At 35.0% G+C, this 288358-nt stretch overlaps 3 protein-coding genes across 7 annotated transcripts in view; 1 reads left to right on the top strand and 2 right to left on the bottom strand.

Annotated features, from left to right (window-relative positions):
- The first annotated feature begins 10865 nt into the window (after positions 1–10865).
- Positions 10866–92991, top strand: PCOLCE2 (procollagen C-endopeptidase enhancer 2). Its single transcript, XM_003766115.4, has 9 exons — positions 10866–11201; positions 12770–12878; positions 61651–61906; positions 63323–63447; positions 77395–77531; positions 83163–83317; positions 88972–89055; positions 90808–90975; positions 92428–92991. The coding sequence occupies exons 1-9, from the start codon at positions 11116–11118 to the stop codon at positions 92556–92558; spliced, it is 1251 nt and encodes a 416-aa protein (XP_003766163.1). The 5' UTR covers positions 10866–11115; the 3' UTR covers positions 92559–92991.
- A 5579-nt stretch (positions 92992–98570) lies between these two features.
- Positions 98571–163974, bottom strand: TRPC1 (transient receptor potential cation channel subfamily C member 1). 2 transcript variants are annotated; one of them, XM_031957814.1, is made up of 13 exons: positions 162428–163974; positions 149009–149163; positions 143535–143636; positions 140198–140400; positions 132219–132350; positions 131292–131487; positions 127251–127587; positions 121635–121774; positions 119155–119298; positions 105253–105431; positions 101110–101311; positions 100577–100771; positions 98571–100055 (listed from the first exon to the last, which is right to left on the bottom strand). In XM_031957814.1, the coding sequence occupies exons 1-13, from the start codon at positions 162909–162911 to the stop codon at positions 99828–99830; spliced, it is 2697 nt and encodes an 898-aa protein (XP_031813674.1). In that variant the 5' UTR covers positions 162912–163974; the 3' UTR covers positions 98571–99827. The 2 variants fall into 2 exon arrangements, with proteins under 2 accessions (XP_031813674.1, XP_031813675.1); XM_031957815.1 differs by lacking the exon at positions 143535–143636 and having other exon boundaries at positions 162428–163973.
- Positions 163975–175406: 11432 nt separating this feature from the next.
- The window catches only part of PLS1 (plastin 1), a 123881-nt gene continuing 10929 nt past the window's right edge, over positions 175407–288358 (bottom strand). For 2 of the 4 annotated variants that reach the window (XM_031957816.1, XM_031957818.1), the window contains exons 2-17: positions 222901–223009; positions 216542–216705; positions 214733–214862; positions 213113–213245; positions 208431–208512; positions 204404–204569; positions 204170–204312; positions 202100–202195; positions 197978–198173; positions 197427–197447; positions 192580–192658; positions 186167–186281; positions 183612–183745; positions 183041–183164; positions 177563–177687; positions 175407–177312 (exon numbers count right to left, since the gene is read on the bottom strand). In XM_031957816.1, coding sequence (XP_031813676.1) covers positions 177177–177312; positions 177563–177687; positions 183041–183164; positions 183612–183745; positions 186167–186281; positions 192580–192658; positions 197427–197447; positions 197978–198173; positions 202100–202195; positions 204170–204312; positions 204404–204569; positions 208431–208512; positions 213113–213245; positions 214733–214862; positions 216542–216705; positions 222901–222970 — 1914 coding nt within the window. In that variant the 5' untranslated portion in view covers positions 222971–223009 and the 3' untranslated portion in view covers positions 175407–177176. Of the gene's footprint in view, positions 177313–177562; positions 177688–183040; positions 183165–183611; positions 183746–186166; positions 186282–192579; positions 192659–197426; positions 197448–197977; positions 198174–202099; positions 202196–204169; positions 204313–204403; positions 204570–208430; positions 208513–213112; positions 213246–214732; positions 214863–216541; positions 216706–222900; positions 223010–238098; positions 238350–288358 lie in introns of those variants that run through there. The other 2 variants (XM_031957817.1, XM_031957819.1) reach the window with 2 other exon arrangements.

Here is a 288358-nt window from a genome sequence, read left to right on the forward strand (position 1 = left end):
TGAACCTAACCTATTCACTGATTGACTACTCTTTTTCTTAGCCAGTACCAAATGGTTTTGGTGACCAGTGTTTTATAATATAGTTTTAGAACTAGTTCATTTACGTTTTTTTTTCATTAATTCCCTTGAAATTCTTGACTTTCTGTTCTTCCAAATGAATTTTGTTATTATTTTTTCTAGGTCTGCAAAATAATTTTTTGGGAGTTTGATTGTTATAGCACTAAATAATTTAGGCAGTATTGTCATTTTTATTATATTCACTCAACCTATTCAAGAGCATTTGATATTTTCCCAACTGTTTAGATTTAACTTTATTTGTGTGTATTTTGTGGTTATGTTCATATAGTTCCTGACTTTCCCTTGGCAGAGAGATTCCCAAGTATTTTATACTATTGACATTTTAAATGGACTTTCTCTTTGTATCTCTTGCTGTTAGACTTTCTTGGTGATGTGTGGGTGTTTTTCTTCTTTAATAATAAGAGTTCTCTCTGGGGGAGAGGGTTTCTTGGGGAGGTTTTCTGGAGGCAGTCTTAGTTTCAGTTAATCACTCCAAATACATCCAGGTGCTAAAAGTTCAAATCTTTTATTGTCTCCAGTATAGCCCAGTTAGTTTTCTTAGAGACCTACCTTTCTACTTGGTTTCAAGAGCTCTTGCAGATTTGTCCCTTGCCTCTGCTGCCTTCTGCCTCCAGCCAGCACCAAGGTGGAAGATGCAATGAATCTCTCTTGCCTCGGAGAGAGGGCTTGTGGGCTTCCTCCCAGAGTGCTCCTCTCTGACTCCTGGGAATGTTCCCAAGTAACTCTCTTAAAGCTCTAAGAGCTTCCTCTATATATATGATCTCCCAAAGGTTAACTCCTTCTCTCAGAGGAGATTATGGGTTATCTCTCAGAGTGCTCTCTGGCCCTATGAACTTCAAGGGAGGTGTGAATTCAAATATCTCATACTAAATCCTGAAATCTCCCAAATGTGTGAACTCCAATGAGTACTTAAATACTTCTTGCTTATAAGAGCTCTCTAAAGGTGTGAACATAAGCATTATTGTCTGTCAGTTGTACTTAGTACTTTGTTTCAAGTTCTGACCCATAACATCTCCTCATATGATCAGATTAATCACACTGAACCATGCTAAATTAGATAATTATTGTCTCTATCAACTCTAATGACTTAACACTTTGTAAAGATTCCAACAGTGATGCATAAAAATACTGATGATTTATGCAAATTGGAATAATAGTTTTAAAGGAAGATTTTGACATTTCTGAGATAATGAGCCATATGAGAAGAGAATGCAGCATTTAAAAAACCTCCCCAAATTAGCTCATTTGTAGAAGAATTTCACTGATTCCAGGCCTTTATGAAATGTAAATCCCTTCCTCCAAATTAGCTCTTATGACTTGTTTAAAACATAATCTTGTAGTTTTGTAAGTATAGGATATTGCAAACTCAGTATTTAATCTGTAAAGTGACTGAGTTTACCTATAAAATCTGTGTACCCAGGTTTGTTTCCTTGAGGAAAGGACGAGATTATCATTCTATTTAACTAGTTGTTTAAATTGAAATTGAAGGAAACACTAGATAATGAATATCTCTCTCTTTTTTTTTTTAACTTTCATGACTTGAAAAAGGGCACAAGATTGTAATATATAAAAGAATTATTTCTCTGTCACTCTGACATGATTTTTATCTATGAGACCTTTAAAAAATACTAATATAGATTCAGGTTTATTTATTTATTTTTTAGTCTGACATCTGAACCTATGCTTAAGCATAATAAAGCCTAGGGGTTTTTTTTAATCCCTGTAATTTTTGTGTTGTGGTAGATATATATTTGGCAATAGTAATCTATCACATGAACTCAAAAAGGAGGTATTTTTGCCATAACCAGAGACATTCTAAGTCACAACTTGAGAGTAAGGAAAAGTAAAATAAAAAGGTTCTAGAATTCATCTAAAAGCAGCCTTTCACATAACTACTTATCTACTTTCAAAGAATGGATCTTCTAGTCCATTGCTATAACCACTCAGAATGGTAGCCTCCTCTGATATTGTTTGCCCTTTGTTTTCAAAGAAGATCAATGACATCGTGGGTGATGTGTTGGCTTGTGCCACGTATTGGATTTAAATGAGGCAGAGTTGCACATAATTGTCAGCTTCATTCTCTCATTCAGAATCATTGAAGTGCAATGGCAAGAGAGAAGTCTGAGGTAGACATTCTCCTAGCTTATCAATAGTTTCATTGTAGAATTGAATTGAATAAATTGTGTTGAAATTATTTGAAATAAGGAAAAGTCTAGTTTTGTATTTCTCTGCTCTCCTGCTTCAGGATTAAATTTACTTCCTCATAAGAACTTTTTTTGGGTGCAGTGTAAATATTTGATGATTTTGATGTCAGATTACAAATTAAAATTGAATATCTACTGACAACTGTTCACACAGTATATGATCACAATATTCAGGCTTATATAAAACCCATCTGACTGCCATATATATATATATATATATATATATATATATATATAGAGAGAGAGAGAGAGAGAGAGAGAGAGAGATGTATATATACACACATACATATGAATCTGTATATACATGGTGTTTGTCCTTCATTCTTGAAGAGGACCATGATATCAGGGGAGGTGATGTTATGACATGCAAGTGATTTCAGTGATTTAAGTGAAGGAGGGCTGAGCAAATCACCTGCCTTACTTTCTCCACTAAAGCCATCTAGGGTCAGTGGCAAAATATAGTTCAAGACCGGAGATGGCCCTGGATGCAGTGGGAACTCTTGGACTTTTTAAGCTGAAGTCTTTCCCATGTCTCAGTTTGACTGAATGAATGTCTAACCTGTGATTAAGGCTAGATAAGAATTGAGGCAGAGAATGGCCTCTTTTTACCTCGTCAAAAAAAAAAAAATATCAATCTATGAGGAGAAAATCCTCAGGGTTTCTGGCCAAAACAAAGAGGTAGGGGAATGGAAGGAGAAAGAGAGAGATTTTATCCAGCACATATCTGCATTGAAATCAAACATTTACTTCATACTATACAATATAAGCCAAGAAGGCAAGAAAAAATTATGAAACAGATGAATAGCTCTTCAGGATACTGCCAAGTAGATAGAGTACTAATTAACAATGCAGGAAAAATAGCTGTATTTTCTTAGTTGTAAAACTAGTGCTTACCAGGGAGAGGGCATTCTGACCAACAGAGCTTGGCAAATTATCAACAATTAAGAAATTTAGTGCTAAGACCATGAGAAGAGTTCCTGCCTTCAAAAACTGAGATCTGAGATTAAAATCATAGAACAAGCAATATAAGAGAGTCATGCAAAAGTAAGATTTACATTATTTTAATTTTTTTAAAATTGAGAATCAAAACTTGCTATACATATTATTTTCAAAATTAATGCTTTTTATTTATTCAAAATTTTCTAATAATTTGTACTAGGTTGCATATAGATCTTATACTTACCTCAAGGATAAATGAATTTTAAAACATATTAAGACAATACCTACTTAGGAAAAGTAAAGCAAAGAGATTTTAAAACATTTATATATATTTTTTAAATGCAAAATTTGCATCTTTTTTTTTATTTCTGAAGGTAAACTATTAGGAAAATACTTCAAAATTATTTTTTGAGCAATATGTTTCCAGAAAGAATTATGCCTTAGCTTTTTTTTCTTATAAGAACACATACAAATGTATATATGTACACATATAGGAATGCTGAGAATTTTCATTTCAGGGTTGTTTTTTTAAGAGTTGAGTGGAATCTTCCCTTTGCCTTCTGCTTATAAGAGATCTAGGCAGTTTTGTTTTATGATTTCTTGGAATATAATGTGTAGGCTCTTTTATGGTGGTGGATTTCAAGTATTCAAATGATTCTTAATTTTTTTCTCCTTAATCTGTTTTCAATTCAGCATTCTTTTTGTTTTACTTTGAGATACTTTAAATTTTATTTCATGTCCTTTTCTTTTTTTATCCCATTTTATCTTCAATTCCAAATCCTCTCTTTCCTATTCCCACTCCTTATCTATTGAGAAGTCAAAAAAAATCAAGCCTATTTACAAATAAAGAGCAATGTAAAACAAATTTCCTCATTAATTATGTTTCAAATAAAAAAAACTAAAGAAAAAGAGAAAAAATGCTTCAATCTATCTGAAGGAAGATATCATGTTTGACCTTAAATCCTTTGGAATTGTGGTGGATCATTATGTTGATCAGTTACTAAATCTTTCACAGCTTATCATTCTTACAATATTGCTATTATTGTGTACAATGTTCTGGTTCTTTTCTCTTCACTTTGCATCAGTTCATATAAGTCTTCCCAGTTTTTCTGAAACCACCCCATTGTCTTTTCTTGTGCCATAATCCTAACACATGTATATATCATAATTTGTTACGCCATTCCCCAATTGACAGAAATTCCCTCAATTTCTAATTCTTTGCCACACACACACACACACACGCGCGCGCGCACGCGCGCACACGCGCGCTATAAGCATTTTTATACATTAAATTCTATTTTCTTTTTCTTTAATCTCCTTGAGATGCAGACCTAGTAGTGGTATTTCTGGATTCATGGATATTCACAGTTATATAGTCCTTTGAGCATAGTTCCACATTGCTCTCTAAAATGATTGGATCAGTTTACAGCTCCACCAACAGTGCATCAGTGTCCCTGTTTTTCCACATCCCTTCAATATTTGTAATTTTTCTTTTCTCTCATGTTAACCCATCTAATGAGTGTGAGGATGATACCTTAGAGTTGTTTTAATTTGCATTTCTTGATATGACTATTGATAGTTTTTGATTTCTTCTTCTGAAAACTGCCTGTTCATATTCTTTGACCACTTATCAATAAAGGAATGACTTTTTAAAAATCAGTTTGACTCTGTTCCCTATTTGTTTATAAGAAAAACCTGCTGAACTTCCCTTCCAGTTTCTTGCTTTTCTTCTAATTTTAGCTGCATTGGTTTTAAATTTCATATCTTTTATTTCTCATGATTGTAATGTTCTCTCTAAAATGTAATGTTCTCTGTTGAGGTTTTCTTGGGGTCTCTGGAGGCAGGCTTCATTTCAGTTCAGTAATGCAGCCAGGTGTTAAAGTCCAAATCTTTATTATCCTTTCAAAGTCCCATCTCTTTCTTTCACTTGGGGCTTGGCTAGTTTGCTGGAGGCCTTCTGAATTCTTAGTTTCAGCAGAGAAGTAAAGGAGGAGAGCCTGCCACCACGTCGGTGTGAGATGGGTTGAATCTGTCTGAGTCTAGGGGTTTGCACTCCAGCCTTCAGCCTCTAGCCTTCTGTCTGCTTGTCTCTGAATCTCTGAATCTTCCTGGCTGAGGCTTCTAGCTTATATCCTCCACACTGAATATATACCAATCATCATATCACTAGGAAATCATTATTTGTAGGATTATAGGATTAAATCAACGCTAAACTAGATTTAACCATTGTCTCCTCAGTTCCACTTAGTACCTTGTTTTAAGTTCTGGCCCATAACATCTCCTTGAAGGATTAAATCAATCATACTGAACCATGCTAAATTAGATAACTATTGTCTCTCTCAATTCCACTGACTTAGTACCTTATAAGAATCCTTTGTTTCAAGTTCAGAGTTCTGGCCCATAACACATGATTATCTAGATCTTTTGTTTGCTCAAAAACTTCCCTTATTTAAATATTTAAAAGGAGAAATTTCCCATGCTCCCCTAATTTGCTAATTTTCTCACCCTTTATGTCTGAATCACATATCCACTTTTACCTTATCTTAGAATATGATATGAATGTTAGTCTATATCTAATGTTTGTCAAACTGCTTTCTAGTTTTCTTAGCAATTTTTTTTTTTGTCAAATAGTGTGTTCTTGTGCCCAAAGCTTGGATATTTGTGCTTAGCAATACTAGATCACTATGGTCACTTGGTACCATATATTATTGTTTGTTTATTCTATCACTTTATTTCTTAGCCAGTATCAGACTATTTTGATCATTACTACTTTATAATATAGTTTGAAACCTGGTTTTCTAGGCTGCCTTTCATCGTATTTTTTTTTTTTCATTGATTCCCTTCATATTTTTGATCTTTTATTTTTCCAGATAAACTTTAAATATTTTTTCTATCTCTATAAAATAATTCTTTGTTGGTTTGATTGTCATGACACTGAATAAATAAATTAATTTTGGTGGAATTGTCACTTTTTACTATATCCAGTTGGCCTATCCATGAGCAATTAATATTTTTCCAGTTGCTTAGATCTGTCTTTATTTTTGTGAAAAGTGTAATTATGTTCACATAGTTCCTAAGTTTGTCTGAGGAGAAACACTTCCAAGTATTCTATATTGCCTGAAGGAATTTTAAATAGAATTTCTTTTTCTAGCTCTTACTGCAGGATTTTGTTGGAAATGTATGGAAATATTGATGATTTCTATGGATTTATCTTGTATCCTTAATTTTGTTCAAGTCATTAATTGTTTCAATTAATTTTTAATTGATTCTCTAGGATTCTATAACTGTACCATCATATTATCTTCAAAGAGTGATAATTTTGTTTCTTATCGCCTATTTTTATTCCTTCAATTTGTTTTTCTTGTTTTATTGACATAGCTAACCTTTCTAATACAATATTGCATAATAGTAATGATAATGAACATTTTTGCTTCATCCTGGAAAGCTTCTAGTTTATCTTCACTACAGATAATGTTTACTCATAATTGTACATAGATACTGCTTATCACTTTAAAAAAGATTCCACTGATTGCTATGTTTTCTAGTATTTTACACAGGAATGGGTATTGTATTTTTTTCTGTATCTATTGAGATAATATATGCCTTTTGTTGTTTTTGTTATTGATAAGGTTAATTTAATTATTATAGTTATCCTAATACTAAACCAGTCCTACATTCTTGGTATAAATTTCACCTGGTCATAGTATATGGCCTTTTTGATATATTGTTTTAATCTACTTGCTGGTATTTTATTTAAAATTTTTGCTTTCAATTAAATTGTTTTGCTCTTTCATTGTATTGCTTTTTCTGACTTTCATCTGAGCACTTGTCTTGTGTGAATTCTCTACAAAAAATAGGCTTTTAAGCAAATATGTTTTGACATTTGAACAATGTGGCCAACCCATCAGAGTTGCACTCTTTGCAGTGGATGCTTGGAAATTCAGCTCAAGAAAGGATCTCAGTGTTCTTTCTTAATTTGCCAAGAATATCTTGCCAAGTGATCTTCAGAATCTTCCTAGACAATTCAAATGGAAGGGATTCAGTTTCCTGGAATGATGCTGGTATACTGTCCAGGTTTCATAGGCATACAACAATTAGGGCAAAAGAACAGCTATATAGATCTTCAGTTTGATTGGTTGTCTAATATCTCTTCTCTCCCACACTTTCCTTTGGAGTCTCCTAAATGCTGAGCTAGTTCTGGCAATGGTGCATCAGCTTTATGTGCACATCTCTGGAAAATATACTGCCAAGGCAAATAAACTGTCCCATAGCACTCACAATGTCTCCATTTGCTATAAGTGATGGTTCCACATATGGATGATATGATGCTGACTGGTAAAGAACCTGTGTTTTCTTGATATTAACTGTTAAGCCAAAATTAGCACAAATAGTAGAGAATCAACTTATAATTTGTTGGATCTCAGCCTCAGAGGCTGCATTGACTGCAAAATCTGCAAACAAAAAGTCACATCCCAACTCTCCCTCCACTTTATTCCTGTTTTGTAGCCTTTACAAGCTAATAATTCATTTTCAATGAATATCCAATCTTGAAGTGTCTCAGGCCAGATTTGAACTCAGGAAGATGAGTACCACTGGGATTTTTGTAAGCATCAGAGAAAGATATAGGAAAACATTGAAGATTAGGGAATGGTGGAGACAATCTGCAAGAGAAGTTAAGAAGAGACAAGTAGAGAAAAATTTGGCCTTGTCTTGTAGAAGATCCACCTCACTATCAGATTGGAGTAAAGGAAGAGATAGTAGATGGTTTCAGAGAGGGATGAAGTGAGAAAGAGAGGGGGAAAGGAACCTCTTGGTAAATGGAATTGATTTTTGCACTGAAACATGAGATGAAATCCTCAATAAAAAAGGAAAGGGGAAGAAATGGGGTGGGACATTAGAGAACAAAAGAAAAGTTTTGGAGCATGCTGAGTTGAGTGGGAAATTTAATTAGGGAGGAATAAAAGGATTTCCCTTTTAGTAAAGGGAGTGAAGTGAAGACTCAATTGAGATTAGTTAGCATAAGTATGTAATAGACCTATTTATCAGAATTTCATTCTGTACTCAATTCTGTTCAGTATTTCTTGAGTAGGAGAAAAGTAGGCAGCTGGTAGGATGAATACAGGTTCCAGGTTAACCAGGTGAGATCTTTAAAGGGCAGGGGTGCTAGGGATTTAAGAGTACAGTTAAATGGGTTCCCTCAGAATTTCCACAGGGATTCTTCTCCATATTTAATTTATTTCATTTTGAAATATATTTTGTATATTATTTGGTTTCTTCATATTCCAGTTTGAATTGAATCATTTTAAAGATAGATTTTTCAAAATACTTAGGGTTTATAATTTTGGTTAGAGTTGAGTTTCCAAGTAAAATATGTGTACTAATAGCTAATAATATGGGTATTAGTGAACTGCTCTTAAAAACATGTAGTACATTTAAGGGTTTTCTTATGTACCTTAATAGTAACAAAATAAGCAGTGTTGAAAATATTAAATGACTAGGTACATTTGAGAAAACATTATGACTGAGAATATAAACTTGTAAGTTAGTATATGTGGAAAATATTTACTGTTATGTGTTAATTATTCTAACTACATTTTTTTCAATACTTGAAAACAAAATTTATCTTGAATCCAAACTTGTCCTGAAACATTCATTCTGACTGATACAAATTAGCATTTTTACTGGAAAACTAAATGGAATTATGTTTTCAGTTTATGACTTTGAGCTCTAAGTTTTACTGTTGTTATCTAAAATTATATAATCTCTCTTGAAATGTGTACAAGACAAACAACCAAAAATTTTCCTCATTAAAAAAAAAAAAAAATTCGACTTGGTTAAGGGTGTAAGTTTCAGAATACAATATGTTTTGCCAAAGTTTGTAATGCATTTTTTAAAATGTCATGCAGGGTGTGGTGCTTTCAGAGGACTGAATAATTAGTTTTGCTTTTATTATTTACTTGTTTCTTCCTTTTTTATTTTTTTTTAAAGGTAATACAAACTAAGTCACATTGGGAAAATCTGGGACTTATTATAAGCCCGATAAGGCGTGTCCATGCCATTATAAATCAGAATTTTAGTCTTAGAGCCAGTTATCTGTTTCCTTCCCTGCCAGGAGTTTCATTTATGGCCTTAAGACTTAAGACTGAAGTATTGGAGATCAATTTTTGATCAAGGATAACTTATAAGACTTAAGAAATAACGTTGTAATATGAATAATATAAAGAATGCTATTTCTCCAGATACTGAAAAAAAAAAAAAAAGACAATTGTTTATTGCACCAAGTCAGAATATCATTCATCACAAACACTGGTACGTAGCTTTTTCAATAATCCATTTGAATATGAATCCATTAAAAAAAAAAGTTGTAAAAACTAGTCTCTGGCAGATCTTCACAGAAGCACTGGGGCAAAGCCAGGAATCTCTGTATACCTTTTTAATCATTTTTTCATTCAGTGAAAGACCCTTTTAACTGAAGGGGGCTCAGTTTTCTAGTAAAACTGTGTCACACATAACACACACCCCTCAGGCAAAGGAATATTATTTTGGAAAAGGTATGTGATCTTCAGGACCATTCTAAACAAGGGTTTGTTAGAGCCAGTTATAATGGCTTTGGGAGAGCCGCTTGTTAAATTTTCTGTGTGACCATTCAAATCTCAGAAATCTGCAGTCTTCATAAATCAAAGCTTAATTGACTATTTTGTTGATTGCCTAGATTTAAGAAAGTGTTTATAATGCAGATTAAGCTTCCCTCTCTCTTTCCTCCCCCACAAGTCTGGTTGTCAAACATTTACCAGCACCCTTTAGTATTATGCTGTAAATACTGCTTGATCTCGGCTAGAGCGGAGAAAAAATGTTCAGGGAATGAAGTCATAACCAGACTAGAAACCTGGTGACTATAAACTAATCATTGATAATGACAATAATAATAACTGGTATATACAAAGCGATTTAAGTTTTGAAAAAGTGCTTTGCATCCATTATCTCGTTTGAGCCTACAGCAACCAAGGTTTGAATATCCCGACTTTGTTTTATTTGCTCGAAGGGCCTGCTTCTCCAGAGAGCAATCCACTGAGAAACCAGAGGCCTGAAAATGCAATTACAAATCCCCACCCAGAAATCATCTGTCGCCTCCTTAGTCACCTCACACTCTTTTTTTGGAAAAATGAAACTATTGAAATGAAACGTTGAGTTAAAGCAACAAATTGGGCAGGATTCAAGTAAAACTGGAGCTTGGGTTTTTTTTTCTTTTAGTAGATCTTTTAGGAGATATTGATGGAAAATTGAGCCCTCAGTGGGCAAAGCCAGAAGGTCCACATACCTTCCTTCAATAAAATGGCATAAAAACCTACCTCCCCACCTTTTTCCCCAACTAAAAACTCCACCTTATTAAATTCCCACATATAAACACGCTGTTATGTAGCGTGCTGCCAAATCCATCCTCTGGTCTCATTCAGTGGGATTTTCTTTAGCACGCCCTATTCGGAAGTTTGAAATTCAGGAGTTTGAGAAGAGTTTTGAGTCACGGAGATGGGGAAAGGAGGAGGGGAGGAAGAGGAGAAGGAGGAGGAGGAAGAGAGGAGGAGGATCTGGTTGGGAAAGCAGCCTCCTCCTCCTCCTCCTGCTGCTGCTGCTGCCCAGAGAACAAATGGTATATTCATCAGTGGCTTCTTGCTGCCAGAGAAACTCCTCGAGGGAAATTCAGTGTAGAGTCAGACTGCACTTCAAGCCTCCCTTTAAAAGCCCTCCCCGCCCGCCCGAAAGCCCGTCTGTTCTATGTACACTTAGTGGCCTCCCGGGTATGAGTGAGAGTAAGCGTGTGCGTGCGCGCGTGTGAGTGTGTGTGTGTGTGTGTGTGTGTGTGTGTGTGTGTGTCCGCCGTGCGTCTCCATCAGCCATGAGAGACGCCTCCTGCATCCGCTCCTGCCTCTGGCTGCTGCTGGCCGCGGTGGCTCAGGTCTCCGGGCAGCCACCACAGGAGAGGTAAAGAGCCCGGGGCAGAGGAGCGCGTGGGGGAGGATGGGGCTCCGGGGAGCCGCGGTGGCTGCCGCTGCGCGCACGGCCGCTGGCCCCCTGCCTGGGACCCTGGTGCGGCCGCCTTTCTCACTCTCCTGAAACTCCCAGCTCGCGGAGGGAGCCCCTCTTAGTCGGCTGCCCTGGAGCCCCGTGCGCGGGGCCACTCCAGTACCGGACAGCTCATCTCTCAGCCCGCGGCATCCCTCCCCACCTCCCTCTGGTCCCCATCGCTTGCTCCAGAGCCTCGCGCAGCTGTGCGCAGGGTTCCCTGGGCTTCCTTTCCCTGCCAGCGTCCCCGAGCCCCGGCACTCTGGCAAATTCCCTTGGGCCTCAGTTCCGGAGTTTCAGACGACCATAAGACGGCGCTTCTCTGCTTTCTGCCCCTCTCCTCTCCCCATCCCCCTCCAGCTTCCTTGAGTGCAAGCTCTCCCTCTCCCAGTAGTCACTCTCACTCCTCACCCAGGCTAATACCATCCTGGTTACCCTTAGATAACGTCCTTTCTCCGCCCCATTTCTGCTGTTAGAAGCAGCTGGTGATGTTATCTTGACTAGGGTCATTAAACTAAATCCCTTCACCACTCCCGCCGAGCTCCCTCTTTCCCTTTTCTGGGAAAAAATATGAAATTCCCAGCTCCATGAGTCCACTCTGTCTCTGTCTCTCTCTGTCTCTCTGTCTCTCTCTCTGTCTCTCTGTATCTCTCTCTCTGTCTCTTTCTGTCTCTCTGTCTCTCTGTCTCTGTCTCTCTCTCTCTCTCTCTCTCTCTCTCTCTAATTTCCTTCTCTTCTCTTTGGGCAAACCTTTGCCCAGTGACTAGTTTAAACCCAGAAAAACAACATAAACTGGACTAAAGTAATCCTGAGCATCATGCTGGGAGGTGAATTCATTTATTCCATGATCTCAAATCATATTTGCTCCACTTAGCTAGGGTTGAGCATCAAAGTTTTGTCAAATTTTACCTCAATTTTACCTCCATCACCACCACTATCCTTCTTTCCTCTATGGAAACCCTGCTAGTAGAAAAACCTCTAAAAAAAAAAAAAAAAAAAGAAGAAAAGAAAAAAGGAGAGAAGGGGAAAATGCATCTGCCGGGGTCTAAGCAACTATCTTTAATCAATTGCTTGTTTTCCTCAAATTCCTTTACTCAATAGAACTACTCGATTTACTAACTCAATTTACTCAAATTCAGCCTCCTTTCCTTCAGTATAAATCGTGGAAGATAGAATTGTTCAAATATGTCCGTGGAAATTAATTGTCCATTCTGATTGATTTTTACCATTGGGGAGGTGTGCTTTTCAATTACTTTTTCTATCTTTGCTTTACCATGATCAGGAACTGACTTGATTGAACTGAATGCCCAGGAATCAGTCTCTGAAAATACATATGTGCATTCTATACATTTCCTTGTGTTTATTACTTTGCATGAACATTATCAAGACTGGGATTAGTTATTGAACATAGACAATGTTGGTAGATTGTATTTCCAAGTGAAACTGTAATACTATTTTTATTGTTGTTGTTGTTTTAATCTTCCCAGACCTGTTTTCACATGCGGTGGCACTCTATCTGGAGAATCTGGACTTATTGGCAGTGAAGGTTTCCCTGGAGTCTACCCTCCAAATAGCAAATGTACTTGGAAAATCACAGTAAGCACTTTCAATACACTATTTTGGTGATGCTGGGTTGCTGAAAACAAGGAAGAACTGCTTTGTTTATCTTTCCAATGTCAGGATGTGTGCTAGGGAACAGATATCTGGAGGAGTGAAATGCTGAATTGACCTCAATCCTTTGGAAGATAATTAATAGAAATATTAGTATTCTCTCATCTTAGGGACTAAAGTGCATCATAAAGAGCATATGATAGTGCTTTGAGAATTATAGGATAAACTTTTAAAGTAGAAATATTGCTCAAAGACCATTGCACATGCCTCAGCTTTCTAATACATCATTAGGAAATGAGAACATCAGATTATTTGAAAACTGTAACAGCTTTACTCTTTTTTCCTCCTGTATCATAATCTTTCAAATTCATCGTGTTGACTTTGCTCCAAATAAATATTAGTGGGAAATAGTAATAACTGACATTTATTTATATAATACATTTAATATAAAGAATCTCATTTAACCCACTTGTTGTTGATGATGATGAAGGCTTGTGTTCGAATCAAATTTACTATCTGTGTGACTGTGTGCAAGTCATTTTATCTCCTGATCTCCATTTCCTCATTTATAAAATAAAGGATAGTTGATCTCTGAGGACTGTTCCAGTTCTAAATGTAGAACCCATGATCACAGGGAAGTCACATCATATCTCTGGGCCTCATTTTATTCATCTGTAACATGGAGAGATTGAACTGGATGACCTTCGAAGTCCTTTACAGTACTAAATTCAATAAAGGATCCCATGAGTTAAGTACTATTATTATTCCCATATTAAAGATAAAAAGTAAACTGACAGAGGTTAAGGAATTTATTGTGAGTGTCTGAGGCATAATTTGAACCCCCCCTCCAAATCAATCAACAAGCATTTGTTTTTTTCAATAATATGCTATCAAAGAATATGCATGTCAACAAAAATATATTCATGCTAAGCTATGGGAATTCAAAGAAAATGAAAAACAAAATGCCCTCTTCTCTCAACTCAGGTCTTCCTGATGCTAAATTGTACATTTTGTCTACTGTATTATGCTTCCCTTGTATCAGGTTCAAAGGATACTTCCATACCTTGGCATCTAAAAGAATAATTTAAAATGTAGAATCTGACTACTGAAATCTCCAGAAAAGGCAAGCTATCAAAAAAAGGAAAGAGAAACAATCCCATTTTTAAAAAAAATAGTCATTGGTTGCCTGTGCCAGGAAAGCATATTGAGTTTAATGTTGAGTCATGGTTAGATTCTGGAAAAACAAAGACTGAGGCAATGTAAAAATACCTCATCTTTAACATCAGACCAAACACTGGAATTTTTAGTCATTTCCCCATTTCCTTTGATAGCCACTGTCTGTTTTTTTTTTTTTTTTTTTTTTTTTTTGGATTTTTTTGTTCTTGCAGAATTTCATTCTAGCAATTACGTAACACAGCTTACTGAGTGTTTTCTTTATACATATAATGTTATCTACTAAAATGGGCTAAATTGACACTGAACTCAGGACTGTTCATAAGATGGAAAAGCAGATTCTAGAACTGTGCTTCTATATTCTATTTATTCTATAGAGGTCTGCAAAGAGACTTATTTGCTGAGAAGACTCTCTAGGGCAAGTTTCCTTCTATAAATAAACATGTGTCTCATTCATTGTGGAAGTATTACTAGATCTAGATAATTGTCCTTCTGTGATCAGTTTTCTAGTCTGACAAGCAATAAGAGCGTCTACAAGATAGAAATATAGATTGTGAAGAAATGGCAATAGTTTCCTGATCAATGTCCCAGAAAATGACTTGGAAATAAGCATGAATCAGAAATGTGATTTTGAAAAAACTTAGATAATGAAATTTTTGCAGTTGCCTCGAATTGTTGTTAAATGTATTAAATGTTAAGAAGTAATTGGCAAGAAGTAGATGAGAAAAATTAAATGTGCTATGAAGCTTTAGCATGGCTAATTAAAAACTCTCTTTTGGAATAATTCTAGGAAAAATTTTTTTGCAAAAAATTTAGCAAAAGTTTGCAAAATGTGTTACAAACATTTGATCCCCATAACAACTCAAAATAAGTATTACCATCTTCATTTCTCAGATGGGAAATCTGAGGCTTAAAGATATTTAAGTAGTTTGCCAACAATCATAGAGCTAGCAAATGTCAGAAGCAGGATTCTAATCCAGACCTTTTCTGACTCCAAGAAGAGCTCTATCCATTGTATCACTGATGTTCTCTAGAGAAAGTAGAGTTCGATGTTCCATCAACATCTGAACATGAGAGATTCTGCTGGAAAAGACACTGCTTTGGAGACCTGGCTTTGAGGTGTGGGAGTGGCCAGGATAGACACTCAGTTTTGTGAAGATGGTTTTATCGTTTCACAGCCAATGGGTGTGGTGACATGGTGCCTTCCCCTCAAGAGTTTAGCTTTTGAATCTTTGTTTAGCTCAAATGTTTTATAAATATTTCCATTTGCTATTAAGAGTCATTGCAATTATGCTTATGATTCTATACAAATTAATTGGATCATAAGATAAATGGAAAAAAAAAGAAAAGGAAGGAAAAAAGGATAGATGGGAAGGAAGAAAGAGAAGGGAAGGAAGGATGGATGGAAAAAAGGAAGGAAGAAAGAAAACAGGAAGAAAGGAGGGAAGAAGGAAAGAAGGAAGGAAAAAGAAAGGAAGGAAGGAAATTTCAGTGTTTATCATGTGCTGAGAACTAAGGATAAGGATATGGAGTTGGCAATCTCTTTCTAGGGGAGCATTCTAGTGTTCTGAGAGCAGATAATTTGTCCAAGGTAATCGTGTGAGCTTTTAGAGAGAGCCAAGATGTGAACCTGGATTTCTTGACTCTGAATCCAACATTCTATACACTCCATTTCCCTGTCATTCTAAAAGAATACAGTTGTGGTTTTCACAGTTCAGATAAGGTCAAACCCACTTAGGCTGACTTTAGTTAAGTACATTGGGGCGATTGCCAAATAGGAATCATCTTTCAAAAATACAGTAGTTTTAGAATACATGAGCCATGTAGTACAAATAACTACACAAATTGCTTTTTAGAAGACAAAAAAAGCTCCGAAGCAAGTGTTTGATTTTAGCCAATGAAGTTTGTGTTCTTCCAAGAGGACATCACTTTGATTTCTTGCTATAAGAACAGCTGCTCTGTTCTGAGAATGGCAAGGAGAGTTCAGAACATGTTCTTGGTTACTGTTACAGCTTTGGCAGGACTGAGTCACAGGGGTCCTCACTGACACTGACTCACTTGGCTACCACAATGGACTCAGCTGGGAAGCTTTAATTTTCTGGATAGCTCTAATTTATTTGTAACCTTCAGTTCAATTCAACGGGCATTTATTAAGCCCCTAATACATGCAAAGCACTGTCCTTGGTGCTGTGAAAACCAAACCAAACCAAATCAGTAACAACAAACAGTCCTTCCCTTAAGGAACTCACGTTCCACTGGAGGATTACAATATGTACACAGATAAGGAAACACAAAATAATTGGACATGAGACAGAGTACTAGAGACCAGGTGGATTAGAAAAGATTTCTCCTGAGCTGAAGCTTGAAGGAAGGTGAGGCACCTGAGAGGGGGACGTGAGGAGAGAGTGCTTATCAGCCCTTGTGAGAAAGCCTAGGCAAAGATGGGAAATGAACTGCTGAGTTTAGAAGCAGCCAGTTGACTTGTTTGGCTGAGACACAGAGGTCAGAGGCGATGAAATCTGGGAAGGAAGAATATTGCTTTAAATGTCAAGAACACAAGTTTTTGTTTTATCCTGGAAGTAATAGTCACTGGAGAATTTGTAGCAGAAGAGTAACATGGTCAGACATGTACCTTAGGAAGAATACTTTGAAAAATATTTTGTTGGGAAGATGTTTTAATTGGAGAGGGAGAAGACTGGGCTCAGGGAGACTAATTAAGAAACTATTACAATGGTCCAGATGAAAGATAATGAGGACTAGAATGAAGGAGGTGGCCATGGAAGTGAGATAAGGGGACAGAAATAATACCTGCTGGAGAAGTAGATTCAGAAAGACCTGACAGTTGATTAGCTATAGGAGGGAATGTATGGAATGTGCGACTCCATGGTTGCAAACATGAGTACATAAAGGGGAGATAGGTTCCATAAGTTCGGTGGCGGAGGATAAAGTCAAATGGCTGTCTAGTTCTCTTGGCTCCTCACTGTGGGATCCACATGTACTGTAGAACAGCAGGAGGGGAATCTTTCTCCCCATAATTCCTACAGACTCTGGAAGAATAGGTGTAATAATAAATTCAGGTATAGCTTCCAGCCTACTGGAACATAAGTTAATTTTGTTTTTCAAGCATTTATAAATGCAGCTAGGAAATGGTAGCAATAACTTGGAGAGAACCTAGAAGATACTGGCTTTTGTTCCCAACAGTAATCATTCCTCCAAAAACAGCCAAGTGCCCCTGTTTGCTGCCATACAAGTGATGTCACTGTAGAAGAACTTAGCAGAAGACTACATTCTGCAAGTTGGAGCCCCCTCATTCAATTATGGTGATAATAACAACTCATTTACATTGTGCTCTAAGGTTTGCAAAGTGTTTTCCTTAAATAACACAAAATTTCTGTAGCCATGTGAGAACAACAAACAGAGCTTAATGTTCTGTAATTATGATGACAAAAGCCAAGCACAAAGAATAGAAGAGAAAATGTACTTCCCTCCCCTCTTTGCAGAGATGGAGAACTATGGGCATCAAATACTGTATATATTGTTACTTTTAGGTGATATTTTGGTTAGTTTTGCTGAACTGCTACCCTCCCCTCTCATGTTCTTCTTTTTCTTTTTTTATTCTTTGTTCCATGGTATGGTTTTCTGAGGATGGGGAAATAGGTTGGAAATGATGATGGTACAAAATCAAAATATCAATGCAAGTTTTTAAATGGGAAGAAAAAGCACAAAGAATATTTTCTTCACAACACTTATGTCAAGTGTCAAGTGGTTTCCTCACTTATTTTTATAGCTCAGTAAACAAAGGTTAGGGGCAGCTAGGTAGCTTAGTAGACAAGATCCCCAAGTATGGAGTCAGGAAGATTCATTTTCATGTGTTCAAATCCACTTCAGATAGTTGGTAGCTGTGTGACCCTGGACAAGTCACCTAATCTTGTTTTGCCTCAGTTTCCTTATCTATAAAATGGGTTGGAGAAGGAAATGGCAAACAACTGCAGCATTTTTGTGAAAACCACAAATGGAATCAAAAAGAAGCTGACATAACTGAAGAACAACAATGGTTCCAGACTCAATATGGCAGAGTAGAGAGGACCAACTAGTCTTGGAATCAGGAAGAGCCCAGGTCAAGTCCTTGTCCGACTGTGTGACTATGAACAAATCAATTTGCCTCTCAGATCCCTAGACAATTGCTTAAAGAATTTCCACAAGGGGAGCTCCCCACACTGAGGCAATCAAGCTTCCAGACCAAAATAAGCAAACAAAAAAGACTTGAGCTTCTGAGAAGTGGAGTGATCATATTGCATTTACAAAATAGTTTGCTGTTATTGTTTTATAAACGCTAGAATTTTTATGATCTTCTGAAGAAACTCTTTAGGTTTTCTTGGGATGCTAATAACCACGATTAGTTAATTTGGGGATCTGTTTTGTGATGCTTATAGAGAAATGAGTTACACAAGGTCGGAATTGGATCCTTCCATTCCTAGACTTGGATGGCTCTGGCTAGCCTTAGATATTACAGATTTATGATGCTAAATCTTTTCCAGAAATGGATTGTTAGAGACTAAAGAGTGATCTTGAGGTTCAGGAAATATTCCATTGATTGTACCACCATTAATTTGTTACAAGATCTTGGCAAATCCTTTCAATTTTCTATGCATTGATTTTCCCTAAATTATTCACTTCCTGAGTGTGTTGCTAAAATGGATAGCACAATATTTGCTTTCTTTACATAAGAGAATAATATTGTTTTTTCTTAAGCAGAACTAAGTAACATGAGTAAAATAAGATCTAGCTGCTCCAAGCTTGTCCAATCAACACTATTCAGAATAGACTTGCATAATGGTCATGTCAACTGAATTGTGCTCATGGCAACTATGAAAATTAGATTGATTTAGAGACTTGGAGGCTTCCTATTAAATGGCAATAGGCAAATAAGAATTTTAATAAAATAGCTTTTACAACCTGCAACTAAATCAAGGTGGAGTTCCTTGAGCAGCTGTTGTTTTTACTATCATTAGTGTGATATTGACAATGATGGCCAAGACTAGCAAAATAATGTAGGATCATAGATTTAGAGCTAGAAGGGACCTTAGAGATTTACTCATTCATTCTACAACCATTTATTAAGTGCATATATTAGATGCAAGACATCCTGCAAGTTGTTGGAGACACAAAGACAAAATTTTTTAAAATTCCCCAAGGACCTTATATTCTACAGAAGGTGTATGCCATTTATACATATGATATAGTATAAAATAATTAGAAGAACAGGTGCATTAATGATTTAGGACAGGAGTCCTTTAAGTTGGTATCTGTGGATTTTTGTTCAATATTTTAATATTAACAAATAAATTAATACAATATATATTAATAATTTGTTTAAACTTTTGCTAAGTACATATCAATATGATAGTTTTCCTTTGTAAACTTATGAATTTTTTTGTATGCATTTAAAAATATTCTGAGAAGGGGTTCATAGATTTCTCCAGATTGTCAAAGGGGTCGATGACAAACAGGAAAAGGTTTAAGAACCCCTGGCTTAGAGGACTTAAGACTTCCCATAGAAAGTGGCACTTGAGTTGAGCCTTGAAGGAAGCAAAGTTCAGGGAAGCCATCCCAGACAACCAATGAAGAGGCATGGTGGCCAGGAACTAGCTATTCCAACTCCTTGATGTTACAGATGAGGTAAATGAGGCCCAGAATTAGGAAGTGACTCATCCTAAATAACACTGGAATTGAGTGGTAGAACCAAGATGTAAATCAAGATCCTCTGAATCCAAAGCCAGTCTTCATTCTCCTTTTCCACCTTTGGTAGATGTAGCTTGACTCACAAGTCAGGTTTATAAATTAAGTGCATATGATTATTCTAGAGACAATAAGAGCATTATTGAATTAAGCATTATTGAAAGTGCTCAGCAGTGTTAATATGAGTCTTCATTTAGTGTTTTTAGTTTCAGTGGGGTTTGAGAAAGATTTACAGGTGAAATTTAACATTTTCTTAGTCTAAAACATGGCAAACTTTTTTTTAGAGCTGTTCATCTACCTTTGGTATCCCTTTGTCACCCAACTTTTACCTATGGCTCCTAGAAGCTGTGTGACTCTGGGCAAATCACTTAAGCCCATTTGCCTGGCTTTTCTTATATATAAAATGGGCTGGAGAAGGAAATGGCAAACCACTGCTGTCTCCTTGACAAGAAAACCCCAAATAGGTCACATTCAAACTTGACTAAAATGACTGAACAACAACTACAAAATATGGGAGGGCCAGAGAATAGGAATAGCAAATTTCCGTTGGTTTTGTAGAGACAGGATGCTGGACTGGGAGTATAAGAGTCACAGGCTTTAACCTTGCTTCTGATATGCACTGTGTGACCTTGGGCAAAAAATTCCTCTCTCTGAGTACCTCTTATCTATGGAATGAGGATTATCATTACTCTAATGCCTCCCTCACAGGGTTGTGAAGAGCAGCCTCATTATATATGAGGGCTGAGCAATAAATGGCAGGTTTTAGGATTATTACAACATCATACCATCAATTTCGTTGGAACTTCATTTTTTATTTTTAATTTATTGAATAAAATAAACATTCCCATAATATAGAACAATAAAAAAGATGATTACACATGAAACTGCAAATCTGTTATCTTAAACTTGCTATTTCTTTCAAATACACAACACAATTATATTGTTGTCTATCTAAAGATGCTTAATTAAACAACTGCAAATTCAAGGCGAATCTAGCTCCCTTGATTTTCGGTAGTTTGGTGCTCTTGTGTGTTAAAGTCATTATCTTGATTCCATTACATTGGAACCTTTGGCTTGTAGCACTGTGGAAAAGCAGCTCCGGGCTCATATGGATCAGGTTCAGTCTCGAGGGCTCCTCTGCACTCATATTCATCAGCTCCTGTCTGCCCAAGGTGTTCCCAGGAACAGTAGGATGCGACATATCTCATTAAGTATCCTTAGCTCCCATATAATCCTACAGAGTAACACAATAGTAAATGAGCAGGTAGGGTGCATGGGATCAGGAAGATTTTGAATTAAAATTCTGCCTTAGACACTTAGCAGCCATGTAATTCTAGTCAGCTTCTTAATTTCCTCATCTGTAAAATGGAATATTGAAATAACATCTATTTCACAGGATTGTAGTATCAAGTGAGATGACATCTGTAAAGTGCTTTGCTAATCCTATAAGACTATATATAAGCATTATGATGTTAGGACAACATAAACTAGGCTTTTTTTTTTTTTTTTTTAAAGGATTTGCCCACAAATAGTTAAAACAATCCCTCTCTGGTAGGTTTTTGCCCTTTCCTTCGGAACCTACATAATCTTCCAGACTGTATGCCGCCCTATCCCTTTGAAAGGGGAAAGAACTTGAATTACTATGGAGTCAAGAGACCTTACAATCCGTAAGCCTCACGTTAACAGTAAAGGGAAACATTTGGGCTCTTGTTCCAAATTGTGGCTCCTTGCTGGGCAGATCCTACTTCTTTCTCCTCACATCTCTGTCTATTGGAGGTTACTTTTCTATTGGGTACTAAATAATTCCCTGAAAGGAACAGAACTAAGTCTCAAATATATAGTCCCTGTCCTCTCTATCTTTGACCCTCCCCAGAAAGAACTCTTGCAGGCTAAGAAATGTGAATTTTGTCAGCCATGAGGGATCAATTCAAAGTCCCTCCTTGATGCTAAAACTGATAAATTGAATGAATGCCAAGTTTATGGGGCAATAAGGATCCAAGAAAGGAAAATTTACATGTCACTGAATATGTATATCCCTCGTTAAAGAAACACAACCTTGTGGATATGAGTTTATCATGATCCTTTGACAGTCACTTGCATGTTAGAGAAGGAAAGTTGTAACTAGGGTAGGGTGATCAGAGATCAGAGAGCTGAAATTTTAAGGATGTTGACAGCATTTGTTTTCCTTCAGCAGCATAGTAGCAGCAGATCTTAGCTTCTAGTTAGCAAGAAAAATTAGTACTTCCTCCATTCTCTCATTGGCTCACCCTGCTATGGGACAATATCCCAACAGAGGGTGACTTGCTACCCCCTGGTCTGGACACTGTTCCTGGTGTTTGTCTCAAGCACAAAACTCTCATTTATCATCTGTCCAATGCTGTCTTGTTCAATTTAAGTGGCCTTGACATCCAGTCCAGAGGAATACTTACTGGACTGAAAGTGTGCTAATGTTCCTTTCATGTAGCCATTCCTTTCGTTCAGTCATTTGTGAGGTGATTCTCAAATAAGATTTAGTCTTTGCACAGTATCTGAAAGTAGGTACTTAATAAATGCCTGTTGCCTCATCTTGAAATAAGATCAGCTCTGTATGCAAGCAGAAGAAGAAGACACTTAGTGAATTCAGCCAGAAACTTGGCTCTTAAGTCATTTGATTATACCCAAGGGCATGGTAATTGGGTCCAAGCTCACAGTAATTATTCCTCCTTGCTTTCTATGACCACAGCAGAGGAGATAGAGGGAGGAATGTTGGCCTTCGCCACAGATTTCCTGGCCACAATTGCACTGGAGAATTTAGAACTATGAAATGATTGGAATTTCAGTCTTGACTGAGGTTTGGTATTTTTTTTTTATGTACTTATATTTTCATTATATGAACTATTTTAGAAGTTTAAATAGTGCCCAACACTGCTTGTCCCAACCTCATTAATTAATAGCTGATTCACAAACAAAACCGAACATTATTTTTGGAGAATTTCTCTTTGACTCTGGCAATCGTTTATCAGAGAGGGAACAAGATTATGACTCCAGCTTTTCCTTGAAAAACAACAACAACATGATTCAGAGGTTTGATGGTGATGAGATTGAACTATAGACAGACTTTCATTGACATTCATTGGAGCAAATAAAAAATGAGTTGAAGGCTGAAAGATAACCTCAAAAGAAATGGGAGGTTAAAACCAAGGATCATGTTTACATGGACTTATGCCTGCTGGCTTTTAAGGAGAGCCTAATGCTTTTTTTTTTTTTTAAATCTATAAAGAATGGAAGGAAACAAGCATTTATTATGTACTCACTTTATGACTGCCATGTACTAATATTGTCTCATTTGATCCTCACAACAACTCTTAGAGGTAGAAGCTATTATTATCCCCATTTTACAGGTGAGGAAACTGAGGTAGACTAAGTGACTTACCCAGAGTCACATAACTCATAAGGGTCTGAAGCCAAATTTGAACTCATGGTTTTCTGACTACATACCCATTGCTCTATCAGCTACACTAGTTGGTTGCCTCCAAATTTAAAAAAAGACAAAAATAAAGCCATTTTAACTGACTCCTTTATTTGGACTATTTTATATTTAATGCTCTGCTTAGGCAGATATCCAGAAAGTGATTCAGTGGGCAGCCAAATGGATAAAAAACTGGTCATAAAATCATCAATGGATTTCTTGAAGTGAGAGTCTTTTTCTGTCCTTAATGGAAGTGATTTCTTATCAAGAAAAGCAGAGCACATAGGGACAAAGAATGCCAGACTCCAGGTTTGAATCTCCTTTTTGAGGCTCATAGGCTGTGATATCATGAACGAGACATTAATTTATCCAGTCTACAGATATTTGGGGGGATTATTTACTACCTGTAGTATTGAACTCTCAGGTTTGGGGTGAATTTCACAGAGAATGACACAGCTCTCAAGAGGCAGAATAATTCAGTAAAAAGGGCAAAAGTTTTGGAGTCAGGGAATATAGGTTCAAATCTCACCTCTACCACTTCCTACCTGATTCCAGGCAAGTCACTTACCTTTGATCTTCTACCACATTCTCCTGATTAATTTATTCTGCTTAGTCCATTCTTAAGTTACCCATCTCTAAAACCAGCAAAAAAGGACTCCTCTCACTATAGGACTATTGCAGATACTTTCTTAACTCAAGTCTCTCCCTACTCGATCCACCTTCTGCTGAAGTAGCTATTGAAGTGATGACCATGTCACCCCTCAATAAACCCCAATGGATCCCTATTCCCTGCAGATTAAATATAAAGTCCTGCTTGGTATTTCAAGTTCTCCATAACCTGCCCTCTTTTAACCTTTCTGTTTTCTCACACTTGACTCTTCTCTTCAATCCTTCTCCAGCTATAATATCTTACCTTGTTGTTTGTACACAGCTCTATCTCTCCTGTCTTTGGAGACATTTGGACCATCTCTCATGTCTTGCAAAGCTCACCCTCCTCACCTCTGTCATAGTTTGCCTGGCTTTCTTCAAGACTCAACTGAAATCCCTCTGATTACAGAAGGTAATTTCTTTCTTTCTGATTCTCCCAGCTCTAAATGCCTTCCCTTTCAGACTACTTCTCATCTTCTCTCTGTCTCTATCTTTGTTTCTTTCTATCCTTCTTTGCCTCTTTGTCTCTTCCTCTCTGCCTTTGTCTCTGTCTGTCTCTGTATGTCTCTATCTCTGGGTCTGTTTTTCTCTTTCTGCCTCTGTCTGTCTCTCTGTTTTCTTTCTGTCTCTTTCTCTTGTGTGCACCTAGATACTTATATGTTGTATCCTCCATTATAATGGAAGCTCCTTGAGGGCAGGAACAGTGTTTTTACCTTTGTTTGTATCCCCAGTGCTTAGCATATTGCCTGCTACATAAGCACTTTGTTAATGCTTATTGACAGAATAACAGAAGTTCCTGTCCAACTCAGAAAATATCTATTATTGTGGTCAGTATTTCTGCAGTGATATAGTATGAAGATAACATCTATTAAACACCATATTAGAGGCAATAGAAATGAGAAGGTATAAAATTCAGTCAATTGGTACTTAAATGCTTAGGGTATTTAGAGTATTATTCTGGGCATTGTGCAAAGTTTATATGAGACACATTGCCTGCCTGCATGAAACTTACAGTCTAAAAATGGAAAGAGATTAAACCTAGATAGCAATGATACCCAATATTAATTCAGACAAGTGAATGAATGAATTAAAGAGCTGATTATGCACCACTTACTATGCTAAGCACTCAGGAAGCATATATAAAAACAAAACAATCCTGGATCTCAAGGAATTTACATTCTAAAGGAGGAAACAACATGAAAATAACTAGAGTTATTCCTAACACTCTAAAGGGGAAACAGATAATTTCTGGGGGAAAGGTAGGGGAGAAAAGACATTTTGACCTAGCAAATTAGAGGGATGATGAGTAGGGCCCACCAGGATTCTATTGAGCCATTTTCCAAAGTAAAGCAGTCTAGGTTTGATCATGGTTCCAGAACTGGAGAGTAGGGAGGTGAAGGAGGTTAAGAGGAAGAGCCCAGAATCATGGTGGTTTGTTGAGAAGTGGGGTGGTGGGTATAGCTGGAGCTGCTCTGTAATAGTCTGGCATATTGGATAGTTGGCTAGGACAGCAGAGCTCCAGGGCAGAAGTTTAGGGGAGGAAAAAGTTAAACCATTTAAAGTCTGGTCTCTTCATCAGGTTGCAAGCTGAGTAGAGAGTCGTAGGGAATTTGAGAGATGTGAAACTCCATGCTATAAGAGGCAGATTGTGTTAGATTCCAGGCTTCATGGAAGAGGTGGTTATTTAAGTTGGTCTTTACAGGTGAGGGTAGGAATTCAGCAGGTCAAAACAAGGAGAGTGAAGAACCTTCTGGGCTATAGGGAAGAGCCTCAACAAAGCCATGGAGAGCAAGAGTATGTTTCAGGCATAGAAAATTGTCCAATTTGACTAGAATACAGAGTTACATATAGGAAAGTAATTTGAAATAAAGCTAGAAAGGCAAGGTGTCACCAAATTGTGGAAAGGCTTGAATGTTAAACAAAAGAAGCTTGGAAGTTTCTTTGACAAGTTTTAGGAAGCCCCAGAAGATCTTGGAACCAATGAGTGATATGATCAAATATCTATGTATAAAGATGTGGCAGTAGTGTTGAGGATGAACTGAGTAGAAGAAGTAAATCTGGAATACTTGCTAGGAAGCCAAAGTTCAGGTAGGTGGGTGACAAAGTTCTTTACCAAGATGGTAGTTTTTGGAATAAAGAGCAAGAGAAGAACGGGAGGTTTGTTGTGAAGGTAGATCATCAGGATTCAGTTACCAGGTAGAAGTAACAAGTGTCCTGGATTTCTGGATTTGAGAGAAAAAACATACAATTCCAGACTCTTTTCAGATCCTGAAGGGAGAAAAAGATTGTGGGAAAGAATTGACATGTAATGGAAATGGGACCTCAATCATGTCACTATCCTCCAGTTTGCCATACTGGAGACTTCAGGGAAAGTTTCTTTGGGTAAGATCCAAAATACTCTCTTTTGCTTGAGCTGCATTACTTTGTATCCAATGAAGGTTCTCCTTCAGTCTGTACTCTCTGGTATATGTTCTCCTATCTCAATGTTCAGTAGTTTTGATTTTGCTATCTACATGAACAAATAAGTTTATTTGCTATTTATTATACATGTTCATTGTAGAATTGGCATTTGATGGGAAGAGAGTCAAACCTTAGATATATAGCTTCTTCATCAGGGGATAGTGATTAGGAGTTCAGCTTGAACCTACAAATTTATTTCTTCTACACTAATAATGTTTAGAGGGATTAATAGATCAATCAATAAATATTAAGCACTTACTGAGTGCTAAAGATCCAATAGAAGCAAAAGGTAGTCCCTACCTTCAAAGAGCTTGTAGTCTAATAGTTATAATATTTTTTATCCTTACCTCTTAGGAGAGCAGGCAGTGTGAATAATTTATAGTTCCAACCTCTTTCTTCCTGGAAGGAATCAAAGTCTCCTTTGAAGAATGATGGGTGGGAAAGATGCTAATGATATTTATTCATGCCTCCTTTAGAGTCACATATAAAAAACTGGGCACACAAAACATATATGGTCAACATTGCACCTTTCCCCCACCCCCACTTTTTTGAAGTTGGGTTCCAAGATAAAGAGCTAAGTCATGGGAGAAAAAGTCCGTAGATAACCTGGAGAGGAATGAAGAGCTGCCTGGTCCAGGAGTGCTCCTTAAAATGTGGCTTGAGGGAAATTTATATTATGCTATTATATTAATAGGACAGTTCGGTGGCCCATTGGCTATAGTGCCAGGCCTGGAGTCAGTAAGACTCATTTTCCCAAGTTCAAATCTGGTTTGGGGCATTTACCAGCCATCAGAACTTGGAAAAGTTACTCAGTTTACTTCAGTTTCCTCATCTGTAAAATGAGCTGGAGAAGGAAATGACAAACTATTTCACTATCTTTTCCAAGAAAACCCCATGTGGGGTCACAAAGAGTCGAACAGGACTGAAAAATGACTGAACAATAACCACACAATTAAAGGAACATTCTAATTAATCCCTCTTCATATAGCAACTTCCATTGTTAATGATTGGTGCACCCATGACCAAATTTAAATAGCATAAAGGATTTGTGGATTAGCATAGTTCTCTGACATGGGATATAAATGTAAATGCTTTATGAATATTCATTTGTGAAGATCGGTATTTTAAAATCAGCTAGGAGTCAGGAATTCAGGTTAGGGGAAAATCGTCAGTCTTTATTCTCAGTGAAGAAGGATCGGAGGTGGAAGAGAATCGGCGATAGCAATGTGTGCAGCTGAGTCAAGAAGCTAGCTCGACCAGCAGCCACACGACCAGCAGCCCGGAGTCTCGAACCCAGGCACAATCTCTCCCAGCTTCTCTTCCTGTCTCTCTCTGCCTCCACCCCCCAAAATCGTCATTTCCTATACAACACATCAGGACTTGCAGGGAGAGTGGGCAGGGGCCATTCTTTATCCAATCATGTATATTAATAGAGTATAGCCCAATTACTATTTAGCCTCAGGTACTTGGGACCTCAGTGCATCAACTCAAACCTCAGCCCATTACATTCATTCCACACAAAAGAATAGAGACTGGATCTTTGATTTCTTGTGTGTAGGAAACTTCTAGACCAGGAAACTCCCTTTACCAATGCAGGCTAGCACCTTTTCTGTGACATAGAGGTTTAGACAGTTGCCTAGAGCAAAGTTTCTTAAACTGTGGGTCTCAATTCCATATGGTATAATATAACTGAATGTGGGGATCATGAAATTATCATTTATTAGTAGTAAATATTTGACTTGTGTACTTATTTTATATACCTATATACACGAGGTCTCATAAAAATTTCTTGGACAAAAAGGGGTAGTAAATTGAAAAAAATTAAGAAGCTGTGTCTAGAGCACTAAGCTCAGCTACTCACCCTGGATCGTGCAAGTAATATGTGTCAAAAGTGAAGTCTTCTTTCATTCAGTGTTAGATCTCTTATCTGCTAAACTCTTCTTCCTCTTCTTTTAGAGCAATCAATTTTAGAAAATAAAAACACAGCTATTTCCTTTGTTAATTGATTCAAAGTCAGATGTAAGGATTCTGGAAAAGGCCTCTCTCACCCTCAAGTATGTGGTGAGATCCAATATTAATAATCCTTTCATTTCATATTATCATGTTGGGAAATTAGAATCATGCTATTGTAGTAAATGACTGAATAAATGATATATTCTTTACACAGTGGGTAATTTCCTGCATCCAATAAGAATGTACTTCAGAATTGTGCTATGCTACAAACAAACATTTTTAAAATATCTACTATATGTAAGGAGCTATGCTGGTTCTGGAATACAAAGACAAGAACAGAATTGTTCTAGCCTTTAAGAGTTTACATTTTGCTGGGGGATACAATGTGATATTCACTAGTAAATATATACAAAGATTATATAGAGTAATATTAAATAATTTCAGAAGATACAAATTGCTAATAACCGAAAGGCTTCATGATGTTTGAGTTGTGCTTAAAAGAATGTTGGGGATTCTGTCTCAGAGTTGAGAAAGGAAATGATGATGATGAAGGTTTGTTGAAATAGTAATTTGGGGGGTGTGTTTTGAAAATCTTTTTTCTTTCACACAACAATGACTAAGGGAATTCTATGTGCAGAACACAAAGCAAATGATGATTATAATAAGCATTTGAAACATGATATTTCTACATAATTATCTACCAGACTCAATCATGTGTTTGGAATAAGATTGTTACTGATTCATTCACTGTTTTCATCAGTTGTTGCACTGGGTGGTTGTCAACTTGGCATTGCATTCCTAGGGCATTGCTTTCTTTCTCAAAACTATACACACTAGTTTGTTACATTTTGTTGACCAAAAACATTTTCTTCATAAACTTGAACAAGTTGGACATGAATTGCTATGGTGAAAACATTTGAATCACAGCTGAGAGTGTTTGGAGCTCCAGGTTGCGAAGAATAACTCTAACCAATGAGCAAGAATCTGAATAATAGCTATGATATACAATTATACAATTAAAGCTGGTTTACTTGAATGGCATTGCTATAAGCTGAACAAAATACTAAATTTTAGGGTTTCCTTGGATCCATTCTCTATGATGTGGGTACCCTGTCCTCTAAGGCAGGTTGAAAATGCCTCCTCATCCCATGGGATTCTTATGCATGTATTCCTATGATTTTTCCTTAGAGGACTGACTCAATACTCTAGAGATACTTCAGCATTTTATGGATACCTATGCAATACTTTAGATGACCAACTGTTTTCCTTCTCACTTGCAACGTGACTCACACACACAGCAAAACATATAGTAAAAACATAGCAAAATGCTTTATTCCTTACATGATTATGTTAGCAAGATGTAATACATAGAGTTCTGGCCTTGGGCTCAAAGTTTTGAGTTCAAATTCTACCTAAGTCACTAGTGTCATGTCTTCTCTGTGACTAGGAAGAGTAACTAAACCTTCTTGAAATTCAAGCAGTTTTCTAAAAGTTCTTTACAAAATATAGATGGATTGTAATCTGACCTCCCAAAATCCTAGATATTTTATGTATTGGAATCATGTAACAGATGCTTAATTTGCCAGTAATTAATCATACACACTTACTTTTCAATGATCTCTCCCTAAATTTTAACATTTCCCTCAACTGTTCTAGACAAGAAAGGATAACCAAGCACTGGAGAGAATCAGAATCTCAGGGTTGAAAGGGGCATCTATTTCACTCTCTAGAACATAAGTAAGAGCTTTGATTCTATTCCCAACTTTCTCTAAAATCCAAAGGGATGTTTAATGTTCCTCTGCATAAAATAAGTTTCTTGATGTTTGCCATGGCATTGCAGGTCAAATAAATAAATATACATATACACACATGCATTTATGTATACATGTATGTATATAATACATACATTTGTTGATCTTAGACCATATTACAAATCAGTTTACTACAATCAACTTAATGCAATATTGTCTTTCATCTAGTATCATTGTGAACCACACAACAGACTGAGATCTGTTGGCTTATCTGATCTAGGATAGGAGGACATAAGAAATGTTATTTTCAGAGAAGTTATTTTGTATGTATGTGTATATATGTTTACATATCTGCACATAGCTATAAACATATACATACATAAGCATTTATGTATACGAACATGTGTGCACATATATGTGTGTATACATGCATGTGTGTGTGTGTAGTTCAGTTCTGGGCTAAATCTTACAATTCACATTGCACTGACAAATTAGGTCCCCAGAAGTTAACTCACTATTGCTCCCTTCAGATTTCCAAGGGTAACTCTGAAAATTGTAATTTCTATAAGTATTACTCAACGCCTTTCTGATATAGTCCCCAATATCTGTCAACTGATTAATATAAATAAGAATTTGGAAAAAGGATAGCTGGGATAGTAGTTACAAAATCCTGGTGAGAGTGAGATCAAAGTTAGGTTGACATATGTATGGGAAATATGTGGTGCTGAACAGTAGCTCTAAGCCCTGAGAGTACACAAATTGTGTGTGTGTATACAAAAATATATACATATATACATAATTCCAAGGTAGACTGCATAATAAGGTTCAAACTAAAAAGCTTCTGATAGAACAACATAAACATTTTAAGAAAATAAATAGCACATCTACTCAGAAATGGGGAAATAGAATTTATATAACCAAAAGGAGAATGAGAACAGCATGAAACATTATTCCCCCATCTTTCCCCATAACACATGAAAGACCTAGAGACCAACAATTGATCACAAAGTTTTTCCTTCATAAAAAACCTTTCTAATGCTTCTTAATAATTCAGAAAAGTTTTCATTTTCACATTGTTACAAAGATGAAGTTTAAAAAATAAAATGTTGAACTTTATAGAACATTACATATATATGTATATGTGTATACACATATATGTCAACTCACATGTGTATTGACACAATAATTTCTTCTTATGCCTTTTTAGCTAAACTTATGTAATATTACATTGTGTCATATCATATCATGTATTATGTCATATGGAGTTGGCCCCCTCTCACCCTGAGCCAGCATGACACTGAGAACTTGTGCTAAGTCTCACTGGAGACTGTCAGTGGACCCAAGATTTATGAACATTTTCATAATGCACAGCTGATGCAATGTCTATGTGGACTCTGGAACATCTGAAAACATTCTGTAACTAGAATGGTTACCTAACTAACTGTTTCCTAACTAAATAGGAGCCTTTTTTCATTAGCTATGGCTGGAGAGCCAGAACTAAGGATGCTTCCAAAATGTACCTTGCCGTTCTCTTTGAGTAGACTTCTTCCTACTTTCTGGTGAAAGAGATTGAAGGTGTAGATGAGAGACTGAGGGCTTTTAGGAATCATGAGAATGAACCACCGAAGGTATGTGGAACCTGAGTTTTTCAATTTGCCTTTGAGGTCCAAGGAACTAGGAGTGACCTTCTTGCCCCAATTCAGCAGTAATTGAGAAAAGTGTTCCTTCAACATCAATGGCACATTTGGGTGTGAAGTTGGTGCCATCATTGCTATATTAGAACTGTGTGAAGTCAAATTGAGAGAGAGAGAGACAGAGAGAGAGACAGAGACAGAGGGAGGGAAAGAAAAGAGAAAGAGAGACTCAGCATTGTAGGATCCAGTTTCTTAAACAATATGTTGCAATACTGGATGGGGTCATGTAACTGAATGTGAGGGTTGTGAAATTATGACTTATTATTAGTAAATGTTTGACTTCTATATCTATGCTTATATATCCAAGGTCATGTAAAATTTTTTCAGGCAAAAAGGGGTCATGAGTGTAAACAGTTGAAGAAACCTGATGTAGGGGAAAGTATTTCCCAAGATTCTCTGACAAATCAATAGGAAATATTTATACTTCTGTCCTTGCATATCTTTGAAGTAAATATCCCTTTGTAATTGGAATGCAGCTAAAAATGAGGAATATATCCATAATTGGACCTGGACTGATGGCAGTAGAGAAAAACACCTATAAACCCTTATGGATACCCCTAGAAGTCTGAGGGGGAGATACAGTCATTACAGGCCTAGTAAGTTTCAAAGGTAGAATAAGAACTCAAGTCCAGTGCTCTATCCATCATGGAAAGCTGCATTTTTCAGGTTCAAACTTAGAAGTTCCTGGAAAAACAACAAAAATTTTAAGAAAATAAAGGGAACATCTACTTAGAAGTGGACTTAAAGTAACCAAAAAGAACTCAAAAATGTCATTAATCCTTATTCCCCCCATCTTAACCCAAAGCATTTAGAAGCTCATTAGAAAACTAATTATTAATCAAAATGTTTTTTTTTTGTTAAAAAAAAAGCCTTTATGATGGTTATTCTTCACTCAAACAAATTTTCCTTTTTATTGTTGTTACAAAGCTGAGACATTTTTCATTTTTGAAAAATGAAATATAGAAATTTGTTGAATTAACAACACCACAATGAACAATACCCAATGAAATTTTGAAGTGATTTCAGAACTTGGAGCCCAAACCCCCGCTTCCTCATCCAACACTCTCACACAGGATTGTTCTTTAGGAAGGTATGGTAGCTTTAAACTGGAGCTCCTACCTCTAATAGGTCCCTATCCCAAGCACTCAAATACAGAGAGGCAGTGATGCTTGAGAGATGAGAACACCATATCTAGAGTCAAATGACCTGGATTCAGATCATGTGTCTGCTATTTAGTGAGTGACCTTGGACAAAATATTTTCTTCCTTTAGTTCTCGGTTTCCTCATCTGCAAAAATATGGGATTGAGATCAATGGAAGATACATCATAATATAAATCTGGAGTCAGGTGATCCTAGCAGTGGGTTTCCTACTTATATAACCTTCATCTGTTCATCAATGTGGGCTTTCAGTTTCTTTAACCATAAAATGAACAGATCAGACTAGATGTGTCCCGAAGTCTCAGCCTGTAAACTCTAAGACCCTATAAATCCCATGACCAACTGCATGGAATAGAATGGTATTTTCTTCAGCACAGAAATAAAGTGTTAAGGAAGCAAGAACTTCTTAGCAGGAGAGGCCTGACCCAAGAGGCAAATATTGATGGATACATAGACATAATAAAGCTTTCAGGTTCTCTGCACAGTTGTCTAATGAGTTATCAGGGGACCCTAATGTAGTTTTAAAAAAATTAAACTGACAAGGAAAATTAAATAGGTTTTATTCCTTTATTCTCTGCTTTTCCAACGTTTCCTGTGCTCTAACCTACCTCTAATGTAGTAATTTCTTCAGGGCTTTTAGAAAGTTATTCTCAACCTCTTTTCCAATACGGTCATTACGAGGGAAAAACATTGGTGGTATTCAATACAAGAGAGACCACTCTCTCACTTCCCATATACCCCAACCATATGCTTTGACCATAGTTGACCTGTTTTTGGAAAGTTCAAACACCCACTGTTATTAGGGTTTTCTTCCTTTGAAAAATGGCCTTTGAGAATGCCTTTCCTAAATTCAAACAAGTTGTCCTTTTATCATAGTTTAAAAGAAAGTATTTCTAAATGAAATATGGAACTATTTTGAGTTAATATCATAGTGGGTAAAGCCCAAGAAAGCTGGAAGTAATTTAAAGCCTGGATAAAAAAGATTGAGAAGCCCATTCCCTTCTTGCTTCTTCCTGTACTCCCATTGAGTTATTCTTTGGAAGGGAAAGGAGGCTTCCTATTAAAATATGCACTATAAGATTAGATACATATTTTAGCAGACCATTTATTATTTTTCTCTGCACAAAGTTGTACAAAAGAGCACTGACATTTTTAAAGTATCCAACTTTGATTTCTGGATGCTCGCTTTTGGAAATGTTGGAATGGATTCAATCCTCAGCAACATGGTCAATGAGCATTTATTAAGAATTTACTCTTTGCTAAGTATCAAGAACACCAATAAAGACAGAGACATCAAGGATAACAACTCTGAGATCTCAATCTGTGAGAATAGAGAAGTCCAATGCAGACATTTAATGTCTACAATTTAATAATTTTTTTGAAATCCACTATGTCCAATTGTCATCCAGGTATCACAAAAAGAGTACCAAACTGGAAATCAAGAGACCTCGTTTCATTCCCAGTTCTGACTAGCTTTCTACTTGTGTTCCCATGAGCATGACACTTATGTTTCTGAGTCTCAGTTTTCTCATCTTTAAAATGGGGCTAACCAGGAGAACATTATACACAGTAACAACAAGATTATGTAATAAACTACTGTGATGGACTTGACTCTTTTCAGCAACATGGTGGTTCAGGACAGTGGACTTGTGGTGGAGGGTACCATCCACATCCAGAGAGAGAGCTGAGAGGATTGGATATTGATCAGGGCAAAGTATTTTCACCTTTTTGTTGTTGTTATTGGTTGCTTGTTTTTTTTTTTTTTCTCTTTCTCATTTTTTCCCCCTTTGGGCCAGATTTTTTCTTGTTCAGCATGGTGAATATGGAAATATTTTTAGAAGCTGCACATGTTAAGCTTATATTGGATTGTTTGCTGTTTGGAGATGGGGGTGGAAGGGAGAGAAGGAGAATAATTTGAAATTCAAGGTGAATACTGAAGACTATCTTGGCATGTATTTAGAAAAATAAAATACTATTTAAAAAAAGAAGGTGGGAGTAGTGTGCATTGAACTGCTTTCAGACCCTGTGATTCTCTCTCTGAATATGGATGCCATTTTCCATCATAGGTCTTTTGGAATTGTTTGAGATCATTGTATTGTTGGAAAGAGCTAATTCTATTGTAGTTGATAGTCACACAATATTGCTATTACTAATACAGCTATTTAAAATATATACTGTATATACATACACATATGTATATATATGAAACATTTTATGTTTTATATAAATTACATGGAAAAACATATTTAAAAAAAAGTTTTGAATTCCAAATTCAATCCCTCCTTTTCTCTTTCCCTCAGTTTTCCCTGAGATGGTAAGCAATGTTGTTGGTGTTCTGACATCTCCCTTGAGTTTTCACCTTGTTTCAAGTTGAGTTGACACTAGGATTCCAACACAATGTGAAACAAGTTATACATAAAACACAGCTATTATTATAAAAATTTTTTTGAAGATTCCCTATTTAAATAGAGATTGTCAAGAACTACTATTGTTTTCCATTAAAGTAGATTTGAATACTAAAAAATAAAATAAAATGAGCATCACAGTACTTGATATCACAGAGCTGTTATAAGGACCAAGCATAGGTTGGGAATGGTGATTTCATTGTTATGCAAATTATCAATGAAGAAATGATTATGGATTATAGATTGAAAGCTGGAAGTGACCATAGAAACTATCCAATAAAATCCCTTCATTTTTCAGATGGGGAAACTGAGGCTCAGAGAATTTAAATGATTTGCCTTGAGTGCCATAGGGAGTGTATCTGATATGGGATCTGAACCCAGACTGCCCTGGTCCCATAATTCACATTCTTTCTACTCCCCCCATAGTATGCAGAAGACCAAGTCTTCAACTTCATTTTAGAAAGTTATCTAAGATACTGAAATGTGAAGTGACTTGTTAGGGCTACATAGTTCAAATCTGGCCTCAGTTGTGTGGTCCTGGGCAAGTCATGTAACCCTATTTGCCTCAGTTTCCTCATCTGTAAAATGAATTGGAGAAGGAAAGGCAAACCATTTCAGTGTCTTTGTCAAGAAAATCCCAAATGAGGTCCTGAAGAATTAGACATGACTGAAAACAATTGAACACAACTGAATAAACAAGGAAATAATTCTGTTTATTGACTATACCAACTTCAGAGCTGAACTGAATAGGACAATTTTTAAAAATATTCTCAATATAATTCTTGAAATCAAGTAGGAATAACTCAAGAGACCAGCTCTCCAGATGCTCTGCTGTGAACCTAAACCTCTATAGAAATGCGAGTTATTATTATTATTATGAGACATTGTGGGAAATGCTAGAGAGAGACAAAGATGGACAGGAAAGGGAGAGGGGAGATTTTGAATCACCTCATGACTAACTTTAAATTTCTTGGGTCTGTTTTCATAGACATAGGGGGCCTGCTTTCTTTTCCTTTCCTGGTCTGAGTGAAGCCTTTATCCTTTTAAGTGTTCCAAAACCCAGAGCCTCATGCCTTTGCACAGGAGGTCTGGCCCAGGTCATTTCCCTAAATGGAAAAGCAAGCCATAGTCATCTTGCATTGGGCAAGGCTTCTGGTAAGGAAGTAAAACAGGATGACTCCTTGATGCAATAAATAGAAGCAAAATAAGAAAACAATTATAGGTTCCTAGATTCAGAAAATACCTTTAATATTAACTGACTTAATCCCTTTTTTTTACAAACAGACCTAGAAAGTTGAAATGACTTATTTGAACTCATTGAGCTGGTAAATGACAGGAGAGCTAGTATCCACGTTTTCTGATTCCTAATCCAGTGCTCTCTCTGCTTTTCCAGTGGTCTCATTTTAATGTTCATACAAGACCCAAAAGTAGCCCTTTGCTTTCCTTGTTCCTCCTGCTCCATATAGTTAAAAACTCTTGATTGTTATTTCCATTTTCTGTTGCAAGGCTAGGATATAATGGGGAGATTAAGTCTCTACTCATTCTTTCTTTGCTTTAGCTTTCCTTATAATACTCTTACATATCTGGGTCACTCATATTCATTCTTTCTTAGTTATGAGTCCTTTCATATTTGGCAAGTACACCTTTTCAAATTCTGAATAATGTTTTATTTTTCCCATTAAGAAAATAACTTTTACTATTTAGACCTTTTTGCACATATATTTGTAAAATCTGAACTTAATAGAGCTCTCCCTTTGAAGTCATACTCCCTTTACTATTTCTTTATAGGAATCTTCTTTTTCTTTCTCCTTGTCATTATTTCTATTTGCATTGTTTAGATCTCCAGTTTTAGAACATCCCTACTCCCACTCAAAAGATTATATTCATATTTTCTCTTATATTTTTGAAGTCTGATATTTTTTTCCTAAAAGCTAATATACCTCTATGATCTTGGATGATATTTTCTTCATTTTCTATTACAAATTCCAATATGATATGGGTACCATTCCCCCAAATTCCCATTATTTGACAATTTTTCCCTGTAACTTATAACTGTGTTGGAAATAGCAATTACTCTAATCACTTCTACTTTCTGAGAGATGAAATTTCCATCATCACTGGGATATGCTATCATTGTGACAGTTTTATCTGTAATGGGAAAACATCATCTATATCTTCTATCTGGAAAGGTATACTGCCTTAAGCAGCAGCACTCCTAAGAGCCATAAGCTAGATTAAAATATAACTGGGAAATATTTAATAAAATAAACAAAAATACAGTAGAACATAGATAATGTTAATATGTGCTTTTCTAAGTTAATATGTGGCCCTCAGGATATTATTTAATAGACCCATTTCTATTAGAATTTGACATCACTCGTTTAGAATATACAATGAGTTCTGCTCTCTCCTTTTAGTTTCACTCAAATGCTCTCTTGGAAATTCAAGTCAAAAGAGTGTTTCTCTTCCTGTTACTACCATTTGGGATTTCCTTCTTTGTTTAATGTTTAATGTCCCTGAAGACTGCTCTATAGATTTGCCCTTCTACATATCTATTTCTCATATGTCTCCCCCACTGACTCAAAACCAATGGAGAAGGTGAAGAAAGAAAATTAGCTCCTGATTCCCATTGCATTGTGGTTAAATGTATTTCCAATATTCCAAGCTGGAATTCATGGTCCCAAAGACACATTGTTCTATATGGTGGTTATATTTTTAAAATGCTACTACTAATAGTATTTATATTGTACTTTAGCTCTCAAAGTATGTAATGACATAACAACTTTGGGATGTACATGTTATCATTTCCCCCATTTTACATATGAAGAAACTGAAACATATAGGTTAACTGATTTGCCCAGTTTAGTAGCTATTTAGTGGTTAGCTAGTTAACAATTAATAACTACTTAGAATCAGAGTCGGGATTTTGCACTTCAGTCATATTGATTCCAAGTCCAGTACCACTTTCACCTCACCACATAGCTCCAATATGGTGCCGAACATGGCTACTACATTAATAAAATATAGGATTTTGTGATAAATAGATCAAATTGATAGTACATTGGTCGGTGTCATAATAATTCATCGTACAATTCCCTGTTCATTTTTAATTGATTTGCAGAATGATGTTATATGATTCTTTGGTACCGTTTCTTTTTAACACCTTTTCAAGTGGTTAGATTTAAAGGGAAGATAATGTCTTATCTTTTTAGTTTTGCTAGATACCACTAATCAGGCTCATTTTTCTTTTCTGCATTAATTCTAAAGTTGTTTGTTGAGGACAATTAAGTTGGAACAGATTTTAATCTTATAAGTACACAGCTCATCATAAGTCAGAGTTAAGCCATTAGGCACAGACAGCTATTGGGAAAACAGTTCCTTTTGGGAGGGTTTTTTTGTTGTTGTTATTTGTTATGGGAAGCTCTCTTTACATTTCAACTGATCTGAAAAGAACACAGGCAAGGCAGAACAGAAATGTTCAGTCATGTCCAGCTCTTTGTGACTCCATTGTGAGTTTTCTTGGCAAAGTTACAAAAATGGTTTGCCATTTCCTATTCCAGGTCATTTTATAAATAGAAACTGAGAGGGTTAAGTGACTTGCCCAGTATCACACAGCTAGCAAACATCTGAGGCAAGATTTGAATTCATGAAGATGAGTCTTCTTGACTCCAGATCCTGTATTCTATCCACTACATTGCCCTCAGCCAGTTTGGTTCTACCATCTAAATGGACACGTTAAAAAATCCATGTAATAAAAGCTCACGGTTTCACATACAAAAAAACCAGCTGACCTCCACATAATAACTTTTGCAATAACCCATAACTTATTTTATCTGGATCTCATTTTCCTCATCCACAAAGGAAGGAGCCAGGCTGGATAGTCTAGAAGTACCTCCTAATTCTTGTAGTAAATAGGAAATATCAGGAGCTTTGTTTATATATTAAGAAAGATGATGTTTGAAGTGTCTTTGTCCTCATTTCACCCTTATTAAGGATTGCATTGTAGTGGGGTTTGTCCCCAGGTAAACAGTTCCCAGATCTGGAGATCAGGAGTTGTCTTTGAATGAATTCAGAGACATATGAAACCTCCTTCTTCACGCCTACTCAGAAGCAGAATTTCTCTTCTGCTTTTAGCTGAACATGAGTTTTCTAAGAGCCACTTGACACAGAGTCATTGACATAGAATTCCCCTTCGAGTTAGAAAGGTAATCAAACTTACTGTTGGGATTGTGACAGGTTGGGATTGGTTTGTTGTAGTTTGTAGATTCAGCATTATTGGGCACCCCTCTGTCCTACAGTAGGCGCTACATAAATGTATATTCCCATCCTCTCCCCTCTTTCCCATGGTAGATCAATTTTCAAGTTCTGTAGCCCACTCTTTGCCATCTCTTATAACTAAGGCAAGCTGCAGCACAGTGTAAACAGTAGTGCATTGAACTAATGAATAGTTTTGAAGATCTGGGTTCAAATCCTGCCTTTGACACTTAATAGCTATATGTTCCTGATCAAGTCACTAAACCTCACTGTTTCCTCATTTGTTACATGAGGGAGCTGGATTCAGTGGCTTCTAAGATCCCTTCTAAGCTTCACATCTGGGATCCTCTGACCAAAATCAATTGACCTTTATTTTTGAGTCCATGATGGGAGACTCTTTAAATATTCATGTAAGTGGCACAAAACAGAAAGTTAAATGAGCCATAGAGATGGGGGAAGGGAAAGCAGGCTTGGTAATGAAAGGACAAAATTTAATCTCCCTATTTCCCCATTTTCCTAATACCTTTTTCTCTTCCTTCACCCTGGTAATCCAGATTAGTGTTGGAGAGTTTGTTCAGCTTTTCTAAATTCTCTGGGCTCTATCCAATATTTTGGGGACTGTTTTACAGCTGTTTGAACATAATGATTACATGGTGCTAGTGATTGTAGGCATTTGATGAAATTATAGTGTGTTTTAAAATTCACTCTGTATAGTTCATCTCTAGCCTTGTAGTAGATTTATTCTCTTAAATTTTTTCTCCCTGGGGGAAGTGACATGAGGGCTTTTTTTTTTTTTCCCTTTGGAGATTTAGTTATTGTTTCATTTTTAACTTTTACAAGCAAAATTTCAGATACAACAGATTTAAAGGTGAAAAAAATAACAATCTTCATTCATTTTTATTTTCTTTTTGGAGCGATTAGGGTTAAGTGTTGCCCAGTGTTACACAGCTAGTAAGTGTCTAAGACTGGATTTGAACTCAGGTTTTCCCAACTCTTGACATGGCACTCTATCCACTATGTCACCTAGTGTAATGCCGGAGAAACTGAGCAAGATAGAGATTAGAGAGTATTTAATAATTTATTTGAAAGGGAGAGATTTATTGGGACCAAATGGATCCATGGTTTGATCCCAGGGCTGAATGAGACTATTGTCTCCAAGAGTCCAGCGAACAATGAGAGTGCTCAATGACATATATACACGTGGCTCAGACTCAAGGGGTAGACTGAGGCAGGGGCAGAGTCAGGGTGCTGAGAGCTGGACGGGACTCTGACAGGGTGGGGTGAGCCACCAAGGATTATCAAGGCGAGGCACCCCAGACATGGGAGAGGCGTCTTGATAAGACAGTATCTGACATTCCAATAGCTTGGGATGGGTAGAGGCATTCTGATATTCTAAAATATAAGATCTTTTATCCTTATCAAGTATTCTGATAAAGAGGGAGGATTGGTTTTGCAGGACTGAGCTTTTAGCTGAAGCAGAGAAACTGAGTCAGGATTGGGTCAGGATAATTAGGGAAACTGAGAACTGTGGCATAACACTAGCTGCTCCCCAATCATTTTTTTTTAAATTTTCAATAGTATTTTATTTTCCAAGTACATGTAAAAATAGTTTTCAACATTTGTTTTTGTAAGACTTTGTGCTCCAATTTTTTTCTTCCCTCCTCCCTTATGGCTCCCTTCCCCAAGAACAGCAAGCAATCTGATGTGTTTAAGTGTGCAATTTTTTTATATCTATTTCCATATTTGTCATATTGTACAAGAAAAATCAGACCAAAAGAGAAAAAACATGAGAAAGAAAAAACAAACAAACAAAAAGTAAAGATATTATGCTTTGATCTACATTCAATCTCTGTAATTCTTTGTCTGGATACAGATGGCATTTTCCAAGCATTTTTTCTTAATGAAAAAGTTTTGGCTACGACTTGTCTTTTTTGACTGCATGCCCGGAGGAAAGTGTTAACAGGCCTTTCACAAATTGTCTTATGCCCTCTCACACCAGAGGGTATCAGTTGTGGGGAAGAATGAATTTGTGATGTGTTTTGTCCACTTAAGTTCTAGATTTTTTCAGGTTAAGTCAATTAACATTTAATAAATGCTTACTATGAATCAGACACTATATTAAGTGCTACAAAAGTATGACTCTTCCTCTTAATGTCCCCCATCAAAGCCTGAACTGCTTCCTATTTTTTGCTGACCCCTGAAGCACAAGGATTCACTTCAGATTTCATAATTGTCAAAGGACATGTGTCAGACATGAAAAAGGTTGTATTCTTCTGGTGAGGGTACTGGGGTTGAGCTAAAGGGAAAACTCTAAGATCTCAATAAACTTTTGACAAAAGATTGTTTGATATTACCAAGATTATAGCAATTTTTGTAGCAGAGGGTTCACTTTTAATCTTTAGTTAGCTTAATTAAACTTACTAACATGAAAAATTATATTAACACTTCTGAGCCCCCCGTTTAGTCACCATTTGCAGGAGGGCTGCCTCCTGTGAGAACTCCAAAATATATATTAAATTTATACTGTATGTGAGCATTATGCTAGTCACAGGGCATATAAATTTAAGGATTAAATCAATCATTTAATTATCCTACCCTACTTAAAATAACACGTAATATTCAGACCCTGATACACTTATCAGGTGAGAACATAACTATCAATTAAAAACATTAAACTAATGTGCACTCAGTCACAATCTGTGCATTTTATGTAAAGTAGCAAGCTAGATGGGGAGCCAGATATTCAAGTGTCTGGAAGCTTAGAGCAGAGTTTTAGTCAAACCCTTAGAGGGAATCATTTGGGGAAGGGGGAGTAGAGCCCCTGTATTCCTTAGAATAATTTCTGACCAGAGGATGACCACTGTGAACTCCTCATAGGTATCCAAGCAGCATCCCAGGGACAGACATGACTGGGAACAGTCTAAATTAGGAGCTGAGGACTATCTAGGTGAGAGGAAGAAAGGTAAATTCAAGGTTTTTCAAGGAGCCGAGCTTAAAGTTCAATTGTTTTACTTGTGTCCAATTCATTGTGACCCCATTTGGGATTTCCTTAGCAGAAATACTAGAATGGTTTGTTATTTCCTTCTCCAGCTCATTTTGCAGATGAGTAAACTGAGCCAAACAGGGTAAAGTGACTTACCCAGAGTTACACAGCTAGTAAGTGTCTAAGGCTTGATTTGGCCAGGTGCACTCTATCCACTGAGTTACCTTGCTTGCCCATGGGTAAGGCTACCCCAGACCTATGGGAAACATTTTGAAGACCCCAACAAAAGGGCTTCTAAGAATTGTGAGTTACCCCTTTGCCACACATACCCTCTAAACTGGAGTCTACTTTCCTTGGATTTTATATGTTATTGTTATTTGACTTTCGCTCTGGAAAAGGACCATGATATCAGGAAGGCGATGGTGTGACTTATAAGTGAATTGGGTTCTATACCAGGTCACCAGTTTCACTACTAGGTCCAGTGGCCAGATATAGAGCAGGATGATTGGAGATGGCTCTGAATGCAGTGGGAATATTGGTGGGAGAGTCTATCCCTGGAATGAAGAAATGTTTTGTAGCAACTACACTAGCACAGGGAATAAAATTCCCTTCAAAAATTTAATTCAAAAAATTAATTAAATCTGGCCAATTGATGTGAACTAATAATCATGGAATGAAATATACCAGTGGAGGTTTGTGAGCTGTAGTATTAGAAAGACTCACACATTCAACTTTTTAGGGTCCCCTAGAACCCCAAGAGAAGATAAAGCAGTTTAGCTCTGTAGGACCTGACTTACAAGTGAGAGGGGAAGCAGAAATAGGGCAGGGAGGTAATACAATGAGTCAGGAAAAAGCACCTTTGCAAATAAAAACCTGGCCTCAGACACCTAGTACCTGCATGACTCTGAGCAAGTTACTTCTCTTATCTGTAAAATGAGCTAGAGAAGGAAATAGCAAACTTCTCAAGTATCTTGGCCAAGAAAACCCCAAATGGTTTTCTTGGAGATATGGCTGAATTAATTCAACAAGAGGAAAATGCACAAATGCATGTATGTATACACACATAGGTTTTCAATCAATTAATTAATTTTTAATACATATTGTTTTATGAATCATGTTGGTAGAGAAAGATCACACATAACTTTTTGGGCACATATTCTCTCTCCTTCCTAAATACATGTAAGCACTATGTAGAAACAGTTTCATCTTTTTGTATTTGTATTTCATCTTCTGGTATAGAGTCTAGCACATAGTAAGTACCTTATAAATATATTGCTTAATAAAGTAATTGATTAACTCACATTTTACCTTCTAGTATAGTCTATATATTACTTAATAAAGTGATTGATTAATTCATTAATTCATATTTCATCTACTAGTATACAGTCTAGCACATAGTAAGCACCTAATGAATATACTGCTCAATAAAGTGATTGATTAATTCATTTACAAACCTTAGCAAATCTCTCTATAAGTATGTGTAAAGTTTCTCTTTCCTGATCAACACTTGACTATGGCTGACCTGAACATGTCGTTCCTGTATATACCACCAGGCCCAGTGAAACACACACAATTTGTCCTCTCAGAGTCCAGAGGACATTTTGTTCGATCCTTTGCTTTTCTGATTTACCCGTGACTTCTTTTTAAGATTTTTGATTCCTCTTGCCACTAGCAGACCATTTAAGATCAGTGTCACAAGCCTAGAGCACAATGATTCACTGTCTGGTTTTAGGTCTGGTTCCTACTGAACAAATTGGCCTTTGAGACTTACTGTGGTTTCCCCTCAGTTGGGTTATTTCAGTAGCCTGTTGGTTGGTCCTGTTTCTCTAACTTTTAATTCCACTTGAATTATAAGCCCAGCCATTAAAAATTATTTTCTTTTAAGGACTGAAAAGAAAATTCTGAGGTGAGATGAGATGCATTCATTTTATTCAATAACTTGAAAGAACAACAATTCAATTTTTCAAACATTTGCTAAAGAACTTAATAAGCATAAAGCACTGTGTTGGAGGGGAATAAGACTGAAAAGGAAGATGGGAACCAGGTTGTGGAGGGCTTTAAATGCCCTCTCCTTTCTGGACTTCATCTTCCTCATCTGTAAAATGCGAGAGTTGTACTAGATGACTTCTGAGGTCCCTGAGGATCTCTATGATCCTATGCCTGTTTCAGCCACAAAGAAGCCAGGGCCTAATTAGGTAAGGGGAGAGAGACAGAGACAGAGACAGAGACAAAGAGAGCCAGAGACAGACAGAGAGATAGAGAGAAACAAGAGGGAGGGAGAGAGATCTATATATTCACATACATGCATATATACACATATATGTATATATTTTTTTATTTTAAAACAATTTTTGATATATACACACATATATACATACATATCTGTATGCATATATGCATATATATATATAAGTATGAATAAATTATAAATTAATTTTATGTATTTAGGTAGAAGTTGGGCTCTATCAAACTTTATTTAAATAGATATACTATATAGAGATATATACATATACATACATACATACATGTTTGACTATATCTATGTCTACTGTGTAAAGTTTGGCAGGGAACCCAGCCTTGATCTAATATATAAATAAATATATATATATATATGATGTTTATATATTATATGTATAAGTATATATAGTAAAATATTGATTATATTATTTACTCTATTTAGTATATATATACTATATTTACTCTGTGTAGCAAATAAATATCGTATTTAATCTGTGTAATAAATATATGCTATATTTGCTATTTATTGAAGTATTTAATTATACTTGACACATATATACATGTAAATATACATATGTGTGTATGTGTGCATGATATATAAATTTTGGCAGAGAGCCTAACCTTTACCTAAATGTTTGGGATTTTTCTAAGTGGAAGTTTGGAGCAATTGTGACAACTCATTATTTCATTTAAAACACATTCCCTAAAGCTGGAGAAAAAGGAACATATGGACCTAAAGGGATATTACTGTATATTTCCCCATAGGCTTTAATGCTAATGATTGCAACGTGGTGCTAACCTTCTGCCCTAGCAATTCCCTTCCTCTCTAGAATGAAGAGACTAGACTTTTGGAAGACAGGAAACAGTTTAATTATTTGCCTTTATATAATCTATCATCTCAAAGCAGACTTTTAATAAATGTGTAGTGACTGATTGATTTCATTATCTATTCTCTATGTAGAACATCCTCTCTGAGCAGTATCTATTCAGAATGATTTGTTATTCAAGAAAGCACATATTTCCAATATTTTTTAAGACATCTTTGAGGGGGAAAAGTCTTGCTAGACTGACCCTATTCAACCAAGTGCTTTCTTTTACTCTGAATCTGATTTATTCATTCACTTGCTCAGCAAACAATACTCAAGTGCCTAATGTATGCAAGGACTTGAAGGCGCTGTACAAGTGCTATGTGATATGTTTGCTATATAGTTCCGTAGCAGAGAGAACCCATACCTCTATTCAAGTGATGTGGGAGGGAGAAGTCAAGTCACACATATGTTGTCTATAGTGGACTCTTCCACCCTCACTCTAGAATTATCTTCTAGTCATTTGTGCAACATTTACCCAAGTTAAAGTGTCAATTCTTTAACAACCTACCAGTCCCCTAGAGAACACAATATTCAGTAAGGCGGCTTCTAAGTGCTTTTTTCATTGTTGAATTTATTCCTGTGTGTGTAGTCCAAGAAGGCTTCACTCAGAGTCTCACATTTCCTCAGTATCTCTTGATTAAAATTATGGGTCTCTCCCCTTTGGCCAAGTTCCATTGGCTGTGTTCCATGTTTGGAATGCAATGGAATCAACCTTAATCCTTCCCACCACATTCTCACATATGGCAGCTTCTCTCGTGACCATAGAATTGTCTTCTTGGAATAAGGGTATTTGAAGACCAGAGTTCTGCTTAATATAGTATTCTTCTTCAGAATTTTTAAAAATTCTCTCTTCCCTTCTTAGATTTTTTTTTTTTTAAAAAGCTTAATCTAATGTCAAATTGATCATTATTTATAGTGATGGTGACTAAAGTTAGAGGCTTTGCTGAGGATTTTCTCAAAAAGGGAAGTATTTTAAGGTTTGGGGGAAGGATGCTTTCCCTATTCAGTATTCCTTTGTGAATAGGGAGCCAATTTTGCAAATGAAAAATTATTTCTCAGAGAGGTGGTGACTTTTCCATGGTCACATTGCTGTTAAATGGTGGATATGGGCTTTTGAATGGAGGTCTTATGACATCAGGATGGGGCCAGTCTTTCCACCTCACTGGACCAGCTCTCTATTTACTACTCCATACTGTCTCTGTACTGCATTATGTTTCTCTCAAATGATTGCATGAATATCAGCTCTGGGCTTTGAAACATGGGAATACTAACCTTTTTTGTATCATAGACCTTTTTGACAATCCAGAAGTAACAACAACAATAGGTAGCATGTACAACGTATGTAGCAATGTAAGGATACAAAGAGCTTTACAAATATCCTCACAACAGCCTTGGGAGATAAATGCTATTATTATTCTTGTTTTGCAAATGAGGAAACTAAGGCAAACAGGGTTAAGTGACTTTCCTGGAGTCACTCAGATAAGCGAATATCTGCGACAATATTTGAATTCAGGTCTTTCTGACTCCTCAGGCCCTTAGTAGTTTAGTAGTTAAATGACCAAGAGAAAGAAATGGCAAACCACTCTAGTATCTTTGCTAAGAAAACTCCCAAAAGGGTCATGGTGAATTAGACACAATTGAAAAATGACTGAACAACAACAACTTCCTGACTCCAAGGTCAGCACTCTATCCATTATGTCACCTAATTGCCTATGGATTCCTTCTCAGGCTAATGTTTTTAAATGCATAGGATTACTAAGGAGAAAAAAGTTGCATTAAAACCAAATTATCAACATATTTTTAAAAAATTTTTTTAATTTTAAATTTTTAAAAAAAATTTTTTAAAAAGCAAACTAAGTTCACAGATCTCAGGTTAAGAAGCCCTGATACTGACTCTATGGCCCAGAAAAACCAAGTCTCTTGTCCAAAATTGCACAGGAATTAAGTGATGAGGCAGAATTTGACAACTTCAGAGCCAGCATTCTTTCTATCACATGCTACACTTCCCTAGGAAATCTATGAGGTGAAAAAAAAATGAAGCCCACAAACCTAGATGTTTAAGTTAGGTCCTGAAGCTTTGCTATAGGAAAATACATTCAAATGGTTTGTTTGTGTTTTAATTGCATCCTGTGATTCCACTGGCACAGGGAACATGCAGTTCCCTTAGCAGACTTCCTCCCTGTTGACATCAAGGCATGTCACCTGTACAATCTTAAGATGTTGAGAAATTCAGATTTCCCAGGGTCACACAGCCAGTATGTCAGAAGCAGGGTTTGAATGTGAGTCTTCCTGACTCTGAGCCCAGTCCTTCATCCACTAGATCACGAATGACTGTAATATTTTCTCCATCTTGACTCGCCCTATTATTCTAGCTCCATTTGACCTCATCTTGATGTCATCCCAGAAAGTTGGGATTGTTTCTTACATCAGGTAAAGAGACTGAATTTAATCCATCCTAATTATATGCTTTCCATTGTCCTGATGAGTCACTAAAGCAAATAAATAGATTTTTAAAAATCAGAAGCCCATGATATTCTTGCACATTTGGGTCAACTGTAATGAAGAAAATCTAGAAGGAGCATATGGGTGATAGAGAATCCCATCAGACTTGCCTTGTCTTTGTAACAAACTCCAGGAGCTTCTCCAGAATACTGCTCCATGTGAGGACCAAGAAGGGCATTAATAGCCCCTAAGTCACATGGAGTATATATTATAACCCCAACCTAATATAAGATACTGTGTATACATTAATAATGTATATTATATTATTATTGTGTAGGATATTTTAGTATATTAATGAATGTTTGTTGCATGCATGAAGGAAGGAATAGCAAACTAGCAAATGATGAGTCCTCTGTCTTTTTCAATGCCCAAACATATATGAAGCTAAATTCTCCAGCATTACTCCTCATAGAATTACTTACTGGTGCTGGTGCCCTGTAGACAGGTGTATTTGGAGTCAAAAGGCTTTGACCCAAATCTCCTGCTCTTCCAATTAGCTGCGTGATGTTGGCAAAGTCACAACTTCTCTCAGTTTGCTCAACAGTAATGGGATTGGTTGGATTAGACTCAAAATATCAAAATACTCAAGCAATGTGCAAAACTCTAGAGTCTAGTGACCCACATCAAAAAGTAATTAGGCAATGTTTAACAAAATAAGTAAAAATATAATACAACATAGAAAATTTTAATTGTTGTTTTCTAAGTTAATATGGCAGCCCGCAGTGGTAGAGTAGATTGAGATTTGAAAGCCATCACATTTCAACCATCTCATTTTACAGATAAGGAAGCACATGTCCACATGTCCGCAGCAGGGTTTGGTTCCAGGTCTTCCTTACACCAAGTCCATCATTTTACTTGCTACACCATACTGCCTCCTCCAAAGTCCCTTCTAGCTTCTCATTCTAGGATTATCTCCCCAGGATTTAAGATATGTAGGTTCTAGTGGAGATCATGTGGAACCTAATGTGCAATTTTTTCACTCTAACTCAGGGACAACTTTGGCAGGAGAGGAACAGACTCATCAGAGAAAGAGGATTATATATACACTTTGATACTAACTGACACTTTGTGAAACATCCTATAAATTCTTCATCTATGAAGTTTCTTATATGGATAAAATTACAAAAATAATAATAATTATTATTTTAACCCTCTAATGATCCACGATTTCCTTTTGGAGAGACTGGGTCTGCATGGTAATAGTAGTCAGACAACCTGAAAAGCGATTATTAGAATATTTTGTGTTTTCTCAAGCAGTAAATTAAGAAAGAAACCTATTAACCAAAAAACAGGGTGGGGTGAGGGGAAGAAGAGGGAGGGGAATGGGAATGACCTTTTAATCAAGCAACAAATGGAGAAGTTAGAGATTTTAAATGAATAGAAGTAAAGGAACTTTAGAATTAACCAGTTTAATAAGTCCATTTTATACACAACTGTCCAAGGTCACGCAGCTACTTAGTGTTAGAGCTTGTTCTAAAACCCAATAAAGGCAATTTTCCTATTGTGCTAGACTTAGGATGGAGTTCATCCCCAGTTTTCTTCAAAGAGAAGGTAATATAGAAATTAAATTTAAAATAGGATCAAACATTTTAAATCTTATCATATATCTCCTTTGATTCATCTTATCATAGGAAAGTAGACCCTAACTCTGTATTTCAGGAATTGCTCCTTCTATCAAAGACTCATATTTTATCATGTTATCACAAGAAGAGGAATTATTTTGTGGCACTTTATTTCATGAAGGATGATGCAAAAACAAAACAAAACAAAAATGGTTCGTGTCATCCTTGTATCATAGGAAAAGCACAAGCTTAGGAAAAAATAGAGCTGGTCCTAGTCTGAGTTCTGTTGTTTACGGTAGCCCACAGAGGGCATCTTTTCTTCAATTTTTCAGTAGGCCAGATTGTCTTTTGGAGGCAGTTGACTTTAAATGATTTGCTCAGCTAGTTAAGTGTCTGAGGCCAGATTTGAACTCAGGTTCTCCAGGGCTGGTTCTCTGTACCATTTAGCTGCCCTAGATACCATGTTTTTTTTTTTTTTTTTTTTTTTTTTTTTTTTTTTTTTTTTTTTTTTTTTTTTTTTTTTTTTTTTTTTTTTTTTTTTTTGCATTTAATTTATTTATTTATTTTTATTTAATAGCCTTTTATTTACAGGATATATACATGGGTAACTTTACAGCATTAACAATTGCCAAACCTCTTGTTCCAATTTTTCACCTCTTACCCCCCCCCCCACCTCCTCCCCTAGATGGCAGGATGACCAGTAGATGTTAAATATATTAAAATATAACTTAGATACACAATAAGTATACATGACCAAAACATTATTTTGCTGTACAAAAAGAATCAGGCTCTGAATTATTGCACAATTAGCTTGTGAAGGAAATCAAAAATGCATGTGTGCATAAATATAGGGATTGGGAATTTAATGTAATGGCTTTTAGTCATCTCCCAGAGTTACTTCTCTGGGCATAGCTATAGATACCATGTTTTTAAAAGGAATATTCATTTTTGTAGAATATTTGGATAATAATTTGAAAAGTTCTTACTTCAGCTTTGATTTTCTTTCCTCTTTAGGGATATGGCACAGTATTTGTGTATAAATGCAATTCTCTGGATTGTATCTAGGTTACATGAAAAGACAGCTGTTGAGCTGTCTAATTCTCTAATTCTTATGTAAATTATAATGCTAGCATTTTCAAAAAGCAATAATACTTTCTTAAAGGTTTATTTGTGGAAGAGGAAAATCTCAGCCCATTAAAATGACATTCAGTTTCAGACACATTTTTGTACAGCCATAACAAGGGTAAAACAATTGGGACTTTGTCCAGGGCACAGCATGATGGGGGTACATAGTGGCTCTCTGGGGTACATGACTGCCCGCTTCTTTGTACGGCATTAGATGCTATCTCCTTACAATGAGGTTAAGGAGGTTTCTGTGGAGAAAGTATCAGAAAAAGGAGTCAAGTGAATCATGACTTTAAACAGGACTTGAGGAAGGGCTAATCAAGAGAGGAGACACCCAGAGAGTGTAAGGCTGTCCAAGCCACAGTGCTTGGTTGGACAGAGAGACCATGTTGAGATTGAAAAGACATTAGTCATATTGCTGACTGGATGACTGAATCCTGGTCAATCTTGCATCCACTTTGGCTGGAACTGCTTCCACTTACCTACCCCCTATCAAGTATAGAACAGTATTTATTTCCTCTACCATGGAAGGAAATACTTAAAGCACAAAAGACTCATAAGTGCCCATTGACAAATATTTAAAACATGGAACAGCAAGCAACCAAAGACTCCTGCTGTTCTTTCCCAGAAGGTAGACTTTCTCAAAGATATTTCATGTTCACTTTCTATCTATACTGTCTAAGCAAGTCCAGGTCTCCTGGCAAGCCAGCACTTAGCTTTGATTTTAGGAACCCTCCTGGAAGTGGTGCTGTTGTCTCTGAGACGCTTTACAGAAATCATCTTCTAAGCAATAGTAGAGGTGGAAATGGCCATTTCTCAGAATCCATGTTCAGCTATCTGGACTCAGGAAAAGAAACACAAAACAGAAGCATCCAGGGACTTGAGGTCCAGTCTCAGGTTTACTATTCAATAATCTGCATTTAGGAAATGCTAAACCAAGAGGTAGCCAAAGTCAATCTCAAGGTTATCTAGGCAAACGCAAGTTCTCCTTTCCATATGTGTGTGGTCATAACTGGTGGGACAAGGCTTAGGGGAGAACAATCCCATTTAATGTTCTTTGCTGAAAGTTTAAGGGTTGACTGTGTCCCAAGAAAGAACAGCCTCCCAAATAGACAAGAAATTGCGTCTTCTCAGGACTCTTACTGGCTCAGTTGCCAATATTTTAGACATAACCTCATGTGAATACACAGAGAATCCACAAGCAGTTTCTGGTCCCACATGTTCTTCAATAAGAGGTGGGAACATGCATCCCTTCTCCATGGAACCAAAGCATGCATTTGCAGCTCTGTGAAAAGTACTCAAGTCCAAACCTCCACTCAGGTCTTCCTGACTCTATGTCCAGTGCTCTATCATTTAGGTTCAAAAAATCAATTTTACATGTATATAATGAAGGTAGCATATATAGGGGTGACACAGAGGAGAGAGTTCTGGGTCTGGAGGAGTCAGGAACTCATATCCATGAGCTCCAATCCATCCTCAGACATTTACTAACTGTGTGACTCTGGGCAAGGAACTTCACCTTGCTTGCCTAAGTTTCTTCATCTGTAAAATACTACTCCACAAAGTAGTTTCAAATGAGATAATGTATGTATCCAACATTTAAAGTGCTAGTGTCTAGATGGCCCTTCCCTCTGCCATTCCATTCATTTGAGAAAATGATATATTTACTCATCAAGCTGCAAGTATAATCAAAAGGGCCTTAAGGTTTGCTATTCCCACAGGAAAACACTCCTCAAAGGAAAATAAGCTGGAGAAATCACATTTGCATTATACCCACATGAATCCCTGAACCTAAAAATTCAGAGTGTGGGCTTAGAAAGTAGTCGTTGACTTCTCCTGGCACGGATCCCAGTATCGAGTGATTTGGCACATTTACATGTGACAACTTAGCGCCAATCACCACAGGGTGAGTTAAGGACGAGGTTTTAGCTTCAGGCTTTGGCACAAATACAGATTTGGTTGTTAATATGAAAAAAACACAAACAGAGAATTGTTTCTCTACCAAAACATAATAAATCCTCCAGTAAATAACAGAGCAAAAACATTCAGGGTTGCATAATTTCCAAATAATATCTTCTTAACTGTGTTTCTACAACAAGTATTAGCATTACAGTGTTAAAGTATAAAATCAACTCTTTTCAGAACATATTTCTTTTCTCTTAAGTAAATAATGGCTTAGCCACAAAGAATCCCTTTTGTCTGTTTTTAAACTAGGTACAACTCATTAGAAATTAAGAGATGTCGTTATCTAATACCAATTGAATGGTTTGTGGAAAGGAGCTAGTGAGTTCAGTCTAATTCCCTGCAGAGGATCCATGTCCTGGTGATAAGTGCATTAGAGTATAACATCTCCTCTGGGGGCATTTTCCCCAGTCTTGTTCCCATTGGCGAGCTATGTCTCCAGGGAGCTGCTGCTACTACTCTTTCAGGGTTCTAGAGGTAACCCTGTTCTAGTGCTGTTGGTCACAAGCCCATACCAGCGTGTTTCCCCTTGATTAGTAGACTACAGCTCTTTATAGTTTTTTTTGAAGCAAAGGTATTTATGAATGTATTATAGGAAAAAAAAATTGGTACAAAACACTCTCCCTGGAATAATAATAAAACAAAGCAAAAATATTTCCCTTTGGTACAGTAAGAACAGTTTTTTTTAAATTCCCTCTAAAAGTCTGAAGCAAACTCTCACACAAATATACACATGGGGAGAATGGCCACAAATTTATAATATAATGTTAATGAGGCACATGTGAGCAATACATGTGTGCCAACAGTAACTCCCAGTTCTTGATACTTATGGTTTGGGAGTCCTCTTTTGAATCTCTTATTGAGATTCCTATCTGCTGCAAAGGGTCATCCTTCTTGAAATTTCTTCCTTCCTCAAGCATCTGTCTTTGTGCATCTGAGTTTGTCCATGTTTGTCTTCATTGAGTCTTCAGTGAATCTCTCTTCTTGAGATAGTCACTCACTGCCAACAATTACTATTACCTCTGGTGGGTGCTGCTTCTTTTATCATTTCAGCTTCAACTGCCCACAGACTTGTGGATCTCATGAACTCCCCAGGTCAGCTGGACACTCCCATCTTAGAACACTCATTGGCCTAAACTCAGGAAAAGATAAACAGAAAGAGACAGAAATAGCCATGTGCTCACTGCCCAGTGGGAGACAGAGCAGGTATTCTTCTACCAGGAGGCAGCCCAAAATAGCCCTCATTCCTCAAAGCCCTCTTGGAAATAGAACAATTTAGGGGTAGGCTGCCCCTTTTGTATCTCCACCCAGTTCTGGTGCAGCAAACCCTGAGTTATCAGTTATCCTATCCCCTCAGCCACTTAGGTGATATTTCACCATTGGACAATATAACAACCTTCATTCAAACATGGCTAGACTCATGCTATATAGAGTTCCATTGTGTTGGATGGGTGCCAGGTATGGAATATTTGTTCATGCTTTGATTAATCCAGAAGGGAAGGCAGATCTAAACATGACCTCCCTTTAAAACAGTTTTTACTGATAACATTAGCTGACTCATAATGTTTCTAATTTATACTTTAACCCATGATTTCAAAGATGTGTTTTTCTCCTTCTCTGGTGCAGGTGACAATCCAACCACCCCTTCTTGTTCTCTGAAATAACATCTATGTATTCCTATAAATTCCCAAAAGGATCTGTCCGATACCCTGGAAGCCTTCTTCTACTTCTACTTCTACTTCTACTTCTACTTCTACTTCTACTTCTACTTCTACTTCTACTTCTACTTCTACTTCTACTTCTGCTTCTACTACTGCTTCTACTTCTACATCTACTTCTACTTCTAATTCTGAATGCCAATATGATCCCCAAGCTTTCTATTAATTGCCCATCATTGCTTTTTTTTTTCAAAATACATTTTTATTGATAACATTTGTTTTCATATTGTCCATATTTTCCACTATATTCTTCCCTCCCTCCTCACTCCCAGAATCATTCCTTATGATGGTAAAATTCATTTATTTATTTATTTATTTTTTATTTAATAGCCTTTTATTTACAGGATATATGCATGGGTAACTTTGCAGCATTAACAATTGCCAAACCTCTTGTTCCAATTTTTCACCTCTTACCCCCCCCACCCCCTCCCCTAGATGGCAGGATGACCAGTAGTTGTTAAATATATTAAAATATAAATTAGATACACAATAAGTATACATGACCAAAACGTTATTTTGCTGTACAAAAAGAATCAGACTCTGAAATATTGTACAATTAGCTTGTGAAGGAAATAAAAAATGCAGGTGTGCATAAATATAGGGATTGGGAATTCAATGTAATGTTTTTTTAGTCATATGATGGTAAAATTTAAAGGGAATTTTTCAAAAGTTCAGCAAAACTAACCAACATATCCAAAAAAGATTTATACATAGTGTTGCAATGTCCTCTCAATACAGTCCCCCACTTCTGCAAAGAAGCAAGGAGAGTTATTTTTATATATTTCTCCTCTGAATTTTTCACTCTTGCTTTATAATTGGCCAAACTACTTTTGCTCTCATATTTTTTATTAGGTCTTTTAAAGCACTTCCTTAAGGCACAAATCATTATGGGTAATGTGGTACAGTCAACTTATATCTATTCTCTGTTGGTCCATTGCTCTTGGGGTAATTTATAATTTTTATTCTTGGTTTTCTATATTTCATAGTTATACAGTAGAGGCACTGAAAGAAAATATGAGGTTTTGCCTCAGTGAGCAGCATGGAATCCTTGAAGAATATATAATTCCCCAAATTTGGTCTAATTTAAACTCTTCCTATTCAACTCTGAAAAAAAGCCATTGTCCATTTGCAGCGCCTAAGAGTGTATGTGTGTATGTCTGTGTGTCTGTGTGTATCGTAGCTAGGTGATACATGGATAGAGTACCAGGTCAGAAACCCAGCCTCCTGGACAAGTCACTTAATCCTATTTGCCTCAGTTTCTTCAACTATAAAATAAGCTGGAGAAGGAAATGGCCAACCACTCCAGTATCTTTGCCAAGAATATTTCAAATGGAATCATATATATGTGTGTATATACATACATAAGGATCTCAAGAATCTTATATTTCTTCTTATAAATTAGATCTACACAGACAGAGAGAGAGAGAGAGAGAGAGAGAGAGAGAGAGAGAGAGAGAAAGGAGAGAGAGACAGAGAGAGACAGAGAGAGAGACAGAGAAGAGGAGAGAGAAAGAGAAAAATCCCTGCTTTCAAGGATCTTATATTCTTTCTAATAAATTAGACCACACACACACACACACACACACACACACCCCACACTTTAGTCCTTAGATTTTCTAATATAATTATGTTTGAGGTACAGAGACCCCCAATTCAAACGCCTGATTATACTGATGAGGTGTCAAAATTCAGAGAGATTAATTAACTTGACCAAAGTCATAGAGTAAAGTGGCAGAAATGGATTTTGAACCCAGGTCTTCTGCTCTCAATTCTTTGCTCTTTTAACCTTGCCATGATTTGCCTCTTTGTGGGCTTATCAAAATCATATAATACATGTACCATGTATATGCACACATCAACATACACATGTACTTCAATGCACTTAAATTTTTCTAGTATGATGTCTGAGGCTATTTATTCTAAATTACTTTGGATTTCCCCCCATTTCATTACTTTCATTTAGGAATAGGGACTAGGTCTATACTTTTATTTGTTTTGGGAACTTGAAAGTGAGAAAACTTCCTCCATCTATGCAGAGGGCACCATCTCTGTCAAGAGGGAAAAAGAGTCATTTTAGGGAAGTCAGATAGCAACCAGAGCAGGATTGAGAGAAAATGTGCACACTCTTACAATTCTACTATGCTATCGGGAAGTGAATTGGTACAATTTTTTCAAAAAGCAAAATGATATTATGCTATAAAAACTACAAAATTGGTTAGACCTTTTGACCCAATGATCCCACAAGTAGAAAGATACCCTTAGGATATCATTAACAGGAAAAGATATCTTATTTCTATAAAAAAATGTACCCAGCAGAATTATCCATAATCACCAAAAAGTAGAAATATAACCTATTGCTAAAAGAAAAGATAAATGTGAAACATACATGGAAAAAGATGAATGCATGAAGTGATTCATAGTGAAAAAAGCCAACCCAAGCAATAAAATTCACAGTGACTAAAACTAAGTAAATAACAACAAAAACAAAAATCCAGAAAATTAGTTCAAAAGAAGACATAGCAAGAATATGACTTTGTTGAAGTTAATTTAAACCTTAAAACCCCAAACTGTAAATAACAGAAATTAGTTTTATGCATAATCTTTTTTTTCTATATGTGGATTGAATAGTTATATTTGTTAATGATGTTTAATTGTATATTTTTAAAAATTAAAGCAAATACATATATAGGAGAACTAGTGAGTGCAATCATTTACTGGTTTGGAGAATATCCAGGTAGCTGCACAGTTAACAGCCTGACACCATAAGGCTCTTGTAGGACAGCTGACTGCTTAGGTGGCATGAAAATAGAGTTCAGTGGAGGCAGTGACGATGGGTCTGGAGTAAATAAAAATAAGTGAGAAATTCCAACACATACTGTGGGTTTGGAGTGAAGTAGCAGATCATTTCAGAACCCAGGAAAGAAATTTCCCAGGGCAACAAGCCTCTGGGAGAATGATTCAGCAGGGAAGAATAAAGTCTAAGACTCCTCCTTGATAAGAGGAGAATCTTGTGTATTTGGAAGACCTGAGATTTATACTGTTTCATCTGTTGTCCTTGCAACAGCAATGATTGCTGGTTGTGAGTGAGAATACAAAGAAAATCAAAAACACTAGATAACTTGGGGAAAAGTCAGCTTCAAGACTCTACAAAGAACCTAGAAAAAAAGGAGAAGGAGGAAGAGGAAGGAAAGAAAGGAAGAAGAAAGGAAGGAAGGAAAGAAGGAAGAAAGAGAGGAAGAAAGGTAGGTAGGAAATAAGGGGCAAGAAAGGATAGAAGGGGAAGGAACAAAAGAGAAGGAAGGAAGAGAGGAGAGAGGAAAGAAGGAGAAGAAAGGTAGAAAGGAAAGGGGGAAGGAAGGAAGGAAGGCAATGGGAGGGAAGAAGGAAGGAAGGAAAGAAGGGAGAGGGAAGGAAGAAGAAAGGAAGGAAGAAAGGGAGGAGGAAAAAAAGAAGAGGGAAGGAAAGAGGACGGAAAGAAGAGGGAGGGAAGGAAAGAAGGAAGGAAGGGAGAAGAAAGGAAAAAAGAAAAAAAGGGAGTATGAGAAGGAGGAATGAAGGAAGGAAAGAAGGAGAAAGGAAAGATAGAAGGAAGGAAGGAAGAGAGGAAGGGAAGAAAAAGAGGGACCTAGGAGGGACTTCACGAGTATCTCCCAAAGGAGAGAAAAAGACTTAAACAACCAGAAGCTGTGAACTATTCCTTTGCCATGTGTGCTCACTAAACCTATGTCCCCCTTGAAATTTGTATGTACTGATGAAATGTGTCACAGACTTTTGAATGTATGTTTTGAATCAATTATTTTATATACTATATGGTATATACTATTTATACTTACATACTATATACTATATCACCATATTAAATTACTTTTCTAAAAAGCTAATGGAGTCTGGCTGACTTAATTGACATAAGCAAAAAATCACAGGGGAAAGCACACCAGTGGGGGTTCATAAGCTATGACATTAGAAAACCACCATTACCCACAGCTTCTCAAGGTTTATTTGAGAATCCTGAGGGGACATAATAATTATACTCTGAGGATCAACCTGTCAGTTAAAGCAAGTATTGAGACAGTAGCTTTAAAGCTTATGTTACATCTGAATCATTGAGTTTACGTCCAGCTTTCTGTTCTGGAGGCAGATCGCCTGGGGGATTACAAATTTATGCAGGGCATCTTCCATGATGCTAGCTCCCTCTCCTACCTTCTCTCCCCATCAGAAGAAAACCCTTTTGAGGGTTGGATGTGTATCTATGTCAATTCCATGTTCACTTGATGTTATTACATGGAAGATAATAGAACAAAGTTGTGTCTATGTTTGCATCTGTCATAAATAATCTTAAAATATACATGAAAGACCCCTTGTTTAAGAAGAACATTTAGGACTGCATTTTGTTCTATTGAGCCTCTATGTGTGTGTGTTTTGATATAGAGGGTGACCCAAAAGTCTTACTGCAGTTTAAAGCTTCAAAAGCTCATTTATTTAAACTAAAGCTTAAATATATTTATTACATATTTTACACTTGCAAATATTATATATTTTAAATATTTAAATACAAGTGCTTAAATATCTTTACTTATGTTTAGGTATATTTTATATTTTAAAGCTATATAAAAGATATGCAGCCTGACTCAAAAATCTTAGGGCAATTTTAAGCATTAATAGATTATTTATTTAAGCTAAAAATAAAAGCTTAAATAATCTGGTCTTAAGCTTTTATAGCATATTTATTTAAGCTATAAATGAAGACTTAAATAAATATACTGTTAAAGCTTAAAACTTCTCTAAGACTTTTGGGACACACTGTTTTTGTTTTACTGATGCCTTTTTTAGCTTTACATCATACTCTGAAATCCTTGTTTGTTTTCTGATAAAACCAAAACAATAAAGCAGGATCTTAAATTCAGTGTATAGTAGAAAATACTCTGTGAATGTTTGCTTCTTCCATTCTCATATTTTTAAAGAGGTATAAATGCATTCATAGACCAGTCTCAAAGATTTTAGAGAGTTTAATCAACCAACCAATTTATTATGCTCCTACTATGTTTCAAGCACTGCTAGGGGATGAGAATACAAAGAAAATCCTTGCCCTTACATTATATCAGGGGAGTAATGATATCACACCTAAGTTTATACAGAATAAATGAAAAATGAATACAAGATAATTTGGACAGGAGGGCACTGAGCTATCAGGAAATATTTTCTATAATAGTGTTGCTTGAGTCGCTATCTTGAAGGAAGAGAGGGATTCTGTGAAATAAAGGCAGAAACAACACAAAAGCTGGGAGCTCAACTTAAGTGTAATGATTAAGTAATAAAGAATTCTTATATTCCAGGGCAATTATAAACTACATCAGTTGTGAAGGATTTCCTTTGCAGATGAAGGGATTCTAATGCTTTTTTCTCAGTCTCTATTTTCATTTATGCTCAAATATATCTTGCAAAGAACCTTCCCAACAAAGAAGATAGTGAAGTAAATTCGCTCGCCTTAATTGGATGTATAGACAATATAGAGAATACAATTTTGTGACCTATCTACAGGTTGAAGACTGAGCTTGATTTCTTCCTTGAGTGCTTCATGTCCTGAATAAAAGACGTTTATAATGTGAGAAAGTTTTTTACTTTACTCAATGGGGACCCCGTCTGGTGGATAGTTAGTAAAAATGAATCGACTTAAAACTGATCAAGGCTCCTTTGTATTAAATGATGTGAAAGTGGAATTTACAAGGTGACTTGAACTCAGGTTGAAAAAGAATTCTGTTGATCAAAGATTATATTGAATATTGTAATCCATTTTTCACATGAAGGAAGAACAGAATCTTTTGAATGACAAATCTAGGGAGAAAGGACATGCAGAAAAGCATGGAAGGAATGTGATTTGTGTTTCATTATTACAAGATTATGGGAGTTTTACTCTTTGAAATGAAACTTTGTATCTCTGACAAGAGTCGCTTCAACTATGATTGGGTTACTTCGAGCACCAGGGACAGTTCATCTGAATAATTCAGTTCCCAAATGGATTTGCTTTGATCCGAAAACTCACGTTGGTCAAATTCACTGGATAAGTGCCAGATGTCTCCTTTGTTTTGTGATCCGTAGGCATAACCTGAGGCAACATGGTGTTATGTAAGTAGTCCTGGCCTTAAAGTACAAAAGCCTGAATTGGAATCCCCTCCTTCGTGGCCTTGAGGTTTTAGAAGTCACCACTATCACCCTCTGTTTTCTCAATTATAAAATGGAAAGAATACTTGCTCCAGGTATTTAAAAAGTTCTTTGGGAAGCTTCTATGACATACTGTCGGTGAAAACACTGTGTAACCTCTGAGTGCTCTGGAAATGCAAGCTACAATTGCATGTTGGAGTTTTTCTTTTATTTCATTTAGGATGAAGTGAAGACAAAGTACTTTAATAGCCAGTTTGTTAAGCACTTGACCCAGCCTCTCACAAAATATCTTAGCAGGTGTGCTTGAGAGCTAAAACCTAATCAAAAATTTGCTTTACAAACTATGAATCACCAATTAGTAAGTGTTTTCACCCTCTTTGTTTAGAAGGACCCTTGAGGAAGAATTTTCTTCTTTAGAGAATATGGAAATGTTCTTTGGTTAAGCACTTAGATTTCCTTAGCAATGAGAAAGCTGTTATTAATTTTGCTTCTTTTTTCTTCATAAAGTCTATATTCTAGCAATCTTGCTAATTTTTAATCCATACACATATTCATCTTGTACTTTCTTATCTTTGCACAGGCTACTTCCCATTCCCATGCCTGAAAGGATCCTCTTCTCACTCTCATCTCCTTTAGAACCCTCCTTCCAAAGCCTTTTCTGATCCCTCCCAGTACAAACACCTTACTTTTTATTTACTTATCTAAACATCAGTTATTTTCTCCTAAAGAAATTCCTGCTAATCTTAGGGATTCTTCTTGTTTTATCTTTGATTCTCTTTTCTGGCAAAAAGACATCCTAGCATAGTTTCTGGCAAAAAGACATCTACCCATTTCTTTCAGGTTAGAGTTGGAAGAAGCTGTTCCCTAATTCAACGCTCACCTTTTAGAAGAAATACAATGATGGTTCTCATTCTCTCCAGAACTCATGCTCTTAATAATTTTTTTCTCTCCACAGGTACCTGAAGGAAAAGTTGTTGTTCTTTACTTCCGGTTCCTGGACTTAGAAAGCGATAACCTGTGTCGCTATGATTTTGTGGATGTGTACAATGGCCATACCAATGGGCAACGCATTGGTCGCTTCTGTGGAACTTTCAGGCCAGGAGCTCTTGTGTCCAACAGCAACAAGATGCTGGTACAGATGATTTCAGATGCCAACACAGCTGGGAATGGCTTCATTGCTATGTTTTCTGCAGCAGAACCAAATGAAAGAGGTACTTTCCATCACTGAAACACAGAAGTAACTTCCTGGTCCTTTGGGCAGTCCCAGTGTATGGCATCAACACTGCCACTCTGATGTAGTCCTGAATCTTTGCTTTGAGCCTTGTGCTAGTGTAGCAGGTGTTCCTTACCATGAAGAGATTCCAAAAGTCATGGAAATAATCGATTTGAGTCCAGTTCTTAGAGAGTATCATTGCACAAATGATTTGGATGTTATCTTTTAGAAGAAAATGGATTAGAGAGTGGGAACAAAGTGTGAAGAATTGGTAGTTTGTGATACTTATTTTTTTTTTAGATAACAGAATGGTTTGTAAAACATTCAAGTCTGTGGAACAAAGCAGAATTTAGGAAGTTTAACATTTATACTTACAAATGATAGTATATGCTGAACATCTTTTATTATTATTATTATTATTGCTGCTACTGCTGCTGCTACTACTACTAATTTTTTTTTACACTTAAAAATTTTGGTTTTAAATTCTCTCTTTTCCTTCAGCTCCTTTCCCACCCATGTACAATTATTATCTCAATTTATCCTTAAAACAACCCTAGAAGTTAAAAGATATTATCTCCATTTTGCATATGACAAAACAGAGACAGAGGTTGAATGACACTTTAAGTGTTTGAAGCCAGATGTAAATCTAGGTCTCCCTGACTCCAAGCAGAGAGCTTTATCCACAGTGTCACCTCCCTGAATAGGAAAAATGATGATTTTTTTTCTTTTCTTTTTTAAAAAATTAATTTTCCTCTCAATGAACAACACAGATTTACTTTCTCTCCTTCCATCTTCCCCCCTCTTGAAAAAGAAAATAAGAAAAAGGAAGCTATTTTGAACATCTGACCACATAGTACCATTCATTTCATCAGAAAATCAAATTACTTAAAAATAGCCCCTTCTAAAAATAAGCTCATCAAATTCTCTGAATTCTTCAGTGTATACTATCATCTGTTAGTGAATGGCACATAAACTTGCTAATTCCTGCTTTGGTCCTGTTTTGCCTTATTAACTAATATTGCTTTTTTATGTTTAGCTTCCAGATGTTTCGTAGCTCTCCTCTGGCTCTTTGTGAGATATCAACAAAAGGATGTGACAGTTTTGATGGACTTAAGTAGTAAAGTCAGTCAAATAGAGTGTCAATTCAATTTTTTTTAATGGCAGTCTTCTCTTGATGAAATTGAGTGATCACGCTAATTGGAACCATTACATAGCCTGGTGTATATTAGCACTGCCAGAAGCACATACAGAATGATAAATATTTAGTGAATATGACACATCAGTCTTTGCCTACATTTTATGATCTCACTGTTTGCCTATTCCTAGTTATTTAAATTACTATCTACTTTGCTTCATCTGTATAGCCTATTCTAAGAAATTCATTCAGTTCTAATCTATGTTTTTATAATTATAGGGGATCAGTATTGTGGCGGCCGATTACAAAGACCTACAGGTTCCTTTAAAACACCCAACTGGCCAGATCGGGATTACCCTGCAGGAGTCACTTGTTTATGGCATATTATAGCCCCTAAGAATCAGGTGAGATTCATTTTTCACCTTCTCAAAAAAGCTACATAAAATGAATGATCTTTGTAATATTTAAATTATCATAGAATTATGGAATTTAAAAATTGGAAGGACTTCAACAACCATGTAGTTCTGACAACTTTATCAGAATAGTGGTTATCAGGCTCTGTTTGAAGACCCCAAAGGATAGGGAATCTACCATCTCTCAGGGCAACTAATTCCACTTCTGAACAGTTATAATTGTTAGGAAACTTTTTTCTAATACTGATTCTTAATTTACTTCTTTGAAACTTCCACACATTGTACCCAACTCTCACTTCCTAGGCTAAACAGAAAAAGTGTGACCTCTTCTCTACTTAACAGCCTTTCTGAATCTTTGGAAGGGCTTTAGGCAGCTAGATGGCACAGTACATCTAACACTGGAACTACAGTCAGGAAGACCTGAGTTCCAATGCAACTTCAGGCGCTTTTTATTTGATTAATTTTTTTTTCTAACAGAAAATAAGAGTAGTCTGGAATGACCTGTTTTTTGATGAAGCCATGATGCTCTATTGTAATTACCATTTCCCTTTCTAGAGATTCATTAACTATCTTTTTAATGATTTGGTCTAGAATTTTGGAATTAAAATCAAGTTTACTTATGGCCTATTGTTTCTAGAATCTATCAATTTTTTTTTTTTGAAAATTAAGACATTTGCCCTTTTTTAGTCTTGTGGTACTCCTGTTTTTCATGAGCTTTCAATATCTTTGATAGTGGCTTGGTATGTGCAGTTGTTTCAGAACTCAAGAGTAGTTCATCTGAGCCAGGTAACTTGAATTTATCAAGGACATCTGGCTGCTTTTTTACTATCTCCTTCCTCATATTGAATTTCCATTTCTTCTTAGTCATTTTTGATCTGTCATTTTATTCTGAAGCTCTAAGGCCATTTTCCACTGCATTGGAAAGTTGTATGTAGGGGTGTGTGTGTGTGTGTATACACACACACACACACACAACATATATATGCATATATACATATACTCAATCCAAATACTTAAATGGCTCTGTGATGCTATTGATTCAGATGTTCTCTCCAACAAGGCAGACCACTGCCCCATCCATGCCTGCCCATTCTGTATGACTGTAGTCCATTCCCCATGAGTTTGCCATAAGGAATCACCTCACACTCTAAGGAACTTCCTCATCTTCTTTTGACATCCAGAAAATGCATGTACAATCATAATTCCATTACTTTTCTTAAAAACTCTTTTGAACATTGAAAAAGCAACTTTATGGAAGAGGAAATTAAATTTATGTAACATAGAGTTATTTTATGTGTCTCACAAGAAGGAAAGAAGTTATAACTCTAGTCTCTTCTCCCCTACCCTTCTCCAAGGGTTAATTACTGCCAGAAGAGAAATCAGAATTTTATGGCTGCTTTGTGACTGGCTGCTTTGCTCTCCTCAGAGGGAGTGCAGGGTTGCTCCCTTAAATCTTGTTAGTATAAAAGAAATAACTTTAAGATTTAAAGTAAGGCCCTAATACCTATTCACTAATAGGGAAGGAGGAGGACAAGCTTTATATCTAAGACTTGATGACCCTTACCACCAAATACCAGTTCCACAATGAAGGCACATAGCAAAGAAACTCATTTGCTGAATTTGATAGCAAAAGAGAAATCAGAGAAAGTCTACTTAATAGACTATGTGTTGTTGTATACTTGCTTCAGTCATATATATGTGTGTGTGTGTGTGTGTGTGTGTGTGTGTTTTGTCATTTCCTTCTCCAGCTAATTTTACAGATGAAGAAACTGAGGCAAACAGGATTAAATTACTTGCCCAGAGTCACACAGCCAATAAGTGTCTGAGGCCAGATTTCAACTTGGTCTTTCTGACTCCATACCCCACACTCCATTTACTGTACTACCTAGGTTGCCATATAGGAACATAGACCAGACTATATAGATTGAATGATCCCTCCCTTTGGGAGCAAAGTAACTCAACTCAACCAAGAGAGAGAGTCTCAGATCTTGCCCAAAGGGAAATTCGCTGAAGTCTTTAGTGCGGCAAACTGAGAATATGAACATGATTGAAGTTCTACATTTTGGCTTCCTCCCAGAGTCCTTCTCTCCTTTCTTTTGATCTGAAGAGAGATTGCATCTCAGATCTTCTCTGTCAAAGTTATAAGCCAGAAGATCCCTGGATCCCTTTCCATTTTTGTTTTTACTCCATCTCACCCTCTCATTCAAGTGTGGAGTATTGATCTCAACCAATGAGGAGAGAATCCCCTACCAATTGCCTTTGGGACTTGGATTAACACAAAACAAAAGAGGAGAGGGGCTGATTTAAATGACTTCTATATGCCTCCTTCTCTTACCATAACACTTGGCTTCCCTATCAGGATGATTTATAGATAAACTAGAGTCTCCCCAGCTATCAATTGTATTTATCATGTTTTTTCATTGTCCTTTGGGAGATAATCAGTTGTTTGTATATGTGTGTGTATGTGTATGCATACTTTTATTTTAATCAGAGAAGTTAGAGGTTGCATTCCTTAAGCCTTCTTGGATTGTAACAGAATCAGTGATTCTGTTATTATTATTATTGTTTGTTATTGTTGTTGTTGAAGCAATTGGGGTTAAGTGACTTGCCCAGAGTCACACAGCTAGGAAGGGTTAAGTGTCTGAGACCAGATTTGAACTCAGTTCTGTTATTATTTTAAATATGAGCATACATGAAATTAAAAGGGCATTATCACAGATACATCTTTCTCCTTGTCTTATTCAACCTGACCTTGTCCAGGAACGGGCTAGAAGTAATAGTCCAAAATGAGAGGGAACCAGAACTCTTTCATGGCCTCAGAAAAAAAGCCTCTTTGGGCCAGAATCAGAGTCAAGAAATCTCACCTTTGCTACTTACTATCTGTATGTCAGACTGATCACTTCCTCTCTTAATCTTAATAAGGAAGTTGGAATTGATCTTAAGAGCTCTTTATGTTCTTGGCTCCATTAATATAACTGTCAAAGTCAGAACTTGATCAAAAAGCCCGTCATAATTTGCCACATACTTCATTAACATAGAGTTGGCTTTTGTCTAAAGCTGATAGCCAGAGAGACTCCAACTCATCTCCAAATCTTCCTGAGTTCGGGAAGCAGCAAGTTGTGTTAGAGAGGCAGAAAAACCAATTCAATCAGGCTCTTTTGTTCTGTGAAATTCTTCCAGTTGCAAATTTAATTTCTTATTACATTTTTCAATATTCAAATCCCAAATCCTGAGGTATTTTTAGTTGTCTAGAAGGCAGAACAAATACCATATTCAGTATGTCAAAGACTGCCATTTACAATCATCAATCTACGGTAAATTTGAGATGAGCATTTTCTCTTATTTCTAATAATAGTCATCATAACCATTAGTCTCCACTAATGCCTTGTTCCATTGCCTCATAATATCCTGGACATGACCTTGGGACTTCAAAATACAAACTCAGGCAAATCTTGAAAAAAGACATCTATCAAAAATGTTTCAAGTCTGAACCACTGTGGCCTTGGTCCAATGTCCAAGGATTATCCTAGCTAAGTTTAGAAAGACTTATCATATAGGAGTTGGCCACCCAAGTAATGACATTTTTGCTACAGTAATTCATGAAGACAGCCTATTAAGAAATAGAGAAGTTGTAATATGTGCCGAAAAAGAGAGTTCTTATTCCAAAAATAGAATTTGCACCCCAGCAATATCATAAGACTTCCAAGTATTGAAATATAACCAATAGTGATAAATAATGAAGAGTAGCTAATGAAGCATTAACATCACAAAAGAGCAAACCAACCTTTTTTTTTTCCTTCAAAAAGGAAGAAATATAAGCTGAATCAGTCTGTGAGACACCTTGGAGTTCTTTAAAAGTGTGTTGTACAAGACCTATGCAAAAGAGATTGATCCCTAGCTTCCAAGAGTAAAGGAGGTGTATATTTCTCACATTGCTTAGTTCATTGATTATTTAAATTTGTGTGCTTTCTGGAAACTTAACTAAATTTCCATATTTAACATGGAAAAAAAGAGTCAAAACATCCTAGCTCCTAAATGTAGAGGCAGACCAATCCTATCTTCAAGGATCTGAACTGCACATATTAATTATATAGGGACCACTGCTGTATTGTTTAGCGAAGTCTTTAAAGACATACCTTGGGATTAATATTGGGAAATGTTTCCCAATATTAATCTCAGCACTTTCATTAATGAACAATTCAAGTCAGTAGAACAATTGTGCTAATCATTGGTCTGCAGGATATAAGTCTGGGAGACCTCTGAGACTTTCAAAGGGCCCAGAGGTCAAAACTATTTTCACAATAATAACAAAATATCTTAATTTCTATATGGTAAATATCAATAGATAATTCAGATAAATAAGAGCTCTTTGAGAGGATCCTCAGTTCTTTTTAAGGGTCTAAGTGGGTCTCATGATCAAAAAGTTTAAGAACCAATGTTGTTGATTATGTGAAACAAAAATTTTGTTCATGATACTGAAATTCATTTTTATTTTAATACTAAAATTTGCCCATTTAATAATGAATACTACTAGATTTTAGCTTTCCTATTTATTTTTATTTTAGTGTATTAATGAATAGTACAAGTTTTTATGAATTAAAATTACATTTCAGAAAATATAATTTTAGTTGTTATCTAAAGTAGCCTTTGAAATTTAATAAAAGGTCACATTTGCACTTTGTTATAAACTTAAATTTCTTAGAATACCCAGTTTCTGAGCTATTAGATTAGATTTACATATATTTCAGAATCCTTTTATTATTCTCTCTATGGTTAAATTGTATTTCCTTTTTTTATTTATATCCAGTTTGTACACTTTTATTTTGTTAATGTAATTTTTGGCTAGGATAATCTTGAATTTTTTATCATCAAAGAAGTCTTTGAAACTACAAGGAACTCTGTTTAGAAGAGAAATATATTTTGCAAAAACTGAGTCTTGAATAATTTAGGAGCACTTTCTCATCCTACAGAATCTATGGGGTGTTTCCTGTGTTTAAAGTAAGAGTTTCATTGAAAGAAAGCCCCCTTTCCTTCTCTCTTCTTTTATCCTTTCTATAGTATTTCTCCCATCCCTTCTAAATGGGAATATGTGGTGAATTTTAAGGTCTAAAGATAGAAGTTTAATTTTTAATGACCCATTATCTTTAATAGCAAATATTATTTTATTCATAACTATTGAGAAGTCATTGTATACAAATAAACCCCAAACATTAATAATATACCATAAGGCAATCTCATAAATTAGTCATCTGCTCTCTTCACATCCTCCTACCTCCTCCCTCAGTCACACTCAGGGGTGGCCATCAAAGGAACCCGACTGCCTGCCAGGCCAAACAACCACAGAGAAGAGTGTAACTTCAGTTTAGGTCTAGGTAATTACAGGGCAGCAAGGTTATACAATACATGGTGCACAGAGCACAACAACTGCCTTAGACATTTACTAGCTGGGTGACCCTGGGCAAGTCACTTAACCCTGGCACATTATGTCTAGTACAGCATTTCTTTTAAAAATAGTCTATTATTTCATTTCTTCAAGTAACAAATTTTACTTATTTATTTGTTTGTTTGTTTATTTGTTTATTTTATTTATTAATCTGACTCTCCTATTGTCTCTCCAAGGGAGCAAATTAAACAAAACAAGTACCTTTTCCTTTAAAAAAAAAATCTACAATACATAGCTGCATTGTTGGGGATAATAAATTCCCACATCTGCTATATCTAACCATGTATTTCTTATTAAGTTTATCATTTTTTTTATCAGAAGGTAAGTTTACTATTTCATCTTTATTCTCTTGGACTCTCTTGGTTTATCATCACATTAATAAGTTATAATATCTTTCAAAGTGATTTTTCTCACTAATGTTCTTATCACTATCTAGATTGTTCTCCTTCTGCTCTCTTCATTCTGCATCAGTTCATAGATATCTTCCCAGTACCCTCTGAAGCTGCCCAATTCATCTCTTTCTTGGCACAATAATATCCCCACAATAATATTCGAACCACAACTAGTGTAGCGTTTTTGAGTCCTGGGCTACTGAACTCATACTTTCTGTTTGGAAGAAGAGTGCTCAAGGAAAGATCCTCAGTTAATTCAGGCATTGGACACCTTGGCATTTACTTTGTGTAAGATGCTAGGCTGAGCATTTTAAGGCAAAGCTTCTAAAACTGCAACCCTACATAGGATCACATAGCTGAATATGAGGGTCACGAAAAATTTGGCAACACTAAAATGTGTCAAGTGTTCTGCCAAGACTTAATTTGTTATTTAAAAATAAACAAGCACATCCATCTCATTAATATGCAAATTCACTTTCATCTTTAATAAATGGTAAAATTATATAGGTACCAAAGAATTGTTGTAAAATAAATTTCTTTAAGATTTATTATCAGTAACTGTTTAATTTGTATATCTTTTTTATATACCTATATACACCAGGTCATGTAGAAATTTCTTGGGCAAGAAGGGATGACAAGTGGAAAAAATTTAAGAAGCCCTACTTTAAGGGATAAAATATGGATGAGATTTAATCTTTGATTTCTGAAGTCTTGTTGTTGATATTTCCTATTCCCCACCATGATCCCAACACACACACTCATACCATACTGAATTTTTTCAGGTTCAACTTTTTCTTACTACCTACGCATTTTCTCTGTGTTCTTTCCACTTCATTTATTTCTGGTTTCTTACTTACTTCCTAGCATTCAAGTGAGCTTGAATTCCCCATCCATCACATTCATTCTTTGCCCTTGAAATTGACCCATAAGCCAATCTCCCCTTTTCATATCCTGATTTTGAATAACTTGTATACAGATATCCTTTTAGCTCATAGGAGTTACATATAAGCTTAAATAAGCTAAGAAGACACTAACTAAATCCAGAACTGATGTTTCCTGAACTATATCCTGGTAAAATCATTGCCTTCTACATCACAAATATTTAGTAATCATACATTACACTTGGATCAAATGAGATCATATTTGTAAAATGCTTATTTAGCACAGTGCCTGAAATATAGTAAGTGCTATAGAAATACTCACCTCCTTTTTCTTCTTTCCCCAAAAGATTTCTTGAGTGGCATCTATCATTTGGCTATCTCTACATTAACTTAGTCCTTCTCTACCTTTTAATGAAAAGCACTCTCCCATTTTTCTTTCACCATAGTTTTATTTCACATGTATTTGTCCAATCTGTTTTCCAAATAAGAAGGTTGTTTTTACTAGAACTGTTAATGTATGGGCTTCACTGATAGCAGAGCTATGGAAGATTAGTTCAAACAAACACAGGTAGGGACAGCCTCTGTCTGTAAGAATAGCCCATCAGCTTCAGAGCTCTGAGCATATAAATTTGGCTAAAAACTATGATAATAATATTCCTGGTTTCTGTAATGTTAATCTCTCCTGGTCTAACTCTGATGCCAATTGCCTAGTAAAGATTCTCTGAACCCTTCTTACTAAGAACCTATATTTGTTTCCCTTGATTTCTGCTGGAATTCCCTTCAGTACAATGCAACCTTACTCTGTGAGACCCATCAGCATTCTCCAAATTATTCTGTCTTGGAAAAATCAGTGGTTCCCCATCCATCGACAAAATCTTAAATGCTTCCACAGGTTATAGTTCTCACAATCCTGCTAACTGGAGATAGTTCAATGGAAACTATAGCATCCTTTAATACCTCCTTTCCTCTCCTCACTCCTTGCCACACTGATATTACAGCATTACTGAAGAGAGTTTATGCTCCCACTGTAATAACTCCTAATTGAAACTACCAGCCTCCAGGCTTAGATAGCCACTAGCAAATGAGAAAAGTCATTGCTGGACTTGTTAGAACTCCCATCTCCCCAAACCTCCAAACTTCAGCCACTTGGTTTAGCACACTAGAGATATTTTCCTCACTGACTAAAAAAGAGTATTTTGGGTCCCTGACTCAGATCACTCATCAAACTGTCTTAGACTCCACTTCTACAAAATCTCTAGTGATCGAGATCAGCTGGCCTGCTAACATCTGTTGGCATAGTGGATTGAGTGCCCGGCTTGGAGTTCGGAGATCCAAAGATAGAAACAGCCTTTTTCCAGGTCACAAGCTCATAACTGTCAGAGCTAGGATACCAGTTTAATTCTCTCTGACTCAGTCCAACATTCTTTTCCACCAGACCACAACTAACTACTTCAATCCATTCCAAACAGTGAGTCATGACTTAGCTTGGAACAAGGCCATTCTAATGGAATAATTTGTCAGTATAGATTTGATTAAGTATGAATTTGTCAACAGCTTATAGATTTGATTTAGTATGAACTCATAAGAGGGGAAGCGGATGACATATCCCTGCCCACTCTAATTAGGTAGTTATACCACTATGGAGAATAAGAATTGTCCTGGTAGCTTTGTTCTACCCTTGTCCCCAATCGAATCTCACTCAGATCCCATAGATAACCTATAGGAATCAATTCTGTAAGATGGCATCTGGTTCCACCAAATCCCTTTGGACTGGTTCAGGAAGCTGGTGTACTTGTACTGTGGGGAAATATGACCAGACTATCTACCCTTCTTGGAGATAGGAACCAAAAAACAAAAGGAGTGAGAGTGACAGGAACAAACAAGTCACATTATGATGAAATCATCTTCCTTGGACTCCTTCTTACTAGATAAAGCTGGTTTGGACTCTATTCTTGCTAGTGAATCTCAGGGTTTGTTTTTGTTTTGTTTTGTTTTTTATCAAATCCATTGGATGCTATTGTTGGATCAAGTGGACCTCAATGAGATTTTGAACTTTTCATTGGTCTAACTTTGACTTGGGAGGAGGAATCAACCTTATATCTCTCCTATAACTATTGTAACTATTGAGTTGTGCCACTTTTTCTTAGGCACAGTTGCTCAATACTATATGACTTAGGAACCAGCACATACTAGATATTTTATTTCAAGGTATGCTTGCTTGGTTGTATAGATTAGGGCTTCTTAAATTTTATCCACTGATAACTCATTTTTGCCCAAGAAATTTTTATGTGACCCCAGGTAAAGCACTCTCCCATTTTTCCTTTGCCATAGTTGTATTTCACATATAGTATTTGCCCAATCCATTCTCCAAATAAGAAGGTCACTTTTACTAGTTCTGTTAATGTATGGGCTTCACTGACAGCAGAGCTATGGAAGATTAATTCAAACAAACACAGGTAGGGTAGATCTACAAATCAAACATTTATTGATAAAAATTATAATTTCACAAACCCCATATTCAGTTACGGGACCCCCATATGGGGTGGTAAATCACAATTTAAGAAGCTGGGTAAATAGATAACCACTGGGAAACTCTCTCCCAGTATCTTATTACTTTGTTCTTGTTCCCAGTGCTAGGGTACAGTAATTGGTTGCACTCCATTTTCTGGGCTATAGGTTTACAATCCAAGCAGATGCTGATGTCCATTCTCTACCATCAGATGAACCAGAAATTTCCAAATATCTTCAGTTCTTGGGAAGCTAGAATTTAATCCTCTCATTTAAAATATTGATATTGGGACACAGCTCCAATTTGGTAAACTAAGAAGGCTATGTGAAACATGAAAATGAGCATGGGAGTTCATCAAGAACTTCAAAGTTCCTCATCTTGTGCATGTCTTCTGTGTCCTGAATAAAAACAACAATAGCTGATAGTGATAGAACATTTCAAAGTTTACAAAGCTCCCATGTGTGATCCTCACAATAGCCCATAAATAAATACTACATATATTGTTATTGTTGTTGTTCCCATCTTACAGATAAGAAAACTGAAGCTTAAGCCCAGTTAAATAAAATTTTAATAAATACTAGGGAAGGGAACAAGCATTTCTTAAGCACTTGCTCTGTTTCAGACACTATGTTAAGCACTTGACAGCTGTCTCATTTGATCCGCACAATATCCTATGAGCTCTGTCCCATTGTGATCTCCATTTTACAGTTATGGAAACTGAGGCAGATTGTTTAAATGATTTGCCTTGGGTCACATAGCTACTATCCCTGTGATTGAGTAAATAATCTTTGTTATTCCTCTAAGTGACATCCTATCTCTCAATTCCAGGCATTTTCCCTGGCTACCCCCCCTCCCCCCATTCTTGCATTCTCTCCTATTCACTTTTTCTTCTATTTTTCAAATCTCCGCTTAAGTTCCATCTTCTACAAGAAACCTTCACCATTCTCCTTAATCTTAGTGCCTGCAGATCCAGAGCTCTATCTGCTTTGCCACCCTGCTGCCTCTGAGGCTGTTGGCCAAAGGCTTTGAACTCATATCTCTCCTTACTCCAAATCCTGTGCTCTTGCTGCTGGTCCTTGATGATTTGTGGCTGGAGCATCCCTAAGAGCCCCAGCTCTGAGTCCTGGCAAGGTCCCATTGTAGTGGGGGTGGTATCTGGATGACACTGCTAGACAGCACAGCTGTGGAGAAAGACACAGGTGGCCAGGAGTTGTACCTACAGGTAAGAACAGCCCTCAGGGTTCACAGCTTAGAGAATACACAGCCTGCCCCTGGCTCTGAGAACTCCAGACCCCTCCCCATATAACTGATCTCTCTGTGTCCTGTTTCTGGACCTCCATTGTCAGAAAACCTGTACTAGTTCCTTCTTTTCTCTTGGAGGAATTTTCTTGCTATGATTCAGTCCCTTAGTGCCAGTTGTTGACACCATCCAAACCACCTACTTCCCAGTCTCACAAGACTGCAGTCCCACAGCAGGTAATACATAATCGTGGTGTTCTTGACCATGTCACAATCCACTTCAAAAAACTGAATGATTCTTTAGCCTTGATCTCTGTAAGTGGACTCAATACAGTTTTTAAGACAAAAACAATTCTTCTTCTGGACTAAAGTGGACATAAAATTCTTTCAATACAAGGAATTGAACCACAAGTGTGTCCTCAGAAGTAATATGACATAGGGGATAGATAAAATGCTGGGGCTGGAGTCTAGAAGACCTGCCAGATGTGAACAAATTATTTTCTTCTCTGATCATCCTCTGTTTCCTCACCTGTAAAATGGGAATCACTGTGGTACTTATCTCACCTTAAATGATGAGAGCTAGTTGCAATCAGGAAGACTTGAATTCAAATCCTTCCTTAGACACTTTCTGTGTGGACCTGGGCAAATCATTTAAATTCTATCTACCTCAAATTCTTTATAAATAAAAGGAGGATAATAACAGCATCTACTTTCAAAGGTTATTGTGACTATCAAATGAAATAATATTTCTTTAATAGCATTTTTTTCCAATTACATGTAAAGGTAGTTTTTAACATTCATTTTGAGTTTAATTTTTTTTCTTCCTCCCTCTCTTACATTTCCCCTCTTCAAGACAGCAAGCAATCTGATATAGGTACAATTATTTTAAACATTTTCCAGTATTGGTCATGTTTGGAAAGAAAAATCAGGACAAAAGGGAAAAACTACAAGAAAGAAAAAAAAAAGTGAAAATAGGCTATTTCGATCCATATTCAGTCTTCTAGTTCCTTCTTTGCATGCAAATTTCCATCTCAATATATTGGCATTGACTTGCATCATGGTATTGCTGAGAAGAGCTAAATCAATCGTAGTTGATTATCACACAGTCTTATTGTTATTATGTATAATGTTCTCCTGGTTCTGCTCACCTTACACATCAGTTAATATAAATTTTCCCAGGCTTTTCTGAAATCAGCCTGTTCATTTCTTATAGAACAATAAAAGTCCGTTACATTCATCAGCCATTGCCCAGTTGATGGGCATCCCCTCAATTTCCCATTTCTTGCCACCACAAAAAGAGCTGCTATGACATTTTTGCACATATGGGTCCTTTTTTCTCTTTAATGAGACAATATTTCTAAACTATTTTGCAAACCTTAAAGTGCTTTATAAATGTTATTACTATCGTTCTCATCATGCTGATTGACTTGTGAGTCACGATCCCCAATCACTAAGTGTTCTTCCTCAGTGAAGCAAACCCTCCCAGTGAATCTTCTCCTGAAAATAACCTTTCAGTTCCCTCCTTTCCTCATGCAAACTGCATAGGCTCTCATCCTCAAAGAAACTCCTCCCTGGTGCTCCATCACACACGATGGAGTGAGAAGAGTTTGAGGAGGGATATGGTACAAGAGGTCCCAACTCATGAATGGATTAGATTAGTGATTTCCAAGGAAAATTCAGTTTACTTTTTACAGACTTCTTGAATACTTAGATATAAGGGTCTGTGTGCCTCATTGCTTCTGCTTTAACTTGAATACAATGCTTTGTTTCCCTTGTGCTAGAAACTGAGAAATATATTCTCTTTGCATCTTCCACCTTGGCTTTGAGTATTTACAACATCCCCCCCCATACTCCCCTCATATTTCAGAAATGCTAACATTCTGATTTTTGTTTTGCCACAGATTCATTTTGATGGCCATTGTGGGGAAATACTATAAGGAGAGTAGACTGGCTATCTCCTTCTGGTAGCCTCCCATTGATGCACTAGATTTTTGATTTCTCCCCTGGGATTTGGAGATTGTGATATTGGGTACCCTTGGGTTATGATGGAATAGACTTATTATCCCTGCAGAAGTCAGAACATGGATCATTGAGTGTTAGAAGAGGGCTCAGCTGTGAGTTGAGGCAAACTTTGTAACAATTAGAGTAATCCAAAGAATGGAACAGATTTCCTTGTTAATAGGGCTCTCTCTTGTCATTGGAACAGATCAAAGGGTGGGTGAAGACCTTTCAAGAGGTTCCAGCAATTCAAAAAACATATGATGATGATGATGATGATGATGATGACAACAGCATCAAAGGCATTGTGTATAGATGCTGGGAATATCAATACAGTCTCTGTTTTCAAAGAAATTAGAATCTAATAGGTGTTCTTGTATCAGGTAGCAACATTGGATTTAGCCTGTAAGATCCTTTCCAGTTCTGCAATCATATAATTGTCTATTTTAGTTCTTCAAGGAGTAAATATGTTAAGAGCTACTATGAGCCAAACACTGTGCTAATCACTGGGGGACACAGAGAAAAGCAAAAGACAGTCCCTCTCCTTGAGAAACTCACAATCTAATATGGAAGAGAACGTACAATTATGTACAAACAAGATATATCTCTAAAAAATTGAAAATAACCCCAGAGGGAAGATATTAAGATTAAGGAGAGTAGCTTCATGTACAAGTTGGAATTTTAGGTGAGACTTGAAGGAAGCCAGGTAAGCTGAGAGAAAATAGAGAGGAGAGATCAACAGGCATGGCTGATAGCCAGGAAAAATGGCAGTGGGTGAAAGGAATAACAAGGAGACGGGTGTACCTGGAAAACTGGGAGTTTGGATGGAAGAAGTAGAAAGGGCAGAAAGATTCACAACATAAAAGGGGCCAGGGTCTAAATATAAATTATTATTCTGGGCCCCCAATCAAAAAATTTCAAAAGGGTCTCTGTGATTTATTAATTGCAAAATAAACATATAGCGAACATCAAGGAAAGGACACCAATGGTATCCTCCCTGCCCTTCACATTCACAACACAAGGGAATGACCATGGACCATATTTTTATGTGTATGATATTTCTTCGGGGAAAATGAAGGTGAGCTAGAATTTCATTTGTTCATTAGAATTACATTATCCAGTGCTTTTTACCACACTGTGAACTAAATAAGATACCTGAGCCTAATGGCACACTGAGAAGGCAATGAATACCTGTAGTCTGTGCTAACTGCAGTTGGAGTGACCTTTTGGAATGATTAAAAATTTAAGAGAATGAAGACAATAAAGTTGTTAACCAAATCAAAGAGTTCATGAAATCTCAACAAGCATGACTGAGAGGGAAAACAGCCAAATAGGAAGAAAAGGAATTTCAAAAACATTTTTTTTCAAAGGAGTCTCTTGCTGAGGTCCCCCAGATGGGGATATTCAGGTTTATGGGAAGCACACCAGCACCATTCCTATCTGTTAACTTTCTCTAATGCTGTTCTTTATCTGCAGGTAATAGAGGTCAAGTTTGAGAAGTTTGATGTGGAACAAGACAACTATTGCAGATATGACTATGTGGCCATATTCAATGGGGGAGAAATCAATGATGCTAAAAGAATTGGAAAATATTGTGGGGACAGACCACCTGCGTAAGTCTTTTTTATTTTTTCAGCTTCTAAGTGACTTGAAACTCATTTATTCTCAGGTTTTCTAAATGTATCTTAATTTGCATACATTTCTTTTTTAAAGCATTTGCTAACCTGTAATAGATGCCTCAGGAAGATCTGAGTTCAAATCTGGCTCCAGACATTTACTAATTGGGTGACCCTAGGCCTTTGCGTGCCTCAGTTTCCTCAACTGTAGAATAGGGCTAATAACAGAACCTGCCCTCCCAGGGTTTCTTTGCTTTCTCCTCCTCCTCCTCCTCCTCCTCCTCTTCTGTTTCTTCCTCTTCTTCCTCCTTCTCCTCCTCTTCCTCCTCCTCCTCTTCTTCCTCCTCCTCTTCTTCCTCCTTTTTTCTTCTTCTCCTCCTCATCTTTTTTGTTCTTGTTCTTTCTCTTGTTCTTGTTCTTGTTCTTCCTTCTTTTTTGTCTCCTCCTCCTCCTCTTTCATATTCTTGTTTTTCCTCTTGTTCTTGTTCTTTTTCTTCTTGTTCTTCTTGTTCTTGTTCTTTTTCTTCTTGCTCTTCTTGTTCTTGTTCTTTTTATTCTTGTTCTTCTTGTTCTTGTTCTTTCTTCTTCCTCTTTGTCTTCTTTCTCTTCCTCTTCTTCCCTTTCAGCTTTTACACAATGGATAGAATGATGGTCCTGAAGTGGGGAGAACATGAGTCCAGATCTGGCCAGAGATACTAGGTATACAAGATATAGAGCACTAGGTTTGGAAAGAGAAAAATTCATCTTCCTTAGTACAAATCCGGCTTCAGACACTTGCTATCTGTGTGACCCTGGGCAAGTCACTTAACCCTGTTTGCCTTAGTTTTCTCATCTGTAAAATGAGCTGGAGAAGGAAATTCCAAACCATTTCAGCATCTATAAAGAAAATCCCAAATGACATCACAGAGAATTGGACACAAGTGAAAAACTACTTAACAACAGCAACAACAATGACCCTCCAGTTATGTGAGACTATATAATCTCTGTTTATCTCATTTTTCTCATCTACAAAATGAGGAAAATAAAAGCATCTATCCATCTCCCAGAATCATTGTGAAGAACAAATGAAATCACTGAAAAATGTTTAGCACAGTGTCTGGCACATAGCAAGTATCATATTAATGTTGATTGTTATTATTATCATCATTATGTAAGAGATTTGCAAAGGACTTTCCTTACAACCACACTGTAGGGTTGGCAGTAGCAAGATTATCATTCCTGTTTTGTCACTGAGAGAACTGAGGGGCAGAGACATGAAATGACTTGCCCAGAGTGACACAGCCAGTGTCGTGGTCTGGGCTTAAACCCAGTTCTTATAAATGTTTTCTTTTCTAACTATTCCATGAATCTCTTGAATTCCCGACCTGTAGAACCTAATGGATGAGCTGCCACAGCATTTCTGCAGGGGGACTTTTACCCAGAAGGGACCCACTCTGCTTTTTGGGCTTTCTACAGAGCTCAATATTTTTCCTTCATTCTCCCTCCATTCAGATTGGAGTCATGGAGTCCAAACTCAAGGGCAGCATTTTCTCCCCCACTGAATATTTCTGCTCTGTACAAGGCCTCCACACTGGCAGAGGCCAGAATGAGGAGAGTTCCCTGGAGTGCTTTCCTCACTGGTGAATGTGGCCCGAGCCAAGGTCACTTGCTACCTGCCTCTCGCATGGAGTATTCTACAATACAGGCAAAGGAAGAAATGACTTCCTGGCCCTTGACTCTGGTTTGACAGGGGAAAAAGTCCACGCCAAAGTCCTACCTTCTTTCTTCCCAGATGCTTGACAAGAATCCGCAGGTAGAAGGCTTGTTCCCCATGAAATAAATGCCAATCCCTAAGTCCCCGCTAATTCTAAGATTCATCAAATAGTAAGAAAATAAGTCTTCCTTGCAGTGATAATTACAATATTCCAGGAGAAGTTTTAGCTTCAGCATATTGCCTCTAAAATTATAGTACTAAGGTTGGAGTCTGACCTAAAAAGAGGGCACTGAAGAATCACAGTAATTATGGCATCATACCCAGGATGCTGGCTGAGAAAGGGCTCAAGCATAGCACATCTTCTCAGCTGCTCTCCTCTCATTTTAAACAAAGGAGCTCTATTTAGACTTAGGGCAGGAATGTTGTTAAGTGTGTGAGAATCAAATAATTAAATGTAGGTAAAGGCACACGTAATCATAAAGCTTTGTGGAGGGATCATTATTACTTCCCCATATCTAATAACAAAAGCAGGAAACTGTTACTCTAGCTCCCACAAAGCTTTTATAGTTGAATTTTTCAAAGAATCGGCATCACGATTTGCTATTGTTTGGTCATTTCAGTTTTGTCTGACTCTTCATGACCCCATTTAGGATTTCCTTGGCAAAGATATTGGACTGGTTTGCCTTTTTCTCCAGCTCATTTTACAGATGAGTAAACTGAGGCAGAGTTAAGTGACTTACCCAGGGTCACACAACTAGTAAAAGTCTCAGGCTAGATTTGAACTCCCAAAAATGAGGGTTCCTGACTCCAGCTTCAGTGATCTACTCACATCACCACCTTGTAGATCATCATCGTCATACTAGCTAGCAATTATATAGCACTTAAAAGTTGCTGAAGCTTTTTCTATATATTATCTCATTCGATCCTCCCCACAACTTTGGGAGGCAGTGCTATTATCAGTCCCATTTTACGGATGAATAAACTGAAGTTGAGAGAAGCTAAGCAATTTACTGATGAGCCTTGGCTAGTAAGCGTCTGAGGGCGAATTGGATTCAGGTCTTCCGGACTCCAAGTGTATGAGGTGAGCCCTTTTTTAGGGCTGCTCATCCACCTTCAGCGTCTACCCTATCTGACCGACTCACCCGTGGCTCCAGGAAGCAGAGCGTGTGCAGCAGCCACACCGTGGTAAAACCCTCTCAGGAGATGAGAAGAAGCGGACAGAGGATAACTGAGGGGTCTCAAACCCATCGATGAGTGAGGGGGACGTTTACCCCAAGCACGTGAAGACTTCTTCCTACAGAACGGGCTGGGGACAATTTGGTCCAATAGCCAGGAAGTGGCTGAAGCTGGCACTGTCCAGTGCTTAGAGCTTGATTAGCCCCCAGGGCTCCGAATAGCCCCAGCGCACCCACTGCCCCTACCCAGCACCAATCATCCTGATTTTTGACCTGCTCTGCACTCTGATGACTCAGGAAGAGAGAATGAGGCTGACAACTTCGTGCCTCACTTAAATGTAATCCACGAGCAAATCAAGACAACACCCAATGATGTGATATCCTTGGTCCTCCTTGAAAAAGGACAAACAACAGAATACTCATTCCACCGAGCCATCTAGCTGCCACTTTTTATACTTTATTTCTCCACAATGATTTTTTTAATTAAAGCTTTTCTTTTCAAAACATATGCCTGTATCATTTTTCAACATTAATCCTTGCAAAACCTTGTGTTCCAATTCTTCCTCCTAGATGGCAAGTAGTCCAATATATGTTAAACATATGTTAAATCCAATATATGCATATATATTTATACAATTATCTTGCTACACAAGAAAAATCAAATCAATTGGAACACAAGGTTTTGTAAGGGTCAGTGTTGAAAAATTATCCATTCTTATGTTTTGAAAATAAAAGGCTTTAATGATAAAAAAAAAAGAAAAAAGAAAAATCAAATCAAAAAGGAAAAAAATGAGAAAGAAAATAAAAAGCAAAATGCAAGCAAGCAACAGAAAGAGTGAAAATACTATGTTGTGATCCATACTCAGTTCCCACAGTTCTCTCTCTGGGTGTAGATGGCTGTCTTCATCACAAGATCATTGGAACTGGCCTGAATCACCTCATTGTTGAAAAGAGCCACATCCACACGATGATTTCTGTGAACAAGACTTTACATATACACATGTACATATACATATACAATACACCAGGCCCCTGTGTTGGCCAAGGAGATCCCAAACAGGATCATGAAGAGGCAGACATGACTGGAATCACTCAACAGCAACAAAAAGTACATGTGTTCATGCATATGTTAAATATATATATTTATAAATATTTGCTTATTTTTTAAATGTTCAACCCCTTTACTCAGAAGGAACACGTTAGTTCAGAGGAGGCAGCACCTTGGCAAATTGATTCGAGTCCGGGAGGACATCAAAGCAACCAGAAGTTTAAACATTCCCTCTAAAATCTTGTTTGTACATGACTCATTTATTCTGCAAGTCTTTTCAACTTCAATCTAGTCATCTCCTGCCAAGTATTCCAAATTCTAAATTAGTAAAACCCAAATTAATAAGGTTTTTCAATATTTATGCTTATATATTTATCCAACTTATCTGAATATTTCAAACAACAAGCTGTTTAATTTACATGATGGCAAACAGATGTTTTGAAGTGTATTTTTTCACTAAATTAACAAGGGAATATATTCAGTTCAATGAACGTTTATTCATGCTGGGCTTTATTAAGCACTCAAGGAGCTTACAATCTAGTAGAGGAAGACAACACACAAAAGGATGCTGAAAAGCACGGGAGGTATGAGGAGCTTATCCTGCATGGAAGCAAATTCCAAGGAGTTTAAACCAAAAAAAGCTGCTTGCAGAGAATAGAGTTCTCTCCATTGTGCTTTCTGTAGGCTGCTGTTTTGAATATTTTGTGGAGACATTAGTCAACTCAGAGGAACAACAACGATGATGATGATTATAATGATAATAACTACATTTATATGTTACATTTTATGTTGCAAAAAATTATAATTGTATTTATTCCCTCATATAAGTGTCTGGTCAGCTCAATTAAGTGACTCATTTGACTGTTTTTCACTGAATAGACCATATTTAGACTTTCTTTTGGGATCAGAGAGCTACCACCTGAATAAACCATTGTTCTGATGGGATGTGGATTTACTGTTTATATTTACAGAGAGAAAGCTCTTATACCTACTTATTTAAATATCTCTCATTTATTGTTATTATTGTGTGGTCATTTCAGTCCCGTCTGACTCTTTCTGACCCCACTTGGGGTTTTCTTGGCAAAAATACTGGTCTGCCATTTCCTTCTCTAGCTCATTTTTCAGATGAGAAAATTTAACTAAACTGAGTTAGGTGACCCTTCCAGGATCACACAATTAGTAAGTGTCTGAAGCCAGGTGTTTCTGGCTCCCCATGCAACCTATCTCTTAACAATCAACCACGACAGCTTTATAATATAATATATTATATAAATTTGTAAGGCTATAAATTATTGAACTGTTTATTGGGAGTAGGAGAAAAAGTTTCCTCATTGGGACTGAAGCCAGTCCGAGGCCCCAGGTTAGGATTAAACTACTCTTTGACTAGATGTATGTGCTAATAATTAGAAGTTTGTCATCTCAAACAATGATATGACATAGGATATTTGTTTTTAAAATTTTTTGCAGTATATATTGCATTGCTTGCTGTTTAGGAGGGTGGGGGAGGAGGGAGGGAAAAATTTGGAACACAAGGTTTTGCAAGGGTGAATGCTGAAAACTATCTTGCACACATTTTGAAAATAAAAAGCTTTTCAAAAAATTTCATGCAACTCTTTAACCTTTAATAGGGATTTTGTATTATTCTGCTTCCTGCACAGACACAACCTATACCCGAGTTTTTCATAACAGAATGCTTCTTTTTAATCTTCTAGGCCCATTGTGTCTGAGCAAAATGAACTTCTCGTTCAGTTCTTATCGGACTTGAGTTTAACTGCTGATGGTTTTATTGGCCATTACAAATTCAGACCAAAAAAGTTACCTACAACCACAGTGCCTCCTGTTACAACAACATCTCCTGTGCCCACAAGTAAGTTTTCTGCAGGATATTATGAGATTTAATAGGACAAGAGAAATATAATATAAATAAATATAATAGGACAAGAATGTTTAAGCTTAAGAAAAAGTGTTCTTATTCAAAGGAAATAATTTCTGACACTTGAAATGTTTAAAACCAGAGGAACAGAGTACTTATCAGGTGGTAAATTTATTAAGCACCTATTATGTGCCAGGTATATGGCAGCCAGGTGGCTGCTAAGTGGCTCACTGGACAAAGTACTAAGTCCAGTTCCACAGAGTACTATGTCTGGAATCAAGTTTGACCCCAGCCACTTACTGGCTGGGTAAACCTGAACAAGTCACTTAATTTCTCTTTGCCATAATCTATTGGAAAAGGAAATGGCAAACCACTTCCAGCATCTTTGCCAAGAAAACCCCATGGACATATTGGTGTGCTGTGGTCCACAGAGTCATGAAGAGTTGGACACAATTGAACAACAAGAACAATATTCCAGGCCCTATACTAAGCACGAGGAATACAAAAAGAAGCAAAAGATCATCCCCTGTCCTCAAGGAGCTTACAGTCGAGTGGGGGGGGGGAGGGGGACAACAGATAAATATGTACAATCGATCTATAAACAGATCAAGAAGAGGGAAGGCACTGGATTTATAGGAGTTGGGAAAGGCTTCCTACAAAAAATGGGACTTTTGTTGGGACTTGCAGGAAGCCAGAGAGGATGAGAGTTGGAACAAAGGAGGAAGAATGTCCCAAACATGGGAAAAAGCCAGTAAAAATGGTCAGAGCTGAGAAATGGAGTGTCTTGTTCCTGCAATAGCTAGGAGACCAATGTTACTAAGTCAGAGTTTGTATTGGGGAGCAAAGTTTAAAAAGACTGGGAAGGTAGGAGGAGGACAGGTTATGAAGGACTTCAATGCCAAACAGAGCTTTTTGTATTTGCTCCTGGAGGCGACAGGGAGCCACTGGAGCTTAGGGAGAGAAGGAAGGGAAGGGCCTGACATGGTCTGACCTGCATTTTGGTAGTTAAATGGAAGATGGATTGGAGTGGGGAGAGACTGGAGGCAGGCAGATCACCAGTAGTGCCGGTATAACGTGATGGGAACCTAAGGCAGATTGATGGTAGTCAGAGAAGACAAGAGGGAGTATCTGAAAGATATTGAAAATGAGAAATCTACAGGCCTTAATAAATTTACTGATGAGGATGGACAATCATATAGGAGAATAAATCGAATCCATTTCCTTAAGGTAAGATGTTAAAGATAAAGGGAAGACTTTAGATTGAGATTGTTTATATATTTTATTTAAAAACGTTACCTGAGAAAAATCACAACCTTCATTTGCTTCTACTCAAATCATCCTTCACTACTTCATCAAAGTGTGAAAGTAAGCCTGAGAGTTAGTTGGCAGTGCAGCAAGCATCTGCTAGGTTCCATGTCTATCTGGGGAGGCTTTGGGTCTGTCACGCAAGAACACACAGAGCTTCATCACTAGCAAGGAGATATTTTCAGCCTCAGTTGCTTGTTATGGATAGTGTTCCATTGTGAAACAGCTTTGTCTAAATTTTTCTGACCCTATTTGAGGTTTTCTTGGCAAAGTCACTAGTGTGATTTGCCATTTCCTTCTCTAGCTCATTTTACAGATGCAGAAACCAAGGCAAACAGGGTTAAGTGACTTGCCCAATAACTGTCTGTGGCTGGATTTGAACTCAGGTTTCCCTGACTCTGGCCCTGGTTTTCTGTTCACTGTGTCACCAAACTGCCCTCAGCTACTTAAAGACCATTAACTAAGGTAAATCATCAGGGGAGTTGATTCTGATTAGACTGTAATGTGTATGGACGTCAAAGGATAGCAAATTCATGAAAATAACAGCATCTTTATTTAAATATGTCATATTGGAAAAGACTTGTGAATAAGGTATTTTCAGTACAAAGATGTTCCCATACATAAAACAATATTAGCAAATAAAGATGGAAGCAATGTGATAATATGTCCTTCCTATTAGATAGTGTCATTTTTCAGAAACCCAAACCAGCTTGCTAAAGTAGTAACATTGTGTATGGGGGAAGGTGATACTATTTACCTTAAGTAGGTAAGCCTTGAATTTTTTTCCAAAATCAGGTTCAACCAAATCAGCAGATAGTTATTGATTCCTTGTTACATGTGTTCAGCACTTAGCTAAAAACTATGGGAGAATGTAATGAAGTACATGATGTGGTTTTGGTCTTCAAAGAAATAGGACATAAAAAACACATACAATCTGAAATTGCAAGAGCATTTAAATAATAGTTAATAAATAATAAAGAGCTGTTAAAAACCAAATGAATATGAGAGAAGATCCCCATGGGAGCCCAGAAGAGGAAGGGCTGACGTCAAACTGAATTTTAGTTGAGTTGAAGATGTAAGCATTTGTTCTGTAACATAAATTCAAGCGTTGCTGGAGTTCTCAAGATGTCAAGTTAGTGACTCTCTAAGGGTTTATCCAGGAGATATAATTTTGAGGTGCTACCATGACAGCAAGATGGTGAAGTAGCAGTTAGTCTGTAGTCAGGGAGAGAGGTTCACATCCATTCTCAGACATGTCCTAGGGGTATGACCTTAAAGTGGCAAGTCACTTAATGTCTGCCTGCCTTAGTTTCCTCAACTGTAAATTGAGGCTAATAATAGCACTTGCCTTAAAGATTGTTGTTAGGACCAAATGTGTCTGGTACATAGGAGATGCGAAATAAATGCTTTCACAAGTCATTAGACTTGTTTCTTTAAGCTAAAGAAATTGCCAGGATTTCAGAGTTTAATTAAATACCTCCACCTCTTTATAAAGACTATTTAAATTCTTATTTACTATCTCTTTTAATACTAAAAGATCCTAGCCCAGTCTGACAAGAATATGAGTTCCTGCTCTACTGAATAAAATGCTAGACCTGCTTATAAAACCTTGTTCACTAATCCTTAAATAACTATGCTTTAGTTAAGGTGGATTAAATATTTCCGTTTAAAAGAGTACATGTAATACACTGCGGGGACACGTGCTTTGCTTTCAGATGGTGACATATTCACAAGGATCCCTAAGCCTTTCCAAAGCTGCCTTTGTCTACTCAACATATACTGAAACAGTGGGATCCTTCTGCAGCAGGAGCCAGTCTGCAAGTGGGGTGCAGGAGTGATTTTTGGCCACAGACACTAGACTTGCCTTTTCTCTTAGGGAAAGTATCATTAGTTATATAATTTCTAGGAAACACAGACAGGTCCTTGATGGATAAAGTCTTTTCTAATAGCAATTCATATAGAATATGAATTGCAGGGTATAAATTGGTGTGCCATTCTAGAAAGCAATTTGGAATTATATCCCCACAATGATTAAAATACGTGTATATTTTGACGCAGAAATACCACAACTAAGCCTATTCCCCAAAGACATCAAAGAAAGATGTACAAAAAAGACTTAAAGCTGCTCTTTTTGAGTTGGCAAAGAACTGAAAACTAAGATTGTTCTCATCAATTTGGGAATGACTGAATAAATTATGTCGCTTGAATGTGATATAATATTATTAAGCCTTAAAAATGACAAAAAGGATAATTTTAAAAAATTAGAGAAGACTTATATGAACTGATGAGGGATGAAGTGAACAGAACAAAGGGAAGATTGGTTTCTATAATAAGAATATTAGATACTATACAACAACATTGTAAAAAAACAAACTAATAATTTTGAAAGATATAAGAACTTTGAACAACACAATGATCAACCAAGGTGATTCCAAAGGATTTAAGAAGGTTTTTTTTTTTAATGTCACCCTCTTCTGAACAGAAAGACATTGGACTAAAAATAATATACAAAACTGGACTATATGACTATATGAAAAATGAGATACAAAGTTCTGGACAGGGCCAATGTTAAGAGTTTTGTTTTTCTTGATTGCATATCCATTATAAAAGTTTTGCTTTTCCTCACCCCTCCAACTCTCAACTGGAAAAGGGGTAGGTAGGAGGGAAAAATGTTTGATGATGGAAAAGTTTTAATTAAAAATGAAAACCAAACAAAAATAAAGACATTCATGCAGTTTAAATGGACTTTTTTTCCCACTGTGGAGAGATTAGAAAATGAGTTCATGCTGACAGAATTAAAATTTGTAATTTCTAAAAGCTTTCATGTCCCCATAGTAGTTTTTGTAAGCTTTCAAAATTTTTGCCATGGCAAGTGCCCATGAGTGCTTAAAAGCAATGCCAGCAGAGTTCTGGCAGGTCCTGTGGTTGGAGATGATGATCTCAAAGATTACTTGTAGTTTTCAATCCTATCAGACTAAGTGAAAAAGACTTTAAATTGGGCCTGTATGTCTTTTGTGTAAGGTGGGGAGAGATTCATCACCGGAAAGATGGTCAGCAGAAATTTATTTTTTAAATTATATCACCTCATCAAGACCACTATTTTCATGGGAAAGTATATCCAATCAATAAAATAACAGATTTTTCAAAATAGAACTTGTGTATCCAAATTTGAGAGGCAAGTTCAAGTTCAGAGGGAACTACTTTCAAAAATGTAACCTACAGTCATAAAAGATACAGATCTACATACTAAGAAAATTATTAGTGACAGCAATAACATTAACAATAATAATGGTAGTTATATTTATATAATAATTATGACAGCATTTATTTCTCCTACTATGTTCAAATTACCTCAGACACTTACTAGCTGTGAGACCCTAAACAAGTCATTTAATCTTAGTTTAGTTATTTTCCTCAGTTGTAATATGATGGTAATAAAAGCACCCATCTCATTGAGTTGTTGTTCAGGACCAAATGAAATATTTCTAAAGCACTCAACATAGTGCTTGATATATTGTAGACACTACACAAATACTTATTCCTTTCCTCTTTCTTTCCCATGTGCCAAGCACTGTGGTAATCAAATTATACACACATTATTTCATTTGATCCTCATAGCAGCTCTGTAAGGTGAATGCTATTATTATATCCATTTTACAGCTGAGAAAATTGAGAAGCTATTTGGCTCAAGCAAATCAAGCTTCTTCTCTGGCAGAAGACTTCGAGTCTCATTTTCTTCATCTGTAAAGTGGGAATGAAAATAATATCTGTTGGTCTACTTTATAGAATTGTAAAAATCAAATGAGATGAAGTATTTGTTTTTAAGGGGCTTTGAAAACTATAAAATTTATGCAAATGTGAAACATTTCTGTTATTTAAAAATCTTCAAGTATCCTTAATATTGATGCCTTTAATAAACCTGCCTATTGTTATAATTCACAAATTGTAACTCTAAGATCAGATTTTTATCTACTTGGCTTTCTTAAAGCAGGGTACATCTTTACAATATATCCTTTTTAGAAAGTTATTTTAGGAAAGCATTGGTTGACATAATTAAGAAAACAGAGTATTGTTTGGATCATCTTTGATTCAAAAAATTGCAAGTAGCCTATTGAGTTGCCCTAGGGAAATTAGAATAACTGTTCATAACAATGAAAAATGATGAAAAGAAGTAATCTCTTTTATGTATTACTCTTGAATTTCATTGTTGAGGCTTAGACCTAGCTATGTATGCAGATTGGTACCCAGGGGAATAGCTGAGAAAGTCAAATCTGCAATCACTAATTATGCTTCCATGCATGCCTTTTTGTGAATTATATGGCTTTTATTTTTTTTGAATAAAGGTTCAAGACCTACTGTAGCTCTATGTCTACAAAAATGTAGAAGAAGTGGGACTCTGGAGAGCAATTATTGTTCAAGTAACTTTGGTAAGAAAAAAAAAACACAGCTTTTTCTTTATAAAAGGAGGCCTGGGGAAGTGCATGATTATTCTCAAAAGAATTACTGAGAATTTAAATGTAAATGGTCAGTAACATAATTCACATAAGGAGGTATTTGCATTCCACTTGATCAGTAACTAATGTCTCCTTAAAAACAGACTATTTCTCTTTGGTCTACATTTCAACTTCCCTTAAACTGGGTCAAAATCATAAACACTAGACAATTTTTTGGTTGAGATGGTATGTAAGAACGGGTGAACTACTAAGAAATCCAGCACCTAGGTCAAAGAAAGGTTTCTAGACTGACATTTCATAGCAGGAAGTCAAGTTGAAAATAAATTAGAGTACAGGGAAGACTGAATGGTGGGAGTGGGACACAGTTTATGAACCACTGGTGAGATGTACTTTTTGAGACTTTACCTGACTAGGCTTCTGGGTATCAAGCACATCACAAAGGTGCTATTTTCTGACCTATGTTAAAACTTCTGGGGGGACAGCCCTGCTCTTGGAGATATATCCAGGGCTCCGTGAGCCTCTGGAATAACAAGTAGCACCAGATAAATGATTTACCATATAAAATCACTGGCACAGTGGCTTTTTAAAGGATGTCAGCTCCATAGTTTTTAGATATTTCAGTACTAGCATTATTCAAATGTGCATTTCTAGTTTACATACTGATCACCAGACAAAGACCAATAAAATCCTAGTTATAAAAGAAAGAATAATTGACAATGTTATTTCACTTCTGTCAAATCATTTTGTACTGAATTTGTCAACATCAGGAGTGAATGAATGAATAGTCCAACAAAGTGGAGCTTTCGCTAGCTTGTTGCACCTTAATCACAAATTACCTTCTTGTCCAGCCAGGTCCATCTGGAACCTCAAGAAATACAAATTTCATTCTATTCGACTGAGGCCTATTGAATTTGGTGGCCCTTGAGAATAAACTGTTAACTTTTGTCCACTGAACAAGGGATGGAAAACTTCCCCCTCTCCCATTAAATAGGGTCACTAATTCATTGCAGGAAATGGAGTTAGCAGTTCCTTTGAGTTTTCCTTATTTTTTGAGAGAGAAATATAGAATTTTCCATTCATCAGCTTCTAAAATAAGGGGGGAGTTGTTTAATTTTTTTAAAATACATTTTATTTTTCAATATGGTGGAAAGAATTTATGAGATACTAAAGAATGAGAGAAAATCATACAGATAGATGGGAGAATGAGAAAGTGATGAAAATAGGTGGAAAGATAAACAGAAGTAATGAGATAAAAATCATGAAGAAAAAAGCAATGGGAGACACAAAGAGAGAGATAGGCACACCGTCAAAAAGCCTTAAAAAAACATTGCAACACCTCCCTCCTGTGGGCATTTAGAGTACTGCTATTAAGCAGTGATGTATTTTCACAACTATAGGCATAAGTAGGGATGTAAAACTAGCTAAAATTAAGCCTGGAGCTCCCCATATGTGTAATAGATAATTTTGAACTTTTGTTTTAATCTAGTGTGGATTTATTTTTCATGCACAATCATATAGTCATTCTCTAACAAATATAATATCATAAGGAACTTTTTAATTTTTCCAGAATTCTGGTAAAATTAAGCATTAGGGTTTGACCGGGTTCTTTTCTTTAGCTTTCCAATATTTACTTCTGAAATAATGAGAAAAATATTTCCTTGTTTTCAGTCCTGCTCACTTTGTGCCTCCAATTTTCACATTTTAAAAAATTGCTTTCTTTCCTAGTACTTGCTGGTACCGTTATCACAACAATGACAAAGGGTGGAAGCTTGCACGCGACAGTATCGATCATCAATGTATACAAGGAGGGAAATCTGGCAATTCAGCAAGCTGGCAAGAACATGAGTACCAAGATCACTGTTGTTTGTAAGCAGTGTCCTCTCATTAGAAGAGGTGGGTACATCCCTAAGCCATATAGGGGGCACAGTGGGCAGAGGGCTGAACTGGAGCCAGGAAGACCTGGGTTCAAAACCAATTTAGTTCTCAGCTGTGTGATCCTGGACGAGTCACTTCACTTTTGCTCATCTCTGTAAATTCATCTGTAAAATGGAGATAATAACAGAGGATCAAATGAGATAATAGTTGTAAAAAAAAAAAGTTCTTAGCATCATGCCTGGCACATAGTAAATGCTATATAAATGTTAACTATTATCAATAATTACTAATTATTAATATTTATAAAGTGCTTTGCCAACCTCAAAGTTCTCTATAGGCATTAGCTATTATCAGGTATAACACTACCTGCTCCTGACAATTTTAAATATATTTTAGCAGAATAATAGAACTAGATTGAATTCCCACAGTACAGCAAATTTAAAATGCCCAGAGGAGTTTCTGGTAATATCTGGCAAGCCTCCGATTTATACACATACTTGATATATGGTCAATCTCTCAATCACCAATCAACAGCATTCATTAGCACAATTTAGGTGCTTATGATATAGTAGATACTTAAATATTTATTAACCAACCACAACTAAGTGCTAGGTGCTAAGGGTAAAAAAAATGACACAATTTCTATTTGCAAGCAAAATACATTCTAAAGGAGGAGACAACAAGGACTTACCTAATTATATCCAGTATAAAACTAAAGTTAATAATACAAAAACATTCAAAATAATTTGGGGAAGGAGGGCACTAAATGTTGAGAGTTAGAGGAGAACGGATCAGGAGAGGCTTTATGCATAAAATGTCTGTGTTGCAGTTTATAGTCCGCTGGGGAAGCCGATTGGATTAGATCTCAGAGTGTGAAAGGGGGGAAATGTCCAAAAATTGGGGCCAAATTGGAGAGGTTTTAAAAGCCAAACTGAAGAATTTATCTTATTTTATCTTAGAGGCACTTGATTGAGTAGGGGAGTCACATGGTCGGATTTATACCAAAAAAATCAGCAGTGTGGAAGATAAATAGGAGTAGGGAAGCCTTGGGAATCAGGAAGGTTGTTTAGGATACTGTTGCAATAATTAGGCAAGAGGTGATCAAAGAAAAAACCATGTCTTCTTGCCCTGGAATCCATATGAAGTAAAAAAAAAAAAAAAAAGGATAAGGAAGGCTCCCAGCACACTGCCTAAAGAGGAAATGAAAGAATAAGCACAGTTTTTTGGTTTTACATTGTTATTATTATACATGTTGTTCTTCTGGTTCTGCTCATTTCATTCTATGTCAAATAAGGAGGTTAGACAAGATAGCTATTAATCTAAATCTATGTAGAGGTACCTATTCAGAGAGCTCTCTAACTATAATTATTGATTGAATGGTGAATACAGTAACTACCAAAAAAATCAAATATTGCATTAAGGTATTCAGAAAAAAATTACATCTCATAATTTCACTTTTGTACCTTGCAGGTTTAAATTACATCATCATGGGTCAGGTAGATGAAGATGGACGGGGGAAGATCACACCAAACAGCTTTATCATGAATTTCAAGATGAAGAATCAAAAGATCCTGAATGCCTTGAAAAATAAACGCTGTTAAAGAAGAATGATATCAAATAAAGCTGCATTCCAGTATATCTTCTGAAAGATCTATTTTCATTCAATAGAAGGAAATCTTTACAATTAAATACTGAGCATTCCCAAAAGATCAGCTTGATAGCTCGAAACCTCACTTAATAGCGATGGAAATTCTATGCACAGTCATTGAGGCACAGATCTGATTACCAACCTTGAGACAAGCTGCAGTAATTCCGTGAACTGAAATGTATGAAGTTCTGAAAACTTGGAAGCTATTAATTTATACATCTTGGTAAAAGGAGCTCTTTGAGAAATGAATTTTGTGAGGATGTGAAAGGGAAGATTTATATAAGTGCAATATTTATAGTGATATGATTTTTAACTTTTAGCTTTTGCTCCGAGTTTTTATATTGTTTTCCTGCATTTTTATCTATGCTTAATAAAATATTTTAAAATAAAATGTAGCAGTCATTATGTTTATTCTATAGTAAGCTGGGCATGCTAGGCATAAACACAACATGCTTTTTGTAATCCACATGGAGCGTCAAGTTTTTGTGGGATTCATGTACTTAAAAATTCCATAAAGGATTAACATTTTATTTATTTTTCCAACTAGACTTATGATTTCATTGAGGATAAGATCTCAATGTGGAATAACTCTCTACCAATGCAAATAAGCTGATTAATCCATTTGTAATAACTGAAGATCAGACTCCCTCTCTACCTGCTCGATCCATCCAATCCTGGAGTGCTCAAAAGGCTGTTTACTCCATTTGTAGATGTGTATTATATTCGGATAGACTTCTTTCAAGTTCAGCATTTAATATACTCAGACCCTTCAGGATTTTCAGGATGGGATCCAGACATAGTAATTCATGGTCTTCAGATAATTTTCTCTTTTCTGATCACTTCTGTTCCATTCCTGACTTTTTTCTCATCTCTGCTATTCGTGCCAGCCTTGTCCTTTTACTTTTTTTTTTTTTTTTTTTTTGCAGACCTATTGGTGATTTCCAGCTGTGGACCTGCTTTCAATTCTGTTTCTGAATTGAAAATGAAAAGTCTCAGGTAAAAATAGTCTCTTAAATAGGCAGGGATCGGATATATATTCTGCTAAGGCATATCTATATATTTAAAACAAAGGTTCAAGGAGAAATCTATCCTAACATGATGCACATCCACAAATGGGAGTAAATAAGCTTTTAAGCACGCCAGCACTGGACAGGTAGAGCAAGTAGAGGGGAAGTCCCATCTGCAGTTATTACAAATAGATTAATCAGCTTCAATAATCATCTACCTGATCCTCAATTGTGTCTCACAATTTCATTTTTCCAAGAAGTATTATTTCCAATGAATTCTGACCCATCTATCCAAAAGTGCTGTTCTTGAATCAAAAACACAATCCAAATCAGCCTCAGCTCAAGTGAGGATTATTCACATTCACTAAAGAAGGATGAAATACACCTATTGCTATATGAAGGACTGTTAGAATACAGTAGCTAGTTGTTTGCTCCTATTTTGACTCAATTAGATAATGCTTCTAAAGACAGAAAAAGGAAAACATTTAAACTACAGCATAAGAAGTTTTAGGCTAAAGACTTTTCTAATAAGATTTTTAAATATCATAACGATTTTTAAGAGTGAAGATAGGGGGGAGCAGATTCTCCTTCTTGGTAAGCCTTGGTAAACCTGGGAAGATTTTCATGTATTTTTTCCTGGTGGAGGATGGACTAAGTGACTTTCCTAAAGCTAAAATATATACTCTAAAGAATGCATATGGCAGGGGTGGGGAAAACAAGCCTACCTGTCAAATATGTGATTAACTGAGACGGTTCTTTTTTTAAACCCACATTTACCTCCTACACAAGCCTGCTGTTATGCTACTTGTACTACTGTTATTTGATTTACATCAGAAATAATGAATCCTGTGAAGATAGTTATTTTTAAAACATGTAACTACCACAGTTTAAAATTTGCCCTCAAATTCTCTTTGTGTCATTCATTTGGAGTATCTCTTCCACATCAGAATCCTGTAAACATCCACAGAAGCTAGCAAGATCATAAAGTTGCCAAACTAATGATGGCACTGTCATGACCAAAATGATTTATTTTTCTTTCTAAACATTCAGGTCCCAACTCTATAACAATTCCTGTCTCACAGACTACTTCTGATCAGTCATGTTTCTTTTAAAACAAGAAAAGTGAAGTAGACCCTCCTTCTTTAACCTGTCTTTAAACATAGTGCTTTATTTGGAATGGAAAGACAAAGCTTGAATGGTGGGAAAAAGCTAATGAGACCAAAAAAAATCCCTCAAACCTTAAAGTTCAAACAAGACTGAGATACTGATACAAATGTGTTAATATTTGCTCTATAAGCAAAACTGGAAAGAACCTAAAGGTCCTATGATCCAATGACTGGTTAGTAAGTGTCTTATAATAGGTTACAGAAAACTTTTGCTTCTGAGAATTTCCTGGTAAATGGTGAAAGACAAACAGAGCTGGGTCAAGCTTAAAATGATCAAGTACAATTGTAAGCTGACAATTGATACTGTCCCTGTTTTGTAATGTATTGACCCATCAAAAATGCCACTTGGGGTAGAACTGGAACGTGTTTAAGCTTCTCTTGGACATTTCAGATACTGTGGCTATAACTAATATAATTATGCAATAAATGCTCAATGCTAATGAATCAATAAGTACTTAAGCGCCCACTATATATCAGGCTAGGCAGTGAAGACACAAAAATAAAAAGGAAGCCATCCCTCCCCTCAAGAATCATTCAAGCTATTGGGGAAATGATATGAATATAACTATTCTACACAAAATTTATTCAAAATAAATACAAGGTAAAAGTTAGGGATGAAGTACTAGTGGAGGGATGGGAGTAGAGGAAAAAATGAGCAGTACTTGAGCAGAATGTTGAAGGAAACAAGAGGTGGGCATGAAGGAGTATATTCCAGGCCTGGGGAATAATGGGTACAAAGACATGAAAACAGGGTGATGGCGTGCCATATGTGAGAAACAACAAGATTACATTGGCTGGACCACAGAATGCAGGAAGAGCATAATTAGTTTGGGGAATAGTTAGAAGGATCAAGGCCTTTTGTGGCCAAAGGGAGCTACTGGAGCCTATACAATCAGAGGTTCATTTGAAGAAATCATTTTGGCAACTATATAGAGAAGAGATGAGGGAGGAGGACCAATTAGGAGGTTTTTCAATAGTCCAGGCAAGAGGTGATGAGAGCTCGTACCAGGGTGGTTGTCCTTTATTAAATATGAGAGAAAGGAATATAGAAATGGAAGATCTGACAACTTATTTTATATGTAGGGTGAGAAGTCTAACATAAAGCCAAGATTACAAAATTAGGAGACTAGAAGGATGCTGCTGCTCTTGACAGAAATGGGGAACTTATAAAGAAGGAGAGATTGGTGGGGAAGGTTTATTTTAGAAGTATTGAGTTTGAGATGCCAATGGGACAACTGTTTGGAACATCCCATAGGCAGTTATAGATATGTGACAAGCGCTCAGGAGAATTCTATAACATAGCAGTGTATTTATATAAAATATTACAGTGAAGTGGTCAATATCTCAAGGCGAGTCTATGATGAGATTGTAATTTATACTGAATAGCAAGCCATGCTGTGTATTGAAATAACAGTCAGAATTCTTCCTGTCCCTTTTTTAGAAATGTGTCTAAGAGGGCAGAATTAAAAGTATTACATCCAGCATAGCACAATCAATAACAACTGGTTTCAAGAAAACACAATCTTGTTGAAAATGCAGCTGGGCCATTGACTAAATAATGTATTAGCAGAATCTCAGAACTGGAAGGGTCCTTATAGTCCAACATCTACAACACACATAAAGTGGTTTCTCAGCAATGGTTTTGAAGACCATTGCTTCTCCAGTAAGAGGCAACTGATAGTTTCCAAAAGTAGTGTCTTCTAGTATAACTGAGAGAAGTTTTGGTTCACATGAAGCTGATCAGGCCTAATCCCACTTCTCTCAAAAACCCTTTGACTATCTGACACAGTTAAATTTTGGACACAGTTAAATTTTGAATTCATCATTTTCCTGGTTTTCCTGTTTTGAATGATTTCCAGTTTATCAATGGCCTTTTAAAAATGTATGATGGGATTTGTTACAAATTATTAACAAAGTTGTACTGAAATCACCTATTTCTAAGCAATTTAATATGGTCTGTACACAATAATCACTAAATGAAAAAATGTTTGAATGACGGTGATTAGAAGAAACTACAATGGTAGTTCCTGATAAAGCTGTTACTGATATCTGTGTATGCTTGTTATTACAAAGTTAATTAAGCAAAAAAAAATTACAATTATATTTTTCCCTATTTTCCTATTTTTGCCTCTTTTTTACCTTTTTGCCTCCTATTTTTACCTATTTTGCTTCTTCAGATAATCAAACCAATAATTTCAAACAGAATGAGTTTATAAATTTGATTCAATTTAACAAGTATTTAAGTATCTGTTCTGTGCAAGGCAATGCCTTAGAAATGGGGACTACAAAGAAAGAAGTCAGACCATCTCTGCCCCAAGGAACTTATGTTCTTCTGAAGGTATATGTACAAAGAGAAGGACAACACAAGATAATTGGAGGGAAGAAAGAACACCAACAACTGAAAGAATAATACAAAACTTTGTTGAGGAAATAGTACCTGAATGGACTCCAGCAGATAAAAATTCTAAGAGGTAAAGATGAGGTTGGTATGCATTCCAAGTATGAAGATTAGCAGGCAGGTAAGGGAGAGAGATGGAATGTCAATTTAAAGGAATAACTGACTTCGTTACCCAAACTGGCTAGAAAAGAGCTTATTAAATAGAATGAACATTTATTTCAGTTTGTATCATTGTTCAAGATAATAATGATGCTGATGGAGATTCAGCTATAAGTACATAAGTACATCAATTAAACAGTAAGATTTAAGGCATCTTTAAAAAATGTTTTTGGCTTAAAATTTTAATATATAATTCATGCTGAATGATCAGATGATCAGCCATGGATTCACAGTTGTCTTTAGGATAGGATATTAATTCCTTTTATCAGACACTAATATAAAGCCTTACACAATTTTTGGAAACTTTCTCTCTAGCAAACTACCATGTGAGAAATGATTGATGATTCATTCTAAATAACAGAAGAATCAAAAGGGAGAATAAGGAGACCTATCTTATTTTTTGAGAGAGTAAGTAAAACATATGTGACAATTTAGAGTCTAGAACATCTTAATGTTGAAATTACCCAAAGTGTTTTGAGAAGGCAGCATAGCATTGTAGAAAGATGCGGGACCTCGAAACAGAAAACCTGAATTCAAGCATGTCTCCACCCCTAATTGGCTAAGTGATTTTGGATAAACCTCTTGGCCTTTCTAAAGCAGTTTCATGCTCTTTTTTCTTTGTATACCCTGCACTTAGCTCAGTGCTTTCTATAATTAATAAATGTTGAATCTGTAAAATTGTGATAATACCCCTCTCTCTTCAAAAGATGGTGTCAAGAATGAACTTTGTCAATTGTAAAGCACTACATAAATGTCAGGATTTCTTTTTCAGTACTAACCCACATATACAGTCATATTTGTAGAAGAATAGGTCTACCATATTATCAGACTAAAAAATTGCTGAGGAATGCAAGATGATGGGTCTAGAACTGTTTGTAACAATAGAAAAGAGCCAGGTAAAGTTGACAAACACACGTTGGGTATGTGTGTTGGGGAAGGGGGAGTGGTTCTTAGTCTGAAACCCAAGAAAATACCAACTTGTGAAACCAGAATACTAACTTCAGGAATGGATTCCAGACAAATAGCCAATAACCTCTAGCTACTTGACCTCAATTTTAAATTTGAATCAAATCTGGCCTGTTTACTGACATCATATAGTATAATAAAACAGTACCTTACATATATTTTTCATTACATTATTTAATTTCTTCAAAGTATTATCATTTTCACTTAGTTTTATTTCTTTTCTGCTTTCCAAGTACATTTGAATACAACTGGTAAACATCATGCCAATGTATAATCCAAAGTCAAATTTTATTATTTTTTTCTTACAATGCTATCATTCAAAATATACTCCCTTAAGTAATTCATGCACACACTAGGTGCTCAATAAGTATCTTTTTTTTTTACTATATATTATTTTTGCAATAAATGAAAATCCTGATATTAAATCCCAAATGGGATGTGCATAATTTTATAGTAGACAAAATATATAATTTTACAATAAATATTTTATAAGAATTCACCCCAAAGAGGGAGCACTTACAGTTTAGTAATTCCATTAAAAAAGAAAAAAAGAAAAAACATATTATACCTAAAACCTCTATTTTGTGATCCCTGGATCAATAATGCTTATAGACCTAAGGCTACCTGCACCCTATGTCCATAAGACTAACTAACATTCAAGTGAGAAGATTATGTTTAACTTCCACTTAACGGAAATCCCACCCTTCAATTCTATGGCAGGAGTACAACAGATTAAAAAAAATTAATTATATTCTCTACAAAACACAAAATAACCAAATATATTATACTCTTCAGCAAAAAAAGAAAAGAACATTTTCCATTATAAACAGGAAGAATAATTTTCAAATACGCACAAAGTCATACTTGTTGAAGCTATGTTAAACTGCATAAAATATTTTGATATTTAACACAATAAATCAAAGATAGTTCAAATATAAAATATGCCTCTGCAATAAATATTGTTGGAAAAGCAGATTCTCTTTGTTCACAGAAACAAAAATTATATTGTAACTAAAAAGAAAACCACTCGAAACCCTTAATTTTTGGTTTTAGTTTTAAAAGTTCTAGGAGCTTTCCCCAGATTAAAGAAAATGATTACAATAGCCCAAATAAGCTGAATTCCTAAAAAATGAATACTAAACTCAGCTATATCATGCTAATTTTTTACATTCTTAAAATCAATACTTCCACATTTCATATGTATCTCACAGAGTAAGATCAATCCACATTTACTTTTAAGTATTTGATATAGCTTGTGAACAACGGATATGTCACAATTATCTCCCCTCCCCCCAAAAAACAAGAATGAGAAAGTAAAGCAAAAAGTTAGAAAATTCTGTCTGCTAAATTACTCCTACTAAAATCCATGTTCAGTAAATTTTTAAAACTATATACATATTTCATATAATATACATAATTAACCTGTAAGTCTGTAAAGAATGGCTTTGACATTATTTCTACATTCCAACCCATACCTTAATAAATTTAGTTGCAAATTATATAAATATTCATGGCATAGAAATAAGTTAATTTCTTGGGTAAAACATAGCATATTTAGAAGTCCGAAAGCCAAGTAAGTCCCTTATTTCATTTCGGAATTTTGATAGATCTTGGCGTAATTCATTGAGATTTTCTACAGTTGCTTGATCTGTGCTTTGCATCTTCTGTCTCATGGAAGTTAAATAACGGTGGACTAAGCAACACATCACTTTTTGGTAGTTTTCATCTCTTTTTTGTTTCAGGTTTCTCCATTCCTTTAAAATAAAAAATAATATATCTCTACTAGTGATAGTTATTTATATTAATGCAAACAAAATATACTTCTAAATTTTGCTGACAATCTTCAAAAATACAAACATATAGTCCCATAAGTTTAAATACTTTTATCCATTCTTGATCCATTATGCTCCTGTAACTACGTGTAGTCATTTCACAGTCTTTCAAATTTGTTTATTTCAAACTAATTTGTGGAAATATGAAACTATGGTAATTAATGTGAAATCACTGCAACATTTCCTAAATTATTTATTCAAAGAAAATAAATCCTTTCCTTTAGTATATAATTTGCTTGCACTATTTAAAATTTCTTTTTGCTTTAAATGGAAAAAAATTATGTACTCAGAAAATATAAAAAATTTACCCCCAATTTGAAATTTAAAAATAGGCTTTAAAATATTGAAATTGTAAATTATTTTGCCTTCATGGCATTTTATTAGCAGAGTCTAAATTTAAATGAGACTTTTTAGGCTGAATCTAAATTTGCGCAATTTCTTACCTTTAAACTGTTTTGCCGCTTGACTTTGCCCTTTGATGTATGAGAGCAAATCCACTTACTGAGACTACTTAGTAGATAGCAAATGGTCTTGGGAGAAGGAATAATATTGAAAGGCGGAGGTAGTGTACATTTGTCATCAAAGTAGCTAAGCCACAACTTAGCACGGGCAAATTTCCATTCTTTGTCTTCATGGTTCTATAATATAAGGCACATGAAAAATACTGTTGAAAAATATATGTTAAAAACTCTATATGTAGCTTTAAACAATAAAATTCTTCTAACACATTAAAGAACATAATTTTACCTCATTACTATATACTATGGTATAGAAATTCATAGCAGACATTATTTATATTGTAAAAAAAATCTATAAATGATAAAATGCTATAGCATTCTAAAATTAATGACCACAACAATCAAGGTTAAAATGACATTGTCATATTTTTTAACTTTTTTGTTTCCTGACATATTTTCTACATTTAATATTAACTGAGAAATACAAAAATACTTTTTTAGAGTTATGGAACACTTACTGCTATCAGCTGAAAGCTTTTATGAAGCATGGCAACTAATAATTTGGTAAGAACGATAACAACCACGACATTGTATGTGCCAACAATAACAGCTCCAACAAAAGACTGTAATTCTTCACCGTAGCTAAATCTTGTGACAAAGATTGCTACATGTGCTAAAGAAAAAATATACCAAAACAAAGCAAAGCAAGTGCCAATAAACCTGAAAAGACAATAAAATTTCTTGTTAAACAAAACAGTAAAATAAGTAAATCACTTCTATCAAGAACATTTAAAGAAAATGTTAGTATTCTAAGAATAAATACTCAATAAATGAAGTATACACAAATCTTATTCTGGTTTACTCAAACAATTAGAGATGTATGCTTTGCTTTAAAACAACAAAATACTTGGAAATTTGGAATTACAAGATAAATGATTCCAATAAAGTTTCTTGTAGAATCCATAATAATTTTAAATTTATAATTTAAATTTATTTAATAACAATTTAAATTGTTATTTAATTTAAATTTAAATATTTAATTTAACATTTTAATAAATTTAAATAACATATTTAATTTATATTTATTTATAAATTTAAAATAACAAAATCCCTTGGATGATTTAAAATTATTTCATTTGTAGATTCAATTTTCAAAAATATATTTATAATGTGAAATCTGATTTGTTACAGAATATGTTCACAAAAGCAGATCACAATTACCTTAAAATGCTATAAATTTACTATAAAATTGTCTTACAACTTCATAAAACTTTGCATGATTCTACCAATCTAAGGAATCATTTCTCATTTAGAGATTAATTTTAAGGCTTAATTACAATTAAGATTTTATAATGGTTCTGGCCTAACACTTCAGTCCAGGAATTTTCCAAGACATCTGTAAATAGCATTTACTCCTTCCCACAAACTTCAAATATATTAACTAATAGAAATGGTATGGTCGCAAATTAATTTTCCTTCTTTTCTTAAAAAAAAATACCAAGAGCTGATTTTAATCCATTTGCGAACTTAAAACGTTGAATTTATTATTACATACATCCATAATTTTTATGGAGCTTAAGCAAAAAAGATGAAAAATATAGTGCCTTGAACCCGGCAGTATTTGAACTCATGTGATCTATGTTTAAAATAAGTTAATTTTTCTTTTAAAAAAAATCCAGTTTTGCTTAGTTCAAACTGAGTCCTTAGAGAGCAGGAATAAACTGGTTTGTAAAAGATAAAGGAAAAATATCCCACTATAACAAAAATATCTTCCAACCCACAGTAACCACAACCAATCCTCCAACCCTTAGTAAGGGTCTTGAATGTAGGAAATATTAATTAATTTTAAAACTTGTTAATTTTTCTAAGACAGCCAGCTGCTACAGCAGAGAGAGCACTGGTCCTGGAGTCAGGACTCATCTTCATAAGTACAAATCTGGTCTCAGACACTCACTAGACATGTGACCCTGGGCAAATCACTTAGTTCTGTTTGCCTCAGTTTCCTCATCTATAAAATGAGCTGGAGGAGAAAATGGCAAACACTCCAGTATCATTGCTATGAAAATCCCAAATAGTGTCAACAAGAGACAGATGTGACTGAAAACAACTGAATAACAACACTTTTTCTGAGGTTATCAGTTATACAGTGAGTATTCACTGAGCTCTCACTTAAAGACTGTCTTGTTTCCCCAGGACATTTCTGTGACAGACAGACAAAGACTATGTATAAATTCTCTTTCTTTCTGAAGCTTTTAGATTTAATGGAAAAGGTGACTTTTTTTAAGCTGAGGCAATTGGGGTTAAGTGACTTGCCCGGGGTCATACAACTAGGAAGTTTTAAGTGTCTAAGGTCACATTTGAACTCAGGTCCTCCTGACTTCAGGGCTAGTGCTCCAACCACTGTGCCATTGAGCTGCTCTGAAAAGGTAACTCATTTTTTAAAAAAATTCCTAAAAATAAGTCATATGTTGGTTCCTTTTGGTACTTTGCTATAGGAGATAAGTGAAGAAAACAATCTACACTATTAACTCAGTTTTTCTGAGGAGAGGGGAAATCAAAGGATTTATATCATCAGTTCAAAAACAGGAGAATACTATTTAAGGGATAAATGGTTTTCATTACAGGTTGCTTTTGAGGTTTTTTTTTTCCCCAGAAGTCAATGGGGATGGAGCCAAGAAAGTGGAGAAAAGGCAAGCATTCACCTGAGCTCTTCCAGATTCTCCTCCAAAGAACTTTAAATAACACCTCAAAACCCATTCTAGAGCAGCAGAACCCACAAAAGGATGCAGTGAAACAATTTTCTAGCACACAATCACTAGAAGATCAGCTGAAAAGGTCTATTTTCCCAGGTGAGAATGAAGTACGGGCCACAGCACAAGAAAACAACAGGAGGCCTTGGGGGAGGAGAATGTGACTGAAGCTGCAGCAGTAGCTTCTGGAGCTCTCAGCCCATCCACTGGAAGGGGATCAGACAACTGGTAAGAAGGATATTACAGCCTTTTTGCTAGCACTGAGTGCAGGACTCTTACATTACTGATACCTGGCCCCAGGTCACTTTCCTGGGTCTAAATCCTAGGCAAGAAAGAGCACTAGAACACCTGTTGCCCCAGGGAAATGGGCACCTGGTCACAATTCCAGGGCAGAAAAGAGTCTTTGTGTTCACTCACAGACCAGGGCACAGGCTAAGAGAATAGTAAACATACTTCTTTTCAGATCATACTACCTTTCAAGAACTTAAAGCATATAAATGCCCAGAACTAGCTCTGAAAATAGCAGCAAAAAACCCCTGAAGCTTGGGCTAGTCCCTTCTCTATCGGGAGCAGAGCCCAACTTTAATATAAAGTTAAAAGTCAAAAAACAAGTTGGAAAAAAATGAGCAAAAATATTTTAAAAATAGAAAGTTATTGTGATGATAGGGAAGAGCAAAATACATACTCAGAAGAAGATAGCAAAATCAAAACAGCTACATCCAAAGGACCTCAAAGAAAAGATCTCAGGCCCCAAAAGAATTTCTAGAAGATCTCAAAAATGATTTAAAAAACCAAATAAGATATGTAAAAGAAACATTGGGAAAGGAAATGACAGTGATACAAGAAACCATGAAAAAGAATGCCTTAAAAATAGAACTGGTCAAATGGCAAAGGAAGTTCAAAGGTTCAATTAAGAAAATCATTCTTCAAAAATTAGAATTGAACAAGCTAATGATTCCATGAGACACCAAGAAATAATCATATGACAAATTGCTCTATTTGATGAGAGAATGTAAATTAAAACAACTCCAAGGTACCAAGGTATCTCACCCATCAGACTGGCTAAAATGACAGAAAAGGAATAGGACAGATGTTGGAGGGGATATGAGGAAATTGAGACACTAATACATTGTTGGTGGAGTTGTAAACTAACTCAACCCTTTTGTAGAACAATTTGGAATCATGTCCAAAAAAACTCAAAATCATGCATACCCTTTGACCCAGCAATACCACTATTAGTTATTTCAAGAAGATAAAAACCAGACAGGAAAAAAATCTACATGTACAAAAACATTTACAGCAGCTCTTTTTGTGGTGGTAAAGAATTGGAAATTGAAGAGATGCCCATTAATTGAGGAATGGCTGACTAAGTTGAGGTAAGTATTTGTGATAGAATATTATTGAGGTGTTAGGTGAAATGATAAGCAGGATGATTTCATAAAAATTTAGACAGACTTACATGAACTGATAACAAAGTGAATTGAGCAGAACCAGGAGCACAGTGTACATAGTAACAGCAAAATTGTGATAATCAACTATGAACAACTTAGCTATTCTCAGCAATACAATGATCCAAGACAATTCCAAAGACTTATGAAGAAAAATGCTATTCAACTCCAGAGAAAGAATTGATGGAGTCTGAATGGAGAATAAAGTATACTTTTTTGAGGTATTTTTTACTCTGTATCTTCCTTTACAATATGACTAACATGAAAATATATTTTGCAAGACTACCCACATGAAATCTCTATCCAATTGCTTGCCATCTTAGGAAGCAGGAAGAGGGGAAAGAGCAAGAATTTAGAACTCAGAATTTTTAAAAACAAATATTGAAAATTGCTTTTACATGTAATTAGGGGGAAAATAAGTATTAAATAAATTATTTTTAAAAGAAATAAGCCAACAACTTACGAATGGAATGTGTCATTGCTTTGCTGTTCACAGAAGATTCCAGCACAGTCCTTCTGTTCTTGAGGACCTGTATAGCCTTTGTCATATAGTTGGGTCAGTCCAATTGTGAAGGAAAACAAGACGAGGAGAAACATCCCAAGAAATTTTCCAAAGTCTTGCAACATTTGCCCCATTGAAATCTATGGAAGACATAAAAATGAAATTTTATAACTAAAGCTACAATAAATTAGAAAATATCAAATGATTAGATAATAGTCCACAAATGATGAGAAGAAATGGCATGATATAGAGACTGCTTATCTCTTTCCACAAGAGTTGTGTGACATCCAGCAACCAAAAATCCATTCCAGTAAATTCCACTTTGGTTTTATCAAATAGACTAAGGGCCAAATAAATGTTGGGTTTTTGTGACTACCTATCCTATTTTACTAGAAACAGAATCAGTTCTATAAAGAATAATATTGCCATAGGATTCCAGTTTTGCTTAGTTCAAACTGAGCCCTACAAGATAAAGAATAAAACATGAAGGGGAAATAACCACAACCAATTTTCTAACCTTTAGTAAATTCTTTGAGATAGGGGCTAGCTTTTAGATTTGTTTCCCTAGCACTTAATACAGAGATAGACAATCAGCAAGTGCTTAATAAATGCTATTTCATTTACATATTCATTCAAAATTTGTACAAAAATTGTCCTAGATATCAGAAAACTAAGAAAAAATTGAAATACCCCTTCTTAAGACTAACCCATTCCCACAAACTCACTTTTGTAGGTTTGATCCAGTTTCTCTACAGAAGAAACAGCCAGAATAGTAACATTTATACAGCTGACCCTAGATCTGATCTAATTGTGATCGTCTAAGTAAAACTTTTTTAATAAAATTAAATTGGATGCCTCTCATTTGAGATGTATTAATTCTTTCAGGGTAATAAAGGGCCATTACTAACATATAAACTTTAATATTGTACATATTCTGCTGGTTCTTCAATTCAACAAGCTTTCAGTATCCAATATGTGTCAGATCCTAGCCAGTGCTAGGAATTGGGAATAAAAAAACAAAAAATCAAATAGCTCCTTTCTCAAAGAACTTACATTTGTCTAGGCCTGAAAAAAAAAACAAGTAAAGACTAAATAATGAGGGAGCAGGGATATGATGAGATGAATGGGATGAATGAGAGCTCAGTGAGGCACCAAGTGGAGCAGTGGATAAAGTGCAGAGCTTAGAGTCAATAAGACTCAAGCTCAAATCTAGCCTCAGACACTTCCTGTAAGACGCTGAGCAAGTCACCTAACCTCTGCCTGCCTGACTATCCTCAGCTGTAAAATGGAAAAAATAACAGAACCTACCTGACAGTTAGGTTGTGATGAAGCTCAAATGAGACAATATTTGTAATATACTTAGCACAGTGCCTGAGACATAGTAGGTGCTATATAAATGTTTATTTCTTCCTTTCTTCCTTCCCACTAGTAATCAGTGGGATCAAGAAAGACCCTCCTATACAAGATAACACATGAGGCTCACTTGATTATAATAAGATTATAAAATAATCTCATATAGCTAATATCACAAATAGGCAGTCCCCATTTTATGCATGGGAGATATTAAAATTTTTATTTATAAATAAGCTTGGAATGAAAAATAAGCTTTTCTATCAAAGTAATTACTATAAAAGATTTTGGGGGAGGTTGGAAATTATTTCCCCCACTCATTAGCATATTTAGTATGACAGGGAAAAATTAAAATAGATTAAGGAGATAAGAAGATGTTAATATGTGAAATTCAGTACAAATACACACGATTCTACCCCTTTTATCCTTTTATGAAGTGCAAAGTTTCCTTGATTAAAAACAGAATGTAAATAGGCACTGGTTGGCTAAAGGCTAACCATCTACCTAGAGACCTTTTAAAAACTAAGATTTGTAAAGGGTGAAGAAAGGAACAGATATATAGAACATAATCCCTTAGTCTCTTATCCCAAATTCACCTCCCATTCAGCCATGATGTGCAGACAAGTTAAGTGTTCAATAGGAGGGAAGAAGGGATGGAGGAAGAGAGAGACAGAAAGAGAAAGAAAAGACAAACATAAAAAGATCAAAACAGAAAGGAAAAGAGGTAGGAGGGAGAGGGAAGGAAAAAAAAGGAAGAAAGGAAATGAGAGAGATGACAGAAGAATGGAGAAGAGAAAGGGAGAGATAAGGGAAAGAAGGTACAGACAAAGAGCCAGTAGGTGAGAAGTAGTTTCAAGGAATCTCAGAACCCCTACAACAAAAAGAGAGCTGGCTCTGGATTTATGGGAGAGCCATTTCTGGCTACCGAGAGAAATCAACCCAGAGACATCAGCTGAGCAACTTGCCCAGCTGAGACACTGAGGAAAACAGCATGAGGACATCACAAGAAAAGGAAACCAGACTCCTTACCAGTACACTTTAAGCTTATACGTAGCCTTTTTTTTTTTTTTTTTTTTTTTTTTTTTTTACAGACTCTGTGTGTATATTGGGAGAATATGTCTCAGGTTTATAGGGTTGGTATTTTGTAGGCCCTGTTTTTTCTGTTTTCTTACTAAATGTCTTTGCTTTGAGCTGACTACTGTCTGCTTAGTCACAGTGAAGGTTTGTGAATTACAATTTTAGAAGTGCTAACTTACTTTTGAACATAGAAGCAACCACCTCACTGGGAACCCAACTACAAACCTGTAAGCGCCCAATGGGAGGGAGCTCAGAAGGGATGCTACAAATGATTTATATATTATTACTATATTGGCAATTAAAATGGAAAAGAACAAAATAAAAACTTTTTTTAATCTTAAATGTTGATGTTTAAGGATATATGATACTGCCTCCATTAGCCCAAGGCAGATATTGATCTGCATTTGCTTTCCACTTATGTAGACAATGATCCTGATCCCTTCCTTTTCCCAGTACTTAATCCATAGAACTTCTGGTTCACCAATTTTCATTCATTCCTTTATTAAATATTTATTGAATACCACTAAATGCTAGTTGTCACTATACTAGATAGCATGAAAATGTAAAGAACATTAAGACTGTCTTTTCATGATACAATTCTGGGTTTTGGCAATAAGCTGAGTTAGTGAGTAATGAAGAAACTACCCCCAAAGAGAAAAACATAACATAAAACATTTTTAAATGTAAGAAAAAAACAAAATGGATATATAAAAAGGGTAATTTTGTTACCACCTTGTTAAATTTAATATGCAGTTTTTAGAGGAAAGCAGTACATAACAGAAGTTCATAGTTTCAAATACAATCCCCCATTCTATCCTTTGTATATTTAAATATTTGTGTTTGCTGCTCATTATGAAGTTTATATTTTAAAATTTTTAATTAAATTAAAAGGGGGGAAATTAGTACAAAGTCAGACTAAAGAACAAAAATGAGAAAACAACATGGCATGCAATTAAGTCTATCCTGACCCGTTTAAACAAATCAGGAAATAATGAAATATGAGATGTGGATGGAAGATATAATGGATACTCACTACAGTAATTTTATGGGAAAATTCAAACAATGTAAATCAACTGCCAAAATGAGGAACCAAAAGAGCCAAAAAATGCTTTAGGATAAACTAGTCAGAGACAAAAGATAGTAGCCAAGGACAACACCAGTTTAGAATATAAACTGATTTCTAAAGTTTTACCGAAAATGGAATAGAGAAAGGAGGAAAAGTAAAAACTAGTTTACTTTTACTGGAGAGTAAAACTTACATTTAAAGAGAGGTTGACAAGGGATTCTAAGCAAATGACTTTTAAGGATGAAAATGACTGACCAAGAGAAGAAAACTAAAAAAGATTCCAGAGATTTTTATAATAAAATCTTTTCACCATAAAGAATACTCTGGACTCAACATTAGTTCCAGAAGAGCTTCTATGGGATTAGGAAAGGCACTAAAGAGAACATAAATGAGAAAATTGTTGAATTAGACCAAGTACACATATAAGCCATCCACGCTTCAGACAACACAAGTGAAAGGTTTTAAGGCATTCACCCTCAAAAGATATCATTTTACTTCACAAATTACTACAAAAACAGAAATATGTTTATTATTTCTTAATTACAAAAACAGCTTTTGATTTGGTGAATCAAAAAGCTATCTTGCATGCTTCTAACAAGATTTCTCTCTGTGTGCATCAAAATAATGAAGGGTTGTGAAAGATATGACAATACAAATAAACCTGTAATACCCAATTATTTTAATATTTGGTAGGTAACAAAGATATGTTTGCAGAAGATATTCACTATTATCATGAACACACACTGAAAATATACAACAAGTTAGGTTCAGAACTAAATATGAATTGACTGGATTGACCAAAATTTAAGAAAACTTAAGAAATTTAAGAGCTCTTTTAATTACTCCATACTTCTCCTTGAAATTAAAACGCATCTTGTTAATGCCAAGATTCCATTGATGGCTATGTATAGTTACTAGTCATAGAACTCTGGTCATCATATGAAGAAAGCAAGGGATTGGACAGTCCATAGGTTCTACCAGTATTTTAATACTATCAAAAGAAAGTGAGGAAGACCTTTATAGCATATTGGGTTACCTCCCTGTGGTAAACATATGAAAGAATATGGATAAAATCAAATGAGCAAGTATGGATAGGTTTGTAATCTGCACTGTTGGTGGGAATATCCACATAAATGAAATCATAAATTCATTTGAATAGTCTGAATTGTACCTTGAGTTCTAAGGATCCATCTACCTTTCCTAATGTCCTTGGTAAATTTAGAGCAGAATATCATTTCAAAATCAGGGAAGCTATTTAGTGCGATTGAGAGAGAGTGGAGCCTGAAGTCAGCCTGACTCATCTTCCTGAGTTCAAATCCAGCCTCAGACACTTACTTGTTGTGGACTCTGGGCAAGTCACTTAACACTGTTTGCCTCAGTTTCCTCACCTGCAAAATGAGCTGGAGAAGGAAACTGCCAATTGTAATGGGCTGAAAACTCTGAGCAGATGCACTGAGGTCAGAGCATTTAAAGCCAATTACCAATTGGACAATATTCTTGTCAGTATATGCTTGGAGAAAGAATGGCTCTGCCCACTATGCTGCAGGCTTGTTGGGTTGTATAGGAGATTGGGTGGAGGAGTTGGTGGGTGGAATGAAAAAAACCAGAGCCACTGCTCGCCAGAGTGATTGCTCTCACTTCTTATTGCCATTCCTTTCATCTCCACAAAGAATAAAGATCAAGGACTTTCGCTTATCCTGACTCAGGCTGATTCTAAAGTATCCAGTGTGCTAATGCAGTCATCACAGCCAATAACTACAGTATCTTTGCTAAGAAAACCCAAAATGGGGTCAAAAAGAGTCAGATACAATTGAAAATAACTGAATATATCATCTCATATAGCAGGTCAATGATCTACAATTTCAATTTATATTATTTTCTAGGTCCACAGAATGTTTCTTAAACCAATTAATTTCTCCTACCTTATTTTATTTTCTACATTTAGTAGCAAATGCCTCTTCAAATGAGTGGTGTGTGTGTGTGTGTGTGTGTGTGTGTGTGTGTGTGAGAGAGAGAGAGAGAGAGAGAGAAGATAAGAGAGAAAGAAAAATTTTAGTTTATGATAGTAAAAGAAAAAAGAGAGCCCATACACAAAATACATTATTTCTCACTAACTTATACAGGCAATGTTGTAACTTCTCAGGTCCACATTTCAAGGTGGGCCTCTACTGGCTGCTGAGCAACTGACTGAAGAATAAAAACACTATGTGAGGCCAGAAACCAAAATACCCTCCTTCTTAACTTTCACTTTAATACATGGTAGTGCCCCTCTTTGATGCACACAAAAGTTGTTTCTCCATTTCCTCAGTTTCCAAGATCCTGAGGCTATAAGTAATCTGAAATGAAAGGTGTTCTTTGTTATCTTTACTTCCAGATCTACAGTTTGGATTTTCAAGCATGGTAAATGATTGAGAAAGTAAGGAAGGAGAGGGAAAAGTCTTATACCATGGGCTATGTAAATGTATTGGAATTATTTTCACAAGTACAGAGGCCAGCTTTCATGGCTGACTTAGGCTCTACAAAATATTCCCAGATTCCATAGACTCTCACTTCTCCACAGAAGTGGATCTTATAAAATAGCAAAATAAAAAATAAAACTGATATTAAATTTATTTATGGGCTGGATTTCTGATTTGACTTCCCTGAATAGTCACCAGACTCAAAATCAGTCTATAGTTGAAGGAAACAATTTAAGATTTATTTGAAGATTTTGCCCAGAACTTTACATATTGGGGTATATTACACCTATGAAATAAATCATCAGGCATTCTGATAAGCCCAAACAATTCACTGGGGAACACAGTACTATTTTCTACAACAACAGGAGCCCCGTAAAAAGTCATGTTCTCATTTAAAAACACCCTTTTAGGCACTAAAATCTACATGGAAACTGCTTCTAATCAAAAGCAAATAGCAGACCTAAAGATTATTCATTTGGATGAATAATAAGAAAGAAACAATCAATTATTATATTATCTTGCTCACTCAGACCTCTGACACAAACAAAATTTGCCAGGAAAAGGTTTTTGTCACATGTGAGGTATATACTATATGGGCTCTGAGGAGCCTTTTAATTCTAAGATCCTATGACTGTATCCAGCTATTTCTCCAGATAATTACCAATTCTAATAAATTCCTTTTCGTTTGATGATCATAACCTAGAGTCTATTGGAATTATCTTTATGCAGATTTTATATGTTAAATATAAAATATTACTTTTTGTTAAACATTTTTATTCACAGTAGAGCAAAAATTTCTCTTGAATATAAATGATTAATAATAGTCGCCTTTTAAAAACCGATGATTCTTTTAAAATAAAATTTAAAATTTCTCAAAATTTGAAAGTATTTTTTTCTCTTATTATTGATTTCTGGGACTATAGCCATACAGAGCGTTTCCAAATGTTTCTAAAGTGTGAATTTTAAAGTTAAGAGAGAAAAAGCTAAAAGTTATAGATAACTATGAATGGAATAAAATGTTTTGGTTCACTTACACAGTCCTTTAAAACGTTATAGACCACTACACAGGCTGAATGAATTCACAAATAAATAAAGCTGAATCTAAATCGTGGTCCCAAGTCCAGCATGGGAAATGTGTGGTCTTACAAAATTCTCTGATACAGTCACTTGCTTTTGACTTTAGAACTATCAGGGAGATATGAGGGCTTTAGTGAGAGCCCAGTATATTTACAGAACTCAACTGAAGCTGAGCAAAATAAATAAATATCAGAATACTGAGAATCAATTAAAATTGAAGAGAGGACAGAATCTGTTCTGGAAAAAAAAAACACCTAATGGAATAAGAACTAGACTTTAATCTGTAATTAAGTTAGTGTGAATTGTGGTTCTGCTGAGAAAAACATGTCTGCTTAAAACAACCCTGACAGTAATTGAAAATTCTGAGTCATTTGGAATAATCCATTAATTTGATGTTTCTATCCATTCACATAAATTGGATAACCTATAAATCTAAAGATTAGCTGAACTACTGCAAGTAAGAAAAATAAATAGAACAGCATCATCATAAGATTATGACTTTTTAGATAGATATCCTTGCCAGGAAACGATGATGTTAAATATCATGGATATCTTTTTAGAGATTGTACTCTGGATCACTATTTCTTGGTTCTACATGTATATAATAAAGTATATAATGCTGTTAATAACTTAAAAGTTCTTTAAATGGGTTAACAACCACACTAAGAGCCAAGAAAAAGCAAATATTTATATTTAAAAAGAAAAGAGATAAATGTAGTTTTGACATTTAAATATTATTTTAAAGTAACAATAAGAAATAATTTCTAGATCATGGTCCAGACTATCTCCTTTTATCTCTTACCAAACTATTTTTCTCTCTCTCCATAGCTATTACCCCTCCTATCCTATGCCTCTTCTTTAATTCTCTGTAATAAGAGATTTACTAAATATTTGTTAAATAAAGCTTTGTTTCTGGTTTTGACTAAAATATCAAGTAAGTTAAATCTTCTTATTCAAAATAAAAACTTACATGAAGCCAACTTTATTTTATTTTTCACTACCTTCTTGATGCAGTCCTTAACCCTTCAGACTTCAAAACCATGCCCCTCTTTTGCTGTCTTATCCTGGAATCTCCCTCAGTCTCTGGATTCTCATGACCCTGAGATACTATCCTTCCATGAACCCATTTACCATGGAATATTTCTCCACAAGGCCTTCCTACAGATGACATTTTGGGAAGGAGCTAAGCCAAACTGCTTTGCAAAACAATGATCCCATAATACTACCCTCTCCTTTTCAGCCCCTTTTGTGTATGTCTTCTACCATGTGGATGTAAACTCCTTGAGAAAAGGGACTTTTCCTTCCTCCGTCCCATTCTTTCTTTCTCTCTTTTCTCTTTGAATCAATGATTCTCATGAAAAAGAAATAGTTCTCCACATATGAGCAGACATTTAGCAATATTTTTTCAATCGTGAGCAATTATCTATCAATTTATCAAATTACTTCCCAACACAGTTCTTGAACAAAACTGATTACCTTCCCATTAAGTTTTGTTTATTCTCACATCTGTGTACTTCTTCCTTTCTGTTATTCTAAATCTTATACTTGCTTCAAAGATCAGTTTAAGATTCACTTCATTCTGACTAACATATCCATTCCCCTTGAACCAAACTCCATTACTGGCTTGTTTCTCAAAGAAGCCATTGATAAAAAGAAAGTCATTATGGCCACCAAGATATTTATAGAAGCTTATTTTGTGATAGCAAAGAAATGGAAACAAAGTAGATGCCCATTAATTGAGGAATGGCTAAACAAACTGTGGTATATGAATATAGTGATTCTTACTATGCTATAAGAAATTATGTGCATCATGAATCATAGAAGCACGGAAATGATGTATATGAACGGATACAGAGTAAAATGAATAGAGCCAAGAAAATAATAAACAAGATTAACTGCAATAATGTAAAAGGAAAGAATAACTACACACCCAAAATTCAAAAGTGAACAATAACAAAATTACAAAAATCGAGCACAACTCAGGAAGAAATAGGAAAGGACACTCCAACCTACCCCTTCATGGAGGTGGGAGATCCACAGATGTTTCAAATTGCACATATTTTCAGACTTTTTCAATGAATTGATCAGTTGCGTTGATTTTTTTCCTCTCTAAAAAAATATCATTTGTTATATGGGATGGCTCTCTGGGAGGGGGAGAGCAAGGGATACTTGGGATAACTATGATGATGTAAGAAATAGAAGTCATCAATAAAAACTTATTTTTTTAAAAAATATTCACTTCATCCAAGAAGCCTTTTACGATTAAAGATAGACCTTTAGCAATTATTACTACAATCCCTGCTACATAAACATGTGCATATCACTACCCTATAATTCTTCTTTATTTCCTGTAAGGATTCTTTTAAAAAATTTCCAACTGAATGCTAAGTCTCACAAATTCAAGGTTCATGTTTCTGTTTTTGTAAATGCCATAGTCATAGTCACAATAATATGAAAATTGTAGAAACTTAATAAATACTTCTTGAATAGAGGACAAGTGAATTTCACAGCCAGAATATAAAGGATCCTAGATAGCCTTAATAAAAACATTAATTTCTAAAAGTATTTATACATTAAAAATTTACATATGGTATAATTTTAATATTGAAAAATCTAGGATAAACAAGATATGACTTTAAAAGACACAATCTTACTAACAATAAAACAGCTTTGAAGGATCAGCTCATGCCAATCAAAATGAGAGAAATAATGGAAAATATCCAAACCTGATGATAGAAGGATTGTAGGGAAATAAATAGACTCATTAAATGGTACTGTAAATTTGAAGAATTCTTTTGGAAAACAGTTTGACAGCACAAACTAACAATTACACAAATAATCAAACCCTTTGACTTTATTGTTCTACTTCTGGGAATTTATCCTGAAAGGGAGGTTGAGATTCATCTCTTAATATGTAGATCTACAACTAGATCTATATCCATTATATATTGATAAATAAATCTAATAATTTAAAATTGCATTAAGACTTTTTGGATAGCCTTTTCAATTTTCAAAGATTTTCATAGCAGAATTATATGAAATCATAAAAAGAACAAAAAACCAACTAAAGTAATCTAAATATTCAACAACAGGTGACTAATTAAATAAATTGTGATATATTAAGGTAACAAAGTATTATAATGAAATTAAAACATGGAATGAGGGATACAAAAAAATCTGGAAAGACCTTTATAAAATAATGCAAAGAAGAAAATAAGTTGAACCATAAGAACAGAGTACACACAAATAACAACATAAAGTTGATTTTTGAAAAAAAAAATGAACAAATGGACAAAGATTCCTGATTGGGACTTAAAGGGAGCAAGCAGCTAAAAAGTTATTATACTTTATGAAGTAAAATTAATTTTAATCATTACAAAGCAAGATTAATGATATTCAATACTTTATTATTTATTTTAAAATAATCACCACCCCAAATTCTATTATTTAATTATTTAATTTAGTTATTATTTATTTTCTAAAATTATATATGTAAATACATATTTTTAAATGAGATAATATTTACAAAGTGTTTAGCACAGTCTCTGACACACATTAAGAAGATGCCTATTCTTCTTCCCTTCCTCTAAAAAAAGGGGAGGGGGGAACAGAAAAAATTTTAAGGAGAAAAATTTGGAACACTAGCAGTAACAGGAGAAAAGATACTTATAAACTCAGAGATGTAATCTATCAGCATGACTTTATAAAAGGTAATCTAAAGTATGATTATAACATGTAGGAATTTTCAAATTAATTGGTAAACTGAATAAAATTAAAAGCATATTTTGTAGATATTATTTTAAAATAATTTAATGCTTAAACAGAACTGATTATAAAATGGTTATTTCATATAAAAATTTAAATATTTAAAATACATGTAATATGCATACATGCATACATGCATATATAATACATGCATAAAACAAAAAGATAATTTCAATTTATGCCATAAAGAACAATGTGAAATAAATTTATATGTGAAATTAATTACATATAATAAATATATGTAATATAATACATGCATAAAATAAAAAGATAATTTTAATTTATGCCATAAAGAACAATGTAATGAAATTAATTTATGAAACAGGTTTTGATAAAAAAATAAAACGATATAATAGGAAAAAACATAATCTGTAAACAGGAATTATTTGGGAATTCTCTAACTTTTCAAAATAATATAAATTTCTAAATAGAATGGGAAAACAGCAAACAAGAGAAGTTTTCTACAGATTAAATGATGAATATAGGCATAGGAGCAGACACAGAAATATCCTGCTTTTTTCTGGGAAAGGACAGAGAGGTCAGAAGAGTCAGACCAAATGGCAGAGAAAAAATAAACAGCAAACATTCCTTTGAATATCTTAAGCAACTTTATTCTACAAGTTGGGTGGAAACAGGGCTTCTTTGTCCTTCTTAAAAATAAATTTTTAAAAACCTTGGGTTTATTTGCCTGGTATGGGATAAATATTTTTGCCATTACCAACTCCTTTTAAATAAAGACATATTTCTATCCAATGAAATTATCAAGGTTCTCTATCTGTATTCATATTTCCCTTCCATAAAATGTAAGCTCCTTGAGGGTAGAAACTATTTCACTTTTGTTTTTGTGTGTCTCAAAACCAGGACAGTCCCTGGCACATGATAAGCAAGTCTTTGTTTCATGGTCACAAAAATAAATTCCACTTTAGCCTGCATTCTTACTGACTGCAAAAAAGAACCAGGTGAAAGATTGTTTCAGTGCATTCAAACCCATCATTTCTGAAAAAACAGCTATTTAAAAAACATTTTTCCTAGTGGTTGCTAGTGTCATCTTCACATTTAAAATAATGCTGCACAATATTCTAGAGACCAGTTCCCAGGTCTTTTTAAAGTTTGTGAGTACTAAGCTGCATTTAAGTTGTCCACACCCATTTTCTGATTAAACATTCCATGAAACATATCCTTTAGGTCACTTCAACAATTCAACTAAAACATTTGTCTCTTCTATCTATACAAAGAATTTTGCTAAGAGCAGAGGATACAAAGAAAAACAAAACAACTTCTGCCCTCAAGAAGCTTACATTCTATGGAGAGGATATATGGATAACACATGATATACACAAAAGAATACAGAACCCTTTCCAGAGGGAAAGAACATAAATAACTGGGGAGATCAGAAAAATGGTTCATATTGGAAATCCCATCTAAGCTATGAATTTCAAGGAGTGATGGAGGTAAGAAAAGGGAGTGCATTTCAAATATAAGGAACAAAATATGCAACTCATACACATGGGAGGTAGAATATCAAAGGGAATAGTCAAGAAGTCAGCTTGATTGGGGGGGGGGGGAAATATGAAATTAGACTGGCTGAGGATTCTGCATTTTATCATAGAGAACCCTTTCTACCTTTCTTACATTTTATTCCTTTTTCATCTCTGATCCTTAACAAGTCTGCATTTTACCTGCATAATGGCATTCTCATTTTCTCATACATGACACTCCATTTCCAATTTCTGTGCTTTTGTATTGACTATTCCCATTCAAAAAATGTTGTCTCCTTACCTTTGCCTCTTAGTTTCCCAGGCTTCCTTCAAAACTATATCAAACGCTATGTTCTGTAGGAAGTCTTTCACAGCACTCCAGATGCAAAGATTTCTTTGAGATTACCTTCCATCTAATTTTGTATTTATCTTTTATGTACCTAGCTATTTTTGAATTTGTATCCATGATAATTCCTTGAGGACAAAAAATGTTTTTACTTTTCTGTGCATCATTGGTGATTAATACAGTGCCTGACACACAGTACTTAATGAAAGCTTTTGATCAACTCTGTATTTGTTTCATACTAGGATAAGAGATCAGAGATGTCCAGTTTGAATTATATATTGGTAAACCAAAGATATTAAAAAAAAATTCAATGCACTAAATAGATCCTCCATAGGAGCTTTACAAGAAAACTTAAATAAAAAATCCCACAAAAAGAGAGGTCATGAAAGGGTTATAATTGTTATCAAAGCAGGTAATCCCCATACAGATACAACTGAAGATGTAGTATAGTATCTTTGATTTGTTGAAGATTATTACATGAATTTGGCTTTTAAAATAAATATCATAACTAAATGGAATTTAGTCACTTAAAAGAATTAAGTTAGCTCTTGCTAGTAAATTCAAACAGTTATAAATAATTCCCCATTATTTTAACTAAAAATGCAACCATTATATATCTAATATTTAATAGGGAAAAGGGGAAACCAGAATACTTGGAAATAACATCTCCTTTTTTCAAATTATTATGAAACATCATTTAAAATTTTAATCAAGTTCTTAGCCTATTTACTGAGAAAGAATGATTTGTCACCAATTAATCCTTCCTAGACCAGCTGCCATCTCTACTTACCTTCTGATATTCATGAACTGATTATTCATCCTCAGTTTTCTTCTTCTCTCCCCCAGAGAAACACAGCTTTTCTTGATCTTATCAATATTCTAATACTTCAAGCATCCAGTAGTAACAAAAAAATTTCATGACAAGAACTGTCAAATCATATTTTAGAGAACAGCTACGTATAAATTTATTTAGGACCATATAAAAGGATGTCTTTAATAAAATTTAAACAATTTTAAAGAAAATAATTCTAATTTAACCAGAAATAAGGACAATGGTTACAATCTGTTTAAATTTTTCATTTGTTAAATACTACAGGAAATAAAGGATTCAGTTTTCCTTGCACATGAGAACTATGTATGCACAACATTATATGAAGGTCATTTAAATGTACTCTGTTCCAAAGGACATTTAATTATAAAATAACAAATCTCTCAAATTTTCTGGCAGAAATTTTAATCTTTTACCTGTAATGGCCCCAAGATGGAGCTTGTCGTATACATAAAAAAGAGGCGGAGGTAACTCAGAACATTAGCAAAAGCAAAAAGACCTTCTGCCACTAATGTAGGATGAAATGCGTCCCAATCCTTTCGATCAGCAGAATCGTGAAACTGGAGTTAAGAAGAAAAAAAGTCAATTGCAGGGCCTACTATTCTGTTAAACAAAAGTAAACACTTTGACAGTTGAAAGTCAATCTAGAAAGTACAGAATATAATGTGCTTGGGTATATACACAAACATTTACATGTATGGATCATGGACCACTCTCTTAGTATAGTTCCATATTTATGAAGCATATTCTTTAACATTAGACAGCTAAGGAAATAGAATGTTTAGTAAACTAAAAAGTTTTCTGAAGTATATTTTATTCACTAGAATATTGGAAAACATAATAGAATTCATAGATTTAGTTCTGGAAGAGATGACAAAAATCATCTAGTATAATCTCATTTTATAAATGAAGAAACTGAGGTGTCAAGAAGCTTGCCCAAAGTCACACAGATAGAGCCAAGATTCAAACTTTGGCCTTTTGACATTCTTTAATTCCCTGGTAGGTATATCAGAAATGCCTGTTATATATTTCACTTTTTAAAAAGGCATTTCCATTCCAGTTTGTTGAATAAACAGCCAAGTTTTAAATTCTACCTGGGATAGGAAATATAACAAGAAAAAGAAGGAAGGAAGGAAGGAAGGAAGGAAGGAAGGAAGGAAGGAAGGAAGGAAGGAAGGAAGGAAGGAAGGAAGGAAGGAAGAAAGGAAGGAAGGAAGGAAGGAAGGAAATAAAGATAGATATCATGGAAAGATTAATGGAATTGAAGTCAAAAGATCAAAAATTTTTTGATCTGAGTTCCAGTTCTATAGCTAGCTTGCCTGGCTAAACCTCAGACAGGTTTAATTGGTTTAATTCCTTTGTGAAATGAAAATAAGGATATCCATACTACCTACCTTTATAGAGTTATGTGGAAAATTAAATAAAATAGCATTAAAACACTTTGTGATTATAAAGTACGATACAGATATGAGTTGTTTTTAAACCAAGATTTTATCACCTGATTACTTAAAATATATGAAGAGAAAATGCTATTTTAAAGAATCCTAGATCTGGAGCTGAAGGTTGCTCAGAGGTCACCCAACTCAATTTCGTCACATTATGTAATAGGAAAGTAAGGCTCATGGAAGCCAATAATGTGTCCAAGGCATATGTCAGACAGGCATGAAGTATCAGAGAAGCTGGGCTCCTTCCACCATTGCACACCGAGAGTTATCCCTTTCATAAAGCAAAGAACCCACTTCCAGTGTCTCTATCCTGAGAATAAAATGAGACTAATATGGAATGAATTTACCATTTTAAATATTTTTCAGATCAAGTGGTATTCAAACACATGCAGGTTGAATATGAGAAGCAACAGGGTTGATGCCTGAATTTACTCCATTTATTAATCCTTTAAAAGCATAGTTACTTCTCTATTCCTTCTCCAATTCACAAATCTTTCCAAAAGGGCAAGGTGTACAGAGAGTACAGGAAGAACAGTGAGTCAATGCTGTCTATAAATCTGTTTAGCTTCTAATTCCTTTCTAAAGAGGCAGTGTGGTATAATGGAAAGGGTTGGACCTTCTATGGCAGAAGGCAGTCATGGGTAAAGGCCAAATTGGGCTAATTTGCCAGTGGCAGCAATGATAAACTTGGCTTTCAAAGTCAAAGGAACAAGATTCAAATCCTGGCTCTTCCACTTATCTGTGTGATACTGTCAGATAAAAAGGTTGAAAGGTTGATATAAATAAGATCCTTTCCAATTCTAAATCCACAATCCATATAGTGCCAATTTTGATGATGATATTATTCTCCATTTCCTCATTTGTAAAAAGGAGGGGTTAGATCAATGTTCTCTGAAGTTAATTCCAAATCTAACATTCTCTGAGTCCTATCACTCTGAGTCCATATCCCTATATTGGGAAACCATAGATAAGGCTTAAAATTTTAATGTAAAAACAGTAGAATGATTATGTATATTTAATGATCATGTTCTTTAATATTGGGGCTAATTTTATTTAACTGGAATTAAATCTTTTACTAAAAAGAATAATTTTTTCTTGTTTAGAACACCTTTAAGCTGCAAAAGAAAGTCAGCATATATATGTGACATGCAAATCATACTATGTAACATTATATTCAGATAAAGGACACCTGAACACTAAGTTTCTGAGGTAAGATAAATATTCAACACTAACAATTCAGTTTTGAGTTACTTTGTACTCTCCTTGTAAGCATGTTCAGCCCTATATGGGGAATGTGAAACCAACAATCCACATTGTTTTAAACTAGTGGCCTCCTTAACTTCCAGAGACAAACTTGATTACAGATAAGTAAAAGATCTAAACTACAGCTAGCGATTTTGGGTATTCCCCAATAAACTACTGCATTTTTAAATGACATAGTGAATAGTCACCTTGTTATGAGCAACAACTTTGAGGGCAAAGGTTGCCAAATAAAGGGAATTCATGACAAAACTGAGTTGATTACGAGATTCTTCTAAAAAGTCTTCCAATCCATCATACCAGAGTCTTTTAACATCTGACCACACCATTCCTAAAAGGGGGTGGGGGTGGTGGGATGGGAAGAAACATCAGACAGTGCATACTTAATTCTACTATGTAAGAAGAAAAAAATTTTAAAGTAGAATAAATAACTGAAATAGTACATGGGTCACTGCAGTCTTATGAAAATAAAAGACTTTTTAGTGAAAAAAAAAGTTACCACAACTAGAAAAATACAATCATAATCTATATTGGAGATGAGATAACATTGGAAAAATAGTTAAGGAAAACTTGAAAGCATGGATTTTCATGCTTAAAAAGTAATTATTAATAGCCAGAAATGCTTCCATAAATGAGCTGTAAACAAATATTCATAATAAATATTCATAACCAAAAACAATATAATTCCTCTATTGGAATGCTTTTTAGGAGAACACAAAGTAACAAAAACCTGAGTTCACAAATAAACAGAGAGGAAAACTATTTAAGCCAAGTAGATCACACTCTAGTTCTATGACCAAAATAATTCCAATGGAAAAGTATTTTAGAAAATCCCTGATACAAAAAAATTTCAAAACACTTGTACATTTCTGATCATCAAAACTTTTTTTTAAAATAAAGGTCTATAGAAAGGTGTGAAGGTGTGATCATACCACTGAGACTAGAATGGCCATTTTCTGAAAATGTTAAAACTAACTGTCCAAAAGAAGATATTTATTTTTTGCTATAGTAATTGGAATATTTTCCTTAAGACCTGTTTCAAAGTTTTCAAGATGGGGAAGACTTCTTTTTTTATCTTTAATTACTACCCCAAGTCAGAATCTATATATAGGCTTTAGAGGAAGAAAAATTAAATCTCCTCCCTCTTTTTAAAAAAAAAAAAATCTCACTTCTTGGACAAGAAACACTAAAGAGATATTTCTCATGGAAGTCTGAGGTTCTTGAAACCACTATCAAAATCAAAAAGGATTATCATTTTTTTCTGCATATAAGTTTTTAAAAGAATTAAAAATTTCCCTAATATAATGTCCATTTTCTGAAATAAATCTTTCAGTTAGGAAAAACCTATCAGGGAATAAATTAAACTTTAAGGAAAAAAAAAATTTGAGTAAAAAACTTGGAATTCTTAGGCCTATGTGTTAACAAAGAGGGCAAGAAGTTGAAATAATGTTAAGGACTATCTGTTATGATTTCTTTTGTATAAATAACATTCAGTAAGAAAATTCCTTCTATGAAATGCAGGTAAACATCAGGCTCTGCAACTTCGTCTTAGTGAATTGCCAGGGTCACAAAAAGCTTATATGGCTTGTCCAGGGACACAGAGCTAGGAGATATATATCTAAATAAGGGCTTGAACCCAGTCTTCCTGACTCTAAGGACAGATCTCACTCCTATGTCCCATACTTCCTCTCAGGGCCTCTCAGATAGACATAATCCTAGTCTAATAGGATATGCAATTGTAATATACCAATTGCTATTTAAATTTATTTTTTATTTTATTTAAATTTATTTGTTAATAAATTTAGTAATAATGAAGCAAGCATGGCTAAAGCTTTTATCACTGATTTCTATTTAAATCATTAGATTTAAAATTGAGAGGAGTAATGATCATTATCTTCATTCTACCTTTGTTAACCATTGCAACTTAGTTTCTGGAATTTTGTGTACAGGATATTTTGAGTAAGGAAACTCTCACTACCAATGATGACAGTAACTATTTTACAACTAATAGGATATCATAGAGTTTACTGGAGCAATTAATAACAAATCATCTTCTCAAGTCCCAAAGCCAATGTGTCAGATGCAGGTTTTGAATCCAAATCACGCTAATTCTAAGGTCAGCCTTTTAACTACATATTCCATGCTCCCTTCCTTGATTTTCTGTAAGTACATTTTTAGAAAAATATTCAATTTGCTATTAACATATATTAGTACATTCATCTTTATTTCTGCATACTTGGTAATCAAGCCTCTGTTCAACAAAATTTGATAAATTAAGTTTTTAAATTTAAAGTTTTTCCATAGTAAATCCCTATTATTCTGAGTTTCATCATTTTATTGTACAGACAGTCTATTCAAGTCAAATTTAAGCATTCTAAAGTGACACTTCATTTATTAGCAATTATTAATTTCCCTCATATGTCCAGATTAACAAAGTTTTTTTTTTTTCTGAAAACAAAACTAACTGGAAAAATGAACCATAAATCCTCAATTCTATGAATGGAAAAAACTTAGGCTTTTAAAACTTATTTTTAAAAATTATATTACAATATACAAGAAAACATTGTGAGTTGAAACATCTGTCAAGGTCATTTACATTTCTCTGACTTCAAAACAATTTTATATTTGAGAAATATGAAAAGTATATAAATAAAAACCATTTGAAATAGCAAAAGAAAAACATATTTAGAATCCAAAACATCACTTTCAGTTCTAACTTATTGATGTCTTTAGAAAATTTATAGATTAGTTACATTATAGCATGAAGAAATGTGCTCTTTCTTTTCACTACTGACTGAATATTAAAATAAAACATTATAACACTGATAATCCATTTATTTAATTTATTCAAAATTTATCTTATATGGGTTACATTGTTAGTTATGAATAGGTATTCCCTTTTGAGAGAGAGGCAAAAATTGTATCAGCATAGTCTGTAAATAAAATCTTATATGAAAATAACTAAAAATTGATTATGCAAGTCAGATTGATATAATTAAATAAAATGCAAGTGATGTAATTCGCATATATGCTATCTCAGAAAATCCATTAAAAACACAAGTAGAGTATTTTGAAATAAAGATCTGCTCTGAGAAGACTGAATTTATCTTCAAAGATTTCTACTGGCTCATTAAATATTGTCAATATTAAGTATTCATAAACTTTTTTTTTACTGAGTAGACTTTTCATTAAAGTAATGTTATTGAGGCCATTCTTAGTGCAAATCAGTCAAAGTTGAATTGTGCAAGTTTTCTGGAAAGTCATAGGATGCTTTCACTCAATAAATAATGCTAAATACTGGGAGAAATAGTATAAATGTTCTTCAACATTTAAGTTCCACTGAGTCAGTAAGACCTGACAATTATATGAAAATTAGCTATGTGACATAAAATGTCATATTCTAAGTTCAATTCAATAAGCATTTATCAAATCATATCATGTGTAAAGAACTGTGCTAATGAGGCAAATTTTTTTTTTTAAAAAAGATATAGCTGCTCTTAGGTCAGGAGAACCTAGGTTCAAATCCATCCTCAAATACTCAACACTTATTAGCTGTGTGACTCTGGACAAGTCACTAAACCCCAAGTACCTGGCCAAAAAAAAAAAAAAGGACATAACTCCTCTAAGGCAGCTTACTATTCTACTATAGACTATGTGGTTTTAAATTTCTATTTCATCTAATCTCAAGTAGTTTTATTGGAAAATTAGTTGAACATGGACAATGACAAAAGCATGATATTCCTTGATACAAACATTATTTGGGGGGTGCAATCAAGTTTCTGACCTCATCATCAAAACACTGTCCTCTCCAGGAACCTTCCTAGTTCAGTATCTTACAGTTTTTAGGACTGTTATACACTCCATCCTCTATATGTCTCCACACACTGTATACTCCAGCCAAATTGGTCATTTTCTATTTCCTTATAATCACTCTACTTTCTCTTTTGATGCCTTTGGTTTAGCTTTCCCCCATGCCAAGAATGTTCTGTCACCTCACCTCTGCCTCTATTTTTGAAGACTACATTCAAAGTCCACCATCTGCTGGAGGCTTTTCAAGCCTCTCATTTCAGATAACTTTCTAAATAGCCTTCTTTGTATTTAATTATTTACACATTTTCTCCTCCACTAGAATGTGAACTCCTTGAGGTCAAAGGGAATGCTTTTACCTTTCTTTATATTTCCTCTGCCCAACATAGTACTTGGCATATGATAAGTGCTTAATAATAAATGCTTGCTGATTACTTGGTGAAGAAAACATTCAGACCTATGAATTCATCAGCCTGGAAAGATCATCAATTCAAATCAATGGCTTCAAAGAGTATATAATTTATTATCTTACTGAGAAGCACTGAGAAGTTAAATAACTTTCCTACCTTCACACAACTAATTATCAAAACTAGACCTTAAAACTCAGGGTTGTCTTCCAGACTCCAAGAATAGTCCACTTACCAATACTTTAGAAAACAGCTTTTCAAGTCAACATTAGGATTCTTAAATGTAATTTTTATTTATTATAATTAGCACCAAAAAAATTTTTAGGTAGAATTGTCTGAAATTATTAAAAAAAGATGATTTAGTAAAATCTTGCTTTACAGATTTTCTAAGATTGCATTTAAGTAGTGAAGTGAAACTAAACTCTAAGATAAAACATGGAGATGATTATCAATAAATACAAAGATATTATTTTCTAATTAATTTCTAATTGTCTAACAAAAATAAGCATTTGCCAAGTACCCCTTTTACAATATCTATTATTGTGCAAATGTGTAAGAATTTTATTGATTACATGTCTTATAAAGACTTAAAAAAGCCAAATTTTCCTTTCAAAAACAAAAAGTCTTTTTTTAAGTGATTATTTAAACTATAATTAAGAGTTCTTTCACAACATCAGAACAAAGATATGATAAATTAATGCTAAGTATCAGAAAGGTAGTACTGTTTCCCTAAAGACAAAACAAAGAAGCAAACAAAATCCACCCCACAATAAAAACACTAAAGTGTCATTAATAGATTGAAAAAGAGAATGTAGTCCTCTAGATAATGGAAAAATCAAATTGGTTTCCCTCCCCTCTACTCTGTTAAGTTTATTATATTATATATTATTTAATAAGTATAATTTTTTTAAAAATATAGTTTTTTAGTTCATTTAATACTTTTAAAAATCTAAAAATATGGGATTATATCTACCATTAGCAAGAACATAATGAAAAATGAATAATTAAGTAGGAATCTTTTTTGTGCCACAAACCTATTTGGTAGTCTCATGAAACCTATCATCTCCTTCTCAGAATAATGTATTTAAATTGACAAAAGAAAATATATAATATTTAAAAGATAACCAATCATATTGAAATGAAGTTATCAAAATATTTAAAAATAAGATTATGGGACACTAAGTTAATAAATAACCTCTACACTAGAAGTTTATGTTATTCTAAATTTAAATGTTACTACAATAAATTAAATTATTATGAAAGAAGAGACAAAAAGAAGACATGGCTGAAGTGATTCATTAAAAATGTTCAGATCTTTAAATCTAAAGCCTTAATCTTAAATCTTAAGGAAATAAAATAATATTTCAAGAAGTTCATTATTTCAAGTTAAAAGAAGAACTCTCACTCTTCATCTGTCAAATATGAAGACAAATTCATTATCGGTCCTTTCTGAAGTCATTATCAATAGTTCCAAGAGAGTCCAATTCATTCTTTCTTGGAGTTAGAACTCAAATATTTTATAAATAGTACAGAACAAATGAGGACTACTGAATTAAATCAAAACAGAGCTTTTCAGATCAATTAGGTACTTACCAATCAGCCATATAATAAGAAGATAATCAATCCTTTCAAGGGCTGGTCCCATGGTGTTTTTCTTATCCTCATTGTAGACCAGGGAGTACAAATTAAGCAACAACAAGAATGTAAAATATGAAGCTCCATGAATAATAAATTTCATAAAAGGGGTGTGGATGATTCGACCAACTTGAGATTTGGGAGCTATTAAATAACAGAGTGATAAGACTGGCCAAAAGATGCCAACTGTCAGAACTGTCAAAATCTTCTTACAGGTGTGTTTACGCCGGTAACCTGCCATTTGTCCAAACCAAACCGTATTGAGGAACTGCTGACAGTTAGATTGAGAAACAAACTGAAAAGAAGACAGAAAAAACTAAAATAAAGGATTCAAACACTGACTGTTAAACCTATTATTCAAATTGCTATTTAAGGTTTTAAGATTAAAAAGCAATACTACAAAAATTCTTTAAAAAGAAAAAATATTTTTTTTAACCAGAGCAAAGAAAAAAATTATAATACATGTCTTTTCAAATAATTTCATAGCACTTATTTCGCATGCAAAATGTAGTCTTCTTGAATTGTTTTATGATATATAAAAATTCATAAGTGTGGTCTTCTGAGAAAAATAGTAAACATTCATTACCTTACAAAAACGATAAGTATCTTATTAGTTGAATGGAATAAACCTCACTTATAAGAAATCCAAATTCAAATCCTACATTTTATATCTAAAAATGTAAGCAAGGTATTATTTTTTAATTTTAAGCTAAAATATGTACACTGAAACAAAGTGAAACTAAGATTTAATGTAACATAAAAAAGGATTGAAAACTATTCTCCCTAACTAGTAATAACAAATATAGACTAATTTTCTCTATGAATTGCTTCACAGTTTAGAATAGGCAAGCTTTTTCCAATGTATTACACCTTCAAAGTATAATATAACTTAAGTAACTTGATAACTCTACATTGACTAATATGAGAGCAAGTCTAAATACACAAAGTAAAATGAGTGCTTTGAAATCATTTAGACAATCAGAAATCTAGGTAGAGCACTGGTCCATGAAGTCAGAAAGACCTGAGGACTAGCTGTGTGACCCTGAGTGAGTCACTTAAATCTGACTACCTCCAAAACAAAATTATAAACTCATATTAAACTAATTATTCAGACCTTTTACATGGAGCAGCTTTATTTTGATAAAAAAATTAATTTGGAGGCCATTCTCCATGTCCTTTCTACTTACACTGTAGAAATACATTTATTGTTTAGGAAAGAGATAAACTAATTAATGTGATTGCCGTTATGCAAAGGACACTATATGAACAAAAATACCATGCCATTCATCACAAATGCTAGTTAGGCACTTGGTTCTATCACTCTTAATGACCAAAATGAATAATTTCCCCTCCTCCCCATTTAATAATGGCGTACCAGAGAAATATGTACTCTTCTCTCTATCAATAAACTTTCCAGTTGAAAGAATTAAAGGAATAGTTTCGTCTTCCCCCAAAAAAGGAATTACACACTTGGATGTTCTCCTGATCCTTTCTGCTATACCCAGTTCATATTAAATCTATATACTATATTAACATATTAAAATCTATACTATTTTGAAGGCAGAAATTCATAGCTTCTTCTCTGTAACCTTTTAAAATAGTTCTTTCCTTTTAGGAAAATCTACTTTTTATATAGTCTGAATCACTCTTGATTTCTATTTCTTCTTGGTTTTTTCTTCAGTGGAAGCATATGGTCAACCTCCTTCAGAAACCAAGAAACCAAAACAATTATATATACTGCCTCCCAACCTCCTCTTCTTTAAACAGCATTATTATCAGAGTCCAGCTTTCAAACCTAGCCTTTCAATGAATCTTTGCTTTTCACATACCCACCATGGGTTGTAGAACATGTGATCAAAGTTTGCAATGTAATATAAAAAGTCTACAAGTTCTTACATTCTGAATTTCTGTCAGTTTACCCCAATATTGTCTTCACTTATAAAACTACTTCTCAGTATTGCTGTCATGTTATTAGCTTATTTCACACTAAACATTGATAATGTAATTGCTCATAACTAGTGATTCTGATCTTATATTCAGTTTTTTCACCACAGAAAACTTGAACTATCTGGACTTACTTTATTCTTTGTTTTTAACTTGGAGTTTCAGGTAATGACATTGATATCCATGTATGAAGTGGCAAAAAACACAAAACTTTTTACAATTTAACTTTCATTACTATTAATATTTGCCTTCATCCAACACATAGAGGATATCTTCTATCAAAGGACACAAAGTGGACCTAAGAATAAATAATATTCTCACTAAAAATGAAATTGAATTTAAGTGAAGAAGAATTTACAGTCACATAATTGATAACTGTAAAAACAATAAGATCTCATTTTATTCACTAAACCAATTGGAACACATTTTTTAAATTCAGGAGAAAAAAATAGTAGACTTTAAGCCTTTTTACAAACAAGGTATCTCCCAAACTTACATCAAAATCATAAAAGACTCTTTTGACAGATGATTTGAAAGATAATATGAGATATCAAGGTAGATATCAAAGAAATAGCTTTTCACCAAAGGTGTTGGCCAGGGTCCCAGCTGATGTTTTGCATATAAGTCCTTTGGTAAAAAGCATGGTAATCTGAAAGAAGCTGGTCTAACCACTGGAAAAATCGAGTGAATGACAAACATATTTTCTAAGAACTAAACTATCTAAGAAGCTGGACAATGAGCCTAAGTTAGCAGATTAGTGTGTGTAAATAAGCGGCCACACATTATCAATGAATATTTGCATGAAAAGTGGCATAAAAACATTATTGAGGATATACATATCTAAAAACAAGGTGCACTAGTCATGCAAAGGGAACAACTGGTAAACCTGAATGGCACATTGTTACTCCCCTAGATGCTTAAAGAACAAAAGGAAAACCTCTGGAGAGTATTCCACTGAAGAAACTAGGGATCCACCAATGTACAGCATCAGGTACATAGGGCATACAGCATCATCCTTTAATGGCTTTCTAAAAATTCTCCAATATCACAGACTATTCTCTAGTTATGAAAAACAGAGCATATTTCAGGATAAAATGTACTTTTGTCCCTTCTTAAAAAGTTATAATTACAAAAAATAGTAAAACAGATTTTTAACAAAAATCAGGAAAAGGCAAGTTCTTAAGAGGCCCAGATAGGAAAGAAACTATGATTTTAAAAAACCCATCTTTTTAATGTTACAAACATTACCTTGAAAAAACATCAAATACAATATTTCTATTTCTGGAGGATGCTTCTATGGAGGTATTTAAGATTCTGATATAGTGTAGAATAATTTCCATAGTTATAGCATAATTGTGGGACAAAGAAATAATTGTATTTATAAGCATCCAGTTCTTATAACTTTTCTTTATCATTTATAAATGACCAATCAGCACATTAGTATGTCCATGTTAAATCCTATTACAAATTCCAATCATTTTCATTTCAATACACTTCTGTATTGAATAAAGGGCTAGAAATGACATTTCTAATTTGTGAGGAATGAAGACAAAGCAGAATTGATATGCTATTTATCTGAATTACAATAGCTGTAAAAGTATTTTGGTCATAGAAAAAAAAAAAAAAGAAGAGCCATACCTACTCTTAGATTTTGCACAAATATAAATGATTTAGACATGTTGGTGAAATTTTTTTTGCCTAATTTGATTAGATTATATAAAAAGTGGGTGTTGAAAAGAATTTCAAGTGAATTTACTGTTATACAACTAAGAATCTATACAAAGTTAGATTCAATTCAGTCATGCTATAGTCTTATCGTCAAATAGTAAATTAGATTTATTTTTAAAAGATGATACTTTTTTCTTTTTTAAATGAAATATTTCAATAAACAAGGCATAATATTACCAGATCAAGACTGTATTACTATAATTTAAAGCTTAAATTTTAATTTAATACATAGTTTAAATACACAGATTTTTTTTCAATATGACATTACAGGACCTAACTATTAAGTTGGTAAGAGATAAATCCAGTGCAGCATAGAATGTCACATACCTCTTTTTGGTTATATTTGATAGCAAGTTTTAAACGACTTAAATTCATTCTTTCTTCTAAAAGTCCCCGTTTATCCAAAGGCTCATCACTAGATGTATGATTTAGGATGACTTCTAGCTCCCGTGAATTCCGTGCCTGGGCAAGCAAATCTTTGGCAAACATTTTGCATTGCTGAGCTAGTTCTTCATAATCATTCCTACAAAATACATTAGTATATAATAACTACTTTTAAAATGATTATATTATCTTCAATATACTTCAAAAGTTAAAATAGAAACTTGGTGCTCATTAATCTCTAAGTCAAATATGCTGCATTATATTGAGCTAAAAAATATTAGGAAATACCTTCAACATATTATCATCATACAATATCATAGTGCTCCTCAGCAATTTTGGCTGGGATAGCCAAACAATCATACTAGAGAACTGTTTTTTATGAGCCATTGGAAAAATCAATTTTCACATTTTTTTCACATCTTTCTTTGTTATACACTGATTTCCTATTTTGCTTTCTTACTTCTTGTGTCACAGGATTTATTCTAACAACAGTGCTCTAAATATTAATATTAATGAATTCATACTCTCTGATGCAGTAGACAGTACTGTGACTCCAAAGTCAGAGGATTGGACTCACATCCTTCTAATGTTTATTTTATCTGTAACTTAAGTTACCTTGTCTGGGGCTCATTCTCTGTACCTGTAAACTGAGACTGTTGGACTAGATGGCATCTGTAGTCCCTTTTACCTCTAAATCTATGATCCTATAATCTTAAACATTAAATGTCCTACTATTTTAGTCTTAGGAATGATCTACACAAAAGTTATAGAACAGGTTTACTGAATGGTCGAAGATTAGCTGTGAAAAATATGTAATTCTAGTAAATGCACTGTAAAAATCTTTAGTTTGATTTAATTTATATTTGTTACCTGAATTCCACCTCCACAAGACTTAGCTCTTTTAAGTCTGCACTAAGTTCAAATGCTCTTAAAATTGGATCTTCTTCTGTTAACATGATTAGGGCTGGACTGGCTAAACAACGATAGATATCAAGTCGAAACCTGTGATAAAAAAAAAATTGAAAGTGCCCATTCTTATTATAGACATATTTTACCTAATTAGTAATTTTAATATAATTTTTTTCTAAAATTGCAGTTAAGGATAATGAAGCATTTGCTTTTTTTAAGGCATATGAAAAATTTGACCAGCAATCATAATATATTTATTAAGAGCTTAATATATTTGAATCTGTCCCAAAAAAGTAAAAGAACAAAAAATTTGACGTGTTTTTAATATCTAAGTCTTAGTTTTCTCTCTAAATTCAGAACCCTGTTTTATGAAATCAGATTTGATCCCAAGAATGTTTACATCCCTTTCTTATAAAAAATGAATTATGTCATCTAATTGAAAGTTCAAGTTTAATATAGGATTGTTGTGTCTAGCTACTTCTTCTTAAAAAGACTAAATATAATAATTTATTTACCATACTTATAGTGACACAGCTATGGCATAACTAGAGAGTGGACCTTGGAGCCAGGAAAATCAGCTTTTGAGACATAGTGCTGTGAATCTCTGAGAAAGTCTGTTAAATCTCAGTGCTCTAGATGACACTGTAAGTCCTAGAGAACTTGCCAGTCTGCAATGGTAAAGGTAGTTTCGTCATCCAGAACCTGTATCATGAAAGCATCAGTCCATTTTTTTATCCTTTATCCCTAAACTTTATTTAGAGGTAAAAAAAAAAAAAGTGGAAAAACTAGTGTATATAATATTGACAGAGAAAAAAATCATTTATAGGCTAAATAAAGCTACATCCATAACTTTCTACCTGTAGATCTCATTAAAAATTATCCAGGTTGCCAATTTTTAAAAATCTGGAATAGAAAATAAAACATCACAAAAGCCAATTAAAAAGAAGTCAGTTTGAATGATATCACAATTAACAATGTCTTAAATTGGAAAAGTACTAAATCCTTTCCAATTTCAAATCTGATGAGCTTTTAAGCTTTTTTAAAAAAAAATCTCTAAAACATATATAAGACATAAATTCTCTTATGTGTGTATAAAATATGAAGCATTAAACACTAACTTAATTTATCAGCTATTTACATAAACAACAAGAACTAAAAATACAAGATACAGTGATAATACACATGAGAATAAAAACCACAAAATAGTCATAAGACAAATATAAGTTGTTCTTTTTTCTGGAAAATTAACAGAAAAAATCAAACTGTCTGAATAGAAGGGTGTATTACTCCAAATCGTTAATTATTAATTGTTAATCATCTTCACACCATAGCAGACCCTGTTGGTCTCCACAGGCACATGAAGCAGTAGCAGGTTTCCTCACCAATTAGTTTACATCAAAATATCTTAAGTCCTATAGCTCTGCAGTCCCAAAAGATAAGGAAGGCAGAACTTTACTGTTCTAATGCCTATATTCTGGAATTGTATCTTTAGGGGATCTCATTACAAAATTCATCAACCTTCCTTTTCTCATATCATCAAAAGTAGAGATAACTTTGAGAAACCTCAGAATCCCTTTCCCCAAAGAGGTTACACTTTGTTCCATTAACTCCATTTACTATTCAATCAATCAAAAAGAATATAAAGAGCTGTGCTAGATGTTGGAGACAGACAAAAATCAAATAATTCCTGCTGCAAAGCTCCTCCTTTTGGAGGAGACAAGACACCATGAACACATATCAGTATATAGTAACAAGTAACATACAAGACATATATGAAAGAAATTAAAAACCATTTGTAGAGAGGTGGTACTGACAACAGGGGATCAGAGAAGGTTTTCTGTACAAAGTATGGTCTGAACTGGGTTCTGGAGCCCAAGTGTCTGCCATGGGTCAATGACATCTTGCATAGAGACTGCTGTTGACAGAAGGGGAATGGCTCCAAGACCAGTTTGGTTGAACTGTATGTGAAGGGAAATATGTACTGTCCCACTCACTTCTTTTTTTTTTTTTTTTGTCCCACTCACTTCTATTTTACAAATGAGCTTGTTTGCCAAACTCATACTACCCTTTGGCAAGGAGATCAAGTGTTTTTGGCTGAGACACTTCCTCAGCTCTTTCAATCTTCTCACTACGGCAATTCTTTTAAATTAAATTTCTCCAAGTTTTAATCATAGTTAACGTTTTGTTTTTTTTTTCTATGTGCCAGTTTGGGGAAGTGACATTTTGTCCAAGTAGGCTTGGAGTGGAGCTGATGTCATTGTTCATACTGCACTGGTTGTACTTTTATTCACATCTCCTGACACATTCCTAATGGAGAGTCAGAATACACCTAGCTCTCTATTGCCATTTCCAGAATCTCCCTATTCCACCATCAGTCAGTAACCCCTCCTCCTTTGAAATTCACTCAGTCAAGATTTTAGTAGCTTTTTCTTTGATCTTGAGAACAATGTCCTCCTTTCTTTAATGAGTTCAGGCCCTGGCTTGTTGTCTTTCTTCCAAACTTATGCCTTCATACTAAGGGACTCCAACATACCTGTTAATGTGCTTTCAAAAACCTTAACTTCCCGATTCCTCAATTTACTCATTGACTATGACCTACTTCATTTTACCTCAGTTGCTGATGTTCTGTTGTGTCTAACTCTTTGTGACCCCATGACCATAGCACACCAGGTCCTTTATCCTCTGCTATCTCCCAAAATCTGTCCAAGTTCATGTTCATTGTTTCCATTAACACTGTGTATTTGTCTCACCTCTGTCATCTCATTTTCTTTTTGCCTTCAACTTTTCCTAGCAGCAGGTTCTTTCTCAATGAAAGAAAGTCAATGAAGTCTCAATGACTTCCATCTTCTCTTTATGAGGCCAAAATATTTCAGTTTCAGCTTCAGTAGTTGAGCTTCCAGTGAATAGCCTGAATTAATTTCTTTAAATGTTAATTTGATCTTGTTGTCCAAGGGACTGGACTGTCAAGTTTTCCCAAGCACTACAATTTGAAAGCATTAATTCTACAGCACTCAGCTTTCCTTACAGTCCAATCTCACAGCAAAAGCCATAACTTTGATTATGCCTTTGTAGGCAAGATGATATCTCTGCTTTTAAGTATACAGTCCAGATTCACCATAGTTTTCTTTCCAAGGAGCAAATGTCTTAATTTCATGACTGTAGTGCCATCTGCAGTGATTTTTGAGCCCAGAAATATAAAATCTAATATTGTTTCCATTTCTTCTCCCTCTATTTTCCAGGAAATGATGGGACCAGTTGCCAAGATCTTAAGAGTTTTTTGGTTTGTTTTTCGTTTTTGCTGTTAAGCTTCAAGTCAACTTTTACACTCTCCTCTTCCATCCTTATCTTCTTAATTCCTCTTTCCTTTCTGCCATCAAGAGTGGTATTATCTACATATCTGAGATTGTTTATATTTCTTCTGTAAAGTTAATTTCAGCTTTTGACTCATCTAGACTCGCATTTCTCATGATATACTCTGCATGTAAGTTAAATAGATAAAATGATAGTCTTGTCACACTCTTTTTTCAGTCTTGAACCAATAAGTTACTTCATTTTCGGTTCTATCTGTTACTAGTTGGCCCACATAAAGGTTCCTCAGGAGAGAATTTTGTTTTTCCATCTCTTGTACAGACTTGCTACATTTTGTTGTATTTAGTATAGTCAATTAAGCAAGAGTAGATGTTTTTTCTGGAAGTCCCTTGCTTTCTCCATAATCTAGCAAATCCAGAAATTTGATCTACCACCTCTGCCTCTTTGAAAACCAGCTTGCTCATCTAGAAATTTTTAGTTCCCATTTTGCTGAGGCTTTACTGGCAGAATCTTAAGTATAACCTTGTTGACATGTGAAATGAGAACAATTATTCAGTAATCTGAACATTCTTTGACATTGCTCTTCTTTAAGGTTGGAATGTAAACATATCTTTTCCAATCCAATGGCCACTGTTGTGTTTTCAAAATTTGCTAGCATATTGAGTGCAGAACTTTAATGGTATCATCTTTTAGGGTTTTAAATAGTTCAGCTAGAATTCCATCACTTTCACTATTCTTATTATTAGCAATGCTTCCCAAGGCCATTTGACTTCCTTTCTATGATGTCTGGCTCTATGTCAGTAACTCCATTATTGTCATTATTTGAAATGTTAAGATCTGTCTTAGTTCTTTTGTGGATTCTTACCAACTCTTCTTAATTTCTTCTGCTTCTAATAAATTTCTATCATTTTGGTAACTTATGCCTATTTTTACATATGAAACTTTTCCTTGTAGAAATTTTTCTTGAAGAGATCTTTCATTGTATTGTTTTCTATTTCTTTGCATTGCTCGTTTAGATAACTTTCTTATGTTTTCTTGCTATTCTCTTGAATTCTGCATTTAGCTGGGCATAGATTTTTTTTCTTTACCTTTCATTTTCCTTCTTTTCTTAGCTAAAGCCTCCTCAGACAGCCACTTTTTACTCTTCTTTTTCTTTGGAATTTTCTTTTGATACTTCCTATATAATATTATGAACCTCTATCCACAGTTTTTCAAGCACTCTATCCACCAGACAATCTCTTATATTCATCACTTTTACTTCATATTCAGCTACCTTAGCTAAACACAGAGATGAATACAATCTTGATCCTAGTATGATCCATAACTGTTTCACTTCCAACTTCATGAAACTCCCTTCCTTAATAATCATCTTTTATCATTCCAATTTTTTCCCTTGCATGACTGCCCTCAACCCCATTCTTCATACTTACTAGGATCTCCAAATCCTCTATACCTCAATTCTTTCCCAGGCAATGGTCCCTTCTCTGGCTTTACACTCCTTTCCCCGTTCTAACCTCTTGGAGAATCAGTTCAACTCCAAATTATATTCTACTAAACTATCCTTGAATCTGTTACCTCTTTATTCTATCACCAATATTGCTCTGCCAAGCCTCAGTCTTGATGGACTCCAATCACACTACTTTGCACACTACTTGTTGAGCTCATGCTGTTCAACAAAGGTAGAGAAAATTTTAAACTATGACAACTAAGTGTACACAGTGGACTAGTACATAGTATATACATTTGAAAATGTTTACTGATTGGTTGGTTGATGCTACATAATTTCAACTGGACCCTCACAAGAGCAAGGCAATTCCTTAATATATCCCTAATCCCTTTTCACTACCATATTCACTATAGTGACTTTTTCAAAACTTTCTGGTCCTTTTCAAACTTTTCATGATTCTCTCTTCCTCCACTCTCTGAGCTGAGAACCTTGCCTCATATTTCACTGTAACATCTGGGGTTTCAATCCAAGAGCTTCCTTTACCCCCTCCACCTCACATGCAACATTCAGCTGTCTTCCCATACTATTTCCACCTTCTTCTTTGCTTCACATGAAGACGTGATCCTTCTTCTTGCCAAGGATAATTCTTCTCCATACACAAGTGATTCCCCTTCATCCTATCTTCTGTAGTTGACTATCCATCTCTACCATCCTTACTCTCTCACTATTCTTTTACTCCCTGTCTATTGATTTCTTCCTTGTTATCTATTAATATGTCTATATTTCTCCCATCTTTAAAAAAATATCTCCTTTGATCTATCCATCATTACTAATTATTCCCACATACTTCTACCCTTTTGTTACTAAACTCCTTGAGAAAAATCATCTTGTCTTGAAAGTCTCTACTTTCTTTCTTCTTATTCTATTCTTCTTAACTCTGAAATCTGGCTACCAATCTCATCACTCAACTGAATCTATTCTCTCCAAAGTTAACAGCGATCTTCTGAGAATCCAATGATCTTTTCTCAATTCTCATCCTTCTTGACCTAAAAAAATTTAGATTTTAATGTTACTGTTTGACACTTAGGGCAGTTAGAGGATGTTATGGCACACAGTAAGCACTTAATGAATGCTTATTAATTGATACATAGTATACTCTCTTTATTATCTCCTCTGGTTTGGTATTTGCCTTGTCCTTTGCTCTGACTACACAAACTGATTCTAAAATGATTATATCTGGAACCAGTAATGTTCTGCTTATTAGAAATAAAATTTCATTTTTAATATTGTCAATATGGTGCTCATCTTGTTGAATGCCATATAATTCTTTTCTTAATTAAAGTGTTCATGATGTAAAAGTATGGTGCTTATGAGTAGCCTACAGGCATTAGCCATTATCATATCTTGATTTCAACTGAACCCTATTTTCCCATTTAGCTTTTGCTGTTCTTCCTGTATCTACTTTTGCACACAAGTCATTGAATATCAAAATAAAAGCTTTAGAAAAACATTTGGAAAATCTTGTCAAATTTTCTCTATTTCTTCATCCAAAGATCTTTTAATTGCCAAATCTGATGCAATTTTTCTCCATCTTCATTCTTCTCAGCTTCTCTGCAGCAAATGACAATAATGATTGTATTTGATTCAGAGATACTTCTTTTTCTCTGGATTTTTATGATAATGTCTTCTCTTGGTTCTCTTTATGCCTCAATGACCATTTCTTGTTTTAATTATTCACATCAAACTCTAACTGTAGGTATTCCCCAAGAGTCTATTCTAAGCCCTTTTCTATTTTCTCTCTATATTCTATCACACAGTTCCCATGAGCTTATCATCTCTATGACAATGACTCCCAAATTCAAATATGCAGCACTAGTTACTCTCTCCTGAGCTCCAGTTAAGTTTCTCCAAAGGATTACTGGGTATTTCAAACTGAATATCCCATAAATATTTCAAACTCAACATATCCTAAACTGAACTCATTTTTTCCTCCAAACCTACTCCTCTTCTGAACTTGTCTATTTCTATCTAGGGTATCATCATCCTTCGTTACCAAAGTCTTCTATTCTAGCCTTATCTTGACTCTTCCTTTTCATATAAGCCATCCCCTGACATATCCAATCATTATCAAATCTTGCCATTTCCGCCTCTACAACATCTCATATAAATACCCTCTTCTCTTCACTGATGTGGTCATTATCCTAATTCAGACCCTCATCACCTCTTTCCTGGATTACTGAAATACTTTTTTAACTGGTCTCCTTCTCTCAAGTCTCTCCTCTCTAACTCATTCTACTCACAACTGTCAAAGCAATTTTTCTAAAGTGTAGATGTGACCATGTCACTTCCCTGCTCAATCAATTCCATTTAACTCCAATGGCTTCATATTGCCCCAAGGATCAAACATAAATTCCTCTGTTTGACTTTTAAAACCTCCTCACTCTGGCTGACCCCAATCTACCTTTCTCATGTTATTATAAACTGGATGCCCTTATCATACTGCATGGTCCAGCCAAACTGGTCTTCTTGCTTTATTTCACACATGGTATTCCATCCCCCATTGCTACTTCTTTGCACTGTGTCCTCCAGCCCTGGATACCACTCCATTTTCACCTGTATCTCCTAACATACTTGACTTCCTTCAAAACTTTTCTCAAGCACCATTTTTCCTTGAAGACTTTCCTGGCCTCTTAATTGTTAGTGCCCTAGCCCACCAAAAACATTTACCCTTCATTTGCTCTGCACACCCTGTGCATATACTTATCAATATATATGTTGTCTCTCCAGATAGAACATATGTTCCTTGACAGCAAGGATTATTTCATTTTTGTCTCTGTATGCTCAGTATCTAGTAGTACTTGACATGTGGTAAGAACTTTATGAATGCTTACTGACTTATTCATTCATGTAATGTGACTCTATCATCATGGAGTACGGCACATTAAGAATACCAACAACTAAAATTGCGATTGATGATATTCTAAGAACTGTGACATTGTTAGCACTCCCCAACTTTTTTCTGCCAGTAGTTCCCTGTGGAACTAAAAGGAGTTGTACAAAAATAGTTTTTCCAATAAAATATGAAGAACCACAAAAAGAAACAATCAAGGAACTGATTTACTGATACATAATACTATATTACAACTATCAAGTACCTCATAAATTAGCACCTTAATTTTCTGACCTGGAATGTCTTAGACTGTCCTTCTTGTTTTTTGCAGAGCATAGTGTGCATTCACAACCCACTGCATGGGGTTTGGGTAGAGATACATCCTGTTTTAAAAGCATTGTAAGAATTTCATAGTTGTTACGATGAGCAGCTAAAATGACTGGAGCAACATCCATAGTTGTTGAATACTCAGGGTTCTGAATTCGCTCCATTAGTTTCTGAAAGATATTTATATCAATGTTCAGAGGTTATAAATTGCAGCTGATAGAATAAGTTTTTCCAAGAGATTCAAGTGAGAAAGATCTAGAGAAGAAGAAAAACATCTAGAAACCTAAAGAATATAATAAAGATAGTGAAAATTATTATCAATATCTCTTGGAACTATTTGTTTTTTCATATAACTGAAACCAAAAACTTAACTTTAATCTAAATGAAATATAATCATGCCAACAAGAAAATTGCAAAAAAAGCAAACTTTCATAATTAGGTCAAAAAAGGGAAATTTCTCAAAAAGTAATATAAACAATGATTTTTAATACTTTCCATGATTTCATGTAAAAATACACTGCAGTGCAGGTATCCTAATACAATAAAGTATATTCCCAAAATTATACAAGAGCTTGAAAGAGCTCATACCAACCAAATCAATCATTTAGGACTCAATTTCTTCATCTATAAAATGAAGGGATTAGACTGGATGACCTTTAATGTAATATTAGGCTCTTTAATGTTATGATTTTTAGTTATAAAACATGCTTGTTAGCATCTACCAGCATTATATTTGCATGTATAAACACATATGTTTAAATAATATACTATATTAACATTAAGTATTAGTATTATACTAGTAATGATATACTAGTAGTATACTAGTAATATATGTGTGTGTGTATATATATATATACACATATTAGTATTATACTAAATTTCTCATGAAATAATGTAAAGTATTTCTCATATAATACAGTCCTGATCAACATCATTTTAATGACAATATTTAATACATTATAATCAAATCCCACAATAATGTTATTCTATCACTCATTTACATGAACATTATTCTGAATAATCATCCTTATAATCTTTTTTGCTCATTTTTTCTGGAATTTAATTTATATTAATTTAATAGTAGGCAAGGTATACTCATATTAAAAATCCCTTTCTCCAAATTCTTATTTCCTAGGAAAATACTCTTTACAATTTTAGTGATGTCAAAACAAACTTAGAAAAAAAAAGAAATTGCATGAATACATGAAATAACAAAACTATATAACATAAATGGATGGAAAAAATAAGATCTTTCTCCAACACTCTACTCCAATCCCAGATATGGTGATACCACAAAACCCAGATGGTGGTATGGAAGAGTGGGAGGATTAGCAACACTTTGCAGTTCACAATTCTCTACATAAATGCTCTGTAGTCATCATTTCACTGTCTTCCTGTCATGGTTACACAAAAGCATGAATGCTAATAGTAAAGAGGTGTTTGGTGATGACAAGAGGAGGTAAAGATTAGCAGTGAATAGGAATGGAAGAGCTTAACAAAAAATACACATATCATGCAATATACATTGTCAGGGGACAAAATCCCTATGTGAACATTATGTTAAAGTAATTCAATTAGCTTCCATTATAAAATCCAAAAGTTACATGACAGAAGGATACCTTTATTATATAGAGTACAGAGTTTCTACACTGGCTTGATTTTCATATCTTTACTGGTGGCGACAGAGCAGCACACTACCACATCACAAAGAAAAAGTTCTTATTTGATTTTAGAAAATATGCTGTAAAATTCTCCTGAAGAATACTTTCACAAAAAGTCCAAGTATCTTACTTCATATTTTAAAATAAAAACTCTATATAAGTACAATATGTACTTGAAGGCTACTGCTCAAAAAGACCAGTTTCACTACAAGAATGGAAAATCAACAAGTTTCACTGAACTTAGAAAAGGAAGTATGCAAAATAAGTAGTCATTTACTACCAAGGATAATGAGGCTAGCAGCTAAACAAACAAACAAAAGGATAAAGTATCTTTGTACTAATCCTTAATTTGCCATACACAAGCAGATTAAGGATTTGAACACATTATGCTGAAACTGCAATATCTCATTGGTATTTTTGCCTTTTACTAACCATTACCTATAACTCAAAGCTGAAAAACAATTTTCAAATATAAGCTACATGAAAAGTTTTAAAGATCAACTATAGAATTTTGTATCCATTGTCATTAAACATTTTAATATGTTTGACATCATCTACAGGTTTTTAAAATCCATACTCTTCATAGAATATGTAGAACTTGAGTTAGGTGTGAAAGATAAATTGTAATAAAAGCAGGGCAGAGCAGGCAGTTAAGAAGTAGAATAGTGGCCTTTAGACACCTGAAGGACTATCGTGTGAAAGAGAGAATAGTTTTCTTGGGACCCAAAGAAGAGAACCCGTGTTTGTGGATAGAAGCATTCAGGGAGAAACAGTTTGATTATCTACTTAAAAAATAATAGAATGGGGTGCCTTGAAAGTAATGAGCTTCCATTTTTGAAAAGAGATTGGATGACTATTCTTCACAAATGTAAAAGGGATTCCTTCCAAATCTAAGATTCTATGATTCTGCTGGAAACAGTGGCAATATTAGAATAATATCTCTACTATTTTACAATTGATAAGTAGATCCTTGCAGGGAACAAGTTTGAAGCATAAGTTGTGGATAGAAGATTAAGGTCTAGAACCCAGGACTAAAGAATACAGAATAGCCTAGTAGCTAAGATATAGGTATCATAAAAAGGAAAACAAATAGAAAGAAGTGGATAGCATAGATATTTCTAAGCCTATAGTAGGATCTACTTTCTTTCACCTTACTAAATCTATCACTTATATTGCCCATTTAAGCTAGAGATAGTGTCATAGCCAAGATTCATACTCACTATTTTTTCAAACTCCCCTAATTGTGACTAGATAGATTTCAGTTACCAGGAGAAAAAAATCAGAATTCTCAGATCATGTATGAAAAGCAGTCTATAGATAAGCTACATGTGCAAGGTTTTTATTCACTGTAGATTGGTACCATGAAGCCAATAATTTTGGTACACATCTATAAAACTGAGGGCATCCCTCTCAGTCAAAAAATCAGCTCAGTCACTAAAAGGCCTAACCCTAGACGCCTGAAAGCACTAAACTTACACTAAGGGAGTTAATTTGCATGGTAAGAGAATCAATTTGAATATGATTCTTCAAGTCAAAAAAAGTTTTGAGGATGAATAAATAGGTGCACAAAGGCATGGGAGCTACTCTACTGATTCAGTTTTGATTTTTATAATCTAAATTTAAAAATATTTAAGAGTACTAACTACTATACTTGGTCTTGATGATCGTTTTGGTCGATGATTAAGTAGGATATCAACAGCTCCCACTACTTCAGAGTCGATAGCCACCAAAAGTGCATCTGTGGACTTTAGAAAAAAAAAGAAGTTAAAATGAAATTAGAAAATATTAAAAGGTAAACTATTCCTTAGTAGTTTAAGAACTACAATTAGTTTAATTATACTAATTTTTAAAAACTGTATTACATACAGTAATAATGAATATAAATACTTTAAGACTTTATGAATTGTATGTTTCCTTGCCTTCACTTATTTCTATGAACCACAATATGTTACTTTTACCTTTGCTTCAGTTCATGAGCTAATTAAGTAACTGATACTTGATTAGTGGGGCTATTTATTCACTGTGAAAATATGCTGGCCCACACAGTATAGAAAATTGAAATTTATTCAAGATTTTTACTTCTGAACTAGACCAAAAGAATCCAAATTTATCAGAAGACAAATTGCCAGGAACTATTACTGAACATAAACTACTCTCTATTTAGTTTAGAAAAACGATCATTGATACAGCCATGAGAACAGAAAAGACAGAAAATACATTGTCACCAAGGCAATAACTTTCTTTTATTATTGACAAAATGTATATGCCTAATTTAAATGCTACCAGTCTAACAATACAAAGCAGAGATTAGAAAGATTAGGGTTCTGCTACTATTAAAGATGGAAAGAGAAATAAGAGAATTTGAAAACTTCTATTTTCCGATTCACTCCCTAATATGACATTTAGTCTCCCTTAGAACAAAAAATGAGTAAGAAGCTAGTAAAGTCAGAGGCCTTCCAAACATCAGAGGTAAATTGGGCTGTGCCAATACAATGTTAGATAAATGAAAAGAAGAGAAGTGATAGGTTCATGAAGAAAAACTTAAGCACAAATAGTAGATTAAACTAACAAAATTTCCTACTAATATATATTTTTACATTTATTTTTAAAATGTAGGGTTTTTTTAAGTTGTTCACTAAGTTGTTTAAGTTGTTATAATTCTCTCTCTCTCAAGACTAAGAAAGGAATACATCTTTTATATACTTTATAATCACTCCATAAACTTAGGAAACACTCACTAAATAAAATGCAGTTCTTCTCCATTTTGCCTAAGGATTCAAAAGTAAGCCAACCTAATAGCTCATTTTATATCCTATAGAAAAAATCAGAGCTGATCCACAACAGCATGATCCACATGCTTAGAATCTTCCTACATGCTACAGATTATAAAAATCCCTGCTTGATACATCTGGCCTACTATTGACAACTCTTACATTTCCCTCTCCCTCCCTTACTCCAAAAAAAAGGGACAAAACCCAAAAAACTTTTTAAAGCAGAAATGTCATATTCAAAAAAGGGGTGAGAAAGCACTTTGTTGCTGTTATTTTAGTTGTAAGCCTATGTTATAAGAGTAAAATATTATGACACTATTATTCTGGTGCTTTGCAAATACTGCTTCCTTTTTAACTTAAACAATTTTTGCTCTATCTACAACTAACCAATGAACATTGATTCAAATACAAATAAGTTAAATGAACAACTAAAATTCCATCCTACTTAATTGGCAATCATATAGTCATATATCTAGCAATCCCAATCATTTCAAAGACAGCCACAAATAAGAGGAAAAAGTAATCAGGTTGTTGTTGCTTTAAACAAAAAAGAAAATGGCTGTCAAAATAAAACACATGCATTTTCTATCACCAAAAATGTGGATTCAGATTCACTATTGATTGGAAATTATGTGAAAAATTAAATTCTAGTTAAAAGTCAAATTCTGACTGTTGCCAAAAGATGAACAATGGATAAGCAAAGATGGGAAGGAAGGTTCCTATTTGTTGACATACTGAGCAATGATAGTTAAGAGTGAGAAAGGACACATCTGAATGACAGCAGACTGAGGCCACTTAATGAATGGAGTAACATCTCCATAATCCCATTGTGTAAACTCATTTTGCTAAAATACAAGAGAAGAGGCCACATAATAGAAATTTCGCACTAAATGCAGCAAAATAAATGATTATATTTCATAGTTCATAATTATAAACCTAATTCATCAAGCTTAAATTTATTTCAAGCAAACACAAACCTAATCCAACAAGTATATAATACATTTTAGGAGAATTTCCTTAAGATGGCTAAATGTAAAAAGTTCAGATAGCTAAGGAAGAAAGATTTATTTCTATAGAAAATACACTAATATTAAATGTTAGATAAGTGAAACATTACTATATTAACCACTTTGTAATAAGAGATATCTTCTTTCATATAGTTTTATCCCAAAAAAGGATTTAAATACACAGACATGCATTTTCCATTTGTCTCCCACATTTCCCCACATGGCAGTCTTCTCATCTGCTTCTATGTGTATATTCTATTGAAATAACCAAGGCCATACTCTCTGATTCAGACTAATCTCTTCCCATTCTTGCATTCTTTCTCACAGAAACATTCTTATTTCAAAGTTCACCTCACTCTTCACCTCTGATACTGATCCCATTTATTTATTACTTCTCTCTAACAGTTGCTCTTTTTTTAGAATTTGTCTTTTTTCTCAAATTTGTTTCTTCTTGATTGGTTCCTTTCTTTTGCCTACCAATTTGCTCAGATTTCCTCTATGTTGAAAAGGCTTTTCTTAATCCCACTCTCTCTATCTACCATTTTAGTGATCTCTCTTTTATATTGTTAACTTCCTCAAAGATGATATCTCTTTTTCTACCTTATCTATACATTCCTTAATAAAAATGGACATTTCTATAGTATTTTAAGGATTACAAAGTACTTTATATACTCCTTAGTATAATATTGGTTACCCTGTTTATGCCTCAACTATACTCTTGAAGATAACTAATGATCTTACTTATAACTTAATGATCTAAATCCAGTGGCCCTTTCTTAGTTCTCCTTTTCCTTGTCCTCTCTACAACACTTGACAGTGTGAGCCACTTTTTATTTCATGAAATTCTCTGCTTGGCACAGATGCTTGAGTTTCTCCCAATCTCTTAATAACTTTTTTCTGTACTTTTTGCTATTTAGTCTTCCTTGTTTGGTCTCCCAGACATGGATGCTCTTCCCTAACTGAGGTCCTTAGCTTTTAACTCTCTATAATCTCTCCAATGAAGATCTCATTCACTTATTACAGTTCCAAACATCATTTCTAACTATATGACTCCCCCATTTTCTTATCTCATCTCTGACCTTCTCCCCAGATCTAATTCTGAAATCTCTGAATGCCTTGGATATCTCTTAGATTTCCTTCACTGTCTGAAATTCAAAATACTTAAAACCAAAGTAACATACTCTTTAAAACTGCCTTCCTCCTCTTGACTTTTTATTAATAGTTCCAGCATAATCAAAGTCACCCAAGTTCAAAAGCTCCATGTCTTCTCTCTGTTCCTCAAATTTTTTCCCTTCCTCACCTGCCCCATATATTCACCAAGTCCTAGTGATTCTTGCCTCAGAAAACCTATCATCTTTATTCCTTCATTTAAATTCATAATACCAACATTACATTCAGACTCTTATATTCATATTTTGATTACTAATCTTTTCTACACAAATCCATCAGATTAACCTTCCTATTATTTATCATATTCTCCTGCTCATAAAGCATCAATAGCTCCCCATGACTAAAGAATAAAATTTCAAACTCTTTGAATTGCCATTTAAAATTTTCTAGAATTTGGCCTCAATCATCTTTAAAATATTTCCCACAATTTTCTAGTTCTAAATAAGTGAGTCTATACACTGCCTTACAAGCAAAATTTGTCATTCTTCTCTCCACACATTTGTTCACCTCACTCATCTCAATTTATCTTCAAAATGGAATTTTATTTCTATGAAGGCTTCCATGAAGCCCTTCTTAACTATCCCATAATACTTTCTTCATCATTTAAATTCCTGTTCATTTAATATTCATCAAATGTGTTCATATCTATACGTCTTATGTCCTAAATCACGTCCCTTTAAGGTAGGAACTATGTCTTCTATTTCTTTTTAACATCCACTTACAATAATGCCTTGCATATTTGTCAACTGATTATATGATTATGTCAATGAGGTGGTATAAACTATATAATAATATAAACACATACATACACATATATCAATACTACATGTGTTTTAGTATATACAGATAAATGCAATTAAAAATTATTTTTCCATTATCATCAAGGAAATGAAAGATCTCACATAGGAAATTTTTCATAGAACTGAATCTTATCCTTTAAGTTTTTCTCTTATATTAATCATTTTTCATGGAAACCTTTTCTAGATCTATTCTAAAATTCCCTGTCATTTTAAATTGTTCAGTCTGACTCTGAGGTGACATATAACTTGCCCATAATCACAAAGCTACCATAACATGTCAAAGGCAAGAGCTGAATGCAAATCTTCTTTTGTCAGAAGTTAATTTTTAATGCATTATATCAAGCTGTCTCTCACACTGTATGTATATGCACACACATGTATCTACATGTGTGCACTGTTAGAAACCCATTACATATATCATATATTCACATGTGTGTGCATGTACCTGTATGAACATGTTTGTATGGGTGTTAAGTAGCTCACCAATGAATTATATAGACAGATACACATAGATGTATATATGTATAATTCACAGTCTTCAACACTTTTCTTTTTTTCTATTTGATTAAATAGTTTGTACCATTGTACATAAAGCTAAGAAATGTAATTATAATGAAATACTAAAATTATTTTTATAAATTGTGTATGTAAAACAATTACTTTATCATCCTACCACCTAATATCATCACATACACTTTTGCAGACAAATAATTCATCTGAAGCACTAAGTCTCATTAAAACTTAACAGAGATCTTAAACAGAGAAAAGCAATAGACTTTAATAAGTTATTCTGGACCTCTAACTGAATTCTTCCAGGACTTTGTAAATATACATTCTCATGCCTGTCCTCCTACCTGAGCTGATTTGAAGACAAACGGAAAAGATCAAATTTTCTAGGAAAAGATCATTCACCTTGATCTGTGATCAAACAGATAAGATTTCAGGCAAAAAAGAAAAGAAAAGAAAATTTTATAAAAATTAACATGAGAAAAATGGTCAGAATGGAAACAGTTTTAAAAGACAGTGATAAAATTTGCTATTACAACACTAAAATTGTCTTGGGATACAGAAAACTTTTTCTCTTAATTCTAGAGAATATTTATTCTTGAGAACAAATATACTATACTATTAATTACCCTGATAAAAACATAAAAATTCAGCATCTCAAGCATAGTATTATGACCATAGAATATATATAATACTACTCAGAGAAATTAAGAGGAAATTAGGACTAGAGAAATCAATCATAATATATGCAGTTCCTGTAGGAAAAATCTTTTAAAAAAATGAATCAGAAACTAAAAGAAATTAGAAAACAAAGAATATTTGAGTTATCGCAGTTATTAAATCAAATTATTTAGCCTTGTACCTGACAACCGTAGTCCAAAAGAAGTTGTAGAATATCCAAGTTTTCATTTTCAATAGTTATGGTAACAGCATTCCTTCCAAGCACATCTACGCAATTTATGTTCATGTCACCTGCACTGTTTTCTTCCAAGAGCTTTTTAACCATATAATAGTCACCTAAATAACCAATACACAAGCATGACTTAATAATAATGGTACATTGAGTGAATGGCTGTAAAAATAAATGTAGTTAATTATTTTACTGATTTAAGATACTAAAAAAAGCAAATTCTCTTTATTTTTATTAGAAAAACCCTATTAGAAATATGCAAAGAAAAATCTGAGTATTTTCTTGTTCATAATAAATTGCCACCTCATTTTAAAAAATCTTATTGATCCATATCATATGAAACATGAAAACCAAGAAATTTAAAAGATCAATTTCAGTAAGTACAATACATTCATATACAGATAAGAATTTAAAATGACTTTGGAAAGCTAGACTATTTTATTGTTATTATATGAAAAATTTAATGCAGTATAACCAAACACATATATACAGATAAGAAAAGTAGTATGGGGTCTACAAGAACAGAAATAAAGGAAGAGAATAAGAAAAATTGATATAAAATATTAAAAGAAAAATATAGTTTTGAAAAACAAGGGGAAAGGGTTTACATGGTAAAGAAGTTATCTTTCAAAACTGTTATCACAGGTAGAAAAAGCTCCGAAAGTACTTACTGGCATATATCTATTTAGCGGCTGCGCTAAAACAGTTTCTGAACTAACCAAAAGTTACTAGCAACTAAAGGAAATATATAGGGGTTAGAATATAGAATGATGAGTGATAGTATCTCAGAAAGTCATCTTAAGCTAGTAAAGAGACAAAACTTATATAATCTGCCCAAAAAAGATACAAACTCAGGATTCCAAAAGAATATTTAAACTATTCTTTTTATATACTTAACATTAACAAAAATAATCAAATGAACATGTAAACCAAGGGAGAAGAGTTTAATCAATGAGGCAAATCAAATGAATTAAATAATAAGCATCAAAACTGCCTAATCTTTTGAAAATTCTTCCATTGGGAAATGTATTTTTATAAAGGTCAGCTCCTTTTAGATTCTGGGTAATGGACTTTTGTCTATTATGTTTAAGGTGAATATTTTTCTCCAATTTTTCTTTTCTTTTAAGGAAATTTCTTTCTTACTTACTTTTCTTTTTTTTTTTTTAAAGCATTAATGTCTTTGCATCACTTACTTCTGGGAGGAAAAATTCTCCTTTTCTTCCAGGTTGAGTTCTCACCAATATCAAATAAAATCATATAAAACATCCAATAAGACCTCCAACTAAAATTTTATCAAAGTAATGACCAAACTAGAAGTGCCTTGAGAATGTAAGCATGATTCATTATCTGCATTATCTCTTCTTTCTTCATTTGATTTCAATTACACAGAATTAATTACCTTTTAATGACATTTTCATTTACACTGTTGTAGGTATTGTGTATGTTATTCTTTAGAGTTTATCTCACTTTTCATCAGGTCATATAAATCTTTACATGTTTCTCTGAGTTCCTCATTTTCATTATTTCATGGCATACAACAATAGTTAGTCCATAACATGTGGTTATGGAATAAATACCAACCTTCTATTAGCAATTCAGATTATTCAAAGTTTTAAATTAGATAACAAGCCTGTTAAGAGATAGCTTCTGCAAAACTAGTAGGGAGAAACACTAAACACATATTTCCTTGTTTCAAGCATAATGGAGGGCAATTTTTTTAAAATGGAAGTACATAAGACAATTTGGCTTCTATAATTCATTTACCATAGCTTTTTCAGTCTTTCCCATTTCATTAAGAAATTGTTTTTTCTTTAGCAAAATCCGTTAGTCTTAATAGACTCAAACCCATTTATTTTGTTTATGCTTATTTCTTCTCTTTGAAGGCTAAAAATGTCCCTAAATTCTATAATTAAGATACGTATATAGCCCTTTTTTTCAGTATTTCATGAATTTTTAAATTTAATTTAAATTGCTGATTTGGTTATAAATTTTTTGTGTTTCTGAACACTCCCATTCTCAATAGCTGTCTAATTTTTCCATTTTTATTTGAACAATGATTCTAATCCCCAACAGAAAAATGTTCCTCAGTTCTCTTTATTCTTAATAAATAACTCTCTACTGCATGTACTTTTAATACTTTCATGTGCTAGGTACCTTAAGCCCTCATCCAAGACCTGCCATATGCAACAGTGTTCTATGCTCTGAGTCTCTTTCTCCATGTCCCACTCTCCATTGCCACTGAAAATGTTCTCACATACCTAGAAAAGCTTTGAAAAATTAATTTATACTTGGATGCTAATAAATATCAGCTTAGTATATGAGCATTCCAAGAAGTTATCTGAATTTTAAAAGGAACCAAGTTTTATTTCGTCTCAAATAAATTAAACTACTATGGAAATTCTTGAGCCATCAATAACAGGCTGAAATGAAAATATTAGAGTCCACAATTCATGTAAATCATAGTACAAAAGTGGCTTGCTTTTTCTGTCTATACCTAATACTGTTACTAAATCCAGTGATTTAACATGTGAATTCCCCATCAAGCAATTAAGAAAATTACAAAATAAAACAAATTTCTGACCTCCCTAATATTCATAGATTACTCTCCAAATACTTCTCTCTTTAAGGAAAAAAATATCTTGTCTATCCTCATATTTACTTCATTAGCTGGCTTAACTCAACTTAAGCTAATTAGAAAGCTGAGAAAGTCTTAGAGAAGACCGTTAATGTATTTATTTGGGAGGCATTCTCTTAGGAAACCGGGTCTTTATGTAAAGTTAATGTATTTATTTGGGAGGCATTCTCTTAGGAAACTTTATGTAAAGTTATAAATATTTGCAAGTCATTTACAGCCAGAGTTCACTTAAATTAACAATTCAGCAAACATTTAGTATGCTCCTATGACTTGTAACCTCCACTGAACTCCTAATCCAAAGTTTTATCTTGGCCTGGAGGTCACTTTTGGTTCTCTGAGTTAGGAAGTATATTATAACCTTCAAAAAGGTTATGAGGCTTGCAAATATTTATAAAATATATTTTTACATTTTTTAAGATTTACATTTTAAAATATATTTATAAAAGCTCTAGCAAGCCCTATTGTGCTAAAAAGACTTCAGAAATAAGGAAGTAGAAATTAATTTTTGTCTAGTATTTAAGAAATACTTTTTTTTTTTTTTTTTGCTGAGGCAATTGGGGTCAAATGACTTGCCCAGGGTCACACAGCCAGGAAGTGTTAAGTGTCTAAGGCCAAATTTGAACTCGGGTGCTCCTGACTTCAGGGCTGGTGCTCTATCCACTGCATCACCCAGCTGCCCCAGAAAAAGACTTCCAAATTCTAAAAAAACTCAACTTCAGAAAGATGATCATCAGATCAGGGAACAGAAAACTTGGGCCCAAATTCCAAACCTGTTATTTACTGCTACCTGCACAAGTCAATCTCTTCTTCAAAATCAGGGGATTTAAAGACTAGATCATCTCTAAAGTCCTTCCTACTCTAATGCCTACTATCCTAAATATTTTATGCATATCATGGTACAAGGCACCAAGTGAAGTACTTCGGTGAAAAATCTCATACTTTGTTTATTCCATTCCTGCATACCTTCTCATCTGGCATGATCCTGTTACTTACACCTCAAAAGGATCTATCTGATGTATGGAAGGCTTCTGGGTTTGGTTTGATTTTTTAAATATTGGATAGCAATACAACTAAGCTGTCCCTTTTATTATTATTCACTTTTACTAAGCGACAACCTTTTCCTTTCCTGTCACACAAAAAATTTCAAAGCCATGAATGACCTTAGAGGTCAGTTAGTCCAAAACATAGGTAAACAACGTATACAAGGACCCAAGTTATATAACCTTCCCACGGATTTTTGTAGCAACAAAACAAACTGAGATCATTAAAAGCACAATTCCCAAATGTGATCCAGTCTGGTCTCCCCACCTTCTATTCAATTATGGAGTCAGCTTGCCATCAATTAGGTATTTTTTTTTATTTGATAATGACAAGACAAACCTGAGTTTTTATGTCTTACTTCATGTTGATACTTGGCAGATAATCCATCAAAGTAATTTCCTTGAACAAAGATGGAAATATGTACCTGCATACCGGATTTTTTATTTTGGGTAAAAGACAATGAGTTTGAAGCAAGCCTTTATAGTTGCATTTTGTTCTACCAAGTGAAATGCTTTTTTAAAAAAACTCAAACAACAAACTCGGCATGATCTTTTATTCACCACACTGCATAAGTTATATGACTGTAGAGATGACACATTTTAGGAAAGTATATGCAAAAGCCATTCTGTTCCTTTCTCATGTTTTCAAGTATACCCTTGATAGGTGGATAAGGCATTTATAAATTTATAGAAATAGAAAGCAGTGACATGTGTTGTTAGTTGTTGTCATTTGATTCATAGGATCACAGATTTAGAATTGGAAAGGACGTTAGAGGTCAGAGTCCAACCCCCCCCCCCCTATTTTACAGATTAAGAAACTAAGGCCAAGTGAAATTAAGTGGTTTGCCAGAAATGATAGTGTCTCTGGGATTATTCAAACCAGGTTCTTCCTGACTCTTAATTTCAGTATTCTTAATCACTACAATGTTGCCTGACCTCTCAATCCTACCTGTACTATCTGCATTGATAAAATTCCATTTGAATTTTTTCCATTATTTTATGTAACCTTTTATTATCTATTTAGAAAAATCTATTATGTGCTCCATTTTGGTGGTTTTCCATACTTGCTTCCAATTTATTTTTAACATCTTTTAATTTTTGCTTTTGTTTATCCAATAACTTCCTTTTCTGAAGTTTTTTTTTCCTTTAATTTGCTCTCACAACTTTCTTAACAATGTTATTTTTTGCTTAATACCTTTTCCTAGGCATCATTTTTTAGGGCAACTGAAGCTAACCAGCATTTTCTTTTTCCACTGTTTATTAGCTGTTACAATATTGAATTGAACAACAATTTTGCTTGTTTTCTGAGAGATGGTAACCTGGCTCTCTTCCAATCTCTCATTATATTACCTGGATCAAAAACTACTATCTTCAAAATTCTTTCCCCAATAATGTCACTATTTAGCACAAATTTCTAAATAGATTTGGCTTTGATCTTCCTAAGTTCTTCCTCTTAGATGCCACAGACACTTTCTTACAGTGGATTCTGAGTTAGCAGAGTTCAAAAGTGATTCTTTTATTGTTTTTAGCCAGTGAAAAGTTTACAATTGAAATGTTGGAAGATTAATTCCATGTCCTATTTATTTGTTGCACCCCTTTCTAGTTTTATTTACAAAATTGCCTGAGCTTTATACCAAGCTCTCTGCAAGTTGGTTTCCCCCATCGACTTTTTTTTAAAATCATTTTGCTAATACTGTTTACAATCTTCCATAATAGATTTAATATACTAAACCAATGCTGCTTTTTCTGCTATGTCTCTCCATTTAGGGAGACAAATTATTTCATGGTTAAAACAATTTCCAGCTCTCAGCTTCATCATTATGGTGATTATTTTCCATCTGTTAAATTTCTCTAAGGAGGAGTTTGAATCAATATCTTTCGCTTTGTCTATTTCCTATTTTTCAGCTGCCATTTCTAAAAAGTCGAATTAGATCTATTATAATAAGAGCAGATAATATGTTCATCGCATGTTTATGTTTTTCTTCCAGTGCAGCATTGATTTTAATTTTTTCTCTAGTTTATGATCAGAATGTATACTGACAGCTGATTCCAAAATAACTGGTGTTGGTAACTATTCTGCAGAATGAGAATACTGTAATTCCATTGATATGAAAGGAACTTTTGGGTAATAATATCCCTCTTCCAGGAAGTCAGGACCTTTTCTGAAACTTAAAAGTTTTAGAGAATTGCCTAGAGGACTGAGAAGTTGGGGGAAACCCCAGGGACTTGAACTTTGGTCTTTCTGGCACTAAGGTTGGCTCTCTCTCTAATACTATTAAAAGATAGTCAAGTAAAAAGTTTTTACACAAACAAAACCAACTCTACTAAAATTAGATCAGAAGCAGGAAACTAGGTTTAAAAAAACCATTACAATAAGTTTCTCTGATAAAGATCTCATTTCTAAAATTTAGAGGAAACTGAGTAAAATTTATGTCATTCCCAAATTGATAAATGTACAAAGGACATGAATAAGCAATTTTCAGAGGAAGAAATTCAAGCTATCACTAGATATATGAAAATATGCTCTAAATCACTAATAATTAAATAACTACAAATTAAAACAACTCTGCAAGATATCACTTCACACCCATCAGATTGGCTAAGCTGACCAAGAAAAAGAAAAAAAGGAAAATGGCAAATGCTGGATGAGCATTTGGACAACAAATACTTTAATGCTCTATGGGTAGAACTGTGCACTGGTCTGATTATTTTGGAATACAATTTGGAATTGTGCCCTCCAAAAACTATTAAACTGTGCATATCCTCTGAATCAGTGATATAGAGTCCCAGGGGTCCTCAAACTTTTTAAATAGGGGGCCAGTTCACTGTCCCTCAGACTGTTGGAGGACTGGACTATAGTAAAAACAAAACTTTGTTTTGTGAGCCTTTTAAGTAAAGAAACTTCATAGCCCTGGGTGAAGGGGATAAATGTCCTCAACTGCTGAATCTGGCTCACAGCCACAGTTTGAGGACTCCTGGTATAGATACTCGTTCTATATCTCCAAAAGTTTTTAAAAAGAGAAAAAGGATTCTAACATACAAAAATATTTATAGTAGCAAAGAATTGTAAGCTGAAGGGATATTCATCGATTGGGAAATGGCTGAACAAATTATGTCACATGAATGTGATGGAATATTAAGATGTCATAAAAAATGATGGAGATGGTTTCAAAGAAAAAAATCTAGGAAGACATATAAAAAGGTGCAAAGTGAAGTAAGCAGAACTAGAACAATTTATATAATAACAACAATATTACAAAGATAACCAATTCTAGGACTTGGGAACTTTGATCAACATGATGATCAACCACAATTGCAAAAGATTTATATTGAAACACAAACATTTGTTTTGTATAATTATATATGTTTTAATGAGTTTTGCTTTTCTTGTCTTCTCAATGGATGGGAGTGGGGAAGACAAAGAAAGAGAATTCAAGAGTTGAAAAGAAAAGAAAAATGAATTTTTAAAAAATTAGTAGATTTTATGAAAATATTTATACTTTAGGCTTCTAGGTAATCAAGTCTTTGACCTCTTTAATTTCTTGAATATGAATCATATTTTTGAACTTTATTTCTGATATATTCCCTTTTGTTTGCCTTCACATAGTATATACATTCACAAAGTATATACTTAATTTGAATCTTATCATATTCTTCATGGAATCTAGGTGAAATACTACTTAGGTAAATAAGAATCCAAATCTTGCCTCAGACACTCAGGGCAAGTCATTTAACCTCTCTCAGCATTAGTTTCTTAATCTATAAAGTAGAGATAACAATAGCACTTACATGACAGGGCTGTGAACATCAAATAAAATATTTAAAGTGTTTAGCAAACCTTAAAAATAAATATATACATATACACATATATGGGAGATATATATGTATGTATGTACAGAGAGAGAGAAAGGGAGAGAGACAGACAGACATAGAAGAGAGAAGAAGAAGGGAGAAGGGGAAGGGAAGGAGGGAGAGAGAAAAGGAAGAATGGAAGTTAGGAGAGAGAGAAATGAATGTGTATATGGTATTAACAATATGTTTTTTACTTCTTCATCTGCAACAAAATATCACTGAATTTGAAAGTTGGATGTCATCTTAGGAACCATCTAGTCTAATCTGTATATAGAAAAAATCTTTACTGTAACATACCTGACAAGTATTCATTGAGCTTCTGCTTGAATACCTGCAAAAAGGGGGAAATTCACTCCTCCCCTTCCCCACATACACATCATTGAAAGTAAGTCATTCCACTCTGAGGCAGTTCTAATTGTTAAGGAAGTTTCTCTTGATGTCAACTAAACTGAAAAATTCAACCATTGTTCCAAGTTCAATCATCTGAGGCCAAACAGAATAAATCCAATCCCTGTTCCATCTGAAAGTCTTTCAACTATAGTACATCACAAATAAATTAAATCATTAAATAAAATATGCATCAATATGTCTTTATGATCTGCTTAAGATTATTTTGATGCAAGGAAAAATGAACAAATGTTTCATAAAATTTGGAATTTTTGCATTTAAGATGCTATAAAACCACCTTCTTTATGGGCCTCTGAAAAGTATCTGCGAGCTATCCTTCCATTTATTTTTAATTTCTTTATGCTCTTTGGTTTCATTGTAATCAAGAATGTTGATATAAAAGTGGCCCAGTTTCCCAAGTAGCATGGTTCACGTTGTTCAGTGGCTCACTGCTTAATAAACAAAGATGACATACCAGAATTACCAATGATTAAATTTACATTTGCAGACATTCTGCACAATTCTGGTAATTTTTACCATCTAACAAGTACCTTATTCTGCTCTATGAATGCTTTAGGGGGCAGTAAAACATTGAGGACTGTTTTATATTTCAATTTGTTTCATGATGTCATTGTCAGAAAATGTATTACCTGATGTCCAATTTTCGTAGTAATGAATCCTAATTGGACTGATTTTTGAAAAGCAGACAGTTTTGTCACTAGAGCAAAATTTTTTCAGCTTAGTTGAAACTAGCAAAAATTTTCTTGAAGGAAAATTTTTCTTGAAGCACACCCTTCAAGAAAGAGGGGTCACCCTTTATGCCACAATAAGATGCTATATAATAACTGACTGCACCAATTCAGAGACATAATTATGCAATAATTGGGGGGGGGCATTCTCTAGAGGAACATATCTATTGCACACTAATCCAGAATCATTACATCAACAATCAACAAGAGTTTGCTGTGCCCCAGGCACTGTGTTAGGCACTAAAAATACAAAGACAAAAATGAATACGGTTATGCTTGCAAAGAGCTTACATTCTATTTAGGAAGACAAATACATTAATAAATATATGCAAAATAAATACAGGGTGGTTTTGAAAGGTAGAACACTAGGAGCCAGAGAAATCAAGAAAAGTTTTCCTATAGAATTTATGTAGAAACATACACTTGTTACCAAGTATTTAGAAAAGAGCATTCTTTTATAGAAGCAGAGGGTTTGTAAGCTAAAGAATGTTGATATCTAGCTCAGTCCACTCATTTATCCATTCATTCTCCTGTTCAAGGTTTGTTGAACTGTTGCAGATACTTGTTACATTTTCAATATTATATTACTATACTGTCCTTCTAAAATTCTGAAGTCAATGATTTTTCCACCACAATTTACCTTTCCAATGAAATCAAGTAATTTTGATTCATAAAATTCAAGAAGCCCCAAAATCTCTTCTATAGACTAACTTTCTCAGTTTGGAACTAAATGACCATCTAAAGCTGTACTCCTGGGCAGATTCTATTCAGGTGTCCCTATATAAGATATATCCATATTCTTATATTATTCTACTGATCAAAGTGTAGATCCCTGGCCTACTTCTTCTGTGAGGAAGCATCATAGTATAGTGCAAAGAAGAGTGTATTTCATAGGTTTGTATTTCACTAGTTTTGAATCCTGACATTGTCATTTAATTGTACAACATTAATTTCTATAGGTCTCTATTTTCCCAACTGTAAAATGAGGGGGTACCTTTCAGTAATAAAGTTATTCTCATTTTTCTACCTCTGTTTTTGCTTTTATTTTTTACTTATGGTTCCATTCTTGTTCTTCATTAACTTAATCAAGTATATTCAAAGGTCTATTACTTCCTCCACTGGCATCTATGTAACCATAAACCGTATGGTAAGGATAACCAAGGGTAAAGAGGAATTCACCACATACTGCAACCAAGAAATTGTGTTCCAAGAGTTCTCATCAACAGGGAAAATTTATACAAGAAAGGTTTATTACACAATGAAATGATTCTTTGAAGAAGAAAAAAACAATTTCCTGGACGCATATTTGCTTTGATTCTATGAACATCTTACTTGCTTCTCTATCTTTACTGTTTAAATTTAATTGAAATAAACCAAAGCTCATTTTTCAGAATAATAAAGAAAACAAGTTAAACTCACTGTGACTGTGATTGTGTTGTCTTCCCCTAAACAAATGGTTTTGAATATGTTCTTTTCTGGCAAAGAAGTTTGTGGTCCGTATTAATGAGAGAATTTAATCTAGAAATGTTCACCTTTGCACTGGAAACAGTACTATTTTATGTGAAGTAGCCATTCAAATTATAGATATTTTGAGTAGATTTTCACAATTTTTATTTAGTGATGATCTAGGACTCACAAAGTTTAAAAGGAAAACGTGTATGGTTATATTTCAGTTACATTTTAATGAAAATTTAATTATTAATAATTGTACAAGATATTCCAAACTAATTCCAAAGACAACTTCAGTGTTTTGTTAAAAAGTCTTAAATATAGAAAATCATCTTTTCAAATTTTAATTTTTAAGTCAATATTTAAGTCATATGTATTTGTATATTTTCCTCTAAAAGGCAAACAATTTTTACAGGGAGTTTTATCAAAATGAAAAATTTAGGGAAAATACTTAATCACCACTATCACATAAGCATGTAAACTATAAAAACTATACTTTCTAAAAATGATGATTTTCTTCAGTAATATACCAGATCCTGAGGCAAATTATATATCTAAACTCAATTCAAAATGCATGTGTTAAAATTTATGGTATTTCATGCCAATCAACTATCCATATTAAGGAAAAAAAATTTTGAATGAATTTCCAGGGGCAGTTAGATGGTGTAGTGGATAGAGTACAAGCCTTGGAGTCAGGAGGACCTGAGTTCAAGTCCTATCTTAGACACCTAACACTTACTAGCTGTGTGACCCTGGGCAAGTCACTTAACCTCAACTGCCTCACAACAACAACAAAAAAAATAATTTCCTGCTGCTAGAGGATACTCCTATATGAAAGACCTTTCTTGGTCTTTTGGGTAAACAAATCAGTAAAATAAAAGCAGACTGTTTGCTACCACTTGAGATGCAGAAAGAATAAGAATTCCTTCTCCACTTTTGCCCAGTTTGCTTCTCACTTTCCTTATTTTCCTTAACTTGAGAATAAAAGAACTAAGTGCAGAAGATCCCTTATTCTTTGCCTGAAGTGGGAAATTCTTTAGGCCACAAAATAAAAAACCTAAAAAGAAAATCCCAATAAAAATATAACCTTTCTAGACCCTTAATCGTAAAGTCCTTAAATTGAAGTTTTTATACTAAATAACGATGAAATGGTTGAAAGATCAATTGTTAAATTAAAATTACGATAACTTTTGCTGCTTAGATTACCGAATTGATTTTGGTATTAGAAAAGTTTAAAAAGACAGGAATGCCCGAGTGCTAGAATATGCTAGAAACTCAAAAGCCCAAGTAATTTTTCTCCATTTCAGAACGGAAAATTAATCAGGGAAAAGAAGATATGGGGATAAATCTATTGTATCCAATCTATTGTATGTGTATGAAAATACATTAAGTGATGTGAGTAAGTGTGGCTACAAGGGCAGCTTTGCATTCCCCTTCCAAGTAATGAAAAATCTAATAAATGGTCTTAAAAAAGCAAAGGCTTTAAAGTTTTAGCAGTTGTTACAGTTTCTTAGTTTCAGCTTTTCCCCCCTTCCTCTCCAGTGTGTCTCTCAGGACCATCCTTATTCTCTCAAAATAGGGAGTGCTTTAACAAGAAATTCATTGCTCTATAGTTTGGCAGTAAAGGGAAAGTTAAGGTGTAGATGTCATTTAAGTAACAACATCTACACCTAAGAACAGATATAAAGGAAGCTAAGGAAAAGTGCCAATGTAGCAGCAGTTGCTACATTTACAGCTGCAATCTCTCAGAACTGTTTCAAGCAACTTTATTTCCATAGGAAGAAAAAAGAATGCCACTATTATAAGATCCGATTTTCAAATATATTGCAACCTCTATAACTAAAGTTTTCATTGTAATACTTATCTAAAGACTGATTCGGAACTTAAAACTTAGGATAATTCTAAGGAAGCAACGAGAGTAAGGGAAGTATATTCTCTGAAATATTCAGAACACAGAAAACCTACTGCTAATGGAGATATAATTGTTTCAATATAGTTATTAATATTTACCTATATATTTCAGTGAGTCATGTAAATCAAATCATATTTTAAACTAAGTGGGATTGACTATTAAAGAAATCCATCATTCAACCCTTTTGCAAAACAAAGAATTCTTGCATAATGAAATAATACTTATTAGGGTAACTACTTTGTAACAGTGTTTAAAGTCTAAGATGTTTCTTTGCCAGATTTCTGAAAGTATATAACAAGTCTAAAAGAATTTAAGTTTCTATTTATTTTCTCTGATATATAAACAAACAAACCCACCCTACTTTTCAAATATTAAACAGATTCCCACTTTTTTGATGACCTCCATCATTGCAAAGTAAGGCTATCACAATTAACTTTCCAGAAAAAAAAAATTTACAAAGATGAAAACAATTATAAAATACACTTTCCTCCAAAACCTAATAAAAATAGATTCACTAAACTTATAGAATAATCCTTTTTCAAATAAGAGATTATTTAGTCCAACCCTCTTTTTTTAATTGAAAATCTAAGCGATAGGGAGGTGGAGTCACTTGTCCAAGATCATACAGCTGGTGTATAACAGCAGGGATCCCAACCCACTTTCCCACTGAACTAAGTTCATACTTAAGATTTTTGTTCTATACTTGTTTTAGACACTCTGTCTTCCGGAACCTTTGCTTTTGAAGCTCTCCTAGGAGAGCTTTCTCAAGAACTAGATTAAGAAATTAGTTTGCAAGAAGGGCTCCATTCATCAACGACAGTTAGTTGGCTGTCCCGTAGAGAAAAGCAGACACTGCCCCATTACCTCTTCTCTTCATTACCCCCGAGGCTAATAAGGGTCCGGCTGCAGAAGCTGCTTGGGAAGGGGGAAAGGGGAAATTTTGATTTAACAGGGAGCAGGGTACTTCAGTGGGAAGCAATGAAGCTTTACAGAGGAGCTGGTTATGAATTCTAGTTCTGCCACTTAATTCCGGGGCATCGGGCAAATCCGTAACGCTCCCTCCCGAATGCAAGCCCCCCACCTCCATGGGCCGGACCTGGCTAAATGGGTGACGGGACAGGCGGTTTCTTTCACTGGGGTCTCAAGCTGGAGGAGGGGCTTCCCCTTCGGGGCACTGAGGCAGTTCGGAGGCTACTCCGGGGGGAGCAAAGAGCTCGGTCCCGATGCCCTGGGGGTAGGGGACGGGGTCTGGGGCTGCCCGGCCCGGGTCCGAGTGGGGGCGGGGGCGGGGTCTGGGGCTGCCCGGCCCGGGTCCGAGTGGGGGCGGGGGCGGGGCCCGGCTCTCACCCTTGTCGCAGGCCAGCAGGAAGAGCTTCTCATCTAGTGTGGTGTCCTCCTTCACCTCCCGCACGTCCTTCAGAGCCAGGAGCCTGGTCGGGGAGGAGGACTCGGAGGAGCCCGAGAGGTCCGAGCTCTGGTACAGAGCCGCCATGATGGCGGCCCATGAAAGGGGGGATCCAGGGGGTAGGGAAGGGGACGGAGACCGGGACGGGGACGGGGACGGGGACGGGGAAGGGGACGGGGACGGAGGGGGGACTTCCTCCGGCCCCAGCCCCGACCCCCACTCCGCCCCGTGGCTGGAGAGAAGCTGAGAAGCTTCCACGGTCCCCTCGTGGCGCGGCTGCTCCGGAGCCACCGGCGTCAGTGCACGAGCTGCCAGAGCTCCACTGACAGGCGATCGTCCCCCACACCCGCCAGCTGGGGATGGGAAAGCGCATGCGCGGCCCGGGGCCGGACGCCCCTCCCTGCCCATGCCCATCTCCAGCCCCATCCCCACCCCTGGGACGGCCCGAGGGAGCGGGACTCAAGGGACTCGGCGGGGGCTGGGGGGGGGAGAGGCTCGGGGGAGGGTGGCCCGCGACGCGGAGTGGGCGAGGGAGCGCCTGCGAGACTGTGGGAAAGAGGGCAGGGAGGCCGGCGCGGCGCCCGGCGTCTGGGAAAGGGAGCGCGGGAGCGGAGCCCGGGATGCGGGAGAGGGAGCACAGACCCCGGGATGCGCGAGAGGGAGCACAGACCCCGGGATGCGCGAGAGGGAGCACAGACCCCGGGATGCGCGAGAGGGAGCACAGACCCCGGGATGCGCGAGAGGGAGCACAGACCCCGGGGAGCGGGAGCACAGACCCCGGGATGCGGGAGCGGGAGTATGGGCGCGGAGCCCGGAAAGGAAAAAGAGCAGCGCGCGGAGACCAGGATGAGGGGAAGGAAGGGCAGCCCAGACGCGGAGCCCGGGATGCGGGGAAGGGAAAGGGAGTGCCCCGCGGAGCCCGGGATGTGGGAAAGGAAGTGCGCCCACTGGGGAAAGCGGGCAGAGGGGAAGCAGCCGAAAGTGCGCTCAGATGAGGGGGCGCAGCAGGAGCTCCAGGGAGAGCAGTGCGAGAGGGGCGCAGCCGGGAAAAGAGGGGCTGGTGCAGCGGAGAAACGGTTCGGGTGCGGGGAAGGAGGTGTAGGGAGAGCGAGGGGCGGGGAAGTGGGGGAAAGAGCTAGCTCGAGGAGCGGGGGAAGAGGGAGGAGGCCGGGAGAGGGGCGCAGGGGATCGGGGAAAGGGAGGGGCACGGCAACGGGGTAAGGAGCTCAATTAAGGATAGGGAAAATATCGAGGGGAGCATGGAGGGGGGGAAAGGGAGGGCAGAGAGATGAGCCCGAGGAGCTGGGGGAAGGGTGGGAAAGGAGCGCAAGGGGAAAAGGGGAACCCGGGATAAATGCGAAGCAAGGGAGAGGGGAGGGGAGGAGGGAGAATCAAAAGCTCGGAGTAGGAGCGGGGGGCAGGGAGGGGCAAGGAGACCCACGAGGACCTCAAGGGGGGCTAGGAGAAACAGCTGTCATCGAGGTACAGGGGAGGGGGGCAGGGCGGCTGGAGGAGGGAAGCTGGGAGAGGCGCAGGGGGGAGGGGAGGGACTCGGAAAAGGGGGCCGGGAGAGAAAGGATTTGGGGGGAGGAGGATCCGCAAGGGGGAGGGGGAAGAGTGCCTGGGGCAGTGGCGAGGCCAGCGGAGCCAGGAGCAAGAGCCGGTGCGGTCGGGCCTCCGATGCTGCTCTTCAACCCGCTCCTCACGTCATCCTCGGTCTCCCGGGAGCGTCGAGGCCGGACCCGACTTGCAGCTATGGTGGCCGAGGAGGGCACCTCGCGTCTTCTCTATAGACGTTTAGAATGAGAAAACAGCTTCACTGTGTAGCTGGGGGGAGGTTGGAGTAGGAAAACCTGGGTTCAAGTCCAGCCCCTGCTATCACCTGGCTGGCTGACTCGAGGACAGACCCTTACCCTTCCTAAACCCTAGTGCTCTAGAGTCTAGTCTTAGATTTACGCTTCTGATCTGCCTGGATCTATGAAATTTAGGTCCATACAGGAAAAAAAAAAGGGGGGGCATTTCGACCCAAAAGGGACCTTTGGATATCAGGTTCAAAGTATAAGCGATGGAAAGGGCCCTGGAAGCTTTGGAGTCCATCTTTCGCATTTTGCTAATCAGGAAACTGAGGCCAAACATGTTTAAGTGACTGCCCAAACATCACACAGCCACTGTCGGAGGCCAGACAGAAACTCGGGGCTTCCTGATTTCAAATCCAAGGTGCTCTCCACAGATATTTTCATGATGACTTTCCACAAGATTATGGTGATTGTAATGAACTTGAGACTAAAATAAATTCAAAAGCATCTTTTAAATGCATCTTATGTGCAAAGGACTCCGGAGGTGGGGGAGTGTAATTAGAAAAGTAAAGCAGAGTTCTGAAGTTCAGACTCTAATGAGGGAGATACAGGGTCCGATCTGGTAATTTAATCTTGGCCAGTTTTTTCCCTGCTATCACTTCCCAACAACTACTAACAGAATTCTTATAATAAAGAAGAGTTCAACAGAATCAAAGAATGGCCACATCTGGCCCCCTGTAGTTCACTGCCTAATTCTAGGGAAAAGAGGAAGGGCTTGCTTTGAATGGATTCCATGAAGCATTGGTGAGGGGAAAAATATAATCTAGAAGTGGGTTTTGAGGAGGTAAATGGGAAAGGGAGCCTTGCAAAGACAAAAAAAGAAAGGAAATATTGTATAAGGAAAGGTTTGTGTTTCCTAAGTCTGGAAAGGTAAATTGAAACAGCCATAATGACAGTACATTTTAAGACAAATATTGATATTCATATCATATTGATATGAAATGGTTAATGTTTTATCTTAGAGGCAAGAAGATGCCACTGGATGTTTTTTGCATACTAGGAAAGGGATACGGTCAAATTGTACTTTAGGAATAGCTATTTGCAAAACTAATGAAAAAAATCAACAAAGTTGCAATAGTCCAGTCAAGAGACAGTGAGGACATGAACCTAACTGATGGCAGGGTAAGGGGAGAAAAAGGAACAGATGGGAGATATGTTGGAAATCTGGCAGCTGATTAGTTACATGAAGGGTTAGGAAAAGGGAAGAAGAATGGAGAATAACTGCAAGGCTTCGAACCTAGATGACTAAAAAAATCATGGGGTTGTTCAACAGAAAAGGACAGGAAGAAGGGACAGTTTGTTGGAAAATAATGAGCTGTTTTGTGCGTGTTAAATTTGAGATCTCGATGGGACATCTATTAGAAAATATCTAGTAAATAAGAGTGTTGGTGACATGAGTCTGAAGCTTGGGGAAGAGAGCTTTTAGACATCTGTGGGAGCACACTTTCTGCCAAAAGCAGAGCAGTTGCTAAGTTCTTGAGTAGTCTTAATGCTTATTTTATTCTTTGTAAATTGGAGGAAAGGACTTGGGATGCTGTTATTCTGATTCTGATGAATATGGAGGAAGTTGTACTGAAGTAGAAATAGAAAAAATAGCATTTGCATAGTGCTTGAAAGTTTGTAAAGTGTTTTGCATTTCCTTCTCACCACAACCCTTTGAGGTAGGAGCCAATAAATCCTATTTTACATATGAGGAAAAGAAGACTTACAGAGAAATGACAACCAATAAGTGTCAGGTAGGATTTGAACTCAGAGCTTCATGTCCAAGTTCAGGGATCTACTAAGGAAACAAGTAACCAATTTCTATTATGTTTGGGGTAGAAGAGAGGAAGCCCAGTGATACACACTAACACATATCTTTGATCTAGTGAGGCTAAATTTCAAAGTTCATAGAATAGTTACATAAGGTAACACAGTCTAATACTCCACAGGGAAGTCAAGAGATGCCAGAGTCACAGACTTGGAACTAGGACTTATCTATCCCATCCATTTCATTTTACAGATAAGAAATCTGAGGACCATGCATCTTAAGTGACTTATCTGAGGTCACACAGATAATGACAGAGCTTGAATTTAAATTCACAACCTCAGCCACTAAGTCCACACATTTGCTGTCACGCCTTTTTTAGATACAAAGCAATGGAAGTAATCTAAATTGATCAAGGAAGACTAGATAAAGTAAATTTAGGACTTAGTCTTATTAGGACTGTTTCAGATAGAGGGGATAGCCTTGCTACATGATCAAAGGCTAGAATAGGAAGTATTGGGTGTGAGGGGGGTTGGGGAGGGGGTATTGGTGAAAGAGAGTAGAAGAGGAGTCTAGGAAACCAGGGTTTTTTTGCCTGGACTACAATTGTAAAAATTCACATGTTAAGTAGTAAAAATCATGAGGATGAAATGTTTGAAAACCCAGAACAGGAGTCATAGTGATGAGGTTTAGATTTGTGGTACCCAAATAAAAATGAGGTTTAATGGCAGGTTTGGAGTACAGGGAGTCAGAGCTCCCCTGCAACCCCTTTGGATTCAGTGCAAGGATAGGGAGTTAAAGGAGGTCTAGTGGAGGTGCAAGCAGTTCTCTGTAAAGGAATTTACAGACCTGAAAACCTAAATTGATAAAACAGGTTTATTCTGGGCATAGGAAATAAAATTAAAGTCTAGTTAGTAAAAGGTGTTAGGTAAAGGGTAGAGGTTATCCAGGGTTATGCAGCCATTGTCTGACACTAGATTTGAACTCTGAGCCCCTGACTTCAGGGACGGTGCTCTATCTCCACTATGCCACCCTGATATAGTATTCTAAGGGAGAGGTGATAACTACTCTAAACTAAGGAAGTGGCTGTACAGTTAGAAGGGAGGAATTGAATACAAGTTATATTGTGGAAGGAGACAATTATAACATGAGGATTGGGGAGTGGAACACAATGGTAGAGCATCCTAAATTATAAACAAGGTATTTTCTTGCCTGGACATGAAAAATAAGAAAGACTGGACAATAAAAGAGTTTGTATAACAAAAGCAGCTGTTAAATTCAATCCTTTAATACATTGCATTGTTCTTTGTATATAAATGATTATATGGAATATCAGGTTTGTCTCTGTTATGCCACAGTTCTCTTTAACTGTTCTGACTTGGTTTCCCCTGAACTAGTTTCCTTTGTCTCAGTTTCCTTAGCTGTTCTGTTAAGTCCCCTTAGTCGTAAAAACCCACTCTAGTCCATTAAGACTGGGGACCATTTACTCTAAGGTTATATATTGCTAGCAAGATAAACAAGAGAGCAGAACTCCTGATCCTCCCCTGTCCTCAAGAATTTACAATATCCCTCTAAAATATTCCAAGATACCTCACTGACATCTTTATCTCTGGGTATTCAGACATCCTGTCTCTGGGCTTTTAGGAGTTATGGTCTCCCCGCAACCTGACAGAAGCCTTCCCGCCTTTTTTACCTTCTTTGTCTAAAGAATATTTAAGGTCCTGAGATACACCCATTCTTGGCTGCTTCATTCTTTGAGATGACAGCCCTGGGACCAACATGGATTCCTTGGTCCCAGTATATCTTTATCTCTATCTGACTGGATAATTTGAGACGAGAGTCCTGTCCAGTCAATTATACTCTCCAATTAATAAACTATTGAAAACTCTCTAATCTCTCTCCTGCCTCAGTTTCTCCGGCATTACAGTCTCCACTAATGTTGATGGAATTCTATTTATTTTCTTGATCCTGCAGGCCATACTGTTTATCGGATTTTCTTGGTAAAGATGCTGGAAGTGGTTTGCCATTTTCTTCCTCAGTGGTTTAACGCAAGCAGAGGTTAAACTATTTGCCCAGGGTGTCACACATCTAGTATGTATCTGGGTCCGCATTGGAACTCAAGTCTTCCTGATTCTAGGCCCAGTACTTTATTCACTGAGCCTCTTAGCTGCCTTATCTACTACCCACATCCTATTTTGAATTGTCTTCAAAGGATTAGCAATGTAAATTTGCAAGAAGGTTAGTGGAATGGGTCTGTATTATGTGGCTGAAGAGCAGTTACACAGACTAGTCTATTTGAAAAGTAAATTCATGAACATGGGCTCGTAAGAGTCAACCTTGAATCAACTTAATCAGATATTTAAAATTAAAAACAAAAATTTAGTATATACTGAAGCAGAGTTAAATGTGTAGTAGGGTTGTTAAATCTGCTAAAACAATATACATTTGAAAAGAACACAAATCACCATGTACCTCAACTAAGTGATACATACTTTTATGATCTAGTACTTTTTAGAAAGTTTCTAGTCAGATCATCAAAAAAGTCTTTTACTATGAATATTCAATACAAAAGATAATGTTAAGTAATTCTAATTGCTCTTCTAGGTTAGTAATCAGGAAAATATAAGCAAATACACATTGTATAGATCAAAGAATCAAGTTTACAAATTACATACAAAGGAAATCACATAAATGTCCTAATCAAAATTATCCATGAATAAAAATGCCTGTTGAACTTTATCTGGAGGATATTGATTTTAAGATGTCATAGGTATGAGACATTTTATGAAAATACTCAGAAGATAATAAATGATTCTGGTAAGAAAAAAAGGGAACTGTCTAAAGAGATTTATATACATATAAAGGGAACTAAATTATCAATTTAATTTTTAAAAAGACTTGTAAATGTAGTTTCTTGAGGTTGGGGATGAGAATTAGGGAGAGCATCTAGAATTCAAGTTTAAAAAAACAAATGTAAAAAATTGTTTTAAATGTGGGGAAAATATAAAATAAATGGATAAGAAAAAAGACATGTAAAAAAGGTAGAAATGAGGGTAGTTAACTGAGGATGAGTACAAATGCATGGCACAGTCCCATAAGAATAGCTAAATCTCAGAATAAGTTGAAGCTATAGAAGAATGCTGATCTCTAACTAAACTGAAAGAGGAAGTATTGTTTAAAGTAGTTTGCTGTTCTGAATAGATGATATTAATGAATGGAGGAGAAAAGATAGAAAGATTCAGTTTTTTGTTTTGTATTCTCTCCAATCATGGAGAATGATCTTCACACTAGAAGGGAGTGAATAAAAGGGGTTAATGGGAAAGGGAAAATGATGAATGAGTAAATGGCAAGAGAATGGGATACTGACAGTGAGTTTGCTGATTTGCAGTCAGCATTTTTTTTTAATGGTTGAGAAGTGGGAAAGTGCCACAGAGCAAAAGAAAGCAAATGTGATATTCATATCTTGAGCTGGGAGAGAATAAGAAGTTTCAAATTAAGCCATAGTTTTACTTTCTTCAATATTCTAGAGCAAAGCTTCTTAAACTGTGGGTCATGATTCCATATGGAATCACCTACATGAATGTGGTGGTTACAAAGTTATGACTTATTATCAGTAAATGTTTGATTTGTATACCTATTTCATGGTTTAGAATCCTTTAGAAATGGAAATGACAATTGCTGAGATTATATGGGTTCATCAATAATATGTCATGCCAGAATAGATTAATTTGGGGGGGGGATGCAAACCCCTCTTTCCAGGGAAAACCTTTAAAATATAACACACTGCTACTTTTTCTATTGCAGTGGTTCTTAAAGTGAAATTCTTTTACTCCAAGGGATGCTCAAGATTCTTCCAGAGGGTCCAAGAGATCAAAACTATTTTCATCATAATATTAAGACATTTGCCAATTAAAATAATTCTCCCTTTTCTAAATACATGTATAGGTAAGGTCAGATTTTCTTCATCTTCAATTAAAAGGGTATGAATAGATTAAATGCATGAATAGATGTACAAATCTAATATTTTCTATAAAACTCTAGTATAGAGCCAATGATGAACTGTGTGTCTGTGTTTAGATTAGCCTAGCTAAACTCAGGAAGGCTCATTACTATAGCTATTGAAATTCTTAATGACCATCTAGAGATATCTACACCATTGAAATTATGGATTTGAAAAGATGTATAATAGTGAAGAGAGCACTGGATATCTTTTCAAAAGACTTCTGTAGAGTCCTAGTCCTGCTTCTTTCTTGCTGTGAGACACTGGGCCAGTTTTCTAAGTTTCCTTAACCTTATTTTATTTCATCTGTAAGCTGAAGCAGATGGATAGAGTGATAGTGAAGATAAATTCTGTAATCCCTCAGATGAAGCCATTATTTATGTATGATTAAAGCTCCCCTAAGTGCAGACTCATGAATAATGTATTGTTTCCATCTAATTGTTATGTCTTTTTATTCAAAGTAGCTGCCAATTATGGTACTGTACAGTACTATTATCTAGATGACTTTAAAGCTGCCAATAAACATTGCATCATATGAATGACTTTGCTATGCCCCTGCTTGCTCCCATCTGCTACAATGAGAACAATTTGTTTACTTTCTTTGCATATGCAATAATTTAGATAATTCCCATGTTTTCTTTCTATCACCCACTTTTTCATCAGCCAACATGGTACCTTTTCCCATCATTCAAAGGCCATTTCAAGTCAATATAGTTTGATCTTCTACAATTGAAAGACTGTCCATTCATTCTGTCCATTTTATAGATTAAAAAGACCATACTAGGATTTAATTGCAAAATCAGGACAAAAACCAATTTTCATTTCTAGTCCAAAAGCTCCATTACTATGTTAGACATTTAAAAGCTTTGCAACCACTTGCATATGCTTTTTAAAATATTTTATATTTTAAACAATAATTGTGTATATGAAATTAAAACCCTTCTGAAGTCAAGAACCAGAGAGTCTCCATTCTGTCATATTACAGGACATTTTATAAAATACTATGGGTATGGATTTGGTAGTTTGTTTAAGTTAATATCTACTGCTACTAAAACCAACCATTCCCCCAAAGCATTTATGACAAATAATTACAATGGTTTGTTTCTCTTATTTTGTAGCCCAACATGAATTCTCTTTGTGTGATCCAGTGCTTAAGCCTAGCATTTGCATAAAACTCCTAATTGAAAGGAAAAATGTTCCCATGATGCTTTTGACCACTGTGAAGGATGGAGTTGAGAGCATGGGAGAGGAGAGATTCAGCTTTTAGAGAAGACTTGATGTTCCAAACTTTCTTCAGGGAAAAAAATACTGGTAATAGGCCAACATATAGAGGCCACACTCAGAGATTTTAGAATATTTTCCCTTGGGTGAAATCAAAGTCAATCTGCCTCTCTTTTCTTCCTTCCTTCCTTCTCTTTCCTCCCTCTTTCCCTCCCTCCCTTTCTCTCTCCTTCCTTCCTTCCTCCCCTCTCTCCCTCCCTCTCCTCCTCTCTTCCTCTCTCTCTCTCTCTCTCTCTCTCTCTCTCTCATTCTCACTGCCAGTCAGAGAAACAGACACATTTGTTCTGTGTATTGTCCATTATATTCTAACCTGTATGATTTCTCTGATTTCTCTTTGCTTTCAGTTTGGATGAATAGATTTTTTTTTGCTATGCACTATGTGTGATGATTTATACGAAACTGGCATTTGATGGAAAAAGAATCAGTCAAATTTTCAGCTACAGATTCCCTGTTAAGGAGTAGTGCCTAGAAGAATGGTGTGATCCTAAAATTTATTTCTCTAAACTTTCAATAGTTGGGGATAGGGAGCAGAGAGCTATAATTCTAACCTGCTTTGCTGTTTCTGAAGAGAGAAAAATGATCAGCTGTAATCTCCTAAAGCCTTTCTCTGCAGGAATAAAGCCTCCCTTGGAGAAGAGAAGAGAATACAGAGGTATCTATCTATTCATTTGTCTTTACAAGTCATATTAAGATAGACTCATGTAGACACATATAACTTAAAACTACAGTCAGGGACTAGCAGAACTGGGCAGTCAGTAACTCCAGACCCTGGACAGCTCCAGATTCTCTACAGAAAATAAGTGCAGGTGGACCCAAACCAGAGTTCAAGAGCTCTTTGTTATATAGCATGTCCCCAAAATCTTCACAGAGTTTTAATCTTTAATAGCTTAAAGGTGCAGTAAGGCTTTTGGGATACTGTGTTACGATCTTTCTTGATTCCCACAGTGATCTTTTTATTTCAGTCCATATCCCTCCCTCCAAATAGGTAGATGAGAGCTAGTCAATCTGGCAACAAATATTTAATTAAAACTAGGCCAGCTAAAGTCAAATCATTCAAGTATTCACTGGAATTATTCTATCTCAAATCAGATAATCTTAAATGTCAGCCTTCCTATCTTTTAAGTGCGTTGCTTGCTTGGTACAAGAGTACTTCCACATAATACTGATCTATAAAACATAATGAAACGATGTTACTTCAGGCAATTAGCTACATCAGAGCAATTAATCAGCAATCATGTGAAGCCTCTATTAAATGCCAGGTATTGGCAACACAAAAACAAAGGTGAGTCTCTGATCTTGAATTTGTTATCTAACAAAACATACACACACACACACACACACACACACATAAAACAAACAAAATCCAGACAATTAAAAAGCTTAAAATCAGCCCAAGGCTCCTAAAATGATCACAGAAAAATATAGGAAATGTGTTGTACTGGACAGAATTATAGTGCATAGGCTAGCTTGGACATACTGAGACCTGAGATGCGGTGCTCTGACAGACCAAGTCTTTAGGAAGATTCCTGAAATTTATAGGTGGAAAGAGCCTGTCAGCAAAGAAGAATGGAGAACTGCAATTGTTTATTGGAATGGGAAAGGAGGAAGAGTAAGCACACTTTAAAAAAAAAAAGGTTAAAGAACATGAAGAACTGCTCACTTGGAGGCAGTTTTCTAAAGGAGACCCAAATATGAATACAAGTGATAGATATTTTGTTACATGGCACAGCATCAGAGGTCTCTAGATATTAGGGATGGATTTAATGCGACTTAGTATTAAGAGAAAATCCAGGATATCCTGGAAAGTACAGAAAAAAAAAACTTATTCTTCAGGCCCCTCCTGACCTCAATAATAGCTCTCAGATGAGTTAGGATATTAGTTATCTGTAGAAGCACATACACATATACAAGACATATATATATATATACACACACACATACATGCCTACATACATGTATATTAGAGGTAAGATGGTTAGTCAGTTAACAAGCATTTCTTAAGTGCTTTCTATATATAAGGCACTGCATATAGGAGATAGAAGGTTGGCCCAAGAGTCAGGAAGATAGGGAGTTAAAAGACTGATTGTGTGTGGGTAAATTATTTAATCTCTTTCTATCTTGGCCCCTTCTTTAAGATAGTTTTTTAAAATGTATTAAGAAAACTTATTTTGATAACTTTCTATTGGTTTTCTGTGTTATCCTACATCTTATTTTATGCATTTGAAAACATTTTCCTCTTTATTTTGCATATATAGATTTCATATATGTATCTGCACATATAGAATTTATATTCATATATATATATATATTATCCATAGTTGGAAAAATACAATCTATCTCCTTGAGGAACAGAGGTAAAAATACTCAGATCACTACTACAACCCAAGGAGAAGAGCAATTGGCTTAGTGAGGCCTAAAGCCTGAGCCTGGGAATAGGAACCTAATCTCTCTTTCCCCTCATTCTTACCTTGAAGAAACTGACAGAGTAAGGCAATATGAGTGGCCCAAGTCAATGATGACCCCTCTTTGCATATCCTGTTCATACATCTGCCCAGTGATTGTAATTACTGGTCACCCATCACATCAATATAATTTATGTTGATACCAGTACAGCAAAGTTAGGTTCAAAGATGCTAACACATACGTCAACTCTAACAGGAACTTGATGTTTTGAATGGTTCCCTCTCCTCCATCCACATACACAGAAACCATACCAAAAAGTGACTGTAAAAATCCATGGCAACCAAAAGGGTTTAATAATTGTGACTTTAGGTTTAAATCATCTCTTTCTGAAGACAGGTTCATTAGATTGATTTTATTTTATACTAAATTTGGATCATACATCTCCTGTCTTTTTTTTAAATGTTGCCTAGAAAGTATTAAAGTACTGCAAAAAAAATAGCACTTTTTATTCTAGAGATGCCTTTTCTATTTCAAGAGGCATTGGGGACTTTGGGTTACAGATCAAGATAGAAAGTAGCTACAGTGATAGAATTTGTTGTGGAAAGGTCAGTATTTAAGGTAAAAGAGGATGGGATGCTGAAATGCACTTTGTTTGGGGCAAACTTCTTGCTGCTGAGTTCCCCCATTGTTCCATGATAGCATAGTTGTGGCCATATAAAGTTGGTGACCCCTGCCAGTTCAAGACAGTTAGGGTCAATAATATCATCTGCTGAGTTTTCTGCCTTATCGAGTCTGTCTCCTGTGTCATGAGCCCTACTTTGGGAATTCAGACAGGTTCTACCTTCTTATCTGGAGACCACTCCATTTAGATTCAGTTATGAACACTAACAGGCACTCATTTGGTGTGGTATACTAAACCAATTCAGACTGGGTCCTTCCTGGAATTCATAATTTTAAGGAAGCTCCTATATTGTGGGGAGGGGAAGGGGGCTCCCAGAGACTAGAAAAGGTTGAGACTCTTTGATGTTTTATTCCATGAAGTATGATGTATTAAACATTATGTGTCATTTGTTTGTTTTCTAAGTATCCAAACACATCTATCATCCTCTGTAGAGAATTCCATATGCCAAGGTAAATGATTAAGCTTCAAAGAAATAAAGCAAGCTCAAGAAGTTTGGCCAGTTAAGTTAGGAGCTCAGATACAAATTCTAATTGGGTTAGAATTCCCAATTACACTGATTCCACATATTTCTTGCCAAAAAGTTGGCATTGCCACATAAGGTGAAGCTGAGGAACAGAAAGTCACTAACATGAAAACTACAGAGTCTTTGGCACTTATTGCACTCAATGGCAAAGGCAGGTTCCCAGGATGACCATGAGCCTCCCTCATCCTCACCTCCATCCCCACCCCAGGACCCAGGTCTTTTTTGAGAAACAAGATTGGGTTGAGCAGCTCCCACTACCACCTAGTGGTGTTTAAAATAACAATATGAAAAGCATTTTATTTAAAAACAAAATTTGCTACTTTTAAGATTATTTTCTTTCACTTTCTTTCACTACTTCTGGAAAGTAGGTTTATCATCTTAAAAGGTTACATTTTTCTTTAAATGGAAGAAAAAATAGGCACGTTTCTACATATATAACATCTTTATTAAATACATTTTGTCAGGGGGAAATATCCTCAAGTCACAATTCATATAAATTTAATAATGTAAAATCAGAAGGGAAAATTTTTAAATGATTTCATTGAAGGGTAAGAACACTTTTAAATCTAGACATTGAAATGACCTAGTTACAATAGAAAATAAAGGCAAAATGTCTTTTTTGAAAAGGAAGATTACATTAAGATTACATTCACAATTTTTTTTTGCAAATATTCCTTTCCAAAGAAATGGATGTTCTTCCTTTTCCCTGACACCTAATAATTTAAGCAGTGGTAAATACAGAAGAGAAATCCAGTCTACTTATTCCCTGTGAAATACAAGTGATAGATATTTTGTTACATGGCACAGCGTCAGAGGTCAAAGGAGGAAACTTTGGGATTGTAAGTGGTAGCAACCAACCATAAAAATGGATTGGCTTGAAACATATCTTCTCTGTATTCATAACATTTCAATCCTAACTGGTACACAAAAGATATCAGCATTAACCATTCATTCCCAATCTGAAACAAATTTAGGATTATTGATTAGAGAGCGTGAAAAGGGATGTCAGAGGTCACCTTATCCAATATTCTCATCTCAAAGATGAGAAAACTGAGGTCCATATTTGTCACGCAAAAAATAGTAAGCAGTAGAACTGGGATTTGACCCCAGGCTCTCAATCTAGCTCTTTTGTCACTGCACTACACTGCTATTCCAACTGAAAGAACACAAAGTATTATACACTAAATATTATTCTTACTCACTTTTTACAGAGAGAATATCATCCATTGGTTCCTAACAGAGATATGACCAGTACAAGATAAGGTCAGCACATCTAGCTATTTACTATTTGAAGTCTGGTCACAAAGAGAGCCCAGGAAGAAGAGGGAGGTTACCAGTTGTTAGTTTAAGTGAATAGAATTCCTAAAACATTCATAGACCAGAGGTCAAAAAACTGAATGTTACTGGACACAAAGAAATATTTGTTTATTAAATGGACAAATTCTCATATGTTTTTAGAACTCTAAATATTTCAAATTTGTACAATATACACTCTATTAATGATATCTTGCTATGTTTTAATATGCCATATGTTTAATGTCATTATCAAACTACTAAATGTGAAAGTAACAGCAGTACAGTTTTGGTTAAGTTTTAGGTAAAAAAACTATAGCTGTTTAAATGAGAGCAAAATATTGGGTTTATTTGAGAATTGGTTCTCATATAAAAAGTTTTTTAATGAGCAATATTTGTTACTTTCAACTTTAGACACTAGAAATTTACAGGATAGGGCTGATTTGCTGATCATATTTCATATTTGGAAGAAAAAATGAAAAAGCTGAATTATAGAGAATTATTTTAAATATATTTCTGATTAAAATTAACACAAAAATCAAGCACATTTTCCCCAGCAGGTTCTGAAATAATGTATTGAGTAGATTGATCTTTTTTATGTTACAAAACAGAACAACCCAATTGTGATTTAATAGTATTTTAGGGGAAAAAAATAGCTCAATGACAGAAATATAAGTTTGGTAATGAACACTTTATAATGTCAGAATTAATTACTAAATTAATCACGTTATCTAAAAAAGACTGACAAATTCTAACTAGTATAAACAAGATACTAAGTATCATAAATGAATATATAACCATTGTGCATACAAATAATCTGGTTTTATACCCACTAGACTTCAAATTCTGTAAACTGTGAGGCATTCAATATGTTTTAACATGGCAGGATTTTAATTACACATTTCATTACTTTATTTTGTTCAGTCCTTTCCCCATTAAGCAGGCAAACACTGTCATGACCATCTTTGGCTTTACTTCTACCAGATCATCCGGTAAGGCATATATCCGGGCACCAATCTTCCGAGCAACTGAAATGGCATATCTTGAAAAGACAAGAAAAACATCTCATTTTATTGTCTATTGCAATTCCACTGAATATATTTTAAGTAAATAATGAAATATGTTGATAAATAAGAATAATTTTCTGGAGGGCTCTGGATCACAAACATTATCACAACAATTTTCCCCAAACTGTCACAACAGTATCGATTTTATGAATAAAAGTATATTTTTATTAGAATGCTCCAAAATCCAAAGGATAGCTTATTTGCAAATAAACCATCAGCACTTACTTAGCATTATTCAGCTTATCTTCATCAGACAAGTCTTCTCTCCTGACCATTTCTTTGCGAATTGCATTGGGGGCGATGGCATCTATTAAATCTAATACAGGTAAACTTGTGCTAATAGATTTATCCTAAAAAAAAAAAAAAACGAGTAGTGGAGATTCATAAATGGATTACTACCAACCCATTAATCATCATAAATGTTTTTTTTTTGACTACATAAATGAAGGCAGTTATGTACTTTTCTTTTCATCTATTCTTTTCATCCATCTCTCTAGCCAATCCCTGGCATACATCATTTAGCAAATCATTCTAACATTTCCTATTTTCCTACATTAATATAATAGTCCTTTATGCTGATTATAATGGCACTGCCTATATTAGGAAATACTATTAAGGAGCTTTAGCTAAAAGCATTAGCTAAAATAATTGTGGACCACATGAATAATACCACATGAATAATATCTCAATAATGATACTATGTAATAACTGTTCACTTTAGATGGCACTTTAATATTTATAGAAGACTTTCTTCATAACAATTTGGAGATGTAGGGAGTTCAAGTATTAATGTGCCTATTTAAAGATGAGGAAACTAAAAGTCAGAGAGGTTGAGTCCCTTACCCAGGGTCCCACAGCTAAATATCAAATGAAAACTCTAAATTCTTTCTTGAGACTTTTGTCCTTTCCATTAAACTACAAGGGTTATAATCCTGAAAGAGGAATAGACCTCTCTGAAACTCCAGAAACTTCTAAAAACTGATGACATTTCAGTCTTTGAATTGTTGATTTCTAAGTCTATGCATAATGTTTCTCTGGAAAAGATAAAACATAAAATCAGATAAACATTGGGAGATGAAAGGGGACAAGTGACTAGACTACAGGGAGGAGCCAAATATGTGTATTAGCAATTAATAGACACTTAATAAGCACTTACTATGTACCTGCTACTGTTTGAAGCCCTGGGAATAAAAAGAAAGGCAAAAAAAAAAAAAAAAATCTGCTCTGCAGGGGTTTTCTGTCTAGAGGTGAAGAGGTGATAATATTTAAACAATTAAGTAAAAACAAGATATATACAGGGTAAATTGGAGATAATCTCAGAGAATCAAGACACTAAGATTAAGGAGGGGAAAGAAAAGGTTTTGAAAAGTATAAAAGCTAAGAAGAGACTTGAAGTTAAGCAGCAAGATATGAAAGGAGAGTTTTCCACGCAAGCTATGAAAATTCTGGAGTCAGGAGATGAAGTGTAGGATATGAGGAATGATCAGTTAGAAAAGGTATAAAGAGGCTGGGTTATATAGTACTTTGCAAGCCAAACAAAATTTTAGATTGGATCCTGGAAGGCATTAGAGAGGTTGGAAGTTAATGAACTCAGTTTTGAACATGTTGGGCTCAAGACATCTATCAGCCATCCAGTTTGAGATGTCTAACTAACAGCTGGATATATGGGACTGGAGGTCAGGGAGCAATTACAGCTGGGCAAAGAGACCCGAGAGTCATCTACACAAAAATGCTAGCTGATCCAGGGGAACTAATATAGGTCATCAATTGAAATTGTAGGAGAGAAGGGAACAGGCCCCAGGACAGAGCCTTGGGGCACCTTGGTGGCTATCAGGTGTGAACTGGATGAAGATCCAGCAAAGGATGCTGAGGGGTGGTCAGACAGGTAGGAGAATCAGAAAATCTAGAGAAAATGAGTATTAAGGAAAAGACTAATCAAACTAGTCAAATGCTGCAGAAAGGTCAAGAGAGATGAGAATTGTGAAAAGGCCTTGCGATTTGCCCAGGAAGACATTATTGCTAACTTTGGAGAGAACGGTTTCAGTTGAATAAGAGTGGAAGTCTGACTGCAGAGAGTTAAGGAGAGAGTGGGAGGAAAGGAAGTGAAGACATCAATTACAGACAGCTTTCTTAAGGAGTTTAACCACAAAAGGAAAAAGAAAACAGTGAGCAGAGACAGATGAATCAAGTAAAGGCTTTCTGAGGGTGGAAGGGATTTAGGTGTGTTTGTAGGCGGTCTTTCAGAGAGGGAGTGAAGATTAGTGAGATAATGGGGATGAAAGGAAGTAAATTTGTGGAGTAGCAAGCCAAGTATTGCAACATCAGGCAGTTAGAATAAAGAAGGAGGGTAAAATTGTAGTGTCTCAAAACAGGGACCTGGAGGATGAGGGTGCTCCGCAGGTACTAAGGCGGAGGAGATGATCCCTGAGTGCAGACACAAGTGACAGACACTAAGTATGAGACCAGGATCAGAAACTGATGGAATACTGCTTGGCAAATTTTGACACGTTCAAGAAACTAGTGAGCCAATGCCATGTTTCTCATGGGCGGGCAATTGGGGGTAAGTGACTTGCCCAGGGTCACACAGCTAGGAAGTGTCCAAGGTCACATTTGAACTCGGGTCCTCCCGCCTTCAGGGTTGGTGCTCTATCCACTTCGCCACCTAGCTGCCCCTAACACAACCTGATTTCTGAAAGAATATATGAAAAATATTCCACATTCTCCATTCCAGGCTGCTCTTTCCCTTACATCACTTTGTAGGAGAACTCTCTTTATCCCTTTGGCTTTAATTCTGAGCTTTATGCAGATAGCTTCTAAACCTAAATCTCTAGTCCTGATCTCTCTCCAGGTAGGCAGTCCTATGTTTCCAATGACCTTATCATCTCAATATCACCTCAATATCCCAAAATCATCTCAAATTCCTTGAGCTGAAAATAGACCTCAGTGTTTCCCTTAAAACTAGCTTTACCTCCTGATGTCCCTATTAGAAGGAGATATCAAATGTGATGGTATCAGCAATAAGTCTCAGAAACCTTGAGGCAAAGAATCATATTTGCCCTTTATACACACGACAGATATCTTTACAGCCCCTAACAAGAACAAATGTTCTTGTTAATGCTTTTTGGCCAAGGATCCGTACTTGGCCCTGTGCTGCTTAACATTTTTATCAATGACTTGGATAAAGGCATAAATAGTATGTCCATCAGAAGAGGACACAAGGCTGGAAGAAAAGGCCACCACAGTGGATGACAGAATCTGGATCCAAAATCCCGATAGGCTAGAGCACTGGGCTAAATCTACTAAAATAAATTCAATAGAGATAAATAAAAAGCCTTATGCTCTGGTGCAAAGTAATAAACTCCCAAGGTAAAGGAAGCATGGCTAAAGACAATAATTCTGAAAAAATCTGGGGTTTTAATGGGTTGGAAGCTCAATGAGTTAGTGGAATGATGGAGCAGTCCAGAAAGCTAATGCCATTTTGGGTTGCTTTAAGAAAGGTATAGCTTTCAGGAATAAGGAGGTAATAGTCCCACTGTTGTCTGCGCTCATCAGACCCCACCTAAATTATCATATTCACTTCTGAGCACTGAAGTTTAAGAAGTATATTTGATTAACTGAAGAATAACCAGGATGACCTTTAGTTCATCTCATAAGAGAAATGATGGAAGAGATTGGAGATGTTTAGGATACAGAACAAAATTTGCAGAGGAAGGGGGAGGGAATCATGAAAGATGTTTTCAAGTATTTAAAAGATTGTCAAGTGATTCTGTTTAGCCCTAGAGAACTGAGTTGAGGATAGGAGGTAGAAGTTTCAAGACTTGAAGTTAGGAAAAACTAAACAATTAGAGCCATTTTTCCCAAGTGTAACGTTTAACATGCGAGTTAAACAATTGTAACTGAGGTTTCTTCCAACCATTTGCCTGAAGTTCCCTAGTGATTATAGGATAAAATCTAAATTCTTCAGGGATTAAAGATCATATGCAATCTAGTCAATCCAAATCTTTCTAGCCTTATTTAAAATACTTCCTGTCATGAATTATAAAATTCTATTAAGTGTCAAACTATTCTATTCAGTGGCCTCTAAGTAAAATTGGACAGCAATCACAATTCTCTTATAATTGTTCCCACAACCTTAGAATACTACCTATCCCTCATCTTTCTGCTTGTCAGAATCCTTTTCAACCAACCCTAATAAGCTTAGATCTTACCTCTTCTTTTTTTGACCACCCTAATTGGAAGTGATCTCTTAGTCCTCTGAACTCCTAAAAATGGGTGTGATTCTTACTATTAGGTTTTTACTTACCTTTTCCACACTGGTTCTGTAAAATTACCTTTTCATATGTTTATATCTTTTCTCTATGACTAAACTATCAGGAGCTGAAGAACAAGAATCCTGTCATATTTCTTTGTACCCTCTCACCTACCCATAAATATTCATTGACATCAGGCTATTTCATTGCTTCCTGGATTTTGTACCTAAACAATTATGTAAATCTAGGTATGCTACCATGCTGGGGGACCTCGGGCAATTTACTAATTTCTTAGGATTTGTTTGCTCATCTAAAAAAAAGAAAAAAAGATTAAGGTCATCTCAGGCATCTTCCTGCACTAAAATTTTGTGATTTTTATTCATGTCTTTACAACTTTTAATGTTCTGAATTGATTATTATTCTTTTCAAAGACATGAGGACAATAAAAACAATAGATACTCTTGGGGAAATCTAGGGGTTTCTGTTCATTTCTTTTTGCAAATTCTTTTTCTACTCCCTTATGGCTCATTGTTCTGTTTCTATCTATGCTATTTTTCCCCCTTACTTAGACCAGATAAGAGTGGGTAGGTTAGACGATCCCTTCTCCTTTCCCTTTGCCTTCATATTTGCATTACTTTCTCCTCTAATGCTTTCATTTTAAGAAATACTAAATGTCTTCCTCCCCCTCCTTTCTCCCTTAAAGTACTTTTTTATTGTAATGGTTTTTTTCCCCAAAGTACAATTTGACTGAAGGTTTTCCATATATTATAATGGAAACACAAACACAATGCAGATGAAATAGCAAAGTAGAATAGGTGACTCACTGTATGTGTGCAAGCAAACATGCTTAGATTTCTGACTTGAGCATGCATGCAAATAAAAAACTGAGAATGTATATGAAAATATATATACAGTGTGAATGCTTTATAAGTGAATGCTAAGGGCCATTATAAATTAGATGACAAGATTTTTTTCCTACCCTTTTACTCAATCCCACTTGAATCTGGCTGGTTCTGTTATGCCTTGGAAATGATGTCAGTACAGTTCTGAAACTGCTGTCAGGGAGCACAAAGTATTATGGTCCCTATGTAAACAATGATTATTATTTTTTTAATTTTGTGTTTTATTTCTCATAAGGACAAAGCTACATTTGGCTTTTTGCTTGTTTTCCTTTCTCATAAAATAGACTTGTCTACTTCTATCATCTAGCTTTGTTAATATGGGCACTGAGCTAACCAGAAAAAAAGTGAAGAAATTTTGTTTTTCTCAACACAATAGCAAATAACTATTATTATTATTTTTCTTGTTTTTGTTACTGTAACTAAACTTGTTTTGGTGCTTTCAATATACAGCCCTCCACTAAATCTAAGCTATAATGACATATTGTCCATATTTCTCATGTGATGTTAAATTTAATTTCTTTGAAATTATCTCATATTAGTTTCATATTTACCTTGAAGCTGGAAATTGAAATTTTTTTATTTGCCTCTGCGAGAGTTTTGTTCACCCATTTAATAATAATCTCATCAGTCACTTTTTCACCTTCTCCAAGATCTGATAGTACATTCAATGTATATCTGCAATGGAAAAAATGCTAAAATACAGTATAAATCTTCAAACCTGATATAAACAGTTAGGTGCATGTTATTGAATAATTCACTTCTAAAGAAATTTATATCTATTTGGTATCAGCTTGCTAATTACATTTAAAAAAGTTCTTTCTCTAGCTAGAATCCAGAGACTTAGGTATTTTTTTTAACAAGATTAACAATCTGCGTTGTGAGATATCTCTACAAAATTAATCACTGAATTTTGTTTCTATTTCATAAATGGAGCAAGTCTATTTTTCATGTACAAAGTGGATTATACTAAATGCTTCTTATCAGCAATAAATCAAATTTTACAATGAGCATTTTCTGTTTTGAATTTCCTAAATTCTCCATACAATCCAAAACAAATATAAAATTTAGTGTAAGAGAATGGTTGAAAGAATAATTTGTGCTGTAGCTCCTAGTTATCCTTACCTTCTCATCAGCTGCCATAGCAATGCCAGAGTAAGAGTGGAATTTCCTTCATGTAAGTCCTGCCCAGCAATCCCAACTAGGGAGAATTTGGCCTTGTTCTTTCCAAGTTGCACTGCATAGTTACAATTTTCAAGCTACAAATATAAATATAAGCTTTACCATAAAGATAAAAGACAAGTAACCTTCAAAATTCTGCCAGTGTAGTATAGTTAGTGATCTAAATCATCTCTTAGCATCTTATGTAATCACTACTGGTTCTCCTTACACCCCAAATTGAGGACTTGCAAACAACTGTTCTTTTAAGAATTAAACATCATTCCTATGGGGAATTCCTATGCTCTAAATTACTATTGATTAGAGAAATGCAAATTAAAACAACTCTGAGTTATCACCTACTAGATTGGCTTATATGACAGAAAAGGAAAATTAAAAATCTTGGAGGAGGGTATGGGAAAAAATGCAACACTAATACATTATAAGTGGAATTGTAAACTTATCCAAGCATGCTGGAGGGCAATTTGTCCAAAAAGGCTATCAAACTGAATATACCCTTTGACCCAGCAAATACCATACTAGGTCTGTATCCCAAGGAGATCAATAAAAAGGGAAAGGACCTAGCCATAAAAAATATTTATACAGTCTTTTTTTGTGGTGGCAAAGAAATGGAAATTGCTCATCAGTTGGAGAAATGGCTGGACAAATTATGGTATAGGATTATTATGGAATATTATTGTGCTATTAAAAAATCACACTGAACAGGATAATTTCAGAAAAACTGGAAATACTACATGAACTGATGCAATGTGAAGTGAGCAGAACTATGAGCTGAGTATACATAGTAACAGCAATATTGAATGATAATCAGTTATGAATAACTTAGCTATTCTCAGCTATACAATAATCCAAGACAATTCTAAAGAACTTAAGATGAAAAATGCTATCCACCTCCAAAGAAAAAAAACTTATGGAGTCTGACTGTAGATGAAACATACTATTTTTCACTTTATTGTGAGTCTGTAGTTTTTTTAGTCTGTGTTTTCTTTCATAACATAACTAATATGAAAATATGTTTTTTCATGACTTCACGTTTATAATCTCTATCAAACTCCTTACCGTCTAAGGAAAGTGAGGAGGGGAGGGAGACATTAGAACTCAGTTTTTAAAAATGCATATTAAAATTTATTTTTACATACATTTAGGAAAAAAAATTAAAAATTAACACCATAAAGTAATTGAAATTCTACAAATAAATATGCAAGACTACAATATGAATTCACTCTCATTTCCAGTAGCTTTTATAGATAAATACACCCTCTTTAAAAGACATTTATACTTCAGAAGCCTAAATGTACAGAGTTTTGAAAGCAAAAGAACAGATGCCCAATTTTTAGAGCCTCATAGTGTGCTGGCTGTAGCACTTCCTCTTCAGTGGGAGGATATGCAGTGGATACAATTAATTTTACAATTTAAAATGGGAGATGCTTTCTAAAAGCCTGCAGAAATCTACTTATTTCAAATGGAAATTATTATATAGGAATCTGCTATTTAGCCAAATTGGTCTCACCATGTGTGAAGAGTAAAAAAGGGGGGAAAAAACTATTCCAAGATTGCAAGATGGGTCTTAGGAAGATGGAAGTATCACTGAGGTTGCAGCCAAACTGGAAAATAATGTCAGTTTGAGTGAAAAGATAAACTCATTTAAAAAAATCTTTGGTTTTAATAAAACAACCAATTGAACATATCTTAAAGATATCTAGAGTTACCAACCAGAAAATGGGTTAAGTTTAGAATTCTGTTATGCTTCTAAGTAGTAACTTAGGCCATAAAAGTAGGTGAAGTCTCATAATACTGTCCCTCTTGGCTTTAGACAATAGCCATACTTATTGAGCATAAATAAGAAAAATCTTCAGAGGAAAAATAAAACAAATAATTAGAAAGGTAGCATAATGTTCTGAAATGAGAGAGGGAACAGTAACCAAGACTTTCAAATAAACCACTATCTCTAATGGTTTGGGTAAGAGTAAAAATGATATTTTTTTTGAAGAATAAAAAAAGTGACTTTTCCAAAATCAGTAATTTTTTTTTAAAGTGGTGAAGAATAAATGAGTAAACATGTTAATTGTTGGTAATTTTCAATTTCCTTTTAATCATCTTTCAATGGGAATGAAGTACTATTGCAAATACAACAGTTCTTTATTTACTAATACCAGGAAATAATTCCTGTACTGCCCATATAAAGATAATACCATTTCTTTGAATTGTTATCCCATGAGTTGCTACTGTTTTTTATATTTTACATCTTTTCATTTGTTTATGTATTTGTTTCATCTACTTATATTCAAAGGAGTTTTCTTGCCATTCCTCAGATCTTTCCAAAAATATATTAAAAACAGATATGGAACAAATCCAATTGTCTCAAGAAATGTTTGTTTAAATCAGACTCCCATGATTAGACTACTCACTACTATGCCTTGTGAATCCCTGAATTCTTTGGGAGAGATCAATATAGTAACAACTACTCTATGGAATGAAAGATACAAAACTACTTAATTTACCTTTTTCATGTTAACACCAAGTGCAGGATAAGGAGGTTTATTGACACGGCTCCATTCTACTGGGACCCGGGTCCTTTCATACAGCTGAAAGATCACTAAAGCATCAGCAAGGTCACTAGGAACAACATAATAAAGAAGAAATTTTTATATTTAAGCTCAAATTCATTCCAAGTAGCCTTATCTGTAACCAAAAATTACTGTAACTATATTGTTCATTGCTTAGAATATTGTAGGGATATCAGATTAACTCCACAGATGTTAGCTGCTCATTGTGGGTTATGAGGAATGAGTAGAAGAAATTTTATGAACCAAAAACTTTTAAGGTACAAATGATACTTTAATGGTTCTCTGATCTTATTAGTATAGATATAGCCTTTACAGGTCCAGACGGTAACTCAATCTCATTTCAAGTGGTATAATACTTTTCCATGTCCCCCCATAAAATCACAAAAGAGGACAGGTCCAGTATCTTGGAGACCTCTTTCTGTATGTTTAACATTTTATAGCTGACTTCAAAAGGACCTTTATTGATGAGCTCAGAGAATGTTCATCTATGTAATCAATTCTCAATTTTCTACACTAAGAGAATGAAGAAATAGTCATTGATCTAAAATAATTATTTGAGGATATATAATTTCCTCCTGTATTTACCTCTTTAATTATGTTTGCTTAGATTAATATTAATTTACAGGATACTAGTATTAACTAAACAATTAATTCTTTAAATTAATTTGTATCAAGGGGAGTCTGTTTTGACATATTTGTCCATAGTCTCACATTCAGAAGAGAGCTCTCTAAATCACATGCTTGATGTTATATGTACATCCACAACAGTACATATATGTCTATACAAGTAAATTGCACAAAAAGCAATTCAATAAATAACATCAGTAAATTTACATAATGACAGAACATCCATATATAGTGGCATATGTGCAAACAGACAAACCAAAAAATTATGCATAACTAACAGGCAAATATATTTGAGGCATATAAATAAGCAATAATTACCACATACATCAATGAACATATGTTTTCTGTGTCTTTAACCACTTTTCCAGTTTTCACTGTAATAACCTAGTTATGTCTGGTCACCAATCAGTTAAACCTATGTGTCTGGAGATCAGCTGATCTACCTGCTTCTCTACCTAAAATAGTTAACACAATGGGATAATCACAGTCTTTTTTAGAACTGTAATTCTCTTTCTCTAAACTTGCACTTGTGAAGGGTCCAGATTAGCTATCAATATTATAACACTCTGGAGATTCTTGGTATCCTAGAAGTTTCTGGCTGAAGTTCTAGATAGAAAAAAATATTGCCTCTTTGTTCAGTCCTTTTGCTCCCTAAACTGGCTGGCAGGTTTACAGTAGACCAAGTCTCCTACTCTTGAAATTTCTATTTCTGAACCATTGTCTGGTTCAGTTTTTGAAAAACTAGTAGGCAATCTCTTTTGTATTGAAGTAAATAACCATCAATTTTTTTTCCTTCTGAAGCAATAAACTGGGAAAATATTTTTACAGTCAAAGGTTCTGATAAAGGCCTCATTTCCAAAATATATAGAGAATTAACTCTAATTTATAAAAAATCAAGCCATTCTCCAATTGAAAAATGGTCAAAGGATATGAACAGACAATTCTCAGATGAAGAAATTGAAACTATTTCTAGTCATATGAAAAGATGCTCCAAGTCATTATTAATCAGAGAAATGCAAATTAAGACAACTCTAAGATACCACTACACACCTGTCAGATTGGCTAAGATGACAGGAAAAAATAATGATGATTGTTGGAGGGGATGCGGGAAAACTGGGACATTGATGCATTGTTGGTGGAGTTGTGAACGAATCCAACCATTTTGGAGAGTAGTTTGGAACTATGCTCAAAAAGTTATCAAACTGTGCATACCCTTTGATCCAGCAGTGTTACTACTGGGATTATATCCCAAAGAGATTATAAAGAAGGGAAAGGGACCTGTATGTGCACGAATGTTTGTGGCAGCCCTTTTTGTAGTGGCTAGAAACTGGAAACTGAATGGATGTCCATCAGTTGGAGAATGGCTGAATAAATTGTGGTATATGAAAATTATGGAATATTACTGTTCTGTAAGAAATGACCAACAGGATGATTTCAGAAAGGCCTGGAGAGACTTACACGAACTGATGCTGAGTGAAATGAGCAGGACCAGGAGATCATTATATACTTCAACAACAATACTAGATGATGACCAGTTCTGATGGATCAGGCCATCCTCAGCAACGAGATCAACCAAATCATTTCTAATGGAGCAGTAATGAACTGAACTAGCTATACCCAGAAAAAGAACTCTGGGAGATGACTAAAAACCATTACATTGAATTCCCAATCCCTATAGTTATGCACACCTGCATTTTTGATTTCCTTCACAAGCTAATTGTACAATAATTCAGAGTCTGATTCTTTTTGTACAGCAAAATAATGTTTTGGTCATGTATACTTATTGTGTATCTAAGTTATATTTTAATATATTTTAACATCTACTGGTCATCCTGACATTTAGGGGAGGGGGTGGAGGGGTAAGAGGTGAAAAATTGGAACAAGAGGTTTGGCAATTGTTAATGCTGTAAAGTTACCTATGTATATATCCTATAAATAAAAGGCTATTAAATAAAAAAAAAATTTTTTTTCCTTCTTATCATGGAGTCCAAGTAATTCTTTAGGCAAGAAGTGGTTGTGATATATTCTTTCTGCCAACTGATGTGTCTCATAAAGACCAAGATTTCTTAGTAAACTCTGGAAAGATAGTTTGTGAATGGTTGTGAATCTAGGTTGTGAATGGTTTTGAATTTCAAACGAAGGATTTGTTCCTGGCAGCAAAAAGAAATTGTATTGGTTCCTGGCAGCAAAAAAAGAAGGAAAGTTGGTTGGAAAAGGTGACTTGGTCAGATTTGTGCTTTAGAAATCATTTTAGTGACTGAATGGAGGATGGATTGTAATAGGAAAGGACTTGACAGGCAGACAAAACAACAAGCTAATGAAATGATCTAAATGTGAAGTAATCAGGCCCAGAGTAGGGGCAATACCAGAGGAAAGAAAGGGACATATTTGCAAGATGTTGCAGAGGTGAAATGAATGAACCTTTGCAACATCTTGGATTTGAGGGTTGAGAGGGAATGAGGAGCCAAGGAGGATTCCTAGGTTTCAAGCCTCAGAATGGAATGAAGTCACTTTTGCCAGTAGAAGGGTTTGTCTTGGTAAGGAAAGAACTACCATAGTTCCAATGACCTTGTGATGGAGAGAGCTATCTACATCCAAAGAGAGGACCATGGGAACTGAGTGTGGATCACAACATAGCATTTTCACTCTTTTTTTGGTTGTTCATTTGAATTTTGTTTTCTTACTCATTTTCTTTCCTTTTTGATCTGATTTTTCTTGTGCAGCAAGAAAACTGTATAAATATGTTTACATATATTGGATTTAACATATTTTAACATGTATAACATATATTGGATTACTTGCCATCTGGGGAAGAGGTAGGAGGAAAGAGGGGAAAATTTGGAACACAAGGTTTTGCAAGAGTCAATGTTGGAAAATTATCCATGCATATATTTTGAAAATAAAAAGCTTCAATAAGAAAAATAAAAATGCCATTTTAAACTAAAAAAAAAAGGAACAAGGCCACTTCTTCACGTGAGACAAAGTTCACAGATGATAGATGCTATAAGTTTTCTACTAGTTATATTCTCCAAATATGCAACATGAATTAGCAGCACTTTACACACAAACACAGGCCTCATACTTTCTGAGATCTATAGTGGCATTGAACCAATAAAGTTTGTTCTTTTCTAGTTCAAGGGTCTTTTTTGGATCCATATCCCCAAAGTCATCATATAAGACTTTCAAGGCTTTATTGAGCTACTATATGACTTGATACACTTAGAGGCTCTAAAAAAATTGTCATTTATCAATTGAAAGCTTCATTACATGTTTCTCTAGCTCATTCAACACTTTGATCAGTCTTATGTTTTTCCAGGATCTTGCCAAAGACAATGATGTCATCAAGATATAACATCACTTCAAGGAAGTCCATGTCTCCAGCTACTCTCTCCATCAATTGTTGGAAATTGACAGATGCTCCAGAGGTGTCTTGGGGCAAACATTCAAATGGGCAAGATCCAGCTGGACAAATGAGAGCCATTTCCTTGTCTTCCTTTGTGAAAGGAACCTGGTAGTAGCTGCTACCTAAGTCCACTATTGAGAGCTGCTGGCTATCTAAAAGACACTCTACACACACTTATATCTTTCTGTTTTTCTGTTTAGCTATTAGATTTGACATGAATTGATCATCAATTTATGATACTATGAAATGGGGGCAGGTATGCCAGTACTTAGGATACTTGTCAGAAAAGACCACAACTAGCAGTGAAAAATGGGACAGCAATCATACACAAAGGGTATGGAGACAAAAATACATGAAGGCAGAGACAAGAGGCAAAAGGGGTACAGAAGCAGACAGAATGGGGATAGGGGCTTGGGATGGTGAAAGGAGAGAGGAACCATGAGGAAGAGGATGGAAAAGAGATGAGTCACTTACATAACTATGGACTACAGTTGAGAGCATTCGGGCAAGAGGGACCCTTACGAGATAGAAGAGAGCTGGCAGGGAGGGAAAGGGCAGGACTTTGAAGGTCTCTCTCTTTTTTTAATTGTTTATTTTTTCCATTTATTTACTTAAAGCTCAAATAGAAAATAGGAAAAAACTGCCATATGCACAGCAGAACATAAGATTTCAAAAATAAAACAAATTTCCTTTTCAAGAAAACCTATATAATGAATACTACACATTGTGTTCAGAGCTGTCGATCTTTAACTTGCTTCCTTGTAGATTTTCTTTTGTTCTCTGCTGTGTATTTTTACTTTATTCTTTTTTCCCTATTCCTCCCCAATCCTCAAGAAGACTATAATTTAGCACAAATATATTTCTTTTATATGTATATCTATATATCTATACACACATATAAATATATTTATGTATATATAAACTTTTTTTATAAATACATACATATGTGTGTGTTTGTATATACATATACATATACACACATGTCTTTTTCTGGCATTGTCTTCCCTCCCTAGTGATGGTCATATTGTACCAAAGCTACATTCTGTTCACAAGTGGATCCAACTTGCATGTGTCCGTCTTCTCAGCACTTTATCTTCCTTTCTCATCTTTCTACTATGGTTAGATTCTGGGTTTTGAAGAACCACTCTCTTACAATTGCTTCAATAACCCTAGATAGTTTAGTGCAGCTAATCTTTTCAGGAAGCAATAATTTTGTCTAGAATTAAGATTTCCATTGATAATTACAAAAGGTCAAAACCTTTTCCAGGTAATTATTAATAAATTCAGCTAATTAATTCCTGATTGTTTCATAGTTAACAGTGGATGAATTTCAAATTAAATATCTGTATTTTTAAAAAGACAAACTGGTAGAATCTATACTAAAACAAACCAGAGAATTTTTTTTATTCATCCACATTTGAGAAAGTCCTTCACAAACACAAAGGGAAAAATTTAGAACAACATTTTTGAGTTTTGACAATATTAATTCCTTATTATAACTTTCAATACAAATTATGAAATAAATTACTTAAGTTATTTGGGGAAAAACTAATGTCATTCGCAAAAGCATCATGCTTTGGCATTTCAGAAGATAGCTGATTCCACTGGTGTGTTCTTTCCCTTTACTGGGGCATACACACCTTAGCCAGCAGCTTTGTGATTCGTTATATCCAAAAATCTTCACTACCCAATGGACACTCTTGGCTATAAGCTTCTCTGAACTTAAACTTAAGCAGAATTACCCTCAGTTGACAGACACAGATCCTGTCTCTAGTCATGTGTGTATTTTTGCCTATGACTCTTCAGAGACCCAAGAAAGGAGTTACATCTTAGAAAAAAGTCAACAGGTATTACAGTATAAATTTAATACACATGGAAGTGTGGGGATAGTTTTGGGGAAAAACTCTCTACCCCCCCTACACAAAAAAACCCTCTTCTAGTAGCAATATAACTTGGCAGATTTTGGAATATTGATAATCACTTATAAAATATAATTATATTTTTTAACCAATATGATTGAAAATCAAACTCAAAAAGTTATTTCTTGGCCAGCAATTCAAATAAGAAATAAATATTACTTTTACTAAAATACTTTTTTATGTAAACATTTGAAATCAAACTTTTAATAACTAATTTTAAGTTTTTCATTTTAATTTCCCTTTTAAATCCACTGCATTGCCAAACTTCACTCATTACTTGATTGTATATGTTGGTAAAATGCTTAATTTAAAAAAAATAGTACTTATTGAAAAATTCAGGACTAGTCCTTAAAGTGTTTGCCTTTAACAATCAAGATGGGAAGCAATCAAATATTTACCTGTACAAATGATGAATATATGGACTGACACCCAAAGAATTCATCCAGTTTCGGAATGTTCTCTCTTCTTTGCTTTCTCCTATAGTAGACATGAGTTCATATTGATGATTTAGGAGGAAAAAAGAGGCAAGAAAGACATACATATTTAAACTATTCTTACACTTAAGCCAACTATATGCGATTAGTTGTGGTTCCTGTGCTGTATTTCCTTTAGAAAACAATTCTCATTTTGCAAATGGCAATCATTGCTGCGGAAGTCTTTATTTGTTTACAGCATTACTGAGCAGAAAGTGGATTACTTTGAGGCTACACTATGTACAACAGTTAATATTTTTAGACCTTTAGCTGCAATTCAGTCTGAGGGTGGGATTCTAAAAATTAATAAGATTTTTTTCATGTTAAGTAGGAATAGAGAAGCTATTATTTGTCTGAGGGAGGAAAAATGAGCTTTTCGAAAGTGGCCTCTAAATATATGTTCTTTAATTTTGAACAGAGAAACTAATGTAAGTATGTAAATTGATACCTTATCTGTGGCAAAAAGGAAAAGTTGAAGGAGAGTGAGAGCTAAGAATAAATGCAAAATACAGTAAAAAAAAAAAATCTGTTAACCCAGGTGTTAAGAGAAACTAACATTTTGATACTTAAAGGTCACTTATGTTCTGCTGCTAGTTCCTACTGTAAATGGATCAAAGCTACAGCTTTTCTGAATACTGCTTAATCATCTTCTGTAGCTAAGATTTACTTTCTACCACATTAAGTCTATAACATTGGAAATAACTGTAGACAACACTTCTAGGTACCACTATTTGGTTTGTGGTTACCATCACCTTCAGGATTCCCACCACAGAATGTCAATAATTAGGGAAGGTATCTCATAATATAAATATAAAGCAAGAATTGAATCTCTTAAGAAATACAGTAGAAAAATCAAGGGATTTCACTGCAGTATTCTCTCTTCCTATGCTTTCCAGATTGTAACTAGACCCATGTGCTTTAATTTCACTTCCAATTGATTCTCTAGATTTATTTCTTAGAGTATTCTATCATTCTAGTTTGAATGGGGGAGTGCTGGAATATCCTAGAATATCATGAATCACTTAGGTCAAATGGGCAATTAACTAGGAAGGAATTGGTATCATTCAGTACTCCTAACCCATAGGTTAGCCCAACTATATATACTGTAAGATCTCAGAAAAATATGCTTATTTCAAGACACTCAGGGACACAGGTCTATAAATACAGGGCCAGCTTTTCCTTTCTTTTTCAGCACCAACTCCCCTGGGGTGCTTTCAGACAAAGATTTCTCATCTCAGAACCAAAACGCCTGATTAATCTAAAAGCATTTCCTCTATTATATCCCCAATCAGTGATTATCCAGCTCTAGTTTGAAGACCTCAATTAAAGGTGAGTCCTCTATCAACCAAGGCAACCTATGTTCTTTTCAAATAACTCTAATTATCAGGATATTTCTCTTTGCATTAAGCCCAAATCTATTTCTTTTCAGCTTCTCCCCAATGCTTTTTGTTCTGTCCTCTGGGGCCAACAGGACAAAATTAATCTCTCTTTCACATGACAGCCCTTGAAATTCTTGATGACAGCTAACATATTTCCTCTGAGTCTTTATTTTCCCTTCAGGCTAAACATGACTAGCTCTTTTAATCAATCCTTACTGACCACTTTCAAGGATCTAACTGGTGACCTTCCTTTAGAAGCTTTGCAATTTATCACTGTCCTTCTTAAAATGTGGCCCCCAAAGTGAACATAATATTCCACATTTGGGCTCACCAGGGTCGAATACAGTAGGTTCATAACTTTCTATATCTTTGATACTCTGATTCTCTTAATGGAACCTAAAATAAAATTAACATTTTTGGTTGCTATATCACATTTTTTATGCATATTGAGCTTGCTTCCTATTAAAATCCATAGATTTTTTTGCTATATAGTCATCTCCACCCATTTGTGAAATTGACATTTTTGAACCCAAATTTAAATTTCCATTTAATTCCTAGTAAGCCATATTTAGTTCAAAGTTCCTGTCTCGTCAAAGTTTGCATTCTGACTATATAATCTAATGTGCTGGTTACCCCTTTCAGTTTTGTGTTATCTGCAAATCCTAAGTGACTTTATTCAAATTGTTGATAAAAATATTATATGGCAGCTGGTCAAGTACTAATCCCTGTGACACTCCACTACAGACTTTTCTCCAAATTGACATTGAGTCAAGTATTCTGGGTACTAGACAACTTTCTAGGCAATTTTAAGATGAAATACAAAGAGTAATGTCTGGAACCAGTCAGTGTATGAATGAGAAAAGGGAAGGGGGGATCTGGAGCCTAGCAGCCCTGAATATTATTTCTACTACTGAGATAGGAAAGGCAAATAGTACAATAGATTTTCATATGGTTTTCGGTGTTAATCATTATATTCTTTTATTTCTATTAAACTATACATGGCATCTATTAAGATTTTTATTACTTCTCTGCTTTTCAATAGACATTTATAAAACATTTTTTTAAAAAACGAAAATGTCTAAAATTCATATTTTCCTTTTTCTTAATGATCATTTAACAATTCTAATTTAAAATATCTTCAAAATGATAGTCTTCCACAATATAAATTTCAAAATTGAATCTCACTGTGTGTGACATGGATTTGTCCTTCCCTCCCTCCAATAAAAGAATTAAAATCATCAAATATAGATGGAAGGGGCCCTAGAAATCATCTAATCTCATCCCTTAATTTTACTATTAAGGAAACTGAGGCTTAGTGGGCCTAAGATCACATTTATATTCAAGTTTGGACCCAAGATTTAAACCCAGGTCTCAACTTGAAGTTCTGGTCCAGTTTCTTGGACTTATACAACTTAGGGAGCAACTCTGAAGGATAAAATACAAATTACACATTTTCATAATGTCATGGTTGCAACTTGATTTAAAATAATAAGTAAATTCTACAAGTAGTCATGCTATAATAAATCCACTGGAAATATATATATATATATATTCTGTTTGTTCTCAGTTATTTTGACACTTTCACCAGCTTCAGATTTTTTTTTCACTAATAATTAAATCTGCGTGTTAGCAACAACAGCATAGATTAATATAATTAATAAGTGATATCTAGAAAGGAAATAAGTTTTGTAACAGAGAATTTATTTATCAAATTCTAATTTTATCTATAAATAAATGCTCAAAACCTGAGACATCATACAATGTAGAGTGACTTAAGCATGTGGATTCTGGATTGCAGAGTATTTTCTAGACTGGAAACAGGAATAAAGGACACTGCAGAAATTCCAGTGGTAGAGTGAAAATTATTCTTTTCTTTTATTGTCTGTCCCCTTTGATGGAACTCCTATCATACTAACTAGGCTCTTTACATTCTTATAGAGCTACAAAACAATGGATTTTTATGGACATACATCCAGAGATAAGGAATGATATCATTTATGTATAGAGTAGGAATTTTTCAATAGCTTTGTTATTCACAAGATTTTTCTCTTAAGAGGATATATTGGCTAGCATATGATTTTGCTTTGTTTAATAAGAAGGAATTAGGGCTTAATTGTACTTGAAAAGATTTCTTTGGATTTTATTAAGATACTTCCCAGTAAGATTATTGATGCTGCATTAGTTTGGGTGGTAATTATATCTGAATTTGTGGGGGAAATACTGTTACCTGAACTCTACTTTTTATATGTCAATCATAATATGAAAAAATTCTGTTTTAATAAGCAGTGCATAAAAACATGAATAGCCAGAAAAAGTCATCTGAAGTTCCTGTCTGCTCCAGATTCATGATCCTAAATATAATGATTGTAGAGTCAAATGAATATTTTTAAAAGGATTATATCAGGAGAAATGTTCTAAGGCAATTGATAAATACTTCCAGCAGGTCATCTTCAAATTGTATATGGTAAATACTAAAGGAAATATTCAGCAATACCATTCACACTGAAAAAAAATCGACAAAATGCATGCTGAATACTATAGCAAAGGAATCAAACAAGACAAAAGGAGGTAAGAGCCAGCAAGTTCAAGAATGCACCTCTAACTAGGAAGAATTCAGGGGCTAAAAATAGCAGACCATTTTTAATATGCCATTCTAAACAAGTGTCTTTTATTATAAAACAAAGGAATTGTGAAATTTGCCAGACTTGTGAAAACACAGTCTTCCTTAAATTTTTTTCACAATACTTCAGTTTAAATTTCCATTTTAATGGAAATATCTTATGAAAAATATTATATTATTTCTATTTACCTATGTATAATGAAGAAACAAATTCTTTAACTTTGAAGCTATTTAAATACCAAAGAAATTACTGTGATTGTACAGTAGATATAGTGACAGAAATGAAAATTATTTATTTATGGTATTATCATAGTGGTAGAAGTTATAAAAGAACATAGAACAAGGGGTATATATGTGTCCTATACACCTATACTGTTTATGGTAAGATCCTTAAATACATATGGGAAATATGAAGGATCAGAATGAATCCTTTCAAAAATAAAAAAAGGTTTGTGGACATGTGGAATGAAGGGGGAAAAAACTTAAAATTCAACTGTGAAGTCAAATTGTCAAAATAATTGTGTTTTAAACTATAATATCCTACTACTTTAGAAAGAAAATCAGGTGATTATCAAAGATTCACTTCAGGGCCTTAATTTGAACTACATTTCTGCTTCTCCAATATGTCATTCTTTCGGCATATTAAGACAAGGATAACACAGCATAAACAATACAAAGAAGAAACACCAACCCAGAAGAAAAGAATAAATGGTAATAATAGAAAAAATTCAGAATAATTAAATTTATGGATAGAAAAGTACTAAATACAGTACCTACATTAGGAGGGGTCAAATCTGCATTTCATGAAGCAAAACAGGAAAGTTATAAATTATGAGATAGATAATGACAGCTTATATATGATAAGACAATAAAATAATGAATATTTCATTTTCCCCACCATTAATTAATATTAAGATTACTTGCAAAAAGAACCGATCAGGAGAAAAATGGAATTGCTCTTTAGCTTTGAAATAAAAAAAAATGTGTTCTAATTAAAAATGTATTATCCATATTAACATGATTATATGTTATTATTTGATAGATTTTTAAAAGCATATAATAGTTTTCACCAAGCTAATAAGAGTTGGGAAAACTCTAGGGGTTTTTAGCCCAGTCTCCTTTTTTCCAAACACTTGCTGAATTCTAATCTATTAACATATATATATGCATAAGCACATTGTATACACACAAATATACATATACACAAGACATACAAAATGGTTTCTTAGATACATGTTTTCCTCTCTTGCTATCCTTGATTGTTATAGTGAGCCAGCACAGTATTTTGAACAGAACAAGACAACATAAGACTGAAAGAACTCACCTTCGAACAAATTCATATCAATGTTATTATTGTCAGGCCTGTGCAGACATGGATATGTGTTAAACAGATTTGCTACAAAAGCTAAATTAAGTTTAGGATTTCCAGAAACCACATCTGCAGGAGAAACAAATTGCCTACAGCCTAGTTTGTCAGCTTCTTGAAGCATCAGGGTAGCTCTTTTCATATCATTTGTCTCCTGTGAAGGAATGAATGAAAAAAACATTTATTGAACATTTTTGATATACATACATGTTAATGATACTGAGCATTAGCAAGAACAGGATCACTTTTTGACAATATCTGGGAAGTAAATTTCAGATTTCACATAAGACACTATTTATCTAACACTCCTCTAAGATTACACAGTGAAACCAAAAAAACTCTCAAGAGCTAGTTCCAAAATTTTTATTAGCTTATTCATACTGTAGATAAACATTCTTCTGCAAATATATCTGATGACAGTTTGACTTAACAAGAAAGCAGAGTCTCCAGGAACTTCTAAAACTCTGGCTTTGATTATTGAGTCTGTAAAAAGCAGGAATGAAGTCCAAGTTATTTAATCCACTATAGTAGAACAATAATAACACCTTACATTTGTGCAATACCTTACAAACTCTTTTGATTATGTCTTTTGATTCTTATACCAATCCAGTTTTACAAGTATTTTTCTCATTTTGCAGAAGGAGAAACAGGGTCTGAAGTTAAATGTGCAAGGCAGCATTCCTGCTGGACACGCACAATCAGACCAAGATTTCAGATCTTCTGACTCCTGGCCCAACATTTACTCCAATATGCCATATTGACAACTGACAAGAGAATTTTTAGATACTTATTGCCTACACAAAAGATATCTGTAAGATGGCCTGGCTCATGAATTATTCCACCCTTGGTTCAAACTGTAGAAAATGTCCTAAAAGAATGAAATGTTGATTAAAATAATAATATATGTGGTCATAAGGAATTTGTGGAAATGAGGGTGATCAGCAGGCAATCTGATAGAAGTTATGCATATATAATCATTTAAAACCTATTTCCATATTGGTCATGTTATGAAAGAAAAATCATAGCAAAAGGGAAAAAACATGAGAAAGAAAAAGCAAACAAACAAAAAAAGGTGAAATAGCATGCTTCAATCCATATCAGTCTCCAAAGTTCTCCCTCTGAAAAACAGATGACATTTTCCATCCAAAGTCTATTGGAATTGTCTTGTTTAAAGGAGCCAACTCCATTCCAGGTGATCATCACATAATCTTGCTGTTGCTGTATACAATATTCTCCTGATTCTGCTCACTTCACTCAGCATCAGTTCACGTAGGTCTTTCAAGGTTTTCTGAAATCAGCCTGTTCATCATTTCTTACAGAATAATAATTTTTTTTAAAAACCAATAATACTCTCATTACTTTCATATACCATAATTTATTCAATCATTTCCTAATTGATGGGCATCTTCTCAATTTCCAATTCTTTGCCAACATAAAAAGCTGCTAAAAACACTTTTTGCATATGCTGGTTCTTTTCCCTCTTTTATCATCTCTTTGGATATAGACTAAATAATAATACTGCTGGATCAAATGGTATGCACAGTTTTATAGCCTTTTGGGCATAGGAACTCAAATTTAAAAAATAAAAATAAACACTTGAAAAAATCTGCATATAATTAAAATATTTAATGAAATAAAAAAATAAATCTTAATGCCTTTCCTCTGAGATTATCTCCAATTTATCTTGTATATATCTTGTTTGTACATAGATTTACATGGTTTTTCTCCCATTAGACCTCGAGTTCCTTGAAGATGGGCATTACTTTTGGCATGTAGTAGAAACTTATTAGCTTACTAAATGTCTTACTTGCAGCCCCATACTAGCTAAATACTAGCTAAAAGTTTATAAGATGGTTCATAGAATCTCATTTTATGCTTATAACAACCCTAAGAGATAGGTGTTATTATTAACCACATTTTATAGGTGAGGAAATAGAGATGGCTCATATGTGTCTTTGGTTATACTTTAATTCGATTCCAGATCCAGCACTATGTCCAATGAGCATCTAGTTTCCTACAGCCAAACGAGCTGCTTCCCAAGAAGAAGAGTGAAGAAGGATGTTACTGGATTCTGCCCAACTTCACTTAAAGACCAGAGTGTACTCACACTGAGTATATACCCTTTGATCCAGCAGTTCTCTACTGGGTCTATATCCCAAAGAGATCATAAAAAAGGGAAAAGAACCCACAGGGGCAAAAATATTTGTGGCAGCCCTTTCTGTAGTAGCAACAAACTGAAAACTGAGTGAATGCCCATCCATTGGAGAATGGCTAAATAAGTTATAGTATATGCATGTTATGGAATATTATTATTCTGTAAAAAATGACCAACAGGATGATTTCAGAGAGGCCTGGGGAGACTTACACGAACTGATGTTAAGTGAAGTAAGCAGAATCAAGCATTGTACACGGCAACAACAAGATTATGTGATGATCAACTGTGATGGACTTGGCTCTTTTCAACAATGAAGTGATTCAAGGCAATTCCAATAGATTTGTGATGGAGAGAGCCATCTGCATCCAGAGAAAAAATTATGGAGACTGAATATGGATCACAGCATTAGTATTTTCACTTTTTGCTGTTGTTCATTTATTTTGTTTTTTCTTTCTCATTTCTCCCCCCTTTTGACCTGATTTTTCTTGCACAACATGATGAACATGGAAATATGTTTAGAACAATTGCACATGTCTAACCTATATTTGATTATTTGCTGGGGGGAGGGGGTGGAGAGGGAGAGAGAAAAATTTGGAACACAAGGTTATGCAAACTATCTCTGCATGTATTGTGAAAAATAAAAAGCTATTATTATTTTTTTTAAAAGACCAGAGTGACATACATGATGCTTCATACAATCATTAGAGGAATTAAGACTTTAAGTCTGTCCTTAATAGGTATCAACAAGTCTCCCTACACAAAACAAAACATGGGATAGTTGTTCCTGTTGCTTAATATTTCAGTATATAAAACAGCATACAGATTCACAAAGAATATACAAGGTCAGGACAGTTTGTGAACAACTAGATGTCTTTCCTTTAACATAGAATTATAAAAGATTTTATCATCTTTAACAAGTGAAGCTCCCAGTTTCTCTTTAGCAGAGAAATATTGATGGGATGAATTCCAGATACTATCAAGGTCAAGATTCCTCTCTGCCTCCCCCTCAATCATAACAGCCACAGGTCCAGATCTGATCTGATCACATTCTAGATTCCTAAAGACAGAAGCACATCTTAATTCAATTCACCAATTGTTTATCAAGCACTATATTTACAGCATGCAAGGCACTCTTAAGTATACCCTAAGGCAGTTTTTTTCTTAGCTCTTTACAGTAGTTATAAAAAAAACTGAATTGTTCCAGCATAGATGGAAAAATCTCAAAGTACCTTGTTCCTGAAGACTTGTTAAGCACAAACAAGAACTGTTTGCCTCTCATCCATAGTCATTAAATTCAGTCTATTTTTTTTCAAGTCTCAGGCAATTTCTACAGTTATTTAACCTTAACCTATCCACAAAAGTGAATCCACAGGTGAGGAAGCCTTTGTGCCCCTGCTTCTTCTACAGTAGAATCTATTTCTTTTCGTGATTCTGATTCTGATAAATGGGCAAGAAATCTGGCTCAGCAGCAATGAATTTGTCCCTCAGGTAGTAGTAGGTACCACTGAACTTCTGAACTCCCAAATACATCTATGTGTCAAGGTTATGGGATTTTGTCAGATTGGAAACATGTTTTGGCAAGGGAGATCACAACCAGACTATAAATTATTAGTCTGGCTGAGTTTCAGAGCGGTTCAGTGACTTGCTGGAAAGTGTGAGAGACTATAACTTATTAGTCTGGCTGAGTTTCAGAGAAGTTCAGTGAATTGCTAGAAAGTATGAGAGGCAGGATTTGAATCCAGCTCAGGGTTTCCTGACTCCAGATCTGAAATCCTGTATTTCCAATATCTAACAAGTGATCCTTGAAGGCATCACCTTTACTAAAGGACTGAGGACCACACTTTCACTATTCTATTTCTAACTATCCACACAACCGCACACTCATGCTACCTGGGTAATAAATGGCTCTAGAATACTATACTTACATTAAATCCTGATAGGTCAATGGTAATAGGAAGTTCATCATCTTTGTCTCCTTTGGGGGCAATCTGATTAAGCAGATGAAAGTAGGCCCTGGAATCCTGTAAGGAGAGAAATCAATTCACTTTGTAAGATTCAATTTTTTACAGAAATGTAGACATGATTCCCTTGTCAAAGGACAATATATTTGATCAAATCTCAGAGGGTTGTTGTGGAATATCAAATGAAATATATATAAAGTGCACAGTGCCTGGCACATAGTAGGCATTATATAAATATTAGTTATTCTTGTTGTTATTAACCTGTGATGTTGAAAGTGATTTATAAAAATCCAATTCAATTCCACAAATATAATAACAGGTAAGTGTTGCAAATACAGTCTTTTGCAGATAATTGCATTTAATATTCAAGCAAATGTATAAAGCAGGTTATACTGGTTTGATCTATATTTTACAGACAAGGAAATGAAAGCTCATCTTGCCTAAATACCCACAACTATAGGCAGCAGAAGCAGAATTTGAATTCAGATCTTACCAACCCCAAGACAAATGAGCCATGTTATCTTTTTAAGCACCTACTACAAGCAAGACTTTGTATACTGGGAATACAAATTCAACCAATCTTTATGCATAACAGGCTCAGGGACAAAGGAAGCAAAGACTCTCTGATGCTAAGGAGCTTCCTGAGGGAAAATATCAGGGAAGCAGAAGAACAGACACAAGCTAGAGAAACTGATTAAAACACCAAGAAAGGCTCCTTGAAGGAAGCCCTATGAATTCCACCTGTAAGGAAGCTAGGGATTCTACATGTGAGCTGAGAGAGCCATTAGGAACAGTCTGAAGAGCTAGGAAAGAGATTGTGTGTGAGAGATAGCAAGAGAACACTTTGATTATACTGAAAGGGAGTAATGGATCTAGAAAGGAAACTTGGGCCAGCTTGTCAAGGGCTTCAAATACCATACAGAGGTGTTTGTATTTATCCAAGGGGAAACCGGGAGTTATTGGAGCTTTTTAAGCAGAAGAAGGATGTGGTTAGATGTGTGCTTTAGGAATATCAAAGTGACAACTGGTAGAGGGGGAAGACTCTACCAGAGAGAGGGAGAGAGGGAAAGAGAGAGCATGAGAGTGAGAGCACAAAAAAAAATTTGTCAGTAAAGTCTTCATTAAATGCATAGCCCCTAATTTGGGTCTTAAAGGAAGTGAGAGTACTAAAGGGAGAAAATGGAGCAAAATCCATCAGAGTCAAAGGGAAAAATATTTTGACCAAAGGCAATAAAAAAGGAGATGAATAGAATGAAAATTGTGGATGGAGAGAAGTTTGGAATATTAAAGGAGTGAGACTGAGAAAAAGGTAGAAAAGGTACACTGAGTCAAGGTCATTAAGGGTCTTCATTTTGAAGAGTAGGAGTTTATACTTTAATTCAGAAGACATTGACTGGAGTTGTCCTGGAGGTTTTTTTTAGTAGAAAAACTGAATACATAGACGAACATGCATCAGGAAGACTGTTCAAGAAAATCCAATTTGTGAATGATGGAATCCTAAACTCATACTCAAATCTGAGGGAAATATTTTTTTTTAATCTCCAAATATATACAAACTTGAGAGCAAAAAAAAATTGAAGTAGCATTAGAGTTCCTTTGAATTATGTAAGATCTTTTATATTAGACAAAATATGCAATGCATTTTCTTATTTGAAAACCAATACAGTTTCCTGCAGAAAATTGGTTGCCATCGTGTAAGAAACATGAAGTTACTGACCCCATATACTTTAATGACATAAGATGTGCAAACAATGAATTGCTATAGGATTTCAAAGGAAAGCTCTAATTTGGATGATCAAGGAATTTTATAGAGCTTTCTCTATAAAAGAGATGGGTGTTGAGTTGTGTCTAGGACAACAAAGAGGATTTAGATGAGTAGAGAGAAAAAAAGTGGGGAGCTGAATTCATCCTGAGCCTCCTATGAGGTTCTGAATTAGGTCCAGCATATATATAACACATGGTCCCCTCTTTCCTTTTTAATCACACTTTATAATGCCAATTTGTAAAATAAGATATCTGAAGAAAAACGCAAACCTTAATATCTTCACTAAAGTTGCTGATTTTCTGCCATCCTGCTTTAGCCAGATGATAGTTCACCCATCGTAGCAAGAGGTCTTCTGGAGAAAGCTTCAGGAGTTCTTCTAGCTCTTCTCCCTCATTTAGTAAGGCAATTAGGGCTAAAAAGAAAGAAAAAAAAGATGAAACATTGCTACCTTGAGGCCAGAAGTATGCTTAATGGGAAAAGCAAATACTGTCATTATTTTTTACCTTCATTCCTGGAAATCTCAATATCAGCAAAAAGACCAGCTTTAATGATCTGCCATAGAAGTCCCAAAACCAAATGAGGTTTGCCTTCCTTCAGATCTTGGGCTCCAATATTGATTACAGTACAGCCGATGGCTGATGCTGAATTCAATGCTAGATTTAAGTTTTCCTAATTTTAAAGAGAAATACAACCAGTCAGTTCCATTAAAAGTCTTTATGTTCCAATGATCTTTTGATGAAGGGAGGTATCTACACCCAGAGAGAAGACTGTGGGAACTGAATGTGGATCACAACATAGCATTTTCACTCTTTCGGATGTTGTTTCCTTGCATTTTGTTTTCTCACTTATTTTCTTTTTTTGATCTGATTTTTCTTGTGCAGCACAATAATTGTATAAATATGTATACAAATATTGGATTTAACATATTTTTACCATGTTTAACATATTGGATTATTTGCCATCTAGGAGAGCGGGTGGGGGGAAAGAGGGAGTTAATTGGAACACAATGTTTTGCAAGAGTTTATGTCGAAAAATTATCGATGCATATGCTTTGAAAAAAAAAGCTTTAATAAAAAAGTCTTTCTGCACATTTTATGAAATTTTTTTTAAAAGAGCATGTTGCAGAAGTTTCAAACATCTTTGACCCTAAATTCAAAGCCTCGCTAGATTAATTAAACTTTCAGGAATTTGGGCTCTACTGCCATGCTCTTTGAAAATCAGTCAACTTCTTTGAGGAAAGAGAAGGAGAGGGGAGAAAAGAGAAAAAAAGGAGAGAGAAGAGGAGAGAGGAGGAAAAGAGAAGGGAGGCAAGGAGAAGAGAGGGGAGGGAAAGAAAAGGGAAGGAAGAAAAGAAGAGGGAAGAAAGCAAAGAAGGAGGGCTAGCTAGAAGGCTATTATACACTTTAGGCAAGAAGTGATAGCCTCATGAAAATAGACATGAAAAAACAGCTGAGTAAAGTTATGGGAATCAGGACAAATGCCTCATTCGCTACCACAGTATTGTTTCCTATAGGAAAAAAATTCCATGCCATTTGCCTATCACAGCATCCTAACTTCAAGGAAAATACAAATTCATATGTGCATCCCTTCAATACAGGCATTTTTCAATCACCTACCAAATTCTGGTGGATCAGAATTTAGAGATGACTGCTACTTATAGTATCTCAAATCATCAAAAAGCCTGGTTTTTAGCCCTGACTCTCTTACTTATTAGATGCAAGAACTTGAAGAAATTATTGGCTTCTGTAAACTTTAATCTCCTTATCTGTTCATTTTAAGTCTGAAAATCTGTACTCCTTACTCCACACAGTTGCTGTGAGGATCAAATATAAAACTCTTTGTAACTTTAAAAGCTGTTATTAAGCCCTTTTATTATTACTATTTTATTCATTATCATATAGTATAACTATCATAACATGTAATATATAATATTGTTAAGATACACACATATTATCTAAAAACAATTAATTTTGCATACTAGAAAAATATAGACTAATTCTCATGAGGCATCATTTTTCCTCTATAAGTATGCTCTTTTCAAAAGAAAAAGAATCTGCTTTTAAAATGCCATAAAATGACATACTGAAACAATAGAATTGATTTAACACAAGCCTTTGCTCATGTCCTTTCCTTTTTCCCTTGTTGAGAATTATTCTTTTATTATAAGGATAATTATAATAAGTCTTTTATTTTTAAATAATAATCCTTCTAACATCACAGATTATATTTCAGTAATGACAAAGAGGGAAGTAAAAAAACAAAAAATTTTAGGAGAGATGATAAGAAAATAAAGATATTAAATTTGACAAATTTGGGCTTGAGCTGACTCATTGATGTTTTTCTCATTTATCCCCAGGAAATCTTGAAATCAAACTGTATATTGAAAATCTTTTCCAACTAGCTTTTCCAAGGACTGAATGTCCTATATTTATATGAATCATCTGTATGCAGATGGGGCCTTCTTTCAGTTGCCATTTGGTATTGATTAGTAATCTAGATAATAAGAACTGAACATGGAATATGCTAACAAGATTCAACTTTAAGGGTTTAACTTTTTTTTTTTTTGATAAAAGTTAAAAGGTTTTTTTTTTTTTTTCTTGCCCCCACCCCAATACGCTGAATTTATTTTTTTGTCTCTGGACAGCAGTTGATTCCCTGGGCCAATGGCCATAAGAGCTAAGAACAAAACTAACAAAGGACTGAGGTAATTAAGTTTAAGTTATTTTCTGAAGTCACTGCTATGTTAGTATTCAGGAACAGAAATTAAGCTCCAGTTTTTTCTGAAGGAGGACTAGAATAATTTCCTTCTCTGATGTTTCTGCATAAAATGATTCTCATGATTCCCTCAAGCCTTATTGTTCCCTAGAAATAAAACTATTATCATTATTCTAATCCAAGAATTATGCTGCTTGAAGCAATGTCTACCCTGGCATAGTCCCCTCATGATCTCAGATATTTCTATTCCTCCAAGACATTTTGAAGTAATTTTTATAGGATTTTAAATAGGAAAAACTTTGCCATATTATAAAACAGAGTTACAAGATTCAGGGTAAGGCAAAAATTAATATTTTGTTTCATCTCTCTGGAACAATAGTCACTTAATCTTGGAAAATCATTTTCCTAAATTACTCAAATCTTCTGACCCCTTCCATCAAGAGTTCTCCACTCTCCTCAGCTAGTCATGGTGACCTGAAATCATCAAGGGATCTCCTGGGTAGATCAACTTTAATCACTTTAGGAGAAGGGAGAAAGCAATCATTTTATTTATTTATTTTTTAATTATAGCTTTTTATTTACAAGTTATATGCATGGATAATTTTACAGCATTGACAATTGCCAAACCTTTTGTTCCAATTTTTCCCCTCCTTCCCCCCATCCCCTCCCCTAGATGGCAGGATGATCAATACATGTTAAATATATTAAAGTATAAGTTAAATACCAAATAAGTATACATGTCCAAACTGTTATTTTGCTGTATAAAAAGAATCAGACTCTGAAATATTGTACAATTAGCCTGTGAAGGAAATTTTTTTTAAAATGCAGGCGGGCAAAAATAGAGGGATTGGGAATTCAATGTAATGGTTCTTAGTCATCTCCCACCGTTCTTTCGCTGGGTGTAGCTGGTTCAGTTCATTACTGGAAAGTAATCATTTTAACTAGGCATGAAGTAATTCTTTTCCAAAGTCTTGTTTCCACCCCTAATCTACTTTTTGGGCTTTAGCTTTTGTTCTTGATCTTTTAAAAATTTTCCTAAAAGAAAGAGGTTAAACTTAAGAAAATAGGGGGAAACAATATTAGTGGAGGGATTGCTTCTTAAGACTAATCAATTAATAACCTTGCCTTCCCTTCTACTATGTTTGGAAAAGACTTTAAACTGGAACAATATTCATTTCTTAATATTTCTATTGAAGTAATAAGAAGGTTTTCATGAACTTCCACAAAGGTGAAACTTGTAAAATGTCAGAAAAAAAGCTTCTGTTGGTTAATGTTGACATCAGTTTTTGACTTTCTCTTACTCTAGTAATATTAGAAAGTTAATTGCTTCTTGTAAGTCTGATACAGTTGCAGGGTTTCCCCTAGTCTATGTTTCAATTCCTACTGTTGACTTCTTAGGGAGGAATTAAACCTTCAGGAAGGAAGAAAGGAAGGGAGAGATGGAAAGGAGAGAGGGGAGGGAGAGAGGGGAAAAGAGAAAGAGAGAAGATAGGTTTATTTACTATGTGCTAGGTTCTGTGCTAAGCACTTTACAATTCTCATTTGATCCTCACAACAATCCTGCGAAATAGATATTATTATCTCTATTTTTCAGATGAACAAACTGAGGTAGACAGAGATGAAGTGATTTTTAATAGTTTGAAGCTGCACTGAGACTTTGGGGATTGTGTCTATGTACATGTGTACATATACAGATGTACAGCTATATGTGCCTTACATGTCATAAAACCATCATGCAAAAAAAAAAAAAATTTCTGTTGTCTGTTGATATCCAATAGAAAAGGCCTACTTCACTGGAATAGTCTGAATACTTACAGAAATAGTGAAAGGTGTGAGTTTCTTCTTATTAATGGCTCTTTCATCAATGGTATCTGGTTCAGAGAAGTTGATCATTTTGCTAAAAGGATGGAATAGAGAGTAAAAAAAAAAATCACTTTAATTGCTTCATTTACTTGTCAGAAATGTTTACATTTAATTCTTCTAAATACACAAACTTTAAGAAAAACATATCAATCAGCTCATTTTTGAGAAGTTCTTCCTTGTAAAGGAGACCAAAAGCTAGTGAAAAATTCCAACATGTTTTCCACCTAAAGAAAATTTTATTCTTCACTTCAATAACAGCTTTCCTTTTTTCTTTCTTTTTTTTTTTACTTAACCTCTACCTTTTTCAGTTCCTCATCTATAAAATGGGAATCATGAAAGCACCAATCTGCCGGAGCCTCCGAGGAGGACCAAATGAGATAAAATTTGTAAACCTTAATTGTTGTTTTTCAGTTGTTTCAATTGTATTTAAAAACCCCATTTGGGCTTTTCCTGGCAAAGAAAATGTGGTTTGCCATTTCCTTCTCTGGCTCATTTTACAGATGAAGGAACTGAGGCAGACAGGAGGAAGTAACTTATCTGGGTCACACAGCTGAGTCAGACAAGTCAAATTTGAGCTCAGGTAGATGAGTCTTTATGATTCTAGATCCAGCACTCTGTGCAGTATGGCGCCACCTGGCTGTTCCATAAATGCTAGTTACTGTAAATTAATTTTAAGTCTGCAGGACCAAAGCCCTAAATTCCCCTCCTGGGAGTTTAGCTTTTATTTAATTTAATTAACAGTAGCATGTAGTGACAAAAAATGATTTTCATGGGAGTAAAATTCATAAAATCTGTTTACTTTTCTAAAATAAACAAACAACAACAACAATCCCCAAGATCTTTCTTCCATGATTTTACTTGATTCTTCCACTGAATTCCTATTTTGATGTGTGGAATTAAATGTGTGTTAGCCTAGTTCAGTTTAGTGAGGTTTATAGTATTAGAAGTTTAACTATCTGGTGAGATTGTGTCTCTCTCTCCACACTGAGAGATATATCTGAGACAGACAGAGAGAAAGACAGATAGACAGAAACAAACACAGAGAACAATAGAGACAGAGAGACACAGAGATGGAAAGATGGATAGATAGATAGATAGATATGGAAAAATAGATACAGAAAGACAGAAAAGAGAGAAAAGGAAAGGAAGAAAAGAAAAAGAAGGAAGAAAAGGAAAGGAAGGAAGGAAAGAAAAAGAAGGAAGGAAAGAAAGGAATGAAAGGAAGGAAAGGAAAGGAAGGAAGAAAAGGAAAAGAAGGAAGGAAAGGAAGGAAGAAAAGAAAAGGAAGGAAGGAAGGAAAGGAAAGGAAGAAAGAAAAGAGAAGGAAGGAAGGAAGGAAAGAAAAGAATGAAAGAAAGGAAAGGAAAGGAAAGGAAGGAAGAAAAGGAAAAGAAGGAAGGAAGAAAAGAAAAGGAAGGAAGGAAAGGAAGAGAAGAAGGAAGGAAAGGAAGGAGGGAGGAAGGAAAATGTAAATAAAACTACACTTGGTCAAATATAATTACAATAAATAATATTGTCCCAAAATATGTTTAATTAAAAGCCAATGGTTCTCTTATTCAACAGGATTCTTAATACATTGGAAGATCTTGGACACATGCCTTTCTTTTTATAAATGGATTTGATCCATAGAACCACAGATGAAATCTTTTTAGTTTGTTGTATACAAAGGGTTAAATAACATTCTTTATGAAAATCCAATGATAATTTACATTTCAAGAAAACAGCTATAACTGAGACATAGAGATCTCAGAAAGAAAGGAAGGAAGAAAAAAGATAGGTAGATAGATATATAGATGGATGGATCTAGCTACAGATATATAGATATATAGATATATAGATATATATATACAGGCATATAAATACAGACAAAAAATGTAGATTGAGAGAGATATGGATATAGATAGATATAGAAGCATACAGAAGCCAACTCATATTAGCTCAGAAAAGCTGACTGTTAAATGTTCTTTATGAGCATTTAAACTTTAGAAATTGGAAAATGCTACAAATCAGGGTTTGATTTATTATTTTATTGATTTTTAGACTGAAGAAAGGGATAGAAAAAACATCAATAATGTAGATTAAACTTAAAAGTGTGTTGTATGGACAATTTTTTTCCTCTAGAAATCTGTTTAAACATTTACAAGCACAACCCTACACGATACACACATTTACATATGTGTACACATGTACATAATATATACACACATGTATATATCTAGGGTATGCTGGTAAATGTTTAACATATACATAATATGTATGTATCCATGTGCATATATGTAAGAATATGGTGGCAAAAATTTAACATGTATGTATGTGACAATGTTACTTGAAAGTACCTCTATAATAACATGAAAGTTTTCTCTGGGTTGAAGAAAGTACCTATCACTCATTACATAACACATTTTTAAATATTTAAATAATACTTTAAAATCCTTCTTGTAGCAGGAAAAGAGAAAGGAAAAAAGGACTATAGAGTCACTGCAGAACCATGGGACTATCTATGTCCTTAATTTCCCATTAATTTTAAACTTTCTGTTCATTCTAGCAGCCTCTTGGTTTGTCCTTTCTAATTTGTCTTGACTACAGTCACATCTCTGCCAGATAAATGTAAAATTGGGCCAGGATTCATTTCAAAAATATTTCTGGTTTTTCCTTTGTCAGCTGCAAGGCTCAGAAAGACAGTTTTCTGTTTTCCCTTGGGCATTGGAAGGAAGGAATTCTATGAGGCTTTCAGAACACCTTATCCTCAACAGACAGAAAGATAAAGTCTTGATATTAATTCCTCTAATAAACTCCCCACCCCACTTGAAATCTCTCAGTGGACCTGGAAAACACTGACATTAATGATAGCACTGCTTTGATAATATGTGAAAAGAGCAGCATTAAAAGTAAGGGAACAAATTAATGTGGTAGAAGCTAAAGTACTTAACTGAGCAGTGGGGTGGTGAAGACTCATTTTTGAATCTGCCCTGACATTAGCTGTGTGACCCTGCACAAGTCACTTCTACCTGTTTTCCTCAGTTTCCTCATCAGATGGAGAAGGAAATGGCAAACCACTTCAGTATCTTTGCTAAGAAAACCCCAAAGGGGCAGCAAGAGTCAGACACAAGTGAAAAACGACTGAACGACAAAATGTACTTAACTAACCAAGAGATTTCTAATCAGGTGATTATTCTGCTAAGCAATTCATTTGTTAAATTATAATATTCATGAGAAACTCACTCAATATCATATATATTATTGCATAATTACATTATGTATTATTATTAATTATTAAGCAAGTAAGTGGTGCAGTGGATAAAATCCTGAGCCTGGAGTCAGTAGATCTGACCTCAGACACTTACTAGCTCTAAGACCTTAGGCAAGTCACCTGTTTTCCTCAACTTCCACATTTTTATTTATTTTATTCACTTTTTTATTTTTTGGCTTAGGCAATTGGGGTTAAGTGACTCGTCCAGGGTCACACAGTTAGGAAATGTTAAGTCTCTGAGATCAGATTTGAACTCAGGTCCTCTTGACTTCAGGGCTAGGGTTCTATTCATTGTACTACCTAGCTGCCCCCACATTTTGTAAATGGGGATAATCCTAGCACCTATCTCTCTCAGGGTTGTTGTGAGGATCGAATGGAATAAAAATTGTAAAGTACTTAGCACAGTGTCTAGTACATAGTAAGTACTATATGTTAGCTATTATCATTATTGATAAATCACTATAATTATATGTTATTTTACATTACACATATTATTACAGCTGGTAGCATTTATGTGGCACTTTCAGGTTTCAAGGCACTTTACAACACGCTATGAGTCACTGTGCCACTTATCTGTGATGAGGAGTAAGTCTGGAAGAGCTGGGGTTCAAACTTTACCTCTGATCTACAATGCTCATGTATTGGGCAAGTTAACATCATGGTATTCCAAGCAGTTTTAATTGGATCAAATTTTCAGAGCAAAGAACAACATTAGAAACCATCAAGTTCAAACTCTCCATTTTACAGACGGGAAAACTGAGTTACCTGTTTGGGGTCACACAGCCAGTTATATCAGAAATGAAATCTAAACTTCAGTCTTTTTGACTCCAAGTACAGCACTCTATCCACTACACTATGATACCGTCTTTTTTATTTTATTTTTCCTGAGACTATATAAGCTACAGATATGAATAAGTGGCTGATACAAAGCCTTATGCACAGGAATTCAGATCTACCAGACTTGAATTCAAATCTAACTTCAGATTTGAATTTTATTTATAAACCATGGAATTCATTGATGGCTAAAAAGAAAGCTATTGGTCTCTAGATTGTTTTTTTTTTCTTCTGGCAAATCATTTAAATTTGTCTCCTTCAGGTTCCTCATCTATAACATAAGGACAACAATAGCATCCCCCTTTCAAGACTATTGTGAGGGGAAAATGAGGTCATATTTGTAAAGTGTTTTGTAAACCTTTAAACACTATACAAATATTAGCCGTTACAAAGGAATTTCCTATACTGATGAAATCGAAAGTCTAGACTAAATAACAATAAAAAAAAACACATGTTGCTTCAAGAGATATTTAAAATATATAAACATTTGACCTATACCTTAAGAGTTTTGCTAAATAAATATTCAGGCTCTAGCAAACATCCAACTTACCAAAGAAGGATACCATCTGCAAGTGATTTGAAAAGACTGTTATCAGTTGGATCCATAGGGATTAGATGCTTACAGTCAGGGTCCTTCTCCAGGGCTTTGTTTATCCAGTTAACAAAGGCCACTTTTTCTTCCTCTGGAAAACAAAATTATAAGCATTCAGGAGTCATGAATGATCAAGTCACAGGTGTATAACCACAGGAATAAAAGATGACCTTAGAGAAACACATTTTGACAGTTTTACACCTGTTTAAAAATGATAGATGGCTTTTTTTTAGTACATTTCTTGAAAATGTACTAAAACTTTGAAGAATCTCTATGAGTGAATTCAATTACTTCCATTTAATATATTCTAGGGGAAAGTGAGGTACATTTGTTAAATGAGAAGAATTTAAATTAATTTGGGCAGGGTTACTACTTTTCCTAACACTTATTACCAATGACATTGGCCCAAGAATTAGAAGTAGGAATTCAACAATGATCCAAGATAATCCCAAAGGACTTGTGATGAAACATGATACATACTTCCAGAGAAAGAACTGGTGTTGTTTGAATATAGACCGAAGCATGCTATTTATCATTTTCTTTCTTTCATATTTTTTGTTCATTCAAATCTTCTTATAAAGAAAGACAATATGGAAATGTTTTATATAATTGAAAAAAAGAAGTGGGAATTCAGAGAGTAAAAATGTATCCCTCCAAAATAAAAACCCCAAAATAATCAAGAGACCAACAACTTTATTTCTAGCCATCGATAAAGTCCATGATTTATAAATAAAATTCAGAGAACTATGATTGTGAAGCCAAATAGAAATAAATCATAAAATAAAGGGTCATTTTTAATGCTTATAAGTGGAATGTTATAGTTTTAGAATTTGGAGTAAATAGAAAATGATATAGTCCTGTACTCAGAACTCAGGCTTTCTGCACATTGTAAACCAAAATTTGCCTCCAAGTTAGATTTAGCCACTAGTTTTTATTCATTAACAAAAATGTTGTTGGGTTATTTTTTGAGCTATATACTGGTGAAAACACAAAGTTCAAGCCTTTTAGTACTATCAATGTGGAAATCATTTAGCAATAGAAGTAGAGTTCACATTTCCATCACTATATCTATACTATAGGAAGACTGGTTTTTTTCTCTCTTTAATCCTGATATTTGGAGATAATTACATTTTTTTCAAGCACATTCTGAACAGATATCTAAGGAGGAGAGAGGATGGATATTATTCTGGTGGCTGGAAGGAATAACTTGGCAAAAATATTTCTTTGATCCTTCCAGAACTTCTTTGTATACTCCATGCAATCTGTCTCTAAAGAATCAATCACCTTATCTGATGGACTAATGTGATCTTAAATTTAATATAGGAGTAGATCCAAATAGATAATTTATGAAACAGATAGACTATTTTGACATTTAGACCTCTTGGTGCCTGCTGCATCTAAGAAATGCTTACCTTTATCCTTTCTGCCTTTCTCTGAATAGGTGTGAAAGAAAAGCTTAAAAACTAGATAGGTGAACCAGTCCCCCATTCATACTAAACATAGTTCCAATTATCATAAGGCAGTCTCTCAATACATTACTACCATTGCAACTGTTGTACTCTAGTTTGAGAATATTACCTGCATAAGAATGTTGTGTCCCCTCACTGGAGATAGCAGAGGTTCCTCCAATGGCAGTAATTCCTTCTCTCTTGTTTATGATTTTTCTGAATGTTTTGCTGATGTGTTTGCTTTTTAATTCCTGCATTAACTGAAATAGAGCATAAAAGAAGTTTCATTCAGAATGAATCATAAGAAAATTTTCTGCAGAAACAAGAATATTTTTAACTCGATTTTTTTTAAAGTAGAGTCACACAAGAGTCAATTGAATATAGAATCAAGGAAGAGAATATAAACATGGAAATGTAGTTTAACATTATGCCAAAAAATAATAATTTATTGACATAGGTTTCCAATTAAGCTCTATAAGATTTTGTCACAAAGAAAAGCTTAAGAAAAACAATGTGCTTTTTTTCTTTTTTTAAACCATTAAATATGCACATTCATTTTCACATATTTACATATGATCTATATTAGAAAAGAAAAATCAGAACAAAAAGGAAAACTATAAGAAAGAAGAGGGGAAAAAAAAAGAAAAAAAGATGAAAATGTTATATATGTTTTGATCCACATTCAGTCTCCATAGTTCTCTCTCAGGATGTGGATGGCATTTTCCATCCAAAGTTTATTGGAATTGCCTTGGATCACTGAACTGCTGAGAAGAAGTCAGTCTGTCATAATTGATCATTACACAATCTTCTTGTTGCTGTGTACAATGGAAAAGCAATGCACTTTTTAAAAAATTATCTTAATTTTGATACCTTCATTTTTGAATTTCACATTCATTTCTGAATGACCCTGCCTACTTTATTTAACAAGCCATCCCTTGAAATGAAGATTTTGAAAGAAAAAGAAAAATAAGCAGTTTTATAAAACTAATATGTCAACTGTATCTAAAAACATATATACTATTCCCCTCAGCTTTATAATGAAGAGGAAGGTGTCGTGTATTCTCAAATTTCATTCTGAGCTAAACTCAATAGTTATTACATGTTGTTCAATTTTGGTTTTTATATTATAATGACTTTATGTTGTTTGCTCAATTCTTATTTCATGCTACAACAGTTTACATAACTCTTAGCATGCTTCTCTGAATTTTCTCAACTTGTTATTTCTTATGTTACAATAATATTTCATTATGTTCAAATATAACAACCCATCTAGCCACTCTCTAATTGATTAGCACTTACTCTGTTTCCAGTTCTACACAGCCACAAAAAAAGTGTTGCTCTGATTATTTTGGATTTTAGCCTCCTTATTAAGTACAAGTGTACAGCAGTAGGACCTTTGGGTCAAAGATGGTGGATTTTTTCTCTACTTTTCCAATTTTTTAAAAAACAATTACAAATGGCTTAGTAGAATGATTGAATCAATTAAAACAGAACTCTACCAGCCAAAAGCTAATGTTTCTGTCTTTCTGCAGGAATTATAACTATTTCCATTTTTTTGTCATTTTTACCAATTTGCTGGCTCATTATTGTCTTGATTTGGATCTTTTCTTTGTTAATGATCTGGAGAAATCTTTTTATGTGGCAGCTGGTAATTTGTGATTTTTTTTGAAATTTTTGTTTAAAAAAAGAAAAAGAAAAATGTATTCATATCTTATAACTACTTATGCATTGGAGAATATTTATTGATCTTATATATTTGTGTTAATTTTCTAGATATATTAAATGTCAGTCTCTTATCAGGGATATCTAACGCAAACAGTTTTGCATCACAATATATTTCTGTCTTCATTCAAGTTACTAGCAAAAAAAAAAAAAAAAAAAAATATATATATATATATTAAACAGCATAAAGAACCCAGGAGAAACTCCTATTACTTACAGATACAAATTCTTCAAAGTTGATTTTGCCATCTTTGTTGTTGTCAGCCACTGCTAGAATTTTCTCCACGATCTCTCGCACCTTGTAGCCAGGCAGGGGAAGTCTGGCTTCCTTAAAGAGATCCTGAAGCTCATAATCACTAACATAGCCACTGTTGTCAGTATCTATAAAGGAAAATGTCATCCATCAGATCTCAATCATTTACAATCATTTCAGATTTGAAATCTAGATTAAGGATATTGACCATGTGAATGTCTTAATGAAAGATATAAATGAATTTCGGTGACTTAATATTATATGCTTCCAAACAACCCTATTCACTACTTCATAAAAATAATTTTAAATTGCACTTATGTCACATACTTATAGCTATCACACAGGTTTTCCCAAAAGTCTTGCTTTAAAGTGCATTAGGATTTGGGGGACTTTGCATTTTAGGAATTCAGTCTGAATGAGAACTGAGAACTGGAAAATTGGGGTTTAGCATAATTCAAATAACCACAGGTGGGAATAATTCAATTGGCGGAAATAATGCCAGGAACTGGAGGAAAGTGATGGTCATTTGGGACAATTCTGATCTTAACTATGATCACGGCCTGGAATTCCAAAAGGAAAGGGGTATTTCCATTAGTCACATTTGCACAAGGCCCTTTTTCTGCATATTTCTATTTCATTCCTTAGTTACTTAGTGCATCATAACAGATTTCTCGTGCACTTGTATAAGCAGAATCATATTTGAATTTTAAGAGATTAGGTGTTTGAAAAATAGAACATTCTATATCAAGAGTCTTAAATTCCCAAATAGCAATTAGATGACAGTAAGGGAGAGGAAAGAGAAATTGATAAAAGGCGTCCCCACCTAGTTCCTGGGTGTGAGAGATTGTGGCTCTATTTACAACCTCAATCTAGGGCCCCTCCTTGGAATTTCCTAGAGATTGGTTATCATTTATTGACATAAGAAAGTCTCCACACCATATTATGCCTCTGATTGTTTTGTTAGTGACACAGTCACCAGAGAGAGCAGCTTGGTTACCTCACATATGTATATATCCAAAAGATACTGCTATGGTGCATAACATGTTTTTTGTTCAGTAATTCAGTATTAACTGAATTAATAATGTTTTTCTTTAATAATAACTTTTTAGAAAATAAATGTTAGTGTTTTACATGTAATTGAGTAAAAGTAAAATACTAAATAAAAAGAAAAAAATTTAAAACCAGTGATTTTTCCATAGTGGGGCAGCACAGTGGATAACTCTGGACTTGGAATTAGGAAATCCGAGTTCAAATCCATCTTCAGATATTTACTAGTGTCTCTGTGACTTGAGGCAAGTCACTGAATTTGTGTGCCTCAGTTTTCTAAGCTATATGATGAAGATAATAACATCACTTGCAGCATTGTCGTGAGGATCAAATGAGATCATATTTGGAAAGTATTTGGCACAGTGTCTGATATATAATAGGTGATGTATAAATGCTTATTACTTTCCTCCTTCCTTCCTTTTTGCAACTGGTACAAGTAAGAACATATAACACAATTTATAAGTTATGATGCTCCACCAAACAGCCATGACTGTGATGGAACTACCTGTTAGGTCCATTCCAATAGTGTTTCCTTTAGCATTATAGTACTACTTTATGAATTGAGTTTTCATTGAGGCAAGATTACTATGATCACTCCAAATTTAGAATATAATTGAATTCAGTTCTATTCCAAGCAACATTATTGAACATCACTATGTGCAAGACAATGTACTACCCAATAGGGATACAAAGAAATATGGATTAAAACAGAAGGCATGCCTCAGTTGGGCAAAAAAGATTTTCTCTTTAAGACTCAGCAAATTATCAAATCAGTAAATACACACAGTAGTGTTAACATTTTATAATACTGAACAAGTCATTTTTCTGTCAGATATTGTTCCTACAATGAATTATTTATTCAAAATATCATTAAATAAATATGCCAAGATTACACATGACTCATAAAGATTAGCATTCAAAAGCTCCAGTGGAAAGAATTCTAATTCATTCCTTAGACTGATAACTTTCCAACACTTCAAAAAAAGTTAAAAATTATTTCTGTAAAATTAACAAGGTGATCTTTTTAATAAGGTCAAACTAGAAATTTAGAAAAATTAAATTTTTCTTCTTCATTGTCTATGATAAGCAGACACTTTTGATCGTTGTCCAATTTTCGTCTCAAAAAGCTAAGCTCTCAGGAAATGATATACATGAATACTTTTTAACACAATGTTCTAGAAAAGATAGTATTAACAATAACATTGTGAAAAACACACCATTTTGGTGTAATAGTTTCATTACAAAATTACACATGATACTCTGAAGCAAACATATTGGAATTGAGATTTCTCAGTAACATGAATTCAACTACAATGTAAATTATATCCTACAGTCTAGAAAGCAAAAGAAGATATGCATGTATGTGTGAATATATGTATATGTGCACATATATACATAAGTTATTTTCATTCATACCATGTAAGCAAAGAACAAATATTCCCCTGAAACCTCAGGTTTTAGTTTGTTTAAATTTCTTCTCTTGATCTATTCCCCTCTGCCCATGCCATATAGTAGTCTGCTCAAAGGAATTTAAATTTTGATCACTGTACTCTTATAAGATATCTTTGTGTTTATGAGTTGCATTTCTTTTTTAAAGACCACACTTTAAACCCAAATCACTCTGACTCTCACTGAGTGACCAACATTAATCCCAGCCTCACTTTGTCTATATTGATTTCTGATGATCCAGACTGAATGTAAATAACAATTATTTCTGCTTTGGTCAGAAACCTTGACAGCCTTTCCCTCCCAGGTTTTTTTTTTGTTTGTTTTTGTTTTTTGGACTAGATAAAAAAGGCCCTTCTTTGCCTCTTTTCTTACCTAGCCTTAATCACTGAATGGGCATGTTCTCAGACAAAATGAGAGCTTTAGAAGGCCAAGGTCTTCCCCTGTATCTTGGGCCATCTCCAGTCATCCTGATCAATATCTAGCTACTGGACTCTGATGACTCCCTCACCTAAATCCAATTCACTTGTAAATCATGACATGATCTTCCCGACATCATGGTTCTCTTCAAGAACAAATGACAAAGAATAATAATGTGTACATATGTATGTATGTATATATACACACACATGTGTATTCTTTTCCATTCGCAGCTCTCTTGTTCTGTCTATACTATATCTTGGAGATCTCATTTACTCTTATGACTTCAAATGTTCTATATAGATGGCCCCTAAATTTATATCTCTGGCCTTCTTTCTCAAATTGCTTACTGAAAACTTTCATTTGGGTGTCTCATTGGAGACAAAAAAATCAAAATAAAACTAGACACTGCCCTCAAGGACCTCAGTGTCTACTGGAGAGACAAAATGCAAGCAACTACATATAAACAAGATGGATAGATTTATGGATATAGATATAAGACAAATTGAAGATTGTCAAATAGGGAAAGATTCTAGCAAAAAGGAAGATGGGAAAAGGATTCTGGTAGAAGGTAGGATTTGAGACTTAAAGAAAGCCAGGAAACCTAGGATGATCAGAGAAGGTAGGGAGAAGAAAAGAAATAAGTACCAGGTACAATTCTTTGAGTCTGAAGGTGGAACATTATGTGCAAGAATTAGCAAAGGGACCTGTGTTATGGATCATGGAATATGTGTGATAGAAGTGGACAGAAGATGCAAGAACAATGGAAACATAGGGAGAGTCCAGATTTAAGAGCTCTTTATAAATCAAACAGAGGATTTTATATTTAATGCTGGAAGCAAGTTGGAGCTACTGGAATTTCTCAAATGGGGATGTGGTATAACACAGTCATACTTGTTCTTTAGGAGGACTATTTTGACAGCTGAGTAGAAGATGGACTATAATCAGAAAAAGGAAATACTAGAGTTAGGGAAATCATCTGGAAGCTACTTGCCCTCTAAGGAATGATTATAAATTGAAAGTTTCTATCAAGTAGGGAGTTCAAAAAATAAGAGACAAAGGAAGAAGAGATGATGTAATTGGTGACTACCTAGTGCAGGAAATCTGGTCCTCTACCCTGCTACTGTATCCTTTTCCTCCATTAGGAATAGAAACCTTGTTCAGTTGTGTCCAACTCATCCTGACCCCATTTGGGGTTTTCTTGGCAAAGATACTGGAGTGGTTTGCTGTTTTATTCTCCAGTTCATTTTACAGATGGGGAAACTGAGGCAAAAAGAGTCAAGTGATTTGCCCAGGTTCATTAAACTAGTGTCTGACGCTAGATTTGAATTCAGGGAGATGAGTCTTCCAGACTCCAAGCTCGGCTCTTTATCTTCTTTATACCTTCTCTATCCACCTAGCTCCCCCTATAGACCTTCCACTCTGGACCTATAGAAACCAGGTCCCCTTCCTTTGCTCTTCCCTTCATCTCCTGTGGGGAAATTAAATCTTAGTACTACATTCTGGCTTTGAATCATCCTAACAAGTGAGTAAGAACTCACCTAGCTCACTACAAGATGGCCCTAAACCATGCATCCCTCTATCAAGAAAGCAAAATACTCAGTATCCCAGCATATGTACCTTGACATCTGCCTGTTATTATGCACATCATATACTCCACCTCTTGCCCCCAGAGGACACTGACACAGTCTTTATATACATTGAATTTGCAGGGGATACAAAGCTTGGAGGGATAGTTAACACATTTGATTACAGAGTCAGGATTCAAAAAAAAAAAATCCAGACAAACTAGAACACTGAGCTATGATGAAATTTGACAGGGATAAATGCAAATTCTTGCATTTGCATTCAAAAGATCAAATTCACAAGGAAGAGGAGAGGGAAGATGCTTGTTTCAGCAAAAAAGCTTGGAGTCAACATGTTGAAATTGTGGCTAAAAATGGAAAAGCAGTCTTAGATTGTATCGAGAGAGGAATAATGCTTGTTATTCCCAGTATTACTGGGAGATGGTACTGTGCCTTGCCTTGGGCTGACCACAATTGTGGTCAGCTCTCTGAAGCGGGACAGGGCAGGTCAAGAAGAATTTATTAAGTGCTTTAGTAAGCATGTAGTCTTGCCAGGTACTGTGTTAAATCCTGGAAATAAAGAAATAAGCAAAAATAGAGACACTGCTACCTTCAAGGAGTTTGTAGTCTAATGGGGGCCGAAAACAGTGAGAAGGGAAAAGGACTTAAGAGGGAAGGGAGGAAGACACATTACAAAGAAAGACCTAGGAGAATGGGGAGAGTGCAATCTGAACAGGAAGGAAGATGGAGCTGGCTTGAGATTCCACCTTAAAATGAAGGAGAACCAACCAATTAGAGGAAATGGCTGCAGGGACAGAAGGTACTTCAGTGGGTGAGAAGTTCACAGATGGAATTAGTTTATTAGGTACAGAGGCTACTAGATGGTGCTATGAATAATGTTAGAATAAGGAAGATGTGTTCAAATTGTGCCTCTTGTGACTAAGTTATTTTTCAGCCATGTCTAACTCCTTGTGCCCACGTTTAGGTTTTTGTTTTGTTTTTGTTTTGTTTTTCCAGCAAAAATACTGGAGTGGTTTGCCATTTCTTTCTGATCATTTTACAGATGAGGAAACAGGTAAACTGTTTAAAATGACTAAGTTACAGTAACAAAGTTAGTATCTGAGGCTAGATTTGCCCTCATGAAAAAGAGTCTTTCTGACTCCAGGCCCAGAACTCTATCCAGTGAGCCATTCTGGTATAAGTCATTTAATCTGTCTGACTTGTAAAATGGGACCATAATAACAAATAGCACCCACCTCACAGGGTTATTGTGAGCATCAAATTGAGATAATGCATACAAAATGCATCAAAAACTTCAAGTAAAAAATGTTTAAAGAGTTTTCCAGATAAAAATATGACAAAGCAAAAACCTTACATGCTTGTAAATCATAAATATAAAGAAGAATATAGACCATAATCTTGAAAAATAACACTTTGTGGAGCCAGTGAATGGTGGTGCCACAAAAAGCGATTCAGAGATCAGAGTTCAGTTTATACACCAGGAAGTGCTTCTATATTTCTCTGCAGGTGAGGACACCCTGTTAAGTGTATTCAATTACATTGTCACTCATTAACCTGGATTACTCTCTACAAAGAAACGATGAAAGATTGCAAAGTTCAATTTGCTGAGAAATTCAAGGCAGTCTTTATTTATCTCCTAGAGAAAAGAAAGAATTCAGTAAACGCTATCATGAGAATAAAAGGAATAATATTTCCCAAAAAAAGGCAGGAGAGGCAGGAGGTGGGAACTGACAGGAAGACAATGAAGAAAGGAAATGCTATCCTTTTTCAGGTATTTTAATGTTAAACAAGACACTTTAAAAAATTTATTCTTTCAAAACATACCTATTTTATTGAATGCTTCTTGAAGGTCTTCCAATTCTTCCCGAGAAATGGTAGTTATATTATTTTCCATCTTTGGACAATAGAAGTTGTTGCTTTCTATACTTTAGATCTATAATAAACAAAATTATTAAAGAAAATCAGGGTCTTTGGAACCTTTTATGGCACAAGGAAAAGTATATTCTTTAAAAAAAAACACACACACACAAGATTGCCCTAATAAGTAATACATATAAATTAGTCCTTCAGTACACTACATCATCCCAATAGAGTCCTTGAAATAATGACTTCTTTTGAAAATTGTATGCTCATATTCTCAGACCATTTATCAAGTAGGAAATGATTTGTATTCTTATAAATTTGACTTGCTTCTCTATAATTTAAGAAATCTGGCCTTTATCAGAGAAACTTGGTATAAACATTTTCTTCCAGTTTTCTAATTTCCTTCTAATCTTGGCTGCATTGATTTTGTTATTCATTTTATATCTCATAGTACTTTATCTCTAGTTTAGTCATAATAGTCATCATAGTCTTCCCTTATCCACAGATCTGACAGAAAAACTTTACATGTTTGCTTGTGGTATTGCCCTTTATGTCTAAACCATGTGACCTTATCTTGATATATAAACATGCATTTTTAAGCTTCAATAAAGTATAGCATTTACAAATGCAACAAAGATCAGAAACTAAAATTTAAATATTTTGAAATTTAAATTTAAAATAAAATTTTACAAACATTAGTAATTTAAATAGCTCAGCATCACTTCACAGTACACTGGTTTATACATTGTTTTAATTTCCATATTTTCAAAATATGCCTATTCTAATGATCTCCAATACTTTTTTAAGAATAAATGAAATTTTATTATAGAAAAAGAAAAGAAAAATAATAAATGGATTTTCCTTAATTATGACACATCATTAATAACAAAAATTCCAATTAAGGCAACTTTGAGGTTCTACTTCATAAAAATCAAATCGTTTAAAATAACATTGTTTTTCTCTTTTTTATTTTTTTTATTAAAGCTTTTTATTTACAAAACATATACATGGGTAATTTTTCAATATTGACCCTTGCAAAACTTTCTGATCCCCTCTTTCCCTCACCCCCTCCCCTAGATGGCATGTACTCCAATACATTAAACATGTTAAAATATATGTTAAATCCAATATATGTATACATATTTATACAGTTATCTTGCTGCACAAGAAAAATCAGATCAAGAAGGAAGAAAAAACTTGCAAAAGAAAACAAAATGCAAGCAAATAACAACAGAGAGAGTGAGAATGCTATGTTATGGTCCACACTCAGTTCCTACTGTTCTCTCTATGGGTGTAGATGGCTCTCTTCATCACTGAACAATTGGAATTGGTTTGAATCATTTCATTGTTGAAGAGAGCCATATCCATCAGAATCTTGTTGCTGCCGTATATAATGACCTCCTGGTTCTGTTCACTTCACTCAGCATCAGTTCATGTAAGTCTCTCCAGGTTTCTCTAAAACCATCCTGTTGGTCATTTCTTACAGAACAATAATATTCCATAACATTCAAATACAATAATTTTTTTCACCCATTCTCCAATTGATGGGCATTCATTCAGTTTCCAGTTTCTAGCCACTACAAAAAAGGCTGCCACAAACATTTTTGCACATATGGGTTCCTTTCCCTCCTTTAAGATCTCTTTGGGATATAAGCCCAGTATTAACAGTGCTGGATCAAATGCACACAGTTAGATGACTTTTTGAGCATAGTTCCAAATTGCTCTCCAGAATGGTTGTATCTGTTCACAATTCCACCAACAATGCATCAGTGTCCCAGTTTTCCCACATCCCCTCCAACATTCGTCATTATCTTTTCCTGTCATCTTAGCCAATCTGACAGGTGTGTAATGGTATCTCAGAGTTGTTTTAATTTGTATTTCTCTGATCAATAGTGATTTGGAACACCTTTTCATATGACTAGAAATAGTTTCAATTTCTTCATCTGAAAATTATCTATTAATATCCTTTAACCATTTATCAATTGGAGAATGGCTTGAATTTTTATAAATTTGAGTCAATTCTCTATCTTAGAAATGAGGCCTTTATCAGAATGTAAAAATGTTTTCTCAGTTTCTTGCTTCCCTTCTAATTTTGTCTGCATTAGTTTTGTTGGTACAAAAACTTTTTAACTTAATATAATCAAAATTATCTATTTTGTGATCAATAATGATCCCTAGTTCTTCTTTGGTCACAAATTCCTTCCTCCTCACAGATCTGAGAGGTGAACTATCCTATGTTCTTCTAATTTGTTTATAATATCATCCTTCATGTCTAGATCATGAACCCATTTTGACCTTATCTTGGTATATGGTATTAAGTATGGGTCAATGCCTAGTTTCTGCCATATTAGTTTCCAATTTTCCCTGCAGTTTTTGTCAAATAGTAAATTCTTATCCCAAAAGCTGGGGTCTTTGGGTTTGTCAAACACTAGATTGCTAGTCATTGACTATTTTGTTCTGTGAATATAACCTATTCCACTGATTAAATGCTCTATTTCTTAGCCAGTACCAAATGGTTTTGATAACCGTTGCTTTATAATATGGTTTTATGATCTCCAATACCTTTCAGTTCATTCATGGTCGCTATCATTTTCCTTCATTTGTCTTTGACTGTATTTCTCCTATCTTTATTATAATTTTCTAATATAAGCTGATTCAATGACAGTGAGCAAGATGATCACGAAAACATGCGTAAATAAGTAGAAGCAATGTCAATGTAGTTTTAAAATTACAAGCATAGTCAATTGCCCAGTCATTATATGGACTTTCCATCTACTGTTTTTCTCTTGTAAGTCCATAGACACTTGCATGTTACCTCCTCCATTAGCCTGTAAGGTCTTTAAGAGCAAGGTCTGCTTAAGATTTTCTAATCCCAGAGACATATAGTAGGTGTTTAATAAATACTTGCTGACTAACTTGCAAATAAATCACATGCAATTATTCACATGGCCTTTCCCAGCACTTAATACAGTATGTGTGCCATATAATAGGTGCTTGATAAGTGTTTACTGATTGATTTCTTCTATTAAAACCTCAGAAAAAAGAGGAAAACTGAGGTAAAGTGAAAAGAAGAATTCTTTAGAGGAATCAACTCTTGCCCCTAAATATTTTAAGTTCTTCAGAGAAACATATCATAGTTCCAATTTATTAGTCAATAAAATTTTTAAAGAAACATCTTATAAAACTTAATTGGTCATTGTTTTTCCTTTAAAATACATCCTGGGGCATGTTTTTAATTAATTGCACATTAATGTTTCTCAATTCTGAAATACTATATGTAGCCCATTGGTTGTTTCTACTCTTTATTTAAATGGCACCGTAATTCAAATATAACCTCAGAAATCATTCCAAGTGTTCCAGGTTAACAAAATGGGAAGGGAAGTGGGAAGGAACTGAGGAATAGGGAGGTAAACGAAGCTTTTTTTTTATTCCACAGATATAAATGATTGTGTTTTAGAGAGAAAAAAAATGCCTCTCTCCCTGGTTTAGAATCATCATTACATTTAATAAATTTTTTCCATATTTGTAACCACTCCAGTGATGGTACTCCTGTGATGTAAACAGTTAGTGCCAACCTTTTGGACTTTCCTTAGGTCTTCAAAATGCTAATTTTGTTTCTGTTGGCTTTGAATCTTTGTGGTTTGGGCCTTCCTGAACATACTTTACTACTTTCAAAATAGTTCTGATTGCTCGGAATTTCTTCACAAGTTTTAAAAATAGCTGTTCAACTTTAGTGTGTGCATACCACAGAAAGGCTATAAATGAACTGCCCTTCTCTCGTCCTTGCATTTTAAATCAACCTGGGACCTTTATTCTTTGCTCATCACACTATATGCCATATTTAAATGGATGCCATTTGTTATTGCTTAAAATAGTTTTAGCTTGCCCATAATCTTAGAAAAACAGCAGACAAACTGATTAAGTAAGTGATTCACAGAGAAAATGCCATGTTTCTCATTGAGAGATCCTTTTTTATGCTCAGAGTAGTTAACATATGGAAAATCTGGCCCAAGTTTGGGGGGAAATGCATTTAGGGATTTTGAAAATAATACACAAACCTTTCTGAGTTCACAGAGGCTATCTTATGAGACATATTGATAAACTACATCTATGTGAGATGTTGCTTGTCCCTATATGTGCTTTAAAATGGCTTTAATTTTGGTTAATTTGTTTACATAGTATCCTGGATTCAAATACAACTTCACAATTAATCTAGAGCATTGAGGTGAATAGAATGGATGGCTGTAGTAAACAGATCCACCACCTTACTCCATGGGTGTAATTTATTATTATATCAGTAATATTTCATAATTGAATTGAGGTGTTATTTAAACAATATAATAAATATTCTCAACAACATTATTAATATCAATCAAATATGTTTCATAAAAATTTCTATAGATAGTGTGACAGAGAAAAGTAGCTAGAAAAATTAAATAATTTGGAGTATTCTTCATTGGCACTGTTGTTGAGTTGCAGAATAGATTTTGGCAAATAATCCTGGTAATTTTAAAAAAATAACAATGTTAATGCCTGTAATAGAAAGTACAACATATTTCATAATTTCTAAACAGAAATTAACCAAAATTAAATATACAACAATTAATATTTGTATTTATAAAATACAGTAAGATAAGGGCTATTGAAATAATAGGTTTATAATATTAATTACTCTGGCTTTGTACATGTCTTTAAGTGTTTGCTAAGTATGTATGTTTGGCAAAACAGCTGAGTGGATGATCAGTTATTATTGTGACTTGATGTACCTTAAGTTTAAAATGCCTACTTTCCAAATTTGTCTTCAAAGTATTATAGACTATGATTTGATTGTCAGATGCATTTAAAAGAAGAAAAAATTCCTTTTGAAGAATTATCATACCAACTTTTTAATTTCATGGAGAGAAAATAAAAATGTAATAAAGTGATATGCTGAGTTTTAGAAAGAAAGGCCAAGTGCCATGGATGCACCACAAAAACAGATGCAAACTATGGACTCTGCATTTGACTGCGCTGACATTCAAAATCTCTCTCTGGCCTGTCAGCAGTGGTGATGATCCAGACAGGCTTGAATCTGATAGGGAACTGTGTAGAAAAGCACAGCAACCATCATTTGAGTGCTGACATAATTAGCTACCTTACCAAAATAAAATGGTTTCTTAAAAATAAACTTGTTAATTTACTTTTAGAACAAATCCCTGTTAGAGGAATAAGTTAGTTATTTATTGAATACCTACAATGTGGAAAGTTCCATGCTGTGTTTTGAGGCAGTTTGGGATGTAGTAGAATTAGTCATTAGTCTATAAGCATTTATTAAGAGCCTGCTGTATGTCAGGCATTGTACTAAACATACAAAGAAGCAAACAGTCATCCCATCTCTATTTTTTTTTTTTTTTGCCTTGTGGATTACAAAATATCCACTACATCAACTAATACGGTTTGAACTTTGAAGACATTTTTCTTTTGTCCTTCTAGCTCTAAGCTCCAATTTAGCAAATAAGAGAGTCTCCTCTTTCACAATAATAATCCTGATCCTCAAAACAGGTCTCCTAACATAGCAAAACACACATTTCAAGATTTCATCAGATCCTTGCCAAAAATAAATCTACCAGTCTATATAAAATAAGACCGGATCTTTTTTTCTATACCTCAAATTTCTAGGTTCCTTAAATGTCGGAAAGTGTTATCCAAATTCATCATTGCAGAGATTTTGGATGGGCAACCTATAATCAGAATTCTTTTTCTTAAACAAACTTAGGAAGGTGTGACTGGGACGTGAATCTACATTTGACATGTGGCTGAAGGAGTCACAAAATCTTTTCTCTAAAACATTAAAGGGGAAGGAACAAGCATTTATGAAGCTCTTATGAGTCAGGGCAGCTAGGTGGCATGGTGGATAGAACACTGGGCTTGGACCCAACAAGAATCTTTTTCATAAATTCAAATCCAGCTTCATTCATATAATAGCTATGTGACCTTGGGCAAGTCACTTAAACCTGTTTGCTTTAGTTTCTCATGTGTAAAATAACAAAGAATGAAATGACAAAGTGCTTCAGTATCTTTGCCAAGAGAACCCCAAAATGGAGTCACAAAGAGTTGGATATGACTGCTAAAATGACTCAACAAGAACAAATATTATATTCCATGCACTGTGTAAATATCTCATTTGATCCAACATTAAAGTTCCAAACCAATGTTAAATATTATATTATGAAGTGTAGGGAGTCAGGGTTCAACCCACCTAAAATTATGAAGTAGGCAAAATTTGTCTTTGTCTTCCATCTCCTAATGACTTCTCCTTTTCAGTACCCATCTCTCTACCCCTGCAGTATTCCCCATGCCCAAATGGCATCCCTTCAAGATTGGTCTGCCTTACCACTACAAAATTACCCTTTCTTGCCAAAATCATCAAGCAATTAATCAACAAATATTAAATGCCTACTAAATGCTTAGGAATGCAAAGACAAAAATGAAATAACTCCATGGCTAACAATTAAAGCATGAATTATTTGCACTAAAATACAAATGACTAATTATCCTTAATATGTTGCCCTACCAAGAATATTTGCATACCGAAAAATGCAAGGTGAAACCCAAAGAATGAACCCCTTAACAAAGGAATTTAAGAGAGTCATTACCCCAAATATTTTGGGGTAAGGAGACTTTCTTCTATCCCTCAAAATGTATAACAAAGGCATGATTATATATCTATGGGTAATACCAGCCATATACAAGAAAGCTATCTGTAATTGAGTATTCTAGCGTTTCCCTGTGCCCACCAGTGCTAAAGACTAATAATGATGTCTATTATCACTATCAGAAGCCCTAAGTACATCACTGACTCAAATTTAACACAAGCACATATATCAATATGAAAGAGATTTGTTAATATGTCAATGGAATTTTTTTAATTTAGCAACTTAAAATACATTAGGAAGATCTTAACCCTGCATCCTCTCATAAGAAAAGACTACCTCTGTAAAAGGAATAATCATCTCCTAATTTATGTGTTTTGTAAATCTTGATTTTCTTACAAGTTTTCTTTTTTCAGTAAGTCATTCAAGAGCATAAGTTTTTTTTTCATTGGGTAAATTATGTTCTATAATTCTAAAATTATTCTCTTAATATATAAAATAAATCTTTCCTTTTTCTGTGACTGATTGGATTTCTTTTTCCAACCTAAAATTTGAGGACTTTAAAAAAAACATCTTTAAGTTTCCTTCTCTTGAAAGCACTTCAAGCTTTGTACTAGCACAATAATCAAGATACTATCATTCATTTTGGTCCTGTCTATAAAGTCCATTAACATTCATTCTTCAAACATACAGAATTGAGGGAAACCTACTATAATATATGATAGGGATATTCCCTCTCCTGTTGGCTTTTATGCTACAACTGGATAGTACAGTATGGAATTGGAGACTTGAAGACTTAAGTTGAAATCCTACCTCACTTAATTGTTTAAGATCCATCATTTCACAGATGAGGAAATTGAAGCTGCGAGGTTAAGTGACTTGCTCAAAGACCCAAAGTTGGTGTATGAGGCAAGATACAAACTCAGATCTTTCCAATTCCAAATTCAGCCCCATCTCCCACTATACCACAAAGCTGTCTCTAACAACATCTATATAAATCACAGTCATAAAGATCAAATGAGATAATGTATATAAATTCCTCCCAAGACCTTCAGGTGTTCTATCAATGTCAGTTATTATTATTATTCCAAACTTCTCCCTTATACTTCTTCCCATTTCAAATTTTGTGTGAAATAATACAAGTTTAGAGACACTGAAGTCACTAGAAGAAATCTCCTATATGAAACTAGGATAGCTAACCACTAAATATAACTTCATCATTGTCTTCTGAGCCCAAAATAAACCTGAAAATTTCTGAATTTACCTAGTTTTACTTGCAGTATTATAGGTCAATAGGACTAGCTTTCTGTAGGTTTCCTTACTTAGCATATAACTACAATAATTTATCTTAGTCAACTTGCATTGTTGATTTTGAAAGACACACTTATTTTCCCAAATCTGCTATTCATCTGCTTCCTTTCTCCCTTCCTCCCTTCCTTCCTTCCTTTCCTACCTCATTTTATATTTGTTTTTGCTTGGCCATTTTGAAATGAGCCATTAGCCAGAGAAGAATTAGTCTAAGGAAAAAGTCAGTTGGATCAGGGTTTCTATATCCCAGTGTATCTCTACATCTTTTCTTTTCTTAGTGACATAAGAGGCTGTGTAGCTTTAGAGGGATGGTCTCTCTCTCCCCCCTTTTCCTCCCCTTTTTGCATGGGTCGACTTATGATTCTCTCCTAGGAAGAAATTCCCCGGTCACTAATTTGTACCTTTAGAGAAATACTTGGCAAGGCTCTGAGAGTAGATGAATTCCCCAAGATCAAACTAATAAATGTCAGAGGTTGGGCTCCAGCTTAGATCCTCCTGACTCTGAGGCCCTCTCTCTATCTTCGAGGCCACTGCTTCCTCAATTATCCAAGTGGTTTTGGCTGCTTTTTCCTAAAGCTTTTACTGCAAAGTCTCCTCATACCACCGAGACTGACTTTCCCAAAGTCACCAAGGGTCTCTTTGTTGCTAAATTCTATGACCTTCTCTCAGGCATCATCCTTCTCGACTTTGTTATAGTATTTGACATTGTCAACCATTGCTCCTAGATATTTTCTTACCCTCTTTTTTTAAGGCACAGTTCTTTATCTTGGCTTTCCAATTTGACTGTTCATTGTCAGATTCCTTTGCCACATTATCACCCTCAACATGGCTCCTAACTGTGGATGGGCCTCTCAAAAATCTTGCCCTGGACCTCTTCTCTTTTCTCCACTTTTTCTTTCTCTGTCTCTGTCTCTGTGGTTGTCTCTGTTTCCCCTCTTTCTCTAGGTCTCTGTCACTTTGTCTCTGTGTCTATCTCTGATTCCCTCTGTTCCTCTGTGTTTGCCTCTCTCTGTCTCTTTGTCTCTGCCCCCCTCCCCCTCCCTTCTCTCTTTCCCCCTCCCCTTTCCCCTCTTTTTCCCCTTCCTCCTTCCTCTCTTTCCCCCTCCTTCTTCCCCTCTCTCTTTCCCTCTCCCTGTGTTTCTGGTCTGTCTCTCTCACTTTCTGTATCCGTCCCTCTGTCTATTTGTCTGTGTGTGTCTGTTTGTCTGTGTGTCTGTCTGTCTGTCTCTCTCTCAATAACCTCATTACCTCTGCGCTGATAATTTCAAGATCTACATTTTCAGTACCAGTTTTCCTCCTGAGTTCCACTTCCAGTACCGATTGAACATTTCTAACTGGCTATCTTAAAAATATTTCAAACTCAACATATTTCACAGGGAACTCAATCACTTTCTGTTCAAATCTACTCATTGTCTGAACTTTCCTATTTCTGCAAATGACATTCTGCCAATCAAGTTGCCTGAAAAATATTCATTGGCTAATGGGTAAAGTTGGATTTCCCTTCAATGAAATTTGGCTTCTTCTCCTACTATTATAAGCAAGCATTCCAGCTGATGGAGTCTCTTTAAGGACCGTGTGCCTTGAGAGTAGATGTTGCCTCTTGCTAACCCCTGCACATATCACATTACCTCAATGTTACCTCAGTCTTGTTTTTTGGGCCACTCACTATGCTCTAGTTTCTTATGAAAGGAGAGATCTAGCTTATTTGTAGAACGCAGATGATTGGCTAATCCTAACCTCAAGGACTGATAAGGACTCTGTTTGACACCCATTCAATGATTAGGGATATGTAAGAGATGAGGCAGAAAATAATCTCTATTACCTAAGTCAAAAAAAATCTAAAATAAGATAATACTTCACCAAAGAATACTGAGGAAGGACAAGTTATGTTACAATCAAAGGAAGAGAAACTACCATCAGAACAACTATTCCCTTCCCATTCACGCCCATCAGGTGGTTGCCCAGGATCTCCCACCCAAGATCTTTATGATTGCCCCAAGAACCCATCCTGATTGCAATCCAATCCTGCCACTCATCAACGTGAGCAACAATGGTGGAAACAGCCCTAGAAACTGCTTTGGCAAGTGTTTTATAACCTCTTCGGTAGCCAAAGTTGTTGAAGACCCAAAAGAAAAAGTTCTTACCATCAAAATCCTTGATCCATCAAATGGCTTAACATCAGAAATAAATATGGTTTTATTGATTAAATAATCACATGACCACTAAAGAAGATGCTTGTATGTCAGCTTTTTCTCCTCTCTACACTCAGGCCCAACTGGATTTATTAGATATCCAGGTCACTGGATCTTACTGTCCCCTCCCCATCTTAAATAGTCATCTGCCTCACTGTTAAACCACTTTATATTTTTCATACTAGAATGTGAACTCCTTGATTACAGGAATTGTCTTACTTTTATATGTAAATATATATATGCGTACATATATTTATATATAGCATATATGTATTTATATCTATGTAGACATATATGTATATATACATATATATGTAAAATGTTTGTTCAAGTGCTTTCCACATTATAAGCCCTTAATCATTTATTCTATTCATTATATTTATATACTACAATTTGTTCAGTCATCCCTCAATTGATGGGCATTCCAGTATTTTGCTATAATAACAAGTTACAAGATGTAACAGTGAATTTATCTTATCTTCCCTCTATCTTTGGCCATTTTGAGGTACATAACTAATGGTATGAGTTCAATTATGCAGCTACTAACTTTCAACTTTGAGTCCTGTGATTCTGTCTTCCTTTCTCTTTCCCCCCCTACCTAATCCTATAGGTCCAGCTGAAATCCCATCTTCTCTATGAAGACTTTCTTGACTTCCTTATGGATCTCCCATTTCTCTAAATAATTATACAATATTATTATATGGATCGAAACAAAATTATATAAAATATTATAATATATTATATAATATAATACTTTATAATAAAATATTATCTTGTATTATTTTTCCCATATTAATCTTGTCTCCTTAACTAAAATATAAACCCTTGAGGGTAAGGACTATAGTGGGAAAAAATGCTGCTTCTATATCCCCAGTAGTTCTTAACAAATATTGTTTTATTGCTTCCATAGCCAAGTCATTTAAAGGACATTGTTGAATCAGTTCTCAGATTGTGCCTATGATATTCATAAAAGAATGCTAAAATATAAAAAAAGTCTGTAAAAGGATTTGAAGTAAAACTTCTACTACCTAAGTCCATAGACTTATAAGATTTAATTCTGGCATCCTTTCTTATAATTCACCTTAATATAAGAATATATTTATTAATATTGAAGAACTGAAATATAACTCAAAGGAGCACTTATTTTATGTTAGTACCTAATGAATCACTGAACTATCCCACTAAATATAGTATAGCCACTAGATGAACCTCAAAAACCCAGAATTATCAAGTTATTATAGGCACCATGGCATCTTCAAGTCCTGCATCAATTACTTTTATACAGAAACAGGCCCTACCTGGTCCCTGCATCCTTCCAGCTCTTCCTACATTCAATCTAAGAGTATAATTTAATCCCCTCATAATACCTAATTAGTTGCTCCCATTCCCAGAGGATTTCAATGTCCTTCCAGCTTCCTGTGACCTAAAAGGATTACTCACTCACATAATGATTTACTGAAAGAAATGAAAGTTAAGAAAATAACAAAACCTTTCCTTGCTCGAGTAAACCACAGAAAATTATTCTGAATTTTCCACCTTCTATCCTTCCGATTGTCTGCTCTTTCTCTGGCTGTGAGACCAGCTTACCTCAAAGACTTCCTTTCAAACACTGCTTGGTTTTATAATCCAAAAGAAGAATGAAGGAAAGATAGGACTTACTAAACAGCAACTTCCTTGTTAACAAAGGGACCTGCCTCATGGTGAATGATCATCTTCATTTTCTGACCAGCAACACCTATGATTCAATGCCTTCTTTGGCTGGTTATAGGAGAGCAAGAGTCTGGTGTCCTCTTGGCAATTTTTCCTGGTATCCCCATCAGAGTTAAAAGTAAAGACAGGCTTTTGTTCTGTCAAACCAATGCGCCCTGAAAGCTGTCTGCCTCTACCTTCTCTCCTTGATCTCTTGCATCTTTAGAGTCATTTTCATTCAAGCATGGTGTCTCCTTTAATGTTCTTCTCATAGTGTGCATTAGAATGATCTCAAGTAATTTTTTTCATATAATAAGCCCTGAAGACATCTTTCTATTGCCTAAAAGATCTAAGAAATTCCAGGAGGAAAACCCCAGAACCAATGGCTCAGGACAGGCTGTAGCAATTAGAAGCTATATTCACACTGTAAAAAAGAGAAGAACCAGAAGGGAAAATCACTGCCCAACAATGACTATAGCCAGAAAGAATACAGAGCTTTTCCATTTTTATTTTGCTTCTTTTTTCTTTGCCAAAAGGAAGGGTCTTTAAACTAGTGATAGAACAATAACAACAATAAAAAGCTGTTAGGGAGTTTAAATCTCTGAGAAGTAGGAAAACACTAAGAGAACACCTAATTGCCCTTTAGAATTCAAGTAAGCCAGTCCTATATATGAAAACTGCTTAATAAATGTTTATTGATTGGCTGAAAGAACTGCCTGATATGGTTGCTGGGCCACTGATGTTGATGTTGATCTTTGAAAGACTAAGGAAAATGGGAACATTATCACAGAATTAGAGAAAACAAAACATCGTAATTTTCAAAAAATGACAGCAAATAAGGTCTATACTATAAACCAATAAACCTAACTTCAATTTTAGGCAAAATCCTAGAATGTTTTATTAAGAGTCACTTACTACCTAGGAAAAGAATTAATTACTTCAGAGAGAATAATTAGTCAGAGATATATGTTATATATATATATAAATTATTATCATCATCACCATTATATCCCAGCCTCCCTGAATTCCTTCAAGTTCCAACTAAATTCCCAACTTCAACGCTTTCCCTCTGATAACTATTTCCAATTTATCCTGCATTTAGTTTTTAAATAGTTGTTTGCACTTCGACTCCCCCATTTGACTGTAAGATCTTCTTGAGCAGGGACTGTCTTTTACCCTTCTTTGTATCCCAAAGGTTAGCACAGTGCTAAGCACTTAGCAGCTACTTACTAAATTTTTACTGATTTCCTGACTGAGTCTTCTGACAGAATTACCAGACTGGTGGATCAAGAAAAAAGCAGTAAATAGATGAACTTCAGCGAAGCAGTTAAGAAAACATCTCATCACATTCTTGTGGATAAAAAAAGAAAATGATGAACTGGGCAATGGTATAACACGTGAATTCAGATCCAAAGAACAATCATTGATAGTTTGATACCAACTTGAGGAAGTAGGTCTCAACTAAAGTTCCCCAAGGATTTCTGCTTGCTCAATGTTCTTTAACATTGGACTTGGACAAAAGACAGAGACAGCAACTTCCAACTCTGAGATTAATTCTAGTCTTGATTTGCCCTAATTCTCACACCCTTCTAGGATAAACTAAAATTATAGGTGGGCTGGGAGAATTAATGACTCAGTGCAGTTAGGGAAAGTTAAGGAAAGAATTGTCCAAGTATCCGAATCAGCTTACACCACCAAATCAGTTTAAAATTCATGACTAAGCACCAATGAGGATTATTTGGATTCACTTTGATACTATGTCATGGCTGAAACACCAGATGAAGTTTATGATTCTTTTCTTTACTACTAGTTAAGTGCCTATAATTCATGTAACTGATTTACAGGGATAAAAGTGAGACTGGCTTTAGTTCATTAGCTCATGCGGGATTGGGTCTCACTTGAACTACTTCATTGTTGGAATTTAAACTCTGAACTTGAAACCAAAGGATAAAATATGCCAGTAGGTATGGAAAAAAAAGTTAATTTGCTCAAAGCTCAGACAGTTTAATATGTTTTACATAACTGAAACCGAGGGCTACGAAACATAATTTTTAAAACTACAATGCCCATTCCTGCTCCACATCCCATACTCTCTATCCAGCATACCATTTATCCAGTATACCATCTATCCATATATATATATATATATATATATATATATATATATATATATATAGAGAGAGAGAGAGAGAGAGAGAGAGAGAGAGAGAGAGAGAGACAGAGACATACAGAGAAAGAGAGAGAGACAGAGACACAGAGAGACAGACTATTATATATAGATATATTTCAAAGCTTTGGAGGAATAGCATCAGTAATAATGAAATCAAGTTTGTTGATTATTATGCTTTTATTCAGGCTCCTGAAGATGTCCAATGAATCATCAAAATGTCAATCAGTCAACAGAAAATTATCAAACCCTTTTTCTGTGCCAAACATCATGCTAAGCTAAGCAAAACCAACAGTCCTGCTGAGAAGCTCACAATCTAATGGAGGGATAACAGGCAAACAACACAGTATAAATAAGGTATCAGGATAAAGTGGAAATAACCAACAGAGAAAAGGAACAGAACGGAAAGGGATGCTGAAACCACTTAATCCAAACCACCCACTTTACAGATGGAAAATTAAGGAGCAAAAAAGTTAAAATGATTTAAGATCACTCAGAATTAGCAGCATAGCTGGGACAAAAGCCTGGGTTTTCTGCCTCATGGGGTCCTGTTACTCAATCAGAGGAAATATGCCAGGGTCAGTTAGGTGGCACACTGTATAGATTACTGGCCCTGGAGTTCGGAGGACCAGAGTTCAAAATCCCACCTCAGACACTTATTAGCTGTGTGACCGTGGACAAAGTCACTTCATCCTGATTGCTTTAAATAAAAAAAAATCATGCTTTTGTCAATTATGAAGGCTGTACTAATATACATACAATTTTTTAAAAATGTATCAGAAACCCCAAAAGACATACATATATTGACAACCAAATTCTAGTAAATCACAATAATGATGAAAGCAGATAACTAGGAATCAGGAAACCTAGGATCTGGTTGCAGCTGATCACTATGTGATCTGGAGCAAAGAAGATGAAGAGGAAAAAGAATAGGGAAAAGGGAGATATAAAAGTGAAGAAGGCAAAGAAAAAAAGTCTCATTTTTATATAGGACTTGAGGGTTTACAAATGGCAAATTATTCGAGTATGTTTGCCAAGAAAACCCCACAGGCAGTTAAGTGTCCACAGGGACATAGAGTCACGAATAAACATCAATAATCTTGTAAAAGGAGGAGCTTGGGTAGGTGTTTCCCTGACCTTAGGTTCTCTTCTTAAGCACATTGAGACTTACGTCGTCTAACAATTCAGCACTTTTTCTTCTGTTCTTGCTCTTTCTGATTCATTTACATCTCTGGATAAAATACTGATAAAAGTGTCAGGCTTGGTTTAGTTAATTTCTCTTTGGACACTTGGTCCCTTTAAACCCTCCATGCAAAAGAGGTTAAAAACAAAACCCTCAAGGCTAGGCAAGAGGATCTTTGGAAATTTATTAAATTCCTAAAGCTTCCCAGCCAGTTTTCTAATATAGCCTCAAGCTTTGCTTTAAAATTCACCTACCCATCAATAAAGCCTTAAACAACCCTTGTTCTTTACAGGTGAATCCTTTGCTTTCATTTTCCTGATGAAACCACACCTATTCAGAGCCAAGTCCAAACAGATGGATCATTCCCCATTTTCCCTCTTTCTATAAAATTCTCAAATCCAAATATAAATTAAAACATTAATAAAATCTAGAGCAGAGCTATAGTTTAGTTAGACGTCTGTGAGCACTGAAAACCTGGTTATCACTAGTTAGTGAAAATGAATTTCCATTAAATTCAAGGGGCATTAATTGAACTTCTGCTATTGGGCTCATTTTCATTAAATCATTAACTCTAAAGTATTTTGGTGTTAAGAGAGCTCAGCTGGTTGTTTATTCCATTTAAGATTGATTTAAGGTTAATTATAGTTATCCATTCTTTTCCTCTCTCCTACCCTATAGCAATAAGGGATAGAGTTCAGAGCAAAATGAGGAAAGACACAGTGGGGGAAGCCACTTCCTATAAGCCATTGCTGCCTAATATCAGCCTTTTAAACTGTGGGATGCAACCCTATCTAGGGTCTTGTAACTGAATATGGGGATCACAAAATTATGACTTATTCTCAGTAAATGTTTGAGTTCTATATCTATTTTATATATCTATCTATCCAGGGTCACATAAAAATTTCTTAGATGAAAAGGAGTCTAATGGAAAAAGTTTAAGAAGCCCTGCTCTAACATATTCTCCCAGTCACTAGTTTTTTGTAAATGTAGAACACACACACTCAAAAAAATAAATCCTATTTTTATAGAAATTATGTGCAGCCACTCCTATAGGATGAGTGTTGAAGGGCTATCCTTTGCATTAGGGATGGAATAAAAAAAAAGGAAGAGCATTTAAAGTAGAAATGTCAGAGTTTGTTGTTGGGTTGAAAACTAACATTCTAGGATGAGAGTAAATAGATATATATACATATATAAATAGATATATATACATATATATGTATATATATATATACACACATACCTTTTTTACACAAACACACACACCTTTTTTACACACACACACACATACCTTTTTTACACACACACACCACACGTAGTATAAACCATTGCTGGAATACAAGGGCATCCTTTTCTTCACAAACTTGCTCAGACTCACTTCCTCCCAGCTTTCCAATTTCCACTGATAGCCCAACTAACCTCATACTTGCTCCAAATCAAAACACCTCAGAGCTTACTTTGAGTCTTTCTTCTTTCTCACTTCCGGACTCAAGTCTAAGTAATTCCCCTAGTAGGGCTAAATAGGTAAAAGTAGCATTTATTAAGTGCTTACTGCATGCCAGGCACTACACTAAGCCCTGGGCATAAAAATACAAACAAGTAGGAGAATCCCTATTGTCAAGTTTTCAACCCAACAACAAACTCTACCATTTCTACTTTAAATGCTCTTCCTTTTTCTTTATTCCACCCCTAATGCAAAGGATAGCCCTTCAACACTCATCCTATAGGAGTGGCTGCACATAATTTCTATAAAAATAGGATTTTTTTTTGAGTGTGTGTATTCTACATTTACAAATCCCTTTCTAAGGAAGACAAAACACAAAAAGGAGTATACTTTCTAAGGAAGACAAAGCATAAAAAGGCAGCCAGGATGAAGAGACAGCTGAGGGGAAGAAGCTGCCAGATATGAAGATGATCTAGAAGATCTTGGATACCTGTTTCTAGGCAAGATGAGGCAAAAAGAGCCCAAGATCTCAGAGGACCATCCAAGATTCCAATCAGGGATGATGACTTCCTTCAAGACTCAACTCAAATCATTCTGAAGGGGACCTGTCTTCATACTTACCCAACTGCCAAAGGCAGCTGGGTCCTGCAGTAGAGTTCCCAGCTTAAAAGACTCATCTTCTTGAGTTCAAATCCAGCCTCAGCTATGTGATTCTGAGCAAGCAAGTCATTTCACTCCATTTGAAAAATGAACTAGAGGACAAAATGACAAATTAGTATCTTTGCCAAGAAAATCCCAAATGGAATCATGAAGAATTGGATATGACTGAACAACAATGGCATTACTAGGACTTTCCCTCCGACCTTCCATTTTGTCCTCTTTATTTCTGTTATGTACAATTTTTTGTTTCTCCCATTAGAATGTGAACTCTTTGAGAGCAGGAACCTTTCTTTGTGTCCCTAATACTTAGCATAGATACTTATATAGTAAAGACTTAATGATCATGGCTAACTGATTGATGGCAGGAGGAATGGTGAGCAGATTGCCCAGAAGATCTAATCATCCATTCTTCCTGCAAAAGTAATGTCACTTTTTCATCTTTGCACCTCTGGGGAATTTAATTGATTACAGGCTTAGTCAAGAAGTGATTCCAAAATTAGGACTGGATTAAATCCAACTCTTCTATTTGAGGTTTATTCTCAGGCTTGGCCTCTAGGGATTTCAAGCAACTAAATTGAGAGAGAGTGTGAAACTACATGATTGTCTAGTTGTTGAAATTTTTCATTTTACTTCAAACATTTTAAAACAAATTCAATTGGCTAAGCATATCTTCTATCCCCTTTCTTTTTCTGTTATTTTTATTTCATTTAGTATGAGTTTAATTTAATGCTCAGGAGATACAGTAAAGATCTTATATTCTTTCTAAAAGATGATAATTATTCCAGGTCAGGGTGAAAATAATTAAAATTATATTGTATATTTCACATTAAATTATAATACACTTGATGAGTGACCTTAAAATCTGAAAAGAAAAAAAATGAGGGAACTAGACATTAATTATTCATGTTAGTAAAGAACAAAAGGATAAGAAAGAAAAGCTACCAAGATAAAGCCTGAACACACATGTCCTTATTAAGATTCTATGGCAAAGTAGGATGAACTTTATATCCTCAAGCAATGAGGTCACCAAGCAAGTTGCCAAGGTAGCCAAGGAATCACCTTCCCAGAAGATATTCAAGGTTGAGATTTGAGCCCCATCTATGAGGGATCAAGAAATCCAATCTCTCATAATGCTTGAGAACACGAAATGAGATGACTCAACATGCAAGTTTACAAATAATCTACAGTGAAGAAATTTTTTTCAAATTCCAAGGTAAGCAAACTGTCCTGTTCTGTTTTAAGAAATCAGTATGTTATATTGAAGAGAAATTGAGCAATGAATTTTTAAAGATACAGATACTCACAAATAACACTTTATCATGAGTAACTAAAAATTAAGACTAAAATTTGAAGAATCCAGTAAATATTAATCAAAGATTCAGAAATAAAGTTTGCAAGACTGGTAGTGCCAGTACTAAGGATAACAAGATACAAAATGTCCCAGATAATAGAAAACACACTGGAGGTGTAGGCAACAGGTTGGAAGAGGAACTTCAATGTGGAGAGAAAAGTTTACATTTACATAATTAAAAGTAGCTTAATTTTTTTTCTGGCTTCTGGCTTAGAAAAAATGTCACTCAAGAACATTTTGGTAAATTAATTTCCCAAGAACAAAGATGAAAGCAACAAACAGAATTCTTCAATATTTTAATTAAAGAATGTGTCAGTTCGCTCGCCAACATTAATTGAATGTACTCTGTATATAGATTGTTGTATGAGGCTGCTAGTCAGTTGGAAATCACAATGATTAGAGCTATGAATTTGAGTCACAAAGACAGGAGTTTGAATCCTACCTCAGCCACTTCCTCTCAGTGTGACAAAGCACTTAACCTTTCTAGGTTTCCCTTTCCTCATCTATAAAATGGGGATGATAATAGTACCTTGTTGTGTCCTGCTTTCTAGAGCTCCCAAGTTGGGGTGACATTTTTCCACCATCTTCAGGAGTCCCACCTCATCACTTCTCCACTAGAAAGGTATATTTTAATCACCCCAGTGTGGGAGCTCTAGAAAGCAGGATATTTTAATCACCCCAGTGTGGGGGCTCTAGAAAGCAACAGTACATTTTGTCACCCCAGCTGGGGGGCTCTAGAAATCAGTACACAACAGTATCTCCCCGATAGGATCAAATGAGTTACCAAGAAGTGCTCTGTGACCATTAAAAACATTGTTTAAATGCTGACTATTATTAGCTATTATTATCATCATATGGGGGACACAACAATACCTGTAAGCACATATCACTACTGACTCATTCCTAAAAATGGTATTCCCAACTTGATGATTACCTTATTGACCAGACTTAGTTTTCAATGATTTTGTACTGATACAAGTGCTGTGACTGTCATACACTTAGCTATATGACCTGGCTACATTCATTAACTTCTCAGTGTCCCAGGCAACTTTCTAAGACCATAACAATAGTTGCTTCTCTGCATGAGCAGAAGGAGCATCCTTGAGTTTCCTACCTCAATGGCATCATCCAAACCAAAAAGGAAAGGAGAAAAAAAGAATAGTAGAAAAGATGGCACTACAAATTCTGCAAGCATGGATCTTCTATTTAGAACAAAACAGGACTTTAGAAATCATGAAGGCTACAGAAAAACTTACATGAATTTACGTTAAATGAATAAGTAGAACCTAGAGAACATGGTACATAGCAACAATAAGATTGTAATGATCAATTGTGAGGGACTTGGCTCTTTTCAACAATGAGATGATTTGGGGCAATTCCAATAGACTTGTGATGGAAAGAGCCATCCATATCCAGAGAGATGATCATGGGGACTGAATGTGGATTACAACATAGTATTTTCATCTTTTTTGTTTTGGTTATTATTTTGCTTATCTTTTTTTTCCTTTCTCATGTTTTTTTTTCCTTTTTGATTTGATTTTCCTTGCACAGCATGACAAATATGGAAATATGTTTAAAAGAACTACACATATTTAACCTATATTGGACTATTTATTATGAAGGTTTTGCATGTATTAGGAAAAATAAAAAGCTATTTTAAAAATCATAAAGTCTAATACCCTCATTTTACAAATGAGGAAACAGTATCCAAAGAGGGGTTCAGTCGACTAATCCTTACTCACATAGCCAATATATAGGAGAGGGACAAGACTCAAAAAATGTCACCCAAGAGGGCACAGTTAATAGATGGCAGAGCCAAAGCTTCTCTGACTCTAAAGAGCAGCTTTCTCCTGCACTTCATCCCCCAAAGAATTCCCAAAGTATTTTAAATAATGGCAGCATCACTAGCATGTGTATAACCTCCATACAGTACTACTTTGAAAGGAAGGGCATTCATTCACATTTATACATTTGGCTAGTCTTCTTTTTCAAAAATCATTCCCACTATGTAACTTAGTCATTAGATAATTGGAAAATTGGCCAAGTTCATTTGTTCATAATGGCCTCCACCTACTCATCAAATGAGGGAGCTGGGATCAAGGATCATCTTTCAGATCCCCTCCATCTCTAATATTCTTCATTTATAATTCTGCAACTTTATATATTCTTACACCTTATTAAAAAAAACTATGCAAATCAAAAAACTGGTACCATTAATGCAGGCTGAAATAAAATATGAATAATTATGCTCTGGTGAATGCTGGCATAGCAATTTCTAGAATACTAAATCAGACTGCTGATGTAACATTTCAAATTTCAATGAAAACTGAGTAATATGTAAATATATATACATATACATATGTTTTTAGGGTCTTGACACAATTCATTAACACAAATTCTATATTATTTTTGTGATTTGGGGCAAGTTACTTAGCTTTTTTTTTTTAAGAGCCTCAGCTAAAAAATGATGGAGATGACCTAAAAAACTAGAAGTCTTCTTCCAGGTCTAAATTTACTATCTTATGATACTAAGTACAATAAATACAATAAGTACATTATAACTATCATATCCCTACTCTCTAGGGATCCTACAATGTGGTATCAGCCTTCCCTGTGTTCCAAGAGAACATAATTTGGAAATATTTAAGGACAAAACAAGTCAGCTAAGTGGCACAATGGATACAGTGCTGGGCATGGAGTTAGGAAGACCTGAATTCAAATCCAGCTTCAGACACTTGATAGCTGTCTGAACCTGGACAAGTCACCTAACCCTATTTGCTTCACTTTATTCAGCTAGAGAAGGAAATAGCAAATCACATCAGTATCTCAGCCAAGAAAACTCCAAATGAAGTCACAAAGAGTTGGACATGACTGAATAATAAAAGAATAAATATACATTTCATATATATGTGTGTATGTGTATATATACATATATATATATACATATTATATATATATATATATATATATATCCCATATTTAAATCCTCTGACAGAATAGCAATGGAGCATACTAGACAGAATTGGCCTCAGTGTCAAGAAAGCCTGGGTTCAAATCTCATAGTTAAATCCAATTTTAAAAAAAATTTAAATCCTCTTACTAGTATATTAAAGCCCTATTGAATTCCTTTCCATTTATGTAAACTAGGGAACTCTCTCAGCACTCTGGGCCTTCCATCTCCTCATTCTAGATATAAAATCATAATCCCACGATTCCAATGAGCTTGATTTTTTAAAAATTTGAATTGGTTGAATCCACACATGAGGAACAAAGAAAGATGCTAAAGTAGGTATGACTGACTGATGAGAAAAACATTTTATATTTGTTTAAAATCTCTTGTTCTTTAGTTTTTATGCTGTCATAAAGTAGAATATCCAGGAGTATAGGGTTAGAGTTGGAGAGGTGAGAGGTCTTCTAATTGAATCCTTTCACTTTACAGATAAGGAAAAAGAGGTCCACTAAGGATAAGGGTCACACAAATAGTATGTAGCAGAGCTGCAACTTGAACTCGGGTCCTCTAACAACAAATTCAGGATTTGAACACATGTAAGGTCCATTTTCTTAAGCACATTTTGAAGGCTTTAGAGTTGAAAGGGACAGACACTATTGATTATCAAATCCAACTTCCTCATTTTATAGATGAGGAAACCTAGAAACAGCAAGAAGAAATCAGTTTCCCAAAGTCACAAAGGTAATCATCTATAAAATTTAGATTCAAAGGCAGGGCTTTTGACGTCACTTCTGGGAAGGAAAAAGAAAAGGAGAGAAAATAAGTATTTTTATAGCACCTACTATGTGCCAAACACCATGTGAAGCACTTTACAAATATTATCTCATTTGATCTGGGTCAGTACCTTTTCCTCTAGACCATAGTTCCCAAATAGAATGATTGGCTAAGGAAACAATATTCTCTTCTGAAGACTAGAAGCAAACCAGTTTTTTACCTGTCAAGGAGAGGAAATAGCATTTTTAATATTCCACAGGGGAAAAAAAAAGATTGTAAACATTCTGGTTTGGGGTTTTTTTTCCTACAGGATACAACATTTTATCTGTTGGATGCTGAAGAAAGAAAAGTATACATCTACAACTCTTTTAGTGGGTGGGGGGGAAGTCTTCCAATGCCATATAAATAGATTTCCAATGGCTTGAGTTCCTACAAAACTGGGCATGGGGCAAAGAGGGCAGGGATAAGTGAAGAGAGTAAAGAAAACTGAAAACTCATCCTTTTCTTAATCTAGAAACTAATTAAGATACCCACGCTTTACATACTTTACAATGAGCCTGAAGATACCCAAAATGGCCAATAGTGCTAGAGCCAGCAGACTCCATAGCGGGGAAAGGATCTCTAAGGTAACCGGGTCCCTCCGTCACCATACTATGTTCTGGAGATTAAAATCAACACCCTAAAGTACACTTAGAAAAAATAGGCAGTCGGGCGTGTAGCAGAGAATTGCTTTGGAGTGTTGGGGAACTGTATCCAAGAGGGGTCAGTTTCCCCTTCTCCATCATCTTAAATTCCCGGTGGTCCTTCAGGGTTAGCCCGTTTACTGCACTGAGCGGAGGTCATAATGGAAGTGGATTTTTTTAAAATGTCTCTATAACTCTCTCTGGCCATTAGTAACATTTGTAGCCACCCGAAGTAACATAATAAGGGTAATCAAATATCATGCTTTGGGTAGTAAGCTGATCTAAACTAGGGAACATTAAGGAATGTTATCCCCCTCCTCTCAAAGAACACAATTGAACAGTTGACTGGTTCATTATAAAAACAACTGGCTGAAAGAAATGGAGCCAAGGTACTAAGAGTCTAATATGAGAAAGGGGAAAGGAGATTGTGTTTTCTAAAAAAGCTGCAGTGAAGTGTGTGTGTGTGTGTGTGTGTGTGTGTGTGTGTGTGTGTGTGTTTAAATGCTGCAAGACTTTTTTTCCCTTGGCACTCCCAGTCCAGAAGTAATTAGTTCTGAATTGTGCTTTCACTTAAAGCACAGCCAAACCTAGGTTCACTTACAGAATAATTCTCATTTCTCTGATGTTTTAAAAACAAAACAATTCATCCACAAGCAGTTGGACAGTTCTCAAAGCTGAGCAGACAACATGCTTATGAATGTTGCTGCAAAGATATATTTAACTTTCTTGAAGCTACCACTGCTTTAAGAAAACTCAAGTCAGTTTTTGTACTTTGGCAGTAAGAGCTATGCAAATTCATCGGTGGTATCGATATCAAAGTTTCCTTAACATGCATCATTCAAGAGCTTCTCAGTCTTACATGCACAGCAAACTGCCCATTTTCAGCTTTCGTTTGAAAAGCACTGGAATTAATCTGTCTCCTTTAAGGACTATGCAAGGTAATAATCAGCCAGTAAATATGACCCTACAAAAGAAGGTACTTTACAGGAAGCTAATGTTGGAAAGCCCCTCTGTCACTTCTGAAATTTACTGGTCTTTCCTGGGAGTTAAAATATCTTCAGAGCAGGGAGATAACTCCCTTTGTGTTTTAATTCATTTTTAGAATGCAGAAAAGCAAGGCTAATCAGAAGGGATAGATGTTGTGTTGAGTGTAAATCCCCCTTCCTGAGGATGCTCGGCCACAGTCTGGTTTTTGTTGCCTCTGCTATCAGCGCTATGTTTTTAACCATAGGACCATTTGATGCCTTTCACCCTTAGATCCCTGGATCAGAGGGACTCACAGCCAATCAAGGTAAAATCTTGGGTGTGGAGTAAGTGCTTTCTTCCACAGAAAATGTCAAAATTAAAAAGTAGTAGGTAGCACCAATGGCCAGTTTTAAAAGCATATTCTATTTATTGCTTTTATAGCTTCCTATCAATACCCTTTAAGAGAGGAAAAAGTTGAAATCTAGTCTTATACACTTGTGGCTACATAAGCCTGAACAAAGCCTTCTATTACCATAATTGTTTTTTAATAATTATTAGAGAGATTTTATTAGTTATTTAGAGATTTATTATCTCTCTAATAATTATTAGAGAGAACCCATAATTAAGAGAAGGGGAAAAAGTCATTTGAGGATAGGAAAAGAAAAGGAGATTTGTAAATCCTGTGCCCCCACCCAACAAAATTCTGTTAATCATTCAGGACACACACCACGAGCACCTTGGAAAGCAAACATACCCTGAATGGAACAAGTGGTCAGTAATAACCACGGTGACCAAGGTTACTTTTGTGCTCAAAATAAAAGTAAATTCGACATACCTGGTTACACTGGTTCTGTCCCCTGAAAGTAGATCCTAGTCCAGGAGATTTCAAGTTCAATATGGTCAAACTTCTCAATAATCCTATGCCAAAGTCTGAACTACAAGAAAGTGGCAAGTCCACACTGAGAAGTATTCTGCCTACTACTGTAGATTTTATCACAAAAGAACTTGGTCTCAGTGGAAAGGCCAAGCTTCAGGATGGGTGTGGTTTCGTAACTATAAAAACATTCAAGAGGATAAAATGTAAATGACACACAGCCATAGGGGCAGTATCTCAGGGTGCCATGGACTTTTTGCCCGGAATGTCGTGCAAGGAAAAGTCATAATCTTGCCTGAACTCACGGGACTTCACACAGTGCTTTAATGAGGTCTTTACAGCTGCGTTGTGTGTAATACAGTCTCTTCAATTTAATTTTGAAAAAGTACAAGGCTGTTTTCACCCTGTTAAAAACTTCTGAACTTCTAGAGAGAAGTGAGAAAAAAGTAAAAGTAAGAAGAATACACAGGACTGTATGAGTTGGATCCCACAGACAGTTCAGAGCTGATGGGCTCGATCGAGGGCCAATATTCCTTCCCAGGAAAGGGGTTTGATCCTAATTTACAGAGGCTTTCTGGACCCTGAGATTACCATCCTAGCTGTTCCAGGACAGGAATCCTAAAAGAACAATCTAGGGATGTTTAGTCCCTAAAAGAGAAGGTTTAAGAAGGCTATGATTTGAGGGGCTGAATGGCACTCATTTGGAAGAGGGATTAAAATTATTCTAATGGTTCCAAGAAGCAGCAGGTTGCAAAAATTTAGATATGATATAAAGTAAAATTTCCCACTGATCCAATCCATCCAAAAGTAAAATAGGCTAAGAAAGGATTACTCCTCACTGGAGGGCTTCAAAATTTTTCACAGGGTCACTCATCATCTATTGTAGAGGGAATGATTATTTTTTTTTTTTCCAGAGAGAGGCAATTAGGATTAAATGACTTAGGCAGGGTCACATAGCTAGTAAGTGCCTGAGAGCAAATTTTGAACTCAGGTCCTCCGGACTCTAGGGCCAGTGTCCTTACCCATGGTGCAATCTAACTACCTGTGTAGAAGAAATTCTTTAGGTCTGAGTTGGACTATCTAGCCTCCGAGTTCTCTTTCAATTCTGAGATTTTGCAATTTTTTGGAATGAAAGAAGCAGTTCTGAATGGCAACTGAAAATGTATAGAATCATAGAATGTTAGATACCAAATGGACCTCAGAAATCATCTAATTTACTTCTTCCTCTTACAGAAAGGGAACTGAGATATAGAGGTTTATTTGTCAAAGATGAGTCTATTCATCTATCAGAAAATTCTATGGGACAGAAAGAAATTGCAAATGTTTTCTAATGATATTAAAAAGTATGGCATCAGTACAAATAAAATTGCTTTTCCTGGTATACACCAGGAAAATATGCCTTAAAAATAATGAAACAAGCAGAAAGTGACACTAGTTCTCATGATATCCATTCCTCAGTTTATTAATTATATGAATGAGCTATCCTAATATCGCAGTTTTTACAAAGATTCCATGACTGATTTTAAAAAGTAAAATTTTCTCCTCCCCAAGTCTACCTCCAGTACCTCCTAATTCTCATTTGGATGATGACTCCTGGCATTTAAGTATCACCTCCCTTCCTCCTCATTTGCCAGTTTTCTCTCTTTAAGCTTTCACAAAAGTGAACAAGTTAGAATTTCAACTATACAAAAAAGAGAATGAAGGAAAGTAGAGAAGAGATTGAACATTATTGAGATCTGACTTAGGAAAGAGAGGGCAAGAGAAAAAAAACACCACAAGTCACTGAAAATACTCAAACATATGCACAAATACACACACATAGGCAATGAGATTTACAGAAAACATAAAATGGTAGAGGACAAAGTCACTATAAAAGTGGGACAAAGGTTGATTTAACATGATTTGAGTCCAGATTCTACCTTAAAACCGAATTGAACTTTATTTGTATTTCTCCTTTATACTTAATGATTATCTTGTATTAATGGCTTATGCCTCAACAAATAACTTAAATTGGAAATTCTTTTAGGTCAGATCCCATATTATTTATCTTTATATCTCCTCCAGCCCCTTACATGGTAGCTTTCACATAGCAATTACCACTATGTTATATTACTGTTGTTATTTAGAGTAATATATTTTGTGTGGTGTATGTAATCTTAAGGATTCTCTTCTCTTAACCCTCTAGGCCAAAAGAAAAATTCTTTATCAGGAGAAATATTCAGAGCTGCATCTTCCACAAATCATAGCCTGGCTGAAGCTGGTAATAAAATTAAATCAGGACTGATTGGTGGGGAGTTCTGGACAAGGGAGGAGATTTGGAGTTGGACAGCTAGAGGTGGTTACACAGAAGTGGTATAGACATATGTAAAAATCACAAGCAGTGGGGCTATCCCTGGAAAGGGAGAGTGAAGAGGATCAGATGAAATTAAGTAGTCGTGCTTGTTCCCAAAAAATCAGGAATTGTAGCTGGATTCTGATGATTCTGGAACCAAAGTGAAATTTTTGCCAATTTTCAGCCTGCATTAAGAGATACCCAAGAAAGAAATTCTAAGAGGCAGAAGGCACTACACCCTGAGATACCATTGGTTTGGTCCAAAATTGAAGGAAGAACATTAATACTGAGATCTCCCATAAGGTCACAACTGAATGTGTCTTCCCATAATGTGGGGGAATTAGAGAGATTAAATTATAATTTCCTTCTAGGTATAGGGGATTGTTCTTATTTGTGTATAGGTGCAGAGAATGCTTTTTACTAAAATCCCTTTCCTTCTTTTATGTCATAATTCAATGTTTTTGCTGTAAGGTTTGTTGCCTTTTATATGGTTGGCAGACCATAGGGAATGGATTGGATAGGAGGGAAAGGAAGAGGAACAAGAGGTGATGCATTTGAATCAAAATCAACTACTAATAGTAGTTATTACATGTTAATTATAAGTAATTAATAATTAGTTAATATTAACAATTCAGATTGCTAATAAACACCATATGATTTGAAATTATAGATAGTCAAAGACCAAATTAATGGCCTCCTATTCTTACTGCATTCAATTTCTTTTAGAAGAAATCCCTCTTATAGAAAGGTAACACTCCAGTCTAGTTCTGACATTATTTTCACCGTATCATATCATTGCTCAACTATCTACAGTATGTCTCCATTATCTATGGATCATAAGAGTTTCCTCTAGCATGTATTCAAACTTCCTTGCTGATAGACTTCCTTGATCTTTCTAAGCTCGTCTCCCACTGATCCCTTTATACCTTTTGTCTAGCTTAGAATTGCTGCCTCCTTTCTCTCCATTATTCCATGTCTACTTCACTTAAATTTTCGATAAATATTATTGTTCTATAAGAAATGATCAGCAGGATGATTTCAGAAAGGCTTGGAGAGATTTACATGAAGAGATGATAAATGAAATGAGTAGATTATGCAATGATCATTTCTGATGGACATGGCTCTTTTCAGCAATGAGGTGTTTCAGACCAATTCCAATTGACTTGTGATGGACAGCGCTATCTAGATCTAGAGAGAGGACTGTGGGAACTAAATATGGATCACAACAGAGTATTTTCACCTATTATTGTTGTTGTTTGCTTTTTGGTTTTTTTCTCTTTTTTTTCCTTTTTGATCTGATTTTTCTTGTGCAGCATGATAAATGTGGGATATATGTACAGAAGAATTATATATATTTAACATATATCGGATAACTTGCTGTCTAGGGGAGGAAGAAGAAAGGGAGAAAATTTTGGAACACACAAGATTTTGCAAGGGTGAATGCTGAAAACTATCTTTGCTTATATTTTGAAAATAAAGTTATTATTTAAAAAAAATAAAAAAAATCAAAAAAAAAAATTTTCCATGTTTCATGATGTCAACTCCTCCCCAATGCAATCACTTATTCCTCCAAATTCTCAAACACTTGTATATTTATTTATTATCTGAGGGCTGATCTTTCCCAAATTATGGAGACTGTACCTCTTTTCCCATTTCTATTAGCACCCCAGGGCCAGTATGTTCAGAGTCTCTCTTCCCTTCCTACCCCACTCCCACTTATGAAAGGATTATATGATTACTTAAGGCTTAATGTTACTTTTTCCTTGGGGAAAAAAGTGTTGGATTTTTTTTTAAAGGTATTATTAAGTAAAAAGAATGAATTTCTCACTGCAAAATTCCAATCGTCCATGAGCAAGCAAGGGAGGAGGACTGACGGTGACTTTCTCAGCACTCCTGAAATCACTATGGCCATGTTAGTTAGCCTATATGTAAGGCTGGTCCTTTTTATCCTTTTCAATTTATTCATAAAATATTCCTGGTTCTTTTACATTAGCCTTTTGTCTAGACTTTTAACTCCCTGGGACAAGAACAATGTCTTCTTTTTCATTACCTCTAGAGCCTAGTGTACAACAAATGGTTTTAGAATAAGTGGGGTTTGGTTGTCATGAAGCTCCGTCACCACTTTTTGAAATCTTGTTCCCACAAAGCAGGAACTGGAGATAAAGGAGGTGCTGACATTCAGACTTTGTAATGAATTAGAAAGTGGAAAGAAATGTTTAAACCCATTAAGGAAAAGTAGAAAAGATTATACACACTGCAATCTCTCCCTTTTCTTGCTCCAAATTCCCACATCTTTTCCTGTGATTAGGTTGGTATATTGAATGATTTGTAATTGAGGCAGGTTCAATTTTTTTTCAGGGGTGGAATAACTGACCTCTTTGAGATTACAGGTAATTATTCCTTTATGGCCAGAGGTCAGTTCTACTTTCCTCTCTCTTTTCCCCTGAGGGTGTTCAAACAACGTGCAATTACTTCATACAGAATGACTGTTATAGGACCAGTGATCAGAGAGCACATTATTGCTCAAAAGAAAATTATTCACTAAATTCAACAAAACACTACTGCTATGGGCCAGTTACCCGGATAAGGCTTTGTTCAGTAGACTTCTCTTTTGTAAAGGTATTCCCCCTAATGGACTCTTTTATCTGTGAAGTATTCACATTTTAAGAAACAGAAGAAAGTTCTTTTTGCTCTCTAGAAAGTAGGAGTAAGAGGATACTGAAATTCAAGGCAGAAAATTTCACATTCAAATAACACAAAGCTTCAGGTGCTAAGATTAAAGTCCCTAACACATATATCAAAGATATTAGGATTTAGCATTTCAAGCATTTGAACTTTGAGGCTCTCTGGTCTAACACCCCCATTTCAAAGATCAAGAAACTAAGTCCCACAAATTTAATTCAATTCAATAAATATTTATTGAGTGCTTACTATGTGAAAGGTGGAATGGTCCAAGGTCACACAGTAACAGATAAGACCTGAACCCACATCCTCTGACTTCCAAGGCTAGTGTTCAGGTTGCCTCTCTAGTTGACTTCTGGTCAAAGTAGAAGTAAAAATGGGGGAAGTGATGGAGTGGCTCAAGGGCAGCTGGAAACTTCTGGGAACACAAAACTAAGTAAATCATTTATGGACATTCAATGTCCTGTGAAATGTCTTTTTGATTATTTGATAAACTAATCTTGGGGGGAAAGTGACCCCCAAATGTTTCTAGGATTATACTAGACCACCAGGAATAAAATATCTGTTTGATGGATAGTTTTAATAAGTAACATTTTGACAGCTGAGGACTTATGATCAGACTTTTAATGATATTGCCTTAATATATCTCCAATAACCTCCATTTCTATCTTACAGCAGAGCTATAACCATAAAAACACAGGAAGAAATGAAAGCATATGACATCACATATAATATTTATATAGATAAATTATAAGTTCTGTCAAAGAGAATGATTTTTGTTCTGAAGAACAAGGAAAAATGGCTAACAGGAAGTTGAAAATGAAAATAAATAGGAAAGTGGTGAGAAAGAACCTTGCTATCTTGTTTGAATACAAGTCAATGGATCCAGATGAACTATGTTCCAGCATACTGAAAGAACTGAACAATATGGCTGATGAACCATGATTAGTGATCTTTGAAAGACCATTAAAAATGGGAAAGTATCCCAGAATTGGGTTTTTTTTTCTTTTTAATGGCTGAGAATGTAACCTACAAACTACAGACGAGAGGGGTTGACTGGCAAATTAAAAGAAAAGTCAAAGGGATGGCTAATGAGAATTTTCACAGAATCCAAGAGTGTTGTTAAATATTCTTACTTGAATGAAGCCATAGAAAACATGCTTGCCCAACATGAAGCTGACACACATATATATATATATGTATATATATATATATATATATATGTATACATAGTATATTTGTGACTATGTATATGTATGTATCACTTTTTTGTAGAAGCAAAGTACCAGGAGGAATACAGTTATTCCCTGACTAGGGGGCGGCTAAATAAAACTCTGTTATATGAAAATAATGCAATAATATTGTGCCAAAAGAAAGAAAAATATGAAAAATTCAAAGAAACTTGGGAAGAGGTATATAAATTGATAGTGCTAAGTAGAAGTAGGAGGGCAAGACAGACACAATGACTGCCATAATTTAAAGGAAAATAACATTGAAAGACATCAGAAGCTGATGCTTAGATGCCAAAGTAGAAAGAACATTAGCTCAGGAGTCTGAGGTCATGAGTTCAAAACCTACCTCTGTCTTAGCTTTAGATAAGTCACTTAATTGCTTTGGGCTTCAGTTTCCTCATCTGTAGAATGAGAGGGTTAGACTAGATGACTTCTGAGGTCCCTTCCAGCTCCACATCCAGGATTTTATTCTTTAATGTATTGGCTTTTATGACTTCTGTTGGCTAACTGATGAAATGCCAGAGAGATGGTAAAATGTAGATGTAAGAAATATCTATGTATTATGACATATCCATTGGGATGATTTGTTTTATTACACAGGAAGGAAAAGGAGAAAGGAAGGAGAAGGGAAGGAAAGGAGTCATTTGTCAGTAACAGTAATTTTTAAATGGAAAAAAAGCATCAATAAAACACTGAAAAATTTTTTAAAGATGATCAGATCTACTATTTAAAATGGCAAATGGATCCATGGAGAAAAGATGAGACCTTCTTCACTCCCTTCCTACATGAATCTATTACTATTTAATTTTGGAGGCAGAGCAATCGGGCCCAAATCAAAACCATCACTTTCAAAAAGTCCCACATCTCCTTGGCTAATTTGATCATTAGAAATCCCCATAAAAATCTGTCATTTATAATAATGCATTGCAGTCCATGGTTGGGATGTCTTAGTTAATAAACAAATAGTAAAAAGTACTGTTTGCTCAGAAGTACTTAGGGCGTTGTAAACATACAAGAAATATTTTAAAAGAATAACCTGACTTGGAGTTATGTGCCACCAATCCCTCCTAAATTTAAAACTGAATAAGCATTCTTCAGCATACGGTAGAGAGCAACCAGAGAGAGCTACATTACAGTGAAATGGCATGCATCTTGAGAGCAAGTAATACATTCTTTTCATCTTTGTAAAACTTTCTAAAGCTTACTTAATGCTTATCAACAATGATGTTTTCTTCTATTACAAAAAGCGTCCATCACAAATTTTTTGAAATCTCAGAAATAATTTAAACATCTCATTTGTCCCTATGCACAACCACTTTACTAAAATCATCCTTCCTCATCTCCTTAACTCTCACAGGTTCCAAGAGTCAGAAGGCATCGCTGAAGCCAGAAAATATTTTCCTCTATGATGTCACAAGTAAGAGATCATCACAACTCTACCTAAAAACCAACAGTGCTTACATAATGGGGAGGGGACCCACAACCTCTTAAACCAGTCCACTCTACTTTGACAAATCTCTGTTGGCTCATTTTTCTTTGTATCCGACTTAAATCTGGCTCACAATTCCAACACATTGTCCCTAGTTCTATCTTTTCTTCAGTGTAGAGTAGAATCAATCTAAACTTCTTCCTCAATATAGACTTCCAAATAAAAGACAATAATTCTATCTTCCTTGAGTCTTCTCTCTTATGCAGACTAAGCTGCTTCTTTCAATCTTCCTATGACATGCTATTGAATCTTTTCGGCAGCCCACTCACCTTCTGTTTTGCCTATGCCCTTCTGAAAATGTGCAAGCCAGAAATGGACACCGCAGTTCAAGGGGAAAATATGACTCAATTATTATTTCTCTCTTTCTAGACATACTAGCTCTCTCTTTTTAAAAATTTTTTGACATTTTTATTTAAAGTTTTGAGTTTCCAATTCTATCTCTTCTTTTCTTTCCCTTTTATGAGATAGTAAATAATTAGATATACATTATATGTGTATAGTCATGTAAAACATTTCCAAAAGACTTGAAGAAAAGAAAAAAATGAAAAATAGCATGCTTCAGTCTGTATAAAAACAATATCAGTTCTTTCTTTGGAGGTGGAGACTATCCTTCATCATTAATCCTTTGAGATTGCCCTGAATCATTATATTGCTGAGACCATCTAAATCATTCACAATTCTCCATCAAACAATATTGTTGTTACTGTGTACAACATTCTCCTGGTTCCGTTCATTTTACTATGCATCAGTTCATGTAAGCCTTTTCAGATTTTTCTGAAATCATCCTGCTTATCATTTCTGATATCACAATAAAAACCCATTATAATCATATACCACAGTTTTTGCCAGTCTTCAATTGATGGACATGCCTTCATTTTCCTCTTCTTAGCTTCCACAAAGAGATGTTATAAATATTTTTATACATATAGGTCCTATCCCCTTTTTCTTGATATCTTTGGGATACCAACCTAGCAGAGATATTGCAGGATCAAAGGTAGTCCTTTGGGCATAGTTCCAAATTGTTCTCCACAATGGTTTGATCAGTTCACAACTCTTCCTTCCCTGCATTCATGTCTCAGTTTTCCCATATCCCCTCCAACATGCAATATTATCCTTTTTTGTCACATTCCAGTGTTTCTCTTAACAAAGCCTTAGGTTAACATTAAATTGGAGACTATCATGTATCAATATTATCTTACAGTTTACTAAAACTGCTCAGAATCTTTTTCTGATCACAAGAACATAGATGAACTGTTATCTGCTTAGACCTCATTCAGCCTATATTTATGAAGCTGATTTCTGGGAGCCTGAGAATTCACAGACGCTCCTATTAAGTTTAATTTTATTAGATCCAGTTCATCATTCTAGCTCGTTATCATCTTTTTGGATCATGAATCTGGCATTTAATGTTAGCTTTTGTGTTCAAGTGGACTTTCTGCCAATGAAACAGAATGCCTTTGAGGAACAAGTGGCCTTTGAAGTTTCATCGACATCTGAACTTCTGTGAGTTTATGAATGATGAGACTGGAAGATCAGATTGTCAGGAATGTTGAGTGTGTAAAAGGATGTCGCAATAGGAACCAAGTCTGGAAAGATAGGTTGATAAGAAATCAGTATTTTGTCCTAAGGCTGAGGGAAGAATTTTCTGAAGATTTTCAAGTATTGAAGTTAGAATCATTCTTTACTTTGGCAGCTGGGTGAAAGACAGACTGGAGGAGAAACTGGAAGCAGAAAGATCAGTTAACTAGGACATTATTTCAGTAGTTCAAGTGAGTTGTAATGAGAGTCTCAACTAGAGTAGTGTGGTTGGGGAGTATGGAACAGAGGGAACTGGACAGACCAGTAAGCTGTGAATTGTCTGAACAAGGGGATGAAGAAATTGAAATTGGATGACAAAACATAATTAAACTAGTTATCTATTGGGTCAAAACTACAAAGGGAGAAAAGGATAGCCAGATCAGAATGATGGGCTGGGGAAACAAGGAAAAAGCTCGAGGTAGTAATAAACAGGACTCAGGGTGAGATAAAGATAATGATAAAAAGAAGAACATAATTAAAGGGAAATGTCATATTTCATGGTCACAAAAGGGAGTAGTTTGGAGTAATGAGATCTACAGCACGCATGGCTGAAATAAAGTGGACATATAGTCAAGGAAGGCAATGAATTGAGAGGCCAAAGTGAGAGAATTATAAGCTCAGCGATGGGCTGACTCTAAAAAGGATAAAATTCAATACAAGACAATGTAAATATTTGGATTTTTTAAAACATGAAGTGCACAAATACAGGATAGGGAAGGCATGGCTATATGATAGTTCATGAGAAAGAGATCAGGGTGTTTTCACGGACTGCTGGATCAAAATAATCAACAGCGTGACCTGGCAACCACAACACAAATGTAACCCTAGGCTGCGCTGAGATCCAGCATCAAGAGTAAAGGAGGTGATAGAGTTAGTTAGTCTATCCTCTGCCCACGCCATACCACATGGGGTGGTTCTAGTACTGCATACATTTCTGTTGTCACATTTTAGGAAGAACAACAAAAAGTTAAGCAACATCCAGAGAAGGAAAACCAGGATAGTAATGAAGTTCCTACAACTATGTCATCCATTCAAGTATGAACTGAAAAATCCTGAGATATTTACTCATGAAAAGAAAACTCTGAGAGCCTATGATAGCTGATACCAAATATGAAGGACTACCATATCTAGAAGGCAGCTAGAAATGGTTACAATGTAGGACCCGGAGTGAGGAAAACTCATTTTCCTAAGTTTAAATATGGCCTTAGAAATTTACTAGTTGTGTGATCCTGGGCAAGTCACTAAACTGTTTGCCTCAGTTTCCTTGTCTGTAAAATGAGCTGGAGAAGGAAATGACAGATCACTCCAGTATCTCTGCCAAAAAAAAAAAATCAAAACCAAAAACTAAATGGGGTGATAGTCAAAGACCATGAAAAAACAGCTGAACAAAATCATGTCAAGAAGAACCAGGATTTTTCTGGTTGGCTCCAGAAGAACTAAGCAAGTAAAAATTAAAGACAGGATATTTCAGTTCTACATCAGGAAAACCTTTGTCAGCTACCCAAGAATAGAATGGGTACATTGGCAAAGAGTAGGTTCTTCCTGAACCAAAGCTTTCAAAGTAGAGGTTTGACGACTGCTGTCAGTCTAGAGGAGGCTGGCCTGCGTTCCCTTCCAGTTTTCCTATTTTGTGATTCTGCTTTTTATATAAGATGACCTTCAAATACACCACATCCTTCCTTTGTGCAGACAGAGAATAGACCTCAGTCAGGAAAATCTAGGTTCAACTGCCATCTCTGGAAGGAAGGAAAGAAAGAAAAGAGGAGAAATAAGGGGATTAAAAATAGAGGAGGAAGATTGGAAATAAACATTTATGAAGTACTTGCTACGTGCCAGGTAATGTGCTATACTCTTTACAAATACTGTCTCATTTGATCCTCACAACAACCCTCGGAGGTAGATCCTATTATTATTCCCATTTTACAGATGAGGCAACTGAGGGAGACAGATACGATTATTATTCCCATTTTACAGATGAGGCAACTGAGGGAGATGGAGGACTGACCTACAGTCACACAGGTAGTTAGGTTCCAAGGCTGAATTTGAACTCAGGTCTTTCTGACTCCAGGTCCAGTACATCACTTAGCTGTTTAATAACACATACTGGTTTGTGTAATACAGGTGAGCTTTTTTTATATATACTAATATCTTTTTATTTTTCAAAATACATGCAAAGATATTTTTTAACATTCCCCCTTGCAAAACCTTGAGTTTCAAGTTTTTCTCTCTCCCTTCCTCCCACCTCCTCCCCTAGACAGTAAGTAATCCAATCTGGTAAAACATGCAATTCTACAATACATATTTCCATAATTATCATGCTGCACAAGAAAAATCAGATCAAAAAGGAAAAAAATGATAAAGAAAACAAAAAGCAAGCAAACAACAATTTGAAAATATTATGTTGTGTTTCACATTCAGTCCCCAAAGTCCTCTCTCTGGATGCAGATGGCATTCTCCATCATAGTCACTGGAATTGCCCTGAATCACCTCATTGTTGAAAAGGCCATATCCATCAGAATTGATCACATAATCTGGTTGTTGTTGTGTACAATGGGAAGAATTGCATGCACTGATACAGAGTGAAGTAAGCAGAACCTAGAGAACAATTTATACAATGACATTTTCTTATTTTTTTATAGCTTTTTATCTACAAGATAAATGCAGGGGTAATTTTTCAACATTTACCTTTGCAAAGTCTTCTGTTCCAAATTTTCCCCTCCTTCCTCCCACCCCCTCCCCTAGATGGCAGGTATTCCAATACATGTAAAAATATGTTAAATTTAATGTACGTACACATATCATACAATTATCTTGCTACACAAGAAAAATCGGATCTAGAAAGGAAAAAAAACCTGAGAAGGAAAACAAAAATGCAAGCAAACAATAACAGAAAGAGTGAAAATGCTATATTGTGATCCACATTCATTTCCCATAGTTCTCTCTCTGGGTGTAAATGGCTCTCTTCATTACTAAACAATTGGAACTGGTCTGAATTAATTCATTGTTGAAGAGAGCCATGTAATGACATTTTCTTTAAAAAACACACACACACAACTTTAAAAGATTTGAGAACTCTGAGCAACACAATGATTAATTATGATTTCAGAAGACAAAGAAAGGCATGCTATCCACCTCCTAACAGAGGTGGACTCAAGATGCAATATAAGGCATACATTTTTTGAACATGGCCAATGTGGAAACTTGGAATGTGTGTGTGTGTGTGTGTGTGTGTGTGTGTGTGTGTGTGTGTTTATGTGAGTGTATAGGGATGACGTAACAAAAAAACAAAAAAGAGAGGACCATCAAACTAGATAGATATTTTTTAGAGAAAAAACAGAAGGAAGTACAGAACAAAGCAAATAAAAACAGGAGAGCTTTGAAAACTACAAGATGAACTTAAATGCTTAAAATCAAGTTGCATAAAATAGATCTAGAAATCTGCAGTTCATATGCAATCCTCTTTTTCTATCCTATTTTCTGTGTAAATATCCATTTTATTTTTTGTCTGCTAAATTCAGACTTACTAAATGTACCTGTCTACCTGTGTCTTTCATAATCAAACAAGAAATTGACTGTCACAGAACCTACAATGATTTGCTTGGGCATTAACCATCAGACAATAATTTGTTTAAGGCTTTTATGCTATCACTTCCACTTTGAGAAAAACAAATAAAAGATTAGGACTTCCTGAGGTCCAGCAATAGTAAATTTTGTTTATGTGGGGGGGGGGGGGGGGGTTGATGGTGGGGAAAGATCCTTTAAAATTATCATATCCTGTAGGAACATATATGTATGTGAATTCTCTATCTTGACTACAGAAAAAAAGGCAAGGGGAACTACAACTACACATCCACACTAAAAGTAGTGAAATCACTCCTCTCCTAAACTACTTATAATCATATCTGGCCCTGAAAACATTCCATTTTACAAAAATATCATTTCCTGTCACATTTTCCTGGGTTAATCAGGATCAGTGCTTAAATCCCTATTGGTAATGGTGATAAGGTTACTTTGCAAAGCCCAAGTTTTTATAGAACAGCGTGTTCCCATCACCTTGGCCTTGAATGCCCACAAGAGAATTGCTACCAATTTGGGCTGGCACACTTGCCTTAGAATTCTATTCCAAGTAATTCTTTCTGCCCAAATCATTCTCTCACATCCTGCAAGTCAATAATATATTTAAATTGGATCAAATTGCTTAAAATGGATGCTTAAAAAAAGAAAAGTCTGGAGTAATAAAAATGTATAAGATAGTATTAGGATTTTGCCCCAATGATCAATATTGGCAAAGATGCTTCTTTTTTTAAAAAAAAAATTTTCCCATTTTAATTGTAACTTGTTTTTATTTTACCTTAATTTCTAAAAACATACTTCCCTCATTATCATTGAGTCAATCATCCTTAACTACCTCAAAAAAATTAAAGTTAAAAAAAAAAAACAGAGTAACCAAACTTACCACATCAAACTAAGTCTGACAGTATATTAAATATTCCATTACTAATAATCCCCCAGCATTTTAAAGAAGAGAAAGAGACACACTTCTCTTTTCTTACCTCGTGTCAAATTTGGTCATTACAATTATAAAGCTGCTTCTTCCTTTTTTAAAAAGATATTCAGTAATTTGGGGTCGAGGTCACTCCTGTAATGACCAAATATTGTTACCTACCAGTCAGTGAAAAAAATCAGAATAAAGAAATCCTAGGTTCTACATTGAAATTTTTACTGATTGTGATTTTGGAGAAGTCTCTTAGCACCTCTGAATTTTAGTTTATCTCACTGTGGAGTGGCAATAAAGTCACAGTCTGGCAGAGAAGTGAATGTCATCACATGTTCTACTCTTAATTAAGAATGCTCGGTTTTGGCTTATTCTCAAAGATGTTTATTCAGATTAATGTGGGCCAGTAAGGAATGGGATAAGGCAGAAGGAGGCTGTTCTAGGGCCAGAACTGCACTGGTATAATTGGACCAGCCCAAGAAAAGTTAGGTTGGTCCAAGTTCAGCATCATTCTAAGGGATTCTCTCCACCCAAAGACTGATACATAGAAAAAGTGCTTTCAGAAATGCTTATTGATCCATGAAGTGAGGACACTCTATATCCTCAGGGTTTCTGAACAAAGCTGATCTCCCTTTTCCCCCACTCAATATACCCAAACTAGATGATCTCTAGAAGTGCTTCATCAGAAGTGTTTCTTGAGGTTGTTCCATACTAGAACAGAAATGTTCATTCTATTCTAGATCAAAGCTATAACATCTCAATTTCTCACTCCCTACAACTTCCTCCTTCACCCAACACAAACATTTGTAACTCCTGCCTTAGATCCTTATTGAAAGCAGAGTAAGAGTGTATGGGTAAAATAGCTTTGCACTTTGTTACAAGCTTTTCCTTTGCTGTCCCATAGGATACTTGATTGGAACAAACTCTGAAGCATTTGGATAATAATAGTATAAAACTGTGGCAATTTAATTTTTTTTCATTTCTCTTTTCTGAAACAATGTCTAGGTGGATTAAGTATTTAGGAGGAAGGAATGTCATTCAGTGTGAATACACTGTGTTGTGTTTATTGGGAGGGACCTTCTTAAAATTGTTGGGTTTTGATGCTGAATATAATTTAGTGAAAAGACAATTTCATGCAAAAGATTCTAAGAAAAGTTAACACAATTTAGACAGACACTGAGTGAAGAATCTCTAAATTCCACATTTAGAGTAGAATCTCTAAAAGCTCTAAAAACCACACCCTATACTTTTCCTGGTTTGGAAAGTAAATTGCTGGTTATATAGGGTTTTTCTAAATTTGTTTCTGTGAGTTGTATTTTGGGTATTTGGAGGGAGAGTGAAAGAAGTGTCCATCTGTCAGTGTATTTACTATCGATGGTAGCTATTCTGAAAATCTAAATAGGGTAGATAGCCAACTAAATCATTCCACCATCTTTATTTTAAGAATATGGAACTTAGTGGAGGTGACTTATTTAAAAGCAACAAACAAGTTATATCACATCATAAACCATCACTGTCTTAGAATAAGAGGGGATCTTAGAGATTTTCAAGTTCAATTTCCTCATTTTTGAAGATGAGAAAACTAAGCAAAATTTAGGTGACTTCATTAAAGTTCATTGTACATGGGATTCAAAGCTAGGAATTATTTGTCCAAATTCATCACTTGCTACTTTTATTCCATAATTCAGTGACATGCCAAATACTGAAGTCCCTAAAAGCTTAGCCTTTTCCCTTACCATTCACCAATATTGTGGCTACTACAAAATGACAAACAGATCACACTCATCAAAAGCAACATAATAAAGAAAGAGGCTGATAAAAGGCAACAAATGTCCCCTTCATTATATCCTTCTTGCTTCCTCTGCCCTCTTCTATTTATCTCTCCATTCCTTTCTTTATATCTCTTTCTATCCTTTTTAATTTTGAATCTTCAAATGTGATAAATGTGATAAAATAATCCTGAAGTGAAATTTTTCATGTTTAATTTTGCCCTGCAACTTTATCTTTGTATTTTATACATTGTATCTTTATATATTTAATTATGGGGTCTATACTATGGAAATCCTTTTCATTTACATTAGGTTGTTGTGATCACCATCCTGGTACAGAAACAGCTGATCTCCCTTGTGCAAACAGCAGATCTATCACAGAACAATCATTAATTATTATCCAATCCCCAAGACAGGGGAAGGAATTAGGTGTTGTTGACATGACGAAAGAGAATCTACAGCCTGTAGCAGTTTGTACCTTACTTCTGATAAGGTGCTTTTAAGAAGATCATAGATTGATCAAAAGTGATGGGCTTTTTTTCCCCGGTTACCCCAGGTCAGACTCCTTAAAAACAACATTGGAGAATCCACAGATGCTCAGTGGGGCAGGTGCAGGATTGCTGAAGTCTCAGGCTACAGTTTAAGGATAACCATAAGGTCTTGAGGAGAGATGGAACCAACATTTACTTGAGTTTCCTATGCTTTGTACACCCTGTCCCAGGGTCCACGTATCTTCTTACTTCATGGACCTATGACATTTCTCCCCTAGAACATTAGCTGTGTCACCTCTGGAAAATGATTTCATTTCTCTGAATTTCACAAGCCTGGGATGTACATGAGAATGTGGTGATGTCCAACCAGTCTGGAACATCATACGTGAGAAATTGAAGTCTCTTCCCCTCTCTGAACCTCAGTTTCCTCATCTGTAAATGGAGTGTTTGGATGAGATGATTCCTAGCTAAAGGATGGTTGTATGACTATGGATAAAGCATTTCATTTCTCCCTGTTTCTGCATTTACCACTCTAGAATTAGGATTCCCAACATATAATACATTTATCCCACTGAAGAGTTCACCATGCCCAGCACAGTACCTGGCACAGAATTTCCTCAATGCCTGATACAGTGCCTTTTTTTTTAAACAAAAAAAGCAGCAATCTGATACAGTACAGTGGTATTATACTCAAACAGAAATGAGACAGTCAGCTCTGCATGAGCATTACTGCATTTGCAGATTGACTTAGAAAACCACATATTAACATCATCTATATTCTATTCTATTTTATTTACTTTGTCAAATATTCTCAATTATATTTTAATCTAGTACAAGTCATATCTTTGACACCTTTCATGCAGAGCACAGATTTAGAGTAGACTTGGTCCTTTTATAGGGTATTAAAGTTCTCTGAAGCTCAATTTCCTTAATCTTCAAAATGAGGATAAAAGTATCTAATAGGATTATTTTATTTTTTTAATTATAGGTTTTTATTTACAAGTTATATGCATGGGTAATTTTACAGCATTGACAATTGCCAAACTTTTGTTTCAATTTTTCCCCTCCTTCCCCCCTTCCCCTCCCCAAGATGGCACGTCGACCAATGCATAACAGGATTATTTTAAAGATCAAATAAGACAATATATGAAAGGCTTTTGCAAAATGGATTCTATTATCATTATTATATAATAGGTACTTAATGTTTATTTAACAAAAATGACATTCATTTGATGCTAGAAAAAATTTCATATTATTGAAGCTCTCTCCAGCTGATCTTCCACTCTTTATCTTAAAACTGTAATGGTATGAAGTAAGTAAAAATTTCAAGAGTTTGTACCAAATGATCCTATACAAAATCTGAGTTATCATATAAATTCAAAACTGAAATAAGCTGCTCCCTTCCCCCAACTGCTTCTAACCACATAGAAATCTAGCAACTATGCAAAAAATAAACTGGAAATACAACATACGTTTCTAATTTAGTAGTACTTATCAAATGTAGTCAATCCAGATTTTTCATTCATGTTCATTGTTGTATCTGAAATAAATATAAATTCTAGAAAACCTATAATACCCAAAGGCCTCTTTGAGCAGTCAGCAAGTCTCCGAGTCTAAAAAATATGATAATCTGACATGAACTATATGACGAACTCCATCTAACAAGCTCAAAGGAAACCAAATTAGTTAATTATTTAATAATCCCTGAGTACAGTAATAAAAAATGTCCAAAGGTCTTACTCTATCAAATCATCTTTCATTCACATGTACAGAACACTTGTTAAAACCATTGCCAGGTGACCTACAGATGACTTTATTATCACATGAAGAAACTTTTATAAAACTCAGCTGTTGTTATATTTCCAGGAGTGGTACCATTTTAGCTATTCTGAAAGTGCCTGTTCTTTGGCCAAAGGAGTGGATTGATAAATATGTTATTGAATGTCAAGTCAGTTTCATTTTGGATCCTCTCTACCTTTCAAACTTCTCTCTTTCCCTCTTCCTCAAGGCTAAATGATCTTAGAGGTACGTTGAAATGTTTTCAATCCTACATCTTTTCTTCTCTTTGTCTTATGAGTTATTTGCTAGCCAATTAACAAAAATGTCAAAAGACAGAACTAGTCAATGCTGGAGGAGTTGCAAAAGGCAGAAGTATACAATTGGCTGGTTTGAGATCTGGTCTAACCATTTTTTGACCACATAAAAAGATGAGATTCATTGGAAAAGATCAAGATGTTAGGAAAGACTGAAGGCAAAAGGAAAAAGCAGTGGATAGACAGTATCATGGACAACAAACATGAATTTGGACTGGACTTTGTGAAATAGTGGAGGACAGAAGGGCCCATGAGATAACAAAGAAACAGTCGTAACTGAACAACTGAACAACAACTAATCATTCTGATTTGGAAATCAATCCAAATGATTTTGAATTCTAAGACAAAATGTCATACATATGCCCACATAATTTTAATAGTATTCTTTGTGGTAGCAAAGAACTGGAAACAAAGCAGGTGCCCACTGATTGGAGAATGGTTAAATACATTATGGTACATGAATATAATAGAACATTACTGTCCCATAAGAAATGATAAATATGAAGAATTTAAAGAAACACACACACTAACATGAACCAATGCAAAAAGAAGTAAGCAGGAAGAGGAAAACAATATTCACGGTGATAGAAATGACAATGAAATGAAACTGAAGGCTATAAACCTAATAGGCAAAAGAAGAAGTGAGAAAAATGTTATCTTGCTGTTTTCATTGGAGGGAGACAAGGGCCAGCCATGGGGGGCTAAATATGCTGTTAAATATATTTATTTTGTTAAAAAAATTTCTTTGGTTACAAGAGTACGCTCTTTAAGGATAGGGAGAGATATTTATATGTTATGATAATATGATGTAAAATTACATCAATAAAACTTCTTTTTAAAAGAACACTGAGTAGGGACAATTTTTTCTAGACTTTTTCCCCTAAGCCTAATATGAAAGTAAAAAACAAACAAACAAAATCCAACTTAGAAATTTATTCAAGTTAGAATCTGTTGAGATCTTTCCTTATCCTGATCTAAATGAGCTAAATTGGAAGACAGAATTGTATTTGCAATGTCATGACATTTCTAATCAAGTAGTCTGCAATTAAGCAATCTTTCACATGAAACTGCTGAGGGCATTAACACAAGACACAGACTCAAATCCTGAGTCAGAACTTTATTACCTGCTTGACATTAGACAGCTTACTTAAATTCTTCATATTTCCTTTTTCTCATTTGTAAAATGAAGGGATTGGAATGGATCATATCTGAAGTGCCAGCTGGGTCTAAAGCTATGATTCTGTGATTCTAAGAGTCATGGAATAGGCTATCAACACCAATTCACTTTTCACAAACCAAAACTTAAATTTTTGACTAAGCTTAAAGTACACTGCATGAACCACACTTTTTTTTTGGGGGGGGAGAAGCAGGGAGGGAACAACAGGGAGGTTAGCATTTATGTTTTTTATTCTGAGTTCCAAATTCTTTCCCTTTCTCTAGCCCCTTCTCCACCAATTTAAAAGGTAAGCAATGCAAACTGTCCTTTTAAATAGATCTCTAAAATATCAGTTTTCGGGAAATAGAAACTTTTCTACATATTTCATAGAAGAAATGATGAACTAAAGATATAAAATCAAGCATATATTTTCTGATACAGCCAATTTATTTTATTTGTCTAATTTGATGCAAGAGAGATTTATTATATATAAGGCTTGGGAAGAGGGGAGAGATGGAATTATTGAGTAGTGATAAAAAAAATGCTAAAAGAAAAAAATCAACAAAACATTAAGTACACAGAAAAAAGCAAAAAGAACTTCAGAAAGGAATTCCATTAGGGCAAATTTGTTCCTACCAAGTTAAATTTGATATATCCTTTTAAAAGTATATAGAATAACATACTATATATATCATAGGATATATGGTATACTATTTGTAAAGCATTTTATAACAGTATATAGAATAACAAAATACATACTACAAATAATTAGAATATAAATAACAATTATATAAAATACATACTATTGTGATATAATTTATGATGTATATATATATAATATATAGACTACATAAAATAATAAAGAACATATTATGTATATAACATACTATATGTATATAGCATAGCACATATACTATACATTTTGATATTCTGTATATTCTAACAACAAAAATCTGAGGTTTCATATACAGTTTTTTCTTCTCATTTGTATAATGAAATATTTATTACTAAATTTATAACAAAATTTTAATATACTTAAAATCTTTTAACTAATGCCATTAGATTTTATAATATATTCATTTCCAAATATATTTTACTCTACCCCTTATTTAGTAAATTCCTCTGTTAGAGGCCAGAACTTGAAACAAGGTACTAAGTACAACTGATAGAAACAATGCTTGTGTTCACACCTTTAGAGAGCTCATATAAATAAGAAGTATTTAAGTACTCATTGGAGTTCACACATTTGGGAGATTTCAGGGTTTAGTATGAGATATCTGAATTCACACCTCCCTTGAAGCTCTCAGGGCCAGAGAGCACTCTGGGAGAAATCCATAATCTCACTCTCTCAGAGATCATATATAATCAGATTGAAGAAGAGAGCATCAGTCAGTTCAGGAGAAGCCCTCTCTCGGAGGTGCAACCAGATTCACTTCATCTCACACCACTGTGGTGACTGACCTCCTGCACTTCCCCTACTGAGACCAATGCTGGTCTGAAAGGCTCTCCAGAAAGCTGCCCAGCCCCAGGCAAGGAGGTACTGGCTGGAGGCTGAAGAAAGTAGAGGCAGAAGCAAGGGTACATGTTCTTAACAGTTTCTAAAAGTTCAGTGATCTGCTCCAAAATTATAATCAAACCTTGGCTTTCCATAACTTTAACAATATTCTCTAAACATTTTCCTTGAACAGAAACAGAAGGTATGTTTTCTAAACATCTGTCCCATCTTAGCTGAAATTCTACTTTAACTCTTTTAACAAAATTTTTTTGTTGTACTCACCCTAATTTCTCGGTTGAAGAGACTTTTCCACTGGGATCAGGATCGGAGCTTTTCCGCTGGAATCAGGATTTTGCCCCACGTTCAGGCGCCTATCTCTCTGCTTGGTTCCGAGAGCTCTTGCAGCTTTATCCTTTGCTTCTGCCTCTGTTCCTTCAGCCTCCAGCCAGCAAACCTGATGGAATGAATCTCTCTTGCCTCCGAGAGAGGGCTTGTGGGCTTCCTCCCAGAGTATTCCTCTCCGAACCCTGGGAATGTTCCGAAGTAACTTTTGAAGCTAAGAGCCTCTTTATATATGATCTCCCAAAGGTTGACTCCTCCCAAGGGAGGGATTAAGGGAGGTGTGAATTTGGATATCTCATACTAAACCCTGAAATCTCCTGTGAACTCCAATGAGAACTTAAATACTTAAGATTCTTTTACACTCTTAAAATGTTTTAGGACCACCAAAGAATTTTTGTTTTATAGTTCACATCTATTGATATTTACCACATTGGAAATTAAAATGTCTTATTATTATGAAAATCATCTTGGGTTTGAGGATCTCAGAGACTTCAGGAGTCTCCAGCCTAGACTTTGAGAACCACTGCCCTACACTAATAACTCTTCAGCTCTTCAGTGAAGGGAAGGGTGAATAAAAATAGACTTTTTAAAATTTGTAGAAGAGAATACTCATGATTAAAGTTAGGAAAGTTACCCACAGAAGAATAATGACTTAAGATTTAGCCTAGACAGAAAAAAGTTGAGAGACAACTTAAGAATGGTCTCAGCGATATGAGAACTGTTACCAACTATTACCCTACTTTCAATAAGTCCATAAGTATGACACGAGTATATTCAGGTATGTGAGAGACTTAGATTAACTACAGATTATAAGATTAACTACAAATTAATTTAGATTACAAGATGTAACAACTAATTACATGGAATTCCCAATCCCTCTATTTTTGTACGCCTGCATTTTTGATTTCCTTCACAAACCTGTGAATTGTACCCTATTTCAAAGTTCGATTCTTTTTGTACAGCAAAATAACTATATGGACATGTATACATATATTGTATTAACTTATACTTTAACATATTTAACATGTATTGATCAACTTGCCATCTGGGGGAGGGAGTAAGGGGAAGGAAGGGAAAAATTGGAACAAAAGGTTTTGCAATTGTCAAACCTGGAAAATTACCCATGCATATAACTTGTAAATAAAAAGCTATAATAATACTTAAAAAAAACTATCACCAAATGACCGTCATACTACTGATGAGAGTCTCTGCAATAAAGTAGGTTACTCTTAGCATATAATTAATTATTGGAGACATATTTGAAGGTTTTTCAACAATTTAGAACATTCTAAAGACTATTATCTTTGACATCCTTCAAGAACCAAGCTCACACTCTACCTAACAATAAAGAATTTGCAAAGTGATTATTTTTATTGTTGTTAATTAATCATGTCAATCATATTTGACTTTTCATGATCCCACTTGAAATTTTCTTGATAAAGATATTGGAGTGGTTTCCCATTTCCTTCTCCAATTCATTCTACAAATGAGGAAACTGAGACAAATAGGGTTAAGTGATTTACATAAGCATCATATAATAAGTAAATGTTTGAGACCAGATTTGAATTTAAGTCTTCCTGGTTCCAGATCCAGCATGTTATCCACTATACTACCTAACTGCTCTGAAGTCAACATTATAAACATCAATTTTCTACTACACCATAATATTATGATTGCTCCTGAGATTACTGAGATATATAAGACTTTCTCCCATTAGCTAAATGATCACAAGGATGACAAAGTTATAATAAGGTATATGGAGGACTTAAATTATTTTTAAAGAAAATTTCCTACTATAATCTCATGTTTATCCATTTCACTCTTCAGCTCATGCTATTTATACCTTACCTCATTTCTTCCTCCTATTATCCCTTTCCATGGTTTCCACTGTAACTGCTGCTAAAATTTGACTTTTGGATGGATTTGTGGCTTCATAATTCTGAGTACCCTAACCAAAAGTGCAGGTCACCTCTCATCCACATGTTCTCATCCATGACTCTGATCCTTGGCTTTCTATAAATCCTTGACAAGGATGTCTCACAAATGTGCTAAGGACTTTTGTCAATATCAATGAACTATGCAGGCTACTCAGGGGTTATCTCTTGCTCTTCCTACATCATCATCATAGCTAGCATTTATATATCCCTTTAAGGTTTGCTAAAAAACAAAACAAAAAAAAACACTTTGCACATATTTTTTCATCATATCTATGACTGTCCTATCTCCTTTTCCAGTTATAATCTTGTTAATAATATGTTTAATACTTGCTCGGAATGTAATTATTAATTGGTAAGGAGATACAGCTTATTTATACCCACCATAATACTTTACATTGCTTTTTAGGAAACCTATAATTGAATTCTTCCTATTTAGGAAAACTATAATTGAATTCTTCCAATTGTGACATCCCATGATTCAAAATTAATCTTGTTTGGCCTGTGGTAGAATTCCTCCATAATCCTAAAGCTTTTTTGTCACCTCTTTTCTCCATCTCCTTACCCACCTCCAGAAAGAGAGATCATAGAGTCAGAGTGCAAACTGCCTTTTTTTAAAAATGTGGTTAATGCATTTTTTTCTCTTGACTATATATACTTGTAATGGATTTTTGTTTTGTTATTACTTTTTCCAAAGGGGAAGGGGAAGGTGGAAAGGAGAAAATGAGGTTTTGAAAATAAATTATAATTTAAAATAAAGAAAATAATAAAGTTCTGTTCATTTAAAACTGATTGAATGGTCAGAAGTTGAAGAGAATTCAGTCATATACTGCAATGAGCAGGAATGGCATGAAAAGGGAGAAGATCCAACATTGGTAGACAACAAGCCTGCTTAGGAACATGATAAAAAGGGAACTAGGGAAGTAAACAGACTCAAGATTTGTCCATAGCTTCTCCTTAAATCCTATTCCTCACTATTTAAAAACCATAGTATGATGTGAATTAAAACCACCAACTTAGTAGGTTCATTGGGAGAAGATACTGTATCTCCAATATACTAAATCTCTTAGACTTAAATAAACAAAAACCTTTAGTTTTGACCAGGTTGGTTTTTTTAGGTAGTACTTGTTAACTTTCAAATGATTTTTTTCTACTACTAGAAGTCTTCTACTAGAAGACTATAATTTTGTCTGTTAGTTTGAACTTTTGGGTTTCCTTACGATAGCAGGAATCTTGAATATTTACTTTATTTAAAAAAAAAAATTCAGCCCCTACATCTATTATCAGTCTGGCTTGGGGCAATAATAATTCATATTCAAATACAGCTGATTCCAAAGTTCTAATGAGAAATTCTAATGAAAAACTCAGTTCACTTCTGCCAGATTTTTCTTTCAAATGGAGTGTTAGCAACAGCTGTTCATAAGAACTTGCTTAACATACTGTCCTTCCCTCCCTCTCTCCTGTTCCTTCATGGTTAAGTGACTTCCCCACTTAGGAAATGTTGAGCATCTGAGACCAGATTTGAACTCAAGTCTTCCTGATTCTAGGGCTTATGCTGTATTCATTGCACCATCTATTTGCGCCACCTTTTTTTCCAGGGGAGGGAGGGAGGGAGAAAAGGAAGGAAAGGAAGGAAAGAAAGGAAAGGAAGGAAAGGAAGGGAAGGAAGGAAAGGAAGGAAAGGAAAGAAAGGAAGGAAAGGAAGGAAAGGAAGGAAAGGAAGGAAAGGAAGGAAGGGACATTCCTATCTGACATACCTATGTTCAAGGGTAAGAATCATAACATGTTGAAATAAAATTGTTTTTAAATTATTTGTCATTTTCAATTTCTTATGCCTTAGTTCTACCCTTCAGGTTTGCAAATGATTGAGAATCGGTTAAAAATTTTGCTATTTTACAAGATGACAGATAAGATGACCTTTTATGTGAAGTTCAGAAAAGTTTTTGATAAGTCAGACATAATATTTTCTATAGAGGCATCTCACTCCAGCAGTGACACTTACCCTAGAAAGCCTATACAGCAACAGAATCGTCAAGTTATTCTCTGATGAGGTGATAGGGGTGATGGCATAGTGCCCTTGACAGAATTGGCTCAGTCCTTCTTTGTCAGAGGTCAACAATTCTGCCATTAATTGGGCAGGCTAATTTAGGTGGGTCCTTAAACATAGAGATCCTATCTCCTTTGATTGGCAGTAAAAATATCCAGTAAAATAAGCGTCTGCCACTATGCCCTTTGAGATATTCCTGATTGGAAATCATGGGAACCTTTGGAGCTTGGCTTCTCTTATTACATTGTCAAATAGGCTGTAAAGCAATTTACATTTCATCTTATTGTATTAATTTATTACAGAAAGCTTTTTTCTATGCAAATGCCAAAAATAAATTATTATTCTTCCCTCTTAGTATTTGTCTTTATTGCATTATTTATGAGGGTCTGAACATCATCCCAGTGACCTGGGAAAAGAAACGCTAATATTTATTATAATTAACCTCAGTTATGATCAAGTTCTTTTCTATGAAAATAACTCCTAATCTAGATTCTTGTGCATTTGGAGTTACTAGAATGTAGGTTACTGCGAAATAAATAGTTTCTTCCTGAATACTGTTATTTTGCCCACCCCACCCCCAATTTTCAGGAAGAAATGTGATCATTTTTCTTTCTACATAATTCACTTTTTTAAAGAGGGAGAAACAGAAATGATTCACAAAAAGTTAAGAACACAAATTTTACTAACTCTAACACAAAAGTGAATCAGCTGCCGATCAAATAAGGCTATGAAGAGATAGGACTTTTGAAGTTCCATTTATTTTCAATTTTATGGAATTTGTTTTTCTCAGGTCTACTTGTTTTTAACAAAGGTTTTATTTTCTTGCTTTCTCAATTGGGAGTGAGGGAGAAAAGTGGAGGGAGAGAAGTTAGAGAGAGAAGAGGCAGACGTTCACTGACTGAAGAAAAAATTCATTAAAAAAAAATTTACATTTCCCTGGAAAGTTTTGACATATCTTTTACTTCCTTTACTACCTAGTGTCTTTTTTAGCTTATGTGACCAACATTTGTAACATAAGCTTTGCTAGAGTCTACACTAAATGTGAAAGGAGATGCTAAAGAATCTTCTGACAAATATTTAATAATAAATTAGCTAATAAGAAAGAGTAGCTTCTTTTGTACCCTTTTTGTGGCAGCCAAGAATATGGCAGTATACTCTAAATAATGGAAAAACACAATGTTTTGACTTCTATACTACCTTGTCCTGGTCTTCTGATGGCTATAATGCTAATTCCATTGATGTAAAGCTACTGGAAAATAGAAAATAGTATAAAATTCCAAAAGCAAATTAATAACAATAAAGCTGCCCAGACAATTGGCCCTGAATGCTATGCTCAAGGATTTCATCTATTTTTTCCCTGAACTTTCTAGCCCACTTTACAGATAGATAAGACAGATTTTACTACTTTTTATAAGATAATTGAGTTGATAGTAACAAGTTAATTTGTCTATAATTGCATAAAACAACTGAAGTAGTATCATTTTTAGAGAACATTTATCACCTATATTTTCTAAAGGTGGAGCAGGTATCACTGTTCTGTTTCATATATGTAGGGGAACATTAGGGGCTAGATGATACAGTGGGTAGAGTACTAGGTTCAGAATCAGGAAGACCTGAATTCAAAAATTACTTTAAGACATGAAAACCCAGAGAAGTCATTTAACCTCTGTTTGTCTCAGTTTCTTCAGCAATAATATAAGAATCATGATAGCATCTATTTTGCAGAATTGTTTTGAGGATAAAACGGAACAATATCTGTATAGTACTTGGCAGTAGTAAGGGGTATATAAAAGCTAGCTATAAAATGATTTTAAAGTGATATTTACATGAAGCTATGGAAAGGAGAATCACAGGATGAGAAGAAGTAGATGTATTGTAATATGTTCCTTAAAGGAAGCATTAATATTACAGATTCATTTAAATATAGAAGAGATACCTGCACAGAAGGTATCATCTCAATATCATGTTATTTCATCATCTAGTTAATTATTCCTTGCATTCTTGTAATCTATACTTCCTCCAATAAACTTTCAAGAGAACATAACTACTGAAGGATTAAAGCCAGTTTATTATATATAAGTACTTTAAAAAGATATGAGATGTCCTACAAAGATGAAATGTCAGGATTTATCTTTTTATGTGATTTCATCAGTGCAGGGAGTGCTCTTGGACTGCCTCCTTCTACCAAAGCAGATTAGAATCTTCTCTATCATTTAGCCTCTTAGAGATATCTGGAGTCCTAAGAATGACTTCTCCAAGATCAAGGTCCTTGTCGTACTTGAACCCAGGTCCTGCTGATTCTAAGTATAGTTCTCTGTCCCCATCTTATGCTGCCACTAATTATTAATAATCACAATTATTATATTATTTATTTTCTCCTGGAATCATTCAATTCTTTTTTTAATCCCCCCCCCCAGTTTTTTATATTAATATACCAAGAATGAGCTAATTTTCAAATCAGATGAAAACATGGTAATATTGATGATTCCAGTGCCAGAGATGACTCAAGGAAAAGCTTGAAATAAGATCCTCAAGGATCAATCAGCTAGAAGTGGCAAATAATCAAGGATGTAAATTTTGGCTATCTAGACCCTTAGCAGAGTCAGAAAGCAATTTGCAACCAACTTGATGAGTGATGGACATTCAGTCTTTGCTTTGCAATATCCAGGGACAGGAAACCCATACCACTCCTAGATGGCCCATTTCAGCCCAGATTTGCCTCTTTTATTCAGTACTCTGATTTCTGTCTTCTCTGGCCAATTATCATGTCCCTAGCTGCAAAAGCTTCCCTAAGAAGTGGAATGAAAGCCACAAGGTATGAACTTTAGCTCCCAACTAAGACAATTCTCTAGGAGTGTCCAAAAGGAGATTCACTGCCACCTCTCCTCCAAGGGATGATACACCCTTTGGGATCAACTAAGCACAACTAACTGTATTCCAAGTATCCTACATTTAATCAGCTTTGATTTCAGAATTGCCTCTCTTGGTGCAAATGACATCAAGTACTTCCTATGGCCGTGAAATAAAGAACCAAATAATTTTAATTGGTCCTTTCTTGTAATGTAACAATGACAGCTAATATTCATAAAATACTGTATTTAGTCCTTTATAAATATCTTATTTGATCCTCAAGACAACCCTTTAAAGTGGATACTTGCATTAAATCAATTATAGAATTGAAGACACTCGGGGAAACACATTAAATCATTTATCAAAGGCTGCAGTTAGTAAGCACCTGAGCTATAGTTGAACTCAAATCTTCCTGATTTAAAATTAATACCTGAGTTTGGATCCTGCCTCAAACTCTTAAGAGCTGTGTAGTAGTCCTGGGCCTCTCTCAGCTTCAGTTTCCCCATCTGCAAAATGAAGGGATTGAACTCAAGAGTTTAAGTTACTTTATATCTCTAATTCTGATACTGCGACAATTCTGATAGTAAAGAAGAAAAGAAATACATTCTATTTCTAATTGTTTTATGTTCCGTATTTTTTTTTTGTCAAGGGCTCTAAGATTTTATATATTAAGTACATTTTTTAGTTCAGTTGTTTTAATTGTATAATATAATTAATTGCATTCAAATCTGAAAGGAAAACTCTTATTTGACTTCTACGAAGAGTTTAAACTAGAAGTCAACAATCTTTCAGAAATGAATTACATTCAAATCTGAGAGGAAAAACATTTTTATTTGACTTTGACAAAGAGTTTAGACTACAAGTCAACAGTCTTTGAGAAGTGGGTGAAGACCCATTATTTAGAGCCTAGCTAAACAGTTTGTGGTCTATGAATGTACTGGAACATGTTCATCATGAAAAGTAATGAGAAAGTTCCAATGAATCCTGGGGAAAATTGAATGAATTTAATCAGAGTAAAATGAAGAGAGCCGAAAAACCATTTCTACAATAACAATGCTATAAAAAACAAATAACTTTAACAGCTATAGGGATTCTGATCAGAGTCCAATTATGATCCTAGAGGTCCAATGATAAGGTATGCTTGTCTAGGTGATAAACTTGGTACAGAATGCGACCTATGGTTTGTTTTTGGACTTGGCCCATATGATAGTTTGTTTTATTTGACTATGCATATTTGTAAAAGGAAAAGTTTTGTTTTGTGTTCTCATTTTGTGTGCGTATGCATATTTGTAATTAAAAAAAGTTCCCTCCCACACTGGGGAGTGAGAGAGAAAAATTAACTTTTGTTCATTAAAACAAATATAATTGTAAAGAATTTTAAAAGAAACAGATAAGGAGAAAAATTGTTGAATCCTATTCTGGTTAAGTATTAAGTGAGTGCAAAGGGAGTGAGGAGGAGAAAGGGGTAGTACATATGGTTGTGGCTGCTGCTTTGGGGGCGAGGTCTCTGCTCAGTTACCCCCCCATATGATGCTCCCCATAAAGCCCAGTGCCTGCAGCCTTGTAATCCAATTCTCTACAAACTATCTAGGCTTATTTAATAAAAGCATTATTTCCAACTGCTAATGAAGGGGTGACATCATTTGAGTGAGTGGAAAGATCCCTGAATTTAGAGTCAGAAGAGCCGACTCAAAATCCATTCTGTAGTTTACTACTTATGGGACCTCAGATAACTCACCTAACTTTGCTGGACCTCAGCAAAGTTCTTATGATAAATCATTAGTTTCAAAATTAAGGGTGTCAAACTCAAATAAAAACAGGGGTTATTAATCTGTATATAAGCATCCCTGCAGGTAGCATATTGTCTTTATTTTAAAATTTAACATTATTGACATTTTATTGTGTTTTTATTTATTTTGTTAAATATCTTCCAATTACATGTAAATTTTTGAAATTTTTAAAAAGCAAAATTATAAATTTTACATTTAGATCATTTAGTTTAATCAGTGAAAAAGAAATAAAATAAAACTATAAGTACTAAGTTGTCAATAAACCAAAAAGGAAAAAAATCACAGTATATTTAGAATTATATTCCAAGTATATTCCCAAATATAATCTTCAAAACTCCCACCACCAAAATACCCAAGGGGAAAAATGAATGATCATCTCTATATTATCAGCGTAAATATTTCCTATTCTTAGATAACATTTTGATAAAGGAAATAAACTGCTCTACAGAAATAACCTGTGCTTTCACAGTGAAACAGAACATCAGACTTTTTATGAGTTCTTTATCTCTTATGATTGTTCATATCTTCAAAGTATTTGAGAGAATCATACTGATATTAGCAATTAATGTCTATACCACAAGATAAATAAACAAATTGCTTTATCAAAATTAGAAGTTTCCTTCAAATTCTGACTCTACCATTTAATCATCTTTTTGACATTGCTCAAATTACATTAGTCTTCATTTTTCTCATCTATAAGAAGAAAAGAGTTGGACTGAGTTCTGTTTTAGTCCTAAATCTAAGCCCCCTAGTTATAATGCTATTAATATAAGAAAAGTGCCTACTATATGCAAGGTACCATGTTAAAGGCTAGGAGTAAAAATATAAAGTTAAAAAAAATCCCTAACCTCAAAGAGCTTTCATTCTAATGCAAAAAATGATTGAAATAATAAGGAAATGAGAGGAACCAAAATATCCTAAATGCTGTTATCTATTTTTTTAGGCATCAGAGGCACATTGTAAGTACCCAGGAAACACCCACTGACATATATTGCTTCAGGAAAAATTTACTACATAGTCTTAATAACTTCAAACAAAATGCTACCTCAGGCAGTAGTAGCAACAGCAGATGTAGTGGTGATAGTAGTAGTAGCAACAGCAGCAGCAGCACGAAGAGGAGGAAGAAAAGGAGGAGGAGGAGGAAGAATGAGATAATTAATATAGTTAGACAAAAATAATAGTAGCTACAGGAGCCAGCTAGCATCTTCATGAATTCAAATCTGGCCTCAAATACTTATTAGTCGTGTAATAATCAGGCAATGGAAGTCTAAAATGAATTCAGCCACCACTTCTCTTACATAACAGCTTTCACAGAAAACATCACTAGGGTTTTTTATTAGAAATGCTTTCCGGCTAGCACTTCACTGGCCTGATAACACTCCAAGACCATAGGAATAATTCCTGGGATCACCTAAATAGAACTAAAAGCAAATGTCTAAGCTTTAAGAGGAGAGTTAGAGATTAGAATTCATTAGGATAGAATTTTACTTGGATGTAATTTGAAGGCTTCCTCATATGAAAGAATGCTTGATTTGTATGTTATACCAATGATCATTTGCACAGACTTAAGGTTGAACTAAAGGTGCAATTGATTTTGATGCTGACGTATCACTTTGTTATGTGTTGATAAATACTATTAAATTATTATGGCAAAAAATGTTTGTGGCAGCCCTGTTTGTAGTGGCTAGAAACTGGAAAATGAATGGATGCTTATGAATTGGAGAATGGTTGGATAAATTGTGGTATATGAATGTTATGGAATATTATTGTTCTGTAAGAAATGACCAGCAGGATGAATACAGAGAGGACTGGCGAGACTTACATGAACTGATGCTGAGTAAAATGAGCAGAACCAGGAGATCATTATATATCTCAACAATGATGCTGTATGAGGATGTATTCTGATGGAAGTGGATTTCTTCGACAAAGAGAAGATCTAATTCAGTTCCAATTGATCAAGGATGGACAGAAGCAGCTACACCCAGAGAAGGAACACTGGGTAATGAATGTAGACCACTTGCATTTTTGCTTTTCTTCTCAGGTTATTTTTACCTTCTGAATCCAATTCTTCCTGTGCAACAAGAGAACTGTTCAGTTCTGCACACATATATTGTATTTAGGATATACTGTGCCATATTTAACATGTATAGGACTGCTCGCCATCTTGGGGAGGGAGTGAAGGGAGGGAAGGGAAAAGTCAGAACACAAGTGAGTGCAAGGGATCATGCTGTAAAAAATTACCCTGGCATGGGTTCTATCAATAAAAAGTTATAATAATTTTTAAAAATTATCATGGCAATAATCATTTCTAAAACTTCCAGACGTGATGATTTATTAATTGTTCTGACTAAATTCTACATGTGGGTATCCGTTGATCATCAAGGAAAGAAAATGCAGATCATTGTTAAAAGACTATCAACGAGTCAGCATTAAGGATAGAAATATGAACAGAGATAATGGACTGATCATAGATTGATTTTTTTTTTCTCTGAGTCAGCTTGGTGCTAGGTATAAATTAATTTTGTTCATTTTATGAATTTAATTCAGATTCCAAGCACTGGATAGAGTAACAACTTGATACTGTTATCCTTAGGATCAATAGTCCTTTTTGTTCAAGGATCTCAAAGTAATTAATTTTGGATTGTAAACTGGCAAGTATATTACCCATGTGTACCCCATTGTAATTAGCAGTTACAATCTTTTGCCCCCTCTATGAAGCTTTGTATTGATTTTAAGCTTTGTTCTAATAAACTGATAGTCTAACACAGTTTGCTGATTAAGAAATCACTCCTATATCAGTAACCAGTTTCCAGTTTTAATTTCATTTTTGCATGTGTAATGTTTGCTATATCTAGCTCCTCCTCATTCTGCTCTTTAAAAAATTATTCATGAATGTACCTCTCTCCTCTTTGGAGAAGTTGGAAATTATGAGAAAAGAATCTTATATAAGCTGTCAGATGCAGCCACTGTGTTAGTTGGTTTTGCTTGTTTTAATTTGTTACAAGGAAAGGTTCATTGATTGGGTATTGTGGGGCAATCGTATAGACAAAAATAATGATTATGTAAAATATTTATTAACTAAAATCAAAAGACACTAATAAAATAATTTTTAAAATAATAATACATCATGTATAAATGATATTCATAGTCTACAAAGCATTTGTCTGTCTCATTTTTTATGCCTGCCCCATATTTTCCAAGATTTTTTTTGCCATCTTCCCCAATGCCTTTTTGTTTTTATTGAAGTCACAAAGTATATATTGACTTAATTTTGGAAATCTTTCCAATCCCTCATAGAATTTCAGAGAATACTGAGAGATATATGATCAAAAAAGGAAGTATATGGATCAAGTAGCAAGAGTAAAGGATGACATTAAAAGCCATACAATTTCAAGAGATTTCAAGAAAGTCCCTCCATCCTCTTGGGATGGAATTATGGGAGAATATAGAGATTTGCAAAGAATGACAAAGCAATGGAAAACAAAGATGACAGTGTATCCAGTTGGAAGGGACACCCACATTGATGAGATCATATATCTATTAAAGAAGCATTATAGATTGGTTAATGTTCCTTAATTCTCTTTTCCACATATACTACTTGCTATATTTTTAACCCAAATTTAAATGAGGATTTTAGTTTTAGGGACTAATTATGTTTTCTGAATGTCTAATAGGCTCTAGTAGCATAAGAATTTCTTTTCCTTTCCTCTCTGCCTGCTTATTTCTTTATATATTTCAGACTTCGAGCTTTTTTTCCGGACTGATGTTAAAAAAAAAAACTTGGGTCTGAATCCTACCTATCTCTAACACTTTCTAGTTGTATAACTTAAGACAAGTCTCTCTTACCCTCAGTTTCCCTATGTGCAGCATGGCACTAATAGTTCTTATAATACCCAGCTCCGAGAGTTGATTTTCTTTCTTTAAAGAAAGACTTGCATGATACAAATTGAGGCTGACAAGGAATATGACAGTGGGTATTGGGACAGGTGACAGAATCTTATTTCTGTATGTAATGCGTTCATTTGTGTATGTCTATGGAATATTTTGTTATTGCCAAGTCATTTCTCAGTTGTATATGATTCTTCATGACCCCTTTTTGGATTTTCTTGGCAAAGGTATTGGAGTAGTTTGCCATTCTCCTACTCCAGCTCATTTTACAGATGAGGAAACTGAGGCAATCAGGATTATGTGACTTGCCCACGACTGCATAGCTAATGAGTGTCTGAGACTAGATTTGTACTCAAAAATAAGACTCCAGGCCTAGAACTCTATCTGTATTACCCCATTTGAATATTCATTCAAATAAACTAAATTAGAAAATGGCTTAGATAGAATATTTGTCTTATTATAATGTTTCCTGACCTCCACAAACAAAGCAACTATAATTATTCTGGAAAGAGGAGGATTTTTTTCTGAAAAGATACAAATTAATTTTAAAACCAATGAAAACTGAAGTTTTTCATAATCAACCCTCTAAAATGATAATAACATCAAGTCTTGTGACTTAGATATATTCACCTTTATACATGCATGGAGAATTACCAAAAGGAAGTGCACTTTTAGAGAAGACACAGTAATTAACATGCTTCAGGTCAAAATTACTGAAGGACAATCTGTGATACTATGGGCCTGGAGGCAAAAAGGCTCTAAGATCAAAGTTGGCGACATATATCTCTAGGGCCCTCGGGTAGTTTTAGCATCAAAAACTCAGAGCTGAAAAAGAACTAAAAGGTCATCTGCTTCAATTCCATGATTTTATAGATAAGGAAACTGAGGCCCAATGAGCCCAACTGATCTACACAAAATCTCACCAGACATAGAAAGAGAAAACAGGATCCTTTAACTCCTAAACCCAGTGCTCTTTCCACTCTACCAAGTTACCATCAAAATTGTTGTCAAGACCTCCGGTAATTAAAATTATAATCAATACGCTCATAAAATTCTAATCAAACGTTTTCTCCAGCTGGAGTTCAGTATTGAAATAACCAATTCCCAAATTTGATCATTGTTTTTAAATTTAACAGAGCTCTTAAATTAACAAAACAAATTACAAACAATTTAACACAGACAAAAATCACACAGAACACAGAGCACAACTAGACTGTCTAATAATGTACAAGTCATACAGAACACTGATCACACTTAGACTGCACAATTACAACATTCAGTAGGACACTAACATTAAAGCCAAACCAAATGGCATTTTAAAATCACCAGTCTTTGTAGGTAGCCCCCTGAGCATGCAAAAGCCTAATTCTGAGGCTTTTACAGTTAAAAGGCTGTGATGGGAGGGGCATTACTCTAACACAGGATGACCAAAGCAGGGAAACTGAGTCCCATTTTCAAATATATACACTCCCCACTCAATGGAAGAAGTGGGAGGAAAGGCCAGAGAGGGGTGGGGTGGGGGGAGGACTTATCATAGAAATGCATTGAGATGCAAAGGAAGGGCCTTTGTCTCTGGAAAAGGATTTGGACAGAGAGAGTTTCCTCAAGCAAAGCATCTGCTCCAGGAAATATTTTAGAGGCTCCGGAGTGTCTAGATTGTGAACAGGTAAAAACTTTTAGTTTTCCAAATATTTACAGCCTCCCTCGTATCTCTTAGAGACAGAGCCAGACAAAAGAAAGTCTTTTGTCAATCTGCAGCAATTTCTAAAGAATTGTGCCAGAGCTCCCAAGAACTCCACAATGACTGCAATCCACTTGATGACTGCAGTGTCCACCACAAGATAAGGAAAGAAAAGAAGTCTTTTATCTTGTCCAGAGTTCTGGATTTCTCAAGGACCCCCCAATAGTGACAACCACGTCCAGTTAGATACTCATCAAGAATCAATGGCATCTTAAGGACACCCCAACAGTGACAAGCACGACTGATTATTCAAAACAAGTCTTAAGATACAACCAGATGGTACCTCAAAAGATACCCAGACAGATGACTTACTTCTCCTGTGGCCGAAATGGGGTTGTCTACCATCAGGCTGTTGTGGCTGGAAACTGCTCTCTTTCCCGGAAGCTCTGGAAAAAAAAAATCCAGGAGGGCCCGACCTCTGCAGGCCAAGAATTCAGATCCACAGCCACCCTGCCCAAGGCAGTGACCTGAAAGTCTCTTATCTCTAATCCTGGTCATTTTCTAATTATCTTGCTGGGGGGCCTCCAAATGTAATGCCAAAGAAACTGAGCAAGACAGAGATTAGAGACCAATTCAATAGTTTATTAAATGGAGAGAAATACTGGGACCAATGCATCCATGGTTGATCCCAGGGTAGATGAAAGGACTCATCTCAAAGAGGTTAGCCTGGAGTATTGGGACATCAAGCATTTTATGGAATAACAAGAACAATGACATAGTGGGGGAGGCACATTAAGAGGGAAAGGTTATAACCTAAAACAGAATAATTAAATAGGACAATTGGAGAAACTGGGTCACGACATTAAAAAGGGAACTTTGGCACAACAAAATCCATGGAAATAATAACCCAGGGAACGACTCAATTGGTTTTGCTTTTCCTCCTACTCTCACTGTCGGTTCAGAGATTTGTTCAGAGCATAAGATCCTCTCTTACAATTTAAGAAACGGACAATCAGCAAAATTAAATGACTTTCCCAAAATCTCACAGTCTAAGATGAGAGAGTTACATGTAGAGCTATTGACTCCAAAGCTAGCATTCTTTCCTTTATATCTTCCTAGGGCTTACAGCTCTGGATTAAGGGAAAACATAATTGAAAAGAGTTAAACATAGTAGGAAAGTAGAAAGTAATCCTTGCATTTGCTTCACTTTGTATGAAAAGAGCAGGTTTAGGACATGTGCCCAGGCTAACAAAAACAAATTTGATGAAGAAGCGGGAGGAAAGAAAGTCGAGGAATTCACCTAGGATCACAGGAGAAGATTACAAGAAGGAGACACCACTTTTTTTCCCATCATAGCAAATCAAATCCCTGCTTCAATCTGAGTGAGGTCAAACCAGCTTTTCCTAAATGTCTGGATTGAAATTTCCATCTCTCCAGGCTTTTCTTAAGAACTCACTCCCAATTTTAGCCCCCCAGAAGATAACACGTCTTCCTCCCCCTAAAAATTACTGTTCCCTAAGGTTCCCAGTAAGCTTAGGGCAGCTATGGGCACTTCTTGGTGGGATGGGATAGGATCCCTGTTCAATAAGTCAGGATCTGGATTAACCTGCAATGCAAAGTCTACCCCAAAGTGACTGAAACCTGAATTGTGAAAGCAAGAAGAAAGGAAAAAAGCATTTATGAAGCCCCAACTACAAGTTAGACACTCTATTGAGAATATTAAATAATATTATCTCTGCTGGTTATTTTACAGCCCAGGTAAATGAGGCAGACAGATCTTAAGTGATTTGCCCAGTCACAATGCTAGTAAACATCAGAGACTAAATTTGAACTTCAGTCTTTCTAGCTTGATCTCAATCCATCTGCACCACCTACCTGCTTAGAGGCATAATCAGTCCCCAGGGGATTCTTCTGACCAAGGATGCCCATATTAATTCCCCACTTTCAACCCAGTCTGATATCACTGCCAAGAAGCATGGCCCTACCTGGACTTTGGTTAAATCAGTACCAAGACAAACTCCAGCAATTAGAGAGATCAAAATGATAATAAAAACTGTCTCCAAAAAAGCAGCTTTCTTGTTCAGTCACTATCAGGAAAAAATGGCCAAATGAAAGTAGATGGTGAAGAAGAAAAAGACAATGTAGTTGAAGGTTGAAAGTCTCCTTTTTAATTTTTCCAGTAAAACCTGGTCCTAAGGAAGTTGCAAAGTCTAATTAGATAACATGGTGATACACTTTGAATATCTAAGAGAAGTGTTATTTAAAAATGTAATCGAGTGGCAACATTATATAATGGGAGAAATCTTGGGCTCATCCCAGTTTTGCCTCTAACAAGCAAAGAGCTTTTAGGAAGTAACCACCTTTCCGGGCCTCTTTTTTCCTTTCATATAAAATAATGGGAGGGGCTGGATTTGGACTTGTAAATAACTAAAATCCAGCTATGCTAATTAATAGGAACTAAGGGGCAATATATTGAATTTGTTACATCTGAGATGTTTCCCATGTCACCTATAATGTGAGAAGTTTGAGAAAACCATTTAATATATTAGATGGGATTCTTAGTTCTACAAAAGGTTTGTGTTTAATATTTGAGGAATTGTTTATGTTTGTTTTTTAAAAACCAGGAAGGACCAGATAGGGCCGTAAGTCAAATGAAGATGCATCTTATTGGCCCCTTTGATGTGATAGGCCATCCTTAAGTCATACTTAAATCTATCATTTACAATTCTACATATAATAAATGCCTTTTCTTTTTTTATTTTAGCTTTTTATTTACTAGATATATGCATGGGTAATTTTATAGCACTGAGAATTGCCAAACCTTTTGTTCCAATTTTTCCCCTCCTTCTCCCCCACTCCTTCCCCAGAGGGCAGGTTGACCAATACATGTTAAATATGTTAAAGTATAAATTAAATACAAAATAAGTATACATGTCCAAACCGTTATTTTGCTGTACAAAAATAATCAGACTCTGAAATAGTGTACAATTAGCCTATGAAGGAAATCAAAAATGCAGGTGGACAAAAATAGAGGGATTGGGAATTCTATGTAATGGTTCATAGTCATCCCCCAGAGTTCTTTCACTGGGTGTAGCTGGTTTAATTCATTCCTGCTCTATTGGAACTGATTTGGTTCATCTCATTGTTGAAGAGGGTCACGTCCATCAGAATTGATCATCATATAGTATTGTTGTTGAAGTATATAATGATCTCCTGGTCCTGATCATTTCACTCAGCATCAGTTCATGTAAGTCTCTCCAGGCCTAATAAATGCCATTTCTTCCCTATTTACTAAGTCCCTAGCTTTCTCCCCTTACTCTACCCAACCTTTATCTGTTTAGTCTCTACTATCTTTTACATAGAAATAGGACAAAAAGGCCTAAACATGAGTCCGGAGTCAAAGTCCACATTTAAATCTTGGTTCTGCCACTTATTAGAATTCGGATTTTGGGTAAGTCAATCTCTCTTAGTTTATCTATCCCTCATCAGTTAGAAAGATTGAATCAGATAACATATGCAAATTTATCTGAAAACTATAAATAAAGTGTTCCATAAACATCAGCTTTTGCTATTAATAAACTTGCATTACTGTCTTTTATATTGGGAGATGATGCCTTTGGTGATGAGGTCTTTGTAATGTTCATATGTAAAGACTGAATATTTTGATTTGCAAAGTTGATATTTGCAATGTCCATCCCAGGTAAACAAATTTCCCAGGTCATCTCTTTGGCTGGAACATTTAGTTTAAAAATGTACTTGTACTTTGATTTTCAGACACTAATTACTGGGCTTGTATTTTTCCTAGCTATTATCAAGCCTCTTTCCTATCATTCACAAATTTTTGAATCATGAATTAGAATCCGATTCTCCTTTCAATTAATTGTATTCTCAACCTTTTCCAATATAACTTCTACCTACTTTATTTCTTTCTTCTCATCAATTCTTTTGTATAGACTTGTAATCCTGTGAGATGTCACTTATTTCTGAATATACACCAACTGGAAGATGTTCTATTTTGCTTTGGACATCTTTGAGCTTTCTACAATGACTTCTTTTTTCCAGAAGTTTCTTGTTAATTAACCGGGTGTGGAGATTCCTCAAAAGCCCATCAAATGAATTCAAGTCAACAAATATTTAATTGATTACTCCATGCAAAAGAATTGGGCTATGTACTGTAAATGCAAACATGAAAAAGTATGTAATCCCTGTCTTTGTGAAGGCTACAGTTAAATAAGGCTATGTGACATGAATATAGAATGTGATAATGGCAAAGGGAGAAATCTAATCAAAATGATTTAAAGACAAAAACATTTCATTTGTTTGGGGAGACCATAGAAGTCTTCATGCAAGGAGGTGACACCTAAGCCTATCACTGAAGGAAGAAACAGGATTTCAAAACACAGAAATTCTTAACTGCATTGTGGTTATATAAACAGCCTGGACCAGTACATGGGTATAGGAAATGGCAGGATGAAATCAGGGAATAGTTAGATGATGATGATGATGATGATGATGATGATGATGATGGTAATGATGATAACAGCTAACATTTAATTAGTACTATGTGCCAAGTATAATTCTAAGTCCTTAATTATTTCTATTGATCCCCTATTGAACCCTATGAAGTAGGTGCTATCACTACCCCCATTTCACAAATGAGGAAATTGAGGCAAACAAGATTAAGTGACGAGTCACATAGCTAGTAAGTGTTTAAGGTCAAATTTTCAGTCTTCCTGACAGCAGGCTTGGTGATCAGGCAGCCAGTAAACTAATTTAGTCAAAAAATAGACTATTTAAAGAAAGGTATCATGAAATAAGGTTGGAAGAATAATCGGGTTGAAGTAAGATTGCAGAAGGCTAAATGATAGGCTAATGACTTTGCAGTTTCTTCTATCAGCTATAGAAAGAGGCAATGATGGTTTCTGAACAGAGATATGATTGTAGTCATATCTCTGTTTTGTTGTTGTTTAGTAGCCAACTCTTTGAGATCCCAGTTGGGGTTTCTTGGCAAAGATATTGAAATGATTTGCCATTTCCTTCTCCAGCTCATTTTATACATGAGAAAAGTGAGGCAATTGGGGTTAAATGAATTGCCCAGTCACACAGCTAGTAAGTGTTTGAAGCTGGATTAGACTTCGGAAGATGAATCAGGAGCCCCACTTCTATTTTAAGAAGGTTTTCTAGGCAGCTTTGTGAAAGATG

This window comes from Sarcophilus harrisii, chromosome 3, assembly GCF_902635505.1.
Source record: "Sarcophilus harrisii chromosome 3, mSarHar1.11, whole genome shotgun sequence".
NCBI classification, from domain to species: Eukaryota; Metazoa; Chordata; class Mammalia; order Dasyuromorphia; family Dasyuridae; genus Sarcophilus; species Sarcophilus harrisii.

Coding starts and splice junctions, on each gene's coding strand:
- PCOLCE2 (XM_003766115.4), top strand. CDS start 11,116: ATGAGAGACGCCTCCTGCATCCGCTCCTGCCTCTGGCTGCTGCTGGCC. Junction 77,532..83,162: donor TGTGGGGACAGACCACCTGC/GTAAGTCTTTTT, acceptor TTAATCTTCTAG/GCCCATTGTGTCTGAGCAAA. Junction 89,056..90,807: donor TTATTGTTCAAGTAACTTTG/GTAAGAAAAAAA, acceptor TTTCTTTCCTAG/TACTTGCTGGTACCGTTATC.
- TRPC1 (XM_031957814.1), bottom strand. CDS start 162,911: ATGGGGCTGGAGATGGGCATGGGCAGGGAGGGGCGTCCGGCCCCGGGC. Junction 131,488..132,218: donor CTTGTGGAGGTGGAATTCAG/GTAACAAATATA, acceptor TGTATTTTGTAG/GAATGATTATGAAGAACTAG. Junction 101,312..105,252: donor AGCAATGACACATTCCATTC/GTAAGTTGTTGG, acceptor TTGTCTTTTCAG/GTTTATTGGCACTTGCTTTG.